General features: G+C 36.3%; 12 protein-coding genes and 1 non-coding gene across 18 annotated transcripts; 5 read left to right on the top strand and 8 right to left on the bottom strand.

The window, feature by feature from the left end:
* Window positions 1–2,315: 2,315 nt before the first annotated feature.
* On the top strand, window positions 2,316–8,323 carry LOC140745976 (coiled-coil domain-containing protein 63). Its single transcript, XM_073077952.1, has 12 exons — window positions 2,316–2,507; window positions 2,898–3,023; window positions 3,252–3,446; window positions 3,869–4,008; window positions 4,340–4,514; window positions 4,910–5,089; window positions 5,839–5,989; window positions 6,737–6,908; window positions 7,219–7,360; window positions 7,624–7,754; window positions 7,971–8,105; window positions 8,204–8,323. Exons 1-12 carry the CDS (start codon window positions 2,442–2,444, stop codon window positions 8,238–8,240), a joined length of 1,650 nt encoding a protein of 549 aa, XP_072934053.1. The 5' UTR covers window positions 2,316–2,441; the 3' UTR covers window positions 8,241–8,323.
* Window positions 8,324–8,871: 548 nt separating this feature from the next.
* Window positions 8,872–66,929, top strand: LOC140746416 (serine/threonine-protein phosphatase alpha-2 isoform). Of its 2 annotated transcripts, XM_073078552.1 has the most exons (9): window positions 8,872–9,109; window positions 9,259–9,390; window positions 10,972–11,188; window positions 20,401–20,489; window positions 58,634–58,830; window positions 62,857–63,004; window positions 64,143–64,281; window positions 65,313–65,344; window positions 66,503–66,929. In XM_073078552.1, exons 1-8 carry the CDS (start codon window positions 9,049–9,051, stop codon window positions 65,320–65,322), a joined length of 993 nt encoding a protein of 330 aa, XP_072934653.1. In that variant the 5' UTR covers window positions 8,872–9,048; the 3' UTR covers window positions 65,323–65,344; window positions 66,503–66,929. The 2 variants fall into 2 exon arrangements, with proteins under 2 accessions (XP_072934653.1, XP_072934654.1); XM_073078553.1 differs by lacking the exon at window positions 65,313–65,344 and having other exon boundaries at window positions 8,873–9,109.
* Window positions 66,930–70,052: 3,123 nt separating this feature from the next.
* Or85e (Odorant receptor 85e) lies at window positions 70,053–75,713 on the bottom strand. Its single transcript, XM_073077951.1, has 8 exons — window positions 75,173–75,713; window positions 74,814–74,939; window positions 74,229–74,446; window positions 74,074–74,107; window positions 73,485–73,663; window positions 72,215–72,304; window positions 71,241–71,402; window positions 70,053–70,109 (listed from the first exon to the last, which is right to left on the bottom strand). Exons 1-8 carry the CDS (start codon window positions 75,657–75,659, stop codon window positions 70,053–70,055), a joined length of 1,353 nt encoding a protein of 450 aa, XP_072934052.1. The 5' UTR covers window positions 75,660–75,713.
* A 2,891-nt stretch (window positions 75,714–78,604) lies between these two features.
* LOC140746428 (coiled-coil domain-containing protein 42 homolog) lies at window positions 78,605–84,953 on the bottom strand. The gene is made up of 6 exons (XM_073078568.1): window positions 84,813–84,953; window positions 84,251–84,452; window positions 80,449–80,622; window positions 79,941–80,019; window positions 79,310–79,449; window positions 78,605–78,871 (listed from the first exon to the last, which is right to left on the bottom strand). Exons 1-6 carry the CDS (start codon window positions 84,920–84,922, stop codon window positions 78,605–78,607), a joined length of 972 nt encoding a protein of 323 aa, XP_072934669.1. The 5' UTR covers window positions 84,923–84,953.
* Window positions 81,165–83,595, top strand: LOC140746415 (uncharacterized). The gene is made up of 3 exons (XM_073078551.1): window positions 81,165–81,598; window positions 82,291–82,458; window positions 82,912–83,595. The coding sequence occupies exons 1-3, from the start codon at window positions 81,356–81,358 to the stop codon at window positions 83,407–83,409; spliced, it is 909 nt and encodes a 302-aa protein (XP_072934652.1). The 5' UTR covers window positions 81,165–81,355; the 3' UTR covers window positions 83,410–83,595.
* A 177-nt stretch (window positions 84,954–85,130) lies between the features above and the next one.
* On the bottom strand, window positions 85,131–86,502 carry LOC140746430 (peptidyl-tRNA hydrolase 2, mitochondrial). The gene is made up of 2 exons (XM_073078571.1): window positions 86,261–86,502; window positions 85,131–85,814 (listed from the first exon to the last, which is right to left on the bottom strand). The coding sequence occupies exons 1-2, from the start codon at window positions 86,390–86,392 to the stop codon at window positions 85,449–85,451; spliced, it is 498 nt and encodes a 165-aa protein (XP_072934672.1). The 5' UTR covers window positions 86,393–86,502; the 3' UTR covers window positions 85,131–85,448.
* Window positions 86,503–89,818: 3,316 nt separating this feature from the next.
* On the bottom strand, window positions 89,819–101,873 carry p53 (transcription factor p53). Its single transcript, XM_073078567.1, has 8 exons — window positions 101,497–101,873; window positions 99,672–99,776; window positions 99,126–99,240; window positions 97,074–97,172; window positions 96,400–96,589; window positions 95,324–95,549; window positions 94,305–94,497; window positions 89,819–92,665 (listed from the first exon to the last, which is right to left on the bottom strand). Exons 2-8 carry the CDS (start codon window positions 99,758–99,760, stop codon window positions 92,495–92,497), a joined length of 1,083 nt encoding a protein of 360 aa, XP_072934668.1. The 5' UTR covers window positions 99,761–99,776; window positions 101,497–101,873; the 3' UTR covers window positions 89,819–92,494.
* A 514-nt stretch (window positions 101,874–102,387) lies between these two features.
* Window positions 102,388–117,587, top strand: LOC140746424 (uncharacterized). Of its 4 annotated transcripts, none has more exons than XM_073078561.1 (17): window positions 102,388–102,573; window positions 102,750–102,863; window positions 102,952–103,167; window positions 103,385–103,462; window positions 104,352–104,521; window positions 106,585–106,678; window positions 107,249–107,302; window positions 107,716–107,766; window positions 109,013–109,079; window positions 109,391–109,469; window positions 110,749–110,948; window positions 111,737–111,953; window positions 112,611–112,685; window positions 113,192–113,393; window positions 114,315–114,491; window positions 115,734–115,897; window positions 116,902–117,587. In XM_073078561.1, the coding sequence occupies exons 2-16, from the start codon at window positions 102,758–102,760 to the stop codon at window positions 115,895–115,897; spliced, it is 1,950 nt and encodes a 649-aa protein (XP_072934662.1). In that variant the 5' UTR covers window positions 102,388–102,573; window positions 102,750–102,757; the 3' UTR covers window positions 116,902–117,587. The 4 variants fall into 4 exon arrangements, with proteins under 4 accessions (XP_072934662.1, XP_072934661.1, XP_072934665.1 ...); XM_073078560.1 differs by having other exon boundaries at window positions 115,731–115,897; XM_073078564.1 differs by lacking the exon at window positions 103,385–103,462.
* A 15,501-nt stretch (window positions 117,588–133,088) lies between these two features.
* Window positions 133,089–133,160, bottom strand: TRNAP-AGG (transfer RNA proline (anticodon AGG)). Its single transcript has one exon. It is a non-coding gene; the product is annotated as a tRNA-Pro (tRNA).
* Window positions 133,161–135,766: 2,606 nt separating this feature from the next.
* Window positions 135,767–175,578, top strand: slgA (proline dehydrogenase slgA). 2 transcript variants are annotated; one of them, XM_073078565.1, is made up of 13 exons: window positions 135,767–136,094; window positions 151,868–151,989; window positions 156,583–156,669; window positions 162,855–163,036; window positions 164,936–165,000; window positions 165,655–165,833; window positions 167,187–167,213; window positions 168,309–168,588; window positions 169,156–169,293; window positions 169,695–169,805; window positions 170,337–170,496; window positions 171,123–172,254; window positions 172,852–175,578. In XM_073078565.1, the coding sequence occupies exons 1-12, from the start codon at window positions 135,891–135,893 to the stop codon at window positions 171,326–171,328; spliced, it is 1,761 nt and encodes a 586-aa protein (XP_072934666.1). In that variant the 5' UTR covers window positions 135,767–135,890; the 3' UTR covers window positions 171,329–172,254; window positions 172,852–175,578. The 2 variants fall into 2 exon arrangements, with proteins under 2 accessions (XP_072934666.1, XP_072934667.1); XM_073078566.1 differs by lacking the exon at window positions 167,187–167,213.
* A 7,267-nt stretch (window positions 175,579–182,845) lies between these two features.
* On the bottom strand, window positions 182,846–192,836 carry LOC140746414 (uncharacterized). The gene is made up of 6 exons (XM_073078549.1): window positions 192,654–192,836; window positions 185,886–186,028; window positions 184,669–185,397; window positions 184,308–184,574; window positions 183,629–183,892; window positions 182,846–183,115 (listed from the first exon to the last, which is right to left on the bottom strand). The coding sequence occupies exons 2-6, from the start codon at window positions 185,985–185,987 to the stop codon at window positions 182,903–182,905; spliced, it is 1,575 nt and encodes a 524-aa protein (XP_072934650.1). The 5' UTR covers window positions 185,988–186,028; window positions 192,654–192,836; the 3' UTR covers window positions 182,846–182,902.
* Window positions 192,837–195,141: 2,305 nt separating this feature from the next.
* LOC140746413 (cytochrome P450 6B7-like) lies at window positions 195,142–201,749 on the bottom strand. The gene is made up of 2 exons (XM_073078548.1): window positions 200,438–201,749; window positions 195,142–196,051 (listed from the first exon to the last, which is right to left on the bottom strand). Exons 1-2 carry the CDS (start codon window positions 201,732–201,734, stop codon window positions 195,873–195,875), a joined length of 1,476 nt encoding a protein of 491 aa, XP_072934649.1. The 5' UTR covers window positions 201,735–201,749; the 3' UTR covers window positions 195,142–195,872.
* An 8,023-nt stretch (window positions 201,750–209,772) lies between these two features.
* On the bottom strand, window positions 209,773–213,556 carry LOC140746409 (cytochrome P450 6B7-like). The gene is made up of 2 exons (XM_073078544.1): window positions 212,126–213,556; window positions 209,773–210,099 (listed from the first exon to the last, which is right to left on the bottom strand). Exons 1-2 carry the CDS (start codon window positions 213,504–213,506, stop codon window positions 209,930–209,932), a joined length of 1,551 nt encoding a protein of 516 aa, XP_072934645.1. The 5' UTR covers window positions 213,507–213,556; the 3' UTR covers window positions 209,773–209,929.
* Between the last annotated feature and the right edge of the window lie 1,644 nt (window positions 213,557–215,200).

The raw sequence follows: 215,200 nt of genomic DNA, 5'->3' as shown, positions 1-215,200 counted from the left end.
CTTTACGGGGTCTAGGGTTGAAATAAAAGCGGACAACTGATTTTTTGAAGTTATGCAGGTATATAATATAATATATAACAGGAAATATATATTATATATCATGATTTAACGCGAAAATATTGCGAGAAAATTTACGTGCCTGAAAATTCTCTAAAAGGTTAGCCGAGTGTGTGAAGTCTACCAATCCACATTAACCTAACCTAACCCCTACTCACTCTGAGAGGAATGAAGCCTTGTATTCATTAGGCAACATTTGTTTATAAACACTGTTTATAAACAGTGTTTATTAATGTTTCATCATCTCTGTAAACAATTTATAAACAAAGGTGATGAAACATTGTTTCTGAAACATGTTGCTGTGCTCCCCACGTTGAATGGGGAGCAAGACGAAACATTTAGTTTATAAACAGCAGTTGACAGATGTGGACGTATGTTGCGCTTGTTTATAAACATGGAAATAGTGTGGTCCAACGAGCTTTATCAACAGTATAATATACTTTGGGATGTCTCAAATAAAGACAATAAAATAAATTTAAAAAATGATGTTTGGGCCGATATTGCTGCAGAATTGAATATTTCGCAAAAGGAGTTAGACCCCAAGATGCATAATTCACGCTCACAATATTCCCGAGATATTAAAAAACTGTGGTGTACTATGCGATGCACTATGATAAGTCTGATCGAATGTATTGAAAGTATTGAGTAGTTAGTAATAAATCAGGACTCGAAGATTACGATCGTTTATTTTACATTACAAAACAAACATCATTTCTTTTTCTATTAACACTTTTATGAATTATTACGTAAGCAGCAGAGAGCATCACTATCTCCTCGGGCAACATCCTAGCAACATCCGACAAGTGTAGACTGCAAAGATTCAGAAACATTGTTTGCGGTAAACTTGTTTATAAACACGCCTTAAAAGTTTATAAACAAATGTTGCCTAATAAATACAAGGCTTTATGCTCAGCAAAGTGACTTTAATTGTTTGACATATTATACAAAAGTCGATATATATTATATAGAAGGTCGATTTTGCGTCAATTCATTAGAATATCTTTTTAACACTATGCAATATAACTTTTCATGTGATAATACAAGCTCGAAGTTTTAAAAATATTAACCCAATATTGACCTTCGAATGGACTTTGGGTCTGCGGTCAAATACATCCGAAATGAAAGTGCTACAGCGACTAATAAGACGGTAGAAATCAATAGCGTTCTGTAAGATATAATAGGCAAATAGTAACACAACTGTGGTTTGTATTATCTTGGAACCCTATCTGGGTTTGATTGTAGATGTTCATGGACACTTACCATCCGGTGATTCTTTGCTACTTCTATATTATACCTATAATATAATATTAATAATATTACTTATAATGATTAATAATATAACACATTACAATGCTCTAAATTTAATTTATAATAATAGATTTCAAATTAAAATGTTTTCTTGATAATGGTATATAATATTTTAACATGAAATAGCAACAACAAATTTTGATATCGCCGAAAATATGTTTTCTGCGGTCATTTTTTGTATAATTTGGCAAAGACCCGAAATCCATTCATTTCTATGTCAATATCGTATAATTTATATTATATAAGCACTCGTGAGTACTTAATATTGTAACTTAATTAGATCTTAATTAGTTTTTATTTAAGTACCATGTTTGTATAATTTGTGGAGTTAATAAAATAAATGATGCAAATTTTATTTTGGAATTTTATTTTTTATACCTGACTACATTTTGTCATTTCGTGGTGAAATTGGACCGTATTAAAATATAAATACATAAAAACTTTACACCCATCTACTTACATCTTCATAGAGTTCTTAATTCTGTCCTTATGATTGCCACATACACACAGAACAAAATAAAAGACAAAAAATAAGTATTTAAATTCATCATTTTGATATTTGCCTGACTGAGGATCGAAATTAATGACTACAGGACTATTTTTAATGAATTATTTTTATTATTACATAATTATAATAATTATGTAAGGACAATGAATTACTTTTAACTTTGAAGAAGTTGCTGAGGCCTATAATAACTAGGGTCATTTGTCTCATATAAGTATTACGTCCCTCTTAAGTACCAGTTCCTACTGGCTGCAGACGCAGTTTAGCTGCGGATATTTTCTCTACTTTTAGATCTATGCTCATTGCTCTTTTAGTAGACTATGAAACTAAAAAAATACTAAGTCACATTGAGACTTCATACCACGAAACAATAAAAACTATTTTTGTTCCGTGCATCATACATACATCACTATAAAGAACTTCTTAAAAACTACAGCACAAAAAAGAAGTAGAAACAAAAATTATCTGTCATACGTCAGTAGAAGTTTTGTGAAGTTGTTTCAGCTGAATTTTACAGAGATAATTTGTTTGTTAATTTAATTTAAAGAGAGCAGGTAACAGGCGCTGTACAATGCCGACCCAAGTGGAACAGAAGACCATAGATCCGGAGGCGGAGCTCAGCAATGTGCAACGCACGGTAAATAACATTAATAAATTAAAGAATAACAAAAAATAGTTCTTTCTCACAAACGAGAGACCAATTGAGACCATTTAACGAGCACTTGGCGAAAACTCTAAAAGACTCTGTACGAAAATTGTGCCAGTAGTATGTGATGCGTAAAAACTAGCGCTATCTCTTGACGAATGGTAGAAAGTTGCTGCAGTTTTATATCTCAAAAATTAATCGCTTTTCTTTTAGCAAACGGTAATTAATTATTACACCTCATTTAGTGCCAAAATATTAAAGTATAATTTCTTTAAACCGACATACATTACATACTCACAACATAGATGGCGCTACTAGTACCAATACACTCTGTACCTGCATAGTGCATTCCATATATTTTTTTATCGAACACCATTTCAGTTCCAAAAGCTGGCGCCGATGTGCAGCGTGGAGAAGCGAGCGGGTGGAATTCCCCAGCTCGCACCCCAGGAGAAGCAGCTGGGCATTCTGGCTACTGAACTGAAGGAAACCTTACTATGCATTAATGTGAGTTAGATGCGTTCAATCCGTTAAACTCTTAATGCGTACTCCAATTGACGAGGATGACGTGATCTAATGTGGCATACTGTGACGTCACGTTTACATGGGGTTATTAAATGTAAACAAAAGTATTGCAGCTGGCACATTGTAAGTGTCCATGTAGGCCTAACAATAAATGTACTTCATTCCGTTACGTTCCGTTACGTCACTGTCAGCACAAATCATTACTTTCAGCTCGCCAAGAAAGGCCAACACGCGCTCCGCGACTCCCAAGTAAAGAATGGTACTCGGAAGTCCATCGTCGAGTATGAACACCTGGAAGGGGTGCTGCGTGATGAGCGGGCCCAGCAGGCGGAGCTGGACTGCCTCAACTACCTCGCGCAGAAGCAGATGGTGGAGTTGCTGAAGAAAGTGCCCACGGAGGCTGATGTAGGATCTTTAATAACTTTCCCTTAAATGTAGATTGATGGAAGGAGGTAGTCGTAAAAGATTCTAGACTTTTTCAGTTACATAACATAAAGTAGGTAAATAATAAATAATAAAGCAATATTTACACTTATTAATTATTAAAGGAGTGTTTTATGTTCTGTTCAATAATGTGCAACTTTTAAATATGTAGATGGTGATCTATCCGCGTGATCGAAAAGATTGCCACAAACTTTTCAATTTATGTTTTTCAAGTATTATTTTATTAGATTATGTAAGTAGGTTCAACTATGATTCAACTGTTTTCAAAATTATTTTGTAATTATTTTAAGTTGAAATTTTAAAAATAAGGCAAATATTTTAAAAACAATTTGAAATTTTGAACTAACAGGTTTAGAAAAACTTGTTTACCATGATTCTTCCAGGAGTTAGCAATGATAGAGAACGCGAGCAACCGTCTCCGGCGGATGGAAAATCGCCTGGACCTCGCCACCAAGAGGTTCTGCCTCGTCAACACTGACAACAAACAAGTTCGAGAGGAAATTGACAGACTTCTGGTTGAGAGGTTTGTACCTATTTAGAAAGGTGCAGGTAAAAGTACAGGTTTGTATTTCTGTATCATAGGTTACCCTATAGTGAATCCACTTATATGTGGTGAAGGAGCTTGTTCAAATGTTCGGAGCATTCCTCTTATTTAAAATTGCACCATCACACTTTAGGAGCATCATACTTTTGGTTTAAAGAATGTGTTAAGCTTCAGTTTTTTAAGCTTTCCATCTCAGACTTCAAAAGTACAAAGACATTGTTGGTTCCTTATATTAAACACACATACGCACGGCCAACGGCCTCTTAATATCAGACAGGTTCCTAGAAAGCGTAGATTATTTCATTTCTAGAAACGACTTCAACATCCAATGGAACCGGACGATCGGGAAACTGGTTAAAGGCAAGGAATACCTGATGGACATTTTCGAAATCGCCACCAGCGCGTTTGGAGACCGCGATGAATGCTGCAGGAAACTAGAGGCTCTGAAGTGGAAGGGGCTTTTCCAGTTGAATAGGGATATATCGGTAAACTTGCTTTTGACTTATTGAATGCAATCATTAGCCTTTAAATCTTTCTTAGAATGTTACGCGTAAAAAGTTAAAAGAAGCATTGCCAACCCAATTGACATAAATGAAACGTTAATAAGGTCTGACTAAATCATTTGCGGCTAAAACTGTTCCTGAATAGTTATAATCTAATAGGATAATATCTAATCTATCAATCTATTTATTTATTTTTTATAACAGTAAGCAGTGAGTCTAGTCCTCGAATATAGAGCGATATCTATCTGTGACCGCCTGTAGACAAAATTATAAGCTATTTTACAATCTGTAGGTATAAATATTAGGACCTCATTATTTCGATTTCGTTTATACAAAAGCTTTTATCGCAAGGGTCAATCCTCTTAATATTTACCAAGGAAATGCAATCGTACGAAGGGGAACTGAACCACCTGGCGAAGTTGGAGGAGTTCCTGCGAGTGAAGGGCTCGCGGCGGATCTGCGAGGCGGACGAGCGCGAGGAGATCCGGCGCCAGGAGGAGATCCAGCGCTGCGAGCAGGAGATAGCGCGCCATGACGCGCTGTTGGAGGAGATATTTGTTAGTTCTACTGCTTTATTTTAGATTATTTTATAGTTACAAGGCAAATTAGTGAGATTAGATTATAGGTGCTTACAAGGCTCGAATTTTTCAATTTATGACTTTTTAATATTAAAGTCTGATAATTAAAAAAAATAGCATTATTTCTAATACTCGTAAAGCGTCGGCTGTGTTATTAGGGCATTATTTTAGCACTTTTTATTCCCTATAACATTACCAGTATAATAATCAGAAATGTTTATTTTATAGGTAGCATTTAACCCTACATAAAATCATATCAAAGCCAAATATGTACAATAAAAATTTTCTTGTTCACACAGCTGTTCCTTATATTACATTATATTTGATCAAATTCTACCAGGGACTGACAAACAACGCATATTTAACCGATAGGTGGATTTCCTAAAACTGCGCTCATGTTGTTAATAATATCTAACACAAGAAAACTTTATGTCCATGCTATGTCCAGCATGTTACAATTTTTTTTATAACATATTACTTTTCACACAATTTATGTATGAATGTGTGAAAATTAAATAGTGAAAGTAATTTTTCACAATTTTCGTGTCTGAACTCTAATTGACAATCCGTTAGCAGTCTAGTGTCGCCATCTGCTCCAAGATCCATTTAAATGCTAACAGCGCCATCTATCAGCGGGGTTCTGACATCGTAGCGTAACAAATATTCAACCAACAATAATTTTCTTTGTAGATAGTGTAACAATATTTCAGCAAACATTTTGATTTTAGAGTTACGCAGGCTCGGACCGTATAGCGACGATCATAAACCACTTCAAGGCGACTGAAATCCAAAACTTCTCGATCTTCGTGCTGCTCTGTGAAGTGCTGCAGGAGTCTATCTTCATGAGACGCGAGCTGGAGATACTGCGGCAGAGGATACGTTAGTTCACACAACCACAGATTAAGTGGCCAATGTTATTCAGTCACATATTTTTTTCGTGCAGATAAGGGCCACACGTGCACATACTGTGACATTGTATGTTATGATAAAATAAACGAGAAATTAATTACATCAATACCCAATATTTATAATAATAATAATACACAGCAACAAGAGAACTAGTTGGAAACGAATCATACACATATATGAACAAAAAAAATGTATTATTTTATACAAATATTTTAAGATAATAAAACATAGTTATAATATAATATATGTAGTATATAGTACAGTATTTATTAGTATTTTTAGCAATGGGCAGACTGTTTTTTAGCAATGTTATCCTTGACGATATTGGTTAAAATCACTAAAAAAATAGTATAAAAACAGAATAGTCTATTAACTTTGCTCTACTGGACAACAGATGGCGCTACAAGTAACCTATTTTTTCAAGCTAAATAACACTATCGAAGTTTTCAATTGTTTTTGTATTGTATATTCGTAATTACTGATGTTGTATGGATGGTCTGGGTAATTTGGACTGTGGTAAATGTGGGATTTAAATACATCAGAGTCTGTCCTAAAGAGTAAGGTAAACCTATGCAATGCTACACTGGTTATCACTGGTCATCGCAACGCCATCTTATGTCGAATAGCTGATTAAGTGGTGCCAAACATGCAATCCTTGGCAAGAACCAAGTAACGTAATTTACTACTTTCACCTTAAATCCTTCTTTCTCGTACCAGTGGATCAAAGAGACATGAACGAAGCCAGGGAGGATAATCAGGACAAGCGCTTAGCGGACATAAGCAAAACGTTGCAAGAGGAGCGCGAGCGCACCCAGCAGACTCTTGAACTGAACAACCTCGCAGATGCTACCATCTTGAAGGTGCTCCGAGGAATTGACGACTTGGTCAGGTCAGTAAAAAACTTATCCTCGGTCCTCCTACAGAGTTTACTCTGTTGTTGGTATTTTTTGTAAACTGACATAAGGTAAGTTATCTTTGGTCGATGAAAAACAAAAGTTGAATATGATTATTTCAAGAAAAAAAATGTTTTTTTAACCCACATATATAGATTTACTTTGAATATAATATAGATATCTATAAACTATATAGGTATAATTTACCGTTCAAACCCATCATTTAATTTTATAATTATTTTAATGTGCAATATTTATTACAGTATATTAAGATAATAATAAAATGTTTTTATAATATTTTTTAAGATTGGCGAAATGTGACTGTACGCCTCTGCTCTCCTTGTTGGGTAATCATAAGGAAGTAACGAAATGGAACGTACCCAAATTCCTTAAAATTCTGGAAACTGAAGTCAAAATCCTAATTCAAGTTGTATACGGCGCTGTTAAAGTTAGTAAAATTTATACTCGGAAGAAAATATCAAAATACACATTCGCAGTAAATTTGGCAGAATTGTAAATAATGGCAACCCTAATATACTTGACAAAATGTTGAACCAATGATTGTCATTTAATTGTAAATAATCATCCAATCACAATTATTTTTTATATGACAGTACTATAAATGTTGCCATACCTACTATGATTTTCCTACCATCTCTTATAAAATAAAAAAAAAAAACAAATAGTACTAGTAATTTATTTATATTTCAGCCACCAGCTCCCACTCCTAAAGCTCGCAAGGGACCAGCTCCGGTCACCACGAAATTAGTAGCTGATCCATATGTTGAAACTCTTAAACCAAACAAAATCGAAAAACTTGTCCCATACCAACCATGTGCATAGTGAGTTTTTTGTTTAATTATTAGCCCAAATTTAAATTTACTTACTGTCAGTAATTTCCGCGTCCCCAGTATTAAAATCTTGCTACTATTTTAACTTTAATATGCATAATTATAACAAACTTTTGTATCTGATGCTATCAGCATTTACAAAAGAAAGACGTAGACTCCAGATGAATAGAAAAATCCAGAATATTTATTATAAAAATGGATTTTCAGTTGTGTTGAAGACTACATCATGAATTTGGTGTTTGAAACTCCTGCAATACCCGCTGATCGCGAATATGTGGAAGGGATATTCCATCTTGAGGACATCAACACTAAATTTGGCATTTTCACTTTAACCGTCCCCGCGTATGTATTTTTAACGATATTTCATTAACTGCTTATTAAGTTTAAATTTTCTTATCGAAATTTAACAAAACGAATAATGTTATTGTTTGATTTTTCAGGAAACGTCATCCATATCGTGGGCCAAAGAAGGATTGATTGCGAATTTATAATGTTTCTTTTTTTCGATTATTTGTTTACAACAGGATTCCTTTCGCTTAATATTATAATTTATAAAGATATTTATTTTTTTATTATTCCCCATTAAAATGTAATTCTACTATTTTGAAAAGTTTGACGACGTGTGATTATTGCAACACTAGATAGACGAGGGAGGTTGATTGTATTGCCATAAGTACAATTTATCCCACAAGTATGGCAAAAATATATAGTTTGTATAAAATAAATTGTATTTTATTTTCTTAATTATTGTTCTCTTATTTTTACCTCGTGTAAATATTGTAGAGGAGAATTTATTCCTCCTGAAGAGAAATGGACATTGCAACCCATAAGCATCTGTAATCAACTCCAGATAAGAACAGACTTGCTCAACTTAGATTGGTTAGTATTAGTAGTATTTGTTATTAAGGACTAACTGCAGTAACTAATTGAGATTTTTATAGTATTAAATTCGTTTAATAAATTACTTACAAATAAATAAAAAAAGGAAGGAAATTTTTGAATCCTGTTGATTTTTTCCTAAAAATAATAAAACGAATTTTCAAATTGCTATTTTTGACATTTAGCTTTTTAGTTACACGTTGGGGTAACTGAGGTGCACGTATATGGGAACACTGATGATGTGTTTCTCTTGTTTGTGTGCGAGTGATGTCTCCGCCGCCATTGAATTTCATTTTAGCCGAGAATTGAAATAGGTTGTGCCTTTCACAAAAATCGGCGAAAATCTTAACAATCTTCCTTTCTTAACTTACCCTATTTAGTCAATCGTGCACAAATATTATATCCGATGGCAGACAGAGACACAGATGAGTTGAACATCGATAATGTAATAAAAAAATTATTAAAAGGTAAATGTTTATATCGGGAAAGTAAACGGTGTAGTGTTTGGCGGTTGTTTTGGTGTTGAATAAAAATGTTTCATGGGCAATATTATGTGAAAATATAGTGAAATGAGTGTTAAAAAAGTGCGGGTGATATGTTTATTTCTTGTTTCCAGTCCGGGGCGAGAAACCTGGTATGAATGTTCAGTTGACGGAAATTGAGATCAAAGGGCTATGCTTGAAATCTCGAGAAATATTCCTATCACAACCGATATTACTTGAATTGGAAGCACCTTTGAAAATATGCGGTGAGTACAGCTTTAGTCATAACTGCTACCGTTTCACTCGCTTTCAAAAACTGCTACGCTTTCGAAATCTGCTAACGTACCTACACGTAATGTTAGTATTTGTGGAACTACCGACGTAATGAATTAATACTTACAATCTCAAGTAGTTAAAAAGTGACCGATTGTCTGAAACAATGATTTATCTTTGTAGATGAGTGAAACACGATAAAGAAAGTGCCACTTCCTGTTATGACTTACACAATATTTTTTATATTACATTACATAGAATCAGTAGCATATACTGCTGAATTTGGACATAAAAAGTTATTTTGGAAGGTGGTAGAACCAGTATTGTTCAATATTCTTAGTACCACCGTCACTCCCTATTTCTATCGTGAGGCAGATCTTGCGTTGTTGCAGAAGTGTGGATCCTAGCTGTCATATTATCACTGAAAGGCTAAAAGTCTATGCAAAGGGACCACTTTAATAGACCATAATAGTTATCAGAAGTGGCAAATCATTTGTTATTGAGTTGTCTCTATATAGAATTGGAATTATTGATAGACTAATGAAGTCTCTGATCTATATAGACTTGGTTATAATAACCATTGCCAAAATAAATGATATAATTTAAGATATTTTTGCTTGATCCTACAAATATAGTTTTCCATATTTCTTAAATTATGCAAATTTATTATGCATGTTTTATTCAATTTATACATCCTATTCTTACAAGCTGTTTATTTTAGTTATCTATATTGCTTTTCTTCTAATACTTATTACTACAAAAATCAAGTTTAATAAGGGTTAGTTGTAGTTCTATATTCATTTAATTGTTTCTAAATGATTCATGTTTGTTTGTATTTGAACATAACATCACTTGCTTGCACGATTTATTTTGAATTTTTGAAATTATTTCTGTTATATTTCACCATGTATAAATTCAAATGTGAATTAGATTTGTGCTGGGTTTGAGCTCTGGGGTGTTTTGTGTATTTACATGTGTAGCAGTGTGTAGCAGTTGGCCCTAATGACAGCGGAGAGTCTAAAGCGGGGCAGTTTTAGGATTGCATTTAAAAGCCATAAAAATATATCAACACATGAAATCATTTTTTTTATAAGATTGAAGCAGTAAACAAGTATAAAGATCACCAAATAGAAAGGTCAATGCTGCCCGTAGACATCTGTAATCAATCCTGTATAAACCAAGTTCTAACTGAAACTCATCTAAGATGCTTTACCATTCTTGAAAACTAAGATTGCCTCAGATATCATCCAATCTCATCCACCAAAATGGACGGGACACCTTTCTGTATGCATATATCATGTGTACTAGATACATAAGTACAATATTAGTGTGTACAATATATTTTTTGTCTTGTATTCTTTGGCCAGTTTATTATATATTAAATATGAATCCATTAATAAGAAATAAATATAAAATGTACATACTTATATTAAAAAAAAGAAACTAAGATGTAATTTGAATGAAAGTATTAAAGTGATTTGTTTATATGCAGAATCATGCAAAAAAAACTACTATACATAGGAAGTACATAATGTCCAATTTAAGAACAATATTAATTGTACTCTCTCTTCCAGGTGACATTCACGGACAATACTACGACCTCCTAAGGTTGTTTGAGTACGGTGGCTTCCCGCCGGAGTCCAACTACCTGTTCCTCGGAGACTATGTGGACCGCGGGAAGCAATCACTGGAGACTATCTGCCTGCTACTAGCTTACAAGATCAAATACCCAGAGAACTTCTTCTTATTAAGAGGGAACCATGAGTGTGCCAGCATCAATAGGATTTATGGGTAAGTTTCTTAGTTATTCTTTTTTATATGATATAGGAGTAACAGACGAGCATGTAGTCCACCTGATGAGTGGTAAGTGGCTACTGCTGCCCATGGACAACTGTAATCAACACCAGATAGGATTACATATTTCAACCTAAGGTTGCCCACAGATGCGCCCCTACCCCTAGGACTAAGCTGGAATGCCTCTGAAAAGTATGTCTTCATCAGGACAAACTAGAACACAACAGTGCTTAACATTACTGTTGTTAGACAGAAATAGGTGTTGCGGTGGTGCCGCCGGAGTCGAACCACAGAGTGTTGTACTAGGGTGGTTTTAATGCGCTGAGCTATGAGCGCTGAATAGATCCTCATTAGTTCGTCTTTAGTAGTACCATGGTCTCGTGATTCTCTCTAATGTTGCCCACAGTAACAGGAGTGTTAATGTGGGGTAAGAAAAGCTATAATGTAAGGCATTCACCTAGTTTATAGGGTAGAAACATACCTGTGTTGAATACTTTTCACATTAAATTTAATTTACCATTAAGCGGGCACTATTATAAGGGCTTATACATTTTATACAAGGTTTCATTCATACAATATGAAATTATAAATTAATTGTATGATTTAATTTGGTATTAAATAATGTAACAAAATCCTCATTAATTGCCGATTTTTCAAGTAAAATTGGAAATTAATGTGTATTGTAAAAAATGTCTAATTCAGATCTTAAAAAGTAATTAAATTATTATCTTTTTGCATCATTTAATTAATATGACGAAGTTCAAATTACTTAATCAACGTAAACAAAAACCAAAGAAAGGGTATCATTTTGTTAATACTGTTACAGTCATGGGAAATGATTCCTAACAACTTCAGTCACGCGTCGTCGAATTCTTACAAAAGCTCTCATAAATTAGTATAATTAAGGCATATTACTCTTTTTCTTGATCTGAGAACAGTCAATTTGTTAAGAAGAAAAACTGACAATGTGACAATTATTATAATTTATGCTAATTTGGTTATCATTTTTGGAGTTTACTCCTTAAGAAACGATTTGAGTTATAAGGCCCGGTACGGAAATTTTATGAGGAGTAAAATCAAGTGTAACACGAAAAGTTGAGGCGTAACGGATGCGTAACGGTAACCAAAATATGAATCAAGAGTGCTTTTATTAATTTAAAATACAGTAAGTTCAAATCCCATATGAAAGTAATTATTACAATAAAAATAATTAGCAATATATAAAACATTAAAACGTCATTAACTAATTTGTTTACATTTTTGCATAAATTAAGTTATAGGTTTGATCATTTATAAACACTGTGAAAAATATGAACATTGGCGCCATAATATGATTAACAATCTTTTATGAACGTTTTTAAAGAAGAGTAACATATAAAATCAGTAAGCAATTGAATAAGATATAATATTAGCAAAATAAGTTTTTAACATAAAGAGGCTTTTGTAAGTTACTGATATATTAATTTAACTTATAAAAATGGATGCATTATTGATCAGCACCATCTATCAACGATAAACGGGCAAAATCAAAACAGTATTATTTAATATTTATTACAGAATTATTGCTAATGAATTATGTTCAAAATAAGTTATATAAAATTAGCAATACGTTTTAAATGAATTCTAGAATTATAAAACATTCAGAAACAATCCAAATTACATATAATAACATGTTTATTGAGTCTCATATAAATTTCATCCGTAAATTGCAACAAGGATATTTTATAGATGGCAAAGAAATTATAATTATTAAGTTTTAAGTTATAAAACGTTTAACATTGTTTTAAATATAAATAATTATATTATATTAAAATTTACTTTAATATAAACAATTATATTAAGTTACCATTATAATATTTGGAACCAAAATACATAGATTGATAAACTTGCAAACTTACAATTTATAAAACTTGCCACTAGATGGCGCTATTTTATATTATTTTGTAACATACTTTATGTAATACGCATTATTGAAGTAATATAAATAATCCGAATAATTACAGATATATGTTTGTTTCTCTTATCATTTTAGCAGATGCGTTCATTTACCTACCCTTTTTTCTATTCGATATATATCATAATTATCATTCGTAAGGAGTAAACTCCAATCGTGCGTCGTAGCTGACACACACACACTTTTTTTATATAGATTTTTTGGTAATGTTATTCAATTAGTGACTGAGCATATAGAAATCCTAATTGTTTTTATATTCTTACGCTAGATTGCTATTACTTTATGCCTCATAAATATGAACAACAGACCCATTAGCACTTTATATACATAATTCTAGTTGTTTTGCATACTTACCGTTACAATTACTGACATGTAATAACAGTGGCCCTAACCGCGTACCCTGCGCGACCCCACACGCTATTCCGCCTCGATCGTAAATACAAGTGAGTCATTCACTGATTCATTACGAAGGTCAAATGTTTCAAGTTCGCCTGAGTTACGTGTTTGTTTGGTTAAAAATTAACTCTTAATCTGAATAAGAATCAATCGCACCAATTATGGTTAGGTTCCGTGTTAAACGCTTATTATAAATCAGAAAACGTAAAAATAAAATAGGTATAATTTTAATCACTGATGAATCTAGAGTTTCTGGGTTCCTGTGGTTCAAACTAAAATCCCCTTAAACCGAAAGCCACGTACGAGAGCCAGTTTTTTAGGAAGCGGCAAAATAATACATAGTAATCATATTACATTATGGAAACCTCATGTACACAGATTATTTTCTTTTATTTTCATTCATCTTTCAAGCAAGTGATAATTATTTCTTAATATATAACAGCAAGAATTAGCCTGGGACTCAAACCCCTGATCTCTAGGAGGAAGGGCTAAATCTTAGTCAAACACGTAAACAACATGAAACATACAAATGCATAAATATAATATAGTACAACATTGCATCATACACGTTCATACATACATTGTTACCCTACATATCATATTACGAAATAAGTGTGTAGGACATGATGTATGCATGTTACTATGTTATATCGTCATTATCATTCGATATCATCTTAAAGTCGATTTCAAAAATCGTATCAACTCAACTCCTTTGTTACTCACTAAAGAATTTCGTGCAAACATGACATCATCGTATGATTATCTATAGATAAACGTGGCGATAACTCCCAATGTTTACTTTCCGATGGATTTACTAGTAGCCGACCACCAGGTGTTACAAACAGATTGATTTTATTATCCTATACCTCAAACCATTAATGTTTCCATTTCGACACAGTTAATACTAACAAGATACAAGCAGTGATAAACGAATAGTTTAATCTCGGCCTCCCAATCTGGGTTCGAGGTTTAACCCCAGCACTTTGAAATTTACGTGCATATTAGAAATTATTGATCACTTGCTGAAACTGTGAAGGAAGACGTGAGGAATCCTATAGGCCTGAGAGATCTTTAAATAAGTTCTCAAAGGTACTACTAATTTGCACTTTGCCAGAGCGGTGGACTATCTCCTAAATCCCAGTATTTTCGAAAGGAGATCCATATCCAGCAGTGGGATAATAATGGGTTGACGGCTACAGTTAAAACTTTCCTAAATTTCGATGTAATATGATTGATAGTCGTGGCGTGATTGTGGATAGATATTAACGCGATAATGGCTTACGCGGTTTATTACGAGTCCATTTCCTTGTAGAGCTTAGTAGCATGTACGTAGTGTAGGTCAGTTTATAGAAAATGTTAGTATTCATTGGTACTGCTACTACAGCATGTCCATTTATTTTGGAAAATCGATATAAGTTAGCAAATCCGATTTGGTTGGCGGCAAGCTTTGTCCCACTCGCATTGCTGGCCCCGTACCCACGACCGCAGAAAATATAAAACTTAATACATTATGAGTGATTTTTATTAGAAAACTTTGTAAGCAGCTTATTAGAGAGCTTTGAAGTTGCGAAGCTGCAAGCTTTAACGAAATTTTTCAATATATGTATATCACCAAGTTATTTTTTATTTCGCAAATAACCTATGATCATTTCTTAAAATAGCTTGACTCGTTAAGCCATATAAAATGCTACAAATAAAAAGGTGTCGTTAACCCATTATTGTCCCACTGCTGGGCACAGGTCTCCTCTCAGAATGAGAAGGATTAGGCCATAGTCCATAGTCCACCGCGCTTACCAAGACCGTATTGGTAGAATTCACGTTACTTTGAAAAACGTTAAATTTTCCAAAAAGTTAAATTGTACATTATGTACTATACATACATAGTTTACACATTACATTATTTAAGTATTACACCATTTTATATACCATTGGTCCCTTTAAATAGTAAACGTTAAAATTTCCAATCTTAATATATAAAATTCTCGTGTCACAGTTTTCGTTGCCATACTCCTCCGAAACGGCTTGACCGATTTTGATGAAATTTTTTGTGCTTATCCGGTATCTATGAGAATCGGCCAACATCTATATTTCATCCCCCTAAGTGATAAGGGTTTTTCACCCTTAAATTTTTTTTATTTATATGGCAATACGACGTTTGCCGTGTCAGCTAGTATTAAATAAATAAGTTATACAGGGTGTCCCGTAAGTACCACGACAAACTTGGGGAGAACATAGGTGAGGGTCTGACCTCTCTGGAAAAAAAAAATTACCTTAGTAAAAGTGTCACCGTTTTTGCACTATCAATTGTTTTAGATTTTTTGAGAAATTCAGCCCTCTTCATTTTCTTTCGTTAACTGCGTGTACAAATTTTGTGATGCAGTGTTTATTATTTCTGTTAAATACTATCAGATAGTTGTTCTATTATATTGAAATGTAAATTGGTTAAAAGATGTAAAGGAACCATGAAAAAAATAGGGATATTTTTAGATTTTAATTTTTTTACTATTTTTCCCTCAACTTTGACTCGTCGCGGTGAAAAAAAAATGTACTGGAATATAAGTGTACGCTGCGCCAAAAATATGTCCAGTTAATAGAGATTTCAAAAAGGTACCACACTTACTATTTAAAGTTCAAAAAAAAAAGTTAAGGCCGTTTTTGCATGAAAGGGACTGAAAGCAACTAAAACGTAATGATCGAGTTTTTATTTAAATTACGGTTTCTACCGACTCACAACGTATCAGACAGTACTAAATCACATTATTACTTAGTTACACACTTAAAATATCATTCTTCATTTGTAAAAAAACAATTTAGTAACTAACTAGCAAACAAATTATTACAATTTATTAAGTCAATTTTTACCTACTTTGAACTGACGTTTTGAAGTAAAACTTCGTACATGTATGTAATTTGAATGACAATACCATAATTTGACATCTTGGAACAGATCTGATGATGGAGCCAGGATATGGATGGTAGATTTCTTACCAATTTAGCCCAAATTCGAGCGATTTACTAAGAAATGAACCATGCACCTGCTGGCTCCATCATGAGATCTGTTCCAATATGTCAAATTATGGTATTGTCATTCAAATTACATACATGTACGAAGTTTTACTTCGAAATGACAGTTCAAAGTAGGTAAAAATTTACTTAATAAATTGTAAAAATTTGTTTGCTAGTTAGTTACTAAATTGTTTTTTTTACAAATGAAGAATGATATTTTTTAGTGTGTAACTAGGTAATAATGTGATTTAGCACTGCCTGACACGTTGTGAGTCGGTAGAAACCGTAATTTAAATAAAAACTCGATCATTACGTTTTAGTTGCTTTCAGTCCCTTTCATGCAAAAACGGCCTTAACTTTTTTTTTCATATTTAAATAGTAAGTGTGGTACCTTTTTGAAATCTCTATTAACTGGACATATTTTTTGGCGCAACGTACACTTATAGTCCAGTACATTTTTTTTTCACCGCGACGAGTCAAAGTTGAGAGAAAAATAGTAAAAAAATTAAAATCTAAAAATATCCCTATTTTTTTCATGGTTCCTTTACATCTTTTAACCAATTTACATTTCAATATGATAGACCAACTATCTGATAGTATTTAACAGAAATAATAAACACTGCATCACCAAATTTGTACACGCAGTTAACGAAAGAAGATGAAGAGGGCTGAATTTCTCAAAAAATCTAAAACAATTGATAGTGCAAAAACGGTGACACTTTTACTAAGATATTTTTGTTTTCCCAAAGAGGTCAGACCCTCACCTATGTTCTCCCCAAGTTTGTCGTGGTACTTACGGGACACCCTGTATATTATTTATAGATACATTGTTATACATTACATTATTTAAGTATTACATCATTTTTGCGCGGAAAATTATATCGGTAGACGGAGTTATGTGGTGAAAAGTTACCTGATCAAATAAGTATCCACTAAGTTTGTCAATAAATTACCGTTATCAAATATTTGATAGTCTATGTTGGTGATAAGATAACTTCATACAGAAAATAATGAATGATATGGGGTATTCAAGGTGAAATTGTGATAAAAATCAAGACTAGTAGTTCTTCCTACAATGTTATAGTTGTAGAATTATTGTTCAGAAACATTTACTATTTGGAATGGAACATAATAATTACAATAAATTATTTAAAACCATTTGTTTTAAATAAAAAACGTGATTAAACTGTTATTTTTTTATTAAACGTCATTAGATTAATAGTCGTTTTGAACAAATATAATATTTAGTAGGCAGACATAATTTATATTAAACTATGTTTGCCTAATAACAGTATTGTTAAGCTTTGCTGAGTTCCGGTTTGTAGGGTGTGGTAAGGGAGACATGCTTATCCGAGGCGTTCCAGCAACCTATGTTCTGGTAGGACCTTATCTGGGGTTGATTACAGGTATCCATGGGCGGCAGTAGCCACTTACTATCAGCTGGACAGTATGCTTGTTAACTATTTCTGAACTGTAATAAAATAGATACATTTCACTTAGTTACATAAGAGTCTAGTTTGTTCTTTATCACGCTACATTATATATGTAAAGATATAGAATTTCAGTATGTAACATAACCAGTCATTCACCTCTGTTGATGAAGAAAAATCATGGGCTTAAGTTGATGCTTTGGAAGTGTTTATTTAATTTTGCGCGTCCGGCTCCGGTCTGCACACATGCCCATTTAACCCATTGCATTATCTGTAGCAGCGATGTGCGTGTGTGTATGAAACGATAGGACGTAAGAATCACGCGTGCGGGCTTATACAAGCGCGACAGGGTAAACTAAATAATTACTGATTTAAGAAATTGATGTGAGAGCATTTAAAATAAATCACTCAATCATTTATTTGCTCACAGATAAATATTAGATATATAGTATGTCCTATATCAATAAAATTAATAAGTATCACGCTTCATTTATATATAGTAAATAGTTTGATGTCAATTTTACAGTCACTTAATTACAAAAACAACAAAGTATGCTACATCTATATCAAAAGATATAGGATTTCAGTATGTAACACAAGCTGCCATTCACCTCAGCGATGATGATGGCATGAATAAGCGCTCGTCGTGAGGTCGCGGTGCGTAAATAGTTTAAATAGTTTTGATGTTAACTTTACATTAACTGAGCCCATTATTAATAGTCAATCTATCCACTTTTTATGTACCAAAGATCGACATTCGAAAATTTCTTGATATTAGACATTGTCACGATCTTTGATAGTTATTTAATTCGATAGATTGATTATACTACAACGTGCGATAGTTACTCGTATGTAGAGAGTCGAGTACGAGACGATTTATCATATTACATTGTGTGTGAAAAAATATAGGATTTCAGTATGTAACACAAGCTGCCATTCACCTCAGCGGTGATGATGGCACGAATTAGCGCACGTCGTGAGGTCGCGGTGCGGTATCACGCACGCACGCGTGGCTGGCGCGCCGCCAATACACTCGCACCGCATCGATACTGTGGCGAGTTATATTACCCGATTTAGGTGTCGGTGGTATGATCTGTATAAAGATAGTATGTATACAGATGAATATAATAAAAAAAACTATCTGTAGTTTTACAGTGCTTCCCACAGTGGAGTTGTCTGTCTGCAGTTTCAGAGTACTTCCCACAATATGGCGATAAAAATGTGGGTGGTCTAAATTTTAGATATAATAGATAGATTGTCGATTAGGGGGATGAGTTCCTTAGATGCCATTGAAATTAAGATTTTTTGATTGAGATAAAAAACTGTTTGTTTCGTATCTTTGCGATTTAAAATAACAGTAATATTATGTTTACTTGTGTGTAATTATAAAAGAAAAACATCTTTTAAATTTTTTGACCATTAAAATATTGTATACCTAAATATAAATTCCTGTAAATAGGCCTTATGCGGGTGAAGCCGCGTGTATGCGCATAGTCCATCATAACGTCGACTTTTATTACGACAGTGTGATCCATATTCCATATCCCTCTGTAAACAAGTATCGATATAACACAAACACACGAGTCTGTAAGTGTACAATTATGCAAGTGTGCGTACGGATAAAATATTATAAACAAAATAACAGTGCATGACCTTACTCTGAAAGTGATACGATGACCCTCTTGGACTCTCAAAGAGAGCATTTGATGATTAACTTGTTGGTTAAATTACGGGAATATGGAATAGTGAATAGTTAAATTTAGTGTATTGTAAACTTAATAATTTTCATAAATGTAAGCCGTTAATGATTTTATGTATCCTTAAATTCAGAAAAATATGCTACGATTGTTGGATTGTTACTTTTATTTTAAATTTCCCATAGGTTTCTTCCAAATCGTAAATTGTGCTAATAAGCTAATAATTTACGTAATACACAATTATGATTGAATTTTACAAAAAAATAAAAATACATATTTTACTTAAATATGTACCTATTGTTAGATTTCTTGTGGCAATTTATATTTAATTATTATAAATTCATTATACAAAAACCCGTGATCAATTGATTTATTCTTGGTAGTTGTGATTTAATTTAAAATTTAATATATAATCAATAAATATTTATATAATAAAGTAGTAGTGACAGCTACTTCGCCCGCTTTATCAAAAATAATATGACATACATATAACTGAAGATTTGTACCTTCATTGGAATGACAGTGGCGCTATCTGTCGAAATTTCCGGGTCTTACCAACTCAGAAACTTTCGTGACCTCATACACAACAAATTTGCTAAAAATCAGCACATGACCAAATGCATAGTTTACGATTCTATAAAGGACATACACACAAACATTCATGACATATTAATTTAACATTTTAACAGTGCGGTAGTACTAAAGTTATTTTTTTTTGGTCATCAGGTTCTACGACGAATGCAAACGGAGGTATAACATCAAGCTATGGAAGACGTTCACAGACTGCTTCAACTGCTTACCAGTGGCGGCGATAGGTGAGTCTATTTTATATGACACTTTAGTCGTCGTTATCCTTCAGCTGTCCACAGTTGGGCACGGGTCTCGCAGATTGAGAGTTATTTAGGTCAGGGGTTCCCAATCTTTTGTAACCCGCGGCGCAGTTACAAGTTTAATATTCTTTCATGGCGCCCTGTGCCCTGTCCTAGCTAACTATTTGAAGAAGACAGTCGAAAGAAATAGGTAACTACAATAATAGTAGTTAGCTTACCACAATATGAAATTGTACAATACGTTATTATAAAATAATTTAAACGGAAAACAACAAGAAAGACTTGAGGATAACAAAAATAAAATACGATATTTAGTCAGTCAAATCAATGTGAAGGGTGAGCTAAGTGATCATCGCGCAGTTTTTCAAAGCGGGGAATATGACTTGACACTGCTACTCTAATTTCTTGCTCCACATTGATCCGATTTTTGTTCTTTATCTTTTTTTTTTTATAATATAAGAGTAGCAGACGAGCATGCCGTCCACCTGATGGTAAGTGGCTACTGCCGCCCATGGACATCTGTAATAAACCCCAGATAGGATTAGATATTCCTACCTGAGGTCGGCCACAGATGCGCCGCTATCCCTGAGGACTAAGCTGGAATGCCTCGGAAAAGTCTTTCTCTCTTACCACACCCTTCAAACCGGAACACAGCAGCGCCTAACACTGCTGTTATTAGGTAGAAATAGGTGTGGCGGTGGTGCCGCCGGAGTCGAACCACAAAGGGTTCTACCACCTTCAGCTTATCACAGCTACATCTGAAAACCCAGCTTCACATAGATATGATGTTGCAAACGGAATGAAATTTTTTAATGCTTTGGATGTTAAATTTGGATATTCATTTTGAATCGATGACCAAAACGCCAATATTTGTGGTGTCCAATGATTAGAGGATCGACTCACGGCGCCCCTCTTTACTTTCTACGGCGCACCAGGGCGCCGCGGCGCACACTTTGGGAACCCCTGATTTAGGTAATTGTCTACCGCGGATCAACTACTAGTTGGTGGGCTTTTGAGAGCACACATTTGAGAACTATTATATTAAGTAGTGTGTAGTGACTATTTTGCATCGATACAGTCGCGTAGAATATCGACTGTTGGCAGATTTTTTGAATAAAAACAAGTGCCGGTCAACTACTCTTAATCGACGCTCGAGTTTTAAGTTTAAGTTTAAGCGTCTGCACAGTAGCTTAGGCGACAAGATAGTAACTATCTCTCACTTTAACTCAGGCGAAAGTAGCCGAGAGGTGGTCAGCCTTACCCAACACAGTAGCCCTTAATATATTAAGTAGTGTGTAGTGACTATTTTGCATCGATACAGTCGCGTAGAATATCGACTGTTGGCAGATTTTTTGAATAAAAACAAGTGCCGGTCAACTACTCTTAATCGACGCTCGAGTTTTAAGTTTAAGTTTAACCCATTAATTCCCAAGGGTTGAAATAAAAGGATTTTTTTAAATTTTATTATTTATATTAGTTACGTATACATTCAAAAGAAGAAAATCATAGTCAGAAAAAATATTGATACCTCCGTTTAAATTCCACAAAATGTTGCGTTTATGCAACGTTGGGATTAGTGAACTTTAAAACTTACTCTCAACTCGCAACTTACTTATACGGATGGACACTCAATTACTAACGGGAGTGGAACATTTTAAAACAATCAGCATGGAGATGCACCTGACATTTTTTACACGTAACGTCTTGCAGTAACCAATGGTTCTACTTTGCCATTATTAGTAGCTACAGTTACCACAGAATTGTCATTCCATCGAACCAACAGCACTTCATTTTGTTTGTCAAAACAATAATCGAATGACCCTCTCTCTTTTTTACTGAGAATTTTCGTAGCTTTCAAAGTTTTGTTCATTGTACGATTTTCTTTGATAGTACCGGTAGCAAAGTAACCTTTCTCTTTTAGGATGCAAAATAGTTTATATGAAGAAAAAAAATTATCAAAAAATACGCGATGTTTACAAGGATCTTCAATTAGGGACAACAGATCTAAAACAGTATTTTCTCCCAAACCCAAGTCACTTCTAGTGACATTACTACTTTTGCCACCATATGGAATAAACTGATACAAGTAGCCACTTGCACTGCATAAACACCAAAGCTTGAATCCGAATCTAACAGGCTTTCCTTTGATGAACATTTTGCAACCATGACGTCCAAAATACGGCACCATTTCTTCGTCAATTGACAAGTTATGTGAAAATATCCCAAACTGCATGTTCTTTTTGTTGATGACATTGAAAATAGGACGCAATTTGGCAAATTTATCATTTTTGTCCAAGTCAGCGTTGTCACATAAGTGAATATTTTCCTTTATACAGTCGAATTTGTTTCGACTCATACACTTTCTTACAATCGGTACATTTTTGTCTTCATCTTTAGACCAGTACAGTTTTGTTGAAGGCAGAGAATGATAACCGGTCAGGAATAATATACCAAAAAATCTTTTGAGTTCTGCTACCGTAAGTGTGAATAAATGTCGATTATGGTCACAAGCATATTTTTTTGAGAAGTTTACAATCTGTTCCCAAACTTCATCACTGAAAAATAAGGAAAATACTTCAAAAGGTGTTTTTCCGCCTACACGTTGTTCAATATTTTGTTTTATAACGGTTTCATCACTTATAGGAAAGTTTATATATGTCGGATGACCCATTTTCCAGTCTGGAATACATTTTGGTGACTTCTTTGGCCTTTTCGATTTTCTTGAAGTTGAAGGACTGGTCTGGTCTAGCATATTTTCAGACTCAGTGGGTAAGTCAGTATGGATTTCGTACGTTCCAGCGATGTCGGTGGGCAGAGTGCTGTCGAAACCACCCAACATATCATCATCTAGGTCTTCTTCGTCTGTAAGATTGTCAACCGGTGGAGGGATGTATACAGCATCAATTTGGTTAGCATTTTGTAAATCTTCCTCTTCTTCCAACACGGCCATAATTTCTTGTGATGACAATGCTTTTTTATAAGCCATATTGTACAAATTCACTTCTGTGTGGGTTACTACGTAAACCAGAGAGCTTGAAGTTCAACAAGTAACTAACTGATGAAACAAAAGCGTTTGTGTCACATGAGCTCCTAGAAATCATTGTTTACTATAAATCTCTAGCATCAATGGGTCGCGGCATTACAATAACAAACATTCAATAAATCTCCCAACGTTACATACACGCAACATTTTGTGGAAGTCTAAGTTACACTATATATATAGGTCTTCTTGTTCAACAGAATTATTAAACTCATAAATAAAGGATTGTTAAATATTTGTTTAGTGTAAAAAGCTCGAATTTATTTTAATTAATATTTTTTATGATTTAATGAAATTGTCTGTCTGGAGAAGACTCAATTCGCTGTTTTTCAAAATAAAAAATAAAATATATTTTTTATTAAATTAAGTGTCCAAATAATAATAACCTGTATTTCAGGTTTTCTTTTACAGACTGGATAAGATCTCAGAGATTTACTGCCCTATTTTTAATACCGAAAAAAATCAAACATAAAATGTTGCGTTTACGCAACGATGGGTAAAGATGGGTTAAGCGTCTGCACAGTAGCTTAGGCGACAAGATAGTAACTATCTCTCACTTTAACTCAGGCGAAAGTAGCCGAGAGGTGGTCAGCCTTACCCAACACAGTAGCCCTTAATTCTGCTCTTATACGACTGAAATAGAGTTGTGTTCATAACAAAAACAAGAAAATTCGGAAGAATGAATAATATAGAAGCCTATAAAGTGGAAGTTTTCGAAGTGTATTTTTAACCTGAACTTTACGAAGCCTTACCTTCTTTATACGAAACTCGGAATTCATACAAAACATTTAAAACTGCAAAAGTAGGCAAATGTTTCAATAACAATGTTTCAACGATTGTTTTAAAATAAACTCGTGAAGCGGGTCGCTCGCTCAACTTAAATGGCGTCGATAAAACTTTAAGTGAAATAAGGTTAAAGTGAGTTTCGTAGAATTGTATTCGGTTCATAACGCAGCCGGTGTTATTGCGACCCCTATTCACCATTAGGAGTTCAAGGGATCGATAGCAGACTTATCTGTTCAGTCATATAATATTTAAAAGAAAATATGTACGTAAAGTAAGGGCCAAGTTTCTATTCAAAACTTGACCTGCCAAGTGTCACAGAGTATTGCCCATTTTTTATTCTAATCAAATTAGAAAGAAGAAAGGAAGAAATAAATATTTATTTGTAAAAAATACTGTAACATAATGTGGCATAAATAATAGTAAACATGACTTTCATATCAGAACATTGCTGCAGAAAAATTAAACAAATTATACCTACTCAACACACTTTTCTTGTCCCTAGGATACATAAAGGGAGACGTTTACGTCTCCCTTTATGTATGTATGTATGTATGTATGTATTGTATGTATGTATGTATTGCTATTATTAAGTCATTAAAACTTTGCAAAAAGCACCAAATACTAATTAATATTGCTAATGTATATCATTATTCAGAAAGATGTATATCATCCATCCATGTCATCAAAAATAAGCGAATAAACCCACACCCACCCCTTATGGTGCTTACTTAAACAACCCCTTATTCACCACTAGGCTATTAATTTTGGGTCTGGATGGGCTGTCTACAAAAGGGGTAAATTCGAGCAATACTCCACTTTGTTACCGTCCGCTTCACTGGACGCGATTGATTAGCCACCAAGTGGTAGTGGTAGGTGGTTAAAAGGAATGTCTAGGCATCTTTATATCTTCTCAAACCACCTTGCTTGACCCTAGGATAACTAATGGGTGCTATGCTATCATAAACATTGCAATTAGAACCTATCGAAATTTGCAAAAAGCAATAAATATTACTGTATCATCATTAGCCAGAAAAGCCCCCATGTCATCCAAAATAAACGAATCAAACCCACCCCCTTTGGTGTTTACGTAACACTAAAATAATCCCTTATTCACCGCTATTAATTTGGCCCGAGATGGGCTGTCTATGAAAGGGGTAAATTCGAGCACTACTCCACTTTGTTACCGTCCGCTCCATTGGACGCGATTGATTAGGCACCAATTGGAGCGTACACATCTAGCTCTCATCTAATTCGGTGCTTGCCCTGTAGGCGGTTAAAACGATTGTCTAGGCGTCTTTGGTCATCGCTTCTTTTAGTAATAATTTAGGCTATATCGATAGTTTTAATTTATAAGAAATCAATTAGCACTTGTTTATGGTGAAAGAAAATATCGTAAAGAAACCTGCACGCCCAAGAGTTCTTAAAAATGTTCGCAAACGTGTGTAAGTCTATTAATACGCACTGGGCTAGCGCGGTGGACTGTAAAATAAATAAAAAATAAAAATGTTTTATTGATTAAAGGACAATTGCAAAAACAAGGTGCAAGGGTTCCTGTACTGGGTTGGTAGCCCGTATTACTGGGTACCCCGCTCATCACCAGGACAAACAATTTTAATCAAATATACACATGTTTTAAGAATTATATCTATTAAATTAAAAGCGTGTCCAACTCTTATTAACGTGTTTGAGTGTAAATCGCGTGTGCGCGTGTGCGTGTCTGACTAAACTATGGCCTAAAGCTAAACCCTTCTAAATCTGATAAGAGACACGTGCTTATCAGTGGGATGGTAATGCATTGATGACGACAATGATCATAATCATACAATTCGTGTGATCTTAATACTTCTTAACGATGTTTAATGTTTTTTCTACTTCTATATATGGTTCTTAACTATAGTTGGATCCGACGATATGCGCTTTTGGTTAAATATAAAGCTGTCTTGTTTAATTTACGAATATTTTTCAATTAATGTGTTTGTATTGTTAAAATTTAGATGCACCCACAACATTAAGATTTCCAACAAAATATAGCATTGTCTCATGAAATTAATACACTCAAGAAATACTGAATTTATAGGCGTCTTAATGTCAAATACAAACTAATACGGCGAAATTAGCCGCGCAGCATAAATTAATATGGACTTAATCTCCTTTAGTGCTTCTATACCTAAATCCAGATCCCACGTTTTAGCACATTAATTACTTATTGTTGTAAGAGTGGATATTGTTTTAATTTATGCTCATATTATGAGCACAAGCGCTTGTTGTGTCGGCCTTGTGGTCGCGCTAACCACATTAGGCGAGCGGCGGCAGGGTTAATCTCGTTTGTCATTCGCAATTAGTTGGCCCGAACGTGCCTAGAAAGAAATAACTGGTGTAATAATGGTATATTATGTTTGTTTTGTGACTAATTGTTAAGGTTTTCACGTGATTTATTGCAAGAATTTAAAAATACAGCATGATATAAAAGTACGCGTTGTCACTACAATTTGTTAGGCGGGGCTGTTTTTACTAGTAAGATAACATACGACCCGTTCCAACTTAGGGCTTCCTTCCACTAGCGTCCTCACTCTTCAGGCTACATGTTTGATGGACGTAGGTTCATATCCGACCCCTAATCGCTTATATTGCCAACAATAGCTCCGTACACCGCAAACATGTTCATTAGAAGCAATTTCCAAAAAAAACAAATACAGGTATTCGAAAAAAACCTGAAGTTTATCTGTCTTTCTGAAGTGAATCCGTTTATCTGAAGTCGATCACAAATACGTTGCCACTCCTTAGAACTACTCCTTAGAACTCCTTAGAACTATTACCCGACCACATTTTGAATCTCACAGAAAAAAAGTTTAAACATGTCGTTAAACTAATGCTATGTAAAAAAGCGTACTATAAAGTAAGTGATTATTTGAATGACAAAACGGTATGGTCTGAATTAGCTCCAGCTCCACATGTACCATTACGTTAAGTTAACATTGTCAAAAACATTTTTTTTTAAATGATGTGTGTTATGGAGTTTCTTTCGCCGCTTCTTCTCCATAACGAAACACCTTGTGAAGTGGTGGTAGTTGCTTTGACATTCAAAAAGTGATCTGTAAAGAACCTATTTTGAATAAAAAAAATTGATTTGATTTGAACTGCGTTGGTCGCCTCATTTATACCAATCCACCGAAACTCAAGTACTTCGAGCTGACGATGGTACCTCTCGTCTGTCGATACTGTTCTGCCATATTTCAAAACTAACCGTCTTTTGGATTACAAAATGCAAGCTTGTTACTTCAGCTTTTTAAAACGTCACACTAATACAACACTAATTATTAGGTACTTGTCAGCGATGGAGATTTTGTCTCATCAGCCCAGAGGGACCGAATTCCTGAATGCCTTTTCCCTAAATTTTTAGTCACGGATTAAAAAAAGTAATTATGACATGTTTCGTAACACCGTGAGGTCGTAACCTACATACCTGAGAGTTTTACAAAAGGTTCTCAGGTTTGCGAAGTCTATCAAACAACACTTGGCCTACTAAAACTTCTTTGATTAAGCTCACATTCTCATAATTATGTTGGAGTTTCTAGCCTTTTTTTTGAGCACATGACTATGTATGAGAATAGATTTGCTTAAACTCCATTTTTGCTATTTGTCATCAATATGTAAACTATCATTAACGTTTACGAAGTGAACTCATAAATATAAAAGAAAAATCCAAATGAATAGTTGAATGTTATTGGACGCATTTTGGACTTTCTAAAAATGATTTTTTATTTTTATATCGTTGAAAATATGCATATTAGTTAGGGAAATAACTTATTATAGTATCATAAACATACGTTCAAATTTTACTAATGCACAGGACGTTTATATAAACTCACTAGTTCATTGCCAAACGCCAAATAATGCTTTACATACAGTATTCAACAGATTGCTAGAAACAACACTTGATCAATTTAGATCTTATAATCTTAGTCATAAAGAATATCAAACGGCATCGTGAAGTGGGTTATAGACAGGTGTAAAGTGTAGAAAAGCTTTAGGTACACTGCTGGTTTGATGCTTAGTTTGGATAAGCAAGTCTTTATTACACTAGCAGTTATTTTAAAAATATAGCCCTATGGTTACTTCGACAATTACGAATTCAACGACACCTAATATGGTGAAATCCGACAAGTCATTTGTGGCTGTCGGGCATACCAAAGAATGATACATACATAAATACCTACGCTTGAAAAACATTATCCTGGGTAGTTGGGTAAAAAAATGTTAAACCATAACGATAACTTGTGAAAAGTCATTGTTACAATGTTGAGTGATCGAAAAAATACTTTTGTGGACAGAGTAATAGAATGTGTTCTCAAAATGATGGACTTAATAATAATCATATTGTTAACATACACACTTTGCATCTCTGAAATAAGTTATTTTCGAATGTTTCGACAAAATATTGTTTTCAATTCAGTCAATAATTTAAAAGTAAAACAAGACTCATTGTTAGTTTCAAGTAAAACATTTACTCTGAGAATAACTGCAGCTTTCGAGAATACTCCCATTTCGAAGTAGCATTCACAAGATGCCAATTCGACACCACCCCTAAGACAGGTGCGACGTAACCAGCTCCACGGCGCATCTGTCGGGTTTATTTCCGTCCGTACAGGCTCCCAGTTCAATTCTATCGTCTGTTATGCCCGATGTTGTTTGTATTTCAATTAGTGGTCTTGTTTTAAGTGCAACATGTTTTCCTTGTGGCACGTTAATGATTGGTTTTCCTGAGTAGTTTTTGTGGAGGGATTGTCCTGTACAGAATTTCAAAGCATTGTACTATAAAGAACTAGTAACGCATTGCACGAAATTCTCTTGACTGTGTGTTGTCTACAATTTTTTTAAAGGTGTCTAATGTCTACCAATCCGCAAATGACCTATCCATTACATTTTGACTCAATTAACTCATAGATTGCAAACAGTAGCTTGATTAATGATGATAATTATTGTATGAATTTAAATAAAACCTTACGAGAACCAGCCGAAAGCTTTATTAAAATCACTTAAGTAATTTACTTACAAAACATTTTATGTTATAAGGTATGTTGTAAGGATATGTCGTCATTCTGTAATCTCTCTTTCTGACGTAAAAACCCTCTTCTCTGATGTTGAAATGCTCAAAATCAAGTATATGTATATATGTATGTTTGATATGAGGCTGAACTGAGAGTAAATTAATTGACACAGTGAAGTATAACTCAGTACGTTTCAATATGGCTCAGCCTGATATGTATTAATAATTAAGGGCGTAATGAAAAGTTCTGTTCCCATGGGAACTTTGGTATTACAAGTTTATAATAATACTTTTATATAGAAAAACAACTTTGCCTAAAAAATTCCAATCAACTTTTAGACTTTCGAGTTTTGCAGGCATAAAAGTATGAGTGGTAATTTTCAAAATTGAACTATATTATTGCTTTACTAATTTTGCGTTCAAATTAAATGTTTAATAATTACTTTATTTAACCTTTTATTCTATTATATTCTTACCTCCTTGATCTATTTCTCCTAGTACATGTATTATTTCATACCGCATAATTCAAAGAGGCTTACGTATGTATACCGACTGGCTTAGTGCCTACGCATGGTTGGTTTCTATGACTACAAACACTGCAGTGTTCCTAATAGTGTTCTAGGTCCGGAGGGCGTTGACCTGTTTTCACGTATACCCAATGTTGGCTTTTACAAGCCTTTATGAATATTTTGTTGGAATTTTTAAAAGCCTCTGCCCTCTTTGCTAAAAACATTCAAAGTTCTTTTTTAATTAACATCAGCATCAACTGTATTTTGTATTACAGTGCTTTTGAGTTCAGTGAATGATATTATTGTTCTATTTATTACGTAAACATTTACTTCGTCTCACATAGTCACCACTAAAGTCAGTCCCAAGATTGTTCCAAATCCATCGTTAAACATTATTAGGTCGTTGTTAGTAGGATTATTTACGGATTAGTTTTAGTTAACTAATCCCCGAAGTTAGTTTCATAGAGTACAGAAATTGTGTTCTGTGCCATTTAGAGAATGGTTAAGGTTCGCTGTTGTTAATAAATTATGAAATACAATTACATATATCCCATGAACCCAGAAAAAACGATCGTAAAAATATTTTTCAACACAAGATTTAAAATATCATAAAATGATGCAATAAATGTTACGAAAATTGTTAAAATATATGCTGTTTACTTCGACATATTTTAATAAACCTTAAAAGTCTACTAGTTGGCCTTATGATATCAAAGTCAAAAGGAATGAACAAATATATGCAGGCATAATTTTAATCCAAACTTTGTACGATCATCCAAGGGAAAATATTTACAAAAGCCCTTGAGGGGTAGGCCCTATGGATGGAATTCGCCGGGAATAGGCACCGTGTGCCCTTTCGCCTCCACTTTTACCTTTGAATCGGCGCTCGTTGGCCCGCCCATTATACATTCCCTGCCTCAAAAGAGCTCTTTCGAATTCGATGCTTGCAAACTGAATGGTATCGTCGAAAAGAAATCCATTTTATGATACGCCTTAAACTTGGTGTATATTTGAAAAAAAAAATCAATGTTGTGTAGTCTGAAGCAATATAGATTTTTTTCTCAAAATATGAATGGAAACAGAATTTTCTGAGCGTTTCTGATGTAAAATTTATTTCCCGAATATATTATCTGAAAGTTTAGCAAATATTAGAAGTCAATAAGCTAGCTAACAACGCCTAGCCAGAATAAGAAGTTTAGTAAGCCAGCCATTCGTCTATCGTGTTAAATGGAAAATTTACAATGTAATTTGATCTGATACCGTCCATCAGAACATCGATACTTATAGAACTGAGAATTATTATATTGTAACCCTTGAAAGTTTTACTATTGAGTTTATTTATTTAGTGCAACCATCTTAGCAAAGCATCCGTAACCTGCACCAAATAGTGTGTTCTCATTTTGTGGTTGGTTATATCAGGATTTGTTATTCTCATAAAATATAAATTACTTCCCTATGTCTAAATAAAAAGGTAATAAAAACGTTTTGGTGATTTATGGTTTTGACCTTCTGAAATATGTATATTATCTCGTGCGTTTATTTCTCTAACGTCTATTTATTTGGCGTGTCCTCCAAAGATACTACGAAGATATTCTGATTCGTAAACACTCGTTGATTTGTTGTTTTCCCCCAAGGTTCCAATAAATGTGACCTTCGGAAAATCGACCTTTGTGTTACCTTAAGCTGGTGTTAATTTGTCCTTCAAAACGTTATGAAACCAAGTCACGATTATGTTGAGTTCGTAGTCGATAGTATTTGATTTCGTTTTGGGTTCTTATCGTAAATAGCTGGATACCATCTAAATTCTACGTTTGCATGATAGCCTTCGTTAGTCAGCTTGGGTTATCGAAATTAATCATTATACCTTCAACGTGTGAACGCTGTAGCCCGAACGACTTCTATATTTGCGTTTAACTGCTTTGTATTCTAAACACATTATTCTATTAGTAAATTAACAAAGGTATACATATACGGTATATGCGACATGGGTACGACAGAAACAATTTGAAGTTACATTGTAATTGATTCTAATATCCCTTTCAAATTGTTTAAAAGGTCAATTAACAAGTAAATTTGATGAAAAACCAGATAGACGTAGTAATCAAGCGGTCGAATCTAGTACTATTTCTAAATTACAATTACCCAGAGCAATTAAATTCTAAATGTAGAACATCCCACTTATTCTCTTTGAATCAAAGTTATTTAACATTTCAGAGTAATATTCAATTACCTTTCGTGAATTTGTGCCAAAGGTCCTTGTTCGACTCTAGAGACCCTTACTAAAATGGAATTAATATTCCTTGCCCCAGTTGGCACGGATTTCCACATCACATATAATCAAGGACAAAATCCCGTTTCCCGAGCGTTTTAACTTTTCCTACACAGGCCTTTGCTACATGGGCTACGGTAACCTTGAAACGATTCTCTGTTTTTGCGATTTACGGTCTTGAGGAAATAGGCCTATCTACGCAAGTACTTTTTGGAGAATACATTTTAACTTCTCAGCTAGTAGTAATAAAAACTTTGTGAAGCTTCACAACTCCCCTAAAGTGAAACAAGTGTTTAAAACATAAATTTGATTTAAAGTACTGGGGCATTGCTACTGAGCACTAATCTGTTTTGGGACAAAACTTTTATTTAGGTCCATCACACTAAACGGAATTCGGGTTGTTCTTGTGGAACTTTCGTGATGGTGATATGGTTTTCTTCACCATAAACCAATTGTATATTAAGCAAACGTTTTCCATACGTAAATGACTGAGAAACCGAACTTGAAAATGACTTTGTTCGTTCCGTTTAACATAATATTTGGTAATAATTCATTGGCAATTGGTAAGCAGTTGGATAGATTGATTTTTAATAACGGGCGTTACTTATTATGGGTGACATGGTTAAGTTTCGCGAAGTCAATAGCAATCTATCACACGCAAACAATATTATCACACGAGGAAGTAAACATCAGGAAAACACTTAGCATCAACTTGTTTACAATTTTCATAGATTTAGTTCCTGATTCACTGATTACTCTAATGGGCACGACAAGGAATTCTTACTAAGCGTATTTCGAACAAAATCAGTACTCATCTTAATTTTCTTATCGTGAATAGTTTAATAAGCTGCCGTATAACGTATGAACGTTATGAAGCTAAGTAAACGTTTTAAACATTAAACCATAATTGTTGACTTGTATACTTCCTGAATGCTTCCATTGATTGCCTCTTCGTTCAGCGAATCTAGCTTTTAATAGCAATTAGCATAAACCAGATGCGCAATCAACCCACCACGCAAGTTACTACCGACCGTCTGCTGCTTTGTTCTTGATTAACAGGTGCACTAACATTTTATCACCTGCCAAATATGTTTCGGTGTAAATTATTCTTCGAAGTTTCGCTCATTTGGCCTTGAGAAACATTCAAGCCTTTGTCTGATCTACGCGTAAGCATATTGTTTATCATCTTACGCAAGTTTACCTCCAACATAATTTACTTCAGTCGTGTTATTCAGTAATTTTCTCGTCGCATCCGGTTGAATAAACATATTATCATCCACGCTCGAACACACCTCCGCATTAGTGCGTCTCGAACGGTAATGTAAACTGTTTAAGATAATGGACATTAACAAAGTAGTGGTGACCGTGACCGCTTTCAGTACGAGGATTCCCGACGTCCATTTATAGCCCCAGTTTAGCGATAGCGGGTGTGTAAATGATTCAGTGAGGACACGTAAACGTATAAAGTATCCACTGTGGGGCGTTTACGCATCGCCTCAAGGTCGGATGCTTAGTATAGAATCAATTTGAAACTAGTAGCTGTATTGTCTTTTTTTATTAGGTATGGGTTTCAATTTGTCTGTGTTAGTTTTAGGTTGTTGTAAGGGAGACATACTTATTCGAAGCATTATATCTTAGTCCTCAGGGGTAGCAACGCATCTGTTGACGATCTCAGGAGGGACTCTAATTATGTATATACATTATACTCAGACAACATGGGATTTTCCTGTTTCGTTTTCAATTTGTCGTGTGTAATAATTACAAGCTGGAATTACATACATTATTACTACATTGCAATGCAATTGTCAATAAGTTCTTGCAAATATTATTGAGCACGAATTCTTATTTAGTTACTCGGTATTAATTAGTATCTAATAGATTGATCGAATTGGCGGGGGGCACTGCCCGTGGCCGCGCTCCCAGATATCCAATGTTTTGCCTACTAAAGATCGAAATTTGACAATTTCGGGTATCGATTTCTTGTAGTGCCAGGAATTGGTAAATTTCAATGGTAATCAAAATATGGATAGATTGATTGGGAAAAATCTTGACTATTTTATACATCGAAAGGAAACATTACAAATCGGTTTCGGATGAGCGGATCGCGATGTGCAACAACGTTGGATCAGTTCAAGGTCCGCGAAGGTTGTCGACAGAATGCGTCTATTTCCGTAGCGCACGTGGCTCGCGCTCCACCAGCCCACGCCCGAGCCGGTAAGACCTAGGCCGGCGGGCGACATGACGACTGTCAAGGCGCAAGGACGCCACGCATCTGATAACGAAAGTGATTTACTTGACGACTTATTAATGTTGGTTGTGTTGTGACGTGCGGAGCGTAAAGCTTTAGATTCAAGGGTAACGATAAAGTATTCACAGCAGAGTGAAATTGATTCAAGGTACGTACATCGTCAAGGTTTTAAGTTTGTGCTTGTGACTGATTACTTTCATGATGGTAAAATGTAATAAAGAAACAAATTCCGAGATGCTATTGTGATTTTTACAATCCTAAAGTTAACATGTTCTTTTTGTTCTGCTTTTTATCGAAAAAAGAAACGAAGTAAACTTTATTTTCATCAATTTGTTCATCATAATCAGTGAAATCAAAATATTTGTAAAACAAAATATCGGAGAGTTCGTTGTTACTCTATCTACTATGACTTGTTCTAGATATGTAAAAGCTATATCAAGGATTTATTTATGTCCTATTTAATATGAGGTAACCTTGCGTATGGTTTCATTCATGTAATCCTCATGTAACGCCACTTCACACGTTACATCGAACATTCCGATCGCAACGATGTAGTAATCTTCGTTCTCCAACGCGTAAACAATTTTATATATAAATTTAATACGTTCCTTGTTTACGAAACGTTTACAAAATTCCACTCGAAATTCCTTTACAAGTTTTCAATAAGAATTTACGAAGTGCTGTAAAATTAAAACTTTTCAAATTTAAAAACTGATAAAAACTGGAGCTGAAATTGCTCCAGTTGTATAATCTTACAGCACAATTGCTATTTTCATTTATTTCCATCAAAAGTTTTCCATTATAGTAACGAGCGGTGCTGTCGACACGAACCAATTATTTCTGACGTGGGATAGATTACTTTGAGAGGTCACTGTCAAAAAGCGCAAACAGTAAAAATCGCACGGCAACCCATGATAACTTCAGCGAAAATGATTTAAATAATGTTTTTCACAATAATCAGCTTTGCCACGCAATTTCATACGCATTTTCCGCAACATTTTTCTCGATTTTTAAATATCTCTACTTCTCACCTAACTCTCAAATCTTCATGTCAGATATCTTAACCATTTTCACTGATCTCCCCTGGATATGCTAGCATATACTACAGATATGATAAGCTGGATCTCCAGTTCCTAATAATGATGATGAACATTAATTTTAAGGGTACCGTATCCAGAGGGTACAAACCCTATTACTAAGCCTCCGCTGTCTGTTCTTCCGTCACAATCTCTATCTCTTGACCTGTAATAGACACTTTATTTCTACAGAATATGTATATTTTAATTCAGGCATTAGCGCATTCTAGCAAGACTCGATATTTTCAGTTTCATTATATTAAACATTATTATCATAATATTAGTAAGGGGTTGTTAAGTGTGCCTGTAATAATATTTTTTCCGCTCTATTTGCCATCAGTTTACACGAAGTTCAACGAACTCTTGATACGGGGATGAACAAAATTCGTATTCAGAGGTTTTGTGCGGTAACGGGTATTAAGCTCGAAAGCTTTTAGTGGTTGCGGGCTTTGTGCTCGTTTAATTTGAATGGGCGCTTCGCTGGATCATTCGTCTTTCTTCCGCCCTTTTATATTTTAGTTTTGACAGGCGACTCGGCAAATATGAAGTCAATTATTATGATATATATATGGGCGTGGCTTTACGTTACAAGTATTTAGTTTTTGTGTTATTAGAGATTCTTCAATAGTGCTGATTAAGGGATTTTATTACGTTATAAAATCCTCGTGATTGTAATGTATCAGTGATGACTTTAATAATTTTATTTATGAGTTTCTGATATTACGTTGATGCTTCCCCTTTTTCTACTTCTGTAACATAAAGGGTCTCACCGTATGTCAGTTTCAAGTATGACCAGCCACTCCTCCCTTCGATGTTTAGGAGTAAGGAATTCAATCCAGGAGATGTACAGCATATGTCCAGCAGCCCCTTTCAAGAAGAGACCTGTGCCTAATTATAGTTTGTAAGGTCTTATAGGCCAGCGTTTCTGAACCAATAATCGCGGACCAAACAACGGCACTAGAACCGCAAAATATATTACCAAATAGGGTCTTGTCTCTCCTTGCTCACTCCTTGATTCTCCATAGCAAGACAGGTTAAGAACCTCTATCATAGACCAACGTATAACATAAAAGAAACTTTCATTTTCAATTCCGCTCACCCATACGCGCATAAACAATAACACTTCCATCCCGTATCAGTTGAATCATCATCTACACCCTGACACCTTGGCCGTTGTCCAAGTGTTACGTAAGGTTACGAGCGGTCCGAGTGACACGGTGACACTTGCTGTGTGCGTTTCTGCTGTCGCCAATGAACTGGACGCGTACGGGAAAATTGAACGTTTTATCGTTATGACGATACGTTTATTGCGTAGGTGATGTTGCGAGTCGTCGAGAGATGGCGTAGCTTGGTTCTGAATCACGCTAACGAAGTTTTCTCAACATCTTGTTCATATACATACTAACTCCGAACTGTAACTATTGGAGCACGACCGCTCCCCGGTCCTCGCTCCCTCCCGCTCCTATCACGATGTCTGGTGGGAGATGTCTCTTCGCCGCAGCGAGACGTACGTACGTACGCCTTATTCTGGCTTAAAAGAAGTTAAAGCGCTTGTGCTGTTCTGGTTTAGACGGTGCAGTAAGAGAATGAGTCACTACTAAGATTTACGAGAATGTTACATCTTCACATAATGTGCGTGTGGGATTTACGTTCGTTTGTGTGTAACTGCGTATGTATGCGAGCATACTTTAGAGTGAGACACTTCTGTGTAAGACAGTATTTGGAAATCAATATTATAAATTTTATTATTTTCACGCCGTTTTTATCATTGTATCCATTTTATCGTATCGTATTTTGCGTTTTATTCCTTGAACAACACGGCATGTCTACTAGACATCACAAACATTTATGTCAGTTTATATCTCAATGAAGAAACATTATTACTCGGGCGTTAATTATCCTAATGAACAATTTCACAGTGTCGCGACAGACGAGTTATAATACAAATTAAGTCTGTTAAGGCGGTACTTAGTTTAACGTCAATTATGTAACTGGCTTACTTGACAAGGAAAGCTTGTCATGTCCCGTTTTACCTAGAAATTGCTTAAAATATTTCTAACAAATAAAATTGGTGAAATGCCCTGACAAACATATAAAAACAAAAGTTTAAACCTGATACTGATTTAACTAAACATTCTAATTTGACATTATCTAATACAGTCTACTCTATATTAGTCAGTCTAGTATTCTCGACTGACTAATGAACGACTCGAGTGACTAATGAACAGACAGTTAGAGGGATGACCGTCTGTGGCTAACTTTTAGTTTCCGAACCACGTAAGTTTCAGCTTCCGAAGCCCGTAACTTCAGCTTACGTGCTATAAGCTGCTTTCTGCTACATACGTTAAGCTCCCTGCCTCAGTTCCTATAGTTACCGACTCGCTGCTCTTTAATTTCTTTTCGGTCGTAAGTCCATGATAAATAATATATAAAAGACGCTCTCCACAGCTCGACTCTAGGATTCCTTGTGTGCTGGGAACACACACACAAACATTCAGACTCAAAACATATAACTAAATTGATGGTTCCGATATCTATCTAGCCTGGAATCGAACCATTAATCCTTAGTACATCAGACCGCTATGGTGATCGTTCCGCCACGCGGCTTCAACAAACAAAATATACATAAGTTACATATGAGCTACGTGAGAGAGAACCATGAGAAAATCATAGGTATGTGATTTCGCATGTGGTCCCCGAAAGCCGGCAGATGGTCGATAACTGGCGAATTGGAAATCGATTGATATCGTCAGGTCGTTGACACTATGTGTTGTTGGTGGGACGGATTCGGCGATTACGTAAACTATGTACAAACAAATAAAGCTGATATCCTGCTTATGTGATAATCTGTCGACGCTTCCTGAGATCAAAGATCGTATCGCTCGTATATATAATGATTTTGTATCTATAACTAAATTTGATTTTGGCATTTCTTTGGTTGCTGTGGTTCTCGTGCGTTTCGTAAGGCAACGTTTAGTCGAGATGTTTCACCTTTGTCTTTCCCTGTAGCAAAGAATCCGTACCTGAATTTGATATGGGCCTCAATTCGACCCGTTCGGTCTGGCCCGTAAAGGGTTCCAGGTTTGATCAGCCCACCAGATACTTAGATGATTAATTAAGATATCTGGGCCTGGGTGCATTCTTCTATGAGTGTGTCCATAGCACGGAAAATACTGAGTTGTGTGTGTTTTTTTTTTTTTTTTTTTATAATATGAGAGTAGCAGACGAGCATGCAGTCCTTCTGATGGTAAGTGGCTACTGCCGCCCATGGACATCTGTAATCAACCCCAGATAGGATTAGATATTCCTACCTGAGGTCGGCCACAGATGCGCCGCTACCCCTGAGGATTAAGCTGGAACGCCTCGGAAAAGTCTATCTCCCTTACCACACCCTTCAAACCGAAACACAGCAGCGCCTAACACTGCTGTTATTAGGTAGAAATAGGTGTGGCGGTGGTGCCGCCGGAGTCGAACCACAAAGGGTTCTACCACCTTCAAAAAAGCGTGTAAAAAGCGCCCTCATGCTTCTATTTGATGTCCATTACAGATGGTCTTAGGCGCTAACGACAACAAGGTGGGCTACATGCTCCTTTGTTGTATCCTTTACATTGAAAATATACCCATATGTTTTGTAACTAAATCGACAGTAGACACATATGTAGTTGTTTATCGGCTAACTCAATTACATGTAGCCGTAGGAGACAACACGGACTGTACACCGTTCGTGTTTAGATTGGGAATTGAAGTTTGCTTTGCACGTGTGTACAGACCTTGAATCCTATTACAAAATCCTATTAGACTAGATCTTTAGATAGATACTCGAACTGGAAACAGGTTGAAACTAATTCTCAAACGTATTTACGTGATATGTTTGTTACATTGAGGTAACAAAATGATGACGAGATTCTCATTACTAATGTCCTGAGGAAATGATTATAAAAAAAAAATGATAATAACAAAATAGTGAAACCTTGCCAAATAACCTTTTCTGATTTGGACCAAAAGTTCAAATTATAAGTGCACAAATATGCAGACAAGCATTTTGTTTCAATGAATGTCAGATTAATGAAAAATCTTACTAACTGCCGTTAAAATATTTGTCTGCCAAAATCGACAGTTGGCAATTAGTGCCTACTAGGATACTAAGGGTCTTTGGTAAGTAAACATTGCAAAGATTCATTATTTATAACGGGCGTAAATCTAGGCATTATAAAATCGCTGACACTCAATTTTTCAAAATAGATGTAAAAAGTAAGCCTAGCCTACGTCATTCGATCGTTCAATTTATGTTATAAATGAGGGCCTGTGTCGATATGAAACGACTTATAATAATATCAATGAAGCTAGAAGAAGGTGGAAGTTATTAAATAACGCCGTATGTTTTTATTTTACCCGCTGCGGAGGGCAATGTGTTACAACCGTACGTATGTATGTCCCATTGTTTAGCACTCCCTGTGCACCCCAAACGATTTGGCGGATCTAAACGTATAAGGCTATATTTGGTTGGCTAAAATCAGTCTGTTTTAAAAATTTGTTAATTATAATTATATTTTTGTATGTATAATCATGTTTTCTATGTTTGAAAAATGTTAAAATTGTTTAACATTCCCTTTTCACTTCATCTGAATACATTTTTCAAAAATGAATATTGTGTGAGGGCTCGAATATTACTAACTCAAGTTGTTTAGAAGGTCGAGATGGTGTCTCAGATACGACCGCTGGTTGCGGGAGCCTCAAAGCTATCTTCGTAATAAAATCAATCAGGTCATCATCTTGATCTCGAGATGATCATCTTGAATGAATGGATTCAAGTTGGCTCAACACCACTCTATGCATAGAGGGGTGGTACAACCCGTGTCATACTTTCGTTCAATAATACTAGTACTTGTAGTGACTACCCTTACCAACATTGACGTTGCAAATGTTTTGCTGGTTAAGTCTGCAGTTATGACAGATTTTGGTGATAGGGGATTAGTTAAGAACTCGGGAGTCACAGCAAACAGCCTTAATCTATTCATTTTGATCAGTACTTTCTAAATAATATTGGCAACATTGTGAAGGCTCCGAATTTGGGTATGGAACGTTGATTATATAAACGTTTGAAGATTATCTCGAATCTCACCCTCATAAATATTCACTGTATTAATTAATAATTGTACTAAATCCTCATTAAATCCTTTGAAAATATGCTGAATCACGTGTGAATATATTGATACATGTACTTTGTCGAATGAATTTACAATTAATTTATGACGAGCTTTGTAACACATGGGATCTAATTAACCTAGGTTTAGACCCGATCTAAAATTCGAATTAAGGTATATGTTTTTAGATTGTCTGTTTGGCCTGTTAGGCCTCGTTGTCATCCGTGACAGAATTGTGTAAATTGTAGCGTAGTGATATAAATGTACAATATGTGATGTATTTACACGTAAGAAACAAAATTGGGAAGTTCCTAAATTTATTATTGGTTTACAATAGTATATAAGGAACACCTGTACAAATTCATGCTTTCAGATCCACCAGTTTTAGCTGTTGTCTAAGTTACTATTAAAATTGATATTTTGAAAGTGGTAACTACTTAACACAGTTATAATTATTGTTGTCATATTTGCATATTAATCTTTTCTCCTGACATAGCACGTTGTGCCTTACACGTGCGACCTACATTTGCGCGAAAAAATGTAAATTATGCTATCAAGACTAAGTGGACGTTGTTTCCTTTTGACACTTTAGATAATTTGTTAGCTAATATTCAAATGTAGGTTCCGTATAAGATCCCATTTGTATAAACAGATACTGAATGTACCGTATCAGACATAATCATATATTCTATTTCCTATACAATATTTTGACAGGTACGACGTCTTCTCTCTCGCGTGCTGTTTTCTTAAGGAAGATGTAAATACGTTTATGTACATTTTATAGAAAGTTTAATGTAAATTTTATAGAGCCCCGACAAGTAGGTATGTTATTTGTAGATATCATTGCACCATAACTATTTGATGTGAACTATATGATGATTTTCATTCTGTTGAAGCATGTAAGGAAAGCATCTAAAAGCAGCAGACAATACAATACGAACAATGGTCTATCTCCAATCATTTCCGCAATCTGTCACCAGCAAGAGTTTCAAAACAAAGAACAAATGTGCAGGCCGCGAGGACACTGACTTCAACTGACATGGCCATCGGCGTAACCAACTTTCACTTATTAACTCCAAACAGAGCACCAGATATCGCCAATGTGTCGATTAGTATTCGGACGTCGTCCTCGGTGAAATCCGATATATTATTTGCAACGTTCTCTTCTTTAAATGTATTTATATTCATGTCTATCTGCACCGAGTTTCGAGTCTTCTTGCAGATTTTATTATAGTGCACATGAAACACTTAAAATACAAGATTTTGCAGAAGCTTCATGGGATGTTTTTTTGTGATTCCATGAACGTTAAACTGTAAGTAGTGAATAGATATACGAGAATTTGTGCTGCATATGCATTAATGGTATCCAAAAGCTACTTAAAGTACTGAAGGATTTTTTTGAACTTAAATTTCCTGTCTGGATATGAAACACGACACACATTTTTAAATAATGTAAAAAGGTGACATTGCTGGATATTCCGCTGGTTTCTTCTCCTCACTAAGAAAAGCATCTTCTAGTCTAGAATATAAACGTCTCCAAGGTTATTCAGAGCGTATCTAGATTACCTTAACTAATGTGGGTGAACGCTCTCCTTGAAATAAACATTTCCGTTTAATATTTACCGTCGACCAAATTTACAATCCTCGCAATTCATATCAGCACTGTCATCGTACATCCCGACGTATGCCGGCCTACTTCCGTTTGGTTAGGATTTAGCCGGATCCAAATGCAAATACTGCTATCGTCTCTCATTGGCCTCGTTGCTTTATTGATTAGCGGATGACTTGGCGTTTTCACCTTCGCCAGCTTCTTCGCCATTTTGCACCGTTTCTTTAGTTAATTGTTGTAGTCTACTTCAACAATTACCTAAAGAAAACCATACCTTAATTGAATCTTGACTTAGAAGTCATATCTTGTAGATAAACTTTATGTTACTACAAATTTGGTTTTAACAAAAAAATGTGTGGCAAAATCGAAAACTTGAACAATAATAAATAAGCTTCCAAGAAAATACTATTTACAAAAACAATTTACAAGAAACGAAAATCTCAAATTAGGCATCGAATCTTTATTTATGTAATTCTTTATTTATATAATCCCAATCCCTACACAATATTACACACATCTAGTTTTAGAAGCGAAATTACCGCAAATACCAAACGTTCAAATGTATCGTTATAACAAACAAACACCCGTATTATATAAACATGATAAATTGGCACGAGGTCGTCTAAGTTCAGGTGAACAGAGTCTATCAATCAGGGAGTTTGGCAAAGTAACAGGACTGGAGCAGTACCTAAAGTTAGTTCCAATATCTAAATAAATGGCAAATCCTTGGAAACTTCGGCTCCAAAGTTCCCAAGGAAGTTGGAACCGCTCGTGTACGAAACACGCGGAGAAGTTACACGTTCCACGTAACTTTAACCCTTGAACTCTGAATAATAGAACATCATGAGGAAACAGAAAACATGGTGAGGAAACGTGCACGCCTGAGAGTCCGAAAAAAAATCTAAAGTGTGTGTGAAGTCCAGACCAATACGCACTTCTATAGCGCGGTGGACTATAACCTAAAACACCTCTCACTAACCCGTGCCACGTAGTGGACACTTCTGGGTTGACGACGTATACAAGTAATAATCTATGAAGTTTATTCGCAAAAACATGTTTTTTTCTTCAAAGACGCACTTGCTTATAACTGCGAGTAAAATAAAATGAGTCATCTACGGCATTTTTATCCAATTTTATATTACGGAACCAGTCATATTACGGACACGAAACGTTTTCAGAATACAAATATGTAGTTATTACTTTTTACGTTCCACTTCAATTCATAACTCAGTTTTATTATCTTTTGGACCGTTGTTCTTTAGGATTATGTTCAAGGTTAATAAAAATGAATTAATATTTACAAAGCGAAATATGATATCATGCCTGCAAGGTAAAGGTCAGTAAGACACTTTCCAATTACAAATACAGGAATATCAAACCTTGTACTTCTTGTATAGGTAACATATAAACTCAATTAATAACTTATTATAAACCTAATTCAGATATTTATATTATACAGGAACAAGGTACGCAGTCGTCAACGAAAATCGATTAGTGTCGTAATGAGGAAAACTTGGCCACACCCCAGCTGGCCATTGGTAGATATTATATTAATGTAGGCTACAGATTAAAAGCAAGTTGAAGTTAGAAAAAGCATAGGTGGCTGAGATTTGTCCCTGTAGTTCCGGGACCAGAATAGGGCTACGGTATCCCCTGCCTGTCGTAAGAGGCGACTAAAAGGGGCTTTCGGGGTTACGGGCGGCAAGAGTGGGAGCTCGAACCGCCCGGCTAGCGACCCCGGGAAGGACGACGGTATGTGTGGTCGCATTCCGTCGTATACACCAGACGGTGTGGTGACACAAAGTCACCTGGGCGGAGCCCGACGGGGCAGTGCGCTGAGGGGACTCCGGTCGCGTTCCTTTGGAGATCCCGGAGTCCTCTACGCAGCGCCGAGGACGGCCACCGGGGGGGTTTTAGTGCGGTAAAAGTCCCACATAACCCCGTGTCGCTCCCACGGCACCGGGTACCTTTTGAAGGTTTCCCCCTCGAAAAAAAAAAAAAGGTGGCTGAGATTTGAAAATCAGATCCTTCTATTGAGAGGCCAAGCTTCAACCACTCAACTGTAACTGCTCACAATAACAAAGTAAACTTACACAACTTATCAACAATAGATGAAGTGATAAATCCTGTTATGGAAGGTTTCGCGTCAAAACAGTTTGTAGTTTGACCTTTTGAAGGTTTCCCCCTCGAAAAAAAAAAAAAAAAAGGGGGCTGAGATTTGAAAATCAGATCCTTCTATTGAGAGGCCAAGCTTCAACCACTCAACTGTAACTGCTCACAATAACAAAGTAAACTTACACAACTTATCAACAATAGATGAAGTGATAAATCCTGTTATGGAAGGTTTCGCGTCAAAACAGTTTGTAGTTTGTCTAATCGCGCTTAGATGACGCCCATCGCCGGTCGTCACGTGAGCGCTGAGTGCTTTTGTTGTGAGGGTGGAGGTACACTTTATTGAACGATGCCTACAAGTGACACGTTCTATTCGTAAACTTGGTAACATATCCTATATTCACACTTCAAAGGTTTACGTTGAGATGTTATCTATACATACACTAATGGAAGCTCCGTCTGTTATGAAAGAAGTGGGAAATGGAACGACGGGGATTGTCAAACATTGATTTCAGAATTTCTCTGTGCTAGTTTTATTGGAAAATCTCTTTCGAGACGTTATTCTTGCTTTAGAAATACGTTATTGGAATCTTATATTAGCTTTCTTTGCTAGTGTAGTCCTTAGGGTCATGCACATAGTTATAAAACTTGAATTGGAAATTTTGTTCTATTTCGTTGCAGATTTCCATTAGCAGGTGCAGTGTAGTTACACGTTACATCAGATCTCATGTCTCTACAATATGTAAAAAATACGCTTTTTAGCTTAAACAGCTCTAACAGAAATCTTCCTAAGAATAGCGACGTTTGTCTTAGGCACTCGAAATTAATCCCTTATAATCCTATCTTACTTAATTGCGCTAAAGTAACGCAATGTCTGTTCTGCAAAATAACCGTAATTGCTCAGAGTCACGTCTGCGGCAGGCAACCTATTCCAGCCCGCAGAATGGCTCGGCGCTGTGGGACTAATGAGCCTATTCGATTTCCGGACGTGTCTGTGTCCCAACATTGTACATCCAACGAAAATTCTGCCATTTCATAAAAATGACCACTCGCCTAGATTTTTGTTATTTCGTTGCTACCTTCATTCTAATCTGTGGTTGTTAACTTGAAATTGAAACTACGAGCAGCTCTCAACTTTAATTTTCTTCTGAAATTTACCTGTAATAATTTTAGCCTAAATTAAAAACTTAGCCGTTTTATGAAAATCAACTTACGCTTTGATTAGTTTTGTTATTTCGTTTCTACATTTATCTTCCACGAGTCGTTAATTTCTTTCTGGTTGTAGTTCACTTAAAACAACATTTCCTAATTTCAATTTTCTTTTGAAATTTACTTGTAACAATTTTAGGCCAAATTATTTTTTCATGAAACATTAAAGTTATTTATACTGAAGCAAATTTAACATTTCTGAGAAAGGCCGAGCGACAAGATAAATGAATCCTTTAATCTTGAACATCATACCCTTTTTATACCGAGATGTAATAAAAAATGTTTACAAAAATTGACTCATTCATTAGAGCTTTGCTTGAAAAATTATATTAAAACATTTTATGTCCGACCGTCGTACATTCTGAAGGATTTAATGAAGTATATTTTAGTTTGTTTATTACCACTCTTTTAATTATTTTCAACGTTCATTATATTGCGAAGATCGTAAATATCCTTGAAAATTTATAGGCTTGTCTTAGAGAATTGTAAGTTTCTGCGCAATTCGCTAAGGGATCGCGATATCGTATTGCAATTCACCGTTGTCGGAAGTGAAGTTGAAATGTAAGAACGTGTGAACGATTCGCCTTTGTGATATCGACGTCCCTAGCCGGGTCACGTACGTCTCGCGTTCGAAATGTCCTTATCTTTTATGTGAACCTTTTGCATCTTTTAGAAGGTGTTATGGGGCAAGTGTTATGTTTGCTGTATTATTTAACGATCTTTCGCACTTGGGTATATTAGAATCACTATATTATTATGAATTTCATATTATGTATCTGAAAATGTATCTTAATTGAAGATTATGGCATGTAATCTTGTGACCAAATGGCAAAGACAATGGTCTTTGCCATTTGGTCAACATACAAAATCAAACAATGATATGTATTACTTCAATCTGTCTTGTATTTGTATGTATTTTCTGATAAATTCCTTCCTGAAGCTAACGAACATCAGTCCACCTGCTGATAAGTGTCCCCTTGGACATTTAATATAATGGACCCCAGATAAATTAAGATAGGTTAGGCACAGATACGTTCCTACCCCAGATAAATAAGTTGAGTGCTTTGTATAACTGTCTCATTTACCACATTAACTATTATATTTATATAATATTCTTAGTTGCAGTTGTACCGGCTATTACTGAATGTACTGATGCGGATCAATTAGTTCTAACGTCATAAACGGCAAATGCTTTGTCGGCGTCATAAGGTCTTCAGCACCGCATGAAGCCTGAGCGGATATTACATGTGCGCCATCCGTCATGCGGTTATTTTTATCCCGGCTTCTACCAGAGATTTCGTTGTGTGCTTCTAGTCATGTAGCCTTGCAATTATGTGCGCTTTTAATTATGTGAATTCGCGTATGATTCTTTTTGAAATTATTGTATTATTACATAAGACTTGTGTGTTGTTGAACGTTAAATTCGAACGTATGCAATGAAGATTACTCTATTCTATTACAGCTGCCTTTTGAAATTGCAAATTTTAATTGTGTTCATTACAACATTACTTTATCATATTTTGAAATCTACGGATACTATATGGTTGCCGCGCTGTTAAAATTTACTAAAAGTTAGATAGTTTTTTATAAACTGTCTACTTTCCGTTTATCTGACATGAACTTTTGCAGACATAAACATTTCATAAGTCACGATTTATATACATAATGTTCGCCTCGTAAGACTGTTGACTCCTGCGTCTAGACAAAACCTAGAATGTTGAAAGCCTTCGCCATATAAATCTGCAGATGACTCAACATCGATACGTGGACATTTTGTTTTGATTCGTAGCCAATACTAGACTATAGCGAAAAGTTTTGAAGAGAGACAGCCATTGAAAACTATGGTAAAAGTTTGGACAATGCTTCGTTTTTGACGCAACAATAAAAATGTTTTTGAAGGATAAATAAAAAGCATGGGAACAGCTCCCTATTTTTTCGATTTGAGGTAGTTATAGGTTGTTGAAATTTGAGACTTGATTAAATGTTTGGAAGTCGTAACACTGTAACACACACACAGTAATTATAAAAATAATATCATAATTTGTAACTTCGTCTATAATCCTTTTAAGTGGGTGTAATACTTATCACTTACTATCCTACCAATAAGTATAAACAAAACGAACTTAGGCTCTCGGTCGAAATCCTCATATATATAATGCTGTGGTATGTCTTTATGTGTATGTGTTACGCTGTTTACTTTCGTCGGTCGAATATACGCCATCAATCAACGGCATGCATATTGCAGATTGCATCGTGGCGTGTACGCCGTTGATTGATCGATGCACGCGTTTATAACGACAGTTTCATTAACATGGCACATGTGGTGTTGCAAGCGAGATATAACTCTTCAGACCGAAAAATAAAGGTAAAGTTTGACTTTTGTACAAAATTTTGTGGTTCATCCAATTTTGGTAACTTGTAGTACAAATGAATTCGAATCATGCCGATTGATTCCGTTACATGTGAAGTTATACGATACATTACTGTCGTGTTCATTTTACGTAGGATTTACACAAGCACTGTAAAGACCTAATATTATTATTAAGTCTTACATAACTGACGATTTTTATTAATTACGAGAAGATGTACATAGTATTACGTTTACTCCCCTTTTATTTTCATTTGCATCATTGTTGGTAGAACCGACATTTACTTTGGTCGCATTGCGTGTGCAAATCTTTGTTGAACGTATTGACTTGCATCGGCTTCGGTTTGACGTACATTATTTGTGCGTTCATCTGTTGCATTGTTTTGTAATGCACGAGCGGGTTTCAATCATCGAGCTTTATTATGCAACGGTGTTTAGTCACCTATATACATCTGAACAAGCTATAGGATTGTCGTCGACATTTCCAATTGTTAAATTGTCTACAATAATATCATACATAACATTTTTTGCGAAGGAATTTTTGAATTGACTTGCTATCTTTCTCAGTTCAATGCCATTATTATTGTTAAACAAATGTATAGAAATAAGAGTTAAAATAAGTCTGTTGTTATCTATATTGTTGAAATTTACTCTATTACTTAATACTTCAATGTGATATGATACACGCTTAATATTTCTATTATTTATAACATTACTATTTTTTATTGCATTTATGGTGAATCTTCTAGCGGTATAAGGACATCTTAATGTACAATACACACCGATGTCTAATACAAGTTTCTACTATGATATTAGTTTGGTTCTCAAGATGTGTTCTGATCCGGTAGTTATGTAAGACTTCTAGAACTAACCCTCATCGTTTAAAGGGGCCTATAAGTTTATTATTATGACGCACGTATTATCTCACGTGGTGTACTACACGTGGTCTTAATGAGATTTAATCTAGGGCTACTTAAACAGTCATCATACGTATATAAAGGAATAACATTGCTGATTTTGTTATGTAGAAGGATAGAATTAAATTGTATAACCCATTTTGAATTATAGTATTCGGTATTGCAAATATATTCCATAAACTATTTTGACAGACCTCAGAGAAATGACGCAGTTCAATTAATGATTCTTTTCATTTCTTACAATTACACTTTCAATAGCTACTAGTATTCCGATCATTATATGCGTACACCAGTGTCCATTCGACAAATTTGTTCAATGATCATATTAATCCTGTTTAAAAAGGAGAAATAACCATTATTTATTTATGTGCTCTAAATGTCAGAACATGAATATTTGTAATAAGTCTTCAGAACTGTAAATATTTAACTTATTTTCATATGCCCAACAGGCAGATACATAAAATATGTCGTAACCCTTCCACGAGAGGCACTGACGTCACCGCACTCTTGCGGTACCCCGCTCCTGTGTCCGGAAAACCGGTACGACTTGATAGTGCTGACAGCGCGGTATTTTCTGCACGGCGTTACTTTGGGTACCAATGACATGGACGTTTTATTTGCTGTGTATCCATACCGAGGGCATTTGTTGCGTTGTCTTACTACTTGTAATAAAGCGAGACACAAAAGCTGCAAAAACAGATCTTCACGTTTACTATCAATATTACCATGACCAACTCTCCAACGAGATGTGCTGACGTCACCGCACTTTCGCGGAAACCCGCTCCTGTGTCCGGGAAACCGGAACGACTTGATAGCGCTGACAGCGCGGTATTTTTTGCACAGCGTTCTGACAAGTCGTTGCTCGAAGTTTGTCGACGACAAGGACACGTTTTTCCGTGAACCATGAGGACGAGTTTCTTTTACCTTATACGTTTTTATCCTATTTGCATTTATGTCACTAGAAGCCTTTCTTGCCTTTGCGTGTACTGATTCGATTTTTCTCGTATTTCATGATGTAATCATATTTTTATATTCGAATTCGGAAACTGATATTCATGCGACTATGCAAATAATCTCAAATGTTACAAAAAAATATAAAATATTTCCTTTTGATATTGCCATTTTAATCAGGCCGTCACACTTCCAGCGTTCCTGGGTTCATTGAAATGTCTCAGTTACACTGTGCTCATTGGAAAGTTTTGCGCCAGAGTGACTCCAACCAGACTGTAACTTGTAATTACCAGTTTACGCTGTACATTATCTCAGATGTGTACGTAAGATTCATATGGTTACGTTTTAATTACGTTGAACTTTGTAGCGATCGTGCCCTAAGGGACAAAAGACTTGGAAACTTAACTAGTTTGGCGGTGAAGGTCTTCTGCGCATAATGTGATTAGATACCATCCAGCCGTACCACGTATATGAAGGTAGGGGAACCCTCTGTGGTTCGACTTTGGCGGCACCACCGCCACACCTATTTCCGCCTAATAACTGCATCGTTAAACGCAGCTGTGTTCTGGTTTGTAGGGTGTGGTAACGGAGAGATACTTTTCCGAGGCGTTGCAGCATAGCCCTCGGAGGTAGCGGCGCATCTGTGGCCTAACTCAAGTATCTTATCTTATCTCGGTTGATTACAGATGTCTATGGGCTGCAGTAGCCACTTACAATCAGGTGGATTGCATGCTCGTCCGCTACTCCTATATTATGCAAAAACACTTTTATTGTAAAAGTGCAGAATGGCTTCGCATTAAGCTGGTCTCCAGTAGGATTAGCACTCGCCTCATGCTCAAGTATCTTATCTAGACGGCTACGAGTGATTACGTCTTTTCGCCCTTGAATTGAAGTAGCTATGTATTTCGTTTCGTTCTTCGTTTAACAGCTTCTTTTCGATTTTATAATGAACTGGTTGCATATAAGTGATCTTTCTGCATCTACAGATCTAGTTATCCTATCACGCCGTTACAACATAAACGATTGTCATGAAAAATTGTACACATTTTGTCAGGGATTTAGAAAAGAACATAGGATACCTTTTATCACGAAATAAAGTACCGTTCCTGAGGGATACTAAAAACCTGTGACCGTGAGCGAAGCCGCGGGTAAAAAGCTAGTATACTTTTATCAGATACAAATGTTAATACTTTTAGATAACTTGTATGTGCTCAATAAAGATAATCGCATAGGCTTATCTTAAAAACATGTGTCATGTTTGACACATCGGAATTGCCTATCAATAAATTGACCAGTCATCAATAAATGTACTTTCAACCATTTTGAATATCTGCATTTTTAAATACATTCAAGGTATTTTTGCGAATTGCCTTAATTATTACTCCTCAGATAATAACAAGAGCAACACAATTATGACGGTAAATGGTTAGAAGTTGGTATAACCAGTATGGTTAGACTAGGGTTCTCATAACAGCAGTGTTAAACGCTGCTGTGTTCTGGTTTGAAGGGTGTGGCAATATAACACAGATTACCGAAACTATTATTAGAAACTGCAAAATCAACTTATCTCTAAATACCATTGCCGACGAAGGAAATACATGAACTTCGATTCCCACGAAAATCGGTCGGATGAACATGTATTCATCAACAGCTGAGCGGAAAGCGTCCCCATACTTCCTCCACTACGTTACGTATTCACTTACACGGATTTAAATCGTACGAGCAGATGTGCCCTGCCTCGGTGCGACGGGATCGAAGCTTTTGAGACTACGATCGAGTGAAGCATTTGAAGCAATAGTAGGGTGTGGCTGGAAATACATGTTTGTAGGTTGTCCAAAAACAAGAGTTTGCGAAAAATTTGTATAAAAAGATATTGAGGTTGGCTGGAGGAGGAGATGAAGGTGATTGATACTGTCTTGATAGAGACTTACGAATCGAGACATAGAAATTAAATCATATCATACGTCATATACACGCTTACTTAGTTTTAAACAATTCGGCATGAATTCTTTGGAGTCTGAACGTATCAGACACGGGTGATCGATAAAGTCACACTTTTCTATACAATACTTTTGACAGGCATGTCCTGTATCTGCGCGGTACGCTTATAGGAGATTCTTTAATGTCCGTCAAAGCACTCGTATAACACGTTCTTTGTCTGCAGACGTTTTTACAGTTATAATCTCTCGTCTCGTCTATTACCTATAAGTGTTTTTAACTTTTTAGTCAAGGGATTAAAAATGATACTTCAGATCATCGGCTTCAAGGCGTATCTAGATATGCTTTGATTTAAATCCGTCTTCGCATACGTTACGTCGTCTACCACTGCACGAGCGAATCCATTAATTAACTCCGATGTTTGATTGATGGTACGCCTATATAGCCTACGTTTCTCGGAATAATGGGTAACATTTGTGTATTTAATGCTCTCTCAATTTGAGAATAACTGGCCATCAGCTAATCTTGCTTTTTTTGCCACCCGTGTGATTTTTTCTTCTTTTTTTGGCGCAGAAAGTGTCATGATCGGTCAGAGTCGCTTTTAAAACACTGAGTGTCAAAAATATCGAAATTGATTTAATGTAACGGTTTTTTTTTCATCAAGAAAATTGGCAGTTGCTGTAATCACGCATAAACTTTTCGGTTCTACTTAAATTTGCAATGTTTCTGCTACATTACTTTGTTATTTTATGTATAAAGTTATATTCGAAGGATAAGGGAGGTTCGACGAGAGTTCATCGAACTCTGGCTTGTTATTTAAGTTTAGTTTAGCTCTCGGTTTCGTATCCCTTGGTGAAGTAAATATGCCAGCGACCTCGAAGTAATATTAGTACTCGTCTCTACACTTCGTTGACAAAATATTTAAAGAGTTGAACCTATGGCTCTTGGTAGATATCTAAATAAAAGTTTTTTAAAGGATAAAGATTTTGTACGATTCACTGCGTCACTTGGCGTAAGTAATTTAAAAAAAGGCCAATTTGTTATCTACATAAGTTTATTCTACTATTAATTGATACTTTTTGTCTTAAATGTTCTCATCCTTATTTCCAATCAGGAGCAACTTTGTTGACAAAAATAATATTGTACCAAAAATTAGCAATTTATCACAATTTTCGTGTAACTAAGCTATTATCTCCCCATAAACTTTGCTCGCCATAAATTTAAAGTTTCGGCAAATTCGGCCGCTACGTAAACTCGATAAATCTATGTGCTTCGGACGTTTAATTCGCTAAATTAGGATGGATTTTACGATCGCACTAAAACAAGTGTACCTACGTACCGTAATTACATTTGGGTAGTGATGCGATGCCGGCTCGATCGGGGAGTGGCGTTTTTGTGTATTTCTCTGGGGATGCTTTCAAATTAATACGGACGACTCGTGTTGTACGTTTTTTATGAAATTGGCGTTTTGTTGTTTCATGTGTGCCGCCTGCGGTGTTCGGCTTTCGTAGTAACACACATTTTGGAATGAATTGTCCAAATATAAGCAACATATAAAAACAATATATGAGACAGCATACAAATAGGCGGTCTTAAGTAGTCATCATTAAACCGTTTTAGATGATTTTTGTGATTGTATCTGACATTTTTCTTATGAAAGCAGAAATGTGTACAGGCATGTTACTATTAAATAGTTATTGTCATCAACGATATCTACAATCGAACCTAAAGACAGAAATCACAGAAATATCTATAATTAACGCTTCAAATTTACTTACAGAATCAACTGCTAAATTAGAATCTATCTATCCAAAATCTCAGTTTTCAAAGCAGGCAATTTCAGAGGAATTTCGCTTTCAATTTTGACATGAAGTTGCCGTCAATGGCGTCTGATCAATTCACCGAGCATAATGGACACGGGAACAATGGATGTGGTTGTATTGTGTTTGATACTCGCCATCGCTCCTAAAGTGCGTATAGGTTCGATTTACAAAATAAGCCAATGTTGTGTACGGTTTGGATTTTTAATACGATTGGAGTAAACTAGCGGATAGTCCACGTGATGCTAAGAGGTCTCTACCGCTTATGAACATCGGTAAACAAAAGCCGATCATAGATGCGTTGCCTTTTCTGTAAACTAAGATGATCGACTCATGTGTAAGTCAATTTACACAGAAAAGATTTGCACAGAGTTTGGATTTACGTGATTGGGTTAAGTTAGTTGAACGGGTAACGGCCAGATTCTAATTTTCATGTGCTAACTAAGTCTTATTTTCACGTACAAAACCGAATACCATCCTTATTTGGCTCTTTATTATTTTGTTGGTATTTAAAATAAAATGTTCTAAAATAAGAATAAACCTAACTTAACTCGTGGCGAACAAAATAAACTTTATTACGTCTTTAAAAGAAAAGAATTATATCCTTTTATATTCTATTCATTTACCCTTGTAATGCGCGTTCTCAACTGCGTCTACACAGTTTCGTTTAATTTGATCTTCACAAAGATACGAGTATATGTAACCTTTGCACTTAATAGTACAATCTAACCTTTGCACTTAATAGTACAATCCTTTCTCTACTTTACCGTTTTAGGGCTGCGGTGAAATGAAGCCTGCTCGGGGCCTCGCTTTCATCGGGCTAATTAATAGCTCCAATGATCTTGTCTAGACGTTTAAATTGCGCTGTCTACCTACCTAGTCACTTAAGTGAGGGGGGTTGCCATCAATAGAAAGGACTGACTTATGTATATGTAGATTCATTGGTTGTGTCTGTCTAAGTTTTATAAAAGAAGTCTTGTCGGCTTGTGTAATTACGTTTTTCAGTAAATCTGTTGTGTAAACCAAATACACTTTGTAATATAATCGTTTGGTTCATTTCTGATTACCTTTTTAATAACTGTGTATGTAGAGGGGAAACGGCATTTTGAAGAGAATTTCAGTTTGTATTTCGGACCAGAAAAATAAATTGAAGTGAAAATTAAGATTTACTATTAAAAGATATGACGTTGGTTTTAACTTTACGCAAAATTAAAAGTACCTTAAAATAGAATGTTGTTGCGCTGTTGAAATTTTGTCTGAAAAAATACGATGTAAAAAAATATACTTAAAATTCATATTCAACCTCCATTTCTATAAAACTTACTTTTTAACACCCACACCACAATTTTATTATTTTAGTAATACAAAAATTAATATAGCCACGAGCATAATACACCATATATTACCTACAAAGAATGCCTTGTACCGTGTTATTCTACTCATATGAATATTGTCAAAGGCTTTTATTAAAACTCACATCGAGGCCGATCTCCATGGCCTGTAGTATTTCAACTATTACCCAGACAGCCGGGGGTGGGATCGATGCGCAACCCCTCTCGAATGTCTGTTTATTTTCATGAACATTTCAGTATAATTTACATATTTGTAAAATATTGTTAACTTTGTAGGTATTGTGAAATTGGATATAATACAGGATTGGTGACTGTGTTGTATACAAGTAGTATACTTACAGACAAAACATTTATAATAGTACTTATAGTTGAGTTTTAAAGATTTTAATGCTATCATAAGATTCTAGTCATCATCAACCCATTATTGTCCCACTGCTGGGCACGGGTCTCCTCTCAGAATGAGAAGGATTAGGCCATAGTCCACCGCGCTGGCCAAGTGCGTATTGGTAGAGTTCACATACCTTTTAAGATTTTTTTTTTATTTTTTTTTATAAATCTCTCAGGTATGCAGGTTTCCTCACGATGTTTTCCTTCACCGTTTAAGCAAGTGATAATTAATTTTTAATACGCACATAAATTTGAAAATCAGAGGTGCGTGCCTGGGATTTGAACCTCGGACCCCTCAATCGAGAGGCCGCGTTTCTTAACCACTAGGCTATCACTTGCAAGATTCTAGTGGTAGATGTAATGGATAATCAGTTTTTAGAGTTACTGTAGGTGACCAAATATTACTGAGCCTACATTTACTTATCGGTTACTACCATAATATATAAATGTTGATTATCAAAAAAATTAAAGTATAAAGAGATTTTGTTACATTATTTTATGCAATTACATTGTGCGACAGTGTTAGTACGTCCATAACGTTTGGCATGCCTTGTAGGATTTTGGCAGAATTGTTTTCTTTGCACATTAAGAGAGCTGTCTTCAAAGAATTTTACGCAACAGAAGTAACAAATGAGCCATCTAATACACATATATTTTTAAAGTTATGAAACAAGGAAGTGAAATCAACGATTGCACAAAATATCAAGTCTTTATCATCCGTTTATCGATGATTCACCTTGACAATAAACTTAGCGACAAGGTACGTTGACGCATCAGAAATGATCATCAAATTATAACTTACATCGTCATACGACCATACCGATGAAGCATATTGCAATCTTATGAAATTTTGCGATGTTAAAACGTGTATAAGGAAAAGCTGCACCCATCGTGCAATAATCTGTAAAGGTGATTCACAACACTTGACCCTTCTAAATTGCTCATGACTCATCAAATTACCTTGATATCCTTAAGTGTGTCTGTTTAAAAACTTTGCAAATGATTTTTATGGTTTATTACACGCGACGAGTACACGTTTTTAATAATCAATCTATCTCTTTTTTCCTACTAAATATCGTTACTAATAGGCAGAAATTATAATGGGCCTAAGGGATCACTAAAAGGCACCATCACATGGAGTTTCGTAATCGCTTTCGAATGAGATATTTCTGAGGTTCGGATATATACAATTAAATAAGCTTCAGTGTGTTTCATTAGAAAGTGCTCTTGAGTAATGCCCTACAATTTGACAGATACTTGCTTAGATTGAGCCACTGCGTCTGTCCAAAATTCTGGAATTAATGACAAATTCTGTTGTTGCGCTCTTCCTCCTAGAAGCACTGATGATGAGAATGAGTGCCAATTAACACTAAATATCAAAAAATATACATCCACTTTCCTGTCTATATTGACCGACGTTCTACAAAATTACAATGATTGCTCATTAAAATTATTGCAACACCTGATAAGGGAACGATTTACGTAACATAATGTCAAAGAAAGTGGTAAATAACACGTGATTTTATTTACGTAGCGTATTTAATCGTACGTCGCTGATCTTCACGTATTACGTGACTGACTCGGGTCATATTCGTAGTAAATCATAATCTGACCCATAACCTTAGAATCCACGTGTAAACTAATTGGAGTAGTAGTAATTAAATTGTGGATGATGTTAAGAAAATGTTTGTTTTTTTATTTTAATTTGAAGTAGCAAACGAGCTTGCAGTCCACCTAATGGTGATCACTGCTGACCAGTAAAATATGTTATTCGTATAGAACAGGTCATCGATCACATATGATTTGCCACTTCTGAGAAATAAAACAGTCTCCTTAATTTAAGTCCGCCGGCTTCCACGACCTTCCACCAAAATGCAGAACTGCCTCACTTTAGAAATGGGTGTGGCGATAACACTTTTCTGATCAAACCATACTGGCTCTACCTTTTAATGGATAGAACAGTTCACATTCGTAGCAAACGATAACACAATACGATACACGTGTAAGTAAACATCGTAGTAATAATCGAGGATGTCTCGCGGTAAATGTTTGTTATATCTTAACTAACGAGGCGGAAGTCTCTCCGGGGACTTGTCGATAAGAAAGTGCAATTAGCGTCTTCGTGTCGTATACGGTGTTCCGTGTCACATTGCCACCTTGTTTGTTATGCGATTGCTATTGTGTATCCGCGTTGATTATATCGTTTTAATACAATTGTTTAAGCTCAAATAGGGAAAGGGAATGGAGAATACAATATCGCGTACAGACCGTTGGGTTTTCGATGGTTTGTCCATACTCTACCCAAGGTACCGATGACAATTTTCTGAGAAAGAAGGGATTCTTCGAGGCCCGAATAGCCTTAGTCCTGCGAGTAAGAGTTTGTGCATATTTCACATGCAAGATATGAAAAAGGAAATGATTGCTGAATGGTTGATTGGTCTCTCTAACGAAAGTACTTAATCTCCACAACCAGGTTTAACTGTTAGACGTACATCACGTTAATTTGTTACTACAACTGTAAGCGTACCCAGATCGATTTGGAGGTGGTACAACCCTCTCTGCTTCGACCTCCGCCACACCTAATTCAGCAGTGTTAAACGATGCTCAGTTCCGATTTGAAAAGTGCTGTAAGGGAGACAGACATACTTAATAACTTATCCGAGGCGATCGAATTTAGTCCTCAGGGGTAATTACGCATGTGTTGTCAATTTTAGGCAGGAATCTTATCTGGGATTGATTGCCATGTGATCATGAGCGGCAGTAGCCACTTACCGTCAGGTGTACTACATGCTCGTTTGCTATTTAAATTTAATAAATAAAGTAAACATCAATTACCAAGAAACGGTAGAGTGCTAATTGATACGTCCTGTACTACATGTGAACAGCGGCCAGGCGAGCCGAGCCGGCTCGATATTCAGACCTCGTTAAGCCGTCTGTCCATTTGAAACACTCGCGTTAAGCCTTGCGAATCTTATTAGCCCTTTCATTAGCTTCCATTTTACGGTACGGAATAATTGAAAAGGAGGCTTGTTAATCATTTGGTATTTGCAAGATTAAAAGCGTATTGTAGTATCAATTCTATGTCATTAATATCTCATTGCGTGTTGAAGATAAGATAAATTAAAAATTAATGGCTGATTACTTTCTATAATCTTGTTTTCTTACCGTTATTCTGTACTACAGTACTTTTGTATACACTGAGTCTCACGAGAAGTATAACAAAATTAGAATAAGTATCTAAGAATAACATTTAAGTAATCTTATTTACAATTATCATAGGATTGTCTAAGAAATAACTTTAGCTACTGAATAAACCAACTCATAAATTACCATTTGCCTTGTTCCAGTGGACGAGAAGATATTCTGCTGTCACGGCGGTCTCTCCCCGGACCTGCAGGCGATGGAGCAGATCAGGCGGATCATGCGGCCGACGGACGTGCCCGACCAGGGGCTGCTGTGCGACCTGCTCTGGTCTGACCCCGACAAGGACACCGCCGGCTGGGGCGAGAACGACCGCGGGGTCAGCTTCACGTTCGGCACTGAGGTTTGTGTTAGCTATTAATTCATTAACAGTTATTTTTAATGGTTGTAGCATAGATTCGAACAGCTCGGGGTAGAGGTTTAATTTGTCCTCTGAAAATCGGTTAACATAAAAGTTCTTCCACATACAAAATTTTGCAGACCCGTAATCCATGCCACCTGGGACGCAAGTTGAATTTGCCTAGATGAAAAAGTGTTCTCATAGGAAATACAACACATGTGATTTAATACGAAAAAGCGTAGTGCCTTCCATCATTAAGTGCCCACGTCTCTTGAAATCCTCGAAATTTAGATTCTTAACATGAAAATATAATTAAAAGTATACAAACACCCAAATTTAGCAAAGGATCGATGACCTTCTTCCAGGTTCCCCATCTTACTCCAATGACCATTTATGCACTGCATGCATCCCTTGCATGCAACCTCGCCTAGGTATAATCCATACGATTACTACGACTACACTCGCATAATTATTTGTTTTCATTACCGTCGACTACGTGTTTACTAATGATGTGCCGAGTCGGCCATTTTTGGTATTCGAGTACTTTAGTACTCATATAAAAAAGAATCGAGTCAGTACTCGAGTCCAAAGTATTCACAAAGTACTCGAGTACTTTGCACAACATACAGTCCAATAGCACGGAAGAGCAAAAAAAAAACGCCACTCACTACACAAAATTAATCAAGTTTTTACTTGTACCAGTAGTAGTTGTAGTGTACGAGTATCGTCAGTATTCGAGTATTACTGGTACTCGAGTATCACTATTGGTACTCGAGTATGCGAGTTTATGTAAGTACTCGAGTACTGACTCGAGTCGACCTGACTCGGCTCATCTCTAGTGTTTACACCGATAATCCACACGATCGACCTGTTGTTTTTGTAAACCTGACCCGCGCTTATCTGTTAGATTAGTGAAACTACACGTGCCCGAAGTATATAAACAATTAATTAACATTATTGTTGATGCACGCAAATAATGTGTGATTGATAGTATTGAAAACAAGGAGAAATAGGGCTCATTTTTTTCTTTCCCCCTCTAACCAGCGGGGTTTCTATAATTTCAATGTTGTTGCTATAACTTATACGTATTATAATATTTTAAATAATAATACCCGGCAAACGTTGTCTTGCCATATAAATAAAAAAATGTTAAGGGTGAACAACCCTTTTCACGTAGGCGTATGAAAAATAGATAGTAGCCGATTCTCAGACCTACTGAATATGCATATAAAACTTGGTGAAAATCGGTGAAGCCGTTTCGGAGGAGTACGGTAACTAACATTGTGACACGAGAATTTTATATATAAGATTATACAATAGAAAGAACATCAGAAGTCCGGTATTTGTGCCCTTGAGAATTTGACCGGGCATAGCGGTACCCTCGAGACCCGAATGATCCCTACCTACTCCTATACTGCTGACGTCACTTGCTGACGTCACACTCCTAAACGCAGACGTGGCATTAAGAGACCAGGTGGATAAGATGTCCATCTATAGTTTCATTTTATAATCGGCAAGTAGAAAACGAGCATGCAGTCCACTTGATGGTAAATGGGTATTGCCGCGTATGGACATCTGTAATCAATCATTGATAAGATTTATCCTGTCTGAAGTCGGCCACAGTTGCGTCGCTACACCTGAGGAATAATTTATTTATTTATTTATTTATTGTTAATTAGAACGATACATTAATCAATTACACTAATTAACATGTCAAATTCAATGTCATAATACAGGAGACTTCATTATTAAATAGAATAAACACTAAGTTGGAACGCCTGCGATAAATGTCTCCCTTACAACTCCCCGTAAACCAGAACACAGCAGCGCTTAACACTGCTGTTAAGAAACAAGTATGGCGGCTTAAGAATATACCTTTGCCTTTGTCACTCCCATAAAAGACGAATCTCATGACACATCATATTTTAAAACCCGTCAAGCCGTTCGGGCTGCAAGGCGTGCCAAATAGTGAGATAAGTATCACTCTATACTCTCGAAAACATTACACTCGACAGTCGAATGAGACATCCATACGTTTTAACATGTTATTAAACGAACTTATCTCCACAAGAGTGGCACTATTTTTTAATCACAGTCAATTCGATGTAATTTATTGCTGTACATACATTTTTATGTTAGTAGGTAGTAAGTGTTGGGTATTAAGAGTGTGGACGTGAGCTTACATGTCACGATCATAGATTAGTAAAGATTAGGTACTCACTCCTAACAAGAAAATGTAACCAGTCTCGACAATTGAAATTGTCACTGTTTCTATTTTCGTGTTTGAAAAATATAAAAAAAAATGTAGCTTTTAGATCAAATTCTAGTGAAACGATATTTCTCCGCAATTTTTCTTCGATTTCATGTTATTTTTGCATCACTTAACTGCACAAGTCGGCATTGTTCCGCGTAAATTACACCATGACAATCTGAGACGTAATGGGAAAACAGTCAGCCATTTTACGTATGTCTGCCATTTGTTGCTTCCTTCAATTACAAGGCGGTGAGATATCTATACTAATTTATGCACAAGAGTGACACTGTTTTTTAATCACAGGCAATTCGATGTAATTTATTGCTTTACATACATTTTTATGTTAGTAGGTGGTAGGTATTAAGAGTGTGGACGTGAACTTACATGTCACGATAAGGACGTCTCGCGTAGGGTTGCCACCCGTACTTTATTGTAAAGTATTGTACGTTATTTTAAACAATTGTACTCTATACTTTATGAGTACAATAAAGTACACGAAAATACTTTATTTCGCATGATTTAATTTATGATCTTTATGGAGAAATTGCGTTATTAAACCAACTTTATAATCAGATATGTACTTTGTAAACTATGAACTGCACAAAAATGGAAGCAAATATTTAGTAATAGTGGTGATATTTTTTTTAATTTGTATAGAGATATCTCATTTTTATTATCTATACCCGCCACGTCAGCATTCGCAGAAAGAATTTTTTTTCTGTGATGAACAACAAATGACGAGACGAAAGAAACAAAGCATCTCAGAATTTCATAAAAAATGAATTACTCATTTATTTTAATTTAAAAATAGAGTGTAAAGATGCTGTAGAATTGTTTAGTAAAGACACTAGTTTTTTATATAAATATCAAAGAAAATTAAATTGTACTTTATTTTGATACTATGTACTTTTTTTTCTTACCCAAAATAACCAAAGTACTTTAATTACAGAAAAAAAGGTGGCAACCCTAGTCTCGCGGTGCATTCCACTTTATCAGAGACTGATAACGGTGGGCGACGTTTGTTTACAACGTAATTTTTTGATGGACGTGTGGCGGGACTTAAATATTCAAAGCCTTTTACGTCTTAAATAGATTGGGATTATTGTTTACTGTGTAGCGGATAGTGTATTTTGGTCTTTTCGAAGAACCCACTGTGGTTCGATCCCGGCGGCACCATCGTCACATCTATTTCTATCGAATAACAGCAGTGTTAAGCTCTACTGGGTTCTGGTTTAAAGGGTGTGGTAAGGGAGGCATACTTTTCTGAGGCGTTCCAGCTTGGTCATTAGGGGTAGCGGCGTATTTGTCGCCGATCTCAAGTAGAAATCGAATCCTATCTTTTTTTTTGTCTTCGAGGGGGAAACCTTCAAAAGATACCCGACGACGTGGGAGTGACGCCGGGTTTTGTGGGATTTTTACCGCACTAAAACCCCCCTGGTGGCCGTCCTCAACGCTTGTTGGAGGTGGATCGAATCCTATCTGGAATTGATTGGACAAATGTCCATGGACGGCTGTAGCTAATTACCATCAGATAGACTGCATGCTCGTCTGCTGAAAATGAAAAAAAATACGCGATTCGAGAATATGAATCATAATGACGTTACTATAAAACACATAGTTTTTAACACGCTTCTATTAGAAAGAAAGAAAGAAAGGAACCATTTATTTCACATACTATATACAAGTTACAACATACAAAAGAAAATAATAACAATGGAAGGGTTCCATAAAAAAATATTAGCTTGTTTTAATATAAATTTTGTTTTTTTTTTCAGGTGGTTGGCAAGTTCCTCTCGAAGCACGAGTTCGACCTGATCTGCCGCGCGCACCAGGTGGTCGAGGACGGATACGAGTTCTTCGCGAAGCGGCAGCTGGTCACGCTATTCTCGGCGCCCAACTACTGCGGCGAGTTCGATAACGCCGGTATGTATTGTGATAAGCTCCATCATCATCATCAACCCATTGCTATCCGACTGCTGGGCACGGGCCTCCTCTCAGAATGAAAAGGATTCGGACATAGTCCACTATGCTGGCCAAATGCGAATTGGTACCTTTGATTGCTAACGAATGTTATTAGTAATTGTCATCGTCATCATCAACCCATTATTGTCCCACTGCTGGGCATGGGTCTCCTTTCAGAATGAGAAGGATTAGGCCATAGTCGACCGCGCTGGCCAAGTGCGTATTGGTTCACAATACATACCTTTCAAAAAAATTTCTAAGATTTCTCAGGTAAGCCGGTTTCCTCGCGATTTTTTTCTTCAGCGTTTAAGCAAGTTATAATTAATTTCTAATACGCACGTAGCTTTGACAAATCAGAGGTAATGCACCCAGCTCTCAGACCAAGTTTGGTAGACGTCATTTTAGTCCCTGAATTTGAATCGAAGCTCCATTTGTCCCTATCAGTTCAATGTTTACGTGGGTTTTCAAGAAGTCTTGAACTACGTTATGTTTTGCAATGATAAAGGTTGCATGATTTACTTATATGACTACTTGAATAATTACAAGTTGACGACCGTTTTACTTTCAATTTTGGTTGATCTCCTCCTGTTTAGGGTGTTTTTTTTGCTGTATAATTTTGTATACAAAATGTGTACTAATTAACTAATTGTACATGTGTGTGTTGTAAATGTGTACTAATTAACTGTACTAATTGTGGACCAAAGCGTTTTGCTTTGTACCCCTCATTATATTACTACTTGAATTTCACAAAAAAAGAGTTTACATACAACCACTTTCTTACACCATTGATCCATAATCCATAAAATTAATCGGATTATTACGTAAACACGGAGAAAGCGATTAGATACGAAACAATATCTGCTTAAAACTTAGAGGTGGTTAATCCGTTTAATATTTATAGGTGACAAGGTTTTCATGTTATTCAAATAACAAGTGTGTACCGTGTTATTAAAATGGTAGAACCCTTCTGAGGTTCGAATCCGGCGGCACCACCGTCACATATATTTCTGCCTAATAAATAAATAAATTCTGATACCCTATAATAAATTACGACCAGCTGATGTGTATAATCGTTCATATTTGTATCGTAACGTTGCAGGTGCGCTGATGTCGGTGGACGAGACGCTGATGTGCTCGTTCCAGATCCTGAAGCCGGCGGACAAGCGCAAGCTGTACTCCGGCCTCAACATGGGCCGCCCCAACACGCCGCCGCGCGCCCAGCCCAAGAACAAGAAGAAGTGAGTACCCCACGATACGCCACACTGCAACACCCTACACTGCAACACTCCACACTGCAACACCCTACACCACTACACTACTATACGCTACACCACAACACCCTACTCCACTGGTGGAGTATACCACAGCTATTTCTGCCTCATAACAACAGTTTAAAACGCTGCTGTGTTCTGGATTGAAGGGTGTGGTAAGGAAGACGTACTTTTTCGAGGCGTTCCAGCTTAGTCCTCAGGGATAGCGGCGTACCTGTTGCCGACCTCAGGTAGGAATATCTAATCCTATCTGAGGTTGATTACAGGCGTCCATGGGCATCAGTAGCCACTTACCATCAGGTGGTCTGCATGCACGACTGCTAAAAACATTATATGAACACCCTACACAACTACACGCTGCACCACAACACGCTACTCCACTATACTACTACAAGATACGCGACAATGCAACACTAGTCTACACAACACTCCACCACGTCACACAAAGGTATCAAGATACATCGAAAAATACAACGTCACACCATGACATGAAACATGCACATAATATCTGACATGCCATTGCGACAATGGCATGTCATCCCACTATACTACTACAATACACTACATAACACCACACACACACATCCACACGATAAAATATAACGTCAGTCGTCTGTGATGTCGCATCAATGACATGCTTGCTGTGACATACATGTATATTCCAGTGGACTTCTTTAAGTCTGTGTGAATGATCTCGGATAGTCCTATTAGATTAATGGAGTCAACCACTGTAACAAATGCTCTTTTCCCCCTACTGCGATAACCTATGGAGAAGACAGATTAAGGGACTAGAAAAATATTGTCAACAAAAATCTATAAATTGTGCAGGGTTGCCATGTATATATAGAATTTTAAGATTTTGATAGTATATTGCTCTAGTAAATAATTTAGTAACTGTTGCATGTAAGAATGTATGGGTGTATGCGTGTAAAAGCTTGTATGTGTGTGTAATATTTATATTGTTTAAGTAGAATTTAAATTCAATTTTGTTACTGCAGAGACATATAAACGAAGCCGCCAGTAATCTAAGGTACGGACACAGTTTTGTGTGCGAGTTACTAATGAAATCATCTAATTTCAGTTGATTATGTATTATGATATTAGATAAAAATGTATACAAATTTTTTTCATTTATAATTCACATGATTTGTTCATTTTTTAACATAAACACATTCTATTAAGAAAGCTACAAATTAGGAATTGTGTGTTACGCCATAGACAAACTGGAAAAATTATCAAACTCTACATTTCGATTCCTTAATCCGCAAGTCAGCCAACCCCACTTTTTGTCAAAATGTTTTTTTTTATTTTTTTGATAATAAATGGCGTTGAACGAAATCAAAATAAATTAAAAAAAAACATTTTACAACATCCATTTACTTTATGACAATGCAACGAATGTTTTAAAATATACAATTGGTATTTTTTGTCTATGGTTTTTAATCTCGAGTATAATTTTCACTGTCATTTCACGATTATTCTGTTGCACTTTGCTACTAATACTTATTATATTTTTTAAATAACTAAACTTCTTTTCATGTTTCGGAAAATATCTTATAACTTAGTACATAAATTACATACATTTAATTATTTATTAACAATTTCATACATATTATCATGTATGTTGAGTGTATTTCGCATAGTTTACCATGCTTGTCACATGTGTTTCGATCCGTAGAATATAATTTTTGACATATCAATTAGTCAATTTTAAACTTAAACTCAGGTATGTGACGAGATTTAAGGTAATATGTAGGGTTGCATTGCTTTTTATATCCCAATATTGGGCTCGGGTGACATATTCCATATAGTTGGGGTTAGGATTAGTGGAGGGTATGGGTTGGTGACCAATTTGTGACGGATCCTATCAAAACGCCCATGATACCATCAGTGTTAAGTAACAACCGGGACCGATAGCTCAACGTGCCCTCCGAAGCACACAAACTCGCTGAATTGTAGCCACTGGCAGTCTCCCATCCAGCTGCCGACCGTCACCAACGTTGCTTCCATCAAAAATGTATATAAAATAGTTTTCGCCTTGTGATCAAAATTAGACCACGAATTACGAAAAAATCTGGATATTTTTAATTGAATTAAACAAAATATTGTTTATAGCTATGAAACAAATAAAAAATGTTCTTAACTGTTATATATACGTCATATTTTAATATATTTTTATTTTTTACAGCTAACGCCGGCCAGCGCAAACCGGATCGCACTCCCACTGACCGCTCTCGAGAACTCCGGACCACTGAACATTGTAATGTTGCCGATCTGAATGCAACTGACACGAGGGTACAGTAATACTGCATAGGTGGCGCCACCGATATCTTAAATGGTAGTATGACGTACATTTGAATCAGGAGGCATGGAGTGCGTTACTAAATTTCAGCAATGCATGTATTACACACAAAGTAGGACGCCAATAGTCTTCACACATGGCTGTCTCATTCTAACAGAAAAGTAATAACAATTGAAGGTGGTCGCTATAATCGTCATGTGGAATCCCTTGTACAATAACTGCCAAATAGACACAATGCAACTTCAAAACTGACAGTTGGCAAATTACTGCTATATTCATTCACTCGATACTCGTGACAAGTTGCTAAGTTCAGACCGGATCAGGAGTTACAATGTTTGTACCATATATTGTCGTCAAATATACAAATATTCCCGATTCGACTAAAAATACAGGCACAAAAACGCTTTTTCTACCCACAGAAGCAACGCTTGACACGGCCCTATAAAAAAACCCTTTATAATGAAGGGTACCCATTAAACGCTTAGGTAGCGCTCTACAGCGGTCAGTGCTGCCCCCTAGCGGTCAACTTTTAATATGGACTTCTACATCCAAACTTTTTTATAATTGTAAGATGTATGTAAAATTGGCGAAATCAAGTATTAGTTCCACGCTCTCTGGCCAAACGGATTGTTGCTATTGGTGGCCGATTGCCGAATATGTTTGTGATGCGTTTTAAAGGCGAACATTTGCTCCAATGTTGGACGATTGCTGGACAAACGTTTGGCGGTAGCGAGCTTCACTTTAAGACGTTTCGGATTAGATAGTGATTGTGGAACGGCGTGGAATTTGATGTTGTCCAACAGTATATGTTGCCAACATTGTTGTTATAACCTGACTGTAAAATAAGGGATGCGAAAATTGGTAATCGCGTTGGGAAAATGTGTTTTGATCAAATGTTTGCCCTCAAAAAAAAATGTGTACAAAAATTTAATTCTTTTGTAGACCGAAAATTTTCACTGAAATGTAACCATTGAAAAATACGTGGAAAGCGCTTCTGTAATATAAAATATTATCTTGTAAAAAGATTTTTGTATTGCATTAGGATTCATAGGAAAGAAAACTGCCCAATTTTGATAGTTCGATTGAGATTGACCTCAATGTTATGTAACAATTTTTAATATGAAAATATGATTTAATATTTTTGTATGACGTTATTTTATAGTCATGTTATAATGCATATATTTCACAAACAAGCCGTAGGTACAGTTGCTTCAATCGTAGGGGTCCCCGGGTGAGTGTGTGAGTGGTGGTGACGTTGTGTGTTCGTGTCGGGAGTGGTGTACTCATTATCCGAGAATTATTAATTTTATACGCGGAAACGGCGACGATTGATACAGTTTTGGTACGATCCGGCGAGCAGATCGAAACGACTAACGATTTTGTCCAATACACACAATTTATTACGATCCGATATCGGATTAAATCCAGAAGCGATAAAAAATTGTTGTCAGATACGGCAAATTCACTTATGATTCGACTTCGGATTAGAAGCGATGAGAACGTGTTTGGGAAATGAGAAACGCACTTATTAAAGTTTACCGGACAGTAATTCCGATATCGGATCGGCTAGTGCGTAGTCAGCCTTAGTTTGCTAGTGCATCGTCATCGTTACATCAAAATTGTATCAACGAACGTCGCGACCGCAATACGTACACAATAATTTAAATTAATGACATTGAGGATATGTATCCATAATATTGGAAGTTAATGATAACTAAACATAAATCATTATTAATAAGTAGTAAGCGTAAATAATGAGAGCCTAGCCGTTGGAGGCGGAATAAAGGATTTTTTTGAAAGGAAAAATAATGAAATCGCCGTCCGCCAGTGGATGGACGAATGTTAATGATAATGACATGATGTAGTGTGCTTATGTGCGATGTTTATGTCTTACGCTTTGAATATGGAAAATGTATTGAATAACCAAAACCCCATACAAATTGGATTAGTCATTTTTGGGAAAATCGCGGTCAAACAAACATATTGTTAAAAATAATTATGATCGTGTCGCCATTTCCACGTAGTCGTGTCGGTACATTTAAATCCGTTATTAATAATGTATCTATCGAATTTTAACCAAGATCGATGTTTGACAATTTCGTCATTCGCCTGTTTTTAATAATCAATCTAGCCATTGTTACCTACGAAAGATCGAAATTTTGCAATTTCTAGTTTGATGAGAAATTGTGGAAAGTCGATCTATTGTGGTCAAAACGTTGGATGGATCGATTAATAATAACGGACGATACATTGTCCTTTTTCGATCTTTGGTACATAATGTTGGACAGTTGATAACGGTTTAGTTGAGAATTGGCTCTTTATATTTTCTATATTCTAAGTATCTTCTATGCGGCCCGCTGTGTATCTGTGAGTTTTTGTTTGCATAACGCGGACGACATATCGGGTGCGATGGTAAAGCGAGTGTTTAATCATCCGATCCGATATTATATCGGACAGTAAGGACGGATTTGTAAGTCTTATGTTCATGTAGCTTTAAGTTTTTTTTATAAAATTGTTAATCATCTAATATTAGTTATTGTATATTGAAATATTGTGATTTTTTAGTTATGAAAATGCGATGAAGTTTGTATAACATGTAAATGATCCGAGTAATAATAATCATTGTTGTCACAAATTTTGGAGGAAAAACGCGTTCAAATGTTTGTTACATTAGATGTAGGAGAGAGGGGGAAATCAGGATTGATTGATGACGTCACATTTTAAAAATATAATTTATTAATAACTGTCCCATATAGACGGTTCTTTCCAAAATATGGCAATTTGTCAGTTTAACTAAATGTTATTACATTTTGAAAAGGTTTTGAAAAGGTAATTTTGCAGTTACGCCCGTTATTGATAACCAATCTATCCAATTTTCACCTATCAAAGATTGTAATTCGACAATGTCCAGTATGAAGAAATTGTCAATTGTTGATCTTTGGTGGGAAAACAATGGATAGATTGATTATAAATAACGGGTAACGGTTAACCATTGCCTCGCTTTACCGTGAACCGATCGGAGTCCGCGCATTCGAGTTTTCCACCGATAGTGTTACCAATAATGAAAGTGCGAAGAGCGCTGGGGCGACCTTATATTTAGTTGCTGCTATACTAGACTGAACCGCGTACAGTGGCTGCCCGCCAACACGAATCAATGATTCATTAATTGTATGAACAAGAGAATTGTATATTAATTTCGTAAATAAAATACTTTCTGAATATGTTTTGATGTTTTATTGTTTCTGCTACATATTATGTTGATCTACCATGTTGTGTGCTCGGGTGCGCTGTCAAATTATGACTGACGCGAAATTGTCGTTTACTTATACAGTTTGGTGCTCTTTTATCTCGGACATTGAAACGTAGACAAGACAAGATTTTATAAATTTAAGATAAAGTAAGAACACAATATTGAAATAAAATAACACGATATTATTCATTTTTCATTGACGCTAACCAGTAAAGTGTAGTAGGAGAACGATGTCTTGATTATCTGAAACATAACAAATGCATAATTATAACGGGAATTTGCACTACAACATGTACTTTTACCCTTTCTATATATACGTTTTCTACACTTATATTACACACACCTGTTTAGATTCAAACCAGAAAAAATAAAATTTGTCATTTCGATCTTTGAACATTTAGATTCAGAAGTATCTAAATTAATAATTTAGAAGAGACAATTTGGAACTTTCGCATATTGAATGACTGAAAACCGCTCACCAAGTGTTCCTCTACACTTGAGCTGTTCAAAAGCTTATCGTTGATTACGCAGGCCATATCAGGCAAATATATACTTTACAGTTCCTTAAGTACACTGCTGTTATAAGATAGAAACAGATGTGGCGATATTGCCTCCGAAATTAAATGACCAAAAGGATGAAGCACAAAGAGCACAGTAGAAGGCGTCTCATTGCTAGAATGCTCCACGGACGCAACTTGTAACTTAGTTTTATTAAAGTTACATGACATTACTCACGACGACAAAGATGTCTAAATCCATGGGCAGGAAGCTTACAGTGCGCACGATTAACCTAAATGAGTATTTATAACTGACGCTAGACTAGCCGTTCAAAAGCTTAGGTAGGTATAGATAGACCGCGCCAAACTTTTAGCCCGTTCTAAAGTTGTTGCGCGGAGGTGTAGTCAGAGGCATGCGGTTGAACACAACTACAAGTGTCCTTAGCAACCGTTAGGGACACTAATGTAGCTATGATGCCCGAGCGATGCCCGAAAGCGGGCAGCGGAGGTCCCGAGGGGGTCCTGCGCACGTGTTATCTATAATTTGCTGTTACGACGCGACTCATTTTCATATTCAGAGCGGACTAGAAGGTTGGCGTGGACTCTATCTTAACACACTTACTGAAGAACGGTTCTTGTTTCTAGTATGGTTGGTTGATAGTAACGGACAAACTTTTACTGGTTAACTGCTTTTTATTCTAATAACGACTGAATGGTTTTAGTAATGGTATAGAATACGCGCTGCAGTAGTGGCTGCTGATTACATATTAAGTTATATTAATAAAACTAATTTAAGAAAAGCGATTGCGCGTCAATTGCAATTATGCAAAAACGCGTACACGCTGATCTGTTCGATTGTGCAAATCCGAACACTCACCACGACGAAGGTGTGCAGGTCCATGGGCAGGAAGCGTCCGGCGCGCACGGCGAGCGCGCGGCGCGCGGCGGCGGCGCGCTGCAGCGCCAGCAGCGCGCGCCGCGGCCCGCGCGCCGCCGCCGCCCACGCGCTCTGGTACGCCGCCGTCGCCACGCGCTCCGCCTGACACACAATCGACATCTTCTGATAAAGTTGTTTGTTGTTCGTTTTAAGCTACACTAACGCATTAGTTTTTTTCCTGTAATGTTAGATGTAAGTTGTTAATAAATAAATAAAAAGTATATCCACGTTACGTTGATAGCTCTTTTTATAAACACGCCCGTTAATCCGTGTTTCCGCGTATCTTTGACAGCTTTTTTATTATATAGGAGTTGCAAGGATTATTAGACGCCGGAAAAAGTCGTGGCTGAGAAACATCAGGGAGTGAACAGGCATGACCATGGACAGAGAGAGGTTCAGGAAACGAACGGCCAACCTTCAGTAGTAAAGAGGCACCTGAAGAAAAAGAAGAAGCAATTGCAAACAAGCTTGCAGTCCACCTGATCGTAAGTGGCTACTACCGCCCATCAACATCTGTAATCAACCCCAGATATGATTAGATATTCCTACCTGAGATCATCCACAGATGCACCACTACTCCTGAGGACTAAGCTGGAACGCCTCTGAAAAGTATGTCGCTCTTACCACACCCTTCAAACCAGAACACAGCAGCGTTAAACTGCTGATATAAGGCAGAAATAGGTGTGGTGGTGTTGCCGCCGGAGTCGAACCACAAACTTCCTTCAGTTTATAAACATTTGCTATTTTATCGCGTTCTTAAGTAACCTACCTTACATGTCATATTCCTTTCGTGACATACACTTTCAATATGTATTGAAATTATCCATAATAATAATAAACATAAAATATAATATAGGGTGCTTGATTATTTTACGTAACAATTCACGTAAATACGTAAGTATCTAAATACTTACTTGGCAAATAATTTGATTGCCGAAATAACAATATACAAATATATCCAAGGCAACGGCACCCAAATATTCCACAGTTATCATGTCGAATTTCTGTAAAAAAGAAACAATTTCACATTTTCTTAGAAACATCTTTTACTGTCGGCTTGTTAGCTCTAAAATCTCTAAATAGTCCATCAGTTTACACTCTACAGAATACAAGGACCAATGTTCTACTTCTAATGACCTAAGTTAGATGTAAACTTGCGTCAAGCAATTAAATAGTGGTCTTCATATTTTACAATAGCTAATCCTTGTTTAATATTTTTAAGATTATTTAGGTCTCAATATTTCACATAATTCTGCCAATTATCAATAGGTTAAATGAGGTCTTTTGACCCTAAAGGAACGGAATTCCGGTCTTGAGGCTTCTTCTTCTCTTTTACAGTTTTCAAGGAAAAGACTGAATCATTTTCATACTTATAAGCAAGGGTGCTACCAAAAGTTAACAGCTTCAGCTAACGAGACATTATGATACATTTGAACATTTTGGGTTGTCAAGTACTTTCAGCTTCAAGGTCCGAAGGCTTACCAACGTGGCAGCATAGAGCAGCGTGCAGAGGTAGAGCGTGACCTGCACGACGCGCAGCACGAGCAGCGGCGACACGAAGCGCTCGAAGCGCTGCTGGTACGTGTAGACTGAGCTCACCAGCGTGGCAGCATAGAGCAGCGTGCAGAGGTAGAGCGTGACCTGCACGACGCGCAGCACGAGCAGCGGCGACACGAAGCGCTCGAAGCGCTGCTGGTACGTGTAGACTGAGCTCACCAGCGTGGCAGCATAGAGCAGCGTGCAGAGGTAGAGCGTGACCTGCACGACGCGCAGCACGAGCAGCGGCGACACGAAGCGCTCGAAGCGCTGCTGGTACGTGTAGACTGAGCTCACCAGCGTGGCAGCATAGAGCAGCGTGCAGAGGTAGAGCGTGACCTGCACGACGCGCAGCACGAGCAGCGGCGACACGAAGCGCTCGAAGCGCTGCTGGTACGTGTAGACTGAGCTCACCAGCGTGGCAGCATAGAGCAGCGTGCAGAGGTAGAGCGTGACCTGCACGACGCGCAGCACGAGCAGCGGCGACACGAAGCGCTCGAAGCGCTGCTGGTACGTGTAGACTGAGCTCACCAGCGTGGCAGCATAGAGCAGCGTGCAGAGGTAGAGCGTGACCTGCACGACGCGCAGCACGAGCAGCGGCGACACGAAGCGCTCGAAGCGCTGCTGGTACGTGTAGACTGAGCTCACCAGCGTGGCAGCATAGAGCAGCGTGCAGAGGTAGAGCGTGACCTGCACGACGCGCAGCACGAGCAGCGGCGACACGAAGCGCTCGAAGCGCTGCTGGTACGCGTACACGGCCTGCAGCACACGCGCGCAGTCACGCAGAGCTGCCTCCGTTGCTGGGTCGTACGAAGCGCTGTATATATCTGGAGAATTTGTTAAATCTCACACGTTGAAAGACGTGTAGAGTCCGCGTCAAACTTGTAGTCCGCTCTGAATATAGAAATGAGTTACTACGGAGTATATGCTTATAGTTGTGTTCGACCGAAAAAAATACAATACGTAAAAACCTCAAACCTAACATTTACAAGATTGACCTAAACTAACATATACAATATACACATTGGAAGTTAAATACAAGCTTGTAAAATGTGTATCAACGTATTTCTTTACGGTATCTACATAAAAGGCCTCCCGCATAAGAAAATCAAACAGACAATGTATCTAAATAAAAAACGTCTGTTGAAAAAGCCCTGAAGACAGATGAAGAATAAATTGTTACCAGAAAAATGTCTAAGTACTTATGTTACAAATACTAAAACTAGGAAAATATTACCAAATTTCATCCTCTTGTTCATAGAAGTTTTCATCTGAAAAACAATAGGTTTTAATAAATCTACATATGTATTTGACGTTTCCACACAATGTTAAAGAAAATTAGAAGGCATCTTTTAAGCTCATATCTAAGGTCGAAAAAATTAAACAACTAACAACTTTTGTGTCATAATGATACTCAGAGTCGACCATCTGCGCGTGGTTATACAAGTGGTTGTGTTTCTCGTCCTCCTGTATGCCGTAGTCCTGCGCGACCAGCGCGCGGTGGCACACCCCCTGCTGCAGCAGCGCGGTGTAGCGCGAGTTGCGCAGGCTGCAGCAGAGGAGGTCCAGCTGTCCGCATAATAGGATGGAGTTTGCCGCGAAAAATACACCTGGATAAGAACAAAATATAATTTATTAATGTCGTCCTTTTTATGTTCATGTGCAATTTGCAGTATCTACATAGGTCTACTTGTGGATTTACCAATAGATTTAGTGTTCCAAACTCCAGGGTGGCAGATTTAAGTGGCGGCAAAGAGGCAATTTTATTGTAATTAATTTAAGTACTGTAAATAACATGATTGTGTACCAGCCCTAAAAGGGCTATCCAAAGTAGGTATTGTCTGCGACGTGTTTCACGTTTTATTTTGGATGTCCATTTTTGGCAACTTTCAGAAGTTTCAAAATCTATCCTAGGAATTTTTGTGTTTGCTTCTTATATAAAAAGAATTCAATTCTATTTATTTATATTACCATTACCTAGTTGTCCTAAAGCAAGGGCTACGAAGGCTTGCGCTATGCACTGACGGAGGAACACTATGACTATGAAAGGTGTGCGAGTGACGTCCAAGTAAATCCACGGCTGCAATGGCTGCTTCGTCCACACTGCAAAAAAACTCAAGTATTACCAATATTTCGATTCAGGTGTATTACGGTCATCATTTTTATTTTTATTGGTATTGATATTTTAACCAAAGGTAAATAATAGCGATATTTTGACACAACCGCCTTCTTCATGGCAAAAATGAGAAAGGTAGTTCCACTGCAATCTAAACACAAAATGATCATTTAAAAATTCAAAAGATAAGAAACAGTGATGAAAATAAATAGATACTTACAATGTGCCAGCACTGGTAGAAACACATACATAGTGACACTGAAGACCGTGCAAGCTGTGTAGAAGTACGCAAAATTGCGCGCGATGCGGTAACTCCTCAACATCGTCGTGTTTGTGAGACCTCTGGCTGACCGGCACTTGAAGTTCTCGTTCATGAACCGTATTAAATCGTAAAGCTCCTGCTTATAAAGGGAAAAGTAAGCGACGATCGCAACAGAGGTGAGCAACGGGAGACCATCGGCCATCTTGTCCAAACTAGACATGGTATCCACCCATTCAGTGTATAAATGAACGATCAGGGACAATAGTAAGTTGGCGAGGATGAAAAGAACCATGCTCAAGTAAGTATTGTTGACAAAAACGTGGTAATTATTCCTCGGCTTCTCATACCAATCCCAACAGCCGACTATTTTAAGTGGCATCTCTAAGAAATGCATGAAATTGTAGACTTGAGTCTCGTTAGTATCGTCATTTAATTTCGACATCATGTATACACTCAGTTTAGATAATTCAGTGTGTTTCAATTGTAAAGTGGTCGTCCCTTTTGATAGCCTGCTCTTAATACATTATAAGCTTTCCTATTTAAGTTTTATTCCTTACTATTAGCAATGTAAGGGTGTATTCACATACCTACTCATTACACTACGTACAAAGTTTTTACTATAAGCTGTATGCTTTATTTTTTTGTTCAAAAAAAACCAGACAGTAGATAGAAATACAGACAAAATGTTTCTAGAAAAATATGTTTGATATTCATATCACAAAACGTTGACTTAAATAAATATAGTTCAAAAAACTAAAAAACACGCTTTTATGATAAAATCAACTAAAAAGCTTTCGATATTCTATTTCATTCTTTCATACATGCAGGTTAAGATAAGGATGTATGTTGATCTCTTTCTACTGAAAAACGGAGTTACTCACTGACAAACATACAAGTGAAGCTAATATAAAGCGTGTAAATATAACATAAGATGTTTTAAAAAAAATATAAGGTTAAATCTTTTATATATGTCATATTTAGTTTGTAATTTTTCTTGATAAGATTAAGGTACCTACTAAAAAACTAAGTACTGTAAATTGAACCTTAGACAGACTTCGTAAATAAGCTCAATTAACTCTTTCTACTTTAAAACTTCGCCGATCCGTGCACGAACTAATTATTCCGATTAATTATGAAGACAATTCGTAGTTTCTTCGTTTAAGTTAATCCAAGTTGTAAAGTTTGAGCAAAGTTTTATTAATAATATATAAAATAATTACCTAGCTGCTGTCCGCAACTGCATGATTTATAGAAATATGATAAATTAGAGCCTCGTTTAATTTGTGGGATACAATTAAAATTAAACGATGGCTGTTTGTCCGTTTTAAGTTTGTAACCTTATCTTATTTACATGATTTTTTACAATCATTCTATCTTCGCGTCACCTGCAGTGTACTACTACCCGCCGTTTGTGTAATAAATGTGAGATTGAAACTTTTGGAACCCGTCGGTCGACTCGAGTCAGTCAGTTCTACTTCGGTAGCGGACAGAGACGGACGTTGCAAGCGTACGAATCGCAAATAGGTTGTTTCCTTGAGTTTCAAACCTCAGTACTGTTTTAAATTGTAAAACATCATATAAGTAAGTGTTTCTCGCTCACGATATGCTTTAAACCAAAAAGCAACTTTCAAAATCCAAATATGTTTATTCCGGATCATATACAATAAAAAACTTAAAACTGTATATTAAAGAATTATATTTCAATGAAGGACAGAAATAAATTTTAATTTTAACAGTCAACCACAGAAGTTTGAAGATACAGCAATTATGATGTCATCATAGACTCAGCATCTCTAAAAATAAATTGATAACAATTAGTATTTAAAATATAGATTATGAAATATAAATTAGAGTAGACTTAATAGCAAGCCCGAAGCAATAATTAACATACAATTTCATATCGCATACGTTCAATAGTCATGTAGTATACAGGGTAAATTTTTAAAACGGGCCTTCAGGTCCAAATCCGAAACGATAAGGATTAGCGAAAAATGCTGAAAGGAGTTACGAGGCCGATTTTGATAAAAACTAAAACTGCATCATTACTTTTTTAAAATAACGTTTTCCCTAGCCGGGAATCGAACGAGTTCATTTTGAAAAAAAAATGCACTTTCTATATTATTCCACTATCTGATAGTGTTGCTTATAAGGATCAAAATCTGGAAAGTAATGATAAATGACAAACTAAAGGAAAAGCCTCAATTTAAAGAAAATACATATTTTTTTATATACATTTGGCAGTAAAGTTTCCGCCATTCATCAATTTAAACATTTCGTGTATTAACTTTTTTTTTGGCTCAATGTTTCTAATCATTCGAAATGGACGTTTTGTTTCCCAATAATTTATATTTTTATGCCCGACTTAGCTAAGGTTATTTTTAGGACCATTAAAATAGATTTACTTGCTATGGGCGGAGTTTCGTTTAATACAGATGTAAAGTTGACAATTTGCGAGAATTACTTTTTAGAGTCAAATCCGAGTGATTACTAAAAAAGAGATATAGAAAATCATATTTAACGTTGAAACGAAGTTGATAAACAACAAACAATAAGAATTTACTATTTAATCAGTTATCTATTTTCATTAAAAAATAAATCCCAAAAACGGCGGTTACTTATTTGCCAAACTATTACTTTCTCATACTAAGCCGTATGTCATAGTCATAACATCGAATAATTAGTTGATTAACCAACAAATTCTTCAATGGTATGACTTATGTCTGTTTCTAAAGAATTATACATAAATCATATGTTATGTATAATGCTTAAGGATTAGTATGCCAATGTATGGAAAAATACGTATTTTCTTCAAAATTTTGCTTTTCCTTTAATTTGTCACATAACATTACTTCCTAGAATTTGATCCTTATAAGCGACACTATCAGATAGTGGAATAATATAGAGGTGTCATTTTTTCAAAATGAACTCGTTCGATTCCCGGCTAAGGAAAAAAATATTTTAAAAAACTAATGATGCAGTTTTAGTTTTTATCAAAATCGGCCTCGTAACTCCTTTCAGCATTTTTCGCTAATCCTTATAGTTTCGGATTTGGCCCTGAAGGCCCGTTTTAAAAATTCACCCTGTATATTGGTTCTCAATATAAACTTGGGCTTGAGGACTAAGTTATAACATCCCGCATAAGTGTCTACTTAACTGTTGTGTTACGGAAATAAGTGTGCGATGGTGTGTCTGTGATCTCTCTCAAAGCATATGTTAGCAAAATCCTCAGGAGTAGCGGCGCATCTGTGGCCGACCTTAGATAGGAATATCTAATCCTATCTGGGGTTGATTACATATATCCATGGGCGGCAGTAGCCAATTACCATCAGGTGGACTGCATGCTCCTCTGCTACTCCCATATTATATAAAAAAAACATCAAAGCATGCAACTCACTTTTCCCTAGAGCGTCTCTGCGCGATCCTGTAAATCCGCCTGAGCTCCAGCAGCGCTCGCATGATGACCACCAGCTGCTGCTCGAAGTCGTTGCTCTTCACGTCGATGGCCAGGCCCTTCTGCTTGCAGATCTTCACGTACAGGCTCCATATCGCCGAGCGCACGTGGCACAGCTCCACGTGCCGCTTCGCCGCCGTCTCCTTCAGCCGGTGTAGCGCTAACTCCCATTTTATCACTCTGTTCCGGACTTTGTCGTAACGCCACTGAAATATATAACATTAAATCGTCTGTTGTGACGCAATCTTATTTCCTATAACTTAAGATAATTTATAAATATCGCAAGCCAGACTGTGTTATCATACACAGGACGAAGCTGTGCTGCGCTAGTCTTAAAGTTAGCGCTGTCTTAAAGTTTCATCATCTGCTTTTTTATATAAGTACTCGTAAATGAAGTGGAATAGGAGCAACATAGATGTCACAGATATCTGTAATCTAAATCATAGGATCCCATCTAAAGTCCATCACAGTTGAAAGGCTCGTGTATGTTAGTAACATTGCTGTTAAAAGGCAGAAACAGGTCTAACAAAATAGCCACACTCAAACCATATCCCTTATATCATTAGTTGCCAAGGCTCATACTCATAAAATAGATCACGACAGCAACATCCACTCCTTAAGCAGAAATGTTACACAGAACTGACCCTCAAGTCAGCCAGCGTGTTGTTGAGCCCCATGATGAAGAGCTTCCTCTCCTCGGTGAGCGCCGCAATCTCCTGCCGCGCGCCCTCCAGCATCTCCAGGTCACGCTCCTGGCGCTCGGCGAGCGTGCTCTTCGCGGCAGCTGGGAAGTTATATTCAGAACCAGCGGTCAACAAACTACCATTGTTGACTTTCAAAATGTATTATATTTGAATCAATCAAAAATGAGATTTGAATTTGAATTAGCTGTGCCCCGCGGTTTCACACGCGTAAAAAAGAAACAACGGCACAGCTAGTTCTAAAATATAAGTAGCCAAAGTTACTCCTTATTACATCAGCTACCTGCCAATAAAAGTCCCGTCAAAATTGGTCCAGCCATTTCAGAGATTAGCCAGAACAAACAGACAGACAGACGAAAATTGTAAAAAATACTATTTTGGTGTATGTACCATGTACCATGTATGTCAAATTTTATTTATATGTATAGATTACAATTATTCTATACATGGATCATTGCTAGGAAAAAGTTAGTTACAAAAATCAAATACGATGTTTAAACATTTTAAGAGGCGAAAACTTAAATTGAATTATTTATTTTAAAAAAATCACAATTTTAAAACGAAAATTATTTACCCAACGCTTCATAACGGTTCAAAACATCGAGGGGTTGTTTAAACTCCGAGTAGTGATGAACCACTGACATCAGGTAATCCTGAAGACCAAAAGAAACTGGCACTAAAATCTGATTTCATCATATTATTATATTGAAGTGAAGATGCTATATAAAAATGCTTTAGTGCTTTTGCGAAATAAGTTTAGTAACGTAAAATTACACGAGGAGTTCTAATTCTCAGAGGTAGCAACTCATCGATAAATCTTAGGATTAAAAACTTAGGATTCCAATCCTGTTTGGAGTTGATTACAAATGCCCTCGGTGGTAGATAACTACTGTGATCACATAAAATACGTGATCTTGGTCAGTAAATTTTCATGAAATAAAAAGATAATTTCATCGGAATATGATATAGCCCTAAAGCCCGCTCCACATTCTCGCGAGAATCTCGCGTGAACGCGAGAAAAGCACGAGAATGTGGAGCCGATACGAATCGGGTTAAGGCGTTATCGGAGTAAGGTGTAGTACCTCGTATATAGTGTAGTCGTGGACTTGCTTCTCCATAAGGGCGCGGACCTCCTCCATGTCGGCCACGCGGCCGCGCATGGCCTCCGTCTCGCGCGCGCGCCGCTCCAGCGCCGCCGCGTCCGCTTGCATCTTGCGCTCGGCCCGCTCGCGTTTCTCTTGATTCTCTCTGATAAACTTATTAAAAAGAGATAAAACATGTTAAGCCACTATCTTACTCCTGCTTAATTAATGTGGTAAAGCACTAATATGAGATGTTTTAATTTGGTATCATATAGCCACGCATTACCAATTGATTTTTGATGTAAATAAATATATAATATTATATGGTTGTACTGTGGTTGTTCAACCATCAACAACACCACCTTTAAATATTCTTTTACCGTACAACAATTTTCAACCTCTGCTATAGGGCCAGTGAAAGCAGTCGTCAGTTGTTGCAAGTCATGGCGTCAAGTGGAACATACTTTACAACACCGTTAATTCCACTTAACGTCCTCGAACTCGGCTTCTAAATTCTCTTGCCTCTAATGAAAAACACTGTAGACATTAAGCTGAAAGTCCACTCTGACCAACGACTATTATATGGGAGATGTAGGAGGGACGCGGTTAAACAGGTAGGAACTATACTCTTTGGCAAACAGTGACGTCGTTACAATCGTTACGGTTGTTAAGTAGAACTTACCCTGTGTAGCATGTACAAAGAAACGTCAAAACAAGCTACGAACTGTCAAATCAAGTGATCCGATTTGTCAAATGTCAATGTTAAGATTATCATTATCAAATGCTTCCATTATCAACAAATGATGAGTGCGAAATAAAATAAACTTTTAGTGTATCTAGTGTGATGAGATTCCACCAAGGATACCGAATTTTCTTTCCGTTACTAATTTTTGCTTGTTAAAACAAAATGTCGCAAACACCACGAGCTAGCACGGAGAAAGCAGTACTAATGGAGTTTATCAATGCATATAAGAACTTGCCGTGTCTGTGGGACCCAGCGAATGAGATGTATTCGAATAAAGAAGCGAGACTTCAAGCCGTAGAAATAATGTTAGATGTGTGGCAAAAGTTCGAACCGACCGCCACGATAGACAGCGTTAGGAAAAGGATTGAGAACATGAGAACTGCTTACAGGCGTGAGAGGAAGAAAGTAAGTTTTTTTATATAATATAGGAGTAGCAAACAAGCATGCACGGTGGCTACTGCCGCTCACACATCTGTAATCCCAGATAAAATTAGATTCCTACCTATAGAAAGTATTACATTACATTGCTGGATTTACTTGTAGTTACTCCATCAGTTATCTCCTATTACTATCACCTATATCATGTCTCAAATAGTAAACTAAATCCTATTACTATTTTATATATCCATACACATTACTATTTTAATTCAAATGATCATTATTTATTCAGCCCTGTAATGAGGGATTGATTTTTGTAAAGACCTTTTAGTAACTGCATATCTGTGAAAATTAGGAATGCTTAGCATGAATGTTAGAAGAATTATGCCTTATCTGTCAATACATTGATAATGAATAAAATCCTATATTGTATAGAGTAGATTCAAAGACTAAGGCCCGCAGCGGAAAGTCAAATGGGGCCTCCATATCAGGCCCCAGTGTAAAAAGTTGATTTGATTTTACAAAATGACAAATGTGTCATAGAATTATTCTGTGACTTTTTTGCGGACTGATAATCATTTCATAGATTGTTTGCTTCTGATGACCTTTTTTTAGCAATTGTGTTTGAAGGCCCCTCAGGATCAGACGCCCAAGGCGGACGGCCCCTTCCCCTTAAGCAGCTAGAGAAGACAATATAAACATTTTATTTTGTATTTCAGGTGGACAGAAGCAAATCCATAGCATTAGATGCAGAGGATGTCCACAAGCCATCCCTCTGGTACTATAAATACTTCACCTTCATTGACAAAAGGCGAGATGGCAGCAATGATACATCATCAGATGAACATGATGACCACGACTATGATGGTCAACATGATGAGAAAGATGTAAGTTTATATTTTTCAATGTGTGAATGTTTGTTTGTTCGTATGATTGAAGATATGGCTAGCGGCTACACCTAAAAAAATATTCTGATATTTGTTGATAAAGATTTTTTTTTTAAAATTAATATACGTTATATATAACAATATACATAATTATGTGACCACGCATATCATGTTACATAATAAATACTAAATGTCCCGATTCCACAATAATTTTAGTCTAAAATCATATAATTGACCATCATATTAAAATGCACTAAAATATCTCAAACGTAAATGAATATAAAATTTGCAATATTTTAGAAATTACTTAATTTTGAAAATACCTTATGCTCGGGCGACATGTATTAGTTTGCCATGTATATTACAAAGAAAGTAAGACCCTTTGACTGTTCATTTAATTTAGTACTGTTCTCTATTAGGCCAGATTAGTGAAATATATTTATCCTGTTTTAGGAACCTAAAAGAAAGAAACAATGCAAATGCCCAATACACAAAAGAAGGCAAAGCGAGCTACACAAACATATGTTGAGCATGCATGACGATGACTCTAGACCACGGGAAGTCATGCACCCAACCCCTAGTCCATATGCAGAGACTTCTGCTGATGCATTCGGGAGATCCATATCCATGCAGCTGAAGGAACTGCCAAGATTACAACGATGTATAGCAGAAAAGTTAATTGGAGATATATTATTTTATGCCAAAATCGATCAACTCTCTCCAACTTCGTCTATTAACTTTAATCAGGACGCTAAAACATTTTTATCACGAATGAAGCAATCAGGATACGTCTCTACTCCTGATTCACAGTCCCATCGGATCAGGATTAAACTAGAAAAACAAAATATTAAAAGTAATGCTAAGCCACAAACATATACAGAACCATCATCACCCAACTCGGATTGCAATGATATACAAGCTGTGTATATAGAACAGGAAAATTCTGATTAATTGTTTATTATAGTATTCATGAGTCTGAATACAATATTTGTGTTTTATAAGTACTGTGGGTAGTACTAAATCATACATACACCTTAAGAAAAAAGTTCTATATGTAATAGTGAATTACGTAAAGTTAATTTTTTATGCTGAAAATGAATAAACATGAATAATATTCAATAGAAGTTTATATTATATTGTGTTGCGTTTTGCTTAAGTTATGTCCTTATATCCCTTAATTGTAAAATGTTTATTTACACTGCCGTGTTTGTTTTAGTAGTAGTTGAAGGTGGTAGAACCCTTTGTGGTTCGACTCCTGCGGCACCACCGCCACACCTATTTCTGCCTAATAAGGGAGACATACTTATCCAAGGCGTTCCAGCTTAGTCCTTAGGGGCAACGGCGCAGCCGTGACCGACCTCAGATTGTCCATGGGTGGCAGTAGCCACTTACCATCAGGTGGACTGCATGCTCGTATGCTACCTTATAAATATAAGGTAGCAGTCCTATATTATAAAAAAAAATGTGAAATCGTCGCATCGTTCCAAGTTAAGGCGGACTACATCAGACCAACAATCTTTTTTTAGGGGGTGCCAAAATTTCTTGTATAGAATACAATTTTCTGCCGACCTCTTCCCAGGGGGGGCAAATTGTACTCACTTCTGAACTGGCAGATTTTGGTGGATGGGCAGATTTTATTTGTGTTTTTTTTTAAAGGACAGCATCGTTGTTGATATCCTTAATGGTCAAACTCCAAGGCAAGAAGATTGCTCATTCTTGTTTTATACGATAAAGCTCGATCGACCACTCGGATGTTAAAAAAACAAAGTACAACCAAGCCAAGTCTACCTACCTTATTGAAGCTAATAAAGGATTCTTTCAGCAACAGTTCTTTTTCGCGCAAGTCCTGCCACTTGCCGTCCATAACGATCCTGTTGGCTCTCTCTTCCTCCCTTTTACGGGCAAGTTTCTCATCAGCTTCCATGAGGTCGCGGCGAGTTTGCTCCATCAAGACCTGGGGCGTAGGACGAGCTACGTCCCATACTGGATACTTTCTGTGGTAATTGATTAATTAAATCAGTTTATGTTGGGACTTCTATGTACGTAGACAATAATATCAACGTGTAATAATGTGTACAAGGTGGCACCGCCACACCTATTTCTACCTAATAACAGAAGTGTTAAGTGCTGCTGTGTTCGAGTTTGAAGTGTGTGGTAAGGGAGGCATACTTTTCAGAGGCGTATCAGCTTAGTCCTCATGAGTAGCGGCAGGAAATCTAATCTTATCTGGGCCTGATTATAGATGTCCATAGGCGGCAGTAGCTACTTACTATCACGTGGACTGCATGCTCATCTGTTAAGCCTATATTATAATCAAAAAATCATCCTCATCATCATCAAGTTCCTCAACTTACTTTACCATACTGGCACTCTCCATCAAGGACTTGTAGTATTCTGAGGTGGACTCCACAGGAGGGCCATGGGGGATGGCTATAGGAGCTAGGTCCTTCAAGGATTTCTTCATTTTTATTTTTAGATTTTATTATTTAAAAAGTACTATTAGTAACTGCAGTAAATTATTTTTATTAGAAAGATTTTCAATCAAGAGTTGTTTATAACAGCTATATAAAAAGTATTCTGTGATTCATAATCAAAACATGTTGCTTAGTTACTATACCACAGAATACATACATTTTATAATTTTATTAGAATTGCAATGAAATAAAAGTACATACAAACTTAATTAATCATTTATTGCATGTTAAGCTAACATTAAAATAAATGCAAAATAAGCCTAAGATGATCAATTATGGTAATCTGAAAATAAACTAGGTAATTTAGTTTACATATGCATATATTTAATTATGAAGTCTGAGCTTTTTTTAGAATTTGTAGCACCCATAATTTTGGACATGTAGGTACCTTATCACAATATTTTTTTAAATTTCCAATTTAGATACAACAAATAACTTATTTTCTTTTTAAACAATATTTACTTCTTTTTAATCAAGTATTAATTAAATAATTGACCATCTTAGGGAAATGCTTATTTATAACAGTTTTAAATGTCCTGTCACTTTGTCAATAATATCTTTTGGTGCGGGTCCTACACCCAGAACAGTGACAGACCCGGAAGCAATCTGGGTCCTGCCCGCATCTCTTATTAATGATGTGATGATTCCCATTTTCTTCGCATTGTCTGCAATTTGGTTTATTTCTTCTAAGGAATCTGTTTTAAGAGCTATTTTTGCTTGACCGGTCATCTGCCAGCATCTCAACCCTTCAGGGTCCCTTTTCTGAGCTTTCTCAAACGCACCGACAGCTGCATGGCTGCATTGAGCAGCTATTTTTCCTTTACCCATATTAAGATCAGTTCTCACAACTATAACTAGTTTGTATTCCGAGTTGGATGAAAACTGTAAAGAGAAATTCAAAAATATGAATAAAAAACAAGATTAATAAAGGAATTTTCAAGTTAGTCCAGTAATTGTGAAACCAAACAATATGCCGTTAGGTTAATAAATACTTATTAAAGAAGAAATTTTATTACAATAATGACTTGTTAAAATAGCAGGTCTGTAAATTTAATGTGAATTTTCATCAAATTCTCATAGGTTTCTGAAGTAACTCAATTGGTTAGCATTTCTTCCTATAATGGGAGTGGATGATTCCTAAATGGCCCAGCTGTGGGACAGTAATGTATTGATAATAAAGATAAGACTAACTTAATGATTGTAAGTCTAATTTTTCAATGACCTGGTGATGAGTAATCATTGGTGGCTGTGGCTACATAACGTCAGGTGGATAATGGAAGATGAAGCTCTTTTATTATTTTCTTCACATAAAAGTCCTAGAAAATTACCTTTTGCACAGCTTTCATAGTATTCACGGCAGCTTTTGCTGCGTTAGAAGACATCCCCGTTCGCCACCTCTGGAGGAACATGCCGATACAGATGCCGCAACCCACTCCCGACAGTAACGTATACCAGTCCATTTTCTGTTTTACGGCAATGGTGCTGTTTTAATATACTGATTCAGGATTTAACGCGTAAGGTTTCATATAATTGTATAAGAAAGTGAGCTGTTATTTGATTTTGAATCAATTCAATTTCAATTAGAAATTAAATACAAATTGAAATTGTACCACCTGTTTTTAAATGTCAGTAATCAGTATCAAATTGACAGTTTGTTAGTCTGTAATGTCAGATTACGAGTACGTTCCGCTTATCGTTCGCAACGTTCGCGACTGCTTTCCACTAACATAAAAATGGAGCCAGTGTTAAAGGCAAAACGCAGTGGTACATAAACATTTTAATAAAAAAATACAACCGACCTCTATGTCAGTACAAAGTAAAAAATAATTCAAATAAATGTTGGTTTAGTACGTAGTTCTGAAGTCGGCGTTCAATATATTTCGTTGGATAACAATGTAAACAGCGTGTCCAATATGAGTGCCGACTTCAGAAATATGTACTAAACCAACATTTATTTCAATATTTTTTTACTTTGTAGTGACATAGAAATCGATTGTATTTTTTTATTAAAATTTTTATTGACTATTAGTTATTGAATTGTTTCTGAATGTTTTGTAATTCTAGAATTCATTTAAAGCATATTATTAATTTTATATAACTATTTCTAACATAATTCATTGGCAATTATGTAATCAATATTAAATAATACTCATCTTGATCTTGCCTTATTATGGTTGTCAGGTGGTGTTGATCAATAATGCATCAATTTTTATAAGTTAAATTAATATATCTGTAACTTACAAAGCGAAACTAGCAGCATACAATGGTGTTTGAATCATGTCGATCGGTCGCAGCATCGCGAAAAATCGCTGAACAAACATAAAAAAACATATATACAGTCGAATTGAGAAACCTCTTATTTTTGAAGTCTGTTAAAAACGCGCCGCACGTTTTGGTGTAATGTATATATAGGTCTTGGAACAATACAAACGTTACATTCGTTACGGGTGTTCAGTGGTTAATAGAGAGTCTCTCTTCTTTTAATGCTACATGATTTATTGGATTGCATTGTAAATAAAAAGTTATTGTTTTTTATTTCTTTAGATTTTTAATGTTCATGATATTTATAAAAAGCAAAATCATAATTATAAAATACAATATGGTACAGGTATTTTTAGGATGTAAGATATCAATAAAACACAATATACGAACATAATATTTTTATTAATAAAAAGAAGTATTGAGCATCAAAAAAAAATAAGACCAAAATGGAATAAAACAGAAACGTCATGAATATTAACATCAAAATCAAATTAGTATCAAAAAAAATTGACAATGAAAACGACAAAACAATAATCAAATGGCGACATAAAAACACTAAAAAAATACTATTGTGTTAAAAAAAAGAAATCTATTTCAAATAATAATACAAGAGGGACTACAAATTTGATTTGTTTATATTGAAATAACATTAGAATTGGTGGAGCAACTTATTGATGTAAATAAAATGGCCTTAAAGTACAAGAGATTACTTTGTAATATTTTTTGTAATTTACAAATTTTCCTGTGCGTGTGGCAGTGGCGCCACTGGCGATCTTAGTGTTTCTAGAATGTGAAGACTACCTAAGAAGATATTTTTACGAGACATTTATTTTATTTAACACTTATAGACGAAACGAAAAAAAATCTCTGCTAAACCAACAAAAAACAATTATAGACAATAGAACATAGTCGGTTTCGAAAACAACCACACGCACTGATAAGTTTGCCAGACTTTAAAAATAACTCCAAGTTTCTTATATAAGGTTGAACCTGTTTTAATACACATTCGAATAGGGTTTAAATTGCATCGCGTCGCCATAGTAACATGTATGCACATACATGCTACACATGCTCGCAACAACTTCAGAGCGGACTAGCGGTTTGGCGCGGACTATACGAGTAGCAATAATGAGAAGTATTAAAATTTACCAACTTATACATAAAGCAAGAGAGGCTGAACTTATATTAATAACTATTTGGTTGTTAAATACAGGTGGGTATAATTTAAGATGGCCTGTTTCAATATTTTATATTTTTGGTAGAAAAAAACATAAGCACCTCGTGTTTCATCTATATAAACAGATGTATTAGGCGGACCCTTTCACTGGGATTTAAAAAATAAGGCTTAGGGCCGGATCACATTATGACGGATTTACAAAGATGATAAATGTGTCTAATAAATAATTACATACGTCTTTCAATAGATCACACTTGAAAGGTTTTTATTAATGTCCGACCGATATTTTCGGCCAAAAAGAGATTTCGGTAAAAACCTTTCGGCCGAACCTTTCGGCACAACCGAAACATACGTTCGTGAACTTTCCGGTTGCTTCGGCTTTACTTGACTATATTTATAAAACTAATAAAAATAGTTTCGGTCGAAACTTTGCGAATTAGAAACGAAAAAAATAATATTCGTTTTCAGTTTTGGTGTGGACTGCAAATCAAATTCCGGTCGGTCACTAGTTTTTACAGACTTTGAAAAAGATTAGGGTTCTATGTTCGGCCATATGTATATGTTATTATTATTTGCATAGTTTTGACGTAATCAACATTACGGAAACATCCCCTTATCATCCCTGTAAATCTGATTGGCCAACTTAACTGGCACAATACAGTTATTTTTATCAAATTGATGCTTTGTTTTCACAACTGAAAAAATATCTATATAACATCAATATAAACTAATATATTTCGCGTACGGTTGTAAGTCATAAAAATGCTTTTAAATGCCTATATAAAAGTAGTGTCACTTTTTCTAACAAAGATATTATACAAAATCCATGTCTTAACGCCCCTTAACAGATAGATGTCATTCGTATCTAAAAATAACATTTTAAACAATTTTATTAAAAAAATAAAAATACATAAACATATTGACTCCATCCCATACAAAACTAAATTATATTCTTCTTATGCTTATGTAACAGTTAAAACTTATTATTACATTTTAAAAATATAAAAAAGAACTTATAAAATAATCTTTCACTGAAGCAAAACTAAATTACGGAATTTCTTAATTTTAAAGCTTAATGTATCTTAATTTTAAAGCTTAATGTATCAAATAAAAAAAATAAAATCCCTTTATTGAGAAAATAAAAAAATATACTTAATTATTTTTAGCCCTAAAAAGCTTAAATATTTAGCACCTATTGTGCAAAACTTCTCAGAAAGTTAGAACATTGCACTTTCAATAATTATGAAAAGTATTCATTACTTTATTAATGAAAGTGACAATTTATCGCTATTTCTTTTTGCGACTGTAATTGAGTAGTGAGTTTCGTTAAATTCGAATTTGAATCACCCAATTAAGTTAATATCATAGGTATTCGTGAGCCAAATATAATAAGTTTCAAAATATAACAGTGTTTTTGCTCTATCTATTTCAAATAATACTAATTACCTTTTATCGTTACATTTATTTCTATAACTTTCCTAAAAGATATTGAAACTACATATGAAACCATCCAATTTATAGGCGGAAGTGTAAATAATTTTCGTTATTTTAGCAACACATATTAGAATTCTGTTTCCAACAGTTTCAACAATGAGGAAGCTCAATTTTCAACGTATATATTTTATGTAACTAAATTTAATCAAGTTACACAAAAGCTTACTTTAATATTGAGTAGTAAACTATTGATAAAACATCGATCACACCTGCACTTATCCTTAAATCATAATCCAAATAAAATACTTAACCTAAACATAATTATAAAATATTTAGAGTAAATAAAAACTGGGATAAAAATGTCGAATAAACTGAAAATAATAATTACTATGGAATTCACATTAAAATTATTCGAAAAATGTAGCAAATAGTATTTAAAAAAATCAAAGGATTAATTGCAGCTACCTCCGTGTACATAATTAGTCTTAATATGTTTATTAAATCAAAATAATTCGTAAAAAATATTATCAATATTTTTCATCAAATTTAGTCAATCTAAACTTTACTCAGATTGCGTAATATAGCACAGAGTTTATTCACATGATTGAATGAATGACAGTAGTTGAGCTGCAAGTCAATTGTACAAACTAATATAAATTAGTATCAATCAATGATTATCATAACTGAAAAAGTTATGATAAGCATATAGACTGGACATTTTAAGTATTCATTGAATCTACAGACATTACAATGAGGTTAAAAATTGGCATGATCTGTGTGGAACCGGTACGCAGCTCAAGTAAAAATATTAAAACAGTGAGCTGATCTGCAGCTTACTCATAAGTTTACTAACAGTTTTATCTGAACCAACCGGCATTTAATCTCTCATGCTTTTACCGAAGTTTACATCAGACAAGCTTCCAAAATGAATGATAATAATAATTTGTAAGCAAAACTAAGCTCTGAAAACTCATTTGAGTCTTTAAAACAAAATTTGACAATTCTTTCATCAATTTGTTTTACCAAATTTTTAACAGATCCACAACTTCATATATAAGATACACAATTACAGTTATTCCTGAATAACCATTACTTGGAACATCAACTTATAAGTAAATTAACTTATTTATGTACCCACTTAAAAACGTTAATATTAAACATCAAATGTAATAAAACAATGTTTTTTATATAAGGTAAATAATAAGTATAATTAAGTGTTCAGTTCAAGTATATCTATGGACATATAACGTGTTAGAAATGGCCCGTGGAAGACAATCATATATTTCTATACAATGTGCGAGCATGCAGTCCACCTTATCATAATGACGGGTCCTACGTAAACTGGTGCAAGTGCGTTTTCACAACTTTACAGTAGAGCAATTTGAATGTTCTAATGCGTGTAACTTTAACATTATTCAACGTACATAGTTAAAATTTTAAAATGGTATAATTGAATCCTTTTGAAAAAAAACTGCATTTATAATTTTTAACTAATTCTGAAACTTTGGAAAATAGCTGTACTTGCATTTGTGTAGCTTGTTTTTCTTGAAGTGCCACAACGCGTATACTGGTATAAGTGGCACTTACACCAGTTTACACTGTTGCATGATTTATTTAAAATTATGACTTTAAAATAATAAATCATTACTTGAAATATTTTATGCTTCATCGTGTTAACGTGGTTATGGCCTCAAAATTAGTAGCAAAAATATTATTAAATATACTATTTCTTTGAACATATAGTAAAAAAAAGTGTGGCACTCGGAGACTGCCGCGGTAAAGCTATTGCATAGCATTTTTTATCATCTTATGCAATTTGCAAGCGTGATATTTCAAAAAGTCATTAACCCGTCAACTGGCGTGTGCACCCCGGGGCGCACAGATCGCTACTAAAAAGTATTACCGCTGTGCCGGTCGGAGTGGGGGGTGTTAGGTTTTTTTCGTTACGGAATTTTTTCGATTCGGTCGCCGCGCTCAAAGCCCGCGATAAAAGCTATGCAATAGCTTAATAACGCAAACTCTTTCATCACTTACATCAGTGTAACGTGTGCGCGCGGTAGCCTCGCAACACGCTTACCGGTGTAACCTTCACTTGCACTCGCGCGTCGCGCAGTTCGGGACCACGTAGACTAGTATAAGGGACTTACACCAATATTCAGTCCTTTAGCGCAAAATAGTATTATTTGCACCAGTTTACACATTTTTATCTCCGAAACTTATTGATTTTTGGAAAATATTTTTTCAGGATATTAAAGAATGGGTTATTTAAGTACGAATGATGCAATAAAAACGTTTTTGACATTTTGCTACTTGTACCAGTATACGTAGGAGCCGTCGATAAGTGCCTACTCCCGCTCATGGGCATCTAATCAGCCTTACGTAAGTCCTCCCTAATGTCGGCTACAGATACGTTGCCACCTCTGAGGACTAAGATGGAATGCCTTGGATAAGAATTCCTTACCACACCCTTCAAATTGGCGCACAGCAGCGCTGAACACTGCTGTTATTGAGTACGGAAGGCGTGGCGGTTGTGTCTTTGGAAGTTTGGACCACACAGGGTTCTACCACTTTCTAAGGGTTCTACCGTAGATGTCCTAAACTAATGCATGCCTGACTACACATTGTAAAGGAGTACTATTTCCATCTCGGCTACGTCTAACACATTCTGTCCGTAGATGTCCTGAACCGCCTACTTCTGTGAATCGCTGGGTTTCTCTAGGTGTGCCTTGATCTGCGCGATGCTGGCGTCCAGCTCCTCCGTGGGCAGGTGGCTGCGGGCCGCCATGGCCCGCTTCTCCTCCATCATGCTCAGCATCACGCCCAGACCGGCCGTGTACACACGACGGCCCACTACGTTTATCTGGTGGGAAAGTGACGAATATTACATATGTAAATTTGGAGAAACAATTTGAATGTAAAATAAATCTAAATAGATATAACTCAAAGGTGACTGACTGACATAGAGACCTATCAACGCACAGCCCAAACCACTGGACGGATCGGGCTGAAATTTGGCATGCAGGTAGATGTTATGACGTAGGCATCCGCTAAGAATTAAGAATGAAGAATTATTTAAAGGTGGTAGAACCCTTTGTGGTTCGACTCCGGCGGCACCACCGCCACACCTATTTCTACCTAATAACAGCAGTGTTAAGCGCTGCTGTGTTCCGGTTTGAAGGGAGTGGTAAGGGAGACAGACTTGTCCGAGGCGTTCCAGCTTAGTCCTCAGGGGTAGCGGCGCATCTGTGGCCGACCTCAGGTAGGAATATCTAATCCTATCTGGGGTTGATTACAGATGTCCATGGGCGGCAGTAGCCACTTACCATCAGGTGGACTGCATGCTCGTCTGCTACTCTTATATTATAAAAAAAAAAAAAAAAAAGAATGAATTTTGATCAATTCTACCACCAAGGGGATAAAATAGGGGATGAAAATATAATTCGTAACGCGAGCGAAGCCGCGAGCAAAAGCTCATAAACTATAATAAAAAAATAGGGAAATTACGATATATCTGGTGCGAATTATGTACTTAATATAATGAAGAAGTAGTGTTTGATAAATTTTAAAGCTGTTTCTCCTCAAGTGAAACCTTGTGAAGTGGTGTGGATGTTGAAATGTTGAATTAAGTGATATTAATTATATTAAAAATTACATTATAAATTATGTCACGACACGTAACATATCGTATAATATACCTAAAAAGATAAATTTTATGTAAGCATGATATATTTAATAGTCAACTATATGGTGTCGATTTTTACTTGTTGATTCTACCATTCTACTCGAAATAAATATAAGTTTAAAATGCAGTTTAAGAGTAATTATCTGCCGCAATGAATGGCTACAATATGTTGTTTTTGAATGTACATTCACCAGGGGTAGCTGTATGACGTCATCGCTGTCAACTACCTCGCGGCGGATCCTCTTGCCGGGCGCGGGGGCTGCGGGTCCTCGCGCGGCGCCTCGCCCTCCTCACACAACATAACACTCTCTCCCTGTTAGTGGCTGCAATACGCCGTGTTTGAATGCACACTCACCGAGAGCAGCTGGATGACCTCATCGCTGTCAACGACCTCGCGCCAGACCTTTACTGCTCATACTGTGGTAGCTACAATATATTCGGTTGGCACTCACCTAAGGCAGCTGTATGACGTCATCGCTGCAGACCTCGCGGCGGATCCTCTTGCCGGGCGCGGGGGCTGCGGGTCCTCGCGCGGCGCCTCGGCCTCCTCGCGCATCATAACACTCGCTCCGTGTTGGTGGCTGCAATACGCCGTGTTTGAATGCACACTCACCAGTGGCAGCTGTATCACTTTATCACGATCAACGAGACGGATCCTCTTGCCGGGCGCAGAGGCTACGGAATCTGCGGCGGCGGTGTCTGCGGCCGGGGGGGCTCGCGCGCGGCGCCTCGCCCTCCTCGCGTCAAACCTCGCACAGCATAAAACACTAGCACGCCGTTGGTGACTCCAATTAACCGTATTTGAATTCACACTCACCGGTGGCAGCTGGATGACCTCGTCGACGACCTCTAGGCGGATCCTCTTGCCGGGCGCGGGGGCGGGCGCTGCGGCCGGGGGCGGCGGGGCGCGGCGCTTGCCGGGCGGCGCTTCGCCCTCCTCGCGCTTGATCTCGCGCTTCGGGCACGAGCACACGCGCGCGCCCACCGTCTGACGGCCCCATACCTTGCCGCTGTAGAGAAACGATACTATTTGTTATACATAATAGGTAACAAATTGCAGTCCCTGTTATGTCGGGACTAGAACAGAACTGGGTGTCCTTTGACTGACGTGAGGGGCGAGTAAAGGAGGGCTTCAGGATTGTGGGTGGTAAAGGTGGGTTTGAAATGCTCAACCAACGATCCCGGGAACGGTGAAGGTATATATATGTAAGCGCATGCGTCATTGAAATTATCTTAATTATAGGAATGACAAGCTATATTATACAGCAATTGGGTTTTGGTTACAAACGTCAAAAGGTAGCCTTGAGTCAGGAATTAAAATTGTTATTTATAACAAACACACTCTTTTGAAGGTGGTAGAACCCTTTGTGGTTTGACTCCGGCGGCACCACCGCCACACCTGCCTAATAACAGCAGTGCTAGGCGCTGTTGTGTTCCGGTATAAAGGGTGTGGTAAGGGAGACATACTTTTCCGAGGCGTTCCAGCTTAGTCCTCAGGGGTAGCGGCGCATCTGTGGCTGACCTCAGGTAGGAATATCTAATCCTATCTGGGGTTGATTACAGATGTCCATTGGCGGCGGTAGCAATTTACCATCAGGTGGACTGCATGCTCGTCTGCTACTGCTATATCATAAAAAAATGTGAGCCGTCAGATAACGATGACTATTTATTGAATTCGATTGCGCATGGCGACGCGTCGCCACACCGTACACACTACTGCATATAGACTGTATATATATACCATCGTATAGCGTCGCCACGGCAAGCGTCGCCACGCCAGAAATCGGTTTTACGTGCGGCTATAGATGTTTCACATCAAAAAAAAAACCCACTCACGTGTGGTCCTCCAGCGTGAACAGCACGGCGATGGTGCGGCGGTTGATGCCGCTGGAGCAGCTGTTCTTGCAGGCGAACTGGTACGCGTGCGTGGTGGGCGCGGCGAGGCGCACCAGCACCGAGTGCCAGCTGTCCGGCGCCGCGCCGCAGTAGTACACGTCCTGCGCACCGGCGCCGCGCGACGACACCAGCACGCCGGACCGCATCGCCTCGGACAGCTCCACGCCTGGTACACCAAAACAATATGTATGTTAACAATATCCCATAGATCTAATATATAAAATTCTCGTGTCACAGTTTTCGTTGCCATACTCCTCCGAAACGGCTTGACCGATTTTGATGAAATTTTTTGTGCTTATCCGGTATCTATGAGAATCGGCCAACATCTATTTTTCATCCCCCTAAATGTTAGGGGTTGTTCACCCTTAACATTTTTTTAATTTATATGGCAACACAACGTTTTCCGGGTCAGCTAGTAAGTATATATATCTCATAAGAGTACATGACCAGCCCCTCTCCTCTCCCCCCGACCAGGTAGACTGATGACGTGAAGAGGACGGCGCGAAACCGCTGGATTCAGTCAGCTCAAGACCGGTTGGAGTGGCGCAGATTAGGGGAGACCTTGTTCGGCAGGGGACTATGCTGATGGATGAATGGATAAACCACAGATTAGTAAAGATTACTCACTCTTAAAAAGAATATGTAACCAGTTTTGATAAACGAAATTGTCACTGTCATCTATTTTTGTGTTTGAAAAATATTTAAAATATGTAGTTTTTAGATCATTTACGAATGAAACGATATTTCACCGCATTTTCTCTTCGATTTCGTGTTTTTGCACCACTTATCTGCGCATGTCGGCATTGTTCCGCGTAAATTACACCACGACAGCCATTAAATGGCTGACAGAATTGTCAAGACAAGCTATTTAATGGCTTCCTTCAATTACAAGGCGGTGAGATATAAATAATTATCTATGTAAGCAACAAACATCTCACTTCTGAACAGACAGCAAAGGTTTCGTAATAGAGTTCCGTTAACCCTTACAACGCCCTAATAACCAACAAACATCTCACCGTTCTTCGGCGTCTCGTGGTAGTGCTGGGTGCACCTGGTGACCCGTTTCTGCGCCTGCGCCTGGTCCTGGAACACGGTGGTGGCGCGCACGTACATCGCCGGAGCGGGCTGCTCGGCCGCGTCCCAGCGGAACTGCACCGAGAAGCTGTAGCCCATGTCCACGTAGATACGGTTCAGCCGGTGGGAGTACTGGGAGTGACAACGACAACGAGTGATAATTGTGTGCTTGTATTGCTAATTATGGTGGAATTCTCTGTGGTATGTCCCTGGTGGCATCCGAGTCAAACTTATAACACAGGCACCACCGCCACATCTATTTCTGGCTGGTAACAGCAGACAACAGTGTTAAACACTGTATTTTGGTTTAAAGAGTGTGGTAAGGGAGACATACTTATCTGAGGTGTTCCAATTTAGTCCACAAAGATAGCATTGTATCTTTGTCCAACTTCAGGTAGGATTCGAATATTATCTGACAATAAGCAGCAGTAAGCAATAATCATTTAATTATACACACATATATTAAAAATGAACTCATCTAAAGCATGTGCAAACACTTACCTGCAGGCATTTTCACTTCTGAGAGCGGCATGATTAGGATAAGGGAAAAATATTAGAAAGTGCAACTTTACACATAATTCGTGACAATTTAATATAACTGCCATATCTCACTCACCAAAAATTTGGATTTGTGCGTGTCAGCTCCACAAATCTCCACCTCGAACTTCAAAGACCCAGGGAAACAAGTACTATCTGGTGGTCCCGTTGGACAGTACTAAAACAAATTGAAATAAGAAAAAAACAATTATTATAAAAACAAAAATCCAATTGCTTAGAAAATACTCTATGTCATTGCCAAAGTTTAGGAGTATCCATCAACACCACTGGGGGTCTGAGGCAAACTGAAGACTGAGAACTAAAGTACTGAGATCAACCCCAGGCATGCACATCTAATTTTTCAAAGCAACATGTACCTATATTAGAAATAGAATTAGCTCTGAGGTGTAGCAGTACAGTCCGACAGGTCTGAGCTGCGCGTTAGTGTGAGTGAACACCAAAAGTAGAGTCAGATTAAAAACAATCAAAAATAAATTTTATTATCTTTTCGTTACGTAAATAAGTTAAAGAGACATTCATGTTTATTAAAATATTTTCTGTCTGTGATTACATATCAATTCAACAAATATAGTGTGTTTAATTACTGCAAACTTTATTTTCTTTATTTAAAATTATAGCAATTCTTCTATACCGGACATTACATCATCTAATTTTCATTATTACTCTCGCCTTCATCTTCACTTTCATCTGATGTATCATTTGTGTTTATAATAAACGGTTCCGTTATGTTATCATAAACGGCGTCGTGACCATCAAACTTCTTTTCTTCTTTTATTGCGTGATAACATAATTTTTTCCACTCTAGTGCTGTGATAGTGTCAACATTTTCTTTCGCTAACCTCATTATGGTATCCATATTCATTGACACGCATTTTTTTTCGCCATTTTTTTCATCTTCATTTTCATTCATTTTTTTTTCCCCACGTATCCTCTTATCATTGCCCATATATTTTCGATTGGGTTGAAATCTGGGTGGTAAGGTGGTAGACGAAGAACGCTGTGGCCATATTCTTTAAGTAGGGTGTCAATTTTATATTCAATAAATCTTTTTTTATTTTCCAGTATTCATTGATAAAGATGTGGTTTAAGCATAGATGTAGAGTGATCGATATTGCGATACTTGAGCCAATCTATCATGTCTTTTTTCCGACTGTTTGAATTAGGAGCGGGAATTGGAATGAATTATGGTAAGATGCACTATCTACCACCACAACGCTATTGGGCTTTTAATTTGGAATTAAATGCGTTTGTAACAATTTCGTGTAATTTTCTGCATTCATATTGTTATGGTAATCACCACTTTTTTGATTTAAACATCAGCAGTGCATTTGGTATGAAACCGTCCTCTCCGCCAGCATCAACTATTATCAAACGATTTCCTTTAGAAATTGGGCTGATGTATTGACATTTGACATATTTTTATCATTTATGTCTTTAAAATAACTATTCAAATTGCATATAATTTCCTTAACTTGACTATTTAATATTTTATAGGTAGTAGTAGTTCTATATAGTTTTTTAATATTGGATGCCATTTTACTAATAAATCTTACACAAAAACAAATTATTAGAAATTAAACAATTCTGCTACCGGTACAAGAAGTGAAGAAGATGCACGATTGGCAAAAAGCGGTATAAACCGGTTTAAAACAATGGTAGGGGAGCCCAGGATGCTAAATGTGTAGAAACTCGAGCGTCATTAGGACCTATACGATTGTGTAGATTAGACATAAAAATGAAGAAAAGGTTATATAATATTTTTCGGTTCAGCTCATTTTCTTATTCTGACAATTTGAAAAAAAAATATTATGAGAATGTATGAAAAATAATGTATCTTCCTAAAAATGAGCCTTTTCCTTTAGTTTGTGATGCATTATTACTTCCCAGGGATTTATGCTGAAAAGTGACACTATCAGATAGCATAATAATACAGGATGTTTTTTTTTTTCAAAATGACTTTTTCACTACTTCGACGTGTGGTAATTGGCAGATTATGATGATTCCCGTTTTCTATTTCATTATTTCCTTTATATTAAAAAGAAAACTGACCACGCTCGAGCATTAGGTGGAAAGATGCCCGAAGGTATTTTCAATAAGATAAAAATATTACCGGTATAAATTCTTGGGGCATCGGACTAAACTTTGTGGCTGCATCCATGGTGTCATCTTGGTTCTGCTGAAGGGTGTAGTTTTCCACTACATTCCAGTTTATGTTATCCAGATGTCTGAAGGAGAAACAGTTACCTTTTGATTACTAGTAATATGGGTGTGATAAGTGAGACATACTTATACATATGCAAATGCATACAATGCTATTAATTGTTTAACTAGCTTTTGCCTAGGCAATGGCTTTCAGTTTTATCTATCTCGCAAGAATGGTCCTTATTATGGGAGAAAAGGTACCCTATATAATTTTCCAACTCTCTGATAATGTGTGTACAAAATTTTATGCCAACTAGTCAGGTCGTTAGGCGTGATAGTGTAACAAATACACTCACATTCGCATTTATACTATCAGTGAAGACAATATTAGTGAAGATTGAATGTTTTATAACTTCTTGATTGCTTATTTCAGTAGCTACATGTATTCAGGTGTTGTTCATAAGGTTTATAAACACAGGAACCACTTTAATGCAAATAATAAAAAATTACTTACTCCAAGGTAACATATACATCATCGGGAGACATCCTGGTCATGTTCAGGAACAGTGCATCATCAGTCTCATCCTGCTCGCTTTTATACATTTTTTCTTCTTTTTTACTAAAACAAGAATAATTTGGTTAAGCAGTGATAGCCTTATGGTTATTAAAGCAGTGATAGCCTAATGGTTATTAAAGCAGTGATAAACTAAAGGTTAAAAAAAACTCGGCTTCTCAATCAAGAGGTCCGAGGTTCAAATCCCAGGCACGCACCTCTGATTGCTCAAAGTTATGTGCATATTAGAAATTAATTATCACTTGCTTAAATGGTGAAGAAAAACATCGTGAGGAAACCTACACACCTGAGAGATTTATAAAAAAAAAATCTCAAAGGTATGTGAAGTCTACCAATACGCACTTGGCCAGTATTCTGGGAGGAGAACCATGCTCAGCAGTGGGACAATAATGGGTTGCTGATGATGAAGAATAATTTGGTGTGGATGTGGGTGTGAAGTGGTATGGCAATGCAGACATACTTATTTGAGATCTAATATATAAAATTCTCGTGTCACAGTTTTCGTTGCCATACTCCTCCGAAACGGCTTGACCGATTTTGATGAAATTTTTTGTGCTTATCCGGTATCTATGAGAATCGGCCAACATCTATTTTTCATCCCCCTAAGTGATAAGGGTTGTTCACCCTTAACATTTTTTTATTTATATGGCAACACGACGTTTGTTGGGTCAGCTAGTATTATTATAAACCTATTTCTACCTAATAACGGTAGTGTATTCTGGTTTTGAAGGTCAGTAATGAAAACATATTTAGCCCTCAGGGGGAGTAATGTATCAGTTGCCAGGCTCTGATAGGAATCTTATATTATAAGAGACTGATTAGATATGTCCATGAGCGGTAGAAACTTATAACCAGGTGGACTGCATGCTTGTTTCCTACTTCAGTACAGTGGACCCGCGGTAATTGGCCCCTGTGTCGTCACCTCTGCAATACGACATGGTCTATTATTTATTACATATGTATTAATTCTTTTTTGACAATATTTTTTGTACGTTCTATTGCATTAATGACGTTAACTTTATAATAATACGTAAGATCTCTATTGTGTTGTTTAATTTACTAAATTTGACATATATTTGTACTTCAGAGTACATACATTTACATATGAATATAAAATATAGAATCTTATCATGGGATCTGTAATTTGTCAGATTACAAGGTACTCTTTGTTAAACTATGGTGGACTATAGGGGGTCTTAGGCAGTATTCTATAATCCGACAAATTCGATAGTCCGACACTGCCCTGCAAAATGCTTGTCGGATTACCGCGGGTCCACTGTAATATTAAAAGGGTTTTCAAGTCACGTGTCTGTGACCGACCTTTCTTTCGACCGAATTTTCAAAATTCTTCGATAGGTGACTGACCATTTACCATCAGATCTAATCCATACTTGGTAGCTACGTCATTTACGTAAAAAAAATGTAGTAATCTCTATCCTAAATTATGGCGTAATTGTAAATAACGTAATTTAAATGAATTATTTAGTTTTATACATGTACATTAATGTTATATTTACGACATTTTTTAGTTACAGCTTAATTTTAATCATTGAGATTTATAGTTATGTATTTATAAAATGCCAGTGAAAAAGCCACCCTAATTAAAACAAAATTATAATAAATTTGTCGATATGTTTCGATAGTATCTCGGTAAAATAGTAAGAAAACAAATTTTGTAGAAATATTATGCATACATTATATTATTATACATTATATCCCGATGGCCTATGGCTTGAGAGTTTAACAGTAACCTTTATCTACTCACCCAAACAGCAAATACTATATTTTTTTCGTTTCTCCAGTCCTGGACCTTGATTATAATATTTTCAATGGAGTTAATTAACTCAAATACACTGATTAGTTTGATAAACACGCTTTTTAATTAAAATTACAAACATTAGATTGATTTGATTTTATATAGGGAAAAACTAAAGACGTCGGTAGTCGGTTCAACAGAATCGGCTTTCGGCAAATCGTTCGACACCATAGAGAAAAAATAATCAGGCCATGATCACCACCACAGACTACTTAAGGATACTTAGGGGGCCACAATATTAATGAATTTAAAATGTTTAATAGGAAAGAATAATGTTTGTATGTTTGCGACTTGTGACCATGCGGAACTGACAGAAAGACAGAAACTGTATAACTGTAACTCTCTGACACAACACAATTTGTTTACTTATTTGGTTGTTGCTTGCTAAGTATATCACTTTTTATGGGGGATATCAGGAATGCCAGGTAGATAATATTTTAGAATGCAATCAATAATTTGATTGTAAAAAACCAAACCTCAGAACTTCAAAATCTCAGAATAAATATAACTAATTACTCTAAGTTCCGGAAAACCAATAAACTTATAAAAAGAGTTTGTTGCTATAAATTTAAGAGAATATTGTACATATTTTGTATGAAATAAATATTTATTTATGCGTTTCTTTCATTAGCATTCAAAGGTGACGAAAATAAATATTCGAATAGTTTGGATTCATTCCAGTTGTATATTTAAATTAAAAGATATAATTAATTCTTATAATAATTGTAGTTCTAAATATTTGGAAGCTTTTGAAAAATAGTCATGAAAAATTTACGAATCGAAAATTAACTTCAAGCTGGTATTACCAGAATATAAAAAAAATCAAAGGATGATAAAAAAACGAACTCCGCTTCACTTGTGTTTTTTTCTAATTTTACTGTCACTAAAGTTGATAATTTGATGCATATTTTGTATGCAACAGTTATTTTGACTTAATATTGTGCTCTATTATGTACCAATACATCGCAACGGAGGCGCTAAGTGCACGTATTAACTAAAATCAATAACAACCAGTGACCAACAAAGGTACGCTATGTTTGCATTCGCGGAGCATAACCTGTGTTTTATCCTAGCGTCCGGTTGGCGTCTGTCATAGTTAACGCGAAACTGTCTAATAAGTGTTATTTCGTCGTTGTGTTGATTTACAATTCAGATATTGCGCGATTGGAATCCTTGGAAATGTAAGCGGTTTTTGTTTTTAGTGTTCAAGATGAATTATGAAGCTGAAAGGGCCATGAATCAGAAGCGGTTACGGATGGAGGCCGAGCCGGGCCACGGAGTGGTGCAGGGGAACGGCTTGCCGCTAAATTACATAGGTATTTTGGTTTTCAGTTACGTCTCTTACACACAATATGTCGATATCCGTTTTGAGCGGGAAAATGGTGACGTCGTGTTGCGTTGTAGATAATGGGCACCAGATACCGTACCAGCCGTACGCCGGGGCGTACAACACGCACTACCCGCCGCCGGACGCGTTCGCGGCGTACGGGCCGCCGCCGCCCGGGGGCTACGCGCCGCAGAACCTGTCGTACGCGCCGCCCGCGCACCAGAACTACGCGCACCACCAGTCCTTCCCGCCGCAGCAGCAGGCGCAGCTGCACATGCCCCAGTCACACATGGGTCAGTTGCACTCCTTCGATATAAACAATAACATAAATATGTAAACAGAACCTTGAAAAGTTGTATTTACATAACAACTTATAAAAACTGTAAACAAACTTTTTTTCCTTTATTGATTGCTTTATATGTTTTTATTTCCTTGTTGTGAACTGAACCGAATATAATTATATTTTTAGAATTTCAGTTAATGTTCATTTTTTTGTATTCAAAAATATAGTACCGTCAGCCCATCACAAAGAAAATACAGAAAAAGAATACAAAAAATATACAGAAACATTGGGCAGCCTTATGACATGTAAGCAATTTCTATTAGGTATATTTGGTGTAGTTTAGTTTTAATAAGTATATGGAATTAATTCAGATGACAGCTAACTTACATATGAGGCAATTGTCATAGTTCTTATAATGACTGCATCTGTGATCCATAATCTGGTTAGAGTTGATTACAGATGTTCATACCACTTACCATCGGATGGATTGCATGCTCACTTACTCTTTCAATCCTGTGAATAATAGGACTAATAATTATTACTATCTTGTTGTAATTGTTCCGAACATGACAGAAATATTACGAAAGATCAATGACAGTTGCGCATAATAAATTCATTTTACTAAAATAAAGCAGCTTACATTGCTGTTATGAGGTAGATAAGTCGATTGTGACACCCATTGTATTTTAAATTGATAAAAAACCTTGTCTTCATAAAGAAATCCAATGCTGAAAAATGAACTTATACAGACATACTATACTCATAGTGGGTTCAAACATTATTTTGTAGTTATTAGCCATTCAAATTTGACTGTTTTGTGACACAGAGAGTTCAACTTAATATTGCTGCTTTGCAAGAATAACATCACAACTCAAAATTCATTTTTCTGTTAAAGGTACAATTTAATCCAAAATATTTCTTATTTTAAGGTCTAACTGTACAGTGGTTACATATGCCTATAGCTAATCATACCTGTATTTTCCCTTATTTTAAGTTAATTTATTAAAAAGATCTCGAAACAAAAACATTGGTTAATTCTAAACTGGCTCCCCTGGAAAATTATCTTTTTTGAGTTGTGCCAATATTCTCGCAAAGTAGCGATATAACCCTATATAATATGACATTAGACGTTATGTGTAAAAAAAACAGTAAAACCTTTGTAATATAACAAGTTTCTGTATAATTATATTTCAGTGCAAGGATATGGCGACGTGGGCATCCATAAGCCAGCGTGGCCGCCGCAGCCGCACCTGCTGCCGCCGCTCGACGCTCAGAAACCCCTCGACGTGAAGCAACTGAAACCTGAGATCAAACTCGAACCCACGGACGCACAGAAAAGACCACACCCGGAGAATGAAATGATGGTATGTTCCAATTGGTTTTTAATATTTACTATCTCACCCTGCAAACTTTCTACCGCCTCAAAATCTATTTATGAAATATATTCCATATTTATTCACCTTTTAAACCTTCCCTGAATTTCCACAATTTATTCTAAACTAAAATTAGCCAAATCATTCCAGCCATTCTCGAGTTTTAGCGAGACTAACGAACAGCAATTGATTTTTATATATATTTATATAAGCATATGTTTTTGGTGATGTTACAATTTGTCAATAATAAAAAAAACCTTTTTAATGTATAAGTATAAAGGTTACTTACTATCACTATTTTTTATTTTTTTTATTTTCAAGTGCAAAAAACCATAATAATAAGGCTTTACTACTTGATTCAAGTTTGTTTTAAGTGAAATATTATTTCCTAAGCTTTGTATTAGTTTTGTATTCGTAATGATATTAATGTTTGTATGGAAACAACGTGTTTCAATATTGTATAATTAGAATAAAATCAAATATTTATTATTAATTAATTATTACCTTCATTATTTATATTATTTATGTTATCTCTCTAACACACTAGCGGTTGCTAGTAGCTAAAAAAAAAGAGGTCTTCAGAACCAAAAAAATGTGAAATGTGTATAAATAAAAAAGAATTGCCGGTCTTCGTCAACATCACTGAAATACGTATTTGTCGGCGAAGTAGGTGAGACATTTTTAATTTTGTAAAATCAAAACAATTCCTTAGACTGGGGCCTCCATTTAATTTTAGTCCGCCACTGTATATAAGACTTCTAGTCAATAACATTTAACATTTAAAACATGAACTAACAACGAAAAATTTTACTCGTACATGAATAATTTATAAAAGTTTCTAATCGAACAATTTTCATCAATTGAGTATCCAAACATGTTAACGACTTGAACATTTCGGTTACAATAACTAAGCTTAACCGCTCATATACCGTACAGGAAGTTACATCTGGGCGCGGGGACACGCCCACGACACGGGCCGTGACTCACGAGCCATCTTGTGTTGCGAACCGGTAATTGATATTGCCCAACGTTCAAGCCATAGATTAGTAAAGGCCTTATTAGACCACCCAATTTTGAGGGACCCTAACCCTAACTAAGAGTGGTGTAATAAGACTTAGGGAGTTAGTGTCCCTATTTAGGGCGATCGGATCATCCCGATCTGCCTAGCTCCCTAGCTAGGGTACACGCCCACCCTGGATGCAGGGCCCTTCATATCGGGTTGTGTAATAAGCGTTTAAAGATACTTCGCCGCCTTGAAATTGAATGAAGCCACAAAAGACAAATAAAAACTTAAAAAGAAATACGAAAAAAAAAACTAGTACTGCGTAATTTACGTAATAAATAAATAAGTATTTCAAATATTTTAGGGACATTTTAGCACGGAGACGTGGCAAAACTTTTTTACGCAACTATTTCAATTCTTAAAACTGGTTACATTTTCTTGTTAGGAGTGAGTAATCTTTACTAATCTATGGTGCAAGCACTTGAAAACCCAAAGAAAACAAACGTAAATGTTTCCTTCGGGAATCACAAAGAGACGAAAGTATAATACATATTGTTTTCTTGCAACATTATATTAATTTCTTACATAAATTATATTTTTCGTAAATTTAATATTTAACAAATAATAATTTGTAACAAAAATTATATGATAATTGATTGTTATTTAATAAATAATTATTACAAAATCTATGTGTGTTAGTTCTGTACGCAAGTAAAAAAATACACTATTAAGGCGTATTTGTGTAAAAAATGTATGTAATTTGTAAAGGCATAGAAAGTAAAACTATTAAAAACAAAAATATAATTCAAATTGACTGGTATACCATCCAAATCAGATCAGTACTTTTTTAAAACGTAACTACTGTATATTGCGTATACAATTTTTCTACGAAATATAATAGAATTTTGAATAAACATTTTGTTGCTAAGTTATTGATTAATGATATTATATGCAAACTACGAATAATAATAAATTTACTTTAGATGACGCTTAAACAATATTTATAGTTTAATGTATTGTTTTGAAGTTAAATTTCGATAACTTTTTACAGTCTGGCGATATGGAGCAACCGAAAATAAAGATCAAGACGGACATATTCAAACCGGACGACTTGGCCCACAGACACGATATTGAGAAACCACGTGGTAAGTCTGCGCCAAACTGCTAGTCCGCTCTGATGTTGCTGCGAGCAGGCGTAGTCACACAAGTTGCTATGGAGACGCGATTCATTTCCATATTGAGCGCGGACTAGCAGTTTTACGCGAACTATACATATGTACGTACTAAGGCTTAGACTACACGGAGCGTTTTTCAACCTCGTAGCGCGAGGACACGAAACGCTGCTGTAACGACGGCCAATAGCGACGGAATATACGGTTCTCTCTACATTATATCTCTTTCTGTCTATATTATATCTATTTCCGATTGACTTGCGATCGTCTTCCGTCGAGTTTTGCGTAACCGTAGGCGGCTACGTAACCGCGTATATCTGCGGTTTTATGAGTAATAAAATAATAGAGATACTCCACGTCTATGTGTGGAGACGGCTGAGAACTACTCCGTGAGTTTTTCACGCTACAGTCTGAAAATCTAGGAAAAAATGATTAATATATTCTCATATTATACTCACACAATTCATTAGATTCTAGCATGTCGAAACATATGATTTTAAAGCAGGCTATTATTTTTGTAAAATTATTATTTTTATTTTACAGATGCAAGTCTAAAACCATTGGATGTAGCTCATAAGCCAGTCGAACAAAATAAAGGTAATTAAAAGTCTATCTAGGTATCTATACATATAAATAAAGTTAGAGTGTCTGTTTTTAATATTGAAATAAGTCCTTTTACTACATGCATATGAAATATGAATATACATACACACGGTACATACATCAAAATAACATTTTTTTTATTTTTGTCTGTCTGTTTGTTCTGGCTAATCTCTGAAATGGCTGAACCGATTTTGACGGGACCGGTTTGACCGGGAACCGATTTTATTGGCAGGTAGCTGATGTAATAAGGAGTAACTTGGGCTACTTATATTTTAGAACTAGCTGTGGCCCGCGGTTTCACCCGCGTTATTTCTTTTTAATGCGGGTGAAACCGCGGGGCACAGCTAGTACAAAATAAATTAATTTATTATTGGAATGCTTTCTAATAATAACTTTTCATTTCACAGATGATTGTCCGAAAACTGGTGCTGAAAATCTCTCTGGGGACAAATCGGCAGGTTTGTGTGTTGAAGATAAATATATTTTTACAATCTAATCGAATGCAAATCGTTACAAATTCAAATACGCGGATAGAGCGTTTCACTTGATTTGTGTATATTTGTAAGGGTTGTTTTGTTTTTTTTGGGTTTCTAAGGGTTGTTTTTTCTTTGGGTTTCTAAGGATTGTTTTCTTTTTTGGGTTTCTAAGGGTTGTTTTTTAGAAAATTAAAGGGAATTTGTCGGAAGTTTACACATATGTGCGTTGTAGGGATTGGGAGTATGGGGAGTTGGGGTAGGGAGGCGGCATGTGCCTAGAGAATAGATGCAGTATTAAATTTATATTAATTGTTAATTTCTATGGTACTCTGTATATTTTTTGTAAGTTCGTAACTTCAAACTTGTTTTTTGAAGTTATACTTCCTTAGGCGTTTGAAAAACGATGTTAGTGAATGTTTATTAAACTGGTGTGTAAAATTAAACGATAAAGTTGTTGTTGTTGGTAAATGTATCCAGTTTGTCAATTTTTTTAATGATTTGTCACAATACAATATAATAAATACCAACCATTTTTTTTGCTCTGAAACCAACCAACTTTGTTTTCCTCTGAAATAGTAATTTTTTTCATTTACATACATACATATACACACGTTTTATTTTTTGTTAAATAGACCTAAGAAGTGTAACTTGCGCTTAACGCACATGCTTTTATTACTATTTATGATTCTATAATATGAATAATGTATACTATGTGTATGTATTCACATACCATTGTATGATTTGTAAAGGACCTGCTTCGGCTCGTGTGACGCATGGATTCCTGAATACCGTTGTATTATAGGCATAGCTATGTAGATAGTTCTAAGCCATTTGAATAGATACAATCTGGTACAAGCGTGGATATGATAAGATCGTTAGTTCATGAACATGTGAAGTATTGATTTGAAAATGTTATGTATTATTAATGATTTAAAATTTTTGAGGAGATGAGATTTTTTTAAACAAAAAATAAATCTATTTTTCTATGGAACTCTCAGTGCACAAGAGTGATATCCTCCTTGTATGATTTTGATAAGAGTAAACATTAACTTTTAAATGGTAATTATGATGTATATTAAAAATAAAAAAAATATTTAAGGTTTCAGTCTTTTAGAGATGCTACCTCGAATTAAAATGGAGGTTGTAAATAAGAATGACAATGAGATATAATGAAGGAAAAATAATAATGATAAGATAAAAGATTTATCTGTTTCCTACCTTTGTACAGAGGCGTGCAAAGCGGAGGCCGCTTCGGAGGGCGGCGCGCGGCCCGCTGAACCAGTCGCCTCTAATAGGTAAGTTAAAATCTACTCTATACATTTCTATATTTCTACATTTTTACATCTTATATATAAAATTCTCGTGTCACAGTGTTAGTTGAAACGGCTTTACCGATTTTCACCAAATTTTATATGCATATTCAGTAGGTCTGAGAATCGGCTACTATCTATTTTTCATACCCCTAAGTGATAAGGGGAAAATTTGTATATATGTATTTGAAATTATTATGTAAATGTGTTGAGAATTGATTGAGAATGAATTTTGTGTGTCCACAACAAATAAGTTATAGTAAGTTAATCATCATGTTATAAATTTTATTTTATAGTGAAGACGATAGAAAACCTTTCAGTTCTCCAGAACTGAAAACTGGTAGCACCCCAGGAAAGTCGCCGCTAGGCCTTGAGGTAAGTGTTATTGAATACATTTTTTTATATACAGTAATACCTCGGACTTACACGATTGGTGGGACCGAGTAATAACCGCGTAAGTTGAATTCGCGTAAGTCGGGGTATGCATGTACATACCATCGTATGGTATGATTTCGAATGTGTTGTCTTCGCGCAACAAATACAAATTTTTACATGAATAATTGTAGGGTTAGTAAGCTTATTTTTTATAATCGGGAATTGCGGGACACTCAAACCATAGGAGAATCGACGAGATTTGAAGATTGCGTAACTCCGAGTTCGCGTAAGTCGGGGTAGCGTAAGCGGGGTATTACTGTACAAGCTTTTATCTGAGATTTCAGTTTCACTGGCAGTGAAGTTTTCTTTTTATGTTAAATAAGTTTTATTTTAGAAAACGTAGTTTTCTTTCAAGTACACTAAGTAAATTTATTTTTTGCGTTACTTTAGACTAAACAGTTCTATCGGTACTCTATTTTACATAGTGTTTCACTCACATAGAGATTCAAGATATATTTTCAATAAATGTTATCTTATTGAAAATATAATATATAATAAATCTTAATGTTCTCTTTTAAAATTGGGTCATTTTTGAAAATCCCTTCAATATATTGTTTTTATTAAGTTAAAATTAAAACTACTTCGCAACAATTCGCTACAAATAAGTATGATGGTATATATTATGTATAATGAACTATATTTGTATCGGTTTTTACTTAAATAATTAATTCTATGATTTTTTTAATACCGTTTGATTAGTATTAATTCGTATTGCCATTGTGTATTGCATTTAGTATTTTCGTGTAGAATGATTGATATTTAATTGCAATGATAATAATGAATGAATGATATTAATTGTATTAATGTATTAATTGGAATTTGCACGCCTCACAGGCAAAAAATAAGAGGAAATTGTACCTATTGACTTATTTATTACCAAACTGTACCTTATTTTTGCAAATAAAGATTATTATTATTTATAGAGATGAAAGCAGGCAGGTTCGAATTAGAGGCGTGTTACTTTGATGCGACCACAGATAAGAGCGGAGTCTCCTACCACAGGTTTATATAAACTTACCAGGAGAGTCCCGAAAACTTGTAATCTACATACTTGTTTAAATAAAGGATTTTTGATTTTGATTTTGATTGATTGACTTTGATCATGTCTTTATTGTAACCATCTTTTACAATCAATTCACCTAACTAAAGAGCATAGCTCTACACTACTCACGTACATACTACTACAATTATTATTATTATCATCCTGCCTAATGTGCAGCCGAAGAAGCGCGGTCGTCCGAAGGGCTCGACGAACAAGCCGAAGCCCCCGGGCGGGACTCCGCCGCGGCCGCCGGCGCCGGCGCCCCGCCCGCCCGTGCCGGCGCCGCGCGCGCCCGCGCCGGGCCGCCCCCGCGCCGCAGGGTACCAGTACGCTATACGACCCTTCAGGAAGGACTTCTCCGGGATACAGTTTAGGAGGTGAGATATGTTTTTTTTTAATAATTTGGAATAGCAGACTAGCATGCAGTCAACCTGATCGTAAGTGGCTACTGCCGCCCATGGACAAATGTAATCAACCCCAGATAGAATTAGATATTCCTACATAAGGTCGGTCATAGATGCGCCGCTACCCCTGAGGACTAAGCTGGAACGCCTCGAAAAAGTATTTCTCCCATACCACATTTAACACTGCTGTTATGAGGCACAAATAGGTGTGGCGGTAGTGCCGCCGGAGTCTAACCACAAACAGTTCCACCACCTTCAAAATTACTATTAATATTACTATCTTATGCTTTATACTTATTCACTCACAAAAACAATGTGGACAATTTCAGGAAAGTCTTCTTGATATAGTTTAGAACCGTGGGAAGTACAAAATCCTAAAATTTTAATTTTTTAACATTCATTGATTCACTCACTTTTAGTCACATCCACATTTTAGACTTATATATTAATTATTACACTAATTTATACATTCACTTAATTACAGTAAGTAAATTTATACAATTATTCATTATTTATTTTAAGGAAACTCATTCATCCATATGCACACGCAGTCACATACGTCATACACTCACACACGCACGCAAACATGCACGCAATCAAACATACATTCATCAACATGCCCACATTCACACAGTCGCTAACCCCCATACTCACATTTACTTACATTCACAAACACATTATTTTTTAACCACATTCCATCATACATAGTTTTATCTTTTATGATTTTGACTAAGTTAAACAACTAATTTCTTACTCAACAGGCGATGGAGCGACGACTGCCTCGACTCGTCGCACATACCGAACGAGGTTTACTTCGGCGACGTGCCCGTCCCGCTCTCGGTGCTGTACAACTACTACGACGCGAACGCGGAGCGGGAACGCCTCGCGACCCAGGCGGCGCACATCGCGGCCCAGAAGGCGGCGGCCAGTAAACTCGCCGCGGCCAAGCTGCAACAGCGCGCCGTCATCACTGGCGAGGTGAATACGGTAGATATTGCCTGTGATGTGCTGTAGATGTTATGCTGTAGGTTATAGTCCGCGAGGTCTAAGCTGAGCTTAACCTATACAACCTATATAAAATAAACTATATAGTTTGGAAAAATCAGAGGTGCATGTCTGGATTCGAATCTTGCACACACTGACTTAGAAACCGAGTTTAACCACTAGGCTGATACTACATCTTCATTGCACACCTGTGATATCTAAACAAAAAAAAAGCAGCTCGGTCTCTCGAGCGAGGGGTCCGAGGTTCAAATCTCAGGCCTCTGATTTTTCCAAAGTTATGTGCGTATTAGAAATTAATTATCACTTGCTAAACGGTGAAGGATAACATCGTGAGGAAACCTGCATACCTGAGAGATTTAAAAAAAAAAAGATTCTCAAAGGTATGTGAAGTCTACCAATACGCACTTGGCCAGCGCGGTGGACTATGGCCTAATCCTTCTTATTATGAGAGGAGACCCGTGCCCAGCATTGAGACAGTAATGGGTTGTTGGTGGTGGTGGTGGATATATAAACGACGTGTGAACCTTATTCTATCTCTACGACTACCTCATTATAGTGGCCGTATTGTATCATACTACACATTATTATGTATAATGAATTGTGATATTTTTAATAACATTTATGTTTCAGGTGACCACAGTAGATTCATCATCAGACGACGACTCATCGGGATCTTCAGGGAGTGGGTCGGAGGACAGTGATGATGTGGGTGTAAAGTATCATTTTATTCTATAATAGTAGATGTTTTTTAGAGTTTTGTGAAATTTTTGTGTTTAAAAATTTGCTTTAGACGTAGTTTAAAATTCAATCATATTATTTTTCATATGTAATCCAGGATTACTTATATGTTATATGACATAAGCTTAATCGTTTTTAATTTATGTCTTTTGTCCAGTTTTTGTTGTGATGATTTATATCCATATCCGTCCATGATGCACCGATTAGTGAACAGCACCAACACGCTTCTCAGTACTATTCTGGTTTTACCTTTCGGTATATGAGTAAAATTCTTTCGCTGCACAACAGGCTTCATTTTTATCATTTTATTTTATTTCTTATTATTATCTTTTTTTTTAGTATAGTTGTACCGCCTTTAATTTTTCTGCACATCCTTAAGGTTGACTGGGAGAAAATGCTATTTAGCATTAAGTCAGTCTTTTGCACCACATTGTTTTTAACATGGCCAATAAAGAGTAAATAAATAAAAACAGGAACAGCCGCTAAAGCGCGGTCCGGGTCGGCCGCGGGGCTCCAAGAGCTCGGGGCGGGAGGGCGAGGCCCGCACGCCGGGCACGCCGGGCCGCCGCGGCCGCCCGCCCGTGCCGCCCGAGCTGCGCCAGCCCGGCATCACGGACATGAAGCGCTTCTGCAAGGCCGCTGGGATACGCTTCGACTATAAGAAGCTGGTTGAAGGTGCGTGTGATGACTTTGTAATACGATTTTAGAGAGCTAAACGCGTTGGAGGAGCTAGTTAGAAGATTCTTAGAAATTGGTGCAGGTAAGTGGTTGACTTCAAGTCACCCAGTAAAATGATCCTCAAACAGCGATTGTTGCAGTGAAGTAGGACTCTAAAGATATGCCAGGTAAACACTCTTGTAAATATTCTTGCCAAATGCATCTTTATCAAATATTGTACATTTAAATATCCTGGGGTCGTCATCCAACCTTGCCAAGTGTTGTAAGTGAGTGAAAGTTGGATATGGTCACTTTAGCCATCTTTATTATAACAATGGAGACCATATCAGTCACTAAAAAGCGCAATGCGCCAAGAACAGCAGCTCGAAAGGTAACTAGAGGCATCAAAGAACAGCACGTGATGCAGCAGCAAGAAGGGTGCCCGTGCCGCCCGAGCTGCGCCAGCCCTTCGCCTTCGATACGCTTCGACAATAAAAATGTGGTTAAAATTGCATGGGATGATTTTGTATACTATTTTTTTTATGAGTAGATATCCGCCCTTTTCGGGATACAATTTGATTAATTATCTCAATCAAATCCAAATCCTGGCAAATGCTACATTGCCAAGTTTCTTAGGTAGTCAATTTAGGTTCATTAAGTTCATTAGGCTATTAGATGGTCAAATTTGCCAACGTATGTAATTTGCACACCCAACAGCCCAGCATCACAGATATGAAGTGCTTTGATAAGATTGCTAGGATACCCTTTTATTATAAAAAAAAACTGGTTGAAAGTAGGGTAAGAGGATATCTTTATTATTAGGATCTCGAAAGCCACCAGAATCCAATTCGATTATCAGGCAAAAAATGAGACTGGAGGGTTTTTTATTTATTATTCAGATTATTTTATAAGTACAAGATAATTATTTTGTTATTACAGGTTGCACAAAAAATAAGGAACGCGTACAAAAGATGTTGGATCTTCTAACAGAGGCGGGTCTGGAAGGCAAACCGACCATAGAAAAGTGTAAGGCGCTAAAACAGGCCAAAATAGACAAGAAGGAACAGGAGAAACAGGCGAAAAAGGAAGCGAAAGCCAAACATAAAGACGATGAAGGTTAGTTCACCATCATCATCATCAACCCATTACTGTCCCACTGCTGGGCACGGCTCTCCTCTCATAATGAGAAGGATTAGTCCACCGCGCTGGCCAAGTGCGTATTGGTAGACATCACATACCTTTGAGATTATTTTTTTATAAATCTCTCAGGTGTGCAGGTTTCCTCACGATGTTTTCCTTCACCGTTTAGCAAGTGATAACTAATTTTTAATCAGCACATAACTTTGAAAAATCAGAGGTGCGTGCCTGGGATTTGAACCTCGGACCCCTCGATCGACAGGCCGAGTTTCTAGGCTATCACTGGCTTTATTTATTCAACTGCGAAGTAATGTTTTTCGAGTTGTGTATGTGTATTTGTTTCATACTTTGGTCCAAATGACTTAATGGTTTTTAACATATGTAGTGTTAATCTAAATAATTTTAATAAGTGACATCTATAATAATATCCAGATTCCTACCAGAGTTCGGCCACAGATGCGAATGCCTCGGAAAGTATGTCTCCTTTACCACACCCTTCGAACTGGAACACAACAGCGTTAACCACTGCTGTTATTAGGCAGAATTACGAGTGGCAGTGGTGCTACTGGAGTCGAACCACAAAGGGTTGTACCACTTTCAAAATCTACAATATCTATAATGATAAACTTAACCTAATGGAACTTGTGGAGCTGGAGCTTCTTTACAGATGCATTGTTAACCCCCGGCTACAGACTCACGCAGTTTCGCCGAGAAATTGCGCGAGATCCGAAAAGGCATTTTTCTACCTATACTATACCGTTCCCTTTTCTCGTCCGAGAAACCTTTTGAAGCGGGCAAAGTACCGACACCGATCGGAGAACAGGCGAGTGCGAGAAATAGAAAGCAAGAAAGTAATGACATTCACGCTTCTCGGGTGTTATCGGCGTGAGTCTATAGCTGGGGTCATAGTGGCATAGGGTTTCTCAGGCGACAAAAGAGAACGGCATCATATTCTTCTTCGGTCTCAGTTGGACCATGACATTGTATGTTGTTGTGTAGGTAGAGCCGTTGCACTGTCGTCCATTCTGGATAACGGTCGAGAATGCGAATGAGAAGGTCGCGTTAGTGTAGATGCTTACTCGTTTCTCGTGCAATTTCTCGGCGAGACTATTCGCGCGTGTCTGTAGCCCGCTTCACGCATTTCGGGTGTTCCCGGGGGTTCTCGGCGTGAGCCTGTAGCCGCTATGAGTATGCTTCATGAAGCTTGTGTTGTGTTAGCAGGCGGCGAGAGCGCGGTATCGCGGCGGATGACGCGCGGCGCGACGGGCGTGAAGCCGCGGCAGCGCATCGTCATCTCGTCCGACGAGGAGGACGGCACGCCCGCCGCGCGCCGCACGCTCTCCAAGCTGCGCTCCTCGCTCAACGACGACTCCGACTCCGACTAGGTGACGTCACCCCGCCCCACACCACACACCGCACCGCACCACACCACACCACACCGCACCACACGCGGCACGCCCCAAACCCCATACCCCACATCCCTCATCCCACACCCCAAACCCCACACCCCTCATCCCACACCCCACACCCCAAACCCCATACCCCACATTCCACACCCCTCATCCCACATCCCACACCCCACACCCCTCATCCCACATCCTACACCCCTCATCCCACATCCCACACCTCAAACCCCACATCCCACACCTCAAACCCCACACCCCACATCCCACACCCCACATCCCACACCCCACATCCCACACCCCAAACCCCTCACCCCACATCCCACACCCCACACCCCTCATCCCACATCCCACACCCCCACATCCCACACCCCACACTCCACACCGCACTGCACCACACGCGGCGCACCGTCCCGCACATTATACTGCACACTGAGATGTAACGCACCGCTGGTACTATGTTGCACCGCACTACAGAGCAGTATACTGCACTACACTACAATACGCCGCACCACACCAGAATGCATTGCACTACACTGCATTACACCGCACCGCATTGCACTACACTGCATTACACCGCACCGCACTATACTACACTATCAGTGCCATGATCGTTGCATGAACACCCATTTATTAATATACACATACATAGTTCAAAAGATAGTCAAAAAATATCACACTTCGAACTATTTCGAAGCAAAGGACACGATAAATTGGACGCTCTGTAATCCTCTTAAATAACGTTACGGCACCGTATTCTATATTGGTATATTAACAAACAATTGATCGATTTATATTCCGCATTTCTTTGTTTAATCACTTCGGTTCGTATTAACCGCAAAAAATATCTTCACAAGTTATGCACAAACGTATATTATTTTATATTAATATACTTGTAATATTAAAATAAGTGAATATTACATGCGTTACCTGCACTTAATAATTAACCATCGTCAGCTGTGCTAATTATTTCATTAAAATTTCAGGAAATCCTCAAGTTAGCTGCTTGAGAACGGTGCGCCAGTGCCGGCGGGCAGTGAACAGAGACAGTGCGTGAGCCTCTAGAAAGTGCTTCGAAAGGCCTCCGCCCCGCGACCGAAGCGCCTGTAGTGCGGGACCCACACCGGACCCACAACAGAAGATAGTGCTAACATTGTGTACTACAGTGAATCGGTCGCTCGCCTATTCCTACTAATTATAGATACAAAATTAAGTAATGAAATTCGTGTTCGGACTGTGTGGTTTAAATTTTTAATCGGGACGGTTTTTGAATTTGGAATTCGTTGGTGACGACTGGAAGAATGGAAGAACGGATCGGCGGCCTAAATCATTCGGTTGGAAGCGTTCGAGATCGAGGTATGATATGACTTGCGTTGGGCTTGTAACATTACTGTATTATGTGCCATTTCACACTTATTTTATTTTTTATTTTAACTTTTGTTATCACAATCGGTAATCTTGAAGTCTTAAATCGAAAAAAATCTCATTGAATTTTTCGATGGTTCTATCCCGACCTGTCCAGCTTGTAGATATTATTAATTGTTATCTTGTATTAATATAGAAATGTTACTGCCACAGATTATTAAATATATTGATTTACAATCATAATAATCATTCAAGTTACACAATCTAGAAATGTATGGATTTTGTTGAAATTATATGACATAAAAACGGTTGCAATTACATACTTAAATATTTATGTAGATTCAAATTTGATAATTATCACCGGCGGAAATAGGGCTTTCGTTTGGAAGGGCGAGGAGGGGTCTTAATACTACTTAGTATGGCGAAAAGGGTCTTTCCAGAAGAAGGTATATAGGAATGCAGTTTTCGAAAGAATTCGAAATTCTGCAAAATAAAAGAGCTTTATTTTTCAGAATTTCGAAATACTAATTCGAATGTGCTAATTCTAAAATTTTCCTCTCTTAGTCATAGAATAACTTTACGGGCCAGAGTCCCTTAGCCCTCCCCTCCTCTCCCTGAATCCGCTAATAAGTTTAACAATAATAAGTAAAGAGACCTTGTTTCACCTGATTTGATTTCATCACATAAATATCTTCAGTGGCCACTTATATTGACAAAGACATAGATAGTTGATGTTAAAGCAAAAGTCACATAACCTTTATGCCACATGACTAGTTACAACTAATTTTATTAATCATGAAATTTTGGTCAATTCTAAACTTCAACATAATGATACTTTCTAATGTCTGACTAATGTCCGTTGTTATTAATCAATCTATCCACGGCTTTGTCTACCAACTTGTCAAATTTCGATTTTTGGTAGACAAAGTAGAGTAAGGATAGATTTAGTATAATAGAAATAACTAGCTTTGACAAGTATTGTTTCTGACTGTTGTTTTCGATGACTTTGGTTGCATATAACATTATTTTGTATAATGCTGGATTTACAACAAATTATTATTTATATAGATGACACTTATTTCAATTGTTATATAATACCAGAATATATTACAATATCTTTATATATGTAATCAATAAATGTTTTAAACCATCTTCTTATATGTTAAAGATTAGAAAATACTTTTATTTGAATAGGGTTGTCAGAATCTAAATGTCTAATTATTTTTGACAAGTATGACTTTTAAACTTTTTCAGATAAGGCAAAGTAACATGTTTGTTTTTTTTAAGGGCCCCTTTCCTATCACGCCGGTTTGTATTGGAGTGGGGATATGGTCCGCAGGCATTTCATAGATATAGTCCGCGCCAAACTGCTAGTCCGCTCTGAAGTAGTTGCGAGCAGGTGTAGTCATACAATTTTGCTATGGCGACGCGATTCATTTCTATATTCAGAGCTGACTAGCAGTTTTACGCTGACTTTATTTTACTATATGCATCCCGTACGCATCGGCTCCCTTTGAGACTGCGTGGAAAAAGGCCCTTATTTAAAGTATTTAAAAGATTTTCAACCTAAGGTGAAGTTAACATTCTCGTTGGGTAGTAAATGCGTCAATTTTAGAAAATAAAGTCAATTGGATTTTTTTTTAATATACTATCCTTGTATTATAATACATTCTAAATAAAATCTGATTTCTGGCAACCCTAAAGTGTTTTTTTAATCTTTATGAGTAAATACAGATTTATTTTGCATTACATTATTATTTTTTACATTGGCAACATGTAGTTATATAGAGAAACATATCAATTTGAATGTCTTCTTTACGTTTTGCTTTATTCTGTGCAATAAGGTCAGTATTTGTATTTATTTTTTGGATGTCGTTATTTTGTGACGCGTCCTTTTGAATGGAATGTTATAAAGTTTAATAATATTGTGCTGGAGTATTTTCCAGCGAATATCGATATATTCGCAATAATGTATTGGCAATAATTTATTGGTACTGATTAAAGTACATTATTTTTTAGCAGCTTTTCAAGTGGCACGCTATTAAAATTGTTTCATTAGGTAATAGTTACTTTCGATCTTGAGGAGTTTGTTTGAAGTAAGCATTGTAATTCTAAAAGTCTCTTTGTAAAAGTGTTTGTTAAACGAATTGTGTGGTTACTTTCTGCAGATCGCTAGGAGATGGCGCTACGTGATTCTGGATCACGCTATTAAAGTTTTATCAACATCTTGTTTGTACATAAGCTCTGTACTGGGGGATTACTACCGTCTCCTAAAACATTATTATTTTAATCATACATTAAAATTTCGTACCACGATCTCGTTAAAGTAAGATTGTTTTTATAATATTATAATAAGCAGTTTTGTATCATGTCGGTCGAAATTATTCATTCTTTTTTTGCGGGAAATTGAAACTTTTTAAGCAAAATATGACAATTTAAGTTGGTTTTATACAATGGATAAGCGATAAATGAATAAGGATTTAAGTTTGTTCAACTGTGTATGACGAAACACAATCAAGACCGTGGTGCGAAAGGGATGACACTAGTTTCGATGTCTCGTTTCTTCTTGGATAAGGAATATACAAATTACTCATTCTTTTACATCACTCGGCAGGAATAAAACAATACTGTTTTAAGGAGGTTGTGGTACGAAACAAAATAATGTTGATGCAATATTGAAGTAAAACTTTCTTGAACTATGGGGGTTTTTAAAAGATGGTGATAGGCCCCTGTAACTGTTGGAACACGACTTCGACGCAGGCATGATTACATATCCCGGCGGGAGATTGCCACAATTGTTTATTTTTATATCAACAGTTAATTTGACTACTAAAATAATTCAAGGAAAACATTAAACTGTTGTCAATTTATGCAACACTCTAATTTAATTGTTTATTTACTTTAAAATGAAAAAGAAACCTTTGATGATTTGTTTGGAAATAGTTCACATAAAAGAAAAAAATAGGGAAAGAAATCTTTTTATTTCGAATAAAATAAAAAACAAATCCATAAATTACAATGCTTACTACCAACGAATATCCAATAAGATATCACAGATAACTTAGTAAATACTACAGATTACATAGACAAATAAAATCATATATATGTTTTAATCAATCAAATTTATTATCGATATAGAGTGCAGATTATTATTTATATTATAGAGTTGTAACGGTAAGGCTGGGTTCACATGGCACTACTATACGTTTTTTGTCGAATTCGATTTAAAACGCACGATAAGCGTTATGTTCACTTTGAGGTTTTCCTTTGTTTAAATGAAAATAATCGCTTTTGTATAGGAAGCGAAGAAGAATAAATTGATATTTGAAAATGTTTTTAAAAATAACCTTTTAGTAACATAATCTTGTTGTAAAACTGAGGAATAAGAGATTTCCGTCAGAAAACTGACATTTGATAAGTTCATATTTAATGCATTTGAACGTAAACGTTGAATGAAGCCTGGGGAGGAAAATTCAATAGAGGCCCAGTATTTCAGTGATAGTTTTATTCGGGTGACCTTTTTTTCGCTTACCTATGTAACAGATAGTTTGGTCCTGACGACCTTTCTTTTTGAGCTCATGGATTAGCAACTGTGTTTGGGGACCCTCCAAGATCGGAGGCTCGGGGTGCCCCCCCCCCCTCCGCCCCCCTTAGTCCGCTAGTGTAGGAGATTACATTTTGTCTGACACGTCACGCGTCTGACACTCTCTGTAGACGTAATGCCGTGTGAACCCAGCGTAAAGTATTGAATAGTTGGTATGTTGCTTGGTCGGTAACTGGTAGGAATGTATCCCTCGCTCGCTGTGTAGGTCGGTAACGTTTGTAGGAGTGTATAGTCTGCGCCAAACTGCTAGTCCGCTCCGAATATAGCAACGAGTCGCGTCGCAATAGCAAATTACAGATATTAGCGAGACGAAGACAGCGTGGTACCCCCCGACACCGTCCGCTGCCCGCTCTCGCCCGCGGGTACATAGCAGTTAGTGTGCCCTTACGTTACGGAGTATATGCTAACTAAATCTGCGCGCAACGACTTCAGAGCGGGCTAGAAGTTTGGCGCGGACTATAACGTTTGTAGGAGTGTGCCCCGCGCTCGCGATGTAGTTGTAGCGGACGCTTAACGTGTAGTTGCGACGCATCGGTACGTAATGAGTACGGATATGTAACTCTTTGAAATTGCGCATTTTTTTTGACAAAGATACATTGCTTCCGTGTGGTCTTTTTTATTTATTGGCGCGGCCATTTGTGCTGTTTTTAGTACATAAAAAAACGAGCTAATATCCTCTGCTATTTTAAATCGTATACTCTTCCATTTTCGAAGAAAAATAAGAACGATTATAACTAAGTTCCTGTGACAATTGAAAAACATTCATAAAGGACATATCAATTAAAATTTCGATTTCAAAGCAATAATTTATTTAGCTTTGTAGACTGAGTATTCGAACATGCTTATTTTTTTCATATCATTAGTATGTTCATTAAGATATTATTTAATGGAATAAATATTTTCCTTTAGACATTTAGCAAATCTTACTTCTAATATTTGTAATGGGAAGATGTTGATGAGCCTAGGCTTAGGTTAATCTTCATTGACATAATGTCCCTTGTCTCTGTAGACTACAAATGCAATGTACACAACTTTGAAAGGTTGATAGATGCGACAAAACATCTTAACCACCTTTGTATAGTGAAGCTTAGTATGCTTGGTGCAGTGTTCATTAATCGGAGTTACTATTCGTACTTATTATATATTTTAGACATTGGCCTACTAATAAATGGATGTCATGTTTATAATATTTCTGAAAAAAAATCCGAAGGAAACATGTCAAAATCGATGTTGCTTAAAACCGTTGCATGTCAAATAGATATTATGTCATGACGTTTATCGCAACATTTAGATACTTGCGAACAATTCGCCAAATAACTTGACGAACAATGCAAGTACAACTTTTGAACAGCGAACGAATAAAGCTGCTTATTCATTTGATTCGCTAAAAGCCGACACTGTGTGGAGAACGGACGTGTATTATATTATAATGGCGAATACATGCGAATAAGTAATTTACATACCCTTTCGTATGTACTCGGCGAGTATCTAAATGTTGCGTAAAATATTTTTGCTTAAGAGCTGTTGTTATAATTATAAATTGAAATTGGAGCAATATTATATTCTTAAATCATGTACATGTCTTAATATTTTGTCAATGGGATTTTGCATATTTTTATCATACGATACGCAAACGACAGCGCGTGCGATTGTAGTACTTTTCTCGATGTGTAGCACATTCAGTTAGGACGTTTTTCAACCGGATCCAATGTCTGCTTGTCCGCTTGTTGGTAGGTCAATGGTCGTAGGTTCGATATTGTTCATTTGTGCCTGTAATACAATAATTATAAAGTTAGTTATCATGTGTGAGTCGTGGATGTTTCATTTTTTGATAGCAGATTGTATGTTGATATTTTGATCGGAGTAAAATTTTATACTGTAGTTTTAAAAATCGAGATAAAGTAAATTATAATAGTTAATGTGAAAATAATAAAATTGTAACACCAATATGTTGAAACTTAGTGAGTGATAGTTCTGTACATAATAGAAGTATATAATTATATAAGTATATGAAGTGATGTGTGTGCTACAATTATTTTTGTACAGAAATCGAGGTGGAAAAATTGATAATATTGGCTTTGTATATACGTGCTGGAGATGAAGGAGAATTTATATGATTTTCATTTTGATGTTTATAATTTTTGCCTGATTTCGAAGTCGAAACTGTAGAATGAAGTGGACGACGACATGAGTTTGGTTCGTTGTTGAGACAAATCGTAGATACAAGGAAGCTATGTATGTATGCTATGTATGTATATTTTAAAAGCAGGTCCATAATTTTCATTTTTATACCTTTATAAATATATCTTCTATGTATGTATGTTTTTTTTTATGGATAAAAAAACAGTTTTTTTAGTGGATCATTAATGACAAATAACGACTTGCATTTCATTCTTAAATCGTTTTTAATTGTAATCGTCATCTATCGATATATCGATATCGAGATTAATCGATCGATAGACATATTAACTAATTAGTACCAAAGTGGTATTTTGGTGGAAACTTGCAGGTATGTGAGGTGAGGTGCCCCATAAAACATCAAAAATGTTGATGTCTCCCTCGTTATAATCTCTTCATAAACTACAGAAACTATCACTCTCGACATATTAAAGATTCGAGTTTATGAGCATATCAAAGGACCAAGCTTCATCTACATTTAACTATCTTCCTTGTATATATGATCTATGTTCTATCTCTCATGTATGGCAACCAAACTTTTAATTTAACTGCGACATATATCCCACTGCTGGGCAGTGAGGAGTGGGGGTAAATGGTGGTTTTATGTAAGATTGAGGGCGTCTAAGGAATTCAATGGCCACTTGGTAGACTGCAAACGCTGTTAACATATTCTAAAGCGAGCAATAATGGTGATTGAAGAGCGTTATGACTGTATTTGCGCGTGGATATTTTATGTGTCTCTATTGTGTACCTTCAAACTTCAAAATTAATTTTCTATGTGTGTGAATTATATTAAAAAATGTAAGTTTGAAAATGCCACGCTATGTTGAGAGGGACGGGGTGATTTTACTTTAATTCTATCAAATAACTTCCAAATATAATTATTATTAAATGTAATTTCAAAATGGACACATTTTAAGAAACAACTGACACTTCATAGTGTGGTTGGCCCTTTATATAAATGGAACATTACCTCGCATTCCACTTGACAGTCTTACTGACTACATTGCACCTTTAATTTAGGAATGAGACATGGTCGACCGCGGTCGTTTTGATCGGTCAGTGGAACGCGTGAATGTGTCTAAAATCGTTGACAATGTGTCTTAGTAGCGTAAGAGAACTAATTGTTTTATCAAAGTTAAAACCACAGGACAATGTCGATGACAATGAGGACCTTAAAACCTTACAGAAGAGAACTCTTATTGGTACGCCTACGGTGGCACTGCCACCTTAGTTTTATTTTTTTATAATATAGGAGTAGCAGACGAGCATGCAGTACACCTAATGGTAAGTGGCTACTGCCGCCCATGGACATCTGTAATCAACCCCAGATAGGATTAGATATTCCTACCTGAGGTCGCCCACAGATGCACCGCTACCCCTGAGGACTAAGCTGGAACGCCTCGGAAATGTCTGTCTCCCTTACCACACCCTTCAAAACGGAACACAGCAGCGCTTAACACTGCTGTTATTAGGCAGAAATAGGTGTGGCGGTGGTGCAGCCGGAGTCGGACCACAGAGGGTTCTACCACCTTCAAAAAATTGAAACTACTGGCTATTATCAGATGGACTGCATGCTGGTTTGCCACTTTTCGTTAAAAAAAAATTACTACCATAAATTAGACCTAATGTAATTGTCTTTATTGGACATAATATTTTCTGTGGTTTGAACTTTGTATAAGAAAAAAATAATGCTAAAAGATGTGCTACTGTTGTGTTCATACTAATACATTATTATGACAGCCTTAGTCCGTTTCTGTGCAACAGTTTTGTGGATGTTCTAAATAATATCGCAAAGTTTTCGCCGTGGATATCAATTTTACGCGTATTTCCGCTACTGATTTCCGTACCTTTGTTTTCCGTTATGGATAACAGTATAATGCATATTTTCCGCTACGGATTCTCATACATTGTATATTTCCTGCTGCAAAATTCCTTTAATTGCATATTTATGCTGTGGACATCGTATTGCGCCTAATTTCCATACGCCTCATATGTCCCGCTGCAGAATTCAGTTAATATCGTATTTTGCTGCAGACATTTCGATATGGATTCGATTCGATTTCGATATTTTCCGATATAGATTTCCGAACATCACCTATTTTCCGATGTGAATATCTTACTTAAAATTTTCCACTTAACTGCAGTACAGATTAACTCGGTTTGACTTACATTATGTAATCATATCATTTCTGAACGATTGTTTCGACAGTTTTGTAACTAGTTAAAGATTTAGGCCGTACTAATATTTTTTGTGACCGATTACATACAAGTAATTGCGAACGAAAATTCCGTATTTGATGATTTTTAAGATATTTTTTGAATCGTATTTTTGGAAGTACGTTCTTTGATTTTTTTATTATTATGTGCTCTTTGTAAATCTTTTTAACCCGAATAATTTATATTGTTGGTTGTATATTTACGACCTCTGTTGCGTTCTATTATATAAGATAATGTTACATGATTTTTATGTGTGGAATAATCCAGTTGTATCTTCTAAGTATCATACATTATTATATTGTAGTTATAAGTTTTTGAGAGTAAGTTATGGTGCTATGAACTCGTTTACCACAAAAGTAGGGAGAGGTTGCATTTCATTGTAATAAAATTATTATAATTTTCATGTGAGGCTGTGTTCCACGTGTGGTTGTAATGGCAATGTTTGCTCGGAAATTCATTTGCGTCACGGGATCCACTTGATTATTGAAACCATTGCGTTATATAGTGGAATGCGGTTATTCTACTTTTGTATTTGTTTCTTACATCCAGTGGAAGACAGTCAAGTGTAATAATAATATGTTTTATGAATGTGCCGTACTTCCATAAATGCGATTTTAAATTCATATTTCTTTTGTTATTTCATTTACTCTGATTTGCTATTTAAATAATTTAACTACCATTTTGAGAGTCATTGCGTTTTTCCTGTCGCGCGTGTTTACATCCTATCGTTTCATAGTTAGCACGCTGTCCGCGAACTGCAACGGGTTAATTCTTGTTTTTGAGAAACGCGCGCGGTTGGTAAAACGCGCGACAGGAAAAGTGCCTTAATATAAATATGTCAGATTAGTAGAATTGATACGTAGGGATGTGTCGTCTTTGAGTGAATAGAAAAACGTGAAACTGATTAGAATTATTTTTAAATTTTTATTTAAACTTGCAACGGGACACGAATCACAATATCATAAAGAAAATAAAATATAGTATATTTTAAACAGAATGTAAATATTAATTTAGTTTAGTGTATAAGATTTATCATCATTTAAAATATAGTTGATATTATATTATGTATTTGTAAGATATTATTTACTTGTGTTTGTTTTACCGTAACATCGACCACTAAAACTAGTTGCGTTGTCATTTTGTATGTCCGATACATAGTGGTCATTCTGTAGTCAGCTATATATTATAAAATATATAATATTAGATTAAGAGAAGATACTATTCACAGATATATTGTGTTTTCTTTTATTTTACAAAAAATCTGCTTAACACAACGCTGTATTAATTTTCCTTGCCAATAAATGGGCGTAAAGAAATATTTTTTTAATTACATCAATTTGGTAAAATATTGGAGTTCAACTGGCGGTTCCGTCTGCCGTATATAGCAGGACTTAGCGCTGCTGTGTTCTGGTTTGAAGGGTGTGGTAAAGCACAATTATTCTTCGATGCATTCCCTCACTGAATCTTCAAGAGTACCAAAACGTTTGGGGTCAATATGGAGTAGGTAGTGGTAGGAGGTCTATATGGAGTTGATTACAGATTTCCATAGATGGCAGTGACCACATTTGACCACATCAGGTGGATAAAATCGACGGGTCCTACGTAAACTGGTGCAAGTGCATTTTCACAACTTTACAGTAGAGCGATTTGAATGTTCTAATGCGTGTAACTTTAACATTATTCAACGTACATAGTTAAGATTTTAAAATGGTATAATTGAATCCTTTTGAAAAAAAACTGCATTATACGTGAATAATGTTAAAGTTACACGCATTAGAATGATCGTTTGCTACCTATGACTCTCGTCTGGATTGACTGAAGAACTAGAACATGCTATTAGGCGTGTGACCAAGCATTCCAACTTAGTCCGAAGAACAAAATGATATATATTAGCGCTATATAGATTAACTTAAAAATACGTCCTTCTGGTTACACACGGTTACTCCTATTTACTATTTACATCATCAAGCAGTTCTTACATTTCGGCGGATGGGTGTAATATAGACGCCGGCTAACTTACATATGGAGGCGACCATCTTAATTGTTATGAGTTCTCGGGAGTGACAATGCATCTTTGATTGACATCAAGAACCCAAGTATTGTTCTATAATATATGAAGTTTATTACAGCTGTCCACGGGCGGCAGTGACCACTTATCATCATGTCATCACTGGTCGCTTCCAACTTTTATATTACAAAAAAATGTCATCACAGTTATCTATCTTATCGCGATTATATTTCAATTTTGGGATGTTCTCTACGTATAAAGTTAATGACGTCAGACAGTTGACATTCAATTTGCGTGCAGAGTGATAAGATGTGTTATCTCCTAAAAATATACATAGTATGGCAGAGGAAAAGTTATTATCGCTGTTCTATATCGAATGGGCAGATTTTTGAAGATAAACTATAAATAAACTTCTTGATCTGATTGATACGACTTGTGTGGCGGGTCCTCCATCTAGGTTTAACGCGGGTTCGATCCCCGGCCAATCAGACACCTGAATTATGAATTTGGTTGGTACTGGAATCTGGGTGGTTGAGTGTCCATGGCACCCACGACACAGAATTTTAGTATGGGACTCTAAAAGTAAGAAAACTATCTAAAATCGTTTTATCTGAGTCCGTAAGACTCTTTGTATATGGGCTTAGATAATTAAACCAATATTAGTTGGTTTAATTATCTAAGTAAATGACAAAAATGATGGCGGTATGATTAATTTTACTAACTCATTACGCATTACACAAATATGAGGAGATATTACTTATGTAAATAGCATTCATTTTGGTATTCCCTACATTAGTCTCACCACTTGAAACTAAATGCCCTGAATACAGAAAGATTGTGAGGAGATAAGGATATATTGGTACTAATAATTGCTCATTCAATTGCTTCAAGTACCGAGATAATCAATGGGAAATTCATTTCAACTGTGGATTTGTCATGTTTTGTTTCTTGTTTACATTACACATTTTATTAGTTTTTGAACCACTGGAAACCTATTACGCAAATTAAATTGATTTCCTCCTGTAAAATCATGTAGTTAATATTATTATGTTTCTATTCTGTTTTTTTCCTGTTGTTCATTTTCAGTTTTCACTCAAAAATGGTTTAGGTAAGTGACTAAATAGTCTTTCAAATTACCTGGAATTACACTAATGATGTATAACTTCAGAATTTATGCGTAACTGGTTGTTTTGTGTGAAATCATTTCATTTTTATCACTAAACTATGAGGTTTAGTTTAACTATGGTAGGTATAGAGTTTAGGTTAACTATGGTAAATGGTAAAAGCAGCTCACAAATCTGTCACCGATTTTTAGTAGGATTAGAATTTTACCTAAGATCGTCCATAGATGCATCGCTACCCCCTAGTGAGGATTAAGTGAAACCTCGTGTTTCTCTAATAACAAACAAGAAAATGTTTAACACCGCTTTTATAAGGCAGAATTATTTAGTTGGAAATATTCGGACTTTAAGAAAAGTATTATTAGGCTGCTTATATAACGACTTGTCAACTGATCGTGGAAATGTTAATAGGTACTCATCTAAGTTTTGAATAAGGTAATTTCCTATTATTGTAAGTAATCTCCTACGTCATAAAAAAGGAATGTGACCTGTGGTGACGTCAATATCTATCTTATGTAAATATTACCAACAGGAAGATGTATCCCGTAAACAGCTTGCAGGTTTCAATTAAATGAAGAAATAGTGGAATGAATGAAACTCCAATAACCTTTTTCCTGTTGTCTTTTGTAGGGAATAATGCTTGTCTTATTACTAATAGCCCTTGCTATTTTTTATTGTTATGTAGCATAGTAAAATGTATGTAGTGACAAACTTACCACCGAAACCTATTACGCAAATTAAATTGATTTCCTCCTGTAAAATCATGTAGTTAATATTATTATGTTTCTATTCTGTTTTTTTCCTGTTGTTCATTTTCAGTTTTCACTCAAAAATGGTTTAGGTAAGTGACTAAATAGTCTTTCAAATTACCTGGAATTACACTAATGATGTATAACTTCAGAATTTATGCGTAACTGGTTGTTTTGTGTGAAATCATTTCATTTTTATCACTAAACTATGAGGTTGATTCATAAATTTGCTAACATAGGTTTGTTTTGGCAATGTAGCGAGCTTTGCAATTGAAGATATCGTGTAGGTATGTTATAGATTCAGAAGATGTTATGTGATTACCTACTGCCCTGAAAGAACATAAATGTTTTCAATGAATTATAACAGTAAAAAGACATGCCCGATATGTCCTCAGACTTAGCGTCGAACAAGTAATTTTGCTGCTTAAGACAGAAATTGCCAGGTATATCTCTCGAATAGAAACTCCTCCCGTGTATGGCGTAGGTGGCGACTAAGGTTAAGTACTTCTCATTTTTACAATGTGCATATTAAAATTGATTCACTTGCTATGTCGGTGAAGGAAAACATCGTGAGAAACCTACACTCCTGAGACCCTTTAAAAAAAATCTCAAAAGCGTGTAAAATTTACAAATTCACTTGGCCAGCGTGGTGGTCTATAGCCTAATCCTCTCACTCTTAGAGAGAGCCATGCCTAGCAGAGAGACAGTAATGGATTGAAGACAACGTACAAAAGAGGACTTAAGGGTCGACGGGTAGATGGACAGGTAGATGGTAGCGGTGTCTTACTCTTAAGGTTTGTTTCAGATTAAAATCCCATAGTTTAGGAAAAAAAAAATCAATGACATTGTTTTGAACTATTTCCAACAAGTGCGTAATTTTAATATAGGCATGATAATTACATCAAGCAGTGATAGCCTAATTGTTAAGAAACTCTGCCTCTCGAACGAGGGGTCCGAGGTTCAAATCCCAGACCTCGGATATTTGAAAAGTTATGTGCGTATTAGGAATTAATTATCACTTAAACGGTAAAGAAAAACATCATGAGGAAACCTGTACACCTGAGGGATTAGGGAAAAAAACTTATCTCCGGTCTTAAGGTTTACAAAGTGAAGTCTACTAATATGCACTTGGCCAGCGCAGTGGACTATGGTCTAATCCTTATCCTTCTGAGAGGAGGCCCATGCCCAGCAGTGGGACAATAATGGGTTGATGATGATGATACTTACCAGAACTCCTCACTTCAGATAAGTAGGTATATCTAAGAATCAAAATTAATGATTTTTCCCACACTTCAGCACCTGACAGTAATTTCCAATGTGTCACTTCCCTTTGTTTGTTTTTCGTGGACGAATGCGTGAATCGCATTGTTCCTGAAAATCTGTTACACAGTCATTGTTTCGATGTAATCTTATCAGTGATCGGTTATTGTGTTACAAACTAAGATTTGATTAGGTTTGGCTAAAGTTGTGTGAGCTATGGTCATATTAGAAATTCTTAGAAATGAATGTTCCTAACCTACTTATCAGAATGATTTCCAGCTTTTAATTTTTTACAAAAATCTTCCTTGTTTAAGTAATTAAATTGAAGTACGAAATGATCATGAAACCACCTGATGGTAAATGGTAAAAGTAGCTCACAAATCTGTCACCGATTTTTAGTAGGATTAGAATTTTACCTAAGATCGTCCATAGATGCATCGCTACCCCTTAGTGAGGACTAAGTGAAACCTTGTGTTTCTCTAATAACAAACAAGAAAATGTTTAACACCGCTTGTATAAGGCAGAATTATTTAGTTGGAAATATTCGGACTTCAAGAAAAGTATTATTAGGCTGCTTATATAACGACTTGTCAACTGATCGTGGAAATGTTAATAGGTACTCATCTAAGTTTTGAATAAGGTAATTTCCTATTATTGTAAGTAATTCTACGTCATAAAAAAGGAATGTGACCTGTGGTGACGTCAATATCTATCTTATGTAAATATTACCAACAGGAAGATGTATCCCGTAAACAGCTTGCAGGTTTCAATTAAATGAAGAAATAGTGGAATGAATGAAACTCCAATAACCTTTTTCCTGTTGTCTTTTGTAGGGAATAATGCTTGTCTTATTACAAATAGCCCTTGCTATTTTTTATTGTTATGTAGCATAGTAAAATGTATGTAGTGACAAACTTACATGCTAAGTTTAAAATTTCAGTTGTTTATGATAAGGATTGTGAGCTGAGACAGGTGAACTGCCACGTAACAAGGTCTAAAAAGATACCTATAAAGCTTATAGATCAGCAAATTATGCATACAACAGCCATTTCTAAAATGCTATGTTTTTTATACCGATTCATCCAAATGTGCTGCTTTAAAAACATTAAATGATTAAATCCATTGAGTCTACTCGTACCTACATAACAGCTTTAGTCTAATATGGAACATAATCGAGTGGGCGTAGATTAGGTAGCTACTTATATACTTGAATGTCGCCATATAGAACTTATAAGATTTGCCTTAAACATGTAAAAATAAAGCAACATACTTTTAGGTATATTTTGATGAAATTTAAACGATATGTTTTAAAAACGACTGTTAAAAATGATAGTTTCTAAAATAAAATTTTAGATTTACTTGAGGGCTGTTTGAATAAAATATAATGGGAAAATTATCGACACGGCTGGCAACACTGACGTGTTAGACACATTGTTTATTGATCCTTCACCCACGCTCTACGCTTCACTGATTTCTAGTGTTTGGATTAACAAAGGTTTACAGTCTATTTCTGACCGCATACATACATAATTACATAGCTTTGTAGTACATACATACATATATACATACAACGTAATACAGACGAACAGATATTAGATTGCTAAACTACTTGGTGTTTTGAATACCTGGCGATTCACGCATATTGAAGATTGAGAGTTTGAACTCTGGTAGAGTCAACTTTATCCAGATCCTTCATAGTTTATATTTGATGTGGGAATACCTTATATTTGTCGACTCGACACTGTATATTGAGGGTGGCATGACCCTACGTTATGCAACTGCATATGACACGATTTGGATTTTGGTGTTTGGAGGTTCATCTCCCCTGGCTACGACACTACGAACACATACAAACACTTGATAAAAAAATCAATAGTATACTTAGGTACGTTATTTTTTTATCAGGTTGAGAAAGAAAAGAGGATTTACCTAGATTTTTTCGTACTGTGATAGCGAAATGAGTACAAGATCATGATAGAAGGTGGTAGAACCCATTTTGGTTGGACTCCGGCGGCACCACCGCCACACCTATTTCTACCTAATAACAGCAATGTTAAGCGCTGCTGTGTTCCGGTTTGAAGGGTGTGGTAAGGGAGACAGATTTTTCCGAGGCTATCCAGCTTAGTCCTCAGGGTAGCGGCGCATCTGTGACCGACCTCAGGTAGGAATATCCAATCCTATCTGAGGTTGATTACAGATGTCCATGGGCGGCAGTAGCCACTTACCATCAGGTGGACTGCATGCTCGTCTGCTACTCTTATATTATAAAAAAAAAAGAATTATATTTATTCTGGTTGAAACCTTTCGTGGTTGGGCTGTATTGCTACTGAAACAAGAGTACCATTTATTACTTTTGGTTTAGGGGTATGCTAGAGCCATATATTTTTTATAATATTGAAGTACCAAACGAGCATGCAGTCCATTTGATATAAAGTGGCTACTGCCACGGGCCGCCCATCTTATCACATCTAGACATCAACCCACATACGATTACTAGCTGAGGTTTGTCCCAAATGTGTTGCTACCCTAAAAGGCTAATTTGGAATGCCTCGGATATGCATAGGTCTTTTTACACGCCCTTCAAAACGAAACACGGGAGCGTTTATTAGGCAAAAATGGCCAGAATTTTTATTTAGATTCCATCCAATATCAAAATAAAAAAAATATTGGGCTCGTCCGGGATTTGAACCCGGGACCTCTCGCACCCTAAGCGAAAATCATACCCCTAGACCAACGAGCCGGTTGATATTGTTGATAAAATATAGTAACATATATTTCTATATTATTTTAATTTTTTATTAACGTTGATATGTGTTACGAATAAAAGTCACGTAGAGCTTCCTATATTACATATTTCTTTATTGCTATCATCATTACAAATTTTATCACCTACTTATAAAATTCATTTCTCAGACATTTATATATTTGTGACGTTCCTGGTTAGTCTGAGCGTGCGTTATGCGTTATAGTCTAGTTATGCGTGATCAGCGTGATCATCTGGGTTAGTCAATGAAAGCAGTATCGCTGTTATGATCGGTCACAGGAATCCTATCGTGTTTTGAAGTTGGTAGAACCTTTTATGATTCGACTCTGGAGACACCGCCGTTCAGCTTGGAGTCTAGTCTTAGATATACATATATTTAAATTAAGCTTAGTGGACATTACATCAGAGGAGGCGCAAATGCATCGCTTGTTTTGAATGAGAGCTTTTTTCGAAAGTATTAGAACCTTCTGTGGTTCGACTCCGGTGGTCCAACAGACACTTCTATTTCTGGATAATAACAGCAGTGTTAAACGAGGTTAGAAGTGTATGGTAAGGAAGTCATACCGGGCATGGAAGACATTCCAGCTTACTCCTCAGGAGTAACGGCGAATCTGTAGCCGACCTCAGCTGTGAATCTAATCCTATCTAGGCTCGATTACAGATGTCTGTCTCAGGGCGGTAGTAGCCACTAAACAACAGGTGGATTGCATGCTCGTGTGCTACTTATACATTATAAACAAAAGCTTTTTTGAGATATCTTAAGCTAAATTGTGATCAATTTAAGATCAGGACTTTTGACAAGTTGATTCCAGCTGTGAGGAACTAACACTAATATAAAAAGCTATTTTTTTCAAATTGCGCAATTTATATAATTGCGTGAACATTTTTTTTTATTTCGTCATTAAAATATGTATGTACCTATAGGATATCAGTGAAATGCACAGTCATGGTATGATGGTAATTTTGCAATTACCGGGCAAAGGTTTTGATGATTCAATTCAGTCCACGAGAGTTTTCCTTCCTACCAACACTTGTGTAATACAATTTTATGTTACTTCTTGGTGTAGTTAAAGTATGCATACTATTCAGTTACTTTCTGGTCACTATTATTCACATGGCTGATTTAAGCTTTCTATCCCACTGTAAGACAGAGGTTTCTTTTAACACAATCTGTAAAATGTATCTAAAATAAGGTAACACTGAATAGTTCTGGGTTCAAAGACTTTAGAAACTTGATAACAGTAAGGAGAATTAGACAGTAGGTATGTAGGTTTCCTTGCGTTTTTTCCGGCACCATATTAGTACGGACAATGACTAATGATTTCGAAGAATCAGATTAGAAACAAAGGAGATCTCTAGTGCATAATAACGAAATGTATGTTTTAAAGTTCTTGCTGATTTTTGGGCATAACTATGTATAAGAGAATTGCCATATGAATCTGGCATGATCATTGAACATATATAAATCGAAAGGGTAAATGGGTTATATCTTTCTCTCGTAGGAGCGTCGTTTAGTTCTTTCACCATTTTATTTAGATACAATTTATTCCAGAATAGCAAGAAAAAAATAGTCAAGTCACAAACGACTCACGCTTGGAACTAGTTGCGAGGTGAGATTTGAGGTGTTGACAGTTTTAAGAAGATATATTTCCCTAAGTCTATTTCTGCATCGCATCTGAGACCGACTTTAGATAGATTGCATTTTTTGTTCTTTAAATAGATGCTTTTCGGCATTGCAACTTGCATTTTCGTAAAATTTTGCCAAGATCTTAATATTATCATTTATCTATTTTTATTCAACAAATCGATATCATTTGAGTCTTTTCAGTTGATTTCAAATTTTAAAAACTTAATTGGTAATTCGCTTACTACGTAGCTATTTATAAATTCACAGTGGTTAGCACTACAGAACTTAGCAGGCTAATAACGAAGCAATTATTATCTAATTCACATTTCTAAGTTAATTGCGGCAATGTTGCTTGATGAAACGCAAATTGATCCGCATCGAAGGACTATTGTTTTCTCATTAACTTTCTGTCTTTCAAATGAGGTTTGAATGATAGAAAGTAAATGATTTCGAATCGTATTAAGTGAAATAATAGGTTAGTTACACGAAACACACTGGTTTCATAAATGAACATGTTGAATTCAACTAATCTCTTACTCAACATCTGACTAATGTATAGTTAAAGATTAGCTACGAAAATATAGGTACTATTTGTCCCGAAGATTGGTGTTTCAAAACCAAAAGATGTTTTCAAACCTGACCTGACCCAGGTGGAGATGAACTAACAAAATTGCGATTATGTAACCGAGCTGAACGCGGCGTAATCGATTTGTAGTCGTTTGCGGTTGTACATTACTTGCGCCGTACAACTCGCTGCTTTCAGCACCTTCACGTGCAGTAATGTATGTCATAGAAATTAAACAGCAATGGCATGACTTATTGGAAAATCTGCGAATAATAGGATGACGTTTTCGTTCGCACCGGGTGCGCGTGCTGGCCGGCGACACGCGGCCAATCGCGGCCCGCAGCGGCGACACACCTCCGTGGGGTTTATAATTGGAACGTTGCGCGCGCACTCAGTCGCGGTATCGAGCGCCGTTCGCGACGTCAGTGTCAGTCGGTGCGCGGTTGTCAGTTAAGTCGTCGGGCGCGGCGGGTACACGCGTGTGATAGAGTGATCAGTGCGCGGAGCTGCGAACATGGCTCTGCTTCGTCGGCTGGCAGTGAACGCGCCCCGCAGCGTGCGGGTGTTATCCTCGGCGCCGCCGTCGCGCGACGACCTAGACCTCAGCTTCAACAGCCCGAAGGATGCGTTCAAGAGCAAGAAAACGAGCGAGCTGGTGCGGGCGTACCTCGTCTACCAGATATGCTCGATCAACTGGATCGTCGAGAACAACGACATGGTGAGTGGATCGATAAACAGCTGATCTTACGTAAGAAGCACTGCAGTTGCTACTGCGCCGGCCGCCGGCGGCGTCCGTCGAGCGTGAACGGTCGAAAATGACTCTAAAATTAACTGAGACATGCGTCCTTGAATTTGATTCGGCGGCGGTGAGTGATGATTGAGAATTGCGAGTCTTCGATTTTCGAGCGAGGACTTGCACGTGTTTCGGAGCGACCGTCCAGTCGTGGTTATTGTGTTGTAATTATGTCGATTCGCGTTTCGCATAGTTTTATGGATGCTGGGTAATTTGCGAAAACGTTACGTCATCGTAGAAAGGTTTCTTTTGATGAAAATCGTGTAGCGTGGTCGCCCTTATTGGTTTAGACAGTTTCGGCGCATGCTTGACTGGGCACAAGGACTGGTTGGGGAAAGAATGGGGCATCGTATGAATGGGGCCTGGGGAATGGATTTTTGATTGTTCCGGTGGTGCGCATGCGTGCTGGAGCGTGGAACTCGCAGACGCCCGGCTAGACTAGAAACTAGTTGCTAGGGCAGGGTTACCTAACCGCTAGACTGCATTCCAACCAGCTTTTTATTCTGTGGGAGAACGCTAATGGGGCTGCATTAGTGGCTATCGTTTGCGAAGTAGTCTTACTTTCTTAGAGTTCTGCAATAAGGAGCCTATTATTCTACGGAATCCGTCTGTTTTAGCTTTATAATAAATTTGGTTCGCCGCAAAAACGATATTTAAGGTAACAAATAAGGGTCTAACATAGTATGATTAGGTAATGATAAAAAGGGATAACGAAAGGTCTTAAGGAATATTAAGTAATAATAAAAAACGGCCAAGTGTGAGTCGAGATCGTAGTAAAAATTCTGAACCGTATGATAGAAAACACTTTTTTTGCAAAATAACTAATTATGTAACACCAATATATTTATTTTACGGAATCTTTGGTGATCGAATCTGCCTCACACTTGACATTATTACATATTTTAAAGTACTATTGATAGGCAATAAGATACCAAGGCACTTTTTGATTTTTTTTTATTAGGTTTAGTCTAGACTATAAATTGAATTAAATGTTCTCATAGGCAAGAGGAGGTCAACATCCAACCATCAACTGAACTGAAATAAAAATTACAATTTTACGTTTTTTATAATTAATTTCCCAATCCACTTCATCCAAATTGCAGACAGGGGGAAGGCGGTATCATGTATTGAACTAAAATCAAAATTCACTCTTTTGCAGTGTTTATAAGTTCAATCCCCTTTTTGAGAATGCTTGCATAATTTGGGGGATCGCCTGACACGCAAAACGACAACCGAAAAAACCCGTTTTTGTTCCCAGAATTTTCGATTTAACAAAGAAGGCAATCTGTCGTTACCAATACCTTCGTTTTTTTTGCTTTTAATATTTTTAACTATATTTTAAAATTGTCTTTTTCAGTCAAAATTGTCCAAAGTATGTTAAGTATTCTGTCGTTGCGTCAACTCCAAATAAAAAAATGATATTTTTAGTGATATGTGCTTGTATGCGCAGGAGATATTTTTTTTAATTAAGTTTTATTGCGTGCGATAAGGCACAGGCTTAGCAGAGAAAATAGCAGTTATTTTTAATTTAAAACAAACATTTTGAAATCACAGACGGACAATTTTCAATATATTTTATTAATGTATCTGATAATACCTAGCTAAAGCGACAGTGTGAAGTACGAGTACCTTGGACCTGTTTTGAGCAGATATTTCGTTTTTGGAAAGACCACAATATTAGTCACATTTTATTCTACAAGGAAAACTATTTTATCCTCATGAGTGCGAAGATTTTTCATCTGTGCAATAACATATTTCTAGTAGAAACGTGCTTAAGGATAATTCGAAAATTATTTTGGTCCTTTCATAATATCGAAAAAGGGAATTACATAATACAGTTTTCTCTCTTGACTATATATTGCAAAGCAAGAACTAATCTTTTCTGCTTTATTTATTGTGACATGAAATAATCAGTTGTTATCATTTAACACGATGAGCATAATATTGTTTAAAAAAATGTACATTTTTATTTCTTTTCACAATTAATTTTTTTGGAATTTTCATTTAACTTTGATGTGAAAAGCGATTTGCGAATTACGATATCACGATACTTTTTCTCAAGACAATTTTTTTTTAAATTTACTTTCCTCACAGACGTAGGAAGGGATTAGAAGTCTAGAGAGTAGAGTGATAAAAAGTGCAAAGATAACGTTTAATACGAACGACTTAGGATATGATTGGTTTCTCGCGATCGATGCAACATACGTAGGCTGCATAGACCATGATATAACGCGAAGCTTTAAAGGTTTTATCCGCACCAGAGTTAGTTCTATAATTCGATTATGCGAAAAATATAGGTTAAAGTATCCATTTTTTTAGTTATTACATAAAGGATTTTTTTTATATTAAGTAATACGAATTTTAAGTCACTTTTTTAGGTAATTGTAGTAGCAATTGAATTAGTAAATGAACGTAATGACCGACGAATAGTATGTATATCAGAGGGATGGGAGAGGGTTAGGTTGAATCAAAGACATCTTCTTCATCTGGCGGATTTGAAGTTTGTTTGCTAATGCTTCTTATTAATAATCAATCTATCCAATGTTTTGATCCGAAGATCGAAATTTGACAATTTCTGCCTACTAGAAACTAAACTTGGTACAGAAAAGATCTTCACCATCTGGCGGATACAAGTTTGTTTTCTAAAGCTCCTTCTTAAGAATTAAATATATACAATGTTTGTCAATTTGTCAACTTTTTACTACTTGGAAGAGTCCGCGCCAAACTGCTAGTCCGCTCTGAATATAGAAATGTATAGAAATGAGTCGCGACGCCGTAGCAAATTGTATGACTACCCCTGCTCGCAACAACAATAGAGCGGGCTAGCAGTTTGGCGCGGATTATACAAAGAATATCACCACTGGTATAGTTACATATCACATGAACGGCTCATAAAAATTATTGGTTTTTCGCGATCGATTGACTCGAAGTGCTGCCAAGAGGCTGCCTTAATGGGCTTGGCTTGCCAGCTTCCGCGGTATACTTATCGGAGATTGTGCCAAAGCTCTCTGCTAAAAATGGGGCTACTACAGTAGAAATGCCACACATTTATATATCGCGTATGCAATACCTCACATTGCTGAGAGTAAATATTATATAAGTAAGTTCAGACTTCTACTATAGTCGCGTAATACTCCTAGTCCGCTCTGAATACAGAAATGAATCGCGTCTCCATAGAAAATTGTAGGACTACACCTGCTCGCAACAACTTCAGAGCGGACTAGCAGTTTGGCGCGGACTATAATAAGACTACATTTAACTTCTTTTTATTATTTAAACTCGCGTAGCAAGTGAGACTGAGTCTTAGGTGGATTGTAATGATTAGTGTTTTAAAGACCTTTAAATAGGATTAAAGTGTTATCAGAAGTCGGTTCTAGTGGCTTTGGTAGACTATTGGTATACTATTGGTACTTCAAGATCTCGTTTTGGAGATACTATCACTATATTTATTTATGCCTATATGATAACAGCAGTCTTAAGTGTTTTATACTATGAAGAGGAAAGGTTATAAAAAATATTAAGTATGCGAGGAAATACATGTTGATTCTAAGGGGTAACAACTCATCTATAGCCGATTTCAGGTTTCCAATCTATACATATAAATAAAATTGGAGTGTCTGTTTTTAATATTGAAATAACCTCTTTTTACTACATGCATATACATATACACTCGGTAAATACACCAAAATAACATTTTTTACAATTTTTGTCTCTCTGTTTGTTCTGGCTAATCTCTGAAATGGCCGGACCGACTTTGACGGGACTTTTATTGGCAGGTAGCTAATGTAATAAGGAGTAACTTAGGCTACTTATATTTCAGAACTACCTGTGCCCCTGTTTCTTTTTAACGCGGGTGAAACCGCGGGGCACAGCTAGTCTTATATAAAGTTGATCTAGAATCAATTGATGTTTACTTACCATCAGGTGGACTGCATGCTGGTCTGCTAATACTATTTAATAAAATATTGTGAAATAACTAAGTTCTAGTCTTTCATAAACTCCTTTGCCCAAAACGTTTAGAGTGGTTACATACGAAAAGTAGGTAATTAGCAGTTTTACTATAATTTGATGTAAACTTTTTGGTCACGACTATTGAGTATACGTATACTTCATATACATCGACCTAAATCATGGACTTTGCATCGCTTAAAATATCCAAATACTAAATTCTTTACAGAAAAGAAAAAGTAACTACTTTTTACCTCTAGCGGCTTAAGCGCATCCTTATGCGCGATGGGGCGGTCCGCTCCGGGCCGCCGATTCTGGAGGCCTCCAAACACAGTTGCTAAAAAATGCTCGCCAGAACCAAACCATCTATGAAATGTGTATCAGACAGCGAAAAAAGGCGCCGAATAATTTTATGACACTTTGTAAAATTAAATTAACTTTTTACACTGGGGTCCTCCTTTTAAACTTTCGCCCCGGGACTCTGACGACTTTACTCCGCCACTGCTTTTTACCACGCTTTTATTAGCTTGACCAGTATGTATGTATGTAACGGAATCTTAAAACTCGATTTTTACCCACTTTGAACTGTCCGATTTATTTAAAAATTTGAACAATTAAGAACCGATGACAATACACGATTTAAATAATTTTATTCTCCTCATTAGGATTGTCCGGAATCAGGATTAACGATTTTCCTTGTGCGTTCTTAGCGTGGTTTTTAGTTTTAAACTATAATTATTATTTGTTATTTATTTATGAATGAAATTATCTCTAGATAAGACAATAGTGAGAATATCGTCTGTAGTGCTGTCTGATATATTGTTTGTATTCTTAATACGTTTAGTACGAGAGCTGGTCGTATATTTTTTATGTCTATCTGATTTTAAGTAAATAAATATTGTATAGACAAATTATTAAAAAAAAAAAGAACTAAAAGTATTCTTTTTTCCAGGCTCCATATCAAAATTCATTTGTAAGTTGATTTAAAAAGTTTTATTTAAAAAGGTTTTAATATACACCTTTCATTACTAAATGTACATTGAGTTAAATTCCTTTTAAATTAAATTTTCCTCATTTAGTCTTTATCCTTTATCCTTGAAACCACAGATGATTTTTTAAATCAATTTTGTTGAATAATGAAATAAAATTTATAACTAGATGTAAAATATTGAATAAAGATTTTTAAATTAAAGAGTCCTTGCTTATGGGTATACTTATACTGGGCGATATCGCATAATCATATTTTTTTTTAATAAAAATCATATGCACATACATGTCGCGCAGTCGGGTCTTAGACTATAGGCAAGTCATCATATTTGTAGATGTTACTGCTAAATTATATTTGTTCAAGAATAACACGCAACTAAGATAAGGGCACAGCTACATACCACCTGAAAAACATCTATATAAAAATATTTTGGACAACCCGCAAGGCACGACTCATAGCTCATTAAATTGTAAAAATAAATTATGGTTTAAAAACTAAAAACCACGCTATAATTGCATATTAAAAATCGTTCAGCGATTTTTCATAATAATTAATATCTTGTATTAAATATTCTTTATAAATTGTTCAAAATTAATCAGACCGTTCAAAGTGGGTAAAAAACAAGTATATTATAATATATATATACCTAGTATTTTATTTATTGTAACACTAACACAAAGTTAAGGTACAAAAGGGCTAACATAATGCCTAATGGCATATACATATGTATTATGGTATGGCATTATATACATATAATACCTAAAAGTTGACAACGAAAACCACTTGCCCCTCGTATGTTCGGGCCACTGAGTACATACGAGTAGCGAAACCAGTTTGCACTAGTTAGCGGTAAATGGCAATGGTATTATAACCAATGTCATCGACCGATAACCATGCCATCCGCTGCTGCTCGACCTGAAAAATTGGAGTAAGTCAATGGAGTAAGCGACGCCGACTGTAAGCCGAAAGTAGGGTTTTGAGATTGGCTTATAAGTCAGTTTTTTTTTTTATTGAAATGCCCAAGCCGTGGTAAATGTATGACTCTATCTGGGGTTCCGATATTTTAATTTATTTTTAATGAAATGCCAAAACCGTAGTAACTGTGCCTCTAAATTGGTTCAAAAGACAGATTGTCGTAGATATTTTATTACTAAATTGTCGCTTGAGTAGCAGATTGTGACAGAGCAGTAATTAAGGAATCTAAAGCATTTTTCCTTTTTTTAAAGTCAAAGTGAAAGTCAAAAATATTTTATTCAAGAGATTCTTTACAGAGCTCTTTTTGAAGTCAATATACCGCCACTTCGCAAGGTGTTTCGTTATGGAGAAGAAGCGGCGAAAGAAACTTCATAACACAATATTTTTTTAAAATAGTACTTACCTACTGTCTGAAAGTATTAAATAAGTTTTGAAGATACTAAGCTGCTTTTTGTAATCAATTCTATTAAATGTATTCTAGGTTATTAGCGGTAGTCAGTAGAGGAGTTTTAAAATGAGCACGATTTTCAAAATTTTCGGGAATAATGACGGGAAAATTATTGTAATGTGAATAACACACGCTATGTTATGCACATTAAAAAATTGTATTTTTTTATAAAATTTTATAAACAAGTCAATAAATATGCCTACTTTATATGAAAATTGAATTATAATTATATTGAAACCTGTTATTTTCGTACGTTTCGCAGTTTTCTAGATCAAGTTTATTCTCTATTGACATAAGTGATACAACTACTATGCAATTTTAGGCTCGCTGAATAAAATACAGTTATGAGTTGAATGGACTCTCATTTTAATTGGAATTAGGTCTCTTGCAAAAAAAGTTGTTAGTGCAAAACATTTAAGAAATTTTCCATTATTCTTCTACGCGCATAACATTGACTAAGGGTATATAAATTAGAAGAAAAATAAAAGGTAATATAGAATTTGTTTCTTTTTTGTAAATAATCTTCTAATTAGTTAACGTTTTTGTGGTCTGGGGTTCGAATCCGTAATTTTTAAATGTTTTTTTTTTCACCCGCGTTAAAACGAAATAACGCTGGTGAAACCGCATGTCACAGCTAGTTCTAAAATATAAGTAGCCTAAGTTACTCCTTATTACATCAGCTACCTGCCAATAAAAGTCCGTCAAAATCGGTTCAGCCATTTCAGAGATTAACCAGAACAAACAGACAGACAAACATTGTAAAAAATGTTATTTTGGTGTATGTACTCTATGTATATATTTTCAATTTCTACGCCTGAACTCTAAACCTAAAGAGTAAAAAGTTATTCATGAAATATTTTAAGAGATTCAAGTCCCGAAGATTAGGTAAGGTGGACGTCTTATATGCAAGTCAGGCTATCTACTATGGCAGTCAAACCCACAGTACAAGTTTCGTTTCAGTGCAATGTTCTGTGCAGTGATCTTGTGGTCTGACCCTACTTAACTACAAACAAGGTTTACGTTACAGCCCTTACTAGGGCAGAGAAAACTGGTTTGATAATTGTTAGCTTTTTAATGCAGTACTGATGGTTGTTTTATAGTTGGTTGAACTATGAGTTTTTCCATGACCACGATCTTTGTAACTGGGTTGAAATATAAACATTATTAAAGCAACAAAATACTGTCGTCCCCGTTAAATAAAAATCGATGAATTTATGCTAATTACATAATAATCAAAATTGTAAAATAATTAGTATCAGAAATAAATATCTGTCTGGTACACACTTCTACAATTGGTATACAATATATTTGGTATATACTTTGGTTTATGTTACGTTAGGTTACTTTTATCCAGAAAATATCCATATCTAGATCTCTAAAAAAATTACCGGTTATTATATAAAAAAAATGTAATGAACTAATGACGTCACACCGCAGATAATAATGTTTGCAAAAAATTAAAACCCAGACCTACACCACGTGGAAGTGTGAAATTATCACGATTACATCACATTAAAGCATTTTTATGATTCTCGAAAACCAAGAGCGTAATATACGAGGAGATTTTATTTAAAAACGATGCAGTTTATAATAGTCTTATGTACGTCAGATGTGGGTTGATGGGCCGGCGTCGCGTGACCGGTGACTGGCGAGTCCGCTTCACTGCCCACGACACGATGTGGCGACACGATAAATCGTAGCCAAGATTTAAAATTCCATAATAGTTATGAATATGTATTCGGAAATTATTCGGAATCTTGCCGAATTTCATACTCTATATCAAGTTCAGGCTAAGACAGAACACTTTAGTTCATTTTTAGAGTTTCGTATTCCTTTTCTATCTTTCGTTTGTCAACCGATTTTTTTAATATTTGTTTTGGTGTAAAATATTAAAAAAATGTAATTATGTTTGAAAAGCAGCCCCGCGGTGGGAAAATAATAGGTTGTTGATGATGATGATGATGATTGGCGAGCACTAGTTTTACAACTTTTTACAAGATTTTGAATTCCATAATTGTTATAAATAATTAATCAATGCCACAATTTGGAATTCTCGAATAAATGCAGTTTAACGCGTAATAAGTCAGTCAAACTACAAGGTTCGACTACATTTTTTCGGACGCTTTGTCAATTTTTGAAATAGTGTAGTTAACAATCACACAAAGGCTTTAAAAGAGTCCGAAGTTACCTTTCTTGACTTATATTGTTATCTAATACAATTTAAATGGGTATTATGTTTGCGCCAAATGTAGCGACGCCCTTATTGTTCAGCAAATGTTTGCACAAACATTTATGTCGTGTGTGGTTTAACTGCCGAAACCGACCACGGTTGGTTACAGCTTGTTATCTGAACCGAATCTCGATGTAACCTGTGAATACTGTTGTAAGTGTTGTATTTTCATTGTTCACTAGTTTCCACTCACGACTTCGTGCGTTAATTCTATAGTAACGTCTATTTTCGACCTTCCTAACTGATGAATGGTAGAATCCTTCGTGATACTCCGGCGGCACCACCGCCAAACCATTTCTGCATAACTATTATTAAACAGTAGTGTCAAGCGTTGCTGTGTTCCGCTTTGAGTGTATTAAGACATACTTATCCAAGTGTTCAAACTTAGTCCTAGAGGTTAGCAACGCATGTTGCCAACCACAGGTAGGACAATAATCTTATCGGGGGTTGATTATGGATTTCCAGATCAGGTGGACCGCATGCTCGTTTCCTACCTTAATATTATAAAAAGCTGAATCACAAGCATTTGACGCCGCGAGCGGAGACTTACAGTAGACATTAATTCGATTAACCCACCCCGCACAACAGGTATTATCATTGAAATTGAACAAAAAACTGGTTTGCGAATGACGAACCGGTCTTGAGAAAAATACGTATCGCACAGTGCAAAGTATAGCGTGAACCGTGGAAATAAAGAGTGGAGTACGCGCTGGGCTGTGTTCGGCGCTCAAAACTGGATTGAATATGGAAAAAGTTGTAAGAGCATCGCTCGTACGATAAACACGGTCTTCGCTCCCCGTGTGAGAAGGTGGATAGCCTGTGAAGTATGCTTTGTTCTTTTGATTTCAAAATATATAAATTGAAAATTTATTATTGAATGATCTTATTGGGCTGTTGTTATAAATTAACTATCACTTACCTTAAAGGGTCATTAAAGGTAGGTAATTTAAATTCGAAATTAGCTTTACTTTTTAGTTAGTTACACGCAATCGCAAATAGTTGCTCCAATATGACGTAATTAATTGCATTTAACATAAAAACAAAATTAAACATGCTTGAGTCGTCGTTCGTCACTTTATAGTATTAGTAGAAAAGGTTTTTAGATTTATACCTAACGATAAGGCAGACGTCATACCTGGTGGAGACCAGTCACCGTCGCCTATAAACATTTGCAATACCAGACGAGTCGCCAATGCATAGCTGGCTAAATAAGTTAAAAATGGTGAATCATCATCATCATCATCAACCCATTACTGTCCCACTGCTGGGCACGGGTCTCCTCTCAGAATGAGAAGGATTAGGCCATAGTCCTCCGCGCTGGACAAGTGCGTATTGGTAGACTTCACATACCTTTAAGAATTTTTTTTTTGGTGGTAAAACATGGTGAATAAAATTTAATATTTGCTAGTTGTTTCAAAGAAATGATATATTTATTCACATGTATATGGATAACATTATAGTACGGTCAAGGCAAGACTAGGTGGCATAAAAGCGCTCAAATGAGATTACCAATGTTAATATGCTTACGGTATACACGTGTACAGTCGGCAAAGTAAATATGTTGTCGACATTCAAATTACAGTTTTATTAGTGTTTGCATTATCACGCAAAAACGTGTAGTATTTTTATTATGTCTGGTGACGTAGCCATTAGAGCAATGATAGCCTAGTGACTTGAAACTCTCCTTTCAATCGACAGGTCTAAGTTTCGAATTCTAGGCACGCCTGATTTAAAAAAAGCAAGTCTGAGAAAGAAATTATCAATTGCTTAAACCGCGAAAGAAAACATTTTGAGGAAACCAGAGAATTAAAAAAATCTTAAAGATGTTTGAAGTCGGCGCACTTAGTCACCGATATAGACTAAACTAAAATACTAAACCTCTCTCAGTTTGAGAGGAAACCTGTGCCCAGCAGTGTAATAGTAATAGGTTGACGATGATAACGTTCCAGATATCTAAATATATATAACTCAAAGGTGATCTATCAACGCACAGCCCAAACCACTGGACGGATCGGACTGAAATTTGGCATGCAGATACGAGTAGATGTTATGACGTAGGCATCCGCTAAGAAAGGATTTTGATCAATTCTACCCCCAAAGGGATAAAACAGGGGATGAAAATATTACTTCCTAACGCGAGTGAAGCTCGTTCTACTATATAACTGTTCGGATTTTAAAGGATGTGGTAAGCGATAAACTTAAATGTGCCATTCCAACTTAATCCTTTCATATTTGCAGCTACGTGTTTGAGATTGTGACCGATTATGGGAAGAATTATTTGGATCTGAATGTATCAACATATCAATATTATGACTGTAGGTAGTAGTGATAACTTACCACCAGATTTATTAGATTAAGTACCATCTCGTTTGTTATTTTACTTTCATAAGAAAACGCTCTAAAGTGGATTTTGGCAGATTCAACAGATTCATTTTCGTTCTTACAAAGATTTATCTCGCTTCAACCGCGGAGAACTTCAGAGTCTATTGTTATTCTTGGTTTACAAAGAGGCACTTGTTATATAGGTTGTTTATGAAAATTCCATCGATCAGCGTTTACAAACAGTGTCAAGATGCTGGGACGCTCGCTTCGATCTTGATAACGTGTTACGTAACGCTTTTGAAGAGTTTTGTTCGTGGTTTTTAATCGTTTTTGTTGGCTTTTTATTTTTGATAGATTTTTTTTTGGTTTAAAAACATTATCTACCCTCATTAGGATGTTTCACGGGTATCTAAATGAATTGTTTCGATATCTGTCTGGTCGGGGATCGAATCCGAAACACTATACGTGTCACACTAGTATAAAACGTACCGCGGTCCGGCTACTAAGGTCATACGGGCCTCATTTGACCCGCGGGCCGGCGGTTGCCAATAAGCGCCTTAATGACCATTGTCAATCATCAATCCAAAGATCGATATTTCACAATTTTGTGCCTGTTGTTAATATTCAATCTATATATTTTGTCTACCAAAGATAAAAATTGGTCAATTTTTAGAATATAGCGACGTTTGAAAATATCGTATGCGGAGACATTTTTAACATCGATTTGATAGGCGAAATATTAAAGTCAAATATCTATCTTAGGTCGGTAGGCAAAAAACGGATCGACTGACTAATAATAACGGACGCAAATCCACAGCTTAACAACAGTTAGAATCGATCCCATATTATGATGATGACGAAACACTTTCGCGAGATCTATTTGTGTCCGCTCATTAATCTTTCAATCTTCGCCAATGAATACCACGGAGTCTAATGACTTGAATGGTTCCCCATATTAGCTGTATTAATAGACATGTTCTACGAAGAGAAGTCTTTTAATTGACATTTCGCTGGCCTAAATATCGTTTAGGCTTTGAAATGTTACAATTTTGGTCCTTAGCGTACAAAAGTCAGAAGACGGATATTCTTTGGAAGTCATCTTGAAGAGGGTAAAAATTGTTTTCATGCTGAATCAGTTAAACTATCCCTCGTATAGATACAGAGGGCATAACACTTAACTGATTAAAGTCAAAGCTGCATTCAAAGGTTGATCGATGGATGCAAGAATTTGATACCCCACTATTGTCCCTGGGCACAGGTCTCCTCTGAGAGTGAGAGTCCACCGCGCTGACGAATGGCGAATTGGTATAGTTTAAAAAATCAGTGTGTTTGGGATACGAACATCAGATCTCTCGATTGAAAAGCCGAGTTTCAACCAAGCCTATCTTTAATGCTTCGGTTATACAAAAATATAAGTCATTTGCCCAATTACAATGTTGATAGTTGGCTGTGCTTTCGATGGCGTCAGTTACATAACACTTTCGGTTTCTGGGGGCGTGTCGCCGACCTTGGCAGCTGATTACGTGGCGTTTATAACTTGACCCTGACATTCGTTCAAACTGGCTGGAATTTGCAGAAAACCTCATCAGTAGCATGACGCATCAATTTTTTGGCGGAACAAGTGCCAAGGAATTGGTAATGATGATGCGGTATGGGAAATAATGGGTTTTACGACTTGGCATTCGGGCCAAAGAAGGAGGCCTCTAAGGTTTTTTAAATGTGCTGAATTAATTTTAGGCGACGCGAGTGCCAATGAATCCATGATGCTGAAATGAAAAGAATGGGAAATATTTCTCCGTCGGACAAAAGAAGGAAGAAGCCTCTGGGATTGTTCTTTTAGCATACTAAATTAATTTTAAGTGACACAATTGCCAAGGAATTGACACGGAAAGGAATGAATATTACGGCCTGGCATTCATATTAGAAAATCTCATCATATTTATTTACTACATTGATTGAATACTTAATCATACCAAAAGTGCAGATGTGCCTAGGAAGCAAGAATTATGCACACGTAATATGGAAATCTATCCGATGGAGTGAGTGCATAACAGAAACATACATGAGTCGTTCAATCTTGTATTTTATTTAAGGCTTGAAAACAAAAATAAATATAGCGTGGCGCAGACTGCGTAAATTGCAGACTGACCATAAAGACCAAACCACAATAAAAAGTTTAAGATAATGTTGTAAGAGGCGTTGTCTTTCGTTCTATAGTCTGAGTTCCATTACAACTGGTATTTATTAACCCCACAGCAATTCCAATTGAATTCGTAGCTAGTCCGTACAGTTTGACACAAATCGACCACACAGTACAACGAATGTCCAATGGAAAAAAACGTGCCAAATTACCGCACACATCCGCGTGGCGACCGCCGGTGTCCCAACGACATTGAGTTAGCTGAGGACTTGTCAAGGAGACTTGAAGGCAATGACACCACCAAAGACGTTAGTAGGGCTTTTTGGCTATTCATCTGACTTTTTTTTATAATATAGGAGTAGCAGGCGAGCATACAGTCCACCTGATGGTAAGTGGCTACTGCCGCCCATGGACATCTTTAATCAACCCCAGATAGGATTAGATATTCCCACCTATGGTCGGCCACAGATGCGCCGCTACCCCTGAGGACTAAGCTGAAATGCCTCGGAAAAGTCTGTCTCCCTTACCACACCCTTCAAACCGGAACACAGCAGCGCCTAACACTGCTATTATTAGGTAGAAATAGGTGTGGCGCTGGTTCCGCCGGAGTCGAACCACAAAGGGTTCTACCACCTTCAAAAATGACTTCTATAATGTAGCTGATCCGTGGTCTGCTTTTCGGGGCCATGGGGTCGATGCTGGCTGACTTACATGTAATGCGACCGTATTATTCCTCTATGCTACTGCATACCCAATAGCTACTGCTATTGGGTGTTTCAATGGAAGGGTGTTACGTATGAGTACATCGTCTTAGTTCTCAGGAGTGGCAGCGCATCTGTGATGGGCTTCGGGCAAAATCCTTGTGTACCTTGACATTTATTTATCTGGTGGATAGCGGTAGACTGCAAGCTCGTTTGCTAATAATTTACATTGTGTGAAAAGTTGTATGTTTGTCTATCTGTTTGTCCTTTTACGACGTCATGACACTTTAGGAAGATAGGTGTAAATATAAACAAATTATAGTCTAATTCAAACAAGAATATATATGAGTAGATATTTTTTGTAGCAAAACAACATCTGCTTGTTTCCATTTGTATTTGTATTTTTTTTCGATTTATCACTCACTAAGAAACAAAGTCTTGATTATTTTATTGTTCTTATGATGAAAAGGGGATAAATAATTAATTATTGGTAATTTTAAGTTTCGATTATTTGAAAGTTAATCGATTATAATTTCTTCCGAGTGCTTTGAAGCCGCAAGCTCTAGCAGTCAAGCGGTCGTAAACTCCCCACAAAAAAGGTAGTTTAAAAGATTAATTATATTAGGATGGCATGTGTGAAAATGGGCCTATAAAATTGTGATGACTATAATATTTTTATTTGTTTTATCTAAATTTACATAAACATAGACAAATTGTATTACTAGGCTTGGAGAAATGTGATTGCAGTTGAACTGTTCGCTAATCTAATTCAATGAACACTTCCGACGATCTAATGAAGCAACTACACGATGTGACACGCGGTTCGCGCTTTGCCGGTTTGAATTAATATTAATGGCGTTTATAGAGTTATTAACGTATTTACAATGTGATTTGGCAGTGAATCATATTGAGATTTATTATACAAATAATTAATTGTAATGTTGTATACATAAAATATAGGTATGATTGGTTAGTTAATCATAAACTGTTGTAATAGGTACTCTAGAAGTTTTTGTTTAATTTTAATTAAATAGGTCAATATACTTTCCCCATACTAGGGAAATAACAACATATAAATTCATCTATTATTCACTGTTACTAATTAATACCTAATTAAAAATAATTAGGTACTACTACATAACTCGTAGTAACGAGATTGAAATTTCAAAAATTGCGCGTGTTTAATAAATCATCTTAAAAATCTTATATAAAATTATCCTGTCACAATGTTAGTTACCGTACTCCTCCGAAACGGCTTTACTGATTTTCACCAAATTTTATATGCATATTTAGTCTGTCTGAGAATCAGCTACTATCTATTTTTCATACTCCTATGTGCTGAGGGTTTTTCACCGTTAACATTTTTTTATTTATATGGCAACACAACGTTTGCCGGGTCAGCTAGTAAAATTAGAAATTATTTATTTGTATGTAATTGGTGCGGATTAAAATTATTTGTATTCTTTGTATTTGTTAAAAAGAACACCTAAGTATTTTTCTTTAGTTTTTTCTAAATTACCTATAACAAATCTTTGGGTGTACTTCCGAAAAGCGCATACCGCCGATCGACCTAAAATTTGGTAGACTAAGGTATTTTGACCGCCTGATTACGAATATCATAACACACACACACACCCTTTCTGGGGAAAGCTAAAAAAATAGTCTAATTCGGTTAGGAATGCGCGATTATGCACACCGAACGAAAAGAGGTTCTCCTTCGTTTTTCTTATTCAAAATGGCGTTTGCGCCATTTTCGTTATGATATTCGTGATCAGGAGGTCAAAATACGTTAGTCTACCTAATTTCAGATTGATCGGCGGTATGTGCTTTTCGGAAGTTTATCCAAATCTTTTTCCATTTCAACCTCAGATCTTCGCATTCTACTCGTATCCTCTTATGCTAAGTTTCCCAAATTCAGCTTGATTGAAGATTATCTTTTGTTGCAGTTGATGAAGAGGCTGCGCCAGGTGGTGGGCCAGCGTCTCTTCGAAGCTATCATGAAGGCCACCTTCTACGGGCAGTTCGTCGCCGGGGAAGACCAGAACAAGATCCGGCCTACAATTGAAAGGTGGGTGGTTATAGAACTTGTTTTAAGTTGTTTAGATCCGGTCTAGTAAATAAAGAAAGATAAGGAAAAGGAAAAGAACGTATTTTTCAAAAGTGGTGAATTTCTTATTTTAAATAGAATGAAACACTTCATGATTCGATTCCACGGCAGATCACCATTAAGTCTGGTGGTATAAAAGAGGTAGGACCCGTATGGTATCATGGATTATTTTAGTTCTCAGGGGTGGATGGTAGATATCTGTGATCGACTTCAGAAAGAACCTGTTTTATGTGAATTTGGTAACATATGTCCATGGGCATGGTGACTTTTTACAATCAGGTGGACTGCATGCTCTTTTCTTACCTGAAGTGTTCAAAACAAACCTGCCTAAAAACGAAAATTAGTTAAACAAAAGCATTAACTACTTTTGTATTTTTACAAAAACAAAATTTACTTCCTTATAGTACAAATGCTTTATACTGTTAGTTTAAATTTTAGTACTGTGTTAATAGTTAGTAATTATGACAATAACTAGTATAGGTGCTTAGCTTTTCTAAGAATTCTTTCAATGGTAATTGATAATGATTACCGGAATATTTTAGTCTTGCTTTGTAATACGATCCGGAATTAGACCGGTAATCTTATTTGTGTCAGAAATTACCAGTAAGATCCGTAGAGGTTTCGTTTTAGGGGATGTTCTAGAATGACGTAAGCACCAAGGGTTAAAGGTTTCTGATTTGATATTCTTGATGTCATGGAAGACTGGGGAAGTCTGGATGGTGGTTGCGTTGGCAATATTTATGTATTACTAGTTATTGGCCGCGGCTTCGCCCGCGTTTCAAAGAAAATAATATGACATACTAAAATACATAAAACTGAAAATTCGTACCTTCATTGGAATGAAAGTGGCGCCATCTGGCGAAAATTGGTCGTACCCACTCAGGAACCTTCGTGGGTTCATGGAGAACGACTTTGCTAATGATCATCACTTGATCAAATGTATAGTTTACGATTGAATCCTTACTGATATCGAATAAAATAATCGACTTTTTTGATCCAAAAGATCGATTCTCCGATTAATCGATCTTCCATCGCCATCCCTAGTTTCCGTGGGATTTCCGGGATAAAAACTATCCTATGTCCTTTCTCGGGTCTCAGAATATCTTTGTACAAAATTTCATTAAAATTGGTTCAGTGGTTTAGGCGTGAAGAAGAGACAACCAGACAGACAGACAGAGTTACTTTGGGATTTATAATATTAGTAATGATTTCTGACTCTTTTCCAAAATTTTGAGATTAACGGAAACGTATCCATGAGATTAAGTGCATAGAGATATAGAGCGGACTTTGTCAAGGTTTTCATACAAAATCTTCTGTCCCGTTTCACACTGACACTATCTGGGATAGATTCACGTTTAACCAGTATTTCCGAATGAGTTATTACTACTTATTACCAATTGGTAACACGATGGGATGATACTTACATTCTTACTTACATGTCCGGTCCATAGCAATGGACTATATAGTTCGTTACTATATGACTGTGTTTAGAAATAACAGATTTATCTATACTAATATTATAAAGAGGAAAACTTTGTTTGTTTGTTTGATTGTAATGAATAGGCTCAAAAACTACTGGACCGATTTTAAAAATTATTTCACCATTCGAAAGCTACATTATCCACGAGTAACATAGGCTATATTTTATATGAAATATTTTGATAAATAGATTTTGAGGCGGTACAAAGTATGCCGGGTCAGCTAGTGTATGGTATAGAGATAGTATTTTTTTTTTTATAATATAAGAGTAGCAGACGAGCATGCAGTCCACCTGATGGTAAGTGGCTACTGCCGCCCATGGACATCTGTAATCAACCCCAGATAGGATTAGATATTCCTACCTGAGGTCGGCCACAGATGCGCCGCTACCCCTGAGGACTAAGCTGGAATGCCTCGGAAAAGTCTTTCTCCCTTACCACACCCTTCAAACCGGAACACAGTAGCGCCTAACACTGCTGTTATAATGCAGAAATAAGTGTGGCGGTGGTGCCGCCGGAGACGAACCACAAAGGGTTCTACCACCTTCAAAAAAGTATAGTAGGTATGCCATTTTTTCGATGTTAGTGTGACTAATATAGTTGTTATGTGTTTTCGAGCGAAAATCTCGAAGCATTTAGGACGGAAAATTTTGTAGCATTAAAATAAATATGCAAATCTTCTGTTGTGAATAGATGTGTGTACCTTTTTCATTGGTAAATATGTGGGTATTTTGTTAGCTTAGACCAAAAAAGATAGACATAGCCTCACAAATAAAATAAAATGTTGAAGTTTATGAAAATTTGTGATTAACCGAAAATGTATTTTCAGACGAAATCGAAAAGGAATCTTCAGTTTTTGTTCTATTTTTGGCCGAAGTAGACGTATGAAAAATTACACAATTCTTTGACCCGAAGAAAGGTCACGAACCTATGAGTCGTTACGAAACGGTCCACGGGGGCGCTGTATGAGCGAATTCGTAAACGTTAAACATTTTCAAGTAAATGTAAAAACTCAAACTCAGAATAGGGCTACGCTATCCCCTGCCTGTCGTAAGAGGCGACTAAAAGGGGCTTCCGGGGTTGCGGGCGGCAAGAGTGGGAGCTCAAACCACCCGGCCAGCAACCCCGGGAAGGACGGCGGTATGTGTGGTTGCATACCGTCGTGTACAACAGACGGTGTGGCGAGCGGCAAGCTCACCTGGACGAAGCCCGACGGGGCAACGCGCTAAGAGGACTCCGGTTACGTTCCTCTGGAGATCCCGGAGTCCTTTACGCAGCGCCGAAGACGGCCACCGGGGGGGGGGGGGGGGGTTTAGTGCGGTAAGAATACCACATAACTCTGTGTCGCTCCCACGGCACCGAGTACCTTTCGAAGGTTCCCCCTCGAAGACAAAAAAAAGTCAGTCTTACAAATGCAACTTTTGGTTGTATGCAATATTTCTGTGGCGTAATCTAAATTTTTTTGTCTGTATTAGTTTTTTTTTTGCATTTTGTGCCAGCGTATAGGTGGGAAGAATTCTTGGAGACGGCTCAAGGCCGGCGGTGATGGCGTGGCGTGACAATGTGCTCATTATTTTGGGACATGTCCCGATTATCCGGTGTCACGTCAGCTGTCACTGCGATACGCGGGTTTGGGTTTTTGTAACTGGATCCTAATGTTAGATGATGAATTGTACTTGAATTCGATCATTGTATCGTGGTACTTTTGATGTGTCAGTTGAAATTTTCATGTACGGATTTCTTGTAAAAACTTTCAAGAAAAAATATTTTTCTACACGCTCTACGTCGTATATTTTAGCAGCCTTTAAATAGGAGATATCTATGTGGTCTTAAAATTATAAATGTGATTACTGAGAAGAAAGGTTTCATGTTTCAGAGGTTTGGTTAGGTTAGTTAAATCTGGAAACTTTCAGAAAAATGGGTTTTTTGTGAAAAAAATTAAATGGGAAAGGAATGTTACATTAAATCGCAATGGATTTGTGCGTGCGTCTATTTAATGATTGCATTAGAATGTCTCATATGTCAGTCAATCGCATGTTCTCAACTGAAATCGCATTGTATCGGAAGCATGGATTAGTAAAGATTACTCACTCCTAACAAGAAAATGTAACCAGTTTTGACAATTGAAATTGTCACTGTCATCTATTTTCGTGTTTGAAAAGTATTAAAAAATGTATTTTTTAGATCATTTACGAATTAATCGATATTTCTCCGCGCCTTTTCTTCGATTCGGTGTTTTTGCACCACTTAACTGCACATGTCGGCATTGTTCCGCGTAAATTACACCATGACAGCCATTAAACGTCTGATACATTGTCAGCCATTTAATGGCTTTAATGGCTTCCTTCAATTACAAGGCGGTGAGATATCTATACTTATATATGATCGGAAGATCAACATTTTCATTGAGAACTGGGTTAAAAAAAGTCTTCTTAAATTTGTCGGATCACCGCTAAAATGTCTAAAGTTAAATATCCACATATCCACGTCTACAAAGAGTATGCATAATAATATTATGAATTTATGATACATGTCGCGTCCCAGTTGTCACGTATCGTGTATGATCAAGCCATTATTTGTCAAATGTAGAAGCTTTAATACAATAAGATTAAAAATATGTACATATATTATGGATATAGAGGTGGGACATTGTCAATATTTTAATCGATTTGTAAAAAGAAGGTTCTGTATTCAAATGCTATATATTATGGATGTTTGTATGTCCGCGATTTTCTCAAAAAATACTGATCCAATTTGGAAGGTGTTTTGGATATTTGTGATCATATTTTATAAGGAAGATTTAAGTATATAATACATTAGGATTTTTGTAATATAAAAACTTTGATACGCTACTGACACTACCCGGATTGATTGACTTTCGAAATATATTTTAGAATAACATACTACCAATTGGTAATAACTCATGGATGAAGCTTTTCTTCTTCATGTCTGGTCTATTACTATATATTTGAATTTCCATGCCATGTACCAACACTGTCGCGTAATTTCTATATATTAAGGTTAATTCAATGGAATTTCGTCCTACTTTGCTTACTAAACATATGTTTGTTTCCAGGCTGCGTTCGTTCGGTGTCAAGTCTATCCTGGACTACTCCGTGGAGGAGGACCTGTCGCAGGAGGAGGCTGAGAAGCGAGAAGTCAGGTACGTACCCCCACACTGAAATTATACTAAAGAAGCATTCATTTTATTCAGTTTGAGTTAAAACTACATCATAACAATCCGCTACCGATGTGTCAGATAGAAGATGGTAGATGGTGGTCTATACACTCGTATGTATTTTAAGCCATGCGGTGTGTACCATTCTCCCTCCCACATAGGATACTGTGCACGTGTCCTGCAAGTATTCAAAAATATTATTTCGCTCCAAAACGGAGCATCATCAGGGCAAATTGACTCTTCAACGGTTAATCGGTAAGTCTAAGCATTTATGCAGGTATTTTTATTATCATATATTAGTGGGAACTTCACTGATTTTTTTTATGTCTGTGTGAAAATATTGTACTGCGTGTATTAAATATTGTGTTTCCCAAATAAAAATAAAATAAAAGTAGCTAATCTGCTCGGGGCCTTAGATATACAGTCACAATACAGAGGTATGTGTCTATAGTAATGTCCTTGTAAAAAAATGAAATGTGACGATGAATTTATTATCTATTGTCTATCTGTTTGTAAACGTCAATCATAAATCTATACTACTGTACCTAGAATCAATAGGTAGGTGTGCGTTAAATTCAAAATCGATGAGGACAAAATAAAAGAATTAGTCATGATGACGTAAGATGCCTTTTTTCGAAATGTATAGTACCTTACCTGTTGGCCTTTACAGCTACACCTTTATTTTTTATCACGAGTCCCCACAGTGCTAATAAGAGCCAATGAGAGAATAAACAGTGTATTTTCCATTTTTTTTACTTGTGACGCTGCGCTCATCAGGCAAGTCCGGGATTTCCAGAGTGTATTTGTTATCGTACTACTTATAACTACTCGGAGAAAGCCCTGATGATTTCCCTCAGGAGTATATAAAACTCCAATGGCATCTTAAATCTATATTTCTTGATCATTCTCGTAATTTTCCGAACATTTTAGGTGTATAATTTCTTCAAATCATCCATTCATCCTGTCAATATACCTACGAAAGTCTGTATAATCATTTGAGGGTAGTAGAACCCTCAATGGTTCGACTCCGGTGGCACCATCGCCACACTTATTGCTACCTAGTAACAGCAGTGTCAAGCGCTGCTGTGTTCCGGTTTGAAGGATGTGGTAAGAGAGACATACTTTCCCAAGGCGTTCCAGCTTAGTCCTCAGGAGTAGTGGCACATCTGTGGCAAACCTCAGGTTGATTACAAATGTCCATGGGCCATTTACCATCAGGTGGACTGCACGCTCGACTGCCACTCCTATATTATAAAAAGATCACAGATCAGAGTTTCTCTAAAAATAAGGAATCGTTGATACAACTAGAATTTTACTCTCTCATTTGGAATTACTAAAAGAAGCGTACAAAACAGATTTCTTACCGATTATGTAAATGTCTCGCATACTAGATACATTAAATATTTTATTTGAGTATTGTTTTTCGCGCGATATCGTTATTATATTATTTAAACAGCTGACATATTGTATTGAATATTTCAGAACATTATGTTTGATAGTAACCACATGTTATATAATTATTCTACGAATATAATCTGTGCATTAATATCTTTTTACTTTAATTTATGGTAATTCCTCAATTGTCTATGGCTGTCTCCAAAATAGCTGAAGGGAAATAGGTCAATTTTTTAATTAATTCGAATGGAAGTTTGAAGAATCGGTGCACAAAAATGCCGAACACTCTAAATTCTCAATAAATCCGTTTTGAGGTTGTTCTACATCGTTGGTGGGTTATAGAAAATCTTAAATATAATTTTGCAATCAGTCTACCATTTCATAAGTGACCAGCGTGGTGGACTATGACCTAAAACCTTCTCACTCTGTGACGTCACCTGTGTTCAGCATATGTGTGGTAAGGGAGACACATTTTCCGAGGCGCTCCAGCTTAGTCTTCAGGGGTACCGGCGCATCTGTGATCGACCTCAGGGAGGCATATCTAATCCTATGGGGGGTTGATTACAGATATCCATGGGCGGCAGTAACCCCTTACCATCAGGTGGACTGTACGCTCGTTTACTCCTATGCTATGAAAAATCCTCTGTTGAGTGAGGTTAAGTGTTGACGATGATATAGTAACAATGAGATAGAGGAGGAACTTCTTTGGAGCTGAAATGAATACACTAATCATAAATCATTTTGACGTGAACATTAATTTTCTTTTAGTACTCACTGTATTTATTACTTGTTGTAAAACGAGTAGGTACGGTTCTAAATAGGTATGTGCTGTTAAAATTTATGAGCTGTGTAGGTGCACATCGAAATTGCATAGAATTTGCTAGACTTTTCGGATCGTGTTCGTTCACATGGAGACTACGGTAGAAGGTGCTAATTTCAATCTGGAGTACGATTATGTTTGTTTTTTTAATAGTTCCGCCCTCGGCGCCGCCCGCGGTCCCTGCAGTTTTAGTATTTTTTACGTAAGAGTCCTGTTAAAATTATTTTTACCGACTTTAAAAATTGGGAATCTCAATTCCACCGTATGTTTGTTTCAAAGACTAATTTGTAGACAGAGATATGTAAATTAAAAAACAAGGGTTTAGATTCCGATGTTGCGTAAAATCTTGAAAATAAACATAATTTTTAATATTAATAGGAACAAATTTCGTTGTGTTAGCCGATGGTAACCTATATGTGGCTTAGAAACCATAACACTATATGTAAACGTGAGATGACAAATATTTATTGATTTTTTATTGGTGGTATAATTTATTTCTATTCGAAGAAATCGTCTAGTCACGTTTTGTCACCTAATTGTATATTTGCTTGTTTGCTGTTTGCAACTGAAGGTCATTAACATATTGCAATTGCCCTAACACGTGTTAAATTTTTGATTTTGATGACTACAATTTTGAACCATAGACGTGATAATAAAATAAATTCGTGTTTGGTTATTTCTATTATTCTAGCTCACACAGATTAATATTATTAATCTATTAAGCTCACGTTGCTTTTTTGGAATGATTTGGGGCGGCAAAATCAGCTTTTTGTGTAATAGAACGTGTATTTTGTATACGAGTAGGTAGGACTTTGAAAATTAATTTGCGTCCCTTACGGCACATTTACTAAATGACGGCAAAATTTTAAATGGAACGTTATTTTTTGCCGGTATCATAAAATAGAAATGGTTTGTAAAACAATTAGTCATCCATATTTATTCTGCATGTTTATTAAAATATTTAATTCCAACTATGATTCTATAAGTATTTACATTATAATTATTAATAAATGATTATATACATTCATACATTCATTTCTCATGACATGTGTGTCTGTCTACAAATGCTTTTTGCAAACACAGGCTTTCAGCGGATTGGTATTAGTACCAAGGTCACATAAAACAAAGTGGATTACGCTTCATTTCGTTTTCTATTATCAAACAGATTCATTTACTGAACGAGACGGGTATATACTTACTTCTTATGTGTGACAGTGATAGTAGTAGTGCTATCAGTTCGGCCTTCGAGCAATTTTCCCATTGTTTATGTGTTGCCACTGTTGCCAGTGTGTTGATGTACAATACAATGGAATCGTGATTTAGACAGCTTTGTGTGTGCACACGATGCCGTTTCTTTTGTGTTAGTGTTAATTTTGTCGTAGCCTTCGTTTTCTAATAATGTTCTTTGGAACATCACGTGTTGGTAGGTAAAAGAATTAGTCTTAACTTAGTATGTAAAATTGTTAATTGAGCGTGTAATAAGCGTGGGATATGAAGGAAAAAATATATAAAAATGTAAGAAGCATAACATACTGATCGTAAAGGATTTTTATCATAAAACTCTTTCCATTTTACTTCAATATTGTAAATAATAAATAGGTACATACGTTTTACCCTTTTATAGTTCGCTGAATTTATTTGAAAGTCCCATCATAATTCGATCTGTTGTTTTTGAGAATTCGTAAAATCACACTGATAGACTAATAAAAAAATTGACTGGTTTTGTATTATATTATTTTAATTATATTATTATTGGATATAAGTAATATATTAAAAAACATTAGAGCTGAGAAAAACGATTAGTTTAAAAAGTAAAAATGTTCGGATTTTATTCTAAGATGTGAAAATCTGAATACTGTATAATTCTGGTACTTATTCGTTTTTCCTTTTAATTTTAAAAGGCTACCCAATATTTAATATAAATTGTAAAGATATACAAAACTATTTTCTGACTTATTTCAGAAGCAGTGTGACAAGCTTACGATTGGCCGAAATGCTTAAAAGCGGTCCGGGAAACTTACAAGAATTGGCCTTTGCCGGGTTTTATTTTTTTCGTTCTTTTATTTTATTTCAGTAGCGGCCATTATTTTCAATTCTTATCACTCTCCCAAACATAATTAGACGTAGATTTTCATTTAGTTTCTACACGGAATTAGCACAGAACTTTACTAATCTGTATTTAAGTAGGTATTTAGTTGAATTCAGAATAGTTTTTCTATTTCCTTAGATGGAAGTTTAGTTTTAGTATTCTTTTTCGTAGTTAATTTAATTTACAATACACCTTTTTACTATTTAGTCTTTATAGATGTTTTATTTTTTTGTTATTATCTAAGATATTATTTATGATCTGTGAACGCATAGCGCCCTCTAGGTAATATCAATTTTATGAATTAATTTCGCGCGTAAATTCCTATCTTATCAATACAGATCTACGTTAGCGTAATACAATTGTTACGATGATTTGTTTTTATTCTTGGAGCGAGATAATTTGTCAATGTGACGTATATTGATGACGCATGTTGCTAGTCGGCCATTATACGCATTTATATTTTGGCGCGAATAATGAATAATGTACGCATATTTTGTAACTCACGTGATGCGTAAAGGGCTTTTTGGCAGTCCGCGCGGTTTTTTAATTGCGTTAAACTTATAAATAACTGAGGTTAGTAACCTTTTAATGTAGTAAAGGTACAAGGTTGAGGAATTTGTGTTGAGTAATAGCTGTATTTACGTAAGTCATATAGTCTTTTATATAAGTGTGTTGTAATTTTGGTTGATAGCGTAAATGTTTATAATGCAAAATTTAAACCGCAATGAATATGTATTCGAGTTAAAATTTTAAATAGATTTCGTTCCATTTTTAAACTGAATATTTATGAGTGTTTAGTAATTTCATATAGGTATAAAAATGTTCGATAATATAACTAAATAATCTATTTCTATACTAAAGACCTATGTTGGACTTGATGAATAAATTTAGTAATAAAATACACTTTGAACATTCAGCAGTATTTTATTACTAAATTTATTCACAGCGGCAAAAGGGAAAGAGCATAGAAATTTGGACAATTTTTTATTAAAGAATTTGCTTTATTTTTATTAAAGAATACATTTAATATATATACAAACTAACAATGCGTATACTGAAAACTAGGCCGAGCACAGACTAAATATTACTCGACGACCTAAATTTCTAGTGTCTATTTTCTCAAAAATAAAAGTTTTCAAGGTAACGTGCGCCAAATTCAAATTTATATTTAGACCAACCTTCGTTTTCATAGATTTTTCAGGCACGTCGTCCATTTTTTTTATTTTCGGTTGTTAACAAGTGCAAATGCAATTTGTTTATTTAAATGATTGGTTTTTCCTGATTGTTTTCACATAGGTATTTTTGGATTAGACAAATAGGTAAACTGAAATGAGTGGATTTGATGTTGGCTAAAAAGCCAATATATGAAGGAACAGCACCATCGCTTACAAGATACTAATGTGTATATATTGTCCTTAGCTTAAATTGTAGCAGGTGGTACAATTGATGGTGGAATTGACCACATGTTTGAAGACAATGACCACCACCTATGCCATTACATAACCACTGGATTTAAGTATAAAATAACGGTTCTTGTGGCGCTAACTTAAACCAAAAGGGACAAGGGAATAATATAAGGATTACTAACAGAACTTTAGTAGTAGGTCTGGAGCCTAAAAGTGGGTGTTAGGGATCGCAGTTTGCTTACACATCTAAAAATTCTTCATAATGGTCCCAGAGATAGTAAATTCGGCCATTGATTCAATTTGAATCGCATGAGCTAATGATAATCTTCATCAAAAAACATGTTTCTGCAGCATCACCAGAAAAATATCTATTTATAAGCACTAATGTCTTAATTATCAATGTGTACACTGCTATTTATAAAATCACAATTGACAACTAAGAGGTGACTTCCGCTTGCAGCGCGTCGATCTCGCAGTGCGGCGACACGCAAGAGGAGGGCCAGCTGAAGCAGTACCATGTGGAGCAGCGCTTCGCTGACCGCCGGTACAAGGTGACCAGCGCGCGTACCTACTTCTATCTCAACGAGGCCTCTTGCGAGAAGAACATGGAGGCCTTCTTGAAGAGCATTGATGCTGTTGCTGGTTAGTATTGGAAAACGATAGAAATGATAGAATATTTTGTCCAGATAACGGTCAAGTCTGCTCTGTTATAAGTGGTAGAAACCTTCATGGTTTGACTGTGGAGGCACTACCGCCACGCCTATTTCTGCCTAGTAACAGCAGTGTTAAGCACTGCTGTGTTCTGGTTTGAAGTGTGTGGTAAGGGAGACATACTTATCTGAGGCGTTTCAACTTAGTCCTCAGGGGTCAGATACGCCACTGTATCTGTGGGTGAAGTTCCAACCTTCACTAATCTTATACGGGGTTGATTACAGATGTCCATGGGCGGCAGTAACCACTTACCATCAGGTCGACTGTATGCTCGTGTGCTATTTCTATGTTAATCCACATGCATTTCTGCCTTATAATAACTGATAATATATTCTACTTTGAAGGGTGTGGTAAGGGACCTCCCGTATATTTATCTACTACACATTGAAGTATCAACTTTACCGAGACATTCCAACTTAGTTCTCGAGGGAGGGCCATATCTGTGGCCGACTTCGAACAGGACTGTAATCCTACCTAGGGTTGAATATAGATGCCCATGGTTGGCAGTAGCCACTTACCATCAGGTAGACTGCATGCTCGTCTGCTACTCCTATGTTATAAATAAAAATAGCCAATTGAGTAAGCAGTCCACCTGATGATGGTCATATCTTTAATCAATCCCATACATTGATTGAAGTTCTATCTGGCCCGGATACCACATGTATACCACATGTAAGTGTCCCTTATCATTCTTTAAACCAAAACACAGCGCTACACTGCTCATAAGATACGAATATGTGTGGCGGTGGTGACTCCAGAATCGAACTACAAAGGGTTTTGCCATTATAAAAAGTTATTAAAAGTCTTATCGGCGTCATCAATGCGACATTTAAGAGTCAGACTCTTCACAAATAGCCATCGGTGTACACGACGTGGTACTCACGTGTGTCTGTCCATACGACAGGCTATTAATTATCCTCCCAGAGATGACTCTCTGCCAATTCACTTTCACTATCTGATCCCTTGATTTGCAACAGCTGTCGTGGTTAATTTGGGTTAAGATGGGCGTAGAAATAGGACTAAATTCTACGTTGAACGTTTAAATGTTTAGGAAATAGCTATTTGTTCTCGCGATTTTGTCTGCGTTTCTTAATAATAAAAATGATTTTTGGTTTTGTTTTGAAGGATCAGTTAATATAGCAATATATTTAATACTAGCTGACCCGGCAAACTTTGTACCGCGTCAGAATCTATCTATGAAATATATTTCATAATTACCCACCTTTTAAAGGTCTGGACTTCCACAAATTATTCTAAACTAAAATTAGCAAAATCGGTCCAGCCGTTCTCGAGTTGATTTATATATCCTGTATATATATTTTTATATGAATTTTTCAAATAGGCCTTCAGGGCCAAATCCGAAACTATAAGTATTAGCGAAAAATGCTGAAAGGAGTTACGAGGCCGATTTTGATAAAAATTAAAACTGCATCATTAGTTTTTTAAAATATCTTTTTCCTTAGCCGGGAATCGAACGAGTTCATTTTGAAAAAAAATACACCCTCTATATTATTCCACTATCTGATAGTGTCGCTTAAAAGGATCAAATTCTGGGAAGTAACGTTAAGTGACAAATTAAAGGAAAATATATATATACAGGGAGAATTTTAGATTAATGCATGTAATATTAGCAACTTATTGTAAAGACCACCTTTGACCATAGAGTGAAAGTCCTAAAAATCGTATTGTATCATATTATAAATGATAGTCTATAATGAAACCCTCCAGCGTAACTGCTTCCGTTACAAAATACTTTTGTTACGGGAGTATTTTTTCTTTAAAACTTCAACGGTAAAGGCAAGAAATGATGTGTGTACTTTATAATTGCAGCTATCACCAAGAGTACCGGTTTGATGGCGATCAAACTGACCGCCCTCGGACGACCACAGTTGCTGGTAAGTTGCCAACTGTTTCAACTATTGAAAGTGAAGCGATCAAAATTTTAGTAGTAATTGTTAATGAGAGGCGCATCAAAAGTCATGCAGACAAATAAAAACAAATTCGTCTATCTAATATTATAAATGCTGATGTGAGTTTGTTGTTTGTTTGTTACACTTTCACGCATTAACTACATAAGCGATTGTCATTAAATTTTGTACACACGTTGTAAGATATTCAGAAAAGGACATAGGACGCCTTTTATCCCGAAAAACGGTGCCGTTCCCGAGAGATACATAAAAACCTCTGTACGCGAGCGAAACTGCGGGTAAATGGTTAAGCGACACAGTTTCTAACTTGTTCTTCAGGGGTAGCTATGTATCTGTTGTCAACTTCAGACAGGAACGCTGGTCAATTCCAGTCCATGTCAAGAATGAGCCATTTACCATCAGGTGGACTGCATCGTTTGTTTCTTCAATCTTCAATATTATATTGTGTGTATAAAAAAAACTTATCGTCAAAACTGTCACACAGGTTATCATCATCATCATCATCACAATATAGAACTTAAGATTTCTGTATTAATAACCTAAGGCTTGTGAAGAGATAAATAAAGATTTTTATTTATTATTGTTATATTTATTGAAAGAATATTTTTCCATCAATTCCAGTTGCAACTCTCCGAAGTGATAATGCGCGCTCGCAACTACATGCAGCAGATCGCGGGCGGCACCGGCAACGTGCTCACACACCACAAGACCATCGAGGACTTCCAGCGGTACTTCGGCGACCACAGCACCAAGCCCGAGGTGCAGGAGTTCATGAAGAAGATCACCTCGGACAAGGAGGGGTGAGGATCATTTGCTAGTTTTTTAAACTCGCGACGATTCTGCGAAGTTAGACTTCGGTAGGCGTAATAGAAGAATAGGACAATTTTACGGCAAATAACGTTCAAGAGACTTTCAAAGTTGAATTTCTTTAAGCTTGGTACAATTATATTTTTGTGAAGTTAAACTTCTGTAGGCGTGATAGGAGAATAGTTCATAGTTAACGAGAAAGAACCTCCAGGGCACTTGAAATTGAACTTCTTTAAGCTAGATACATTTCGATTATAACTTTCTACTTTTTTACAGCAAACTTCTTAAAATAGACCCAATTAAATTTATGTCTGATCTATTTTTATAAAGTTCCATAGCAGTTATAATAATTTTATTTTTAATCAAAAATCATAAAGTAATACTTATGAACAAATGATGCAGATTTAAAAAAAAAATAATGATGTGACAGAAATAACAAATAAGAGTGAAACTTCTTTATGACCGTAAATCTGACATTTGGTATTTTGTGTGAAAAATAAGAACAGGCAAGTTTCAGTACTTATTTGCAAAAAGTAAGTGAATAATAGTTATATTGTAATTACTGACAAATTTCAAACACCTACTCCTTAAATAGATAACATTGGTCGTGACTACATAATAATAAACTTAATGGTTCTGCTCATATCTTGGTCACAAGTCACAACCAATTTCATTGACTCTTTTGTGTTATATAAATATTTAGAATATATTATTCGAGGATAAAATCTAATACAATTAATATAGCAGCAGAGTTGATTGTGTGCCCCTAATTTTTAATTCAATCCCTTTAACTATAATATAATACAAAACCATAATATTTTCAAAACGATGTAGCCAACTAAGCATGTCTATACCAAAATAACGTAGCTTCCCATTGAATAGAATTAGTTGTACATGCAATGAAAAATGACCTTTAAACAATAACAACCTATGAGAACAAATATGTTCTGTGGCGAACAATTGCGTCCTATAATTTGTGTTGTTCTATCAAATACATGCTATGAGTTACATCACATGAGAACAATTACGTCCTGTAAGAACTATAATGTGCTACGAGAATAATCATATCCTATGAGAAATTACGCCGTATGACTAACTATTACGTCCTTTGAGACCAATTATGTCCTTAGACGAACAATTACGTCCTATGAGAACAATTACCTCCCGTAAGAATAATTATATTCTATTAGAACAATCATGTTCTATGAGAATAATAACATCCTGTAAAATTAATTATGTGCTATAAGAACAAATACATCCTATGTAAACCATTCCATCCTGTAAGAACAATCTTGTCCTACGACAACAATCATATCCTAGTGTTTAAGGTTGAGTATGTGTTTCAGCGTGCTGCACATATTCCCATGGGACCGGTCAGTGGCGACACCTTGTACTTGTAAGGGTTGCATCGTAATGTCGCTAACTCGGCTCCATTGTACCGCCATCTGGCAGACATTCCGAAGCTAAATTGTGCGACGGCCATTTCGTAGTTCGATTTTTAAATATTTTTTCGTTTTTTTTAGTTCGTTTCGTTAGTTAAATAATAATAGTAAGAGGATAGGTGTAGAATTTATTCAAAATATATTGGAAAAATAAATAGTTTGTCAATTAATAATCAATTAAATTATGATGATATTTAATACTGAAATTTTGTATCCTCTTAAAATTATATTGAACGGACGGTTTTTTCAGGAATTATGAATACACTGGTTGAAAATTTAAATTTATATAAAAACTATCAATAAACCTAAGGGCTAATTTTTTTGGATTCTTTTTTTCAAAATTTTGGATAAAATTTGGATATGTCGATAAGATATTAATTTATACAAATTTTTGGCCACCTTTTTGATCATATTCGGAATTTCTGCACTGTGTTTGTGTGTGTGCCCCCCGACAGTTGTGTACGCTATATCCCGCTTTGTTACAAGCGCTCAGTGATCAAAATTGATTGTAGCTTCGCTTACATGTATCCTTTATGATCTATGTTCGGCTATTGGTGGATTTGAGTGGCAAAGGGCAAATATACGCCTTTTTGGTTATAGAAAGAAGTATATTATTGTAGGTGGTAGAACACTTCATGATCAATTACGGAAGCACCACCGCTACATCATTTCTTCCTTATAACAGCAATGTTGAACGCTGCTGTGTTCTGTTTGAAGGTTATGGTAAAAGAAAGACTTAAACGAGGCATTCCACTACCGCCTGTTCTTAATACTCAATGTATCCAAATTTTGTTAACCGATCGAAATTTGATGATATTTTGTACGCAGAAATTGTTAAATTTCGATCTTTAGTGTGTCAACACTTCGGATAGATTGGTTATTAATAACGGTCGTTACTCTTCAGTAGCAATGCATCTGTCCTCCAGCTCAGATAGAACTGATCCTATCTGGGCTCGATGATAGATTCTTCTGCTGTAACCCTGAACAATCCAACCAACTGTCTATCAATAACCGACCAATTTCCAGCATCGTCCACCTGTTCCCGTGGTCGAACATTCTCGACAAGGACATGAATCTGTCGGACTCGTTCCGGGTGCCGGATCCGAAGACCGGGCAGATGAGGCGGCTCATCTCGCAGATCACGCCCAAGGAGGAGGAGATGTTCCGGAACATGCTCCGGCGGCTGAACCACATCATCCAGATCGCGAATGAGGCGGATGTGAGGATCATGATCGATGCGGAGCAGACGTACTTCCAGCCTGCCATCTCAAGGATCTGTTTGGAGATGATGCGACGATACAATAAGGTGAAGATTCTTCTTAAATAGGTTTATTGACCACGTTATTCTAATATCTAACTGGACAGAATTCAGCATCCTGATGAATGAAGCAGAAACGTTCTTCTAGCCGGCCATTGGTAAAATACGGGTAACACAATAAGGTAAGGATTCCTCTGATTTGGTCTGTACAATTTCTTTCAATTTATTGTACTGTCCCGAGTAACGAATACTAAGATGTTCTGCAACATGCTCCGGCGGCTGAACCACATCATCCAGATAGCGAATGATATATGAAAACTATATGGAGCAATATAATAAGCTAAGTATGTCAAAATCCTTTGTAATCTTTTTGTTTGATGATTCGGTAATACCTAAGGTGAGGTTTACTGGACACGTTATCCGCATACTTGACGACGCAGACGTCAGAATTATGATCATTCAGGGATCAGAAATCCCAAGTGAGTATATTTTATAAGAAAAAATACATTTTTTTATCCAGATATATTGAGGTTCTTTTTTTCTTAATGAATTCTCTTCGTGAGAAATTGTAACCCTCAAATTTTGCCACTAATGACAAATATATAACGTTTCCAGGAGAAGTTCCTAGTGTTCAACACATACCAGACCTACCTGAAGAACACTTACAACGAGATCCTCACTGACCTCGAGCAGGCGAAGCGGCAGAACTTCTACTGGGGCGCCAAGCTTGTGCGCGGCGCTTATATTGAACAAGTGAGATGACTTGAAATTTTCATTATTTTGGACTAGGAAAATGACTAGGAAACTAAAGTAAAAAAAGCTTATGACTCTTCTTACTCTGAGAGGAGAGTCTTGTCCAGTAATGTGACAAGAGTGTGCTTTTGGCGACTATTACGGGAAGATACATTTTAAAAAGCAGTGACAGCCTATAACGGCCTCTCGATCGAGGGGTCCGAGGTTCAAATCCCAGGCACACACCTCTGATTTTTCGAATTTATGCGCGAATTAGAAATTAATTATCACTTGCTAAAACGCGGATGGTAAATATCGTGAGGAAACCTGCATACCTGAGAGCCCAGCCCAGCAATGGGACAATAATGGATTGATGATGATGATGCTGATATTTTAAAAAGTTCCATTTGTGTTATCCCCAGGAGCGTGCCCGTGCGGCGGCTATGGGCTACGAGGACCCGACGTGCGAGAGCGTGGCCGCCACTACCACCTCCTTCCACAAGTGTCTCAAGGAGATCCTCAGCAGGGTCAAGGTAACTTCCATAGGCTATCCATAGTGTAGGAGTTCCATAGGGACTTATAGGGCACAAGGGAGTCACCCAGGTGAGGGCAGTTGGCGTACGGCTTGGGAGATTTTTATTTCTAGGGATACCGTCTAAGCAACGTTATCAAATAGTAATTCCGATGTGTCATTTTCATTCTCTCGAACCTGATTCATTTTTTCTTCAAGTGATTTCATTCATTTATGATAACGTGAAGTGAGTCAATTTGTTTCTTTTAGAAATCTAAATAACCTGAGGCAACGAAGCAAATTACGTTCCAAATTATTTTCCGAATAAAAGGAACATTGTTCATAGCCTTTCAAAATCTATTGCCAACGAATAAAATTGTTTTAATATAAGAATTTCATCATTGCTGGATATTTGGATAGTCAGTTGAAGACGAGCCAGTAGTATCGCCTGTCCTCTCCCAAATCTAACCCTGAATGCAAATCGTAGATTTTCACGACACGACGTCGTATCCCGTACGTGTCTGAGTCCTTACCTTATTATTTCTATTTCCAGGCGGAGAACAACCGTCTGGGCATAATGGTGGCCTCCCACAACGAGGACACGGTCCGGTACGCCATCGAGCTGATGAAGCAGCACGACATCAAGCCGGACGAGCGCGTGGTCTGCTTCGGCCAGCTGCTCGGCATGTGCGACCACATCACCTTCCCGCTCGGTGAGTGCTGCGAGGCTGGCTAAGGGTGGTTCCACACGAACGACAGTGGGCTGATGCACGGGCGACAGATTGTACCGATTGTATCCGCTAAGATCGAGATACAAGACCAATAGTGGGCTGTACTGGATACTTTGTATTCGATACTTTTACTCAATGAGTAGATACTTTTTCACAGTTTTGTCGGATAAATATTATAAAGTTGCCAACTGTTGAACCATGTATAACAGGTGTCGAAGACAATTTTGGTAACACGAGCCATATAGTTACAGATAGTCGACGACGGTCGGTGACAAAAGACGGTAGTCGTTAATGGTCGCTGACGATAGACTGTGACATTAGGCGACCATTAACAATATAATCGCTGGCAACAATAGGCGACGGTCGTCAATATGAACTGTCGTTCCTATATACATTGATGAATAAATGATATAACCGATGAAAAAGTGTTATTATTACAATAACCTTTTAATAAAAACACAATAGGTAATTTAACAGTGACACCAATACGATTAGTTTTAAAACTCTTTAATAAGTAATATATTGAACGTACATATTTACGTATTTTACGTGTACACAAGTACATTTAACATAAAACTAATATTAATATTACCTATATTATTCTCCAGGGCAAGCGGGCTACTCCGCATACAAGTACGTACCATACGGTCCCGTTGTGGAAGTATTGCCGTATTTGTCCCGGCGTGCAAACGAGAACCGCGGCTTCCTCAGCAAGATCAAGAAGGAAAAGGGATTGTTGCTGAAGGAGATCGGCCGTCGTCTCGTCACCGGACAGCTGTTCTACAAACCAGTGGGCACCTACACACCGGTCTAGGTGAGTCTAGTAGGGAGTCTAAAACATCGGTCTAGGTGTACGTAGTGGTATTCGTTTCGGTTGCGTTTCGGTTGGGATGGCGGTTTCGATCGGTCTTTTGGCGTTTGAATCGAAATATTGGCGATTTTTCCTTAAGTGTGAGTTGTTCGAAAGTTTGGCGATTCGATTAGTTATTATAACGTATTGAACTATAATGAATTGTTATGTTATTTACACATTTAGGCGATTAATATTCAATTTTTGACTTTTCCGTACAATATTCGGTATACTGTTAATTATTGTACATTGTTCATATTTATTATATAGGTTATTCATAATCGATTTTTGAATTCTACAAGGAATCGATGTTCATTCATGCAATCCATAGTAGAGTTAACAATCGATCGAAATTATGATGCTCGTCAAAGTTGGATATATTTTTAATAATACTTTCATTGAAATGACGTTAAAATTGAAGATACCCCTTTTTAATAACGCTCAATTGATTATACCATGTGTTTAAAGATACATATAATGGACAAATTTTCATAAAGGTAGGGAATTAAAATTGATTTTAAAATTCGAATCGTCAAAGATCGATTTTATAGTAAACCGCCATCCGCGCGTCAAATTGACGTTGACAGCTGACGCCATGTTGTTTATCGCGCCACGTTATAGGGTAATAGTAACAGCTTATACAGCCAATCGAATACATAATTATAATATTTATTTAATTATTTAATTCAATATATTTCGTAATAAATGGCCGATTTTAATTTTGAGTATTAAAAATCCTTCTGAAAGGACAGCGTTTAAAATAAGCTAGTCGATTCGTTTGTACTGAGAATTAAATATATTGATAATGTTGCCAGATTGGAAAAAAACTGATTATTACTTGGTTCGTATGTTTTTCAGTTGTAAATATTTTTATTGTAATATCCTTTAGGGTGAAGCCAAACGAACGTAATTTTATGAGTTGTGAGTCGCGAAATTTCTGTCGCGTAATTTCTGCTGCATTCGGTTTCATACAAAAATGTAGTTTGTACCACACGACGACGCAAAATGAGTTGTCTGCCGACTCACGCGCATAAACTCGACCGAATTTCGTCGGGGCGACGGAGCTGACGGGCTGACGGCTAGTCTCATATTGTGTCCGATTTAGTAATAAAAGGTTTTATTTGATGTAATAATTCTTGAAAAACATGTAATGGCATATGGTAGTAGTTTTTAAACATATCTGGATTTGCACATACACGTTCATATAATGTATGGAACTGTCCACATATCAGCCTCTCACTATTGAGTGGGTTCACCCAGCTTCTTTTTCTGGTATCATCTTCTGAATACGCTTCATAAATACACAATATTTTCAATGGATCCATCGCACTTGATGACACAAATACCCCGTACCAACGCTCAATAGTAACTGAATAAATTACGTCCGTCTGGCAGCTCAACAGAAATTCAGTTGAACGTAAAATAAGTGACCGAAAATACGCGACTCACAACTCATAAAATTACGTTCGTTTGGCTTCACCCTTAAGAAGAAATTTACAATGTTCTGACGTATACTCTAGTTTATTTTGTTGCAATGAAATTGTAGAGTTATATCAATAGGAGTTCTCTTAAAATTTATGAGTTGAAATTTCAACACTATAATTTATTTCAAGTGATTGATTTTGAATGATTTTCAATGAACCTACGCATTTATTTATACACATTTAAATCAGATATTACAGCCCCTGAGGTATTTTTGCTGGGTGGGTATATATTTATCTTATAGGGTATATATTTATAAGTAGGCATGCAATCACCAATTTAATAGTCTGAATACATACTATATAAAATCTTATTATACATATTATTTTAAGCATATTTTAACAATAATTAAATATTATTTACACTTTTAAACATTGAGTTAACTGAAAATGTGTCTAATATCTTCGTAGATTCATTGAAACTTTCAGAATTCGAACTTTGCTAATAATTTTGAGTTGTTAATTAAAATTCAACAATCCTACTACAAAAAATGTATTTCTATTTATTGTCAAATTAGTATTCGATTTATTATATTATATATTGTATATGTTGACTCAGTTTCATTTGTATAAAAATATATATAAATATAAAAATATGTATTCAGGTGTTTAAATCAACTTCAAGAACAAATTGATGATGACTGTACAGAAATGATGCATTTTGTTACGATTTTTTTTATTATAATTTATTACAATCATGTTTTATAATTTATTTGTATTTTCGAAAAGTAGAAATAGCAATTTTAATTTTGACGGCAAATGTGTTTTTCGTTTATGGCAACACTGTAATGACATGTGTCAAAATGTTTTTATTAATCAATCTGGATTGAACAATGCTGGTTAATTCATTGTGAATATTCAATGTATTATTATTGTATTATTGTGAATTACTTAGCTACTTTGCATTTCATAACTTTGTTGTAAACTGCGGAAAGCTATGGAGGAACTTCGTATACTACGATTATTTTAACTCTGTCGATTGGATATTGCAAAAATACAAATAAAATTGGACCCTCTGGTATAGTGGTTTGTTATTAGGCTAGCGGGTTTGATTATTGGTTGAACATGTGTTATTTTAGAATGCTGTGAGTCTGGGTGTTTTTCTACTTGTCTCTGTGTGACAATGATGCTAAGATCTGTGTAAAAAGTAATGTTCATTAACGATACTTTTTAAAAACTACTTACTACAAAAAATCTTGAGCGAACAAAGACAGGTAGAACGAAAGTAAGGGAGCGAGCGAGACAGCGATACAGTTCGTGCATTTCCGTCAGCGTTCGGGATGTCGAAAACCATTGGCATTGGAATTGGCAAAGTTATTATATTCGTACTATATCACTTCAGATCTTAATTTTAATCTCTTTAAGTTAGAATCTGAACTACGTGTTATTTATTGTGTATTAATAGTCTGTACTTTACGTTTTAAAGTAATCTAGAGGAATGCTCCATGCGTGATGGTAACGCTCAATTTGTGTATGGAGGGAAAGGTCATGTGCATTCAATATTTTTCGAACTTATTCGATAAAACTTGGCTGAAAAAACATAATAATATAATATACCTTTAAATTCGTTTATCGTGTGCGTAAATAAATAAATTAAGGGTATTTGAAATATTCCTTGAGGTGTTATGTATATTTTAAAAGAAAACGACATCACCTTAAGGACGTTTTTTTTAAATGTTTATTAATACGACCAATAACTAAAAGGTCTTAAGAGTAACGAAAACAACAAAAATAGTTTTTTTTTGCATATAGCAACACTAAAAAGTAATCTCGCGTTCCCAAAAGACCTGCATCCAAGTCAAAACACTTAAAAACAAAGATCAGTAATGTATGTACGTTTCATTTATGAAAATGTAGCCAAGTTTTATCGGCGAAGTTCGAATAAACATAATTATGTAGTTCCTACACGTTATAATACATAATATAGGCTGAAAATACGCTAATTATAAAGTAATTATTAATTTTACCTCATTAGTTGCATGGTCAAATATGACCTTAGGGTAGGTGCACACTTAACTCTTAATCCAACGATTGATCTACGCCCGTTATTTATATTCAATCTATCCAATATTTTGCCGAATAAAGATCGATGTTTGACAATTTTTTCGTACGAGACATTATCAAATTTTGATCTTTGGTAGTTAAAAATGGATAGATTAGTATTATTAATAAAAATCGTTACAAATGTGGCGACCATCATAGCCCTCAGGAAGGGCAACGCATCTATGCTCAACTTCAGGTAGAACCCTGTTCTATGTGAAGTTGGTCACAGATGTATAAACGGCAGTCACCACTCATCATCAAGTGAAAGGAATTTAAGGGATACATATTTACCGGATTTCCAACTTAGTCCTCAGGGGTAGCGGCGCATCTGTGGCCGACCTCAGGTAGGAATCTAATCCTATCTGGGGTTGATTACAGATGTCCATGGGCGGCAGTAGCCACTTACTATCAGGTAGACTGCACCGTCTGCAACCCCTATATTATAAAGAATTGGAGAATTATGTATTTCTATATACTAATTTACCTGGATAGGGTATTAGGGGTTATAGGGTTTGTGTGCATCTAACTTTAGTTCGCAGCCATAAATTTTAGTTCCAATTACGTTTTTGATGAATGTTTGTTTTGATTTAATTTATAAGCGGTTTTCATTATTTTCGCTAATTATTGTGATGCTAATTTAGATTATTTTACGAATAGACATTAAATAAAGACAAGCTCGTTTTGAATTTTTGTTTGCTTTTTATTTTCTTTACCCCTTTGTTGCAAGTATTTACTTTATTCATTATTATTATTATTTATTTCTTTATCTTGGCCAGGAATATAAATTTTTTGTTTTGATCTCAATCTATGCATCTGATAAGTAATTCCCAAGTTATTTATTCAGAATGCTAATAAATGGTGTATGAAGTTGCAGGAATAACTGAATGTAATTATAAAGTATATTATTAATTTATCGTCTAATTACTTTTAACTTTAGTTGCTTTACGGCTTACTAGTTTAAATGTGGTCGAAAGACGAGAATAAAAACGACTTTTGCTAAAATGCCAAATGTCAGTTGCATAACTTAATGTTTAATGTTGCCACTTTAGTAATATTTCCAATTTTTAGAGGAAATTAAAGATAACATAATTCTGCTACAAAATTTTAATATTTTTTTTTACTTTTCTTTTACAAGGGCAATAAATTACCATTTAAAACAATTATAACACATAATAACTAACAAATTATTACGACTCGATTTGATTTTCAAGGAAAAGAAAATAAATACACATTGTAATGAAATAATTTTTGGCAATAATTCATTTTCGGATATTCTAATTGTATTTCCATCCAACCGAGAATCTCAGAACTTTTAGAATACGTTATACATTAGTGTTTTGTAAACTACATACTAATAAGGGTTCATTTATATCAACAGGCATAGAGCGTATCAGACACGTACCGTGGCCGACAAAAGTATTCTCCTACAATATATATTAATATATGTATTATGTATTCACCTATTTCTGCTTCATAACAGCAGTGTTAAACGCTGGTGTGTTCTGGTTTGAAGGGTGTACTAAGAGAGACATACTTATCTGAGGCATTCCAGCTTAGTCTTTTGGTAGCGGCGCATTTGTCAGCGATCTCACGTAGGAATCTAATTTTATCTGGGATTTATTACAGATGTCAATGCGTGCCAGTAGCCACTTACCATCAGGTGGACTGATGCTCGTCTTCTACTGTCATATCATAAAAAATCTACAGTAACACAGTCACGCAGACAAAGGCCGTGTATGTCCAAATATCTTATAGAATAACATGATTTTGTCTGTCACGTTACGTGTCTGCCACGTTACGTGTCTGTCACGTTATGTCTGTAGATGTAAAAGAACTAAACTGCTTGTTTGTTAAGACATGGTGTACGTAGAAGGAGTTTCTCGAATGCAGTTGAGAAAATGGAATGTTTTTTAATAATTGATAATATTATAATACCTATTATGAAAGAATAATAATCGTAAGTATATTTTTTGGTTCGTCTTTTGTATTCATTACCTTACATTAGGTTCGTTCTTTATGTGTAAAAATATATATATTTTACTACACGTCTTTTTCGTACCTAGTTTCGAATTATGACGCGAATTATATTAATTTACTTTCTTCTTTAAATCACAACATTACTTGGTTCTATTTTTATTATTAATTTATCAACTCGACCGGATTTCGAAAAACTCTTCCTGCGTATACAATGCATCAGTTTCTGTTTTTGGTAATTATTAAAACGGAAATGGGCAAAATGTTATAAGAAATGCGATAACATTGATTTTTAGGCATCCAAAGATTTATTGTGAAATCACGCGTTTTGAACTTTTTATTATTTTGGCCCATTTAGTAACTCTAATAGAGAAATTTAGACAGGAAATTAGCTTTTGAATGTAACCAGAGCTAATTAGTTTTTGTATTTTAGGTGCTGATTTACCCTAAACGTTCATTTGTTTTCTTTACAATTTTCTAAAAAAATTCCATCGAGGCACGCCAATGACTCTACGTGTAACCGAATCGGCTAACGATTATACTGAAAATAAATACATGAGACGTTCTATCTTAGTCCTTAAGAATTGCGTATGATCTTTACTTCGTACAAATTGTATCTAACAAGTTTGTTTTATTTTTAATCTTTAAAATATACAATTTTCCAAAGTTACAACTAGAAGCAACTAAAGTTGCATTAATTACACTCTGATATGAAGAAAAAATCGAATATGAAAACAGATTCTAGTGTTGAATAGCGGTTTTAATAATTTCGATAAAAAAAACCGTTATAAAGTTATAAACCTAGCCATATTTCGAAGCAGTGTGTATATTTATATGTATTTATCTATGTATATATTTTAATATATTACATACACTTTGCCCATTTCTTATAGATGTTGTCGGTTTAAGAAAAATGTAGCCAGACAATAATATCGACTAGGGTCAGCGGGTGATGGTGGTTTTAGTCTTATTTAGAAATATATAAACATTTTAAGTATACTTACACTAGAGGCTTGAAAAATGAAACTTTATTTGATTATATTGTTAATGAAACAATTGGTTATTGTTAAAAATATAGTGGTTTGATTTAGGGAGGAGTTTAGAGGAGGGCATTTAGGTGGGTAAACCAATGACGGCGTTGGCAACACTGGAAAAATTTAGGGTGTGTAGAATATTGTTGTCTATGGGTTGGCGATGTTTTTATCATCCATAGACTTCTTATAGTCACAATGTTGCTATAATAAAAACTACCTAAGAAGAGAAAATTTTAGGAAGGAGAAATGTGCGAAAATTTTACTGAATGTGAATCTCCAATAATGATGTGAATAAAAATAATAATTTTATTAACATGTGATGAAGTTCCACTTGTTAGACAAAAATAAAATAATAATTTTTAATTTCAAAGTTCCTACAGCAAAATCCATCACTCGCTGACGGTGTTTTAGGATTACACTTTTCTGAGTCAATTGTATTTTCTAAATATGACAATAAGGAATTGTAAGTCTGCCTAAACTGTCCTTAGAAACTTTGTAATTTGTAATAAACGATAGAAAGCTTTGATTTAGGAAACATCCAAAATTACTAACTTAGAAAAACTATTTGAAACTTAGTTTAAAATTTGTAAAATAATAATGTCATAGCAGCTTAAGACCAATGCAATTGGGAACCTCAAATAAGAAAAAGAAAAGTAAATGTTTATATGTTTCACTGAAATCTGAAAATATAACATCACACAGAATTTCTTTATATTCCGCACAATATTAGCATCGAATGCTTTTAAATCTTTGGGGTTGCCAGTAATATACCAGCTGATCTATCATAAACTAATGAAAATGCTTCAATAGAAATATGACGTGATTATATTTCTCTTTTTTTTTGTATTATTTTAGAAAATACGCCATGTTTAGAGAATTTGATTGGCACAGACTATAATTATAGCGTTTATCGACTATGTTACAGCTGTTAGAACTACACGACGGTTTAGTCTTTATTCGCACGCGATAAAGGCTAGAATCGGATTTGTGTGGGCCTGTAAGCTATGTTTGTCTATGTATTTATTCAATTAGGTAATTGTATGGGGCTGTTGTGGATATAGATTAAAATTTAATTGTTAATTAAAAATATAAAAATAAAATGTTAATGGCGGTTGCACATTCTCAATGATTTCTCGCGCGCCCGAGCGCAAATGTCTTTTGCGCAAATCCTCTAGGGAATTTGGCACTCCATTTGATTCGTGATAACTCAGCGTGTGCTCTTTATAGCGCTAATAAAAATCACATAGATTTTGAGGGAAGTGCAAGGGAAGTAGACGCCCAAGATATAGACTACACTTGGTTTTTAACGATATTTATTAGTCAACTCAAACGAGAATGTTTAGTCGCCATTTTGCGGAATCTCAAAATTCAGTATTCTATGTTGATACTTTTTACTACTTATTGATTATAAGTTCAATCAAAATTTATTTATTTACTTTTAGTTAATTTAAGTTAACATTTAACTAATTTTCAAATATAATGCTAAGAAAATATCTTTAAAATACTATTATTATTATTTTATTCAAGGAATGTAATGTGCGTATTTGTGTATTTTTGTGTGATAATTGAATGGTAATAATTATTGACGTAAATCGCTATCGTCTATCGCCCCTACAGCCACATATATTAGTTGTAAAACATTCTTGAAATAAAACATGTTAATGTTATAATGTAGTTTCATTTCCTGCCCTTTTTTCTTTCAAATTTTCTAGCACCTCATTAGGACACTCTGAAAAAAGAAGTAGTACTACTACAACCCCTGAACTAAAAGAAGTAAAGAAGTACTGAAGTAAAAGAAGTAGTACCTTGAAGTATTACTACAAGTAGAAGTAAGATATTTATTTTTGAAAAATATAATAATTTCATGTTTAGATATATTTGATTTTTAAACAAGTAGGAATTACTGGCAGCGTGAAATACTTTCAACGTGGATTTTACATTTTCTCCGGTCCGAACGTAAGCTTTCTAAATAGAAATAAAAAAATACTAAGTAAATAAATACACAACCGTAATTAACAATCAATATTTTATTTTTCATTTAGGTACAAAGATATTCTAATACGAACATTGACACATAAACATTTTTACACAAACATTTACAGCCTATGATATTCATTATTTATATTCCAATTATATTATATTCACTTACATCTCCATCGCACTAACTTTAAACAAGAAAGATATTAAAAACAAAACACCGACAGCTTAAAAATATAGCCAATGTCACTCCCACAATTTAGACGAATCCAACGACACCTCATAATAAATATGTTTAAACCCTTCAAGCCGTTTGGGCTACTGGGCGTACCAAAGACAGATAATATAATTCTTCATACATACACTGGAAATACATTACCCTCCGCAGTAGGATAAAAAAGTAGCAAATAGTCCTTATAGTAAGGCTTTCTTGTAACAAAGATATAAAGCTGCTGTATTAACGTAACTATAAAATGGAATGAAGAAAAATATGTAGATTTTTGAAACTCTTTTGAAATCTGTATTCAGTTACAAGGACACTCCATCTTAAAATTAAGTAGAGTGAATATTATTTGCTCCTCAAATAGACAAAATAACTAAAAAAATCGAATATTACTTAATAAAAAAACCGTAGATTTTTTTAAAGTTAGATTACATGATTTATTCCTCCATAGCATAGATTAGTATACTACTCTATGCTCCATAGTCAAGATTTAAGAAACAAAAAGAAAAACAAAATCGGCTGTTTGTAAAAGGAGCAAAATATATCATTAGGAGTATATCTAGTTCCTTTGTCTATGGTAACTTCTGTAGACAAATGATACCTAGCAGTATTAATCTGTTATGGAATTTTACAAATTTGTAAATATAATTAATTTATGATGTGAGTTCTGATATGCTCAATTTATTTAAACCTTTAACCACAAGAGGTACAGAATAGTGTGAGAAATTATCTATGCAATTATATTCAAGTCTTTTTACTTATAAAACACCAAATAGGTATATTAATTTCCTTACGTGCTAAATGCAAAAGTTTAGTACATTAGGAGAAAGATATACTGATAAAGAAGTAAGTTTACTTATTGGTTAAATAGGTAATGTTCAGGAGTTATTGTTCCAAACTATACATATGCACGTAAATAAAATTAAAACTGTTTGTCTGTTATTAGTATAAAAATACAGGCAAGAAGGAGAAGAATAAATTCGATATATAGATTACACGCGATTCATCAAAGTATTAGTCGAAATCAATTTTAAAAGAGATCAGATTGAGTACAAATATTTTACAGTTCCATGCATTTAACAGCTAAAATTGACAGTAAATTGTAGTAGTTTATGATCATAGCAGACATACTTCTATTAGCATCGCCAATTCGCGTTGTGAGGATTGCGTCGTGGCGTCATTTTGACGACCGGCGTATGAACGCAGTATCAAAAACGCGATTTAGCGACTGTATTTATTGCGTCGCGTTACGTGCGTACGTTTGCGTGTAGTTCCCGGAGGTACCATTAGAAATTGCGACTGGCGTTAAAACGTGTACGGGGCGTAGCGTTTCAATCGCTACCTTTTGAAAACCAGCTAAAACGTCGATCGCCGATGCTAAAAGTACCGTCTGCTTTGGCCCTTAAACACTTTAGATAGATACCGTGTTATGTGGTACATGAAAGTTAGGAATTAGTATAACATTTATAGGTCCTAGATAATAAGAATTATGTACATAACAGTTGAATTTATAATAAAATATCCCTGTATAGGGCACTACTATTTTGCAATATAATTATTATTATTTATTTTTACATCAATACGTCAGTTCAAGATATTTATTTAACAAGGAAATTACAAAATTGAAGAGCTTAAGTTATTTTTACGTATAAGTGAAGTTTTAAACGTGTAAGTGGGCTTAATACATAAATAAGTAAATAAAAAACAAATATATGACGGTGATATTAAAATGTCTGCTAATTTTAGCTCATTATTTAGGAGACATCAGAACGAATTTTGTTCCAGATAATCTTAAAGTTCATTCACGTTAATAGAGAATGTTACAAGGTGAAATATAGACTAGTTTTATCCCATAATTATCTAATGTTCCTGAATACATGGATCACAAGGATATCATTATAATAAAGTTTATTTTTATATTTTGAGTAGGCGTAGTGTCCTGGGCGGCAAGTGGCCTGGGTCCAGGAGCAGCCTGGCGGCACTTTTTGCGCTTTTGGAAGCTTTTTGCCGACCTATTTCCAGATGACGCCAAATTTAACCTCTGCTATGAGCAGTTGGAATCCACGCTACGCCACTGACTCAATTTCAAGTATCAATCCAGACACTACTTAAATATAATAATAACTTAAGGAAGTATACGACAGTCACAGTGTTGATTATATAGGATAGAGAGAGTTGACATAAGCAATTTGGGTCTCGGGTCTTTTTACACAGAATTTTTAAAGGGATCATTTCACCGTTAGTATTAATCAATATTGAGTTCTTATCTTTTTAACATGTAATGGATGACCGAATACTTAGTTTAATCACTGCGTGTCGGAAGCTCTTATTAACTTTAGTTCGTTCACGTCACGCGAGTCGCGTCGCTAGGAGCGCGGTCTTGCGTCGCGTCGCAGCCGCAGTTCTAGCGCCGCGTGTGACGCGAGCGCCGCGAGGAGCGCCAGCGCCAGCGCGGCAGCAGTTTGAATCCCTGCTACGCCACTGACCCAATTTCAAGTATTAATCCAGATATTACTTTTATTATACATCTAATAATAACTTAGGTATACGACAGTCACATTGTATAGGAAAGAGAGAGTTGACATAAACAATTTGGGTCTCGGGTCTTTTTACCCAGAATTTTTAAAGGGATGATTTCACCGTTAGTATTAAAATATTAATAATATAACCTTTACTTAAGCAATATTGAGTTCTTATCTTTTTAACATGTAATGGATGACTGAATATTTAGTGTAGTTTATAATAGTCACTGCGTGTCGGAAGCTCTTATTAACTTTAGTTCGTTCACGTCACGCGAGTCGCGTCGCTAGGAGCGCGGTCGGGCGTCGCGTCGTAGCCGCAGTTCTAGCGCCGCGTGTGACGCGAGCGCCGCGACGAGTGCTAGCGCGAGGGCTGCAAGCTGCGCTCGCACGCAGAGCGCGAGCCGCGCGGCGCACGCGAGTGCCAGCCCCGCGTGTCGTGCGCCTAATGTGAGCGACCATGGACCGCGCCAGCCAGCGCCGCCGACGCATATCCCTGTCTGAAAATAAGGGTTTAAATAGGGTCTGAACAGTCAGTACTTTTGTTGCAGTAAGTGACCGAAACGGTCGTTCTAACGAGTAGGGTTCGCCCCGGCCGAACCCTACTCGTTACTTAGTTACTTACTTACTTAGGTACTTTTGCCATACCTATTTTTATTGTGAAGCAGTTCTTGTGTTTCGGTGGAAGGTTGCGGATGTCAGCTGAGTTAAATATGAATCGATTATCTTATTCTCACGAAGTGATCAGTTTTGTGTAACCCTGTTATATATGGACCTGGTTGTAAATATTCAAAAAAGTAGTTACGTGGTGTAATGGTAAAATGTCAATGCAACGGTTCTGTTGTGGCAGGTATTAATTTTTATATCTGAATAATAACAGAGCCACGCATTTTTTATTTACGACGTCGAAGCGTAGTATGGTAGTTAGCACTCGCCCCTACCATACTCAAGTGTTAGTATTGCCGGAATTGAACAATAAAGAGTTCTAACTTCTTGGTATTTTTGTTACCTACCTGCAATACGTCCCATAGCGCAGCAATGGCACCCCACGCGGCCGCAGCAACTGCCGGCAGTGCCAAGTCTGTCCTCGCCGCTCGCCAACGTAACAAAGCAAGTAACAACGCTGCGTGCGCCGCCGCGCCGCCTGCAGCGAGCGCCCAGCGTTTGCCGCGCGCCGCCGCCATGCTCAGCGTGCCCGCTGCTAGCGCCTGTAACGCGCCCGCTCCGCACAGCGCACGCCATGCGCATTCCCAGCCGCCGACGCACACGCCGTACCACTGTAAATAGGGGCATACACTTGAGCACTGGCAAAAACATTAAGCTAATATATTTTATGTGGTAGTGGTTAAGTTTTTTTTTTGATTTGCAAAGCTTACATACATAGTCAATTAGCTCAAGTTTTAAGTTTATGAGGCTGACAGTCACATCCGTGTTATTGCCATTTGCATTTCAAAGGTGGTTTGTATATGACAGTACTGAAGTTATCACGTTTTTATTGCTTTAATTTTTAGTTACTTTAGAAAAGATTGGAAGTTTGTCAAAAACCAAAAATACCACCGCAGTTAAATGAAAATCTTCAAAGTTACATAGCAAGGTCAAAAAGGTAAAGTTACATAGTAGGTAGGTCACTTTGTTAATTCTACACAATACTGCATTCTTCTACTATTGCCGTAACGACTGTAAGATCCTTGCCTTAACATAAGACGTGCATATAAATCCTTGCTGAAGACCAATAAACAAGCCCATAGGTGCGCCGAGGATGGCTCTCGGGTCCCTGTACAGTGATCGAGCATCAGGTGGTGGGGAGGGCGTTGACGCGGCGCCGTACGCGGCAAGCGCGGCAGCTGCCCCTGCCAGCGTGGCCCACGCGGCTATCAGCGCCCGTTTGCCTACTGCACTCAGTGCTGCGCTGGCTAACGGCTGCACGTCTGGACATCCAGCTGCGCCGCATGTCTGCTCCTGGAAATATTTATACATAGAACAGTAAGCACAAATTTTCTTCCAAAATTAATCCTGAAAGTTTTGAACTAAATTGTCAGTAATTTAAGCTTACCTCATAGTCATCATCCGAAAACTCTTCCGGAGGTGGCCACCTTGGCACAGTGACATTCGACGACACATTCAGCTGCACCATCGGCTGGTTTTCTGGCCAGAACATCAACGCTGCGCCCAGCAGCAACGATCCGAAAACCAAGCCGAAGTCTTGAGAAGCACGTAGACCTCGCAAGGCCCTCCGCAGCGCCACTTTCCGCCGCCCCTCATCGCCTGCAGCTTGCGCCAACGACGTCGCTGAAGTAGTCAGTGCCAGCGAGAGAGGGGACAGAGTGATGCCACAAACACCGTACAGCAGAAGAAGAACTGATAGAGGAGTTGCCATCGCATGCGCCACTAATAGAAAACAGATCAAAATGTATCCTAGGGTTACAATAACTCTTGCACCAGTCTTTTGGAGGATTTGAGAGGAGAAGGGAGCGATGACGGCTGCTAAGGCGTGCATGGTAGCGAGGGGCATCGCGCCTGCCTCGGCGCCGGCGAAGGCTGTGAAGGGCAGCAGAGCCGTGGAGCAGAGACCGTTCGCGACACAGAGGAGCGTGAAGCGTCGAACGATAGGTTTGGGCACTTGGGGGGGTTGGCGGGTGATCAGGCGACGGACGGAGGCGGCTCCGATGGAGGACGTCGCGGAGTCTCGTCTCCGGTTGGGCACGGGCGGCATCGCCACCTTCAGAGGGACTTTCGGCTTCCTCCACGGCCATTCTTTCTTGTAAATTGTGCTTACAGGTATCTGAAAAGAAAATATTTTTGTTACGAAGAAGATATAAATAACGTCAATGTGATATTTTTTAATATGGTCCTTAATTACATGTCAATAAGTATTTCAAAAACCTATTACGATACTTGATCAAATAGTATAAAAATCTAGCGTGAAAAAGTACACACTTGAGCAAACTACACACTTGAGCAAAATGTATTCAAATTTCAAATCGTGTTGTTGCTTCAATTTCTACACTATTTGACATTGACTACTTTCATCTAGCGGCATTTATAGCGATTCGACAAGAGAACATGTTGTATTGAATAATTTGGCACTTTTTACTGTACAGTAATTACATAGTTTGTTCAGCGCCATAGGCGTTTGCACGTGTAAAGGATTGTTACACGCGCGGTGGGCTGCAGACGCACGATGAGGAAGTCTGCGGCGCGTCTAAGGTGGCCCTAAAGGTGTCATCTATACAACACTAGGTTAAAAACTGGTGGATGTATTTTATTTACCTCGATGATAGTCCGGTTCCGGTGCGGATCGGAGATGGTCCGGGTGGCGGTGCGGACGGCCGGGGGCCGGGTGCGCTCCGTCAGGTCCGGTAGGCTGCCCATACGATCATCTGCCGCTACCTACCGCCCACCACGCTTGCTACCTGCATAAAAGAAAGAAGGTAATCAATGTCTACTGGTTGGCCTCGGCTTCTCGAGCGAGGGGACCGAGGTTCAAACATCTTCTGATTTTTCAAAGTTATGCGCGTGTTAGAAATTATTTATCATTTTATTTAACAGTGAACGAAAACATGGCGAAAAGACCTGTATTCCTTAGAGATCTTAAAAAAGTTCTCAAGGGTTTGTGAAATCTATCAATACTTATGCACTTGACTGGCATGGCGGATTTTGACCTAATCCTTCTCATTCTGAGAGATTCGTGCCCAGCAGTGAGACAGTAATGGATTGACGACGTAGTTGAGAATAGAGCGGTTTTCAGTTGCATTCGCGTGTCGTCGCAGAACGCTACATATTGAATGTGAACTTAGAAGATATTTAATGATGTACGCGAGCGGATACGGTTGTCTGCAGCTTCCGATAGAACGATAGGTACGAGTAACTTGTGTCGAACCTTTCCGCCCTAGTTGCGATCGTGTTTCGCAGAATTGACGGGACCTTCCGTAACTGTGACGGCTACGTAACTACACAAAATTGCGATCTACACAAAAGTGAGATCTATGTATTGTAAAAAATAAAAAAACTTATTCTGCTTCTTTAAATAGAGTAGTTTTAGAGTATGCAGTCCACCTGATGGTAAGTGGCTACTGACACTCATGGACATCTGTAATCAACCCCAAATAATATGTCCGAGGTCTGCCACAGGTGCACCGTTCCCCCTGAGGACTAAGCTGGAATCCATTGCTGGAAAGTATGTCTCCCTTACAAGCTAGAACTAAGCTATAACACAATAACGCTGTTATTAGGCTAAGTGTAGTATTGGTGCCACCGGAGTCGAATCACAGAGGATTCTTCCTTTTAGCTGGAATAAACTTGTGACTTGTGGTCCTTATTTTCCTACACCTAGACATGGTTTCTCAAACCAACGGATTTAAGCCACTGATACAATCTCTCTCTCTCTCTCTGTGGGTCTTTTACAATGTCTATATCTTATGATAATAACAGTAACCGGTGGTCTAACGAGCTCTAGCGGACTAATCGGTAGGCCGGAGGAGGCGGTCTGCCACGACCCCTGATCCTGGGAGGCCCCTAAACACAGTTGCTAAAAAAAAGCCTTCAGAACCAAACAATCTGAGTAATGCGTATAAATCAGCGAAAAGAGGGTTGCCGGAATTATACGTATTTGTTGGTGAATAAGTCTATACATTTGTAATTTTGTAAAATCAAATCAACTTTTTACACTGGCGGCCCCATTCAATTTTCCGCCCCGGGCCTCCGTCGGATAGTTAGTTAGTAGAGACTTTAGGGCTCGTACACAAAACTGCGATGCGACGCGATGCGAATTCGCAACGCAGAAAATTGCAACACGAATTGCTGCGATGCGATATCGTGCGGCATAGCGTCTCCCAGGGTGACCAACAACAACCACTGCGCGATGCGAATCAATTCGCAAGTTCTTGCGATGCGTTGAGAAAGCTCGCAATTTTTTACGATGCGACGACGCATCGCAGTTTTGTGTATAAGCTCTTAGTCCGACATTGCTAATGATGTTATATAGTGAAGCGCCTGAAATTTAACCACTATTTATCGACCATACGCAACTTTGCTTTGATTTACATCCATTATTAATATTAAATCTATCAAATGTCTAATACTCTTTGATTAACAATAATTGATTTACATCTATTATTAATAGTAAATCTATCAAATGTCTAATACTCTTTGATTAATAATAATTGATTTACATCCATTATTAATATTAAATCTATCAAATGTCTAATACTCTTTGATTAACAATAATTGATTTACATCCATTATTAATATTAAATCTATCAAATGTCTAATACTCTTTGATTAACAATAATTGATTTACATCTATTATTAATAGTAAATCTATCAAATGTCTAATACTCTTTGATTAACAATAATTGATTTACATCTATTATTAATAGTAAATCTATCAAATGTCTAATACTCTTTGATTAACAATAATTGATTTACATCTATTATTATTAATAGTAAATCTATCAAATGTCTAATACTCTTTGATTAACAATAATTGATTTACATCTATTATTAATAGTAAATCTATCAAATGTCTAATACTCTTTGATTAATAATAATTGATTTACATCTATTATTATTAATAGTAAATCTATCAAATGTCTAATACTCTTTGATTAATAATAATTGATTTACATCCATTATTAATATTAAATCTATCAAATGCCTAATACTCGTATCATCATCATCATCATCATCAACCCATTACTGTCCCACTGCTGGGCACGGGTCTCCTCTCATAATGAGAAGGATAAGGCCATAGTCCACCGCGCTGGCCAAGTGCGTATTGGTAGACTTCACATACCTTTGAGATTTTTTTTTTTTTATATAAATCTCTCAGGTATGCAGGTTTCCTCACGATGTTTTCCTCCACCGTTTAAGCAAGTGATAATTAATTTCTAATACGCACATAATTTTTGAAAATCAGAGGTGCGTGCCTGGGATTTGAACCTCGGACCCCTCGATCGAGAGGCCGCGTTTCTTAACCACTAGGCTATCACTGCTTAATACTCGTATATCATATAGGTAATCAATATTTGGAAATTACTGACTACTAGATATTTAAATTTTTAAAGAAATATTTCCGTTGCATTTGATCAGCACCTATATACTTATATGAACGTTTTTTTTTACTACAAAATTATTAAAAGAACACCATATCTATAGAAATATCCTGATACCTACTCGTAACTCTGTTTTATAGAAATACTAGCTGACTGTGTTGCCATATAAATACAAAAATGTTAAGGGTGAACAATTCTTATCACTTAGGGGTATGAAAAATAGATAGTAGCCGAATCTCAGACCTACTGAATAAGCATGTAAAATTTGGTGAAAATCGGTAAAGCCGTTTCGGAGGAGTACGTTAACTAACATTGTGACACGAGAATTTTATATATAAGATTTTTAATTTTGAAAATATAAAATTTTAGAAAACCAGTAATTATTGCGTCCCAGGAGCCTGGCAGGTTATCTATTATTACTGGAGACTCGCTGCCATTTCAGGAGAGTTGAGATTCCTAAATATTACCCAAAGCATTGCATATCTGATGCGCCTGGTAAATAATAAATGCAATTTGAAATTGCTTCTCAGTGAACTTTATTTTAGGGTCGTACTACGTGAAAAATTAATAGGGTTTCGTACAGTTAGAATACTGTGACTTCTTCATTCGGGGAATGTTTTCCTTCAACATTTTATTGGTTTTGGTCTTTCATAAAAAAAAAAAACAATAAATTTGGTGATTCAAGTGCAACCTAAAGTAAAATAACAAATACGAAAATTGCAAAAACATTGTGTAAAAAAGTGTAAATCGTATTAAAATTACAAAACCCGAAGCGGCTGACAAAGAACGCATTTGTTTGGTAAATACTTGACAAAAACTGTGATTTGCAACCCTTGGTACGCAAACCAGACTTTTTAACTATAAATCGGCTAGAAGCGAGAGATTTATAGTTAAAAAATCTGGTTAGGAAAATAGTTTTAAATCATATTAACTTAGGCTGATAACCTATTGTTTACTATCACGTAAACAACTGGTATTTTTTATTATTAAATACGATTAATAGTTAACGTTAACGTGACTGTTAAAAGCAGCACGACTGTTTATTAGAAGCTTATGCATTTATATATATATACAGCAACAACAACATCATATTCTTTATTTGTACACCAAGTATAAGCAACATATAAAACAATATATGAGACAGCATTATATACATGCGTAGATAATCGCCTTTGGACAGATTTTTCGAAAAAAAAAAAAACAATAATGTTCTGTTCGTCGGTTGCTCAAACAACAAATTTGACGGCCGAGCTACAGCGGGCTAAGCGACTACTTAGTAGCTTAAGCGACAATGGTAGCTCACACAACTATCGCTCACGATAGTAGCTAATGCGAGTTAGCCATAGGATTGAAATGAAGCACTGAATTAGTAAGAAGTAATAAAAATGTAAGTAATATAAAGTAACAAAGTAAAATTAGAGTTCTGAAGTTTAAAAGAGGCACTCTTTTCTCTTTTATTACGCTTTTTGTAGCAGAGTTTTCTAATAAGTTAACTTTCCAGAGAGGATTAAACAAAAACTACTTAGACCTAGTGAAGGTAAGTAGGTAAGTTTATTATTAATGAAATTATTATTTAAAATGTAGGTACACACTGGATTTAATAGATGAACTAGTATTTTGTTAATTATTCGATCAAAATGTAAATCGTTTTTGTTGTGTATTAAAATTATATTTAGGTTAATAATATATTTATTTAGTATTCAATTGATATATAATACCATACAGTATATCATTGTTAGTTCCTACCTATTTATTATTAGATATAGTTTTCAAGATAAGCAAGGCAAGGTAAATATTTTTAAGATTATTTCATTTTGAATATTTTAACCGTACGTCTGTCGGTCTGTCTGTTTGTTCGTTTGGTCTAAGATAAGGTATAACATATCTCGAAAACCGCAGAGATTTACGAGAGTCTTCTTTTATAACTTAAATACGGTTTCCAACACCTTTACGGTAGGAAACCTATCGTAAAAAAGTTATAAGACTTATAAGTATCGGAAATAGACTCAAAAGTGTCATCCACTACTCATTACCACTTGGTAATAAGTTGTTCTGAAGTGAAAAAGGGATAGTTTTTTTTTTTACTATAGACAATACTTGGTCTACAGTTCTATAGGGGAAACTGGGGACACTTGATCCTTACGGGAGACTTGGTACACTGGATTTACAGAGCTTCTGTGAACGCTATATGATTTTACTGTGGCAACATTGGTTGTCTATGATACGTTATAACTTTCTAAACTTGGTACTCTTGTCCAATTTGATATTTAAGCAGATGGCGGATGATTGTGTGTTTCGTGTCGCAGGAAAATATTTTTCGTAAGTTTTCATTTTGATTAAATAATTGGTTAGTAAACTTATTTTGGGTAAGTAACACTTTTAAACTATCTATGTTTTAAATTATCTATGTTTTTAAACGTCTGTTTCATAGAATAAATCAATTTTAACATCTTTTTTTCATTTTGGTATCATATGAAAATATAGGAGACTTATTTCCCTCAGGATCAAGTGTTCCAGAGGGGGGGGGGGACATACATATGGGACACATGGTATCATTCCCTATACAAAGTTTTCGTGAGCTGGTTACAAAATTTATATACCGATATCATTAGCTTTTATACTTAGTATAGCCAATGAAGTATTTCAGTACCAATATATCTAAAATCAGATCAATATTTACCAAATAGTGGTCAAAAAACAAAAGGGGGGATCAAGTGTCCCCAGTTTCCCATGTGTTTACTTTATCTCTTTGGCAGTAGGTACAAGGGTTGATACGAAGATAGAAAAAGGTGTTTTAAAGTTAAGTTTGTATCTATTACAAATTAATTATCGTGTGCTATAATGGTATATTAATGATATTGATATACGGTCTGAATGTCTGAGCAAAAAAGACGAGGACTCATTACTAGTATTTGAACGAAAAATCCTGAGACGTGTTTTCAGTGCAGTGCAAGAAAATGGGGTTTGGCGAACTCGATGCAACCACGAGGTCTACCATATGTAGGATGAGCCTAACGTTATCAAGGTTATTAAAGTTGGACGCCTACGATGGGCAGGACATGTAGAAAGAATGGGTGAAACGAGAGTACCCAAACGTCTACTAAATGGTAAACCAGATGAGCGAAGAAATCGTGGAAGGCCAAAACTCAGGTGGCTAGATGGAGTTGAACAGGACCTGAAAACTCTAGGCGTGACAAAATGGAAAGAGAGAGCCAGGAATAGACCAGACTGGAGAAATATTCTGGACCAGGCCAAGGCCCACGCGTGGCTGTAGCGCCTTAGATGATGATGATATAATGGTGAAGGAAAACATTCCGAGGAAATGTATATGTCTGACTTCTTTAGAAAAGGTTCTCAAAGACGTGTGAAGTTTATTTATGCACACTTGGCCAGAGCGGTGTACTATGACCTTAAGCCCTCTTTAGGAGTGGTGATCCGTGCTCAACAGTGAGATAGTAAAAGGTGGACGCTATGAGTGAACAACAAAGGGTGGTAAAGTTAAAAATCAGTTTAGCTTGCTATTGGGGAAACCAACAAGTATGTGGTCGAAATCTGATAATGTTTCTTTATAAACTGCTATATGTTCTCTTTACTTTGCCTTACACTTACAGATGTGAGCGACAGTTATAATGAACTGCAACCACTTTCATTGTATAAAAGAAATGACGCTTTGCTCGCTATGAAGTACTAGTTATAAAGGTATCCTTTTGTCAACCCTGAAGGCACTATTTTTGCATTATAACAAGTCTATCGCGCATTTTGCATCCTATTCGTTTTTTTTAAGGATGTGGTAAGGGGAAAATGGGAGACATACTTGTAAGAGGAATTTTAATGTCCTAAGAGGTAACGCATCTGTGCTGACCTCGTTGAGACTCTATCTGAGGTTGATTAAATGTCCTTGGGCGGCAGTTAAAGCTTACCATCTGGCAGACAATATCCTAGATCTACTTCTGTAACTTAAAAAAAAAGGAAGAAAACACTTTACCATTCTACAACTGAGGACACCACTGAAACACAGCACAATCACGTTTAACTTCACTTATTCCCACACACGTCTAAATTTAGGATTTTTTCACAAAACATACACAACTGAGGTATGGTTGTGATCGTAACTCATGATATTTGGGAGTCTATGGTTGTTTATAACACGACGAGCAGCTCGATAGGTGTGTCGGTACTGAGTACAGAGGCTGGGGTGCGTAAGGTGACCATGTATTTGATCCCTTTCAAATAGAGACAAAATTAGTTAATATTGCAAATTGGATCTTTAAGTGGTTAATTTGAAGTAAGTGCAAATGGTAATTATTTTTTATTTTTAGTATTCGTCCTCAGTAAGGCAACGTATGGTCGTCAAGCTACTAGTCCGCTCTGAAGTTGTTGCGAGCAGGTGTAGTCATACAATTTGCTATTACGCAATTCATTTCTATATTCAGAGCGGACTAGCGGTATTACGCGGACTATACCTATCCAGGTAGAATCCCTATTCTTTATGTAATTCTTTAGAAACATACATGGGCGGTGATACCTTCAGGTAGATTGCATCGTTTGCTACTTCTATTTGTATGTATATTGAAGCAGTGATAGCCTGGTGGTTAAGAAACTGGGCCTCTCGATCGAGGGGTCCGAGCTTCAAATCCTAGGCTTCTGAATTTTCAAAATTATGTGCGTATTCGAAATTAATTATCACTTGCTAAACGGTGAAGCAAAAAATCGTAAGGAAACCTGCATACCTGAGAGATTTATAAAATAAATAATCTCAAAGGTATGTGAAGTCTACCAATACGCACTTGGTCAGCGCGGTGGACTATGGCCTAATCCTTCTCTTATGAGAGGAGACCCGTGCTCAGCATTGGGGAATGGCTTGTTGATGTTCATGATGACTTCTATTTTACAAAAATACACTTCAACCTAGAACATGTTATAAAGACGTAAAAAATAAAAATGGAAAAGTCTTTTAATATTCCTGGATATGGTTCCCCTAGTGTCCGGGCCTCAGGGGTAGCGGGGACGGGGGAGGTCACGCATGCGTGCTGGGGGCTGCAACCCCGCGGACCACATACATACAATGCACTAGAATGTCAATAAATAAACATGAGTATGTGAGTTCGTGTACCACCCGTTATTAATAATCTATCTATCCAAGTTTAGCTACTAAAGATTGAAATTTGTAAATTTTTGTCTAATAACAGCAGTGTTAAGTGCTGCTGTGTTCTGGTTTAAAAGGTATGGTAAGGGTTTCATACTTTTCCGAGGCATTCCAGCTTAGTCGTCAGGGGTAGCGGCGCATCTGTGGCCGACCTGAAGTAATCTAGTCTTATGTGCTTGTTTATAGATGGCCATGGCCACTTACCATCAGGCGCATTGCACGGTCGTCTGCTTCTCCTATGTTATAAAAAAATAGAATTTCGATCTTCGGTTAACAAAATATTCGATAAGATTCGACAGATAAGAGGCGTTGACAATAGTTGTATTTAGATTTAAATTGTGAGAGTCCAGGGTTCAAATTCAGGTGTGATTCTTTTTCACCTTTTCTTCTACACCAAAGGAAATACCGTCAAAAAGGAAATAATGAATAATAATATTTTCTACCCTCTATTTAAGCGGGTGTGAACGTGTGAACGCGTTTCTATTAATAGCATACACAGGACTTGTGACGTAGGTACCAACACATACAAAGCCTCCTACGCAAACAAAATATAAAACTAAATTCAGTTTAGAACTAAAGCCCACAATTTCGAAGTTATTTGCGTATTAGAATTTAAATATCACTGGCTTTAAAGATAAAGAAAAACATCGCGAGAAAACCTGCGTACCTGAATCTTTATTAAAAAGTCTCAAAAGTATGTGAAGTCCACCAATACGCACTTGGCGTATCCTCCTTAACCCTCCATTCTGAGTGGAGATCCGTGTCCAGCAGTGGGACAGTATGGGTTGACGACGAGCGAATAACATATTGTGTTATTTAAATAATTACGTAATTTTTACACAAAAACTTATCTCGTGTGGTTATGTGGCACGTGTAATGTTAAACAAGGTCTTCCAGATAATATCGAAATCAAGGTCAGAGTGATTCGTATACATTAAATTTTGTATTTTTAGCTATTTGTACTGACTTCGGCTTCTGTTCTAGTTTGAGTCGAACCTAAACCTTTTCATAAACTAGCTTTGACTCGCGGCGTCGCTCGTAGTCAGAGTTCGAAGACAATAAGTAGTTTTTAATGTAAACCTCGGGAACAGTGCCTTTTCGGGATTACCTTTCATCCCTACCTACGTCCTACGTACCTACGGGATACCTACGTCTATTTCTGGAGTCCTGTCAACGTGTGTACAAAATTTCATGACAATCCGTTTTATAATTAAGGCGTAGGAAAGGAACAAACTAACTCTCATTCGCAATTATAATATTAGTTAACATTATGGCAATTTGATTTTCAATTGACAATTATCTGTAACGAGATTTTTTTGCTTTTTTTATAATATAGGAGTAGCAGACGAGCATGCAGCCCACCTGATGGTAAGTGGCTACTGCCGCCCATGGACATCTGTAATCAACCCCAGATAGGATTAGATATTTCTACCTAAGGTCTGCCACAGATGCGCCGCTACCCCTGAGGACTAAGCTGGAATGCCTCGAAAAAGTATGTCTCCCTTACACCCTTCAAACTACAACACAACAGCGTTTAACACTGTCGTTATTAGGCATAAATTGGTATGGTGGTGGTGCGGCCAGAGTCGAACCACAGAGAGTTCTACCTTTAACTTATCTATAACTTAGTTATCTACATAACTTAGGTACTATATCTTCTTCTCCATAACGAAACACCTTGTGAAGTGGCGGTAGATTGATTGGCATTCAGAAAGAGCTCTGTAACATAGATTAGTAAAGATACTTCGCCGCCTTGAAATTGAATGAAGCCACAAACGACTTATTAGTAAGTTCTTTTTTTGAATTCTTGACAAATAAAAACATTTTTAGAGAAAATTTACGAATAAATAACTAATACTGCGTAATTTATATAATAAATAAATAATTATTTCAATTATTTTAGGGACATTTTAGCACGGAGACGTGGCAAAACTTTTTTACGCAACTATTTCAATTCTCAAAACTGGGTACATTTTCTTGTTAGAAGTGAGTAATCTTTACTAATCAATGATTTGGAATAAAAAAATGATTTGATTTGGTTTGATTTGATTTTTAAAATCACAGGGTGGTTTCCTCTCGCGGTATGAACTTCACAAGGATTTCTCCCTTCGGCTGGGTGATGATGCTGCCGACTTCAAACTGCATCGTCGTGGACATATTCTCTGCAAGCTCCAAGCGGTAGTTCTTCAGCACAGTTACCAAGCACGGTAACATCTGCATCTTCGCAAACCGCTTCCCTGGTAATTAATAAGCATATAGTTTGGTAAGACTTTTTATCTCTAGTTTTTAAGTTATGTGGTTATGGAATAAATTATAATTATCAATTACATACTTTGACGATGAAGGAAACATTTTGAGAGATTTTTAAGTTTTTGAAGGCATGACCACTCCACTCTTTACCACGCTTTCATTAGCTTGGGTTGTATCTATGTATGTATGTAACGGAGTCTTTGAACTCGATTTTTACCCACTTTGAACGGTCCGATTAATTTAAAATTTTGAACAATTATCAAGAACCGATGACAATACACGATTTTAATATTTTTATAGCACACTGTGACCTAAACCCGCATTTTAGCCACGCATTTCTGTGTCCAAAGTAGCCGATTTTTACACCGTACGAATATTAATACACTACCCTCACAGTTGAAAAAAATAAACATAGCTATGAACGTTTCATACTTTTAAATGTCATTTAAAAATTTAAAGTGAGTAATGAGTATTTTGTTTAAAGCTATAATTATTTTAATATTTTATTTTGGACGTATTTATAAATGTTTTTGCCATTGTGTATATACTAAGCAATAACATCACTATAAGACTAACTGTTGGGCTTTATCGAGTTTTATTGTTTGTTTTGACTGTGTATTTTCGCTACACACCATAGTAGGAGATATGTATTTAAATTAGGAATCATTATCGAAATTAGCCATAATACTACTCCAGTAAAATCTCGACTAAGCGACCTATTTGTTGTCGTATTTGTGGCATTCGGATTATCGAAAAATTGGATAATTGAGTTTATGAAGAAAAGCTGTTTAAACCGATTTAGGAAGGTAATGTTTTTCGACTAAATGTTTGTTACGTATGTATTTTTCATTCTTTGGCAAACTCTAAATGACTTCACTGATTCATTCATCATTTTGACATATGATGTGTCGTTGGATTCGTCTAAATTTTGGAGATAACATAGGCTATATTTTTAGCAATCGGGTTTTTGTTTTTTATAGTAACTTTTTAGTTGCGATTTGCCGACTTTCTGGAATTTAAATGCACATGTCACACAAAATGTGGCTGATTTGTAAGGGTTATTACAAAGTTACTTGTTCACGTTTGTCAATCCGAATAATCGCGAATATTTATAACTGAGGTCCCGATACTCGTTTTTCTACTGTATCACTAGTATTAGTCAAGTTAGTACATTATGTGACTGCTTATCATATGTTTCTTTAATACGTTTAGGTGGAGTTCCCATTATAAGTCATTGGTCTAGACGCCTGTATGTAGCCTAAATGGCTTGATAGATTTAGACGTATGTGTAGTGTTAGAATTGTCTTTATCACAAGAGCAGAATAATTACTAAATTATCTAAATCAAGACTTCTTCACATCAAATTTTAATGGTTTTGGTTGTGTCACATTTTTATTGTTTTTTAGTTCATAATTTTTAGTTTCAATCCTTACTAATATTATAAATCCGAAAGTAACTCTGTCTGTCTGTCTGTCTGGTTGTCTTTTCTTCACGCCTAAACCACTGAACCGATTTTAATGAAATTTTGTACAAAGATAGTCTGAGACCCGAGAACGGACATAGGATAGTTTTTATCCCGGAAATCCCACGGGAACTAGAGATGGCGATCTAAGATCGATTAATCAGAGAATCGATCTTTTGGAGCAAAAAGTCGATTATTTTAATCGATATCCTTACTAATATTATAAATGCGAAAGTAACTCTGTCCGTCTGTACGTCTCTTCTTCACGCCTAAACCACTGAACCGATTTTAATGAAATTCTGTACAAAGATAGTCTGAGACCCTAGAATGGACATAGGATAGTTTTTATTCCAGATAGCGATCTTAGATCTATTAATCAGGGAATCGATCTTTTTGACTAAAAAAAGTCGATTATTTTAATCGGTCTCCAGTGATGGATCCTACCTACGTTTGTGGGTCTTTTGGCATACTCTAAATAACCATGAGTTTAAAAATATCAATTTTTGCAATCAGAGACGGTTGCAGCATTATATTTGTTTATATAGATTTATTGGGATTATATTAGGAGTGGCGATTCTTTCCGAAAAAGATCGATTTTTGAATCGATTCGAATCGAAGTGCAATAAATCGATTCACAAAAAAATCGAGGCCCTAATTGAATTGATTCTATCTTCGATCTTTTTTCGAAGATAGCGAAAAAAAAAGGTTATCAGGATCAAACAAATTATGTATCCGTCAGCAAATCCTTACTTCCTTACTACTCCTTACTAATATTATAAATGTGGAAGTAACTCTGTCTGTTTCTTCTTCACGGCTAAACCACTGAATCGATTTGAATGGAATTTTGTACAAAGATAGTCTGAGACCCGAGAAAGGACATAGGATAGTTTTTATCCCGGAAATCCCACGGGAACTACGGATGGGATGAGATCTATTAATCGGAGAATCGATCTTTTAAACCAAATCGATTATTTTAATCGATCTCCAGTAATGGATCGATTCAGTGAATCGATCTTTTAACCCAGAAGATCGAAATTCGATTTTTTAATAATTTACCTACAGTTACTTTACTTATCCACGTTAGGCGATCATCTATCTATTTATATAAAAAATAATATTGGGTTATATACATTTTATAAAATCGGAAACTATGCATTTGATCAAGTGATGAACTTTTGCAAAGTTGTTGTCCAAGAGCCTACGAAGGTTTGGGAGTTTATAAGACCGACAGATGGCACCACTGTCATTCCTATGAAAGTACGAATTTTCTGTTTTATGTATGTCATATTATATCTTTAAAATGCGGGCGAAGCCGCGGGCACCACTAGTCATTTATAAGTTTCAAAATAATTATCATATTTTTTCATATTACTTCACAAGTATAAGCGGGTTTATGTCACACGAGCTATAAAATAGTATACGATACTTGTGACATAAGTAGCCTATTATCTGCACGGCGTGAAGATAGCGCCCGAGCGCAGCGAGGGTGCTAAGGCTACTTTGGCCACGCGTATCGTAATGTACTATTATCCCATTCTCCTCATCAAGACCGTCATGATTTTAACGATTTTCCTTTTGCGATTTAGCGTAGTTTTTAGTTTTTAAACTATAATTATTTATAATATAGGAGTAACAGACGAGCATGCAGTCCATCTGATCGTAAGTGGCTGCTGCCGCCAATATATCTGTAATTAACTCCAAATAGGATTATATACTCCTCCTTGACTAAGCTGGAACGCCTCGGAAAAGTATGTCTTCCTTACCACACCCTTTAAATCAGAACACAGCAGCGCCTAACACTGCTGTTAGGCAGAAGTAGGTGTGGCGGTGGTGACCCAGAAGTCAAACCACAAAGGGTTCAACCTTCAAACACACTTAGCGAGGTGGACTATGGTCTAAGACCTCTCATTTTGAAAGAAGACCCATTTTTTGCAGCCACACAATAATTAACAGATGCTAAAAATAAATTTTAGACTATTAGCAACCTATCATGCTATCCTTTTCTAATCCAATTAAATATTTCTTTAAATATACCTACCTAAGTACAAATTATTTATTATAATTGTCATAATTATAGTTGTTGTATCGTAATTAAAATAATTATTTAAAACGTTGGTATTTTATTATACATATTAATTGTACACACCATTCTTTCATTTAAAAATAAAATTGTTAATGTTAATTTATAGAAAAAAATATTGTAATTTATTCGTATTTTAGTTTTCTATAGCAGAATTTTCGAAGAATAGAATTTTCTTTAGAAAAACGTAACAAACGACCATGCAGTCAACTACTGGTACTACTGCCGCCCATGGACATTTATAATCAATCCCAGATAAGATCAGATTCTTACCTGAGGTCGGCCTTAGATGCAATTGCAAGGCAATTGCAATTATATATTACGAGCTGACCCGGCAAACGTTGTATTGCCATATAAATAAAAAATGTTAAGGGTGAACAACCCTTATCACTTAAGGGTATAAAAATACTGAATATGCATATAAATTGAAAATTGGTAAAGCCGTTTCGGAGGAGTACGGTAACTAACGACACGAGAATTTTATATATAAGATAATTTATGAGTATTTATATGATATTCCAATAAATTAATATTGTTATCAAAAAGATAAAATAAAATCTGTAAGGAGTTCTGATATGACCGATAAGCCTTGTATGTAATAAATACCATGCACCATATTTTGAGATATATGATATCTGTCTATTTATCGATACTCTGTTGCTTCTAAGGAAGGTAACCTAACATATGACCACAGCTTAAAGAGCAGTTAGAACTGCGTAATAGTGTTAGCAGTTAGAGCTGCGTAACACACATACGTGTGGAGGTGTCTCTGGAGTCAAATCACGAAGGATTCCATTATAATAAAACTGGTAAATGCAAAATAATACATACCTATACATTGCCTCCGACCTTCACCGAAGGGCAAGAAAGTGTAGGGCTTAATAGTGTCGTTGAGGAATCTCTCCGGCCGGTACTGATTCGGTTCAGGGAAGTGGTCCGGGTTGCGATGTATGTGTGAAATCGGAAAATGAATCCGAATACCCTTCTCGAGCTTCAACCCAGTCGGGAGCTGGTAATCTTGCATCACTTCTCGCGTGACAACACCCAGCACAGGGTACAAGCGAATAGCCTCACTCCCACAAGCGTACAGGTACGGCAACTCGTTCACACATTCATAAGTTATTTTGCCCTTATTTCGCTGCAGGTATTCGTCGACTTCTTTCCTCGCTCGATTTTGGATTTCTTCGTTTTTAGCCAGCTCGAACAGTGTCAGACTTAGGGTATTAGCTGACGTCTCGTATCCAGCTCCGAACAAGGATACTAGAAGTCCAATTGCCATTTCGTCATTCTTGTTGGTGCTCAGAAGATAATCCACCAGATCCTGCCGCGACGACGGCTTATATTGACGACTTTCACTTACATCCTTGTATAATTTTAGGAAGAATTCGTTTAACTCTTCAGGGAATACTTTGAAACCCAGCCCATAGTACAGAGCTGGCCACATAGAACGGATTATGTAAGTGAAATTTCTCATGGGCGAGACCTGGAATATCTTCTGTCCCATGATCTTGAATGGGTTCATCTCGTCAGTGGAACTCATCGTGTTTGCGTTGACGCCCAAGACACACGCACAAATACAATCCATCGTGTAACTCGCCATGATTTGCCTGACGTCCATCGTCGAGGAAACCTTAATTTCAGTTTGTAACATCTTCTCCAAATCCGAAGCACAATTTTCAATTATGTGGAACATGTTCTTCAACCTCGAGGCTGTGAAAATAGGCGTCAGGGTTTGTTGGCACGCCTTCCATCTTTCTCCGAACACGTAGAAGATGCTATTGGTGATGATCTCCTTGTAGCAATAATTGGATATCTCTCGGCCGTTGAAGGAGTTGAACTCTTTGCTTGTTATGAGGCCGATTAGTTCGGCGTCCTGGACGATGAGGGTCGGCTCTGTCCCGTAGAAAACCCCAACGTATGGCTCATTCGGGAATTGCTGGCATATCTTCTTTTCGATGGAGGAGGCTTCATCTTTCAAAAATAAGTAGTCCTTAAAATTGCCAAAAAACAAAGAAGGCTTCAAATGAGGCACATTCCTAACTTCCCAGTACTTGTAACGTTTCCAGGTGATTTGCGCTAAATAAGCCAGCAGGCCGACAATAATACAAGCAAGATAAACCACTATCATCCTGCATCAGATATGCGCACCGACTAAAATAGCGAAGATTTTTAATAAGATTAAACAGGCAGGGCAATCGTCGCGGTAAAACGTTAAGCGCGAATCGTTAAGAGTACGATGGTTCCGTGAAAAAAAAAACGATTGAATAACGTTTTTAGTTTTTTTTCAAGTCATGAACGTGTTGCACCATGTGATGTTTTTAATTGTAAATTACATAACATCTTACTAAAGGACAATGCCCACGAAAGTATGGACCGCCGTCCAGGGTTGCATCAAATTGAAACTTGTTGTGGACAATGTATAATTAACCAAATACTACCACCAATAATTATTTTTTAGATCAGCACCCGGGTACTGAAGTTATTTACCGAAATGTTACATAACCTCAAAATCGAAAATATCCGACGATAGATTGATGGTCGGTTTTAACTGACAGTAGGTACCTATAATGTAGTTCGATTAACATATTCCATTTACTTTTAAAGGTAGTAGGTAAAAAAACCTAAAATAATCCTAAAAACCTAAAATAATGAATTCTGAGAATAAAATTCCGCCATTTTAATTTTTAAGAACAACAATCAACATTTCGTCTTTTTTTATCTTAAATGGAACCCCCTTGTTCAAAGAAACTATTCTGATCGACAAACGATGTAAAAAAATCAAAAAATAATTTTAATATTACTTTCATTTTGATGCATGAGAAAAATCATTGGTCAAAACACTAATAGGTCTTATTGAATTCCGAGTATAAAATTCCGCCATTTTAATTTTTAAGAACAACAGTCAACATTTCATCTTATTTTATCTTAAATGGAATCCCCTGTTCAAAGAAACTATTCCGATCGACAAATTATGTAAAAAAATCAAAAAATAATTTTAATATTACGTTCATTTTGACGCATGAGAAAAATCAGTACCAAGAATGGGCATTCTCCTTTCATAACTATTTTTTTTTGTAAATAAACTAAAGTTGCACTTCACATGGTGAGTGGTAACTGCCGCCCAATATCATAAGAAAGAAAGAAACATTTTATTCGGATAATTGTAACACAAATGACATAACAGAAAGAGAGAAAAAAACATAAAACAACGTCTTGATTCATTCAACATAGAGCACAGATAAAGAACAGATGCGTTGCCGCTGCTGATGACTACCTTAGTCGCTTCATATGTAAGTTAGGCACCATCGACACCCTCGAATCGTGGAACTGCTTCTTGCTAGAATCGGGCCAGACGGCGGTACCTCCCCAGTCAAATCATACTAGCTCTAATACCTTCAGTCCCTGATTCATACAATCAATTCTATTCCATCCCGAAAGATGATATCCTGTGAGAACCTCAGAGTAATATTTTCATTGATGTGTGCTTGTGTATGAAGTATACCAATATGATATTGGTCATAATGGTAAACTATGGTTTAAAAATATTTAGTTTCTTAGATCGAATGCAAATAAAACTTTTATCATAATGGATTCTTAAGGAAAAATGTGCCTTTATTAAAAATGTGTTTTTCTTAAGTGTTCTATAAGGATAAAATATTTTAATGAACAAAAAATATTACCAATCAAATGTCTATTAGGTGGGAATTCTTCGATGTATTTATATTTATGTTCTGGCTCTAATGGCTTCATTACAATGAGTTTATTACTCATAACATTAATATATATATTTTTTTATAATATAGAAGTAGTAAACGAGCATGTTCACTTGATGGTAAGTGATCCCTAACGCCCATGGACATAAGTAATCAATCTTAGATTAGAGTCCTACCTGATGTACGCCATAGACGCATGGCTATCTGGAACTAAATTGGAACGCCTCGGATGTCTGCTGTGTCACACCTTTCAAACCAGAATACAGCAAAGCTTAACAAGTAACTTAACTGTTTTAAGGCATATATAAGTAGCAGTGGTTCCTCCGGAGTGGAAGTACAAAGGACTCTACCTCGTTCAAAATTATGTATTTTTTAATCTAAATATATATAACTCAAAGGTGACTGACTGACATAGTGATCTATCAACGCACAGCCCAAACCACTGGACGGATCGGGCTGATGTTTGGCATGCAGGTAGATGTTATGACGTAGGCATCCGCTAAGAAAGGATTTTGATCAATTTTACCCCCAAGGGGATAAAGATAAAATAGCGGATGAAAGTTTGTATAAATCTTCTTAGGGCCGATTTCACCAACGTCGCATAAATCTTATTCCCAGAATAAGAAGTTAGTTACTCGCGAGTAAGCCTATTTTACGTTTTACCAACATTTATCCTAGGGATAAAATCTCCATACTGGAGTAAAGTCGTATACCGTCGATTTCGGCCGAGTAAGCTGGTATTCTTCGATTAGTAGTCATTGTGTCATTGTCAAAGCGCGAGATCACTTTTAACTCAACTGTCAAGATAACGTATTATCCGAACAAATGTAAGAATATGCAGCGCTATTATGCAAGTATACGTCAAACTATCTATTTTACTTGGATGCATTACATATTCGTTCAATTCATTCGTTCAACGTCACAGAGTAACTATGCGAGAGTAAGATATCCTTAGACTAACGTGGTGAAATGCAATTGAAGTTAACCATGGAATAAATTGACAGATTAAAGTTATACCGGGATAGCTACTCTAGTATAAATTATGTGTTGGTGAAATCGACTTTTAGTTAATAATATTACTTCGTAACGCGAGCGAATCCGCGGGCATAAGCTCGTTATCTATATATTTCTATTTTCTCACTACTTTCATATATAATTTAATATATTCACACGAATAAGGTTTTGGTTAAGGTGTTTAAGTTAATTATTGTTTAATTTTGGTTAGGGTTAATTTTGGTATTTTTTGACAATTTTCATTTAACTCACCCTGTAATTACTCGTAATATAATTTTCTTATTACCATAATTACTTATGTTAAGGTTTTTGTGACTGATTTATATTTTCAAATGATAATTTCTAATTTTAGTAACTCTACCTTTGCCATTAACATTGCCATGTAATATGTATCTTTATATATATATATATATATATATATATATATATATATATATATTTCTTATGTGCGTGTGTATGTCACTGAACTCCTCCTAAACGACAGGACTGATTTTGATGAAATTTGTTGTGTGTGTTCAAGGGGACTTGAGAATGGTTTAGATTCACAATTTAGTCCGTGGGAAAAGGTTCTTATATATAAAATTCTCGCGCCACAATGTTAGTTACCGTACTCCACCGAAACGGCTTTACCGATTTTCACCAAATTTTATATGCATATTCAGTAGCTCTGGGAATCGGCTACTATTTATTTTTCATACCCCTAAGTTATAAGGGTTGTTCACCCTTAACATTTTTTTATTTATATGGCAACACAACGTTTACCGGGTAAGCTAGTGTATAGATACATATTGAATAATACGCCGGTAGTCGAAATTGAGGATGTTATCGATATCGGCGGCACCACCGCCACTCTTATTTCTGCCCAATAACAGCAGTGTTAAGCGCTGCTATGTTTTGGTTTAAAGGGTGTGGTAAGGGAGACATACTCTTCCGAGGCGTTCCAGCTTAGTCCTTAGGGGTAGCGGCACATTTGCGGCACAAAAACCTTTCTTTTCACTCAGTTAATAACTTCCAAAATTATTTTAAAACTAAGGCGTTTTCGAGACGGATTTCTAATTCCGCCTGTCTAGAATACTGAGTGATAATACATTATGCAAATAAACATCGAGGCGTTTAGCGTATGGCCGACTGTTTTGGTCATCAAAGGTTTCTATTGAAGGTCATTGGTTTTATACGCGAATATTATGTGCGAATGTTTTATCCTTGCTAATTACTAATATACTAATATACTACGAGTAATTACTAATTTACTAATTTTACTAATATATATATATTATATTATATATTTTATATTTTATATTTATATAATATTATTATTATTATTATTATTATAATATTATAAATCCGAAAGTAACTCTGTCTGTCTGTCTGTCTGTCTGGTTGTCTCTTCTTCACGCCTAAACCACAGAACCGATGTTAATGAAATTTTGTACAAAGATAATCTGAGACCCGAGAAAGGACATAGGATAGTTTTTATCCCGGAACCCCACGGGAACTAGGGAGGGCAATCTAAGATCGATTAATCGGAGAATCGGACCAAAAAAGTTGATTATTTAAATCGATATTAGTAAGGATTGAATCGTAAACTATGCATTTGACCAAGTGATGATCTTTATGAAAGTGGTTGTCCATGAGTCCACGAAGGTTTCAGAGTTGGTACGGTCAATTTTCGCCAGATGGCGCCACTGTCATTCCAATGAAAGTACGAATTTTCAGTTTCATATTATTTTCTTTTAAACGCGGGCGAAGCCGCGGGCAATAACTAGTAGCTTATGAAAATGTTAGATGTTGCTACGGGCCTCTTTTGAGTTGAGTTTTTTGTAAAATTCCACTGCTGGTCATAGGCCTCCCCTAATCTGCGCCACTTCGACCGGTCTTGAGCTGTCTGAAACCAGTGGTTACCCGCCGTCCGCTTCAGGTTATCAGTTGATCTGGTCAGAGGGCGTTCTGTACCCCTTTTGCCCAGACGTGGTCTCCTTTCAAGAATTTTCATAACTTCATACCCCATAGGTTATCTGACCTACGAAAGATGTGGCAGCATTGCCACGTCTTCTTGCTAATTTTGAGTCTTAGGGCTCTCCCGCAAAATCGTTTCATAGATTTCGAATTTTCAAGGGGTCGTCAAAAAGAGTCGTCAGAAAATTTATCGCGTTAGCCAATATTACAGTAAAGTTCATGAAAAAGTAAGGTCTACAGAAAAATGTACTATTTTTTACCCCACTACGAAAGGAAATTTTTTTTCGAGCGTCTTTATATTATGTATCATTTTTGGTACAACCTGCATCCCAATCGGCTTGACGGATTTTAACTTGAGGTGTCGTTGGATTCGTGTAAATTATGAAAGTAATAGGCTTCAAGGTGGTAGAACCCTTCGTGATTCGACTCCGGCGGCTTTCCACCGCCACATCTATTTCTGCCTATTAACAGTAAGGTCTAATGCAGATGTGTTCTGGTTTGAAGGGAGACATACTCTTCCGAGGCGTTCCAGCTTAGTCCTCAGGGGTAGCGGCGCATCTGTGGTCGGAGTCAGGTAGGAATATCTAATCCTATCCGGGGTTGATTACATATTTATATGGGCGGCAGTAGCCTCCTAGGTACTATATAGCAGTAGCTCCTATATTATGTATATACATATAAAAGGCTATGTTCATAAATAATCGAGTTTTTGTTGTTGTAAAAATTTTATATTTCTTTACAGATAGCAACCCAATGAAGCCCACACACATTTTTATAAAAAATATATTGAACTTTCATTATCTTTATTAACCCAGTGCCAATTATGATAGAAGGATCGAGAACTAATCTTTATAATTATTAGTTTAAATGACGTCATAAGGGATGTGAAAAACTACTAATATTCTTTACAATAATCGATGTTTATTTGTATCGATAAATAGTGATAATCGATTTTTAAACCTACAATTTGCGAGTAAATTTTTTTTACGACATTTTTTTTAATACCACGACATTTTTTTTACGATGGCCAATTCTAAATTCAACGTTAAAAATTGAATATTTGTTGGATAAAATATTATGAATACAACTGTTGAATTCTACTGTAAGTGTGCAATAAAGTACATAATAATATATTCTATTTATTTCAACAATAATCGATATTTTTTATTAATCGTTTTTTCAGTCGTACTCACATCCCTAGTCCGTATATTATCAATTTATTTATATGTAAGATAAAAAAAAAGGTTAAATGTTACAATAACCCAACATTCCTAAAAGATATTACGAGTACTCTGACATTGTTATTGTATAAAAAACGATAAATTAAACTTTAGAATCTAATAAACAACATAAAATAAAAAAAATGTGGTTGAAGGTGGTAGAACCCTTTGTGGTTCGAGTCCGGCGGCACCACCGCCACACCTATTTCTGCCTAATAACAGCAGTGTTAGGCACTGCAGTGTTCCGTTTTGAAGGGTGTGGTAAGGGAGACATACTTTTCCGAGGCGTTCCAGCTTAGTCCTCAGGGGTAGCGGCGCATCTGTGGCCGACCTCAAGTAGGAATATCTAATCCTATCTGAGGTTGATTACAGATGTCTATGGGCGGCGGTAGCCACTTACTATCAGGTGGACTGCATGCTCGTCTACTTCTCCTATATTATAAAAATCTAATTAAAAGTTCAGCAAAATGTGCAAAAATGCAAATCTCGCAACGCAGTTTTACCGCAAACGATACAAGGTGTTATTTAAGAATAAATTTATTCAGTATTCAGTACCTATCTATGGGAGCATCTGCGCAACTTCCTTATCCAATATTACTTAATTAATTAACTAACTACATTTTATTGTGATCAAATCGTGGCAATTGCGGCAACATAATTACATACAGAATAATGTTATTAATCTACTATTATAAAATAATCCTAATTAAAATGACCACGAAGGCCACGTAGATACACAGACAAATGTGGCTCTCGATGCATAGATTAGTAAATCACTCACTCCTAACAAGAAAATGTATCCAGTTGGGAATAGAAATAGTTGCGTAAAAAAGTTTTGCCACGTCTCCGTGCTAAAATGTCCCTAAAATATTTGAAATAATTATTTATTTATTATGCAAATTACGCATATTAGTTATTTATTCATAAATTTTCTCTAAAAATGTTTTTATTTGTCAAGAATTCAAAAAAAGAACTTACTAATAAGCCGTTTGTAGCTTCATCCAATTTCAAGGCGGCGAAGTATCTTTACTAATCTATGTCTCGATGTAATAATATTCGATGGATTTTGTTCTATCATGTATAAAAGTTGTTAATGATAAAATTTGATAGATAATAGAAGTGCTGGTACTATTGTCACATTGTTTGAAGGTGGTAGGATCCTGTGGTTTGACACCGGCGGTACCAACGTCATACCTATTTCTGCATAATAAGAACAGAGTTTAGCGCTGCTGTGTTTTGGTTTGTAGGGTGTGGTAATGGAGACATACTTTTACGAGGCATTGCAGCCTAGAGCTTAGGGGTAGCGGTGCATCTGTGACCGACCTCTGATAGGAGGCCAATCTTATCTGGGCTTGATTACAGATGTCCATGGGCGGCAGTATCATACTCCTAATTCTATATTAGTTGATATGATCAGCTGCTACCCCAATTTAAAAACAGAACAAACATTTTATTCTTTAAATACAGAATTTTAATATAACAATCTTATATTTCAAGATGGCATGCATTTTGGAGCAAAAAAGGTGATAGAGGCGATATCTTAGTACATGTAAAAATATATAATAATATAATGTACATGATCATGAGATACATTAATACAAAACCAATTTGAGAGATTCTCGACTAACGAGAAAATATATTGTACGGTTGTGACAAACAAATTGAAAGTATGATAATAGGTTTACAGTATATTTTCTGATCACGATAAAGTTATGGTGCGAAGCATAGATTAGTAAAGATACTTCGCCGCCTTGAAATTGAATGAAGCCACAAACGGCTTATTAGTAAGTTCTTTTTTTGAATTCTTGACGAATAAAAACATTTTTAGAGAAAATTTACGAATAAATAACTAATACTGCGTAATTTACATAAATAATTATTTCAAATATTTTAGGGACATTTCAGCACGGAGACGTGGCAAAACTTTTTTACGCAACTATTTCAATTCTCAAAATTGGGTACATTTTCTTGTTAGGAGTGAGTAATCTTTACTAATCTATGATGCGAAGGGTAATATTATTCAAGTGTATTTTTGTATGTATGTCTCATTATTTAGCAAGCACAGCCCAAACTTCTTAACGGATACGAACATACGAGGTGTCGTTGGGAACCTAAATTGTAGGAGTAACATCTATCTATATATATAAAAATGAATGTTTGTCTGTATGTCCTTTACAGAATCGCAAACTATGCATTTGATCATGTGATGATCTTTATCAAAGTTATTGTGCATGAACCCACGAAGGTTTCTGAGTTGGTACGACCAATTTTCGACAGATGACGCCACTATCATTCCAATGAAGGTACAAGTTTTCAGTTATAAGTACGTATACCATGTTATTTTTTTAACTATATTTTTATATTACATTTTTGTGCAATCTGTTTTTTTTTGCAATAATTCCCTAGTTTGACTTCTTTGCTTATTCCATCCGAGGAATAAACTTTAGGTGAATTTCTCCTTGAGGCTTGGTGGCGATCGCTGCTGGTTCGAGTTCCATCCGCATCGGAGTATCTTCAGCCAGTTCCACTCGGTACTTCTTGAGGATAGTTACCAGCCCAGGAATTATCTGCATTTTGGCGAACCTCATTCCTGTAAAAATAGATAATTTACCGATTTATACTCCAATACTTCTTGTTGCAAATGTAAAATAAATTGTTGGTATTGTATTTAATGTTTTGAAGGTGGTAGAACCCGTTTTGATTCCACTTCAGCGGCACCGCCACACCTACTACTGCTTAATAACAGCAGTGTTAAGCGTGTTGTGTTTAGGATTTAAGGGTGTGGTAAGGGAGACATACTTTTCCGAGTCGTTCCAGCTTACTCCTCAATGGTAGCGGCGTATATGTGGCAAATCACAGGTAGGAATATAATCCTATCTGGGGTTGATTACAGACATCCATGCCATTCTACCGAAACTGCATGCTAGTACTACTCCTATACTGTAAAAAAGTCCATCTAATATCAAGTGTTTTTTTTTTTTTTATAATATAAGAGTAGCAGACGAGCATGCAGTCCACCTGATGGTAAGTGGCTACTGCCGCCCATGGACATCTGTAATCAACCCCAGATAAGATTAGATATTCCTACCTGAGGTCGGCCACAGATGCGCCGCTACCCCTGAGGACTAAGCTGGAACGCCTCGGAAAAGTCTGTCTCCCTTACCACACCCTTCAAACCGGAACACAGCAGTGCCTAACACTGCTGTTATTAGGTAGAAATAGGTGTGGCGGTGGTGCCGCCGCAGTCGAACCACAAAGGGTTCTACCACCTTCAAACTGGTTACAAAGTTGGTGACAAAGTGGTTACTGTTGTCCATGAACATCTATAACCACCTTCATATAGAAAAGAGTTAGTCTCTCCCGAGGACTTACATGTTCGCCTCCTATGTAAGTCAGCCGACATCCATACCATTCTACCGAAACGCAACAATTGGTTGCGTTAATAGAAATACGTATTACCTATATGCGAAAAAAGCCGTGATAGCCTAATGGTTAAGAAACTCGGCCTCTTGATCGAGAGGTTCGAGGTCCCAGGCACATACATCTGATTTTTCAATGTTATGTGCGTCTTAGAAATAAATTGTCACTTACTTAAACGGTGAAGGAAAACATCGTGAGGAAACCTGCATAAGTACAATGTTATCTCACAAAGTTTTCCTATACTGATAAAGCAAGTCACTGTTATTAATTTCTAATACGCAAATCGAAAGTTCAAAGAGGAATGTCTGGCTTTCTAACCCTTGTTATCAATATGTTATCACTGATTTATAGTCATTTACTTATAAGTATATACATTAATATATATGTTAGTCTGTAGGGTATATATGATATTGAACTATCTAATATATAAAATTCTCGTGTCACTGTTTTCGTTGCCATACTCCTCCGAAACGGCTTGACCGATTTTGATGAAATTTTTTGTGCTTATCCGGTATCTATGAGAATCGGCCAACATCTATTTTTTATACCCCTAAGTGATAAGGGTTGTTCACCCTTAACATTTTTTTGCCGGGTCAGCTAGTTCTCTTATAAAACGATTTCTACATTCACAGTCCCACACTAGTATTTTATATTTATATTAGACACACACAGAGACAAATATACAAACACCCAGACCCAGGAACAGAAACCTAAATTCACCATTTAGATTTTTGTCTAGCCGGAGATCGAACCCGGGACCCTCTGCGCGTCTGACCAGTATGGTGACCGCTCCGCCATGCTGGTCGTCAATTATTCAATGAATTGAATTGATGAAACGGCTGATTTGTAAGTTCTTTTTTGAATTCTTGACAAATAAAAACATTTTTAGAGAAAATTTACGAATAAATAACTAATACTGCGTAATTTACATAATAAATAAATAATTATTTAAAATATTTTAGGGACATTTAAGCACGGAGAGGTGGCAAAACTTTTTTACGCAACTATTTCAATTCTCCAAACTGGTTACATTTTCTTGTTAGGAGTGAGTAATCTTCACTAATTTAATATCCTATCTTTGATCTTATTTTGGGGTGATTACACAAATGTGCAAGGGCGGCAATAACCACTTTCCATCAGACTACATGCTCGTTTGCTACTTCTATATTATAGAGATAAATATTCGAAGTACTTACCAATACAAATCCGAGGTCCTTCTCCAAAGGACAATAACGTATAGGGCTTGATGTTATCTTTTTCTTCCGGCAAAAACCTTTCTGGGCGGTACTGCTCTGGTTCGGGAAAAAAATCAGGGTTGTGGTGCAAATGGTACGCAGGTATGTGTACACGTAGCCCTTTTTCCAGCTTCAATCCCGTCGGGAAAGTATAGTCTTCCATGACTTCTCGACTGATGACGCCCAATACCGGATAGAGTCGAAGCGCTTCGCTGATACAAGCTTCTAAGTAAGGTAGTTCACTGATACTCTCGTAGCAAATCTTCCCTTCGTGTTTGTTTAAGTATTCGTCTATTTCAACCATCGCCCTGGTCTGAGCCTCCTGGTTCTTCGCTAGCTCATACAAAGTGAAACTCAGTGTTGTCGAAGACGTTTCGAAGCCAGCCCCAAATATCCCTATGCACTGCCCCACCAACCAATCATCGTTTGCTTCCAATTGAATCTTCTTTCCTTCGCTTGTTTTTAAATTATGTATACTGTCTCCAGTTATGTACTTATTTTCTTTTAAATTCAAAATCAAGTCGACAAAGTCATGCCTGGCCGTCTGCTTGTATTGTCGAGTCTCAAACACACCAAGTAGCAAGTTTTTGAAGAAAGCACTGATTTCTGTCGGAAATGTTTTAGAACCGAACCCGTAGAATATAGCCGGCCACATGAGACGACCGATGACCCTTAAGTGTCGGTTCCTTGATGTTTCAAAAATGTTGTTACCCATTTCAAAGAATGGGTTTGATGTGTCTTCGTGGGTCAAGGTGTTTGTGTTCACACCGAAAGCACAAGACCCTATGCAATCCATCGTATACCTCGACATCAGGGACCTCACTTCAATGGTTGAGGACTTACGGGTCTTTTTTGCTAGGCACTCACTAAGCGAAGTCGTAGAATTCTCTATCAAGTAAAACATGTTCTTCATTTTCGCGGACGAAAAAAGCGGAGTCAAGTTCTGTCGCATCACCTTCCATTGGTCGCCGGATGTGAAGAATAAGCTTTGGGTGAAGGGTTCCTTGTGAGTGTACTTCGATACAGCTCTGCCATTGAAGTAGTAGAAGTCTTTAGCAATAACCCGCTTTATGAGCTCTGGATCCTGCACGAGAAGCATGGGTTCCGTACCGAAGAAGGCCCCAACGTACGGCGCATCTGGAAACGCCTGACAGAGTTCTTGAGCGATGTACCCTTCGAATTTCTTTTGGAGAATATAGTCCTTAAAATTCCCGAAAAATGGTAAAGGTTTTATGAACGGCACCCCTCTCTTCTCCCAGTAATCGAACTTCCATTTTGATAGACAAAAAACTAAAAATAGAACTATACTTAATAAACAAAGAAAAGTTAGTATTGCTAACATTTTCTATCGTGCCCGTTCATCTATCACCACATTGTGATCTGATTCGTCTAAGTATGTTACTTATAAGCACTTCGTAGTACAGTATTATATTATAGTAACTTATTATTAAACAGTGTTTACATATAACTGTTACACAATGACTCGTATTTTAATAGTTATCTTTAACTTATTCCGCCAAGTTCACGCGTCTAGTGCATGTTTTATGTCCGTTATCAATATACCATCTATCTATCCATGTGTTGCCTACCAAAGATCGAATAAGACGGAAAATGATAACTTTTATTTTTGAAAGGTTTTTATTTGACTCTACTTTTGTATTCACTCACACCGATGCAAAGCTCAGGTTAGACCTCGCGGACTATACCAGTGCATAGGAATTGTGCTAAGGAAATGTATAAGAAAAATATTATAACTATAATTTTAAAGCATACAAAGTTTTAAACAGCCAATTACTTTGCACTCAGTTTATATTACCGTTATTACTCGTAGTATCTGTATTCTCTGCACTATTAAATGTTTAAGTAATTTAAATTCAAATTAAATATTAAAAGTTTTATATGAAAGACATATTATAAAATGTTTATATGTTTATATTGCATTATGTATATGTTTAAAATCTAAATATATATAACTCAAAGGTGACTGACTGACATAGTGATCTATCAACGCACAGCCCAAACCACTGGACGGATCGGGCTGAAATTTGGCATGCTGGTAGATGTTATGACGTAGGCATCCGCTAAGAAAGGATTTTGATCAATTCTACCCCCAAGGGGATAAAATAGGGGATGAAAATATTACTTCATAACGCGAGCGAAGCCGCGGGCAAAAGCTCGCATTATATACGTATAGGTTTCACGAAAATAAAACTATTTTATGACCATTTCCAAAAAAAGTAACATATTTATTTTACTAACATAGGAAATATAATAAACAGGACTCCTGTACAACTAACAGACATAAATGTCCATATAATTGGTGGTTGGTATTTTTGAAGGTGGTAGAACCCTTTGCGGTTCGACTCCGGCGGTACCACCGCCACACCTATTTCTGCCTAATAACAGCAGTGTTAGGCGCTGCTGGGTTCCGCTTTGAAGGGTGTGGTAAGGGAGACATACTTTTTCGAGGCATTCCAGCTTAGTCCTCAGGGGTAGCGGCGCATCTGTAGCCGACCTCAGGTAGGAATATCTAATCCTATCTGGGGTTGATTACAGATGTCCATGGGCGGCAGTAGCCACTTACCATCAGGTAGACTGCATGCTCGTCTGCTACTCGTATATTATAAAAAGAAACCTTTTTATTCTAGCCACATATAAGTAATACGCTTCTCTACAGCTAATCGTTACATAATATAATAATTAGCATATGTACATAAAACATACGTCGCACCATTAGAATTACGACGCCATTAAATTACATTGATGTAAACAATGCATAAATGCACTTGTTTAAAAAGCATTATAATAAGTTTGTTTTTATAATATAGGAGTAGCAGACGAACATGCAGTCCACCTGATGGTAAGTGGCTACTGCCGCCTATGGACATCTGTAATCAACCACAGATAGGATTAGATATTCCGACCTGAGGTCGGCCACAGATGCGCCGCTACCCCTGAGGACTAAGCTGGAACGCCTCGGAAAAGACTGTCTCCCTTACCACACCCTTCAAAACGGAACACAGCAGCGCCCAACAC

This window comes from Epargyreus clarus, unplaced genomic scaffold (assembly GCF_041222505.1).
Source record: "Epargyreus clarus isolate Ecla_fem2 unplaced genomic scaffold, WU_Ecla_fem_2.2 ptg000012l, whole genome shotgun sequence".
Classification (NCBI taxonomy): domain Eukaryota; kingdom Metazoa; phylum Arthropoda; class Insecta; order Lepidoptera; family Hesperiidae; genus Epargyreus; species Epargyreus clarus.
Note: the sequence above shows the minus strand (reverse complement) of the source record. Positions and strands in the feature narration are given on the sequence as shown.

Bases quoted from the DNA above. Each gene is read 5' to 3' on its own strand.
- LOC140745976 (XM_073077952.1), top strand. From the start codon at position 2,442: ATGCCGACCCAAGTGGAACAGAAGACCATAGATCCGGAGGCGGAGCTC. The intron at 4,515-4,909 runs GTAAACTTGCTT...ATATTTACCAAG, and splicing joins AGTTGAATAGGGATATATCG to GAAATGCAATCGTACGAAGG. The intron at 5,090-5,838 runs GTTAGTTCTACT...TTTTGATTTTAG, and splicing joins CGCTGTTGGAGGAGATATTT to AGTTACGCAGGCTCGGACCG.
- LOC140746416 (XM_073078552.1), top strand. From the start codon at position 9,049: ATGGCAGACAGAGACACAGATGAGTTGAACATCGATAATGTAATAAAA. The intron at 9,110-9,258 runs GTAAATGTTTAT...TCTTGTTTCCAG, and splicing joins AATAAAAAAATTATTAAAAG to TCCGGGGCGAGAAACCTGGT. The intron at 63,005-64,142 runs GTATGTATTGTG...GTAACGTTGCAG, and splicing joins CGGCGAGTTCGATAACGCCG to GTGCGCTGATGTCGGTGGAC.
- Or85e (XM_073077951.1), bottom strand. From the start codon at position 75,659: ATGATGTCGAAATTAAATGACGATACTAACGAGACTCAAGTCTACAAT. The intron at 72,305-73,484 runs GTGAGCTCAGTC...TCTTTTTTACAG, and splicing joins TGCTCTATGCTGCCACGCTG to AAATTCGACATGATAACTGT. The intron at 70,110-71,240 runs GTGAGTGTTCGG...GTTATGTTTCAG, and splicing joins ACCTGCACACCTTCGTCGTG to ATAATCAAGACATCGTTCTC.
- LOC140746415 (XM_073078551.1), top strand. From the start codon at position 81,356: ATGTCGCAAACACCACGAGCTAGCACGGAGAAAGCAGTACTAATGGAG. The intron at 81,599-82,290 runs GTAAGTTTTTTT...TTTGTATTTCAG, and splicing joins ACAGGCGTGAGAGGAAGAAA to GTGGACAGAAGCAAATCCAT. The intron at 82,459-82,911 runs GTAAGTTTATAT...ATCCTGTTTTAG, and splicing joins GTCAACATGATGAGAAAGAT to GAACCTAAAAGAAAGAAACA.
- LOC140746428 (XM_073078568.1), bottom strand. From the start codon at position 84,922: ATGAAGAAATCCTTGAAGGACCTAGCTCCTATAGCCATCCCCCATGGC. The intron at 84,453-84,812 runs GTAAGTTGAGGA...CAATTACCACAG, and splicing joins GAGAGTGCCAGTATGGTAAA to AAAGTATCCAGTATGGGACG. The intron at 80,623-84,250 runs GTAGGTAGACTT...CTTTTTAATAAG, and splicing joins CCTTTATTAGCTTCAATAAG to TTTATCAGAGAGAATCAAGA.
- LOC140746430 (XM_073078571.1), bottom strand. From the start codon at position 86,392: ATGGACTGGTATACGTTACTGTCGGGAGTGGGTTGCGGCATCTGTATC. The intron at 85,815-86,260 runs GTAATTTTCTAG...TTCTCTTTACAG, and splicing joins CTATGAAAGCTGTGCAAAAG to TTTTCATCCAACTCGGAATA.
- p53 (XM_073078567.1), bottom strand. From the start codon at position 99,760: ATGTATAAAAGCGAGCAGGATGAGACTGATGATGCACTGTTCCTGAAC. The intron at 95,550-96,399 runs GTGAGATGTTTG...TTGGTGTACCAG, and splicing joins CCACGAGACGCCGAAGAACG to GCGTGGAGCTGTCCGAGGCG. The intron at 94,498-95,323 runs GTGAGTGGGTTT...GTTTCTCTACAG, and splicing joins TTCACGCTGGAGGACCACAC to CGGCAAGGTATGGGGCCGTC.
- LOC140746424 (XM_073078560.1), top strand. From the start codon at position 102,758: ATGAATTATGAAGCTGAAAGGGCCATGAATCAGAAGCGGTTACGGATG. The intron at 109,080-109,390 runs GTAAGTTAAAAT...TTTATTTTATAG, and splicing joins GAACCAGTCGCCTCTAATAG to TGAAGACGATAGAAAACCTT. The intron at 111,954-112,610 runs GTGAATACGGTA...TTTATGTTTCAG, and splicing joins GCGCCGTCATCACTGGCGAG to GTGACCACAGTAGATTCATC.
- slgA (XM_073078565.1), top strand. From the start codon at position 135,891: ATGGCTCTGCTTCGTCGGCTGGCAGTGAACGCGCCCCGCAGCGTGCGG. The intron at 151,990-156,582 runs GTGGGTGGTTAT...GTTTGTTTCCAG, and splicing joins ATCCGGCCTACAATTGAAAG to GCTGCGTTCGTTCGGTGTCA. The intron at 169,806-170,336 runs GTAACTTCCATA...TTCTATTTCCAG, and splicing joins AGATCCTCAGCAGGGTCAAG to GCGGAGAACAACCGTCTGGG.
- LOC140746414 (XM_073078549.1), bottom strand. From the start codon at position 185,987: ATGGGCAGCCTACCGGACCTGACGGAGCGCACCCGGCCCCCGGCCGTC. The intron at 185,398-185,885 runs GTAAATAAAATA...TTTTCTTTTCAG, and splicing joins GGAACCGGACTATCATCGAG to ATACCTGTAAGCACAATTTA. The intron at 183,893-184,307 runs GCAAGGATCTTA...CCCTATTTACAG, and splicing joins TATGCACGTCTTATGTTAAG to TGGTACGGCGTGTGCGTCGG.
- LOC140746413 (XM_073078548.1), bottom strand. From the start codon at position 201,734: ATGATAGTGGTTTATCTTGCTTGTATTATTGTCGGCCTGCTGGCTTAT. The intron at 196,052-200,437 runs GTATGTATTATT...ATTAATTACCAG, and splicing joins AGGTCGGAGGCAATGTATAG to GGAAGCGGTTTGCGAAGATG.
- LOC140746409 (XM_073078544.1), bottom strand. From the start codon at position 213,506: ATGTTAGCAATACTAACTTTTCTTTGTTTATTAAGTATAGTTCTATTT. The intron at 210,100-212,125 runs GTAAGTACTTCG...CTATTTTTACAG, and splicing joins AGGACCTCGGATTTGTATTG to GAATGAGGTTCGCCAAAATG.